The sequence below is a fragment of the Gavia stellata genome, chromosome 23, assembly GCF_030936135.1.
Source record: "Gavia stellata isolate bGavSte3 chromosome 23, bGavSte3.hap2, whole genome shotgun sequence".
NCBI lineage: Eukaryota > Metazoa > Chordata > Aves > Gaviiformes > Gaviidae > Gavia > Gavia stellata.
Window position 1 is genome coordinate 7169645 of NC_082616.1, and position 288358 is coordinate 7458002.

The window sequence follows — 288358 nt, forward strand, 5'->3', positions numbered from 1 at the left end:
TGGTGCAGTCTGAAAAGCAGAAGCTGTAGTGGGGCTTGTTGCTTTGCTGGGGACGCCTGGTGCGTTACCTTGCTTTAGTCACCCCAGTGCCTCTGCCCGGTAAAACTCCCATCTCAGTGCAATAATTCTGCAAACGCTTTTCTTGAATTTCAGACCTCAGGAGGCCACCAGACTCCTGCCTTTTGCAGTAGTATGGGATCGGGGCCTGAAAATTTCCTAATACATTTGAGAAGGGTGACGGGATGGGCGTACCTTGGTTTTGAGTTTGATCTGTGGGATGAGGGTTGTTGCAAGATGTGGCTGGGTCTCAGCTCACTTCTATAATGTATCTGGCAGTTCCAAAATTCCCCGAACTTTGCGCTCTCCCTCTTACATTTCTCTTTTCTAAGAAAGCATTGACTGCTTCTGAATTTTGTTGCTTTATATAGGTTCCTTTTCCTCCTCCTCTCACCACTTGCTGCCTCTTCTTCTCCGCCCCAGTTACTAAAATCTCCTCTCCCCAATGCGTCATCTTCAGCAGCAGCACTCATCATCCGCGGGCTGAAAGCAGAACATGCTCGGGGAAGAAGAAACGACCCCGAACCCCCCTTAAGTTTTCAAGTGGCTGGAAGTTGTTTGCTGATCAAAGGCGGTGCGCGGGACTCTCTTCTGCTCTTTGCTTCCTCCATCCTTTATCTGGCAGCGCTTTCTCCCTGATCCCGGCTGGCAGGGCTTGGCCCGCGGGCTCTGCAGGGACTCTGCACTGTGACAAGAGCGACTTTGCATTTCCAGATAAAAGGCACTGACGAGTACACCGGTGTGTAAATACCAACTGCGAAATTCCTGCAGTCAGGGTGGTAGGCACCTTCAGGAACATGGGAAGCCCTTTGGTAGGGAAAAAAGAAATAGGAGAGCAAGGAATTTTGGAAAGATAAGTAAAATAGAGGAAAAATGCATGATGACAAAGCTCAGCTGAATCGGCTGGTGAGAAATAGTCATTTTGATTGCTGCAGTAATCGAGTCATGATTTTCAGGGGTATTATGAATAGCTCTTAGATGTAGAAAGTTTACAGGTGGGGGATCGACTGATCCCATTTCTCTCCCTGAAGGTTTTCAAGCCACGGCCGGACAAAGCCCCAAGCAACCTGCCCGGGTCCTGCTGTGAATGAGGGGCACGGGGACCCCTCCAGCCAGGGTGAGTCTGTGACATTGGTCGGTGTTTGGAGAGAGGATAAAAACAAACAAAAATATTTGGGTCAATGCCAAATAGAAGTATTAGGAGTGACATGGCAAATTTGTTTTAATGTAATGTGGGCTTAGTCACTGCTGTTGGCTGTACTGAAGGCTTCCAGGTCTGGCAAGGGGGTTGATCTCGATAAATGCATCTATTTTCCTGCTTTTCGTTTCCCATGGATGTTGCATACTGGTGTAGCTTAAAAGCACATAGCAAGGAAGAAATAAAAGAAAGGGGACAAATTAAGTGACTGCTGCCAGATTAATTATTCCATCGCGTTTCAACTCATATTTTTAAACTTACAACTTTGAATAGGAATGTTCAAAATTATCTGTGCAATGACCATCTTTCCATCTAATTTGAAGTCATTCAACTTTACAAGAAGCAATTATGCTCCACACTAACAAATGAAAAGACATGGCAACATCAGAAAAACTGATTATTCAAGCAATCTTTCTTACATAAAATAGCTAACTAATCTTCCAGCTTCAGTCTTTGAGTGCTATTGCAAATATCCTCCTGAAAGATAACTTCATTCTCGGTACACTGCAGCCTGCTTCTTATCACTGATTGCTCTCTGTGTTGTCGCAGTGATGGTTTGGGGGTTAAGAAATTATTTTCGCTTTTGTTTCTAGCTCTTCTTGCATTCACTGCTGGTTTTATCCTCTTCTGTGACCAGTGAAAGTGAGGTGCAGGGAACGGTGTTTGTATCCTGCTTAGAAGAATAAGGAAATCTCCAGCCTTGCTGTTCTTCTGCTGCTCAGACCATCATCCTTGAGGTCATCAAGTCTGAGGTTCTGGAGGAATCTAAATGTCAATGGGATTTGTTGCCAGAGAGGGGGTTCCATTTGCAGGTATCATGGTTTATTGGCATGAAGGTGTTTGATATATCCTGGTCCAAAAACTTAGAAAGGAGGGGAGGGAATCTGCCAAAATATAGGAACTTTCTTAAAAAAACAACAACAACAACAACAAACCCAAACAAAAAACAAAAAAAAAAAAACCAAAAACAACCCCGACACCAAAACCAGTTCTGAGAGTTTAGATTTTCATTTTAAGTTTTGCAAGTCAGCATAACTAGTGTGGTGTTGCACTTGAAATCTTGTTATGAGCAAAAGGAAATGCATCTTATTTGCAAAGCCAAGAACATATTGTTAGTGTAACTGAAATCTTAACCCTCTTATGAAATGGTTATTATAAGTCCAGCTCTACTTATTACAGAAAAAGAAAAAGAAAAATAAAAAATCCCCCTACAGAAGAAGTCTCAATAATAAGTTAAATGTTGCAATACACATTTCCTAAAACATCTGTGCCTTTCTCTCCTCACCCTTCCATTGCCCCTGGGAAAAAGTGGGGTGGCACAGGGGTAAGTTTTTGTTTTTCTTTTTTCTTCTTTCTTGGCTCCCCTGCAGGCGTGTTTGGCTTTCTGTACTGTACATCAAAGCCTGCCCCAAAACTGAGATGCAACCAGCAGAAGCAGAGGTTCAATTCAAATTTAACCAAACAGACCAATTTTGCAGGTGAAAATTGCTGTCTTGTAAGGGCTTTTATCTCTCTTTAGCCTTACCATCCCTTCTGTAAATTCAAAATGCCTCTTCTCCAATAAAGCATTTCTACCTCTAGTCCTGACTGTTCTTAATAGTAAAAAAAAAAGAAGAAAAAAAAATCCTGCAGTGAGTCATTAGTGTCCCGCACTGCTGCTGGGAGGAGCATGATGCTGACGGTGGCATTTATTCTTACTTGCTGGGAGAAGCAGGAGGTGGAGGTTGGTGGCTTATTCCACTGGGCTCTAGGATCCACTTGGGATAATACATTTCTTTGTTTTCTAGAATTCTTTTACATGCTCTTTCTTAGAGTCTGCATCCCCACGTTGTAACGATATTTACTGTATGTAGAGCATCTTAAACCCATCGTATACTTGTTTCTTATTTTCTTTGCTACCCCAAAAAACGATATTGCAAAGGTCTGCATTTCTTTGACTGTTAGTGAGATATATGTGGGGCTTATGCAGTGTTGCCTGTGGGGAGTCCAGTACCATCCTGTGACCCCTCTCTTATCTTGTATTAACCCGCACCTGCACCCCTCTGTGTGGCATCGCATGCCCCTGCCTGGGAGTCCCCTGCTATGCCATACCGTGCTGCTGTAGCATTCCTTTGCATCGCCCGATCGCACCGGGATCATCAATATTTCATTCTCCGCAGAGTACCTGCCTGTTTCTACATCGCTTTCCGTACAAGCATTACGGTTATGCACAAAGATAAGCCACCTGGTCAATAGAAAAATCATTGGTGCAGCTAAACAAGCTGCAGCAAAGCCCCGGGCAGATGCAGCCAGAGTCTGACCCTGGGCAGAGTCAGTGGCTCAATGCGTACCATCTCGTGAAGTTATTTGCTGGTTTTGTTCCCCCTCTCTGTCTCATAACAGTTGTTGACTTTATATTTTCATCTTAATTACTGCTGAACATTAGGTTGATGTTTATAGGAAACTGTTCATAAGGCTTTCAAGATTTCTTTCCTGGTCTTAATTGAGAGACTGTTGCTGTGCACGCAAAGTGAAGGTTGCTGCCCCTGCCCTGTGCATTGCTTTGTGTTTCCCAGTGCTGAATTTAAGTTGACATTTTAAAAGTATTTTTGACTGAGAAGCAGTCACTTCTGGTGTCAGAAAGTTCAGTCTCTACAGACACGGGCCATCAAGATGATTGCCCAGTCAACATGGAACTAATTGGGATTTTCCATTCTTATTGTCTGTGAAGGAAGAGGAGAAGAGCCAGAGGATCGAATCGCAGGCGCTGCTCAGGTAGCTGTGCTGACAGGTCTCTGCCATGCTGCCTGGAATTGGGCATGGCATTGCAACTCACTGGGGTTATGCTGATACCATTAGCTCGCTTACCTCTGTAGCGCTGAGCTTTCTTTGACATCCAGCACTGTCCCTGCTCTGTCGTTCCTGTATGATCTGCACTGTATTGTTAATCTTTTTCCCTAAAAAGTTGTGCAGTACCTATTTATCCATAGCTCGTTGTAGCAATAAGCTGCTTTTCAACATTCCTGATAAGCATTTGGGTTTTGGGTGGTCTACTATTTGTCTAAAAATATGCATCTGTTTGACCTTTGTCTGCTTTACTATTTTTATATACCCCCTTCCAGTGGGATTTGCTAAGGACTGTTTGTCTCTGCAAATGTTACCAATTTCTTACCTTCTTTGACATTAGAGAATTTTATGGCATTCACTCCTAGAGGAAGAATTACCCTGAGATGTGCTTTTCAGTTTTTCCTCATTCCTGCTCTTAACACTTCCCTGTAATCGTTTGAATTTTCCAAGCCAGAAGCTTGGCCCCGGTTTGCTCAGGGGATGCTGCCCTTCCTCGGTAAGGCTTGACCTGCTCCAGGAGTCTGCTTGAGTCTCCGTTGCTCTGAACCTCTTCCAAAACTGTTTGTTCATCCACGTTTTGAACACTTAAGAGGATTTTACTGTGGCGTTTCATCCAGAAACACAGAGAACAGCTCAAATCGCACATCAGCAGCCCTAAATTCTGCCTGCAGGCTCCTCTCCCTCCTTATACTGCTGATACCTGGGGTGGACCGCAGCTACTGAGTCCCTCCATGGCATTTCCCAAACGTGGTATATCCCAAAGGATGTAGAAGATTGTCCCAGGTTAAGGTTGTGGTTTTCTGAGGCTTTCAGGATATGTTTAAGCAAATGGAGTATTCATAATTTTAGATAAAATTAAGGGGGAGGAGGGAATGGTTTGATATTTTGAATGCGAATGTTTGAAACAGATGCAGCCTGCTGGGAAGCATCGCATTAAATTGCATGACTTTTTAAAAGAAAATAACATCCATTTTACTCAAATCCACAATATGAAAGATTAGGAGTTAAGAGACATTTTTCGCTCACTTGGAAAGTAAATGTATTTTAAATTTAATTCTTCAGTGCAGCTGCCGCTTTCTCTCTCTGGAAAGCCTTTCTCATGCTTTGAGCAATGTAAAGATGTGGGCTGTATGCTAATCCAGTTTAAGATGCCAAACTTCCTTTCCACTCATGGGAAGTTTTCCCACCACCACCTTCTAGATAAATGTAGGACTGTTTTTTATTTTAACACGCCATCGGTTTGGGGAGATCTGTTGGAGATTCACCATCTTAGAATTACTGGTGGTAGGAAATGAAGTATGAATGTGAAGGCTTCGTGTTATTTTAGAATAGATATATCAATGTAAAATGGCATGGAATCAGCTGGTTTCTTTTTTTTTTTTTTCTCCTCCAGTACAAATATCTAGTAGCACCTAGATTTCAAAAAATAAGCCAAAACAAACTAGGAGCTGCAAAAGAGGCTCACGTCACTGGTGGTGTTGATGGGGCAGCTGGAGCCATGGGGGGATGTTCCTGTTAGCCGCTCATATCAAATGGGTATTTGTTATAGTTACTGCTCCAGCTACCACTTATTTAGGGCTGGAAAATCATCCTGCAGAATGGGTTAATCTGACGATGCTGGTAAATTAGGTATGCCGAAATTCTGGGGAGCCTACCTGTGCGGGAACTTTGTTACCACCCTTTGACCGCAGGAGGAATTGCCGAGGGCACGCAACACCAAGTACGAGCACTCGGAGAGTTTGGCTGGAATAGCCGCAGGATTTTGCTGTCTCATCACCCCTGTTGTCCTGATCCGATCTGCCCTGGGGACTTCCCTCTCTGAATCCTTGCTGCCTGCCTTTGAGAAAAGGGTCTTTTCTAGGAATGCCCTGGGTAGAGCCTCCTCCTTTCCTATCCATCTTCTCTTCCTTCATGAGAGTATGTTTTGTAGATTGAGCTCACTGATCTTGAGCTCATCAATGCTGTCATATCATTCTGAATACATCAGCCGTTCCCATAATACACAATCCAAAGCCATTATGCTCCATTCTTTAGAAATGATCTTTCTTTTTTTATTACTATTTTTTTTATACAGGCAGCACTGCAGTCTGAGCACTTTTCCAATAGTAACTCATATTTAGTGACTTATTAAGGTTTATCCAAGTCACAGACTCCCAGTGGATGTTCTGAGCTTGCTTTTTGTTTAAAAACATCGTCTAAATTCAAATCAGGAATTAACACAGTTCTGCAAATGACATTCACCCTTCTGCAGAAGGACCGGCATTAATCCTATGCACTGCAGCAATAGCATTTCAAGCCTTGTTTGAGGGCCTTAGTGGGGCTTAAATGAGCCTTAGGCAAAGCACAGACCTCTGCAATAGTTAGGTAGGACTAACACTGCCTACTTTGGGCACTGAGCTTAACCAGGTGTCAGAGGGACTGTATTAGGACGCGGGTTCCCTTTATAGCCAGGGAAGAAGACAAGGTGCTCCACAAAACCTTCCTGGGTCACTTGGTACTGGAGTTAGTACCTGCAGACAAAATCTTCACATAATCCTGTTCCTAAACCGTTGCCCCACTGCTGGAATCCCTGCCTTTGCTGGGAGAGGGATCAGGTCCTTGTTTCACAGCTCTAAGGAAACCGATGTGGTGCTGACACAAACAGCAGATCTTTAGGTTGGGACTTCCAACTCCTGTTGAAATTCAGTTCAAGTTTATCTGGTTCATACAGGGCTTTCTGGAAATTTCCACCTTAATATATTAACTTTTTTTTGTCTCCTTACTGGTTGTCATCAGCAGTATGTGGTGTTTGCATTGCTAGAGTTTCCACCAAACCTGTTGCACTGAGCACAGTGAGTGGGTTGGAGAGCATCTATCCATCACTCCCATGCCTCTGTAGGGTAGCATGTGCCCTTGGCATAGAAATTGTGGAGTGAGGCTCAGAATAGAAGAGGAAGCTGATGTACTCGCTTCTCCAACATCCTGCTGCTCAGAAAAATATAAACTCAAAGCAGATGTGTCATTAAATCATTTTGAATCATTGCAAACATTGCAGGAGTTCAGTACAAGCATCCATAGCTTAAGCTACCTCCGCAAAGTGCTCTGTATCACTGTCATAAAATTTGGATGAACTACACTGGGTAAACCGTTTTACTGTTACCTTGATAGCCACCTACCTTTTAAAGTTGAGATTTACTGGGGAAAGAAATACCGAAAAAGAAAGAAATACAGAAAAAGAAATACATTTCCATGCATTGTGAGGGCTCACCAGAAGACTGATGCGATTTCTTGGTCCTCATACAGCTGCTGCCCAACATGGGAAAATTTCTCCCTTTAATTCAGAGACCAGGCAAAGGAGGCTGTCTAATATCTGAGATCAAAGTATGTGATTATTTAATCACCAGTTAGTTAGTGATAATGAGCAAGTATTTTGCAAAATGAGCTCTTAAAGTGAATCTCTAAACAGGGATCCTGGTGCTGCACTGCTGAAGTCGAGTGCAAAGTGTAGCCCTGCCATTCTCAAGAAAGGCTCACCAGGTCAGTGTTCGATCTCAGCCAGGCGTCGGTGGCAAACCTGCTGGCCAAATTACCAAGCAACATGTGCATTGAGGTCAGGGGGAGGATGTAGCTCCAAGGGTTTCTTAACTCATAGCTGTTATTTCTCCAGCTTCACTGAGCTTTTCCAGTATGGATATGTTCTTCTTTAATTCTTGGACTTCTGAGAATGGCTTGACAGAAGAGCAGCCAAACAATCTTGTTTTCCTTTGTTAGCTATTTTTATTTTACCTGGATCATTACTTATCAAAGAGCACTGCTGTTGCTTGAAATAAACATGTTTAAACATTAATAAGTAGCATAAGAGGTGCTCTTTTTGATCCTGCGTGTGAAAATGTTGGCTGATTCTTGGGGGAGAAAAAGGGTAGCACAAATGTTTTTTACCTCATGTGTTTAATATCCCTCACTAATTACTTTACAAGTGGGAATGCAAAGGAAAATTGCTGCGATCAACTGCCTGTAACATTGCCTTTACAAAAGCCCAAACGAGCCAACAAAGCATGAGCTGGTTCCCAAAAGCAGCAAAGAGAGGTTTACGAGGGCGCACCTGGGTCTGCCTCGTGTCTGCCCAAAGGTACGTTGAAGGCTGCCCGGAGTCTGGTGGCTCCAAAAGTGATGCCCTGGACCTCTCCAGCGGTGGTTAGTGCTATGTTAAGACAATTAAGAGCACATATTTCTTTATTATCTATTATAGTTTCAACTACATTGAAAGTCTCAAATAAAATCGAAACAAAATGATGCTACCCGTATTCCCAAATTTCTTAGAAAATGACTTTTTAGAGGAAGATTTATTCCATTTTTATATGGCTGAGCATGTTAGAGTACATATCGTGCCGCTCCCTATCTGCGCAAGGTGCTGGGTTCATCAGTTCACATAGATTCAGAAAGTCAGTCCAGAAGGGACTCTTGAATCATTTTTGTCCTTTCTCTGTGTTTCACGAGCCGCTCTGTTCTACCCGCTTATCTCGGCACAGGGCACACCGTCTGACTACACTTCCTGGGCAGGAAGATGTCCAGCCCTCACGTGGCATCTCCAAGAAAGTAAATGTTTGCTGCTCTGTTGGATAGCCTGTTCGAGAGTTTAATGATCATAGTATAAAAATACTGTATAAAAATACTTTCGGTGTTGGCTTTTCCTTGCCTTCAGCTTCCAGCCAGTGATTCCTTTTATTCCTTATTGCAGAGATAACAAAGCCCTTTTTTTGCACCGTATTTTCCTTTGTGAAGGGTTTTACGCTATAATCAAGTTACCTCTCAGTCTTCTTTAGACACGCTGAACAGATTGATCTCCAAGTTTGTCATTATAAGACATATTTCTCCCATCCAGTATTTTTTATGGCTGTCTCCTGTATCCTTTCTAGTTTTTCAACATCTTCTTGCCAAGGTTGACCCCAAAGCTGTTCCAGGATCCATCTCATCAACTACGACGTATGGGGGGTGAAATTGCCTCCCAGCTGTGCGTGTTCCATTTCCATTTTATATGGACATGGCTTAAGCGGAATATCCCCTGTAACATGGGGAGGTTGTGCTCTGGTCTCCTAAATATTTTTACAGAGGTGTTTTGTTACTGGCTGCTGCAGCCAGTTCTATAGGTACCTCCACGGTCCTTGTGGTGCCCAGTAGTTTTCTCTTTTCATTGCTTTTTCAGCAATTTAAAAAAAAGAAAAAGGTTTGACAGTGCAGAGCTGTTCCTGGAGAAAGATGAGTTACTAACTTAATAAACGCAGGTATTCCAAACACCACCTTATTTGCTGGTTTTCTGGTTTGGCAGCTAAGCTTAAGTTCAATTAAGTGTCTCTAACCTTGCTGCAGGGAAAGCTGGGGAACCATTTGTTATTTTAAATCTCTTTACTTTTCCATTGTCAAATTCAATTAAGGGAGAGTTTATACTTTCACTGGAAAAGGGCAGCAGCTATAGAAGACCCAACAACCTGAGCTGTTCCAGGATCTGATGAGGGATTTTGTGCTTTCAGTGCAGAGTCATCTTCAGTGGTTTTGGCAGTAACTGCAAATAGGTATTTGCTTATCTTAACATATGGGAAGTTACACGTGCGTGTTTTCATGCTTCACAGCCAAGCTGCAATCCCAGAGGACAGAGCTCAGTATCTTCTACCCGAGCAGCTCTGGAAACTTGCTTTTAGCCAGTTTGCAGAAACTTCAGTTTGCACAGGCTGCGCCTTGCCCCAAAGCCATTGAAAGCAAAAGCGACGTTTCCAGGGAACCCAAACGTCTATCTGGGGGGTTTGGGGGTTGTTTTTGTTTAATTTCACTACATCCCAGAAACAACACTTCTCTCCTTCAAAATCTCATTTGTGGATATTTGCCTTTCTGTGGGAGGGGAAAAAAAGGGCTTGTTGTGCATTCGTACATCAAAGGATGTCACATAAAGATTGTGGGGTGCTTTAGTCGCATGGGTCCTGTAAAAGTACGAGACAGGCGTCATCATGAGCTTTGTCAGTCACTGGTGCAAAACCAAGTAACAAGTGTTGCTTGAATTCATCTGAAGCCTCTTCCTAACCAGGGAATCGGGCTTTTGTGTTGACCTGCTGCAGGTCCTGTGCCTGACGTCACAAAACGAGGTTTCCTATGTAAAATACTATCCTCAGGCTGTCAGGATTTTCTGCTGTATAACCTGGTTAGGTTTCTTTACAGCCCTTTGCAGTAAACTTTGAGCTTTTCAGTAGTCTCAGAGCAGATCTCTTCTCTCTCAGTCTTGTCCCCTCTCCCGCTCCAGCTAATGATAAGAAGTATTTTTAAGTACCATTTCACATAAATATGGGAGGCTGAGTGACTTGGAAGCCAGCTGGAAGGATGAATGTGTCATCACTGGAGTAAAACATAGATTTGGGGAGTTTTTGTGGGTTTTTTTCAATGTTGCCATTTCTGGTGGGCCAGCAGATGGAACTGCCCACGAGGTTGTATTTATCCCTGCAAAAACAGCTGCTGCAAAATGCTGGGGCGAGGGTTGCATGGACTCCAGTACTTTGGAGAAGCTTGTTATTGTAATAATAATGCCCCTCTGTTTGGCTTAGCAATGTTCTCCAAATCGGTATTTGTTCTTGAAGTTGTGTATAATTCCCACTTAGTTAATTTAGGCCAAAGTAATTGTGTAAGGTACAGCTGCAAGTTCATATTTGTTCCTTTGAAAAAGAAAAAAGGATCAGAGCAATTTTGGGGTGAAACGGGATTTCTAAGATAACATCTCGCTATAAGATATCTGGTGGTGTCCACTGGCATTCCAGGAATTAAAAGATGTTCCCCGCTGGTGTGGATGTGATGCCATACCTTGGTTTCCCCATAAAAGCACAAATGTGGTCATTGAAGTGAGTGGCAATAGTGCTTTAAGCATCTGTCACTGGTCCTGAGAGGTCTTGGAAAGGCAACAGCCAAAAAACATGGGGATGTGAGCACCACAAGCTGAGAAACAGCCAGAATAACTGTAAAACTTTTTAATATTTAGATAAAGACATGCAAAACAGTGGCACCAATGGGTATGCTGTGCAGATAGAAGAAAAAAACCAGGATAATAATAATGAAAATTACTATTTTTTGAAGCTAAGCGAGGCAGCAGCAGGTGGAATATGAAGCGCCGGGTGAAGCCAAACGCGTGCGTTTGTGAGCTGCCTGCTCTGCAGACATCGCAGCGACCGGGAGCGCCCGAGCCAGCGGCGAAGCGGGCGCTGGGCGGTGGCTGCTGCACAGTGATTCTGAAAATCCTGTGCATGCTGGGGAACCCTTTGGAAATGAATATTTAATACAGAAATAAAATGATTATATGTACGTGTAAATGCTGCATGTATCTCCCTGCTGCCCTATAAATGGCTGGTAGCTATCAGCCCAGGAGGGCTATAATAATTATGGCTTCACTGACTTGGCTAATAAAAATCAATTCCATTGAGATGATCTTATGCTTTCCTTAATGGGAGGTGCTGGAAGTGTTATCCCCATTTTAAGTATGTACCTTCAAGGAAAAGGGACTTGCTTTGAGTCCAGCTTTCCCTAAAACTGGAACCTTATGAAAATGGTGTTTTTTCCTAAGCCATCTCTTCCTTGGCGGCCTGCAGATGCACAGCGCTCGTGAGCTGCAGCCACTTTCCCTGGCACCTAGCAGACTTTCCCAACTGAACGTTTTTGGTTTGATTTTGGGTTTTTGTGGTTTGTGGTCTTTTTTCCCTAGAGGAGGTCTCCAAAACAGAAACTTTTTGCAGAATTTGCATTGTTTCTGTCAATATTTCACAAGAAAAAGTTTCTCTTTCCATGGGAGTGCAAGGGAGATGGGTAGAAACCACGATTTAAGAGTGAGCTGGAGCGCAACATTATTTGTGGGTGTACAGACCCATCCCCAGTCTCTGTGTGGGAGCTGATACTGGGGCTGAACTGGGACTGGTAATGGCTGAAGTCTTCAGTAAATGCTTTTATATCAACTTTCTCTATTACACAAAGTTGTGTTGTCTTGTTTCCTAAGGGCAATATATAATTTGTTCACTAATAGACTGTCCTATTTAGACAAATTAGACCTTTTTAACACCATTCTTATTAATTGGTTTTGACTGCACTGCATTAATTACAGGAGGGACAGGGATGTCGTAATTGTAGAGAATTGTTCTCTAATTTGGGGAAAACAGACAACACTCGGTGCCCAGCTTCCAGTACGAGTTTGTTATCTGTGTATTTAAACGTGGTGCTTAAACCATTAACATAATCTTGGGGTGGCTATAATTATGTGAATAACTGGGTGGGAAGGAATCATAACACAGTATAAAAATAGCACTGGGGAGTGGAAACTTGTTTTTATAAACAAAAAAGCAGAAGAGGGGGTGGAAGTGGTATGCCAGCGCTGCTGCATCCCAGGGCTGGTGGGGATGGTTATCGTGGCTTGCATTGAGTACAGCTGGGACTGGGCATTGGCATCGTCAAGCATAGTGCAGTGGTCCCTGTCCTCCCAGGGACAGTGAGCCCTCGCAGCGCACCTGGTACTGAGTCTGGTGGAAGGGACTCTGCTGCCCACACGGGCTGGGGTAAATGATGCACGTCAGTACACTGGTTTCCCAGAGCTTGTCTGTACTATGCTACACTTTAAAATCTCTCCGGTGCTACTAAATCAATACCTCTACAATGCTGCAAGGATGCAAAATGCTGGCAGGGTAACAGAGCATCTTTCTCTTTACTGCAGAAATCTGGGATCTCAGTATCTCCAACATGTTGAGGGTGTTTGAGGCTTCTCTCGACCCACAGGACCTTCGTGGCTACAGAGTCACCTTTTAAATTTTTTTAGAAGACTTTTTCCACCATTGGTCAGCTTTAAACCTGCTTGATTTGGAGCACGTGAGTTGTTGACATCCTGCCAGCCCAGGCCAACACCTTATCCCACAGCTTATATTGTACAGTATTTGTGTTCCGTGAAAGCTCTCTGCAGGACAGCTAGTACAAAGGGTTTATTCATTGCTGCCCAAACGGAGGCAGTGATCCTCGTACCGCCCTGCGCGCGTCTTGAAACCATCTTAATATACCGTATCATAGTACTTTAGAAAGTCAAATCTCTTTTTAGCCCGACTTCCTAAGGAGGCTTATGTGATCACGCTCTGTTTATATCTTCATCCCTCCCTTCGAGAACTTTTGAACCCGTGGGCTCAGATCAGCCAAATTTATCAGCTGAAGGTGCTGATGGTAGTAAGACTGCAAGGTTTTTTTGGAGCTAGATAAAGCAGTGACACTGAGGAAAAGCGCTTCTGTGTCAGCTCACGGCTGATCAGACATGAGGTCTGCGGGAGAGGCTCACAGATGCCCAGCCACACCAGCTGTGGGAATTGCTTTTTTTGGAGAGCCCCAGCAGGGCCAGCCCTGGCGTGGGTCCTGCTGCAGAGGTGCCTTGCAGCATTGGGGTTCACAGGGCTCCCCCATTCCTGCTTTCATGGAGCTTGGCCATGCGAGAGGCCGTTCGGCTGTAAATAGCAAGCTGCAAGTAGTGGAGGAGATATCACAGCAGCAAACAGGCTTTCTGCAATGTTACAAAAATTAGCAACGTTTGGAAGAAACGGAGCAAAACTTGCATTCTGATTTTTGCGTTGGAAGCATACAGAGAGATCGTGAGGGTCACAGTAATTTGGTTTTGTGTTTTTTCAGAGCTCTCTGTCTTGAAACAAAGTGATGGAGAATCTCAGATTTCTGGTTTTCACAATAACTTTCCCCACAGTTCTGACACCAGAGGAAATGTTGAATGAAGCTGAGCCCACAGGTTCAGGCACAAGAAACCTGATTAATGCTGCATCTAGTCATGCCATCTGTGTGTAAACGTACATGTCTGTGCATTTATGTGCATACACATGTATACATCTGTATATATATGTATACATAGGCACGTGCTGGGCAATACTTTGTATTTCGAGCCATTCTAATGGCAGAGGGAGATGGATTATTTTTATTCTTGAGCTTGAGAATACAGTGACAGGAAAAAAACTCCTGTAGAGTATCATCCTGGGGGACAGGCAGGTAAGTTTGGGGTACCCTGACAGCTGAACTAGACCTTGTTGAGTTCCTAAACCCGTGAGCTCGTTCAGGCTTTGCGCCTTTTTCCTGTGGACACATGAATGATGATTCCCTGTGGTCTCACCGGACCTGAGTCAAACAAAACCACACCCACCAGGTTGTATCTCATGAGCAAAAAGCTTGCGTGAACTGAAGTCTCTCAGCAACAACCTCAATAAACTAAATCCTTCTTGGGGAGCAAAAGATAATCATACGGAGAGGCTCAGTTTCCCCCTGCTGTGCATCTGTCAGTCAGCCACCCGCAGAGAGGATGGAAAGCAGCTCCACCACCATAACCCCGTGGGGAGGGATGGGGGACCAGATGGGCGGGGGATTACATCTGTGATGGCAAGAGGGGAATTGGAAACGGCCGTGCCGGCAGCTCAGTCGCTGCTGGCTCGCGTGCAGGTATGCCCCGCTGCAGCTGCTTTGACTCGGTCTCGGGGCCGCATCCAGCCCTCCTGCGTGGAGGTTTGAGACATGCACAGTTACTTAGCGGAGGAGGTTGTGCGGCGAGCTGCTGGGGATGCTAAATACATTTCTGCTCAAAAACCGATTGCGTTTGAGACCAGAAGGTGGAATTGAAAATGGTTATCCACTAATCGCAAAAAGCTTTTTTTTCTTTTTTCTTAAGTTTTAATCTTAAATTTATACCAGTGTCTTATAGTTTTGATGGGAATAAGCTCTGTCTCTGTTTCAAATCAGTGTTTGACGTGACGAAGATTGTCTAATACTGATGTATAATTATAAAGATGGTACAGAAAAGAATGCCAATTAACCTTTAATAAGTGGGGCTAAAACTTTTTGTTCCTAATTTCTAGGACACAGCTCTGAGCCCATGGTAAACACAATATTTTTCTGGCAATTTAAATCACTGCTTTTCTCAGGAAGAATTAAAATATCCTAAAAGAAATGGCATATAACATCAGTAAAAAGGGCAACAAGCAAAACTTGCAAGTGCCTCCGCTCTTCTTAATCTCCTCCGTTATTTTTAGCCTCTTGCATCTTTTGGGATCTTTGAGCTAAGAATTGAGGTTCCTTCCATGTGCTTCTCTGATACATTTTGAACAACCTCTTTGTGATGACCTCTCATTGCAGTAGTCATCAGGGATATGTTGCATGACTCGTCCGAATGTCATTTAGGAGGAAGACTGCAGAAAACATTCTCCAGCAAAGTCTTTATAATGTCTTTGATTGCCTTTTGTTATGTGTGCATCATATTGTATCCTTGGCTTCCTAAATATTTTCTTCCTTGCTGCATGGATCTTATTTTCAGCCTTTACTCTTCAATCTTCATGAAACCAATTAAAAAAAAAGAACTACCAAAGTTAGATGTTTTTGTGCTTGTAAAATCTTTGAAGCTTGAATATCCGCTGCCTTGATTTTCCCGCAGTTTTCCTGGTAGCCTTTTGCTTGGATGGACATAGGTCTTCCAATAGTCTGTTTTCCTATGGGCACAAATGCCAGACTTCAGTAGTTTAATAACTGTTTTATTGTCTCTGGAACTTTTTGGACTGGCTTTTTCATTCTTCTCATGCAGTTTAATATTTTTGGCCTATTAACTCTGGTAAGTGGTTAAATTTAATTACATGAAGTTGAACTTGATTATTTAACCTTAATTAAGCCACTGTAGGTCTCCATTCTTCAAATCTCTTGAGAAAGAGTTACAGTATTCCCTTTCCAGTATAACCTACATTACGAGTATCGGCTAAACTTTTTAAAACTGAATAGGAGAGGCAGATCGCATGGATTTCTTGAGGTGAACATTGTTAAGGCCTGATGTTCAAGCTTGAGATGATGGAGACAGGCCCTATCTTAAATGCTGGGCGGTGCTTTGCCATAATAAAAGCTTGTAAATAGAATGGGGTTTTCCCTTCTTTTTTTTTTTTCTTTCTTTTTTTTTTTAAGAATAGCCTTCCCAGTTATGAATTCAGGAGTTTGCTTACATCTTGTTTGAATCATCTCACACCAAGTGCGTGAGACCTTTTCCTCGAGTGCGGTATAAATCGCAGATCAGGTAAGGTGGGCTGTCTAAACCAGTATTTTAGTTACAGTCCATTTTATTTTAACCAGTGGCTTCAGAGCTGACTTAATCAATATTGACTCAGACATAATTAAGTATAAAATATAATGTTGTCTGGATTTATTTTGAAAGGATTGAACAGTTATGATACTTAGATTTTCATATGTTTATTTAATTTATGTACCTTCCTATGTGGCATATTGTAGACAGTCATATGAGATACTTCAACTCTTTAGTACTGTAATTTAATTACTTTAAGTGAATGATCCATCTTTATTGGGTGGAACGTGTGGCAATTAATCTACCTTGATGAAAGAATTAACCTATGAATAAAGCTACAGGGCCTGGGGGGTTGGGGCCCTTTGGCTCGGGAGGGCTGTGGCTTTGCTCTTAGGAGAAAAAAAACCTTTGAAGGTCATTCTGGTGGGGGCCTAGTTTTGCACAGTGCTTGCAAATCTGTGACTTTAAAAGAAAATTGCTATAGTGAGTGCCTGTGCTACCTGGATGTGCCCCAACTCTTTCTGGTGGGCATAACACCGCCCTTTTGGTGCTCCTTCAAAGAGGAAAGTAGATCAAAAAAATACAGCCACCCGGATCCGCAGCCCCTGGATCTGGTCCGGCAAAACTTTCTGTTACGCTGTCAGGGGCTCTCGCCCTGCCAGCCCCAGACGGCGGCATCAGCCATCCTCCTGCCTGCAACACTGCAAAACACGGCTTAGCTGGAGAAAGAGGTGGGCACCGGGTGACTGAATTTCTAGGATGCTTTGAAGCAGGTTTGTACGTAGCTATGTAGAGCACGAGCTTTCTCCGTTATGTTTCTCGTACCGGTTCCTGAGCTTATTCTGCTAAATATTTCCCAAGTGTTTTCTCTAACACTTGCATAAAATTCTAACACTGCTTTTCAGACATTGCTGCCATAAATTCTCAGGCTAAAGCATCCAAAGGAAACAAATACAAAAATTAAGTAGAGCATTTTGTACCTGGACAGATAGTACAGAGATCCTCCCCTGATCTGATGCAGCCTGATTGTAAATCTGTTGTAACTCTCCGATTTCCTTCCTGAGATAGCAAACGGCTGTGTCACATCCCAGGCGATCACACTGGATTTATGTTAGCATTGGGGTGTCTGCTAGAGAGCTGTGCGTCGTCTGACTTACACGTGCAGCACAGATATGTTGTTCCTAAAGTAGCACATCACTTCTAAGAAAATGAGAAAGCGTTGTAAAATGCATGACTGGTCGGTTTGCTAGTCGAATAAGAAATGGTTTCTAGAGGCCATGAATTATGCGCTAAGTAATTTTTTAATATTAATTTTATTGGTGCTTTTTAAAGTGGCTCTAGCAGTGATATTTTGAAAATACTCAAAATAGTTAGAACCTAGGGCAAAGAGCAGCTCCAAAAAGATGATTACCTCCCTGAGAAAACCAATGGCAAATTAAGCTACTTCGTGCCTCAGAGAAGAAAATCGGGCCTTGGTTCTGTGAGCTTTGATACTTGCGTCGCTTTAAGCACAGGAATAGTCTCACTGACCCTTGTAAGACCAAACAGCAGGAATAAAGTTATGCCTATGTGTGGGCAGGATCAGTGCTTAAACCCCCCTCAGCATCAGACCTGATCTGTGTTTCTGAGCTTGTGATTTCCCAGGGAAATGCTCGCATGAGAAGAGGTGTACTCAAAGGTCTGAAATCAAACCCAGGCTCCTGAGGTGATGTAGATAAATCACGTCACCAGGCGGTCGAATGGGGCTTGTCCCACTCGTTTTTTCCCTGCTCTGCCTTTTCCATGTAGGCAGTGAGCCCTACAGAGTAGGGACTTCATCCTATGTGCAGCAGATGCGGCTCTCGCCCGGTAGCGGTACCTGCAGTCTTTATAATAACTGGGATGAGTTTGGCTCTTGACATCAATTAAGCTAAGTTCAGACAAAGCCCCTCAGAAGAGCTGAATCAGCATAATTGCTTGGTGGAGCTGGGGGCGTTGGTGCTGAGATGTCTGGTTTAGAAATGTATTTAAAAAAAATCCTCTGCGAAGCAAGCATATAACCAAGTAAAAGGTATTCTTGGCCAGATTTTGCAGTTACTTGGGCTTCAGTGATGTGCAAAGCCTCATGTTGACTCAAGATCTTTTCCCTGTCTGCGCAGGCGGTGTTTTTAGCAAGCGTTCAGAGTTTTTCCCTGTGTGTGGAAATACCATTGCTCATTGAATTTATTGTTGCTGTTCAGTGAGAGTCGTCTGTGTAACTCTGAGGCGGGAGGCTGAGGTGTAAGCAATGGGGCCTCACCCTGTGGGGTGCGGAGGGCTCCTGGTACCCAGCAGCAGCGGCTGGTGCTGGTGAACGTGTCTTGAACCTTGCGTTGACCGACAGTGTAGGGCCCATTGGGTTTGATCCTGCCAGAGATACCCCTCATTTCTGTTGGCTTTTGCAGATGTGAAGTATGCTTCACCGTTCCCGGGTCTGGGATCCTGAGCAGCAAACCTGGGAAGGTTGGACAGCTTTCTTGGCAGAGAAGGAAAAAAACCACTTGAGTTGTGCTGCTGGCAGGTGACTGACACGGGTCCCATCCTCAGTCTGTGTGCACATCTCAGTGTTTTGACGAGACACTGAGAGACACCAATACCAGAGCATTTAGAGATGGTGGTGAGGAAACTCCTTCTGAAGATCCTCTGTTAACTCCCTCCTTTGAATAAGATCTTGAAGAGATCTGGATCTGCTTCTCCCACCCCAGCCGAGCTGTGTAGCTGTGCAGCCTTTTGGCATAGGAGCAGTGTTGTCACCCTTTTCTCCTCCACAGTGGTTTCACGAGCGATGCCTGTACTTCTAAGGCAGAAGATAGCTGAACCTGTGTGCTGGATTCAGACAAAGTCCATAAGTAACTTAGATTCTCCAAAACAGTATTTTTGACAAATACGCCCTGTCCGTTTTTAAAAAAAGACATATTTCTGTTTTCATCTGATATGTGGCTGATGTTTCTGTTGGTCTCTCTTGACATCTTTTCCATAACTGTTTTTAATCGCTACCAGCAGGATGAGTGCTTTCCCTTCCCAGCTGGGCTGAGCGATTGCCCTTGTAGGATACGTTTCTTCAGCCTGCAGTAGCCATGAGCTCTGGCACGCACAAGTCTCCGTGCCACGGGTAAGACCTCCTGGTCAGCTCAGCCTGAGGTGGGTCTGTGCTCAGCCTTTCCTTCGTGAGCTCTCCAGGGTCTGTGTCATGTACTTCTCCTCCTTTGCTAGCTCTGCCCTTGCTCACGGGGCACCCTCCTGCAAATCCCAGAGCAGTCCCTGATCGCTGGGTATCTACTGCTGTAGGTGACATTTTGGTATTGAAAGGGAAAATATTTAACAGTAAGTAAAACGGTTGCTGGTGGAAAGCTACAGCATCGGCAATCCTTGGTTGTGTTTATGTTAGCAATTTCACTATCTTTGCCATAATAACAGTAATTTAAACAGGTACCGTTGACTGAAGGACAATTAGGGATCGCTGAATTTTGCATTTCCTTAATATTCACCACAACCTGTCACCGAGCCCCATTCTGCAGGTATTTATAGTACTATGACTGAGCGGCTCCTTGAAAGCCAGTGGCAGTAAATCGACGTGAAACGAGAGGAGCACTGGGACTGGCACCCGGCATGGCTCCCCAGCAGCGTGCCGTGATGCTGTAGGTGGTCGCGGCGTCTTTTCTGCTCCTGCAGAGATGGCTACACAGCTGCTCTCCCTGACAGCCTGATTTATGCCCTGGGATTTATGGAGCTGAACAAATGATTATAGAGGAGCTATGCGTTTTATTACAGTTGGACCAATTTTCCCAAGCCAGAGGGCAAATCCTCTCTTCTCTACCTGCGCTCTGATTGTGCAGCTGCTGTGCATCCTCTTCAATAGCCTGCAAGCTGCAGATTAGGGGATTCAAGGGGCCAAAGGAGTCATTTATCCTCCTTTGGAAGTTGGGCCCAGGAACAAAGTAGGTGTTGCTGGGGTTTGCCACCAGCCGTGACCTTGCTGGGGGATGCAGCAGGGTATAGGGGGCCAAATCCAGCAGAGCGCAAGTGGAAGCAAGCTTTTCAAAATGAAAATTGGAGGAGATTTTTAAAAACTGCATTTAAATTTACTGGATGTTTGGTCTCAAAGCTCATTACAGGAGGGAAACTGAACACCTACCTTCACCTCCGTTAGCTATTTTGGTAGTCCAGGATCTGCATTAGCGCTGCCAGAGTTAACGAAGTGTGCGAGTTAAAAGCTTTGTCTAGTCCCTCCACTTTCTCAAGTGTCTCTGAGGCCTGACTCGGCCCATTCCTCAGCAGTAGGCTTGCACAGAGGTTGCCAAGTGTGAGATCTGACCCACGGGAACTTCACTGGTGGTGTTGAACAAGCCGGAGAAGACCTGGCTGGGCTCTGGAATCCTGGCTTGAGGTTTCAGCGCTTTGCGATCAAGAAATGCAGATTTCCATGTTTGAACTGGGGCCATGGAGCCTGGAGCATCGCCAACACCACAGAGTTGCTGTTTCCATGGAGGCAGCTGTGAAAGCAGATTTCTCATTTTGAAGAAAGGCAGAGCATGGGACAAAGCACATATACTCCAAACGGGTGGAAGTTCCTTACCAAACCCCGGCAGAAATGCACTGGTACTGATAAATCTGTGCAGAAAACAAGCCTTCTTTAGCTGCTCCTATATAAATGAATTTCCTTGAAACCGATTGCAAGCATGTTTTTGCGGAGAGCCAAGGATCACTCGTGTGCCGGGTGGCTTCTGAAGTTCCTGGGGCCACAGATGGAGATGGGGTGTTACTCGTCTCAGAAAGTCTTGCTTCCAGGGAAGAGAGAGAGGGTTAAACAGCTGAGCCCGAAGGGGTTCTGTGGATTTGTGAAGCCCTCCTTCTGGGGAAAGGGAGCTGCCGAGGCTGCGTCTGTGTCTAGTTAACTCAGTTCTGAGTGATCAGGGTGCTGGGAGAAATAGGCAGGGCAGACCCAGCAGAGGCGACCCGCAGCAGCTGCCACGTGATGCCAAATTAGTTGTTACTGTCACTTCACCCCATGTAAAGTGTGGCTGATCAAATCCTCCTCCCTGCCCTGAAAGAGCCGCTTGGCTGGCTTTCCCCTTCAATACTGGATCAAGTCAAAGCTGCTTGGTTGATTCAGCTCCTTCTCACCCGGCCTCTCCTCCCTTACTCAATTTTCTATTGCATCTGTCCCCTCAGGCTCAGTCTCCCCCTCCTCTACCAGCTGCTCACGTTGATACCTCTGTGCTGCTCCCGTCTTCCCGGAGAAACCCAACATGATTTGTACATTCGTGCCTACCGCCCTGCCCTCATCAGTCCAGCACTTTCCATTGCAGACCCCTCTCTTCCCTGCCACGCTGTTGATCTGTGCACCATTTTTGTATAGGGATTGCCTGTCCCTTGCGTCCTTGCTACAGGCACATGCACCAGGCAGTTTTCTTAAGTGCTGGGAGCATCCTCCAATGCAATCGATGTCATGCCAAATAAATGCGAACCAATGCTTTTGCTGGTTGCCGTGGTGGTTCCCCACCTGCCCAATGAATGGTTGCACGCTGAAAATTTTCTGCAGTTTTTCTTCTAGTGTTCTGTGTTGGGGAAAAGAGCTTGGTGCCGGTTAGCACTGAAGAAAACTATACAGTGATGCCTCTGGTAAGGGATAATGCTGCTCTTCCTGTTTTCTGATGCAGCAGGATTGGTAGTCTTAACATACAGAAAACCTTGCCGCAAAGATCATGTACACCGGCGAGCGGATGCAACACGGGGCGAAGAGGAAGGTGTCAGCAGGAAGCAGATGGGCAGCACAGTATGCGGTTCGCCTGGCATTTGCTGCTTTGCTATAGAAAGCTCAGAAATGAGTTACAGTGGGACCAAAGAAAGAGGAAAAAAAAAACCCACTGAAACCCATCAATATTCAGAAAAGCAGAAGAAACAAATGTATTGACCTAAATGACCATTGGTGACTCAAAAGCTTAAAGGCAATATATGCAAATGGCGATGGTGCCATTAACAGCACGAAGGCATGCGGGGGAAAGGGGCTGTGAAGGCAGAGATGGGCAGCTGCCTACTTCTGGAGGAAAATGCAAACTAATGGAAATAGTTTCTTTGAGGGTTCACTCTCTTCTGCCCTCACCACAGAGACTCTTTCCAAACCAGACTTGTAAGTTAAAACATTAACTTCTGCGGAAAACAATTCAGGTACTGCTACCTTCCTCAGAGGAGAGTGTTTCATTAGGCTAATTCAGAGAATAATTCAGTCTCAGTCATCTCCATGTGATTCATCTGTATGAATTGCAGACTGATTGCAATTTCTGCCTGTGTTTCCCCCAGCTGAAAGCAAGCTGACCTGCAGGTTTTTGCTCCGGTGCATCCATAGGAAAATTTTGCTTTGCTGGCCTATCGTCATTTTTTCCTCATTCCAGATTTTTTTTAAATAAACAGAAGAGATTAACTTGAGTGGAAGGCTTAATTGACCTCTTTCAAACAAATCTCTTTCCTAGAGAAGCTTGAATTAAACCCCCACTTTTATTCCTGCGGTTTAACTGACTGGTGGTATCTCATCTGTAAAACAATGTACTCTGATTCATTAAGCCTTAATGTCTTAGACTTTTGAAAGCTGATTTTGTAGAGATACAGAATGTATAACACCTGTCCTGAAACCTGCCATGTTAATAATTTATTAATAGTCTGTCCTGATTTTAGGCATCTGGTAGTATCTTTTTACATTTGTTTTTGCTTTTACTCTGTGTCCTTGTAACCATAATTTGTATATATTTCCTACCTAGTCCCTGCAGTGCCCGAGTTTGCCTCTGTATTGCCTTGTTGTGTATTTATGAATTTCAGTGCATGATGACGTTAAGGAAAATCCTTTTTATCTGCTACCGTGAGGAGCTGTCCTGCCAAGGGCAGTTCTTAGGTCTCATATTATTTTGCAGCAAACATCAGGAGTCAAAAAGTGAGAGGGGAGTAACTTTGCTCTTGATAACCTGAGGTGACAGTGAGGGTAGGGACGGAGTAATAGTTGGTGATGAAGTTGGGCTTGAGATTAAATTTGGAGAGAGTTCGGAATATGATTTTGCATAAATAGGTAACGGAGGAGCAGTGAAGGGAAGGATAGGTAGGAGCTGATGGAGGTAGTCCTTTAGGCACCGGCCCCGGCTCGGTGCGGGGAGCAACAGCATGGCAAAACTGAGAGCCCAAGAAAAACGGGTGACGTGGAAGAGCTTCAGGGAGTCCTGGCTCTGCTCGGAAAGTGGAAATGGAGGAGGAAGCTACTACTGAGCTCCCTTTGTGCGCTCTTCAGATTTAAGTGTGCTTTTAGCCAAGAGAAAAAAAAAAAAGGTAGTTCCTCCTCCCCCCGATCCATCATTTCTTTGCTCTGGTTATTACCAAGCGTGGAAGCATTTGCCTTTGCACATGTGATGGATGCCAGCGGCACTGGAAAGCTGTCATCGGGGGAAAAAAAAGAGAAAAAATTATTTTCTTACATTTCCTGGAGTAGAGTTCAGTAGAGCATTTCAGATGCTTATGTTTGGATTATTGCTCTTCTGCTTTGCCTGTAACTCGCTTTTTCCTCTGAATTAGAAAACTACCTATCAATAAGCTGATAGGCGAGTAGTGGTTTTGCATGTTAAATAGTGTGATTGCTTCGTCTCAGTGGGATTGTACTCTTCCAGGGTTGGACAGCTGAAAAATACATATATTGGTAACTAAATTAGACTTTATTTACAAATACTGGCTCAGAGATTTTCCAAGTTGGAAATTTCTATCTTTCCTTTTCCTTTTCTGATGAACATAAACTTTGCTGGATTCAGAGCAGATAGTGTGCAGGTCAGCCTTTGTCCAGCTTTACAAAACGTTGGTTCACAAGACGTTGATGAAGGGGCACGGTTTAAGTTGCTGAGACTTTGGTTTCCATTGAGATGTGGGATATAGTGGCGGCAAACGGGAGGGAGGGAAGCAATGTCTCTAGCCTGTGTTACAAAGAAAGGGAATAGGAAATAAGCTTTCTCAAATGAAGTCAACCGTGTTCCCCCTCTCCCCTGCTTTTGACTGTGCTGTCACCATATAGGGTTATTTTTCCCCATCCTGCTATCAATAGAGGGAAATAGAGAAGAAAGTGGCTATTTCTAGGGTCAGAGTCTTTCCACTGAAGCCAACAACAGTGGAATCGGGACCCAAATGATGCTCCAGAAAGCCCAAGACTGTGATGGCACAGCTCTACATTGGGGAAAAGATAAATGGCATTTGAAGATGACTTTCAGGGAGGTTCGAAACACACTGCAGCGTGTCTCCAGCTCTGCTCTCATCAGGTACGCAGGAGTGAGATTTGCCCTAACAAGTCTGATAGTGACACTTAGAATGAAGTCTGAAGGTCTTTGAATTTTGGAGTTTCCTTTGAGTTTTGAAACTCCTTCCCAGTTAAGTCAAACTCTGTAAAAGAAACAGTCACGCCACCCTAGTAAATACACATTTTTTTAATTTCTCCATAAATACCTAGCTGCATATTTGGCATTTTAAAAAATGAATCAATATACTGAATGAACTGATGTTTTTAAATGGCACCGCGGGTAGCTGAAGGCCGTATGGCAGCTCCGCTGCCAATACAGCTTTTACAGCCTGAGCCCCCGCTAGTGAGAGAGAAGCAGCTCACGTGGGCTTTGCGCTGGTTTATTCATATCACATCTCATACGTGGGTGAGCTGAGCCTTCAGCTTTTGGCGTCCTGAGCATTGGTTACTTTTAAGGACATGCCACAAGTAAGAAACATGGGGGGACGAGATTATGTTATTTCCATTTAAAACATTCAGCCTAGACGTAATGAGGAGAAAAAATAGTTATAATAACACAGTTGATTACTGTCAGAATACTAAATGGGATTTTTACTGGAAAAAGGTATTATACAGTCCACTTTGCATAATCATTTTAGAAGCCGTTCAGGACTTCTTCCAGCCTTTATCCTGAAGAAGCTGGAAACAATTTAGAAAACCAGGGTTGTCAGTATGGCTGAACTCCAGGCTGGGCACTGCACCCGATTACACACGCTGGGATGGTGCAGAAGGTGCAGCCAAAGGCTGAGTCAGTAGCACATGTGGAGTGCAGAGACTAACTTACAGGGGTATGTTGTGAAGATGTTATTGTCATTCATTTGCAGTGTCTCCAATAGTTCGAGTATCATGGCTGTCTTAAAATCATCTTTCTAAAACCTTTATATTGCCCCATGAAGCACACAGTAAGTTATCTCTGATGCCCACCCAGAGCGCAGACAATTTTCATATCAGCTGAAACAAAAAATACCAGGGAATGTATTGAATCATATGTCCAAAAATTTGAGGAAAAACCTAAGTTGACATTTGGTGGCTTTTAACTTAAATAGCTTTTGAGCTTTATGTTATTCTGTATTTAAGAACAAAAGGAAAATGGTAAAAACAAAATGAAAGGTCTGGTAAGACAATGTATTTCATTTGACCAGAAACAATAATTTTGTTCCAGTAAGAAAATATTTCCGTTAGGATCTGAACTCTTTCTGCACACTTATTTCTTATCTCAGCCAGCAAATTTTGCAGTCCCTTTTTTCACTAAGTGCTAACTCAGGCCCCAACCATCCAGCATAACTGCACGTGTTTCCGCAATGCATTTTTTTGCAGTCGCTTTCCCTGCTCATCTTTTGATTTCCCAGTTGTATCAGCAGTTTCGTTGGAGTCGTTCCTTAACGAAGTAGGGAATGAATGAATGAATGAATGAACGAACGAACCTCCCTGCCCCTGGAAACAGCGGTGAATGCAACCAGAGTCGGCATGCAGAGATACCTTTTTGGGTTTTTTTAATTATTATTATTTTCTAATTGACGGTGTATTTTTGCTGCTGAGACTTCAAGAAGGATTTGTAATCCCAGATGCAAATATGCTAAATTTGTGTTTCCCTGGGATATAAAAAGCGGGCTCAGGGTCTGGCAGGCCACCAGCACTGTTTCCCTGGGCAGGATGGGAGCCATGGGCTGTTGATTCCCGAGAGAAGACGGCCAAGTTCTTCACCTCTGCGCAGGCTCAGCATCTCCCCCTCTGCGGTAAATAAGATTTCTCAGAAAATACTTGGAAAAGATCTTGCCTTCTCTGGTGGGCTCCTTGTTACGATGGCATTTTCTCAACGAAACAGCCTCTTTTGGAGCTGCTTGCAAAATCAGTTGGCCTGGGCTGCGGGCTGGGGAGGGTTGATGCCATGTTGTTCAAGCAGGAGCGTTTCTTCTGGGAGAGAAGTGGCATTTTGACCTAATTGTCTAAAAGTTTGGAAGCTGACCCACCTCATACACACAGTCATCTGGCAGCTTCCCTTGGTGTTTCCAGACCAGGGTTTCTGGGAGTCATCTTAGCTGGTCACATAGTCACCTGGCAACCTCCTTTCCTTGTTTTTTTGAGAGGCTGGAAGTGCCCCTTTGGACCATTTCAGATGAAACCCTTCATGGTGGAGAGGCAAAACATGCCCTTCCCAGAAACAGCGTATGAATGGGCCCAGCAAAATGCAGTGATTCACGTGTGTGCATCCTTCCTCCGAAGGAAGGAATCGGAGCCACTTTCTGTTGCAGCAGCATCATCTCTTGGGAGGTGGTGGTGGTGACCATCCGAGATGCAATAACTTCTCCAGTTGCTCAAAACCTGCCTGCAGTCAAAAACCATTTCTATTTTATTCATTTAAAAGCTGGAAAACAATAAAAACCTCATAGCAGCACTCATCTTTCTGGATTTGCACTGATTGCCCAGAGATAAAAATGTGTGGGTTTCTTCATTCAGTTTACATTATATTATGGGTTTTGTTTGCTTTTCTGTGACTGATCTCAAAACTTTCACATTGGTTTCAGAGATACAACATAAAGGGTCTCAATTTCTCCCCACAACCTTTATCTCCCATTTAAACAGAGAACAGGGGAGACCCATCACTTCCGAACTGATGTCTGGAGATGGCAAAATGCAAAATCTGCATGGCAAGGTCGCTTAGCGCCGAAAAATTACTCAGTTGCAACTATTGATTGTCAATGATCCAAAGGGGAGAGAACTGAGTGGGCATCGCTTTATAAACATTCAATGTTCTGTATAAAGAGCTTATGGTAAACTTTCTGAAGGAGATAATAAATAGTAAGCTCTAGCAAACCCTTCCAGGGATCAGTTCTCATTTTTAATCTAGAAACTGAGTATTGCATGACAGCAACTCAGTAGATAATAGGATAAGAATTAACTTTCAAACCAGTTTCTCAGCGCAATGCAGAGTGAGAAAAAGACAAAATATGTAAGGAATGAAAATTCCAAGTAGGATCTATACATTTGCGGTTTATTGTAGACTACAGAAATGTTTTTTCCTTCAGTTATACATTAGAGTGATACAGAGCAAAACCTGATACTAAGGTAGGAAACCCACAGCGATAACAACAACAGGCATGATTTTCACCTTCCAGGCACTTGCTGTGGATATGTTAATATACAGATGGCTTTGTTTGCATTTTGAAGATATTTTGACGTATCAAATAATCTGATTTTTTTCCATTTCTTGGTAAACACTTACAGGTCAGAAGATGTGTTTCATCCTAAAGAACATTCTTATCAGAGGCTTGCCATTAATAATGCATTAGGAAGCATTTGTTTCTGTTGATCATTCATTGGAAAGCAATCTTTATTACAAATGTTATGGTAATAGAGCAATTCCTGAGAGCCAGCACAGCCTGTATTGGTTTAGAAGTAAAATAAGAAATGCAATTAACATTATTGCAGAAGAAAGTCAGCATGTTGAATGTGAACATACCAGTGAGGATTTATGGCAGGAGGTTGGCTCCAGACCCCCCATCTTATTAGTGTGCCTCGGTGGCATTTGATAGTGTCGCAGGCGTGTGTCCCCCTCCGGCCCCGTTCGTGCTGATCCCCGCCTGCCCTGCGGCGCTCGCTGGGGGCTGCAAAATAACCGGTGCTGGTGCAGGCACCCCCCTATAGCCCATCCTTGGGGCAGTTTTGGTGTGTTCATGGGTGCAACTAGCACAAAATAAATCAGTTTGGAGACCTAGAAACCATTTTGCATCCTTTTTTTAAAGTAAAAGCTGTTTTTTACAAATGATCGGGATACATCAATAGTAAATACAGGGCACTTGTGAGGAGCAGCACGGTCTCGTGATTAGTCTTTCCTGGGAACTGTAAAAAAGCCCTGCCACAGCCTAACAGGCTTTGGTCATTGGTATGTTTGTAATGTCAGCGTTGCAACCACCATCAAGTGTTGGGGAGGAAGCTCGGTTTCAGAGGATTGAAACTAAAGCTTTACATGCAAAAACAAAACCAAAAATTTTAATGCCCGAGTGCCCCCTTCACTGTGCTGTGGGTTGGTGCCAAGCCATCTATTTCGCCAAGGCTTTGCCAGTGGACCCCACTGAGGATGTGGCCCAAAATGCAGAGACGGTGTAACCTGGTGCGTGATTGATCAGAGCAATTTTCCAAGGGCTTTTCAAGCACTTTGCCCAGTCCTTTCTCTTGACAGATGTATGATTTTGTATTCCTGCACTTCTTATCCTACAGTCACACCAACCTATAGAAATGTTGATATGTACTAATACTAATATTCAGAATTAAGTAATAATGTTTCACAACTCCGGTTTTGATATTTCCTGCAGGCTTCCCTCATCTCTCTGCTCACTCTGTCTTCTCTACCAATATATCATCACTTTCATTCTTGACAGTATTTCCTTTTACTGATTATTTTTTCCTAATTCAAAACATAGAGTAGCTGTTTCAGACACAGAAATAGAGTACCTACATCCTTTATAATATATAACTCTATATTTGAAAATATTAGTAATAATATTAACTCAGGAAAAAAATATTACAACTGCTTTGAAGTTTCAGAAGTAGCTTGAGATTTGGGGTGTCTCATTTAATGGGTGCCTTATTTAACACCCCCTCCCTGTGGGTGTCCAGCATTTCCTACAAAGTTAATACCATTAATTATCTCAAGCTGAGCACCCAGAGGACTGTTTGCTTCTGCAAATCTGCAATCTTCTCAGTTACTAGACACAGAAACAATTGGAGTTACCTCCAGGGGGTGGTGGGGTTTCGGGGTTTTTTTCCTCTTTAATCTGCCCAGAGCTGTTTCAGACTAATTCACTGCAGGAACCTCTGTCTCTACATTGCTATATATGTGTGCATGTGTATAAGATAATGGAGAGTGACTGACTACAATACATGCGTTTAAGCTACTCAGCTGAAAATTACTGAGCATTAAAATCCACTGGGAATCACAAGACTTCTAAATGAGGAAAGCACATGTCAGTCAGTGTGTGGAAATGAGTCCTCATACAAGAGTAGCTTTCAATAAGAAGAATAAGTATTGTTCCCTGGAGTACATCAATCCTAGTTTGGCCACTCTGTACCAGCTTTTACTATTTTTCTAGAAGCATGCATTGCCTTTTGTTATAGCATGCATTGCCTTTTGTTATTTTTTTTCCTGTGTTTTGTTCCATTGTGCAATTCTATTAGATATATCTCATGGGCTAGCTATCAAGAGACACCCTGCTGTGCTGTGACCAATGAAGGCATTTTCAACCATCAACAAGGTATTGTGAGATTGAAAAGAAACATGGACAATGACAGGTCCTGGACAGCTTGTAATTGTTTAAATGTATTTTTATTATATTGTGCAGTGACACAGGAACTCTGAAAAATTGGCTGATTTGACCTAAGGTTGAAATGAGTAAAATGCCATAGGGTAAATGAGGGGCCTTGGGAAAGGTGCCATTTTTGTACTTGTCAGGTATGGTGTAATCCATCAGTATATATTTTTCCATTATTAAAGTATGTATTTTAATAGTGTTTAAATGACTTGAGTCTGTCCCATCTCAAAAAAAAAATATAAGGTACCTTGAAAATCCATGGCAATAAGTTGAAACCTATTTACCATCAAGCTTTTTTGTTCCTAAAACTCAGGTGGACATGTGTTGAAAATTATATTTCTATACTTTCTTTGAATTAAAATATAGTTAGGCTGGAAAAACTTCATGGTCACAGGGGATTAATTTTTCATCAGTGTCACTATTTACATGTGGAGGAGCTTAGCAGCATGGTAGAGAGGACTCTTGAAATTTAGGCTGTATTGGCTGACTTAGTCCATTGAGGATTTGTAGGTCCTTTTTGTTGCCATTGGAGAGCTGGTGTTTAAAGTAGTGATCTTAATCCATTGGTAGGGTACATCAGAAGATTTTCTAAGCGTTTATTTTGTTGCTCCCAATTGCAGAGGATTAAGCAGGGATCACGGGAAACCAGGTTGCTAGTTAGACAGATGAACCAACCCCGTATTCTCCTGTACAGGGTGTCATCCATCGCATGACAAAAGAAACAATATCCTTTCATGAGATCTGAAACTACCTTGTATCTAAGGAAGTAATTATATCTCTGTCTAGATAAATGAACGAACAAATACAAGTCGTGACCGCAGGACTTGCCTACCTGTGGCTTGAGGGTGCTCTGCAGACAGCTGCCCCTTGGTTCCTGGGTGCCCCTATTCATCTCCATCCTGTACATCCAGAAAGATCCTCTGGGAGTTAGGGAAGTATTTAGGAGTATCTTATCTGGGAAGTCAAACGGGCTATACATAAATGTATACCTGTAATCAAGGCACCCTTTTCTTTTTTTTTTCTTGCAAAGGAAACTCATGCTCTGATTGCAGCCAGCAGCAGAGGGTCCCCACTGGAAAGCTTAGAACCATCCTTAAAGCAGACAAAAAGGAAATACAAAGCTATTGCTGTTGCTGTTCTTTATTTTTAAAAAAAATTAAGCGTTTTCCTCATGTTTATAGCTATAGAGATACACAGATATGTGTCGGTCACCTTCCGCTTGCCTCAGCAATGGGGAGTTGCACCAGTGTGAGCTGAAGGAGAACCAACGTCATTTTTACCTCTCGCTTACGGAATATTTCTTAGCGATTTATGCTGCCATCAGTCCATACCAGACATTTGCTTTCTCCTTGAGATTGAGTATCAGCTGAGCTCACATTTGTCTGGAGTACTGGCTATGCAAGCTGGTTTGACACGTTAATTTAATTGTGCTTCTCAATTCATACTCTTTCATTTACAATCAAATATCGGGAAAGGTTACAATTAATCAGAGCGCGGGAACAGGAGCTGGCAAAGCTAATGATGTATTACTGCATTTTGTTTGCTCTGGAGGGGAATAATTGAGGTCCTTGTGCTACAGAAAACTATTATTAGTAAGTAAAAATTATCAAAGGAAAAAGCGACCCGCACCCGTCCCCCATTTTGCAATCTGTGTGTCTAACAGTTTTCTTAAAAGTTCTTAGAAATAAAGCATTTTACTGACATCTTTTGGCTGTGGGGCTGCTTTGGGGGAAAATGTGCCTTTTCACGAGGCATTGTGGGGTTTGAGCCCTCGCTGCCGCCCCCCGCTCTGGGCTTGCAGATGATACTCAGTGTGCATGAAGGCAATTTTCAGATGCAAACAGCATGCCCGTCCCCAAGGGAAGAGGGCTCTGCTGCTGCTTGCTCAGCAGAGGAACCACAGGGAATCCCTGCAGAAAAAATACAGGCTGATGGACTTAACGCAGTGTGCATTTCCTAATTGAAGATGAACTAATTGCTGGTTGTTTAAAAAGCAAATGTGTTGCTGGGCTGAGGCAGACGATGAACACCGAGCCCATCCCAAGGGAATATTTACAGCCCAGCCCTGTGCTCGAGCAGCGGAGAGGTGTGCATAAGAAATACTTGCAGGCTTCCCAGAGCGGCTCAGGGTTATCGGCGGGCACTGCTGGGCACAGATGATTTCTTGGCTTAGTGGGACACAGGATCTGGCTGCTAAAATACTATAATAAAAAAGTAGGGTTTGTGTAGCTATGGTATGCAATCATTAAAAGCTCCATTTTTACTTAAAAATACCCATCTCACTTTGTTGTTCTAGGTACTAACTTTATAAGGTTATTGTATGTTTTTATGCGTGGCAAAATTTCACAGACCTTTGCGCAGTGTTAGTCTGTGGGGTCATCAGGGTTGGCAAGTGCCGTTGTCAGTGCTTTGTAGGTGCACTTGGGACTCTCTGGTAGTTTTCAAGTTTACAAGACAAAATAAGTCTTTCCAACTTTCCTAGTTTTCCATCTGAAAGAATAGCTACTGGGAGGGGAAGAAAGAAGTGGCTCTGACTTTTTCATTGGGAACAGGGTCTGGCAGTCCTTAAGTCAGAGAGTTGAGCAGATTTCTCTCTTACTTGGGGGGTTGACTTAGAATACTCTTATTTGGGATATGGTAAACGATACAGGATACAATTAACATTAGGATTGAAGGTGTCCTTTTTTCTTTTCTTCCCACTGCCTCAGGTTTTACATGCTGTCAGTGCAAATATTTGTTCTTTGAGGCTATTTACATAAATCCAAACTTTCAGCTTTTCATTTCATCAGTCCCTCCCGAGTGTCCTCTGACCTCATGTACAGGGGAGGGACAACCCACCAAAACCCCAGGATGGGGCCAAGCATACGAAACTGAACAAACAGGGCAACATGTCACCTCTGAACGGGAGCTCAGGGATAGGAGCTGGGCAAGGCTTTAACTTTTCATGGGAAGGCTATTACTGGAAATCCTGCCCTGAGCACAGACACCCTCATGGCAGGGCCTGAATGGGCTCCCCTGGCACCCAAAATAATACTGCTATCCTCTTGCTCCAGGGTAGGGCTGTAGGATACTTCTTGCTGGAAAAATACCTTCATTTGTGACTGGGAGGCAGCACGATGATGGTACAGTAGCTGACAGAGTAGAGTTGCTTTGCTGGTCCGTGTCACACACTTTGCCCGGGCAGTATCTCAGACACAGGGAATTTCCTCTGCATGTGGGGACCTGATCTGGCATTGAAGGTCACGCATGAACTTTGGACCTGTCTGGGAGTCCATGGCACCGTGGTGCTCAGTGAATTATTTCTGTGCATAGAAAGGAGTGAAATGAAAAGGAGCCAAGTCTGGCACAGATCTAACAGGCAGGGTGTGCTGATTAGCATGTAATTCAATTTGTTAGGCACTACAGTAAACAGCATTAAGTGCAAGATGCAGTGATCGCTCCTGATAGCACCCTTTCAGCGTTACCTTGGTTCCTGCAGCAGCTGGATGGAGCTTTGTTACGACTGTTCGGCACACACCAGTGGAGCTGGTGGTACTCCTTTCTTGGGTGGAAACTTGAATAACGCAAATACTGCCATTACAAAGGTTTTTGGGTAGCTGTATCTACAAAACACAGCTCACATTTATCCTGCTATCCCTTCCCCGTCAGTGCAGCTGGGACCAGTGCTGCTGTGGGTTACTTGGGCATCATTGGCAGGAGAGGCACCAGTATTGTGTTTTCCTCCAGTAAATGTCATGTCCATATTTTTTCCATTATGGCCTTGGTAAAGAAACAAAGTCACTCATCTTTATATTCTTGTGACATGGTTGGACCATGGGTTGGAGGAGCCCCTCAGCATCACAGCCCTGAGCTGAACACAGACTTATCTCCTGGCTCCCCTGCTTAAGAACAGACTTGTTTTTGATCTCATGCTGTCACACTGACTAAATTCTTTGTTTGCTGTAACTGTACCTCCTTCAAACCTCCCATTTCCAAACACAAAATTAATGTGCTGCATCATTTCAGGGTAAGGGCAGGTAAAGTCTTTCTATAGAAATACCTGACTGAAGCAATGTAATGATGAGTCCTGTATTAGGGTGCAAGTCCAGAGGGAAACCCTGCAAGTAGAGGCATTGATTAGATTAAAAAGTACATGTCTAGAGCTGACGGTTTAAAATGTGAATCTCCGAGACCTACTGAGTCACATCCCAGAGGGTGAATGAAATCAATCCAGTGCCATTGATCTACAGCCAGCTGCTATTTGTGGAGCCCCACAGATGAGCAGTGAGTATGAGCTACTACCTGAACTGCTGGCTGCTTCTGTTTGAGCCTTGAAAATAAATAATCTTTGAACAGAGACCAACCATGACGGCTTTGGGTTAGGCTGGAAACACCTCCTCAAGTGCCACAAGGTACCCGACATGCCACTGACATTAAAAATGAGAAGATCACAATGTTGGAAGTGGAAACAGGGCTAGATAGCAAGGCAATCGTAAGAGGTTTCAGGAGAGGAAGGTGAGGAAGATACCAGAGTTTACACAGATGGAGAGAGACTATCAAAAGGGCAGGAGATTTGGAGGGAGTTCAGAGAAGAGGAGCAAAGCCAGAGGGAGGTGTGGAAGATGAGACCTATGAAGAAAGGCCAACAGGAGCAGGTCTGCTCTGTCTAAGGAAAATATGCACAAGGGAGACATAATCACCTGCAGACACACGGGGGGACTTACAAAGCAGCCAGCAATCAATTTTCAAATAATAGACGTGATCTTTAAATGAACTAGTAAAAGGGAATGAGGGTGCGATAAATACCTGATTTATCATCCCATCTTGTTTTGCTGCAGCAGCAACACAGCTGTATTTTCTTCCTTGAGCTTCTCTGCTTCCTGAATCATAAAGTCAGGGCAGCACCTATACAGCTCAGTCTCTCCTGTGATACAGGAGGTTTTAGAGAGCTGCCGGCCTCCTTGCCCAGCTGCTATTTCAGACAGATGCTGCTCAAGGGCTTACCGAGACCTGCTTGAAATGGCCATGAGATCAAGGTGGAAGACTATTTTGAGACAGCAGAAAGCAGGTAGAGGACTTTTCCAGGACAGGACAGTATTTCATTGAAAAGCAACAGGACCTCTGTCTGTTTCGCTGGGACCAGAAATTTCTCCTTGCCTTACACAGCAGGTTTCTGGAGTCCCTCAAAAAGTCAGTTCTGAACTTGCCTCATTATAACCATTGGGCTTCACTTTGTTGTAATGCAGGACCCACCAAACCTAAGGGTTAATCCAGATTGTGAGTGTATTGGCTATTTCCTATGCTAGTAGAGTGAGCAAATACCTTCATCCCTTTCAGTGCACAGTTCATGCCTCCTTCCACTTTGCCTCTGAAACCTTTTTAGCCCCAGCTATGTGCCCATGCTCCCTGTGTGCCCTCCGGACCCTCCCGCTGCCTTCCCCAGGCTCCTCAGGAGGGGCAAAGCAGATGCAAGGAAGGCAAACGACCCCACTCTTATCAGGAAATAACAACTAACATAGTTGACCAAAAAGCTCACTTTCTGTAAAGTGCTGTAAGTATTAGCTTTACCAGGCAGCCACATTGACCCAGGTCTCTCCAACAAAGCATGAGGTGGGAAGGTCACATTTCCTCCAACAGCCTCCAGTTCCTTGCTTGCACAGCATCAGGGGGACTCCTCTCTTCTCCACACCACCTGCACAAAGACCAAAATTGCTGATCCTTCCTCCTGGACCTTAAAAGGAGTAGGGTTGTTGCTGTAATGAATCCCACCCGAGTCTGCTGGCCAGGAGCCAGCAAGCTGCACCCACCTGGGCATAAACCCAGGTGCTTTGGGCATGTGGCTCTCTCACTGCAAATGGTTTCTTTCCCGAAGGAGAAGTCACGCCATGTAAGTGTGATGATTATAGCAGCTGATACCTGATATTGTATCTAAGTAGGACCCTTTATGCATGCAGATGAAAGGCACTTAGACCAGGTTGGAATTGGATCTGAGCTCTCTGTCTATTTGCATCACTGAAGTGGCGTAGGAATAAATCCCCCTTTCACTGCTGCTGCGTGAGATCTAGATACGAACATAGCAGGGCCAGGCTCTCATCTAGGATGGGTTGTCTTTTCTCCGAAACCTGGTGTATAGATTTAAGATGTAAAGCTGTGGGTGCATTTGCTCTCATGGCGTGTTGGTGCATGGCTCACCACTTACACCGTATGCTGTCCTCCGAGCAAAGCCATATGCTGCTGCTGGTATTGCTCAGGGCTGTGAGCTTTCACGGGATGCAACTTGCAGCACAAGCAGATAGCAGAGAGAGGAGTAGAAAGTAGGACCTGGGGCTTTCTCTCCTGGGAATAAAGGCATTTCCTTGTTTTATAAGGTATTGTGAACATATATAGATTAGAGACTGGGTTAATTTCTTAAAATCTCAGATGTGAGAGGAGGTCAGGTAAGTGCTTTCCTTGCATAGATCTCAAAGATGATATGTGTGGAGTAAGTTTCATGTAGGTATTTGGCTAATAACATCTACTAAAGTTACCTGTGCAGTAGAGAGAATGGCTCTAGGTTGCAGCAAAGCATAAAGATGTTTGTTTTTTTCTTTTCTTTCCTGTTTCCCTATGGCTTCTCCAGATTTTTCCACCATGTTCGGAAAGAAGAAGAAAAGGCTTGAAATTTCTGGGCCCTCGAACTTCGAGCATCGGGTTCACACTGGCTTTGACCACCGGGAGCAGAAGTTCACGGGACTGCCTCAGCAGTGGCACAGCTTGCTGGCGGACACGGCAAACAGGCCAAAGCCTATGGTGGATCCCTCATGCATCACTCCAATCCAGCTCGCGCCTATGAAGGTATCCTGCAAAGTCACCTTTGAATTTCCTAACCTACCTTTAATTGCGTGTAACCTTAATGAAGTAATACCAATAGTGGCTGTCCTGGGAGGCAGGCATGGCTGGGGAGCGTGCAAGTAGAGAGGGAGCTGCAAATCCAAATATTTAATACCAGGGCTGCAAGGAAAAATAGTTATATGTATAAAACTTAGATGAATGTCCCAGAAGTGTGTGAGTCACGGGTCTTGCAGGGGCCGTGCCTTCGCACTTCCAGGCTGTAGAAGAAAAAGCTCCCAGTCCCGGCAGAGGCCCAAAACAATGCTCCTCGGCAGCATAAAGCTCCTTGATAATTAATTTAAGAACAGTGCTTTAGGCAAAGGCAGTTTGAAGCAAGAGAGAGGGGAAAGTACACCAAAGGAAAAAAATTAAATTGCTTGTTCAGCCGGGCAAGGAGCTCAGGGAGGGATCTCATTGCCACCCGCCGCTGCCTGGAGGGGGTAATGCAGGTGATGGAGCTGTGCTCCTCGCCAGGTGGTAAAATGAGGGGCAACAGCCCCAGGATGTGGCTTGGGAGGTTCAAGTTGGACAGCTGGGGAAAAAAACTTGGCTCAGTTCTTCCAGTGTAGCCTTGGGCCATGGTGGTCCTTGATGCAGCCATGCATCCCATGAGATCTTCCCAGAAGGCGTGTCCCAGGGACAGGATGCCTGTAACCTGGTACCCATCTTGGCAGTGGCCGTGGGGCTGAGCACAAACAAGCCTGTCTGTGGAGGGACCCGCAGGAGGGGTTTTCTGCATAGAGGGAAGATGTGAATTTGGAAGCAGATTACCCAAATTGCATTTAATTGCATGGCACCGCTCCGAAGGTATAGTTAGACAAGGAAATTGTGTTCAAGAAATTGTGCCTTCACCCTCCAGTTACTTCCCCTATCCGAGACTCAATTACAGCCTATAGAAATGAGCCTCCATAATAGTGCTAGAAAAACCAGGTTAGTTCTAATAGCAACTAAGAGGCATTGACTGTTGTCTGAGAATTTGCTTTTAACTATATTGCAAGATATCATTTTACTGTATATTTATTAAGAATTAACATGCCTTGTTTTGATATAACTTAATTTATGGAGAGAGACTGAGTTGTGGCCACTTTAAAACTAAGAATATTTAAAGTTGCTGAACTAGTTCAGTACAATCATTTAATGTAGATGATTTTTTTGTGTGCACACATGCACCAGCACCTTTAGTTCTGTTGAAAGGTTATTTAGGCACTGAGGATTTCATAACTTCAGTGAGATCTGAAGATTTAAAATACACTTGCAGTTCATGAAGATAGGAACCAAAGGTTCCAAGATCTCTGTTGTTTACAACTTTTCTCTTTTCCACCCAGCAGTTGATAGTTCAGTTAACGCACTTGTGAATGCACTGAGGTGTAGCAGAAGAAGATTGATAATTGTGCCCTGAGTCACAGTATTAAGTCAGGCTGAGGTATTTGGCCAGAGTTAGTTTGTGCCTTGGTTTCTGGTCATACAGCAGCTCTATAGCTCCGCTATCCTGCACTCCTGAATTTATTCTGTTTCATTACTACAGTATTGACTGCCCGTATGGTGTGAGACAGAAGTGTTCCTGCTAATACGTGCTCCTTCGCGACTGTAGAGTAGCACAGATCGTAGAGGTAGACTTTGAGAGCATTATTTTTTGGTTTTGAGACAGAACGAGTGTTTGCTTGCTTTGGGCGAAGCAGAGGAAGGGAAAGACTTTTTCTTCTGTAGGTTTTGCAGCTTTCTCAGCTAGTGGTGTTTGCTTGTTTCTCAGTCTGCAAAGCAGATAGGATCTGATGGTGCATAGTGTATTCCTTTGGGTAAAACCAATACATGATAAATATTCTCACTGCTCCATCTGTATTCAAAGGCAGCAGCAGTGATGACAAAGAGGCAGTGCCCTGGGCTCCCAAATATCCTGGGGGATGTCATTGCCCTGCCTCTGCCTTGGCTGGGATGAAAGGCTTGTAGTGCTTTTGCACGCAGGTGGCAGTGGCTTGTCATGGTAATATCGGCGTTTGAATGCAAACCTGAGCTCACTGTACAAATTCATTCATTTCAAGTACGAGGAGAGACAATAATGGGATTCCCCTTCTCGGTGGTGTTGGTGACCCAGATACCAGCAGAGTGTTGTGTGTTTCAGATGCTAACGCGACTCAATAAAACACAGCAGAAAATTTCATGAGAAATAGAAAGCGTCAGTGTTCTTGATAGGTTTGGGGTGTGGAGATAGGGGGGTTTAAAAAAAAGGCTGATTTTTCACTGAAAACGTCTCTGCATGAAAAATGTGAACCATCTGTGTCTTCCTGTACTTAAAATAGGCTTCATGAAGTCTGAGATCCTGATGCCAGGTCTCTTGGTCCTTGTAGTTCAGTACTTTGTAGTTGTCCCATGTGTACTTGGAGCTCATGGTTTGCGTGTTTGCCCTCAGCACGCAGTAAGCTTGGTCTGTCATTACCGTTACGCTGCACAGGAACTTCAATTTGTTGCCACCCTTTGATTTTTGGAAAGCTTCAGAATCAATAGCTAAGTAAATGCATTGTCCTTAGGCAGCACAACTCATTCTTCATGATTTCTCCAATCTGCTCAAAATATTAGGAAAACAAATGCCAGAATCCTTATTTTGGGGATTTTTGCCAAAAGATCTTAGGATTGGCTTTGTAAAGATGCTCTGTTAAGATGCTTGAATGTCTGCTGCTGTCAGTGGGAGCAGGATGGCACTGAAGACTTGTTAGAATCCCTTCTCATGTTTCCCAGTGCAGTGAACAGCTGAGCATCCTCACTTCTGTCCAAGTTGCTGGAGGAAAAAATGCCATTTGTTTCTGAAGAAACACCACGCTGGGGTTACTCTTCAGTTGTCTGTGCTGGTACATGCATGAAGCCTTTGCTTTTATTGATGCTTTGGGTAGTCTCACCCATCCACACCATCAGCAAGATCAAGGTTCCCAACTTGAGGATGACATGAGTAAGGAGGGAGGTGGCTGTGAGGGTTTGGGTGGCCAAATACATAGAGGCATCAAGAGGACTGAATCCTTCCTGCTGGGAATTTCTCATGCCCTTCTCCGCGAGCACATTGCAGTAAATCCAACCATGCTCATGTGGTGGAATTACACGTTTCCTGAATTTTCTCCCCCATTTTCTTCCCCCAAAAACACAGGATGTAAGGGCATGAGGGCTTTTGCTGCCCCATGGTGTCTGACATGCACTGGGATGAGCATTAGCACAGTGTGGTGATGCAGAGGGGTGGGTGTTCAGCCAGCAAAGGCAGAGTGAGATCCGCAGCTTGACATCAATGCAGTATTGTCAGCAAAATGGAAGGAGCCTTTTCTGTGCTGTGTGGATTGACCTGCCTTAAAAGTAGAGAAAACATCATCCGTTCCATCACTTCACCAAAATGCCCTTGAATGCCCCATGGGTGGGCTGAGATGCACATTAATTTGAGATGCGCATTAATTGTGCCATTAACCTGCGGCAGTTCATTTACCTGGTGTCCTGCAATGCATGGGTGTTGCAGGGCAGAGGGTTTCTGTAGGGGACAGACCACAGGGTTGCTGGCTTTTCTCTCCCTCTTTCATCCTCATGTTTCAGTGGTCTAATCTGTATGTTTAATCTTATTAGTTTTAGTTTTTCTCACTTCTGCCTCTCAAACCTTGACCCTGATCCTGGCAAGTTAACTGTAATTTTTAAAACTTCTCTAAGCTTCTACCGCTATATTTCAGCCTCTGTACTACACAGGGAAAAAATAATCAGAAAATGAGTTACGGGTCATGGCCCTTTTAATAGCTCTGACATGAAAACTAAAGCTTCTGTTTACTGTGCCCGTTGACAGAAGGAAAAGCTGAAATTTCTCTTCCCCATCCTATTTGGCCTCTTAAAGTATTTCCAGCAATGAAATTCAAGCCTCGTTTAAGGTGTCATTTTTTTCCTACATTTACATGCATTCCTTGCTTAGGTGGAGGACACTGAGCATTTGCACAGAGCCATGCACAGCAGTGCTGAGTGGCCAAAGACCTCAAAGAGAGGAGAGGAGCAGGGGTCCTTGTTTGGACTTGAGCAGTCAGAAACGTCCAGCTGTCATTAGATAACCCCAAGCCCTCTCCTCCTGCATGGAATTGCACAGGGGAAATGCCTGACCAGGAAAAGGGGGATTTGGTCAAAGGCTTTGCCTGCTGCTTGGGGGCAGATGGACAAAGTGATGGTTGTCCTGACGTCTCTTCCTTACCCTCCCAGATTTTTACCTCTCCTTGGTAGCTCCTTCTTTATACTTATTCCTCCCACGGTACCTCTCTAGGTGGGACAATCTGAAGTTCTTGCTTGAAGAAGGTTGGCTCCCATCCCACCATGACGCTGTGGACCTACAGCACTGCTCTTTCCGGGACAGGACCTGGAAGGCTGCTGACACCTTGTGGGCCTTCCTTGTAACTACATCATGAAAATTCATGCTTAATAACTCACGTTTTCTAATTACATGCTTTGCAATTGCACGTTGGGCCTGGCGCGTGCTCAGCCAGGAGGAGAGAAGGTGGAGGGGGTGTCTTCAAAAAAGGCAAGAGCCAACACCTTGTAGCATAGGAGATTCTGGGTGAAAGGAAAATGTTTTGCCAGCAAGCATGGTTGAGCAGCGGGACAGCAGCCTGGAGGGACTGTGGAATCTCAGCCTTTGGAGAGGGCAAAATTTGATGGACAATGCCCTTAGCAGCCTGACTGGACTTTGACGTTAGCCCTGCTCTGAGCAGGAGGTTGTGCGGAGGTCCCTTCCAGCCTCAGTTCTTCCATGATTACCTTCATCTACAAGTCAGATTTGCAATTGTCCTGTAAGGCAGCCCCACTTCCAATTTATTTTGGTCACTAAACAGGAATGTGTTTCATGCTGCATGGTGCCCGAAGGAACTACAGGAACATATTTAAGGAGAAGCTTTTTCTTTCAAAGGGATAGTGTTTCACTCTTGAGGGCTATTTGATTTACCACGTTTTGAAGCGACAATACTACCTCAGTTCTTCTCCGTACCCCCGGTACAGACACAATACAAATTTGCCACCTAGTGTCCATGGATGTGCCTTACTGCAACATTCGCTTGCAGTGAGAAGAGCCAAGTTGCCAATTTTGTGTAATCTTGCAGGAAATCTATCACTGTACAAATAAAAATCAGCCACAGTACGAATAAATGCAAGAAGTACACAGCTCAGAAGTTTTCTATAATTTATATCACTAGGTTAATATGTTCTCATACATACTGCGTTGTACAGAGGAAACTTTCGGTTTTATTTCTGATTGTCTGATTTCAGAAAATTATAGGTTTTTACATAAGTCCTTTAGAAGAATATTGCTGCTGCCTGTGAAATGGAGTTCAACAAGAGAGAAAATGCCTGAATGAAAGAATAGGAAGAAATGTTTCAGATGAGTAGTTCATTTTATGGAAAATGCAGCTTCACTGCAAAGAGTGTCAGCTGGAAGAGGATACATTTTGGAGATCAGAAATTGTTTGTTTCAGGTTTTTCTGTCAAAATATTTAAATATTTTGGCTTCAAAGATCAAAGCAGCCTTGGATGTGAAGTGCCCCAGGGAGCAGCCCAGAGCAGGGCTATTACAGTGACTTGTCTTCTGGCACCACTGCGGCGGGAGCTGCCTGTCCCTCTCCACTGATGGACCCTGGGCAGGGAGGTCAGGTGAGGTGAAAAACCGCTCGAGGACAAAAGTTAGGGGAGAAGAGTGCTATTGCTCCAGTAATACTAGTTTCTCCTTTCCTTACACCCTCCTCAGGTCTTCTCCATACCCATGTTCACATACATTCAGTGACATTAATACATCTTCATCTCTGTCAAAAGTACATTAACTGGTGCACGGATTTTTTTACTACAGTGTCACACTGACAACCTAGAGTCATCATAAAATGAAGCCAGGCTTGTCAGTGTTTAAGAGGCATTTGGACAATGCCCTTAATAACATGCTCTAACTTGGTGAGCCCTGAATTGGTCAGGCAGTTGGACTAAATGATCATTGTAGGTCCCTTCCAACTGAGAGAGTTCTGTTCTGTTCTGTTCTATTCTATTCTATTCTATTCTAAGGAAGGACCTCTTCCCTTAACTGATGCATTCTGAGCTATTCTTTTTAGTTCTGAGTTTCTGGCTTTCTGAACAGCAAAGTTCCTGATCGGCTTTTTAGCAGCATCTCTTTCATTTTCATACCATTGCGTTTCACACTGTTGAAGCACTTCATCCAGCCTGACTTGAAATTGTTTTTCTAGAGCCTCATTTGGAGAAGAAAAGAGAGGATCATTATCATTTCAGATTGACTCAAAACACAAAATGTTCCTCAGTTTTTTGGTTCAACTAATGAACCAGAAAATTAATTATTCACATAATTTTTCTGACCAAGATGTTTGTCCCTCATAACAAACTCCTCAGGTTCAGACAGATATTTTTGGAGGGTCTGTCTGCAGCTGAACTGTAGACACCAGCATCAAGGTTTTTACAAGCAGGACCTGTCCATCCTAGAGAAACGTTGAGGTTGCCAGTAAAAAAACCTCTTCCACCACACAGAATAAGTACTGTAAGTGGCAAAACAAGTTTTTTCACATTCCGTCTTATTTCTGTCCTTTAAATGTGCTCAGATGACCCAGGAGTGATGTCTGCAGAAATGTGGTTTTCAGAGGTGGTCCCTCTAGCTAGCACAGATAGCACTGGGTAGGGAACGATGCTTTGATCCACGTTGGACCATGTAGACAAGTTCAGCACTGCACTAAGGCTTTAAGTGCGTCATTTTGCTCCTCTGCCTTGGAGGGGTGATAATTGTTACCTGCTGGTCATGTCCCTCGTTTAAAAGGTCCCTGACATCCCCGAAGGAGCTTGTGCTCCCACTACCCTGCTCCGGCAGACGCTTGGAGGCAGGCTTGCCTCTACACCTGAGTGGTGCCCCTGAGCTCACTGAGCTCTTCCCTGGGCGAGGGTCAGAGTTTGCTGTCTGCAGGGTGGAAATCTAGGGATGTTGTTCAGAAATCCTTCGTCATCTGAGTTAGCTTTGTTCACGCAACAGTTGGCATTGATTTGAATTGGTCAGCTCACCTGAGAAAGGATTTACTTTACCTGGGCCTGCAGCGACAACAGACAATAATACAGATTACAGACTTCTGTGGGTAAAAGTAGTTTACTCCAATATAATTAGTAAAAGAGTGTTTTTAAATGCTGTTTGCATCAGCATTGTGATTTTAAGTAATATTGGCGTTGGAGGAATCTTGCAAGGGCAACCTTTAGTTCTATTAATGAGCGCTTACGTGGGTGAGCAGAACTTTGCAATACGCTAACTAAAGATTGAAAGTAAATTTAGAGTTCATGGTCTACATCTGCTGAGGCAGACTAGCCTGCTTTAGAGCTCAAAAAACACGTTAACCTGTAGGTCTACACATAAAAGGGGCAAACTCTCAGTGTCAGCATTTCAGAAATTGAATGTGGTCTCCTCTGGGAATACCAGACTAGGAATACTCTCCAGGTAGCGCTGTAGAACTTGAAAGAAGCCAGGAATTAGATCCTGAGCAAGGACACTTGTAATCAGGTTCTTTTTTTAACGTGGAAGTTAGTCCCTGAAGATAAATTTATAGGAAACTGTTCCAGTAACTCCTCTCGCTGGCTTGCCTGCCCTGATAAATGAGCCACACTCCCAGCTTGCTGCCTGGAGATGGGGGTCTCTGGCTCCATCACTGCTACCATAGCTGTTGTTTCCTTCCTGTTCATTTAGCCAAGCTTTTTGCCTCCAAAACTTTCCCTCCACTGACCCATAAGATCTCGGGGGCCAGAAGCAGGATTTTGGGCAAGTGGAGGTGGTGCTTCGGGGCGGCTGCTGCGGCGGTAGGGTCCTTCTGGTTTCTGTACTGTGGCAGCGATCCCCCAGAGCAAAGTGTGGAAAATAAATGGTGAAGTGTAAGCAGTAAATGCGTTCTCCAGTAAACATGTGGGAAGGCTGAATGTGTTTTACCAAGCTTCAGTCAAATAGTCCAGCGAGCTCTGGCTTGGCTCAGCTAAGAAAGCTGATGGAGCAAAACACCCCGGGAGGTTTCTTATTTCCATGGACTGGCTGAACCTCCAATAGTGCTGCAGAGGTCACTTTATATATAAAGTTGCACTGATGTTCGAAAATCTCAGCTCTTTCTGTCGGTGGCCAGAAGTGGGAAACACTAGGTGGCAGCAAGAAATCTCTGGAAATTCATCTCCCTGCATGTCAAAAGCGGACCCAGGCAGCAGAAGTAATGAGAAATCTGCTTGGCCATTTGTTCAAGGTAGACGTTTTAGCCCACTTCGTAACAGGTCTATGGAGGGGATTTCCGTATAAAACTGGTCACGCAGTATTTGCACACTACATTGGCACTAGGACAGTGTTTGCTACTTCCATGTCCATTTAACCATGCAATGACAATAATCATTCAGCAACTACATATTCTGCACATCTCCATGATGCATTTGTTCCTAGATCTGCTTGTTTTGGTCCATTGTAGTCCAGAACATAAACCATACTGGTTATAGAGTCCCATTAAATTATATTCTATATTATAACCAAACAGCCAAATCTATTCAATCCCAGCAGAGTTTAGCTCATAAAGAGTACTAGGATCAGGGGGAAAATAATGTTGCCAAGCAGCTCACTTACCTGTGGAGCCAAAGCTCCAGTGTAAATGTGTTTTTTTCTGTCTCTTGCTCTGACATGATTAGATCTGGGCTTTGGTGGCTCTCTAGGAATTTGAAAGTGCTTTACTGCTCTTTCTTTCTTGTCTTCCCCTTCACACAGGATCCAATTACACTAGACAAGTGCTGTGTATTATGGGGGAGTAATGCTGACTTGCCTGCAGAGACTTTTAAAAGCCTTTTCTGTTGTCTGTGGGATGAACTGTGTGGCCCAGAAAAAATAAGGGCATTTCAGATACAGGTCTTTGGAGAGAGAAAAGTGAACAGAAGAGAAGCATTTAGGATTAGGATTTGTGCTTTTTAATTGCCAAGATCAGATCCACCAGGCTTTAGTTAGCTATCAGGATCACACAGTTAAAAGGATAGCAAGAGATTGAATTTTACTGAATTTTACAGTTTTGTAGTCTGAACAAAACGGTAATTGCTATCTGTGTCCTAGTTTGCATTTAATAATTCCCACCAAGCATAGTGCAAGTGAAGATGTTTGCTGCTAAGACTTATGCTTCCATATGAAGTAGCACTTTCCAGGAGCGCTGGCATATATAGGCATAGAAAAGTGGTTTAAACATGCCGGCTTTTATGAACCACCCCAGGAAAACACTCTGGGGCAGGAGATCGGGTCTGACTCCCATCCCACACCCCAGGCCGGGGGGAGCAGCCCTATTTCTCTCTTAGTAGCAGCAGCTGCACGGTCCTTCTCCTTCCTGACTTTCCGTGCTGTCCATCGGGGTTGGAGGAAGGGGAGGGAGCAGCACTTTGTCGGACAGATTAATTTATTAAGTGTGTCAGGACCAATCTGCCGCTGGGGACGGAGTGCACTTGGCAGCGGCGCAGCCTAGCAAATCGAATCAAATTGAGATTACCCTAGAAATGTTTCAGCAGTTTCTTGTAAATGAGATATTGTGGTGCTGTGCTGGGCATCGCCCCTGCGAGTAACTCTGCTATGAAGCATCCTCTGAAATCTTCTGCCTCGGTTTGTTCCCGTTGAGAAGGTGTTTGATTTACACTTGTCGTTTACAAGAGTGCATAATTAAAACATCAGCTCAGGAAGCTCCTCATGTCTTCCCTCTCACCTGCCTTGTAGATTTGACCTAACCATTAGACTTCTGCACAGGGGCACTCTTTGCTCTATGTCCACGTTTGCAGGTGAAAATCACTCAGTGGGAGTTAGTACCACTTTCATTCCCATTGCTGCACTTCCCATTTAATAGTTGTCCTTGAAAAGGAAGACTAGTATACTTCCTTGGAAGAAAAAATACTGCAGTTTACAATGCGTATGAAATTATTTTGTGTTTTTATTTTGCTAATACAAATTCCTGAATTCCCTCAAATCAGGGTGAGCTTTCAGGAAGGAAGGAGCCCATAATACTCAGAGACATTAATCAGAATAAAAAGCACACCTTACATGTGTATGGCCAGCAACGCACAATTTTAATGAAGTATCTTGAAACTTCCTCACTGTTTTTAAGGCCATGGGACTGAAGCGTTTTTCATCACGGCACTGGCTGCAGGGTGATTTCTCCTGCTGTACCTTGACGGTCCCTTCCCTGCCAGCATGGCCAGTGCACCGCACACATCATCCCACCCTTCCTCGGTCTGTTAATCCCAGATACGCAGGGCTGTGATTGCAGTGACTGTCTCGACCCTGAGCGGTATTTTGCTGGGCTTGTGGGAGACGAGCCCCATTGATCTGCAAAATGCCGGCTGCACGGCGCTTGGGACTGAGGCACTCATCAGCATCTTCTTCTGCTCGCTGCCTTCGCCTGATGATTTATGAAGTGGGAAGGTAATTCACAACCCTGCACCGCGGCTTGCAGAGCACAAGGAGCTTCTCGAGCTGGCCTCCGAACGCTCTGAAACAGAAATGTTGACTTTGTCTTCAAGCATCTGCCATATATAAAGCCTCCTTCGCTGTGGCGAATCACAGCAAAAAGCAATACAGTTTAAATTGTTTCTTCTAAATTATCAGACTGTCAAAATCCTCATTTTAATTAAAAGCGGGGAGATGACCGTGACCACAGCAGAGTGACCCAAGAGCCTCTGCCCTCCTAAGCAAGTGCCCTACTGCCAGAGCTGTCAGATGAAGGCAATTACTTCCCTAGCATAAAATTTTATCACACTGGAATTTACTTAAGTATTTCAGAAAGCTCAATCAAACTGCAGACAGAAATCTTTCACTGAGAAAAAAGCACCGGGATCATTAATTGGGTTAATGCTCCATCAGCCTTGCATTTGTTAATGGGCATGTTCAGGGCACGAGGGGAGCCTTGTCTGGGGAAATGTCATCTGAGCTACAAAGACGGTTTACGCTGTGGTGCGACTTCATGAATTACAGACTGTCCCTCTCTTCAGGATTTTTTTAATTGGCATTGTTGGTCGAGAGCAAACAGCAGTCTCCATGGCGGCAGTCGGTACCCCTGTACCGCGGTGGTCATTGCAATAAACACACGTGATGGTGAGCGAGGCTGAAGTGGTGGGGTGCTGTCTTCTACACCACCCACCTACTGCAGGGCTCCTCTCCCCATGAAAATCCCACCCCAACACCTTTCTGGCCCCTAGGATAAAATCTGCGATGGGGTCGTGCGCCTTGGTTGTAGAAAGACTTTTTTAATGCATATCAGCCCTGGAAAGACTCGCACGATGTTGTGCCCCACCGGTTCCCAGCACTGATCACGTACAGATGTAAAATACTCATTCTGTGCCATAGAAGCAGTGTCGGTGGGTGCCTTGGCGTCGGCACTGCGTGGGAGACCCACGGATCCCGTGAGGCGCAGCGGTAGGTTATCACAGCTGAAGTATTTGGCGAGGTGGTGGTTGAGTGTTTGTTTACTGCTTGCATTTCTCCTGCCTTTGTTGAGAAAAGCGGGTTTTTATTTTCCTCACTCCTCCCCCACATAAAAACCCAGAAAAATATAACAGTCTAGGCTGCAAATATTAGATGTAAGGACAACTGGCGGATAAAACGTTAAGGATGATGACGATTGTCTTGTGGCTGCAGACAGGGCTTCAGCCATGTGGGCTGGCCCCAAGCCCCTGTAGGGTCCTCTCGTTACCTCACCTCCCTGCGGTTTCTCCGCTGGTGTGAGCGCTTGCACCAAGTTCAAAGCGACGGGCAGCAGAGTCAGTTCACACCTGGTTTAAGATGCATTTTTGCAGTGCTTTTTGCTTAGAAGGTGGTGATGCCGGAACTGAAAGAGGCATCAGGATTGCCACCACGCCTTGCTTCATCTCCTGTTCCCTGCACCTGCATCGTGGCTGAGGGTGAAGAACTGTAGTGCGGAAGGCATCATTCCCACGTGTCTCCTGTAGCACATCAGTACTCCAGGCACAAGCCAGTTCCCAAGCCCAGATTGCTGAGGTACCCATTAGGGATGCTGGAGCTTTATTGCTTTATATTAACTGCCCTTAACTCTGTCATTTTTATTTGGACATAAACCTGTTCAAGTCACACACAGCCCTGCCCGCGGCACACATTAGTCCTGGAGCTGTGACATGTCACGAGTTTCCAGTCTGCTCCTGTCTTGGTGTTATAAGACTGAAAAACAGAGTTGTGTTTCTCGGAGGGAAGGATTTCTGTCATCTGGCCCAAACATCCCAAACTTTGCTTTGTGTTTTTTAGCTGCCTCTGAAGTCAGCCCAGCCGGAAAGCTGTGGGGTGCTGCCACTGCAGGGTTCCCCCATAACCGCCACGGGATGCTGCATGGTGCAGAAACCATGCCAGCGGTTGCTGGACCACAGCTATACCTCAGTAAATCTTGTTGAATCTGCTTTACAACTTCCTTGGGGGGAAAAAAGAAAATTGCACTAGCACAGAGGCACTGGCAGATGATGTGGCTTTGAAAGGAGGGGAGTAAGATACCTGCTCCTGCTGGTGTTCATCAGCAGGGCTGGCCGCAGGCTTTCCGAGGCAGTGGTCTTTTTCTTTTCCTGCCAGAAAATGTTAATTTGGCAAAATAGGGAAGTTTGACATTGATAGATGGATTTTATACAAAATGCGGCCAAAAACCTACACAGGCTTTGGTGTGGTTTGATACAGCTTTTTGGCTTAGCCAGGTCCACTCTGTGCACTGTCGTGCCGAAACGATTGCCATCGGCCTTAGGAAAATGCAGCACTATTAAGAGGGCAGTTAAAATTCCTGCAGTTAGTGTTTTTGAGGAATTTCATCTTACGGGACATTTTGCTTTTTCATTCCGTCTTGGGATAAAAGAAAATTTTGAAGTGTCTTAAGTCCTATGAAATAGAAATTCTGTGGGTTTGAGATTTGTCCATTCCTCTCCCTGTGAAGTGCTTGTATAACTCATCAGTCAGAAGTAAACTAACTTTCTCACGCAAACTAAAACTTTTAAGTCACATTTCACTCTCATTTGTTGTGTGTCTGAGAGATCTGTGTATACATATTACATATAAAATTGCACGTACCTGATGTGTTTTAAGTAGACGCAGAATTATTATTTTTGACATTTAATATTCTCTAATAGCATTTCAAATGACATATAACAACCATGTTTGTGTATTTAAAAAAAAAAGAAGGAAAAGTTACTAGAATGTAGATATTTCAGTGGAATTTTAAAACCAAATGTTTTGTTAAAGTTACTATATTTTAAAATGTCAAAAGAATTACCGGTGAATGTGATTATAATGAAATGTTGCTCTTGTTGTTATGGCAACTAACTTTTAAAACTGCTGTGAAGGGTGAGAAATTACACAGTGCCGTTTTGGTTAGCCTTTTTTTATAGTTTTCCATCATTTTACTTTTGAAGAATTTTAAACAGCTGGCACTAGTGGTGTTGTTAAGCATATTACACTTCTCTCAAACCTTTAGCTGTATCTCTATTTTGATCTACGGAGTAATATATATTTTTCAGGCTGAGTAAATTTCATTTCTACATCATCAATGTAGATCACCACCATCATTGACATCTTTCAATTATTAACAGGTGGCCATGCCAACATTTTCCCAGCTTCTCTCCTGTCCGGTGCTGTTGCCAGTATCAGGTTAGTTAATGTGACAGTATGGGATGTAGGCATCTGAAGGCTGTGTATTACCAAGCTCAGCTCTCACCTGTGCAGTGACTTTGCTGTGTGGCAGCAGAAAATTTTGGTGATGCTGATGTGTGCTCAGAAGTAGATGGGCGTATTTCATGAGTCTCCGTGTAGCTGATTTGCAGCAGCAGGAACCCGACAGCAGCTGATCTGACCTGTTCAGTTCATCCCATCAGTACAGGTGGATGCACAGGAAGGAGTCTCTGAGACCTGTCCTTCCTCCAAAGCAGAAATTGTGAGAATGATTAATTTTTTTACTCCATTGAATTTAGTAGAGAGACAAGAGCACAGTCCTGGAGTAATGCAGCCATCGGATAGCCCAGCATTATGCTCCCCCAAGCTCAGCATCTCTAGTCCAATATTAAGGAAACCAGAACAGTAGGGAGGAGTTCATACAGAACAGGTAAATCAGCCTCTCTGGGGGAGGTATTTCTGAACTGATGTTACCCACAGTAACCTTCTCCCCTTGGGAAGCACGGTGTTACCTGCGGCAAGGTGTTGGTACAGGTATCAGTTGCCTTTTCTGTCATAATGCAAAAAAGAAACTATATGCTCTGCCAGTATTAGCATCTGTCAGGAGGTGAAAAACTTGTCGAACGATAGTAGGTGGACAGAGTAAAACCTGCTTTTTCGTATTCAGTGATGTCGAATCTGCTCTGGTGACGAGCGCATCCCAGACATGGCACATCCTGCAGCACCCCTGGGCTCATGTCTGGGGGCTTCTGCCCTCCCAGCTGGCGAAAACCACAGAGGTGGACTTGGCTGAGTTTTTCTTTGGGGGTTTTCATTTGTATTTAATCTCTCCTGTGCATGGGAAAGGTCCTGTCTAAGCACCGTCCCAAACAGGAATTTCTGGATCTGCTAGAAAGTGATTAGAGAAATTAATGAGACAGGGTTATGGCTCACGTTGCTTACACACTTCACGACAAGGGTGACATGGTCTCGTGCCTCTGGTTTTGCTGGGTGACTATGGTGTAAAGTGCATGTTTGGTCCAGGGAGCAGAGGCCCATACCTCCTTGCCCAGCTGAGGCATCTAACACCGATGAAATTTGCAGAATTTCTGCCCCTAGGAGGGAACTGTGGGACACCAGAAACAATTAATATTTTTTTATTATTTTTATGGGGAGAATGAGAATGTATAGCATTGGGAAGGAAATCATAACAGAAATGATAGAAACACTGAGGCTTCCAGATGTACACCAAGCTCTAAATTACAGGCTTCAGGAAGAAATAATTTGACATACTTTCCTGTCTGTTGTATATTCCTTGTGACTATCTCTGCGTAATAGCCGTTTTGTAGACAGGCTGTAGATCAAAACTGGAGCAGATCCCGTAGGACACTACTGGAGGGTGCAGCGTGATAAACGACATCTCTTCCCATCCAGCACCATTTCTCGCCACGTATCTGATGAGTTTCTGTTGCAAAAGGCATGTTTCCAGGGTAATGCTGTATGGCACAAGTGTCCTAAACTTCCCACTTGAGTTAATGTTTTGTATTACCATGGGGAAATGAGGTGTTTGGTTGGTGCGGGTCGCTGGTGCCGGCCTGTCCGTCTCTCCGGCTGTATCTGCTCATTGCCTGCCAAGGTCAGGAGACAGCTGCCCAAACGCAGCACTTATTTCTAACTTGCACAATTTGTATCATCTCCAGTGCTGTCTGAGGATGAAGTTTGGTGGTCCCACAGCCAGAAGCTGGGTTTTGGCACGATCCACGTCTCAGAGTTCAAAGCAGCAAATACATCCAATTACCTTCCTCGTGATACAACCGTACAGACATAGCATAGACGTGGTTACAAAGAGGACCCTGCACCGGTGGTGGGAGCAGATGGCACCCAAAGGAAGAGCCTTGGGGTGGCTGCTGGTGAGGAGCAGGTCTGCCAGCTACATGGAGAGGTCACCCAATGCTAAGGCTACCGGGCCAAGACCTAGGGGATAAGTAGCTAACTTCCTAACCCTGGGACTTTTGGGAAGTGCAATGTATGAATGAGTTCCCCAAGACACTTGCACCTACATGAGGTGGGAGGAAATGCAGAGGAGAGGGATGTGACTTCAGCAGAGACCCAATCCTTAATTCTGTCTCCAAATGCCTTTTGTCCAAACAATAGGTAGGGCTTGTGTGCTTTCTTTTAAATACGATCTCTGATGTCCAAGGCTGATGCACAAGCTCATCTCCTGCAAAAGGCAATGCAGCATTAGTTTGGCACTTCTGCCAAGAGTATGGGAAGCACAGTCTGCCATGATGCCATCATCAGGTGGTGGAAAGAAGGGGTGGAGATACAGAAATGCTTTTCAGTCCTTTCTCATGAAGCTTCCCCATTTGGGTGTAATTAAGCCTTCACTGGAGAGCAGTAGGATTGCGAGGATAGCTCCGACACCGTCATTTAGAAAGGCAATACAGAGGTTAGAACTCATCCTCAGTGTATATTCAATGGAGAAAAACCTTAAGTGAGACAGTGGGCTGGCCTGCTTGTAAACATCTGCCCTGGATTCAAGCTGAGCATCCCAGTCACTGGGCTTTCAGCTGTCATCGCTTTTTCTCCCTGGCAGCATATATACTTATCCACGTAAAGTCAGCCATTGGAGACCATGGGCAGGTCTTTACCTCTCATCTCCCATCTTCCCCTTTGAGCCTGGTCCTTGTGTCAGCCTTCAAGATGGCAGCTCAGACTTCAAATTTAGCCTCACAAACAAGGGAAAGGAGCCCACCTCATGTTGGCCCCAGCCTGCTGGATAAAGCAGGAATTTGCTGCACGCTTGCAGCTGTCTCCAGGAGTTTTGAGGATCTCCAGCTATTTTTAGCTCCTCTAAGGACTTTGCTTGGTCTGAGATCTCACAGCCTCTTCTCCTGGTGAGAAGAGATCAACTGCAGACCCCTGACACCTCTTACACCCTTGGCTGCGGCTATAAAACTCTGTAACTTCCAGGCAAAGCCGGTGTTTTCCTTCTGACATGATGACAAGGATCTGTTTTTCTCCCCAGTGTAGTGCTGTTCACATCTGCTTACACTGAGGAGTAACGTGGTGTCATGAACACAGCTTCAAATACTTCTAACGTCTTGCAACACAAGCAGATAAATTACCAACACGTCCATCACTTACACTTAGATTAATTTGACCAGCTGTGCTTTATGCACCTTTTCTTAAGGAAAAATTGATTTTCAGATATGCATAGGCTATGCTTTTAGTTTATGTATAATGCAAATGAGGGGATATGCTAGCTAGAAGCAAAATCAGAGTTTAGATTGGCTGTTTATAAGGATGGCATTTCCTTAAAAGACCTTTTTTTTTTCCCTGCACATCGCAGAGATTTTAAATCTTCATCGACTTCTGAAAACACAGCGCTGGGAGGACAAAGGATGATATATTCTTAACGAGTGTGTAAAGTATAGTAGTTTTAGAGACAATAAATGCAAGGTCATATTAGGGCAAAACAGTTAATTACCCACTTCATTATTGTCAAGGTTAATACAGTATTTGAGTGCAGAAGCTGTTTTTCATCTCCTTTTGGAAACAAGGCAAGACAGCATTTCTTACAGACAGATCCATTATAGCTTATCACCGGAGGACAGACCGCTACAGAAATGCCATGAAGGATGTCTGCTGTCACTGGGCTCCAGAGCAAACGCCAAACCTGTCCAGGGAGCAGTGGAAATGAAATGAGAGCTACCGCTTCAGAGTACCACGCTTTAATTCATGGAGATTGCGCCCCATTGATTTTAATGTATGACGGTAACGGCAGCATAAAATTCACTGGCACTCCTTCATCTATTGTAACATTGATCCCTCCTAAATTGCACCATGCGCTGAAAAACGTCCTTTAATGAACATGGGGTATCGACTATAGCAAATCCCATCTTTCCGTGGTGATCCCAGTGGAAGCTGCACCTGTGGTAGGGCTCGATCTCTGTTTTTCATGCATGCTGGGGTGTTGTACAGGTTTTGGTGACATGCTCTCAATAGACGGAAACAAAGGCCTCATAAATCTTAGCCCGTCAACCTTCGCGAGTAATGCTTTGCTTTTAACTATCTACTTCACTTGCAGCAACTTCGAAAATTCCTTAAGTTTAAAAATTTGGAGACCAGTAAGTCGTTAAAAAAAATTAGAAGAAAAATCTATATAAATAGCTATAGGATATACATAAAAATAGAATTCCCTCCTTATATGGAAAGACGAGTTGGTTTTCTTCAGTTTATAAAGCCTTTAAAATTGCAAAAACTAGTCTAGTTCCTGTGAAACTAATGACTAGGATAACTGTGCTTATATCACTTTCGACGTAGCCTTTTTCTGTTCCATTTTCTTATAAGGTTTTTGTTTTGGTTTTTAAGTTAGAGCTAGAATTTCCCATCTTTTGTGATTCCTGCCGTTGTATTTCAGTCCCAGGAGGTTTCCCCTCTTCTCACCGATGCAGTGCACAGTCTGGTGATGCTCTAACTGGAGTCTGCATTCCCAAACCAAGACCCTCACATCAGCAGTTCAGTCTTTCCGCTGAAGGCATACCTTTGAACCTGGGTAATTCTGGCCTTGGTGCTAACATTAGGCTTTCAGGTTTGGGAATTTGGTCCATAATTACAGCAGTTCTCAATCTCTGGCTTCTTTCTGCAAATACTGCGCTTCCCAGGAAAGCTGTGGATCCTGGCGAGCCCCTGGCACACACTTTCTCTGTAGTAAATGACTTCAGGACACATTAACATGGCACAACATATGTTACAACATCTTCTTTGATTTTCTTTTTTAATTTTTGATGCTCTGTGGGCATCCTTACAGAGCAATTATTCTTGTTACTCTTATAGAATGATACCTGCTTTGGGATATTCATTTGGTTTTTAAGCCTAGTAAATTGTTCTCCCCACCAGGGAGGCACCCGCTGTATTTCAGATTTGTGTATAAACATCTTAAGTTCTATCCAGATAGCAAGATGCTTGACAATATAGCATATTTCACAGGGTCTCGGTGAAACAATTCCTCAATTATCTGCCGTATGGACACTGCTGCTCTTTTGATAGGAATAATGCTAGATGTTTCCTTGGAAAAAATCAAGCTTGTATAGGCTGTCTGATTCAGCCAGAGGGGCATGTCCCCAGGATGTATGTCCTTTCACGTAAGGGAAGTGCTACATTTAAAAACAGGGCAAAGCGAATAGAAATATTGTTGTTGTTGTTATTAAAAATAAATAACTATAATTACTGATAATATTAATAATTGTTGTTAATAGTAATAAAGCACTGACTCTTCTGTAGAAAATACACCTCTGGGATAGGTAAGTTTTAGCCTCCCTTTGCGCTGGCCCTTTTAATTTACTTGTAGAGAGGAGCCTGAGGCAAACAGGAATTACAGCCATCACCCTTGCAAGTCAGTGTTTGCCAGTGGTCATCCTCAAAGTGCTGGAGAAAACAAAAGGGGTTTAGTTCTTAATCCCCTTAACTGCATCACTAACCAAGACTGCTTCATCAGACTGGGGCTTCGGTAGCAAATGCTTTTTTTGGAAAATCGGAGTTTCCTACAAGACCATTTTATTACTAGTACTTGTTTTAAATCCTCATAATCAAAAAGGTGACTCCCAAGCGTTCACCTGTCTGCAGAAAATCCCTAAACTGCGGGGTTTTGTCGTCAATGAATTCCCCAACACATAAACCCTCAACTGCATTCTTCTAAGTCTTCCTTCTGAAAATATCTAAAAATCCTGCTTCCAGAGAGCATCTGCCTGGAGGAGCAGAGGGAAAACTCCTCTTTCCTATAACTGAAGAGGCCGCTCTGCTCCCAGGGGCTCCCTCCGGCTCCGAGGTCCTTTTGTGCAGGGACAGCAGAGGTTGCTCCAGGAAACCTCTCCTTTGTGAAGGCCAGTCCCGCGGAGAGTATGAGATTGGTATTTTACTCCTTGGCATGCATTTGCGCAGGGGAAGCGGGGTGGCAGTTGGGTATTTCAATCTTGTTTTCAATTATAAGCATTTCATTGTTGAATGTTGCTGGTTCATTATGTGATAATTAAATATGAATGATCACGCAGTCATCCTGCCAAAGAGGCTGTAGCCGAGTGAAACCGATTCCTCTTGTCTTGCTGAATGGCTTTGGAGGCGAAAGGAGTGATCTATTTGCTGTCCCTTATTTTTGCTGTCCTATTGTTTCGGTATCACTAGCTTCAAAATAGCAAACCAGGCAAGTAATTACGGACATAAATCAGAGCAGGGATCAGTGTGAGGTCAGGACTGCTTTGCTTGTAGCCTGGCTTTTTTCAGCTGCCTTTTGCTGAATAACAGAGAAGTACATTGCTGTTAATTTTGTGAAAAAGTGATTTTATTAGTGATGAAATACGTATTTTGACAAAGTTTGAGCCCCTGCATGCTTTCAAGCAGAGGTTGAATAGCCTCAGCGTGCCTGGAGCGGAGCCTTCTCTGTCAGCGTTGCAATGAATGAAGGGCCAGTGGTCAGGCTGGACGCCACGGTCGGCGTTCGATATACCACGGTTGGTGTCTAATATGCCACAGTCAGCATCTGATACGCCACGGTTGGCGTGCAACATAGGCAGGCTGCAGCTCTCAGAGGGACATTCTCCTTGGGGTGACACAGTGACTCTGTTTAAAAACTCAGCAAGTTAAATAAGATACAGCCATAGATATTTAGCCAAAGCGAATCAGAAAGCAAATGTGTTTTCAGTAGAGCCACATTGATTTATGGCCCTGGCCCTTAATTTGTATGTCTTATTCTTGTGGATTGTTTTATAAACATGAAGCGGTGCTCAATGGGAGTAAACTGCTGAAAAATGGATGCAACCACGTGTTACGGTTTTCAAGTAGCACTAGCTAAAAATAGTCAGTCTTTCTTGAAGGAGAGCTGTAAGCAAGCACTGCTTGCCTCCCATCCTACCAGGAGCACCAGTGTTTTGGACAGACAGGAGTAGGGATGGGCAGGGGGTTGTGGGCAGTCAGTGGGAGCAAGTTCGTGTCTGCGATGCTCCTCCATGTCGTCCATGGCTGGGGGATCTATAGAGGACTTTGCAGTATTAGGACACAAATAGGGCCACCACTACATGACATCCATGATGTGGATGTCCCAAAGCCACGGTTGTGCACATGGTTTGCTGGATGCTGTGTATTGTAAGAGGAGATGTAGTTAAATATTTTTGCCTCTTCCACAAGCGTCTCTTATGCTAAATTAACTAAGAGGCGATCCCCAGTGGTAATTCTGCTACCCAGGAACATACCATTTTGTAAAAAACCAAACGAACCCAGTGCCTACTAAACTATATGCTACTTTCCATTCCAACAGTTTGTTAAAATAACATGTAGATGTGACCGCTGAATGATTTTCATTTAGCTTATCCATACCCTGTAAATCAGATTCACCCCACCAGTTTGGCTTGATGTAGACAACTGAATGATAACAAATAAAAAATAAGTAGTGGTTTTAAACGTCTCTGCTGTTGGCCGCTGAACACCCACCTCTTAAACTGGGCTTTTTAAGAGCGTCTTGGGGTTGCATGCCAAATCTCAGCTTACGATGTACACCGTATTTCACCCCTTTTTGTTTATTCATTTCTGCATATCCTATTGTAAGTATTTATTGAGATTTTTTTTTTTCTAGTAATGGATTATCCTGAGGTATGTGACTGCAGAACATAACACATCGTTACGGGTATTTCTGGGTGAATCACAGACTTTTTCTCTTTTTGGTGGTTTTCTTGGTTAGATATTAAACAAAAATCAGTATTTAATCAAAGCAATTTTTTATTCCCAGACTATTGTTAGAGGAAATAAGCCTCGAAAGGATACTTCAATCAACGGCCTGCTGGAAGAGTTTGACAATATCTCAGTGACACGATCCAATTCCCTGCGGAAGGAAAGTCCTCCCACCCACCACCAAGGAAATGCAAACCATGTGCCGAGGCACCAGGAGGAAAATGGTTATATCACTTATTCCCAGTACTCCAGTGAGTCAGACACTACAACAGACTATGTCGTGGAAAAGTATCGAGACAAGACTCTTTATGGGGAAGAGTTAGACAGGTACTACAAAGGGAGCTATGCCACCAAGCAGAACGGGCACATGATGAAGGTGACTTCCCGGGACATCTATTACTCGGAAGTGACACCCCTGCAGTCAGACCTCTCCAGGTTCCTCCCAGATTACCATGCACACGTGGAGACAAAGCCCAAACCGCTGGAATACGGTGGCCTAAAGCTGGAGTATCAGCGGATCCCCAGCGGATCCTCCTTGGACTATAGAGATCCCTTTCCTTATGTGCCGTCCCGAGCGTCGGTGCAGAGCGAGTGTCCCAAGGAGAGGCTGGAGTACAGTGACAGCGACTGGGGACATGGCCTGGGCAAGGACGACTATGACAAGAGGCCGAAGTCATCGTATGTGGACCCAGCAAGCCCTCAGCCAGCGATGAGGCAGAGGTCCAGGTCGGGCTCTGGTCTGCAGGAGCCGGCCATGCCCTACGGAGCAAGCGCTTTTAAAGCACACCAGCAAGGACACTCCTACAGCTCCTACACCTACCCCCGCTTGTCCGAAACCGCGGCAGGCATCCCCAAGGTAACGTGACATCCCTGGTGACAGCACTGCCAGGGCAGGGATCAACCTCTCCAGAAGGAGAGTGCAAAAAACTAAGTGCGTGCAAAAAATTAAGGGCAAGGAGCCATGCTTGGGCACGCAATGCCGAACGCGTCCAGTAACATCCCTGGGAGCTGTGCGGCTGCTGCTTGGCGGGTGTGGAAACCCACCCGCTTTACTTGAGTATCTGAAAATGGAAGTCAGGGACCGATGGATTTAAGATATTTATTAAAAGGCAGGTTTGGAGATGCCCAGCTTCCCAGGGTTTTACTTGGGATTCCCAATAACCCCAAGTTCTTTGACAGTTTTTGGAGCGTTAGGAGTTCATATGCCTGTGCAGATCTCGGCAGGGGGTGAGAAGCTGGTCTGGTTTGTGTATCAGGTACTTTCATATTTGAATTGTTACTGTGCAAGGCTGAAACCTCTGTGTTTTAGTATTTATATTGTATTTATGCTAAATTTATATTACAAGGTTTATTAACCCTTTGGCGCTAATGACACTAGGGGTTTACTCCTCTCTGCTTTGTTTTTAAGCAGTGAAATTAAATCAAAGCAGCTTATCTCACCCAAGACATTTTAGATGTAGTTAAAAAAAAAAGGTTTAAGGTGCAAAAAAGCATTTCAACCATGATATCTACAAGCAGCTCCTCTGCACAAATTTGTGGCCTGAGGAAATACGAGGAGTATTACCCATACAAGCTGTCCTACCCTACCTGCAATAGTTTGCTGTAACTATTTGTTCAGTTAAGAGAATAATGCTTTTCTTACATGTCTAGTCACATAGCTACGATGATGACCTGCTTAAACATCTAATACTCTGCAGGAGATGTTTTTTCTTCAGCGTAGATTGCATTGAACGTTACCGAGTTCCCCTAGCAACGGGCGCTGAGATGATAGTTCATTTTTCCAGGGCAGAAACAGTCTTGGGTTGCCATGACTTACCAAATGTGCTGAAGTAGGTAGCTTGTCAGGTGGTGAGATCCATTCTGCTGTTTAATGATGATCTGAACGGTGCAATTTCTTGCTGGCTCTGTGCATTGAGAATGTGGTCCTGTCCAGCTGCAGAGCCAGAAGTCGTCCCAGGTCTCTGCAAATCCATGATGCCGGAGGCATGCCTGTGTCTTGCTTGCTCAGGTTTTGGCTGCTTTGCTGATCCTGGGGTGCAGAGTTGCAGCCAGTGCCCCGTGGTAGAGGGAGAGCAATGTATTTTTATTCCACATTGCGTTAAAGCACAGAGCTGGGCTTTGGAGGCTGAGGATGAATTGTGGGGGGAGTAGAAAAGTTACCAAGTTTCTTTGCATGCCTTTCCCAAGCTCGGGGTGTAGGGAGAGGGATGCCTGTGGTTATTAAACTGCATGCAAGAGTGTAGCGTTAGATGTGGGTTCTGGAAGTCTCGAGGAAAGCCTGGGATGGGCTATCTGTCATTTCCTTCATTGAAAGCAATCATCTTGTCAGAGTTTAGAAAGGAGAAGGACAAATCCAGGAACTCATAGGCTTTCTTGCGCCTGCTTCTGCCAGTTTTACAGCATTCCGTAGGGCAGAAGACAGAGGTGTATTTTACAGGACTCAAAGCACACCAGACATTTTGAAAAATATCCCTTTAAACATGCAGGAACAACTTTTATAAAAAAAATGATGCCTCCATGCAAGATTCATTGTGAGCTGTTCCTCTCCTCAGAGCATCAAAAACACTCCTACAGCCTTGGTGTATTGAAACTTGATGATTCACTGTTAAATGCAGTGGTTTCAATTCCCAAACCCGTCCACAGTTCCTGGAAGTGAATAGCAGTTTCTCATCTTGGATGATTGCTGAAGAGTCTTCTTTTCAAGGAGGCATTAGTAAGATAATGGTTCATCAAATGGGCTTACTAAATGAGAATCAGGTCTCAAATCAGATACTCTATAAATGAGATTGGTTTTAAAGTATAATTAAAAGGGGGAAAAAAGTAAGCAGTGAAAAAGTCTGCAGGCACAAATGTGTGGCTTCAAAATGTGTTTAACAAAGGTGTTCATTTTGGCTTGTAAATGTGAAGAGGAGACTTACTTCAGTGTTACTTGCAGGTGATAGATGTCAGATAAATCAAATGTCTGCCCTGTTTCATCATCAGTGATTTCAGAGATGCTATGTCAGAAGACTTTCACTGCGCTGGGCTTGGCCACCGCTGTGCAGTGGGACCATGGAGCTGTAGGAAGCTGGAGGCTCAGATTTGGTTCCCTCCGATCCACCCCCCTGTCACCCACCCGCTCTCCTATTCCTGCAGACTAACTCCAGTAACACCTCCGTGGGGTCGCAGCGTCTGCTGTGTTACCTTCATGACACAGAGATTACTTCCCACTTTGTTCAGTGGAGGCTCCTCCATATTGTCACGCAGTATCAAACTCATCCCACCAGGTCTGCTTATTTTTGGACACTCTGTACCGCATGTTTTCTTTTTACCCTCCTCTTCATCGCAGGCAGCCCTCTTAACTTCTTGCGCCGGATCCTATTATTTCAAAGCTCCTTTCCCTGTCATTTTTCTGTAGCAGCTCTCCATGACCCTCTCCTGTCCCTCCTCCAAGGGGCCGTGCTTTCTGCTCTCCCCTTCGCGACCGACCCCGTACTGCTGTAACGTAGCAGCGGTCGGTCTCTAACCTGGCCACTGCTCAGCACCGCCGTTTTCCTGCTGTGTTTTGCAGGCGCTCTGCACCAGGAGGACATTTCCAGCCTGGTGAAGGCAGAGCTAAGCCATCACCATCAGAAACCCTCCTCTTTTCCCTGTTTTCTCATTCACATGCCAGTAGCTTTCCAGGAGCGCTGCCTGTCACCTCCATGCGTGGAACAGGGAGTGCTGGAGATCGCCGCCAGCGAAGCACCTTTCCCCTTGCAATCTCCGTGTGATTTACAGGCCGTCCCTTCCACACCTTTTACTTCAGCAAACTGAAACCTGATCAAACGGAAATCCGTTTTACGTTTACTGAAAGGTGAGCCCATCTCACCCGGGGCTTGCCGCTCCCCTAGGAGGGTATGGGCTCCGGCTGCAGGGCTGCGGCTGCCATCTCTGCCGCAGTCCGACTGCAGAGCGTACGGGGATGCCCGCTCGGCTGAAAGGCTGCCCAAGCAGCCTGCCTTGCAGGGAAGGTGCATACCCCTTACGAACAAGCAGGCGTTTCCACCGCACGTGATACAAAACGGGCATCGCTGTCGTCAGAGCGGAAATTGAAATGAGTTTAAACATGGTGTTACGTCCACCTTTTAACAATGGAAAGACCCGACTGCTGACGTGGCCGCGTGCGGGTGCGGGTAATGCTGCGAGCCGGTGAATCGACCCAGTGAGCAGCAGTGGGGTATCGCCTTGCACCGCGGTGCCGTGATGGATGTCGTGTCAGAGCTTCGGCTGCTCCCTTGACCTGACCCTGAATGAGAGCAGGGCTGGTTTCTTCTTTCCTTTGTAGTCTTTAAAGAATTTCCTTTCACTAGGTAATTGCGTTCAGTAGCAGAAATAGAATTATTAGTGGAATAAGGTGTGTTCGGTTTTGCCGTGATGTGAAGCACTGCGTCAGGACACAGCCTCAGAGGAGAGGTTCAGCTGATTTACTCATTTTAGCTCCCATTTTTTTGTAAGATTCCATGGGATTCAGGACGTGAATGGGTTTACGTTCTGCTGCAATGCTAACTTCAGAAGCTTTCAAAAATTCTTAGCAAGCACACTGAGCCCCTGAATTTTCATTTTAAAATTTCACTGTGGAATTTGCTTTTGCCAATGTGTTAAGCTTAGGACATGCTCAGAAATAGCAGGCATGGGTGAAGCCTCATATAATTCACTACTGTGAATTCCAGCTTAAATTTCTAGACAAGGCTTTCCCCATCTGAATATTTTTTTAAAAAAAGGTCTATTTACAGCCAAAGCAATAATTTATGTGTCCCTTCGTACACCGATATATAGGGCAGGGCTAGGTAGAGGTCCCCTGCCTCCGCCAAACCATCTGAGCACTATTCCGTGTTAATTAGTTTGGCAGATGTAATGTCCTTCACGAAATTAATGATTATTGCTGACCCTATTCTATTTTATGACTACCTCTGCTTGACAGAGTAAGTGAAATTATGGCTGTAATCATGTGGATGTTTTGCTTAAACAAAACCAGCATCCTAGGAGGTGGCTGAACAACGCTGTTAACGTGCTCGCTGGATGCTCCATATGGCTGGGAGCTGTCAGCGTGCGAGTCTCAGACAGAAGCAGACTCCAGCTTCATGTTTCCGAGGGAAATCTCTGAGCAGCCCCTCTGGAGAGGCATTCCCTCTTCTCTGCTAAACCGCACGCAAAGTGTAAAGACGGGCATGCCCGGCTCACGCATGAGGTGGGAAAGCGCTGATATAATACTGCACTCGGAGGGTTTTCTCCCCGCGCTGAGGCGATTCCAGCTAGAAACGCCTCCTCGCTGTGCAGCAGCCTACAGTGATAAATTGATGCTGCGGCAGATTTTTTTTTTCTTTTTTTTTTTTTTTGCAGTCTTAGCATAAAACGGTCAAATGATGTTCCACCGCAGAATTCAATTTCACAGTTCAGTTGGGTCCTTGATTACATTGCCAAATTCAGATTAATGTGCATTTAACTAACATGGATCAGGGACTCCTGGCCGGCAGCCAGCAGTAATAGTAGCAACCGTGAGCTGTGTAGAGTTTGCTGCTCTGTCCACCCCTGTGCACTGCCACTGAAATTGATTGATTGAATGAATTCATTGCCATAATTATTTGTAATTGTGCTACATCATGAGCCTGTGTTGAACTGCCCCCCTGCCCTGAGATGCTCCACATGTCGTCAGGAGTCACATATGTTGTATTGTAAATGTGGAGATACTGTTCCGGGAGAAAGAAATGTGTTTTTATTTTAGGTGGGTTTTTTTGTCTTACATCCCTTTTTTTTTTAATTTGGATAGAAGCAAGCTATTATATTTGAGAATGTGAAGTACTCGTTTGCTTTCAGTGTGAGAAGCTTAGAAAAGCTTGGAAAATAAAAAGAAAGAAAGGAACCCGCAAATGAACAAGGCCTCCCATCGGGATAATTTCCTCGGATTTCAGGTGAAATAAATTGTCTCGGATTTCAGGTGAAAATTAGTGGTTTTGTGACACTGCAGTTAAGTAGTGTGTCACTCTGGAAAATGATTTAAGGAATAGTAAATTGAATTAGGCTCCTTGTCATACTCATGTACGCAGTCACTCAAACAGCAGCCGGGAGCGGGGCAAGGCAGGAGGTGATGGGGATTTCAGGGTCCCACCGCCTCCGCAAGAAGATGTTGGGTCATTCTTGAATAGATAGAGAAAAGTGTAAGAAAGGACGAAGGGCTGAGAGTCAAAACCCAGAAACTGGTATTTGAAAGGAAAGACACAAATTGGAATTTGCCAAAGGGCTGCTGGTTGTGAAAGGGATGAAATGTTGGAGGAAATGGCCCAGAGAGCCTGCAGGGCACTGCAAATACAGAGCAAATAAATACATTTTTTGGAGCGTACACTTCATTAAATGAAGACTATTGTATCTACAAACAGGTATCTGGACAGAAAAATGGACCCGAGATGCACAAAACATCTTTTGGTCCTCCCTGGCCTCATTTTAGTGCTGATGAGAGCACAGCAGCCTAATGGTCTAAAAATCTCTTTTCAGATACAGGGCAGCAGTGTCACCTTGAGATGAACAGGGACATGCGGTAACACGTTGTGCCAGCACCTCACCGAGGAACTCCAGGGGTGCTGAAAACAAACCGGGTGGTGAGGGCTGGATGGACAGCAAGAAAGCTGTCTGTTCATTCGCCTTCACTCGTCTGCTTTTGTGTTGCAGGTGGATTATGATCGAGCGCAGCTGGTCGTTAGCCCACCGCTCTCTGGATCGGACACCTACCCCAGGGGCCCCATAAAGCTACCTCAGAGTCAGAGCAAAGTCAGCTATTCAAGCAGCAGCTACCAGTACCCTCTGGTCTACCACAAAGCATCCCACTATCACCAGCCGTCTCTCCAGCCCAGCTCTCCCTATATTTCCACCGCGTCCTACCCCAGCTCCCCAAGTATCACATCAAGTGCTTATCCTCCACCCAGCTGGGGATCCTCCTCAGACCAGCAGCCCTCCAGGGTGTCCCACGAACAGTTCAGAGCTGCCCTGCAGCTTGTGGTCAGCCCCGGTGACCCCCGGGAGTACTTGGACAACTTCATCAAGATCGGGGAGGGCTCCACGGGGATTGTCTGCATCGCCACCGAGAAACACACAGGAAAACAAGTCGCCGTGAAGAAGATGGATCTCAGGAAACAGCAGAGAAGGGAGCTGCTCTTTAATGAGGTACGTTGTTTTGGGTGGTGCAATGGGTTTTGGAGGCGGTAGGTTCAACAGGAGACGTGGGCCAAATGGCAACCTCAAGAGCCAAATTAATATCTTTCTAAAAGAGGTGGTGAGTCCCACGCACATCTGTACTGTCTAAATATTGTATAACCAGACAGTTTCAAGCGAGCTACAGCTCCTCCTGGCTTTAAACCTATAATGCAGTGGGAGGTCACAGTAAACAGCTAAGAAATCTTATCAGCTGGTCCATGCAGCATATCAGGTGCACAGCCATAGCCCGGCTGCCTTTTTCTGACTGTTTGCTGGTATAGTTTATTCTTCTGAGATGGAGGATCCAAACTAACCAGACTATTCAAGAAGCACGTGCACCGTATTCTGGCATATACGTGCTTTTTGTTTCCTCCCTCCTTCCTCTCCTAACCATTAGTAGTTCTTTTGCTTTCTTGATGGTTACTAAAGCAAAGAGCTGACAGTCCCTTTTTCATGGAACTGTCTGTGTTAATTCCCACATCTCCTTCCTGAGTGGTTGCAGCCGGTTCAGAGTCCACAACTGCTTATGGAAGATTGTTCTCCCCATTTACAGTATTTTAAATTTAAGAACACTGGTTCTCATTTGCCATTTTTTCACCCAGTTGTTTGGTGCTGCGAGTTCCTTCTGCAACAGGAAGAGTTTCTCCTTTTTTTCTTCGTACTCCCTTAAAGAAGCTAGTGGTGCGTGTTCTCCGCTCCCTTTTCGAGATCACTTGTGAATAGTCTGATCAATGCCAAAAACATTGCAGGTCCCCAGGGAAACCTATAGTGAGAACAAACTGTTTGCTTCTATCATTTTTTTCCTGTATTTTAGCTGTAAGACGATCTTCCCTCAGCACATGACAGACTGATTTCTTTAAAACTTTTTAAAACTTAACATTTTAAAATTAAAATACTAGTTTTTAACAAACTTCACATCGTTCTCCTTTGCACAGTCCATGACTGTAGTGGGTATTTTGGCTTTGCTTTGCCTCTGCTGGAAGACTGCACTGAATTGCCTTGTGGTAGCTCTAACCAAGCATCTCTTGAACGGTAACATCTTGAAGCAGGTCCTACATGCTGTGCAGGACCAAGCTGCTTCCCTGACACGCTCCAGTCACTTGGGTCATCTGAAAATTTCTTTTCAGCAGTACTGAAATTCCTCCGTCTACACACGGATAATGAAGCCTCCCCTGGCTGTTGTTTTCTCTCCTGATCGCCTTTCTGACGTCCCCCATTACCATGTGGTCGTGGTCACCGCCTTGGCTGTGCGGCTGTTACTGTGGTCCCAATTCTGTGTGGTCCTTTTAGATGTGGGATGTGCGTTGCCTTATGAATATCCCCTGTATTACCAGCTTTCTGTTAAAATCCTGTGCAAAGTACAGTTTGTTGCGAGATGAAGACGACTTTGATGGGTTGAGCAATTGATCAGGTAAAAAAAAATTAATCTCTGTTGTACTGAAAGCAACTGGCAATAAAAAAGCAATGAAATACACAGTCCTGTTCCTGCAGTCTGAAAAAAACCCAACTATCTACCACTTACAATTTAGCAACTAAAGATTCTTCCTTCTTCCTAATGCATTTAGGATGACTGATATTTTTATGTAAATATATTGATTTTGTTTATGTGTTGGCATAAGGATTAGGGAGGATGTGATTCATAGCAGAACCTTTACTAAGCACAAAGAGAAAAGTACAGTGAAAAAGAAGGTCAAAACAAGTGTCAGATAATGCTTGTAGCAATTCACATATCGTCTTTTTCTTCCTCACAGGTTGTAATCATGAGAGATTACCATCATGAAAACGTGGTTGACATGTACAACAGTTACCTTGTTGGCGATGAGCTGTGGGTTGTGATGGAGTTTCTGGAGGGCGGCGCTTTGACAGATATAGTGACTCACACGAGGTGGGTTGGGTGTGCTGTGCCGCAGACCAGCCGCGTAAATCCTCCAGCGTAAGCCGGGCAGGAGGGAGATGCCGCGGCTTTCCTTGGCGGATGCCTCCGGACCTCACCTCCTGCTGAGGGAAGCTGGGTTCCTCCTGGCTCTGTATATGTATTTTTATTTATATATTTATTGCTGTATATTTGTATATATGTATTTTGTATATACAGACAGAATACATATATACAAACATAAAAATACATACATGCATACAATATACATACATGGAAAAATATGTATGCAGGTGGATTATATTATATATATTGTATTATATATTATATATTGTAATGTGATAATACATATTATATTACATATATATAAAAATATATGTATGTATGTGTATAGGTATATATGCATATGTGTGTGTATGTATATACGTATATATACACACACATACTTAGACACTTCCTGTATCTTGCTCACTTTGCCAGCATAAATAAGACACTGCAGGTGAATTCCTGTCAGTACCGGCATTTTTTAAACAGAAGGGAAAGAAAGAGCCGAAAGGGCTTGCTGGTAGATGGGGATTTGCTAGCACTTTAGGAGGTAATTTAGCAGCAACACAACTTTTATCCATTACTTCCTAAAATCTCAAAAAAAAAATCTTCTTTTCCCTGTTTGGTGATCTGTATTGTTTTTGCTGTCATAACTACACCAGTTCTAAGGGTGATTTCTCTCCATACTCATAACCCACGTAACCATGCTGTCAGAAAGGTTAACTGCAAACCAAGCCTAAAACATGATGAGAAAAGTATTTTTATATCAGAATATTTGTGCTTATGGTAGAGCTTGTCCCCATATCTCAGTTAATAGTGTACCTTTAAAGAAGGTGATTCGCCAGCACAAGGGCTGTAGTGTATGGAACTGCTCTTCCTCTTGAGTGGAGCCATTAGATTTTACAGCCCTCTTTACATCTGCCTTTCACTCATCTTTTCCTGATGAGCAGAATAAAATGAGATAGGGAAGAGGAATTCTTTATTTAATTTCTTCCTCTTGAATAAAAAAAAATAAAAATTCCCACACCAAACCATTGGGAGAGTATTTAGGTGAGCAAGAAGAGAAGCCAGGAATAGTATATAAGAAAATTTGTCTTCTCTCATAGTTTAATGATGCTCTTAGATCCTAGCAAAAGCAGAGTTGTGTATTTTTTAGTGTTGCCTTAGCTGATGTGCTGAAATAAATCACAATATTGAAAGTCATATGTTAACTACTGCACCCCAAAACATTAAAAGCTCTATCTTAGATATTTCTGACAGGAGTTTAATGGCAAACAGATGTTCCCAGGACACCACTTCTTAAGAGCTGTCATCTATTTTTTTACTCAAAATAGTCTTTCGTTAATCTCCTGGGGTTTTTTTACACTGCCTGACCTTCCCTCAAAGATGTAGCTAAAATACTGCCAATGGCACACAACGTTAAAGTGGAAATCTCCACAGGTAATTTTCTGCTCACGCAGTGGAGATGCTGGGGACATCCGGCGATGGGGCAGCGGTACCGGGGTGCACGACCCAGCCCGGCTGTCGCCATCGCACTGTGGCAGACGGCTTCTTCCAGAACGGGGTTTTGCACACATGCACAGAAATGAGGACTCTTGCTGTTCATTTTCCTAATGAAACACCCTGAATATTTTTGTAGAAGGCATAAAAGCAGAGAAGTGCTCTCGAAGAGCTACACCCAGAGCCTGATGTTTTGTCTGCACATTTAAGAGTGTTTTTTCTCCTATTTATTCCATGTCTGTTTCCATCCCAGTAGTGATTTACCCTCCTTGGCAAGCAGTGAGTTTACTGTAAATAAGGCATTTCCGTTATTTCCCAGAGGGAAGCAGGCTCACTGTAACAGGCTACATCCCATAGTACACTCTGCTTTTTCAGTGCTGCAGGGAGGCTGACTTACCCAGACCTTGTTGCAGAGTTGTTCCTCACCCCTCATCTCCCCTTTTTTGACAGAAATAGGACCAGACAGTCACCCCACAGAGCCGTTGCCTGAAAGATCTCCTGGCTGTCTGTATACTGGTGTGAAGGGGGACTTGTGCCTCTTCGCTCCAGCTCCCCTTTCCCTCTGTCCTCGTTAACGCCTAGCTCATTTTTCCACCTTGCTGTTCCAGGATGAACGAGGAGCAGATAGCGACCGTCTGCCTGTCCGTCCTGAGAGCCCTGTCCTACCTGCACAACCAAGGTGTCATCCACCGTGACATCAAAAGCGACTCCATCCTTCTCACAAGCGACGGGAGGGTGAGTGCTCAACGTTTCCCCTGCCATCTCTTGGGGCTGGCCTGAAAATAGCTGTGCACGTTGAAAGTGACACTACCTTAAAAAAACTAGGCGTGTTTTCACACCAGGCGTGTGAAACCAAGGGATGTGACCTGTGAGTAACTTCTTAGAGAGCTGAATCAGAAAAACACAGGCCTGGCCTGGCCAGTGATTGACATCTGCGTGCATGCAGAGTCCTGGGGGGGGATCGGAGCCCTCAAAAGGCAGTGGCAGAAGAAACTATGCCACATGGGTGATAGGTGATGGGAAACCTTTTACGCTGCAGCACTGCTACTCTGATGACTCTCAAAAAGTATTTTCTTTTTACTATATTTAGTTATCTTTAATTAGCAAGCTTCTATACGTTTGCTATGTTTTCCCAAGCTAGTTAGGAGGCTAACATCAATCTATGCGAATAGGAAATACCCTGCGTTACTGCTGAAACGCTCTCTTGAGTAGCTTTTACCATAGGTACACTTAAAAGATGCTTGATAACACCTGTCCCACACTTCCATTTACTTGGATGGGATGCTGCTGTCAGTGTATTGGTCTGTCTTTGTGGTGTTAATGAGTGGGGAGAGAGGGGGACAAAATGCTGCACATGACCTGCTCAGTAAGCAAAACAAAGTTTGCATGCAAAAAAAAATCACTGCAGCAGTGTTTCGTCCCAAAGAAATTATTATTTCCTTACAAGGAGAAGGGCGGGTTTGGGCAGTGGTATTTCTGGGCACACACAGCCGTAAAACTTGAGGCATCTAAAACTCGGGGCAGCCAAAGGCTTAGGTGGAGGGAGGCAAATCACTCTTAAATAGAAGACCCTAATTTCTGCTTGAGTTAGGCTCTACTTTACATCTCACCTTGTGGTCCTATTGGGATAATTTGAGTAGAAACTAATGCGGTCATGGCCAGTGAGTCCCGTAAGCAGGGCTTGAAGGGTTGCTCCACTGACATTACACACCTGTCTAAAGCAAGACTTAGCGGGTTGGACTGAGCCCAAGAGCACCCGGTCAGTCTGGAACCAAACCTAGATCTTCTCCTTCAGAAGGTAAAACTCTTGGCTTCCCAGGCCTGGCCTGATTCCCCAATCAAAGGCTCGCCTTTATAATTTGATTCCCACTTCACCAAGGGAGAGCAATTTTCTTCCTGCAGGCTGCTCCTGTTAATCCTGTCGGGGGAAGAAAATTCCACATGTGTAGGAGTTTTTCAGTTGTGGTTTCAATCCGTGTTGCTGAAACAGCATCTGATCTGCTCTCAGGATCTGCATACAGTGCCTCATTATACTCATTACTCTGGCACTTATTATCTGCATTGCAGATTTCTTCATGGCTCTGTTGTGCAATTATCTTTTTTTAGAAAATCGTCTTCTTTTATGTACTCGAATGAGCAATAGATAGGCAAAAACTCTCGTGCTGCTACAAAAGAAGATTGGGCTCTGCTTCCAAAATATGCATTATTTCTGCCATTCTTCATCCTGTAAACTGACAAATACATTTAGCACAGAGCACTTGGCTATTATTTGCTTTGTTTTAGAAATACCAACAATCATTTCGTAATTCTGTTAAAAATAATACCCTTAGTTTTAAAAAAAGTAATGTCTGTACTGGATCCAAAAGAAAACAAGTCAGTGCTGATAACAAAATGCTGGTCTATGCCATGCAGGGATTTATGCATCTTCCCACTTCAGTTGTCCTGGGGTTGTTTGGGCTCACTTCGTATCCCCAGGCGCCAAGTACGTGATCAGATACACGGCTTGTGGACCTTGGCCACGCGTCACTGTTGCACTGTGCTGTGTATAGCTGGGGGTGACGGGGGTTAGGCTAATATCCAGGAAAACCCTTACGATGGCTTCTAGGCTTCCAAATAACTACCTGGGGGGGGTGGGTGGGAAAAAAAAGACTTTAGCCTTAAGGACCAAGCTGTTTCTGGAAGGGGTGATGCCATCAACACTCAGACCAGCTTGGTTTGGTTGGGGGATGGAGGAGTTTTCACCTTGGAGTTGTACAGCACCAGGGAGGGGGAGGCGATAATTTTCCATAATTTTTGTTGTAAAAAAAAACCTGGCATAAAAGTATGAGCAGGCACATGATGCAGCAAGAGCTGCTCTCCAGAGTGCTTGTGTATCCCATTACTTCTATTTCAGGTCACTGCCACAGCTACTCAAGGACAGCACCGTCTTTTATTCCTGAGTCCCCTAGCAAAAGGAGCAGGTCCTCTTACCTCTTACAACCATTTTGGAAGAGTCTTGTACCCTTCCCTGCCTTCCCCAAATTAGCTCCCCTACTACATAAAGACGACAGTTTCTTTAGTTATAATCTACAGCGTGAGGTCCTGGTCTTGAAAAATCAGTGGCAGGGGTATTGCTGTCTGTGGTAAAAGAAAATGGGGTGAATGCCACTTGTTTCATCTGTTTTCTGGCAAACTCACAGATCATATACCTGATGCAAAAATAGGAATGGTGTGTATCACTTGAAATATGTATATTATTGAATATCAGTATATATACACAGAGTACAAACATGGGGTGTATATATATGCAGTAACAAATTCATTATAAAACACTAGTACTTCAGAATTGTTTGCTTTCCTTCTATTTTTTAAATATTATAAGCCATTTATCACCTCCACATCTTTTGGTGGTGGAGAGGCAATGACCTATGACAGGTGATCTTAGTAACGAGCACCACTGCCACTCTCTCCTACTTCTTTCCCTTGCCTTCATTTTAATGAGCCGCTGAGCCACACGTTCCCCAGCCGTCTCCAGCCCCACTTCCAAACCTGTGCTGCTGTCCTGTCCCAGGCAAATGCTGCAGCTCCGTCCCTGTCCCCCCAGCTGCAGCTGGAGATGTCTGTCTCAGAGGCACGTGTGTCTCGGAGGAATTTGCCTTTTTATTCAAGAGGGGCTTTTTCTTTTTTACTTTTCAGATAAAATTGTCTGACTTTGGGTTCTGCGCCCAAGTGTCAAAGGAGGTCCCCAGGAGGAAGTCGCTAGTTGGGACGCCGTATTGGATGGCACCGGAGGTGATATCCCGCCTGCCCTACGGCACTGAGGTGAGTACAGCGGGGCACCACGTGCTCGCGCGGACCCAGGGCGGCTGTTCTGCCTCTGCATGGTGCCTCGGTCGACCCCACTCAGCCCTTCAGAACCGTGCAGTTCAAATGCACTTATGCAGCTATGCTAAATAGCAGCAATTATGTTTGCCCCAGAGTGCTACATCGTGCCTTATTTTAAAGTATTTTTCCAAGACGAAGTTATTAACGACTCCATTTAGCGCACTAAACAATGTAATGCCTTTACATATTTTAGCTTAGGGTGCTGTATTAAAGGAAACTGCCATCATTTTCACATCATGAAAGACCCTTTGATAATCTTTAAGATCAAGCCTGCAAGCTGGAGCTGCAGTTACTGGTGTCTACACCTGCATATGCCAAACCAGCAGCCAAATCACATGCCCCTACTGCAAAGCCAGGTCACATCAGTATTTGCACAGACCTGCAGGCAGAGGCGCACGCTGCTTCCATCCAGCTAAGGCCTGAGATCCCCATCCTCTGGAGGAGTGCCGGTAAAGGCACAGGCATGGTCCTGTAGGGTCCCAAACACGGGAGCCGGCAGGGTGGGTTGCATTGCCACCCTCTGTTGCAGCGTTCGTCTCCACATCAGCTCATTCCTTGCAGTCATTGCTCTCATTAGTTGAGAGACGAGGGCTGGGGGGGAGGAAAGCATATCTGTGGGAACTATTTTAAGTGCTGCCAAATGGTCTGAAAAAGGCAATTCACACATTTTTATTGGAGCCCTTCAGATGAGACCAGCAAGGTGGGGGCCCGGCAGCTCTGCAGTGCCATACCCCATCCGTTAGGAAGCTCTGAGTCACGGCACTTCTGCACTGCCAGCCTGGGAAGAACAATCCCCTCTCCCGCGCTCAGCCGTGACAGTGACTCACGCCTCCCCAGCCAGAAACGTGGGTGTATTTTCTCCTCTGCGTGGTGAGGGGAGTCGTCTTCTGCTTGACAGTGCCTATAGAAACAGCTGCAGAGAGCAAACCTGCAAGATAACTACAGATAGGTATAGATATATATTTACACACAGATACACACATATATACCTATATATACACACCAGAGAGGGGGAAATGAGCCAAGGCCTGAGACAGGAGATGCTGCATCTTCACATTGCACAGAGCAGGGACTGATCTGGCACAGGGAGGGAGAGCGCCCGCCCGAGAGCGAGGGCACTGACGTTCACCCAGGACGTGTGGCGTTGTAGAAGACATTTCAGGGACAATAATATCATCTATTATTAGCCCATTAATAACACTGAAGGTACTATAAAGTGGCTGCCCTTATGGCTACATTAGGTTTCCCCACCAGGAGGGAAAGGTTGGGGGGGGCAGGAAAGGCTTTAAACTGAAGGCTAGTGTTGGCAAAAGAGCAAAAGCAGTATGAACTGGCCTTGGCTGTATTTGGGCTGGCAAATGACAGGACTTACAGTCATCAGGATTGGGATTCTGGAGCAGCTCTGCAGCAGGCCAAGATGAAAAAAAAAAAAAAAAGGTGTGTGGTTTTTTTTTTTTTTTAAGCTGGAGCTGAATCACTTTCCAAAGGGATTATGTAATGTGCTCGCTGGAAATGGGCCCGGGTGTAGCAAGTGCTTGTGTTTGCCTTGCGGTCTCAGCTGGAGTTCCTGTAGTCTCTAAGATTCCGAGGAAGCAGAGTAACTGATTTCACAGCAGCTGAATTGTACTCTGCTCTCCCACTAGCTGCACCTTTCTGCAGCATTGCAGAGCCAACCTGGGGTAACTATTCAGTGGGTGCAAATCAGGGCAGCTGAAATACAACACAGTAGGGTGCAGCCAGCCTCTCAAACGAGCGTGCCTTAGCAGTGCTTCCAGTGGACATCACCTAAACCAGCTGCAGACCTGGGTTTGTAAGTCACTTCTAATTTATTTTTTTCAATGCACGCACTTACTGCTCAGAAGAAAAAATTGTTGTTGGCTGGTTAAAAAAGAAAGATTTCTGGTGCTGGCTCACCAGACTGTTGGCTTAGCCTGGACACAGACAGCAGGTACAATAGCATGAGCCAGCTCAGAGGTTTGCAGGAGCCCAAGTGTTGAGCCTGTTAGCCCCCTCTCTGCACTACCAGTGGTGTTTACGAATGGACTGTGTGTTACAGGTGGATATCTGGTCCCTGGGCATCATGGTGATAGAGATGATAGACGGCGAACCTCCCTACTTCAATGAGCCGCCGCTGCAGGCCATGCGCCGAATTCGGGATAACTTACCACCCCGGGTGAAGGACATGCACAAGGTGAGACTTCCCATAGGTGATGAGGGGCTTGCATGTATAAATGTTTAATAAAACCATAGCCACACACTTCCATGCCCAAAGGATAAATTGCATCTTTAAGGTACCACCTTGAGCAGGGGGTCCTACATAGGACTTGTGTGGGAAGGATGTGAAGCCAAAGCCATCAGCAAACCATAGCCTTTGTGTGCCTGTCCTGGCTTTGCTTTTGCATGGAGTGATGGCGAAGGGAGCTGGGCAAAGCCTCGGGCTCCTTGCGCTTCCCACCCTGCCCAAGGACCAGTGCAAGTTGGCCGATCAGCCCTGCTGCGGATGGGTTGGTACATCCGCGCCCAGTGCCAAAGCCTTTGGGTACTTCCCATTTTGGTTGTGCTTCTAGAAGTCAGACCTGAGCCCTCAGTGTATGTAAATGCTTTTCTCACCCACCGCATGCACAGCTAGGCAGCATGTGCTGTTCTGCACCCTACTGATCTCCAAATACTTCTCAACATGAACAGCACATAGAAGACACACGGCCCTACAGCTCAGTACATCTATTGCCGTAGGAAACCTCCGTGTGTCCCTTGTCTTCCCAAGAAAAGCAGTGTGCACAGACCCAGCGTAGGCTGGAAATGGGTGTCTTTCTTTGTCCCTAATGCCAGTGCGATGTTGCAGGTCTCCTCGGTCCTCCGGGGCTTCCTGGACTCGATGCTGGTGCGGGAGCCCTCGCAGAGAGCCACAGCACAGGAACTGTTGCGACACCCTTTTCTCAAACTGGCTGGGCCCCCTTCTTGCATTGTGCCCCTCATGAGGCAGCACAGGCACCGCTGAAGCCAGTAACTTTTCGGGAGGAGGTCGGTGGAGAGTCTGGATAACGGCCGCACAGGAATCCCAGCGGTTGTGTGGGAACCGCGGGCAGGAAGGATTGAAACCTTGCGGAGGAAAACCAGCCCGGTGGAAATAACGCGGTGTATAAAAACCAGAGGAGGTGCTCTCCGGGGCTGCGAGGGACCCGCCAGCTGGGTGGCCACGCTCCACTGTGGACCATCGCTCTCCAGCGCTGTCGTCATCTTGGCCATCCAGGCAGAAAGCGCCAAATGCAAACAAGGTTGGAAAGATAATTAGTAGAGGTTAGCAAAACTGGAGTGAAACACCAGAATTTTATTGCAGGCTACAGCACTTCTATTTCAGAAGAACACTTTTCTGACAAAAAAAGCACTTTTTATCTCAGTCATAGCAGCGCAATGTATTTTGCAACAAATTTGTAATTTTCTGTACAGTACGTTTTGATAATTTGCAGTACTTTGTCATGTAACTGTTGTGTTAGTTGAAGTAATAAGTGTAATTTAGCAAGAATTTGAGAAGATAAAGTTTCCTACTTTTTTAACCCTTTTGAAAACAGAAAAAAAAAAAAAATCCCACCCCACGTTTAGGACGTTAGAAGGGTTTGCAGATTTTCCGTTGGGGCGAGGAGAGCGCTCATCCCACCGTCATGGCAGCCTGAAGAGCCAACGCTAACCGATGCTTGTGGGAGCCCTGGCAGTCTGGCTTGGGGTGCTCGCCCTCTCAGCGCTACCGGTGACGCAGTGGCCGTCAGAGCTGCTGCTGAATGTTAGCGGTCATCAGGGTCTCCCTCATCTCCCCGTGTCTCCAGGGGTGGGAGCTAACGCATCCAACGTACCTTCGCTCAAGGGTCATCTTCTCATGCCATGGCGGTCCCTTCGTTTTATGCCACCGAAAGGCCAGTTTTGTTACCACAAAAATCTCCGTTACTTCTGTCCTGCTCTGGAAGCGGAAACGAACAGCTGGAATCCGTCTGCCCGCCCAGTGGATACCCTCCAGAGCTCAAACAGACCATTGTGATGCGTTCCGAGATGTTTGCCATATAGAAGTCGTGCTGCTGTCTAGACCTTTTTGAATGTTGATGCAACAGTTGACTACTACGGTACAATTTTGTGTTATTTGTTGGATGACTTTGCATGTTAACTGTAGGCCTAAATAGATTTGCCTTTAAAATTTTTAGAAGTGCTTCATAATTATTTCAATGATAAATGAATTTTATTTATTAATTATTAGTTCTTTTTAATTATGTATAATATGAAAGCCATGTTTTTTCAAGGGTTTTTTTTCTTACTGACCTCATTTTACAGTATCATTAAGAAACACAAAGCCAATTTTGTGAAAACACAGTTGGTTTCTTTCTTACTATGGAATTTCATAGTGAATAAATTAATTGTTATTTATTGTAGTAAATTATAAACCAAACATCTAGACCTGGCAGGAGTTGCTTCTTAAAGATCTTCCTCCAGGACAAAAGAGTTGCCAATAGTAAAGCAGCTCCTTTAGTACTGCCCTTAAAAAGTTAGAGACTATTTAAAGGGAGAGAAGCAATTAAAAACAAAAAGAAAAGAGGAGATAAATACTAACTGGAACATTGAATAAATGTTCTTACATCCGTGTGTCTTACTCCCCGCTGCTTTCTCCTCTTAACCCTGTTTGCACATTTTAAGAAGACACTAAAGAAAATGTGTTTGGCTCCCGCCGCCCCACCGCAAACAGGCGGCCGGTACCCCCCCGGAGAGACCTGGAAGAGAGCGCAGCGCCCACGGCGTTCTGAGGTGTTTCTATTTTGTAGTCTTGACAACTCAGGAAAACAGGCTGCACCAGTAAAGGCAATGACATACAGGTGAAACCATAATACTAGCCACAAAAGTAAGCTTTTTTAACCATCTTTGAATAAAAAAGGGGGTTGGGGTTGGTGGGGATTTTTTTCTTCAATATTCAGCACATTTTAGGCTGTACAAGTGAAGAATTTTCTGCAACTTTCTTATCATTAGATACTTTAAACAGTATTCATCAAGTTTACTGAAAGTTTTGTCTATTTCAAAGGGTTTTTTGTGAACACCAACTACTGGTGAGACAAATGCACATGCAAGTTAAATAAATTAATTAATAAATGCTTTAATTTTCAGTGTGCTTTTTTTCCCCATGCTTTGTTTCTGTTTTTTTAATTGGACGCAGGCACACAGTACTGGACCAAGCAAATAGCAAGAAAAAAAAGAGGGTCCTTGTATATATGTGCGATACATAAACACACACACAACACATATTAAAAAAAATATATATATAGAAATAGATAGATAGATTTATAGAGCTGCCCCTAGTGATTTGACAGTGTCAGTGGCTGCGTTGAAAGGCAGCTGCTTGGCCGTGGTCCCTTGGTGCTCGTCGCAGCCACGTCCTGACTCCTGGGTGGGGTGTTGCTGGGAAAGCCCAGCCTCAGTGATGGTCCCAGGGGTTGAGCTCCAGTACCATGAGGGCTTGGGGTTAGGAGAGCCACTGCATCCCAAATAAAACGTGTGCCTGCCCACCAGCCACGGGAAGCTGACAGGCAGGAGTCAGGGACTGTATGGGCGCAAGAAAATAGGTTGGTTTGTAGTTTTTGATTGTATTTATTGGTTTAAGATAACTTGCAAAGTGAAATGCTGCTGTCCAGCTATAATTTTCCAAATTAAGATGGTAGGAATAAGACCTCAAAAAAAAGAACATCTCAGTGTCAATAAATTTTTCTCCTGGTTGATGGCACAATCACTGCATAAAACCCCTATAATGAGCTACTGGACATGAGTAAAAATAAGAAGCTTGAGATTCTGACTCTGCCTCGACCCGAAATTAAGAAAAAAAAAAAAAAGACTTAACAGTTGTCCCAAGCACATCAGACTTAACAAACAAGGACCAGCAGGTAGGAAGAGGCAAAAGAGCCCCGACATGACTGAAAAAAATAAAAATCATTTTTAATTTGCCATAAGGAGGAAAGTGCAAAGGCTTAGGGTTTGCAGTGCAACAGGGTGAGGCAAAACCAGGCAGCCTATGAGCTAAATACCCTAAATACCTCACCAGAAAAAAACCCCAAAGTGAGGGGGGAAATAATGGAGGGAAATAATCATGCCAATCCACATCATCAGTCTTTGCAAAAACCTTGACATGGGAGTTTTGTTTCTCCCTGGAATCTTCCCACGCCCGAAGAGGCCAGCCCTGAGCAGGCCCGGCGTGCCCGTGTCATGCACCAGCCTCCCTCTTCTCCATGCACCAAAACACCTCCCCGCGGCAGCAATCACCAGGGTGGTTTCTCAGGCTGAAGCAAAATGATGTAGTTACAGAAATTAGAGAAATAGCCATTTCAACCCAAGATGCCATGATTTAGCCATTCTGAGAGCCTCCCCCATACACACACCCACACTTATACACAACTTCTCGTCTACACACAGGAAAAAATTCCCTGGCTCACCAGTCAGCAACACCAGCACTTGAAACACCCAGACATCCCGTTGCGGTCAGTCATGTTGTACAGAAAATTTTGAGAAGCGATCAGCACACCCATAGTGCTCTGTATATGAAGTACTCCAGACCATTGAACCATTTCCACCTTCCTTTCCTTCCCCGCCCCCCCCAAATCCCCCCTTTTTTTTTTTTTCCTTGTCCTTAATTTTTGGCTCATAATCATTCAGCGCTCATGCCTAGTGAAAACATTCCTCCCAGGCTCACCAGTAGCACCATCGGGCAGCTAACAAGGCTACAATATTATTTGCTCCCTTAAGCATCTTCAAATCTTATAAATGAGATTTTACATTACTTTTGGTTGCTGACATCAGTAAATGTTTCAAAATGCATTAGCCATCACTCAAAAAAAAAAAAAAAAACACCAACCTAACTTCAGCTGTTTCACCCCACAGCACTTCAACTAAAGCCAGAGCCAGCCAAAAAAAAAAAAAAAAAAAAAAACAGGGAATAACCATGGCTTGTTACCTTAGGCTACACAGTCAACTGGGCTGTGTTCCTCCCCCTCTCTGCAAATGTGTTCCTTGGGTAACCTCTGTAGGCGCATCCCCAGTCTCATCTCCTGCAAACTGATGGCTCTTGAGCCCTTATCCCGGTTCCTGCAGTGTCCATGCTGCGGAAGCTGCTTCCTCCATCACTATTACCTTGTGGGCTGCACAATCTTGCCCTTGTTGGGCGTCTCAGCAAAAAAAATACACTCTTTAGTTCTAGGTTTTTTAGATACCAGATGTTGGGAGCATCCATTCACCCAGAAGATGTCTTCATCTGCTGCACCAGCTGAGGCTGAGCTCCACGTATGGCCAATTACTCCAATGCATTTATTCCCTCCTGTCACTAAGGAACAATGGCTTTTGCTGAGGTCCCCAGTTCTAAAGGTATTCACAAATACTCATCATTTCAGTAGCAGAGACCGGGACATTTACTGGCTATATGTAAAACTCCCCTCCTCAGCAGTACATCAATAATTTATAATAAGTACTTTCTAAGTAAGTAAAAGTCATTAACAGCTGCTTTAATAAGTGCTTAATTATTACAGGTCCTTATAGAGCTCAATAGGTTGGTAAGTTCTTGTATTTATCCACCTTCTACTACGGTGTTCATAAACATCTATAGAGCAATGTGTTCAAGCTCATGATACGCTACTGATGAACAAAAGCTAACTATAAAATGAAATCACAATAAAAGCGCTGCCATCCTCAAGCTGCTGCTGTAGTTCGATGGGCAGGAGGGAAGCTGGAGAGCTTTTTTAACCTCTTTCATAAATAATTCTTCAAAAATTAAATGTCAAAAATCAAATTGATAGAAAATTCAGATCAAATTCAGTAAATAATTGTTAGCAAAAGAATGGAAAGAAAAGATTCAAAGGGTTTTCTTTCAATATCTTAAATAACTTTTTCTTTAAACAAGATACATCAGTCTGGGGCACAATGCAAACCATCATTGAACTGAAATTACTATTTCCTTTCTTCCCAAAAAAAAAGAGAGAAAAACCATTTCAGTCCAACAAGGAATTATTTTCTATCATCACCTCGCTATCTCAATTCAGAAAACCAAGAAATGAATTAGTGCACTCACGCAGCTCTGTTCCTGATAGCTCACAGACACTTTCACCCTGAAGGTGATGCTGAGCAGTAGCTAAGGGAAACCTCTATCATCTGACATGAAAAGCAGCGGAAGTTCTTAAGGTATATGGGCTTAGGTCACAAGAGCTGCATCAGCTTTTGGGGATTGTCCTCTCGTCAGATGACCGATGCCATCACTTCAATGCCTTGGCCAACGCTCAAGCAGTGGGATCAGTCAAGGACGGTTCCCTATGAGTGGTGAGGACAGTGTTTTCCTTGAGCTGCTCTGCTACGACTGCCCTTACAGGGTCACTGCAGGTTGAATTAAAATTAGTTTGCAAAGTCAACCATAAATTAGAATTTTTTTTCCCTCTCAAATACATGTAGATGTTTGAGAGAGTCTCCCTGTTACAACAGGCAGGTCTTGCTCGCTTTCTGCAAATGGGGAAGCAACAACATGACCTACAAGGTGCTAAAACCCACCAGCAGCTTTGCCTGAACAAGACACAACAAACTCCAGTTTCTCCAAAAACCAGCCTGGAGATACATTCAGACACCAGCTCCATCCACCAGCCACTGCCCCTCCTAAGAGTGACACTAAGGCAGCTAAGCCAAGCCCCAGGTTTTGTTGCCTTCAAACAGCTCCACGTAAACCCCAAATTGTAGCTTCCAAGGGAAGATAAAGGTTAAACGTAGCCTGTCAAATGCTGGAGGGGTGCAGAGTGGTGGGTTTCCCACCTCTTGCTCTGGTTTTGAGAAGTACCTGTCAACCCCACCCCAGCTACGGACAATCCTTCCTGCCTCCAAACCTGCTCTGCAAACTAAGTATGATTTCTACGGGTTATAAGAAACTATAGTGCAAATGGGCTTGCCACTGATGGCTTGTGCGAGGAGCCATCACACAAGGCAAAAGCAGGAGGCCAAGAGGAAGGAGCATAAAGACTTTGCTTGGTTGGGTATTTTGGAATACTTTACAGCTATCCTGCCTCTGCCACCAGCTATGCATCGGCTGGATGCACTGAGGGGCCACGGGAAGTAGCTGAGACATGCAAGTCCACTACTGGTACGGTCATCCCTTCATTGGGTTAAAAATCCTGGGGGGATCAGAAATCAAGAACACTTATAAAAATGCTGCAATGTGCGTTTCCTTATCTCTGTAAGGCTCCTACTAAAGGCAAGTTGAGGGCAAGTAGCTCTTTTTTATGTCACCCGTTTAAAATTTTTATACCCAAAAGGATACGCAACTAAAGTTTTGCAAGAAAGAAAAAAAACCCAAGAGGAATGGGTGCTGATGAATGTGAAAAGAGGGAGGGAAAAAAGCCCTTATGGGGTCTCTTAGAGAAACAGATGGCACAGAAGAAAAATAAGATCCTCTTCCTTGTTTCCAGCCACAAAGTCCTTCTCTTCCCCCATTTTTCACAGACAACGTCCCAACTCTTTTATATCTCTGATTACACTCAACTGAACTCAACTGTCCTGCCCCACCACTGCTCATCCGCACAACCGTGCCATCCCAATGGCTTCTTCCTGCAGCCACCTTGCCAAAACACGCTATGAAGGAGACCAGTGACAACGGAGGGGTTCCTTTGGCATTAGTACTTCAGCTGTTTGCTTGCTTTTTTATTTTATTGTATTTTTTTGGATGTCAAATACAGGAGCTGATCAGCTCCAGGCTGATGGGAGCTGGCTGGGAGAGCCTTTCGGGCTGGAGGGCAGACAAGAGCAAGGCAGGACAAAGCTGGTAACTATGGCCCCTCTCTATTAAGGATGAACCTTTAATCCTTTTATTCACCCTCCTGCTACCTATGGCTTTTTCTGGCTGTCTCTAAAAGAACCTTTTCTTTTCTTTTTTTTTTAAATAATAATCAGCTCAGTGTAGGCAGTGGCACTTGGTCAGCCTAAAGCCCACCCAGGACACTTTCACTGGAGTTCTAAAAGAAAAGGGCAAAGCCACAAGCATCATTAGCACCATAATTTTGCTTCTTACATCCAAATGAGAAAACAAAAAGGTGAGCACAACACAGAAATGAGACCAGGAGCAAGACAGGACTGAAAGGAGGCTCTTGCTGCATCCATCTTTGTCTTCACCTTTGACAAAAAAAACCTCATAAATTTTGGAGGAGGCTGCAGCATTAAAAAGCAGTTAATTTTCTCCTCTTCCACTTCTCAACATTGAAATTACTATTTTTCTTGGCCTATTACCCTGTTTTAAACTGAAGGGGGACAGTTTGTACAAGTCCTTGTTTGGATCAAATCAGTTCAAGAAAAGCAAAGTATTTTCCATACCCTAAACTAACACGAGGTCTGGACTAACTCTTGTTGCGGTAACACCGGAGCCAAGGGAAGTCAAAGGGTTCAGTGGGAACTGGCTGAGACCAGAGTGAAACACACCACTGCCCACAAAACACATAAGAAAGAAACAGCTGAGAGATTAGAAATAAATTAGAAATAACTGACAAATCACGGAATACTGAGCCACCACCACGTCTTCACCAAACCATCTGCATCGAAATACTGCTAGAATAAATCCTACATTGAACATCCATTCAGACTATGTATTTTTGCACCGATTCCATTAGATATCACGGAGTTGGTAAAAAGCATTATATCATTTCAAAATAAGAAGGCAAATCATGTATTATGTATGTACATGTTTTAATTAATTTTAAAAATGGTCCACATTTAAGGATAGAATTCAAGGGTTTCCTTATATTTTTTCTGTTACATTAGATTACACCTGAATAATCTGCATAGTAACTTTAACATTTCTGTTTTCTTTTTTTGTTTCATTGTGAAAATACCAGTTGCAGGTAGCAATGTAACATCTCAACGACAATCACAATACGTGCAGGATGTCCAGCCAGAAGCATTTCTCAGTTGACTTGCAGTAGCATGGCACTTTGCAATTTGTGTGTCAATACTCTCTCTTTTTTTTTTTTTTTTTTTTTTTTTTTTTACGTTTAATTTAGATGTGGCTCAAGAAGCAAAAACAAACTTTCCTCGCTCAGCCTCAAGTGTGGGGTCAGCTCCTCAGCTGGCTGCGATCTGCTGCGCTGGAGTTACTCCAGTTTATACCAGCTTGAGGTTCTGGCCTTTTTTTTTTTTTCCCCCGAAACACACCTGTATTGCCTCCATGCTTTCCTTAACATGAGTGCAAACTTCAGGAATGTGGTTCGAGTGCCTTTGTTAGAGGACTTTAATGAAGTCTGTCCAATGGCTCTGTCCCCCAGCCCTGCGCCCTGCACAGCCGTGAAAGGAGAGGGCTGAACGCTGCCAAGAGCGGCGCACCGGGGAGGGGAGAGTGCCTTAGAGGGGGTGGGGGGGAAAAGGAAGAATAAAAAAAGAAAAAAGCTAATTTTGCCCCCAGCGTTAAACTTTGACATGTGAAGCATTTCTGTTTCCAGATGATCGGCCCAGCTGCTTAAGAAGGTATTCATACCACCTACTGTCACAGACTCCTAAAATCAGATGCTCCGAGTCTTCTTACAGAGACAGCTATGTCTCTGCACTGACTGTATTAAAGCCTAACCTTAACTTGTGTGCCTCCATGAAATACCCACGATTAGGTGTTGTGAATACCGTCTCTCGCCCCCCCATAACCTCTCCTCACCCTTAGAAAAAAGTGCTTTTGCTTTTTCTACCTGATAAATATCTGGGCTGCTCGATCCTGTCCCCTATCCCATGTGTTTGTACTGAGATCTGTCCCGAGGAATTTGCACTTGGTTGGCTGTCAGCTTGTGGTGGATATGGTAAACGCAGAGGGTTATCACGATAACCAAGCCCAGTATCAGGCCCAAAATCAGAGGCAGGGTTTCTTCTAACTGCTCCCTCTGGTCCACCGGGCACTTGTGTTCTGCAGGGAAAGGAAGACAAGGGAAGAAAGAGAGAAATGAATGAAACATTGCAAATCCGAACTCCTGCTGCAGTAGCGAACCGACCTCCCCGGAGTCCCAGCTCTGCACCGGGGGCCCCTGCACAGCAGAAAGAGCCGCAGCAGCAAGGAGAGACAGCAACCGTCCCCGGAGTCCTAGGGAGAAAATCACCTGCTTTGGAGGAAAGTGAAATCCCCGTCACGACACAGGGTTTGGAGGGGGAGGCAACATCTACCAAACCAGCCGACGTGGTGGGAAAACACATTTTCACGCCCATAAGCTCCTCTTCAGGCCTCTGCCACACCAGCACAGCAATGGCCTTGTTGGGAACAGGACAGCAAAGGTACAAGTTTCCTGACTGTGGCTGAAGATCTGCTTTGTTTATTTAGTTACAGAGTCTATAAATACTGTATCATGAGACTTCAACATCACTGAGTCTTTAATCCTGCATCAGACCTACCCTGCTCATCATTAAAAAGATATTTCCCCTCTACCTACAAGTTGTCAGAGATCTAACAGCACCTCTCCCCCTCTCTGTGAGCTCCCCAAGGGGAGTTTCCCACCGCTGGCAGAGCCCACCTGTGTTTGTGGTCAAACAGCATCCCGGCACCCCACGGTTTTTATCAAATATGGCAAAGGATGAGCAGAAGCAACACGAGCCTCCCCAGTGTTTTTCTCTCTGGCCTATGAGTCCGCACCATAGTCTAATAAATCAACAGAAGATAATGACAACAACCGCAGCTACAAGGAGAACAGACTTTTCTATTTAGCTTGCAAAGGCACAGCCACCAAGGTTAGGAAACACGTTATGCTGGTAACCCCAGTTCAGCTCCCATACACTTCCAGAGTCTACGGCAGGCCTGAATGACAGGATCACGATTTACTTTTTCCCTGCAGGACTCCGGCTTATCTGTGCCGATGGACAGGCAGAGCTGGTGCTGCTGAGGTGGGGCTGCCAGACCAAAAAGAAGAAAAATGCCAAGTCTGGGGGTGGGAAAAAAGGGTACGGGGTACAGGAGGGACAGTGCTCTGGCCCCTGGATCATCATCTTCACAATACTAGAATTGTGCTGAAAACAATGAAAACCGCAATTACTTTAAAAAAAAAAAAGTAAAAAAAGAAAAGGCTGCATGTGAGATGAGCAGATACAAAGGGCACCACCCCATTGCTGAAGACTGTCCAGATGGGTTCCCCAGGCAGCTGATTGCAAGATGCAGAGATCTGCAATAACCACAAACTGCAAACGCTCTACAAATCTAATGGCATGTGGCAAAGAGCAGGAAAAACCCAGAGACCCCCCAGGCCCAGGCAGGAGGTGACAGCAGGGACACGTCTCCAGCGGTTCTGGCACCTCTGGGAGCTCCGCTGCCTCCCGGCGCGGAGCCGTCCTCCCAGCACCAGGCTCGCAGAGATGCCGTTAGGAAAGGTTTCGAGCTGTAAATGAAGTGAAACAAAAAAGCAAAAGTGAAATATACTCTAACAAAAAACTGTCCTTTTCGGTTCCAGTTGCTCACTGTTTCACCAGAGGAGTGATCAATCACCAGGACTGTGTTACGGGCGATTCAGCAATTGCTGCAATGCAGGGGTTTTGTTTGTTTGTATTAAGGAGAAAGGGGGGGAAAAAGCCCTGATTATTATTTAGCTCCCAAAATTGGGCTTCTAGAGCTTTATGCAATTCTTCCCCGTTTAGGATACTAAGGCCTGACCAGACTCGCAGCACCAAGGCAGAGACACAGCAGCAGGTTGGCATCCCCAGCCCTGACTGCGGGAAAAGCCACGCGCGGGGCAGTGCCGTGGGGCCAGGGGTGCTCCGACCCCCCGAGCCCACTGCCCACGTGCCAGCACAAAGCAGCACCCCTCCTACGGGAAGGACCCGTGCCAGAGGAGCTCCTGTGCACTCACCACAGCTGCAACAGCCGGAGGGGCCGGGGTGCGCTGATGGGCCAACGCGCAGCTTTAGTCCAGCCGCTGCAGTCTCCTCCTGCAGGCACCTATTTCTGCTTTGAAAGTGGTTTAGCTTGAACCCTACAGAAAATTGCAACAAGCCTGCTGTAAACCCAACTGAGGGCATTCACCCAAGCTCAAACACGGCAGGTTTGCCTGTGCGCCTTTCCTTAAACAAGGATGATGCTGCATTTGCAGGAGAATGGGGTGAACACGGGGGTCTGCAGCCAGTGAAGAAGGCAAAGCTAAAAGCACCACTGCTGTGAGGCAGAGGACTAACCCAACTCTAAAGACCTGCTTGCAGTATTTGAATTCCCATCTTTTGCCAAAGCAAACTGGCTGTCGAGCACAAAATGTGCCAGAGGACGTGGCCAAAGCTCTGGTGCCCACCGACATTTAAGTGTCTGAGTCACAACTCAAAAAGGTGTCAATTCTTGCAAGCAGTCAAGGAAGATAGTTCTTTATCCTAACACTTTTTAAAGAGGATTAAAAGAAAAAAAAAACCCACAGGAAAAAGAAAAAAAATCAAAGCAAAGCTCGCAGTCTGCAGCAGCAGCCCCACAAACGCTGCTGCTCCCCCAGCCGGACCCTGCTGCGCTTCCCCGGGCAGAAAGCGCTCTGCCCCAGCAGCGACGGCAGCCTTGCAGAGCAGCCACCTCCTGCCTTACCAACACCTTCTCCGCACCAGACACGTCCATTTGCTCCTTTTGGAGCAGATCGCCAAAGTCTGGGCTCTTCAGAGAGCGTAGGGGGAATGGGAATGGGGCTGGAGGGGGCCCAGCACAGAGGTGCAGGCAAGTGCTAAGCACAAACACACCTGCAGCGAAACTAAGGCTCTCAAAGATGCTGACTGCTAGGAGGATGAATTTTGCATTTTAACATTACATTAATGTTAAACCACATTATTCTACAACAAATAAAAATATTTGCACATTTATAACTGCGTACTTTAACATTTATATGGCATTTTTCACCCCAAGAGTTCAAAGCGTTGCATAGAATCTCAGCATTTGCCCAAATCGCTGGGTTCTACCCTCAGCCCGGGAAAGCAAAAAGGTCCCTGGCAGATTTTAACTACATGAAAAGTTCAGGTGATGCCAGGAGTTTTGCCGCATCCTGAACCCCGCGGGGTCACCCCTTTGCCAGAGAGGTGCCACCCCGCAGCCCCGGTCCCTGCCCCGTCGAACAAAGACTGCGGGCAGATACAAAGGAGGCATTTGGGTACGTTCCTCATTGTTCTTTTGTGCTGCGCTTCCTCTGACACCGCGCAGCACCCAGGCGCACGTACCGCCACCGTTTCTATGGTGAGTGCTCGTCCAATTTCAGTAGTAGGCTATGAAACCACCCAACAGGCCCATTTTCTTGTTTCAGCATCCTTCTGCAGAACAAATAGCAGCACAGCAAAAAAATCAGCGGTTTCCCGCAGTCACGACCACAAGCCTGAGGACCAGTACAAGGGCTGTTCAAAGGGATGGAAAAACAGTTGTGTCTGGCACAATAGGATGGATTTTTGAGGTGGGTGTTTATAAGTGATTCGCTTAAAAAAAAAAAAGAGAAGGAAAAAAACCCCACCACTGGGTGCTTTTTTAAATGTGGCCGCATACCTTGCCAAGAGGAGCTACTTGGTGCCAAGGACCCTTAGGAAAACGTGGCCCTTGCTTGGGGTGGCTCAGAGGAACACGAGACCTCCCAGGATCCAGGTCCCTAATTCTCAGCCTTTGTATCCCGTTGTATTAGCATTTTGCATGATTTTGATTGAAATCAAGAGCTGACAATTTCTGTGGGGTTCTGTTGCCAATTTCAGTGTTCTCTTCTCACCCTCTTGATCCACCTCTCTTTTTACCGATCCTTTAAGCTGAAAAATGTACACACATTTTCCCTATTTAAAAAAACAAAATTTCCCAAGCTCTGAATGAAAAAACATTCTGCTGCTTCTGTATTGAAAAAGGTAAATATATGTATTTATGCATGTTTATATACATATATATGTGTATGTATTTGTAAGGGTTGGAAGCCGTGTCTTAAAAGAAAAAAGAAAAAAGATATTCTAGCACATGTGTTTAAGCATACAAAAAATTAAAAGCAATCCAATCACTCCCTACAAGCTTTTTAATCTATTCCAGACAGGACAGTGTCAGGACTAATGACAAAACCTTTTTCCCCCCACTTCTTTGTGGTAAGAGGGCCCTGACCCTCCTGCGTCTCAGCGATTCTTCCGCTCTAGCGGGTCTCTTTCTCTATTCTAAAATATTTTAAAATGTTCTGTAGCTTGTTCATAATTAATAGGAATTTTACCTAATGGGAAATTAATGAACCAAAAAGGAGAAGGCTAATTACTGTAATTTAAGATTGGCAGTGACTCTCAGACCCCACAAAGGATCGTGTTTTGCCATGTGTGTGCCGAGGACACGCTGGTCCGCAGGGCTGGTGGGGAGGGGCCGCTGGGAGAAGCGGCAGAGCCCCGTGTGAAGTTTCACTGATAAATGACCTCTCGGGCATTTCTGACCCCCCTCTCCAGGTGCTCTTTGCTATTTAACTTCCAGTGGAATCAAATAAAAAGAAGTGTCATTGAATAATGACAGCAACAACAAGAAACCAGAAAGCTTTGACAAAGAAAGAAAAGGTGCTTTCCTCAGAAGGAGGAATTCCCCACACACGCTTAAAGATTGCTAAACCAACGGAGGTCTCCTCGTGTCCTGGATTTAAAAAAACCAAACACACTACAACAACAAAGAAAAAATAAAATTATCACCTGATACAAAAGCACATATAATGAAAAAGGCGGGTAGTCCCCTTTGGCGATGAACCCCAAGTTTGGTTGTTTTAACTGTGAGCTCTTGGACTTCACAAGTTTGGTATCACAGAGACACAACAGCTAAAATTCAGCCCGGACTTGCATATTTTAGATACGCTTTTCTCAGCCTCCAAGCTCTGCCCAGCCAAACCCTGAGTGTAGGACGCCTGGATCCACAGGAGGAGGGAGAGGATGAAAACGTGCCAACAAAAATGATAGGAAACTATAAAATTCTACCTTTTTCTCCCTGTAGCCTATGCAAAATGTGGTACTACTTCAATAGGGGAGAGGGAAGAAAAAAAAAAAAAAAAGATTTGTGCCCACGGAAGAAACCTACTCAGTACTACACTGGCCTTGCCGTGAGTAATTCAGCCGCGCAGAGCTCTGCCAGAGCCAGCGTACATAATAGCATGTGTTTACTACATCAGCTAGAGAAATGTGAGTCATGAGCGTAAGTGCTCAGCTCCGTAGTCAGTGCTGAGCTTTTTATTGTGTTCTAAAATATTTCCCACATGCAAAATAATAAAGCCTCGTGTTTTTAATGCTACGCTTGCAAATAACACCACCATTTTCTAGCTCATTATTAAAAGATTCAGCTATTACAAATTTTGTTTGCATCTTGTTATAATAACAGACTTAACTAATTTTCTAAGATGGCACTATAAAAAGGGGATTTGTCTCGAAAGCCTCATTCAGGTGCATATGTTTCCACTCCCTCATTCAACCTGATGGCAAAGGCAGGGGGAAGTCGGGGAGGAGGAGCACCACGGCTTGGTTCCTCAGGATAAAGGAAGGCAAAATCTGCAGGAATTCTGCCCCACGGCAGTATTGCTGCTGACTTCAGTACAACCCTTTGATGCAAACAGCACGCGTTAACTCACATTTTCTTTTATCCACAATTAATGTTAAAGAAACCTAAGAAGAGGAACAGCGTCCCGTGTGTTTGGCACATGAGGCGCCTCACTGAAGTCCCCGTTACGCTTCCTTCACCCTTGCAATGAGCATTAATCAAACTGAAGCCAGCAACGTGCATCCCAAGTATTCCCTCCCACTGCAGCCCCAAGCTCTCCTCAGCATGCAGTGGCCCTAAAAAGCCCACGGAGCTGCACCAAAGCACCTTCCGTGCTGCAGAGGAGACACCTAAGCCTTGCAGGGCTCGAGGGACCAGGCAGTTCTGGGGCTCGTTGGCAACCTAGCTAGGTGAGTCCTTACAGAAGCCAACGTACATGCAACGATAGACCATGTTTTGACCGAACAGCAGCTGGGTTGAATTCATAAAGGTTTCTGGGGGACCACAGAGGCAGAAAATGGGTTGGAGGGATTGCACAGAGCACTGACAACCCACTGGAGGGAGGGGAAGGTGCTCTGATAAAGGTGGGACCCAAATTCCTTCAGTATGTTGCGACACCCCGAAAGGCCATGGCAGCGTCAGCATCTCAGGGATGCAGGACATGCCTTCGCCCTGCACCTTACCTTCACTGAAGACAAAATCCGCGGTGATGTCGAAGGGCTGGACGCGCACTTCCGACAGCAAGAGCTGCACAGACTTCTGGTGGTCGCTGGAGATGAGGGAGATGGTCTGCTGCGCCTGGCACTCGTAGGACTTCCCAGCCGGGGTGACCAGGGCAGAGAGCCGGTGCGAGCTGGCCGTGTGCTTCCCGGCTGGCCAAGGGGCAGAAAGAGCAGAGGTCAGGTCCCGTCTCTGGGGGACCGACACGACTTTATCTACAAAGCTAATGAATTGAACGCAAGGGTATGCTGGCAACGGCAGTGCGGCGGCCGCACGCTCCACTGCTCTTAAAGCAGCATTTCTCCTGGGGTGGGACTGTGCTTTCAGCATGACACCCCGCACAGCCAGGGCAGTTCCTGCACTGGGGCTGCCTGCCCGCAAGCAGGAACGGACAGCTGCAGCGAGCGGTCCTGCCGGCACGAAGGGGAGAGCTGGCTCTGCCGCTGCCAGCTATGCTCGTGTCACAGGGCTTGAAGTCCATAAAGTCAGAGGAATTGCTTCTATTGATGTATATGCAGGTTTCAGCCTCGGACTGCGCTCGTACTCCCTATGTTCAGGAAACATCAATTCCTGCGGCCGCACTTGGGCTCTGAGGTGGGAAGGAGCAATGCAATTTGGGGACCTCACTACAAAGCAAAACAGGCCATAACACTTTCCCTGAAAATACAACATGACCATTTCCCCCAAAATGTAGATTACGAGAAAATATTTTCCCATCACATCAAGCTTGTTTTACAAATGAAGGCTGAATGTGGCTCAGCAAGGTGGAATGAGGGATGCCTTCCACCTCCCACTCTTCTGCAGCCCTTTGTTCCCCTCCAGCAGCACAGAAAGGCAATCAGTGTTTCGCATTTGCGGAGGGTGATGAGGCATGGCCACCACCATGTTTTGGGGACACAAACAATGGAAACACCAGTGGGAAAAATAGCTCCACATCCAGCGTGTCTTATGCCACAAACTCTTAACGCACCATTCACTGGAGTTTGAAAATCTTGCGGAAGAACAACTTGCAAATGACAGTATTTCAATTTTCAATACCAGACAACTCATTTCTGAGCAGAAACAAAATAAAAACAAAATGAAAGCCAAAAGAAAGGAAACCTAGTGAGAAAAGAGGAGGCAGTTGGGTGTGGAGGTGTGTAGCGGTATGGATATTGATGTCAATCTCGTCATGTTCTTGGGAAACCGCTTCTTTCCCCACCTATTCAACCATCATCCGACCCAAGGAGATAATTAACCTTAAAGAACATCCCCCGCAGGCAAGCAGACCATTTTCCCCAGAGCAGTCCCCCCCCCGGGAGCCCTGGCTCCCGCGGAGCGCCCGGGGCAGCGCGGCAAAGGGGCAGAGCTTGGGCTCTCCCTCCCCCGGCACCTGCGGCGAGTAAAAACAAGAAACAAGAATAACAAGGGGGGGGAAAAAATACAATACGCGGTTTAAACCCGGCACCTGGTCCCGGCTTTGTCGGGCGGGTTTGGGGTTTCTTTTTCCGCCGTTAAACAGCATTTCGGCGAGCAGCCCGCGGGGTGTCCGTCCCCCCCCGGCTCCCAGACCCCCGGGTCCGCCTTCAGCCCGTCCCCCCGGGGCGCTTACGGCTGACGGCGTCCTTGAAGTAGGTGCGCTCGGCGGTGTCGTAGGTGAACTGGATCCGGCTGAGCCTCCAGAAAGCCTCCGGCCCCCGGGAGGTGTTGTGCCCCTCCTGCCGAGACAGGGCCGGTCAGGACCCCGGCAATACCGCCCTGCACCCCCCCGCTGCCGGGCGTGCGGCGGGAGCCCCGTACCTTCAGGAAGAAGAGTTTGAGGGAGTACGCTTGCTCCAGCCAGGAGATCTCCAGCTCCGACTCGTTGGTGCCGCACTTGCCCTTCATCTCGGCGCCCCGCGACAGCGGGATATCGGCTTGTTCCGTGATCAGCTGGAAACGGGGAGCGGGGCTGAGGGGGGCGGCCCCGGAGCACCCCCGGGAGCCCACAGACCCCCACAGCCCCGGCTGAATATCCTCGGAGGGGATAAGGGACTTCCCAAAACTACCGGCGGATTCCACACACCGCCCCCCCCCCGGTCCAGCCGCCACAACGTGCGGCGGCTCCGCGGCTGCGGCCGCAGCGCTGCAAACCCGAGCCCCAGCCCGGCCCCCCGCCCCGGCCCCCACTCACATCCACGTAGTTGCTGGCCCACACGTCGTAGGGGACGATGAACTTGGCGGCGAATTCCGCCATGAGACACGTCGTCCGGTTTTCCCGCACCACGAAAATGTCCTTTTCGGGGTTCGGGGAGAGCCCGGAGAGATTTTCAACTTCTTGCTCGGCAGCCAGGCGAGCGGCGGCGTCTGCGGGCAGAGAGGCGCTGAGCGGCGGCAGCGCCCGGGGCCCTTCGCCCGAAGCCTCTGCCGCCTCACCGGAACACCCCTCCCGAGGGCTCCCCTGTCGCGACAGGGCGCCCCTGTCGCGATAGAGCGGGCAGCGGAGATGGGGCAGCCGCTGGCGGTGGAACGGGACCGGTGCTCTAGCAGCGCCGGGGCTGTCTCAGCGCCAGCGCTTGCCTCATCGCGACGAGGATCCGTGTCGCGACTCGCCGCCGCGGTACTCACGCAAGAGGAAGAGCAGCCCCGGGAGGCGCCCCCCGGCCATCCTCCCTACTCGGCCCCGGCGCGTCCGCGGCTACCGCTGCTCCTCCGAAAGGGTCCGCTCCGGAGGAAAGAAAGAAAGAAAGAAAAAGGAAGAAATATTCAAAAAAAAAGGAGGAAAAACCCCTGAAACACCTCCTTCCTCAGGAGCTGCACCGGCTGCAAAAGCACTCTGCTGCGGAGTGGCGGGGAGGAGGGACGGGGACGAGTGCGTGGGTGTGCGGGGAGGAGGAGGAGGAGGAGGAGGAGAGATGCCGGCGGCGCTGATGAAGGCGCCCACGCCGAGGGACGGGGCGTACGCGGAGGCAGGGCAGGGAGGAGGGATTTCCCCCCTGCTCCGGCGTGGGGGGCCCCGCCGACCCCCGCGGAAGGGCTCGCGGGGATCCCCGCGGGGATGCCGGCGGAGAGCGGGGACCTCGGAGGAGCGAGCCGGGGGACCCCGCGCCAGCCGGGCCGCCCCGACGTGCCGCCGGAGCGGGGCTGAACCGCAGCGAGCGCCCCCCGCTCCCCGGGGCAGGGCAGGAGCGGGGCCGCGCCCCGGGGTGAGCCCTACACCGGCGCGGGGCCGGGGCCCCCTTCCCCCGGGGTGCTGCCACCCACCCTTCCCTGTCCGTGCCGCGCCGGGCGGCTGCTCCCGCGGGACAGCCGCTGTCCCCGGGCAGCGCCCGCGCCGCCGGAGAGGCGACGAACCGCTAAACCGGGACGGGGGGGATGGAGGAGGGGTTATCTAGTCCAGCGCCGGCTGCTCGCGGAGCGTCAGTAATTTGGGGGAAGGCCGACAGCTGCTTCGTGTGTTAATTGGAAAGAAACGCGCAGCTGGTTTTGCGTGACAAGGTGGGACGCAAACCCGGCACCCCGGTGTGATCGGCCGTCAACGCACCCGAGTTCTGAAGATGTCGCGACATACCATAAGACGTGCCGGAACATAAACCACGCCATCACGCAGCAAGGGGAGCGGTCCCGACAGCACCGGGAAGGCGCATTAAAACAATCAGCCATGCCTATGCGGGGCGTTACTGGGGGGGTCGGGCCCGTCTGGGGGTGCGTCTGGGAGGTGCGACGCGGGCGCGGGGAAGAGCGCGGCCCCGCCAGGCTCGAGGGCACGGGGCGCGCCGGCACCGCGGCCCGGCGGGGAGGGCGCTGCGGGAGACGGGGCTGCAAGCGGGGTGAATAAAAGCAGCGCGCACCCCTTCCCTGCCGGCTTCTGGGGGGGAGAGGGCAGGGAGGGCTGCCCGCAGCCTGCCCTGCCCGCCCCGCGGTGTCGCCGGCGTCCCGAGCCGGGCCATCCCCTTGATTCCCGGTAAACCGGTGCCTGCGTTTCCCCCCTCAGCCGGGGCGGTGAACTGGGCCCCCGGCTTGTGGGCAGAGGGGTCTCCGGGGAGGGGCAGGCGCCTTCCCAGCCCGCAGCGCCCGGCTGCGCTGCCGGTTTCCCGGGGGGTGCGAGGCGGCGGCCGGGAGGCAGGAGGCTCTGCCAGCGGGAGACGGGACCGAGCTGCGCGGCCCGCGGCCCCCCCGCCGCCGGCTCCCGGGGCAGCGCTGCCCACCGACCCCCCGGCGCCCCGCCTGGCAGCCCGCGGCTTCGCCGTTCCCTTTGGCCAGGCGATGGGACGTTAAAATAGTTTTTTTCACCTCTTAGGGGGAGCCTTCACCGTCCTTTGCTGCGCTGCCACCCTCGCCCCGTACGAAGAGAAGAGCCCACCCGCGTATCTACAGTTCCCAGGGACAGCGGTCCCCGGAGCAGCGGGAAGAGGGCCTCCCAAGGGCACGGTTCTTGTAAAAAGCCAAAGGGACGGCAGCTATTTGGACTGTGTGGCGTTACGTGGGTTCACTAGCAATTCACATTTCTAGTGCAGGAAAAGGAGTCGAGGAAACGGTGCAGGGTTTGTGAAGCAAGGTATTACAAGGTAAGTTTTGATTGTGGGCAGCTGCCCTTCCTCTGCCAGGGCACGCCTGCAGCGAGGGGTTTTCTTGCTGGGAAATAGCTCTTTCAAAATAGTAGCAGATACTGAAGGAGCATACTGATTTTTGTAATTATTCTGTTGAAATCCCTTTTCTGCTTGCTGTACATATTAAATACTATATTCTGGCCATTTCCTCTCTCTCCTGTTTCACGATAAAGAGTCATTCCTGCCCTCCAAAATAGAGCCAGACCTGTGTCAGTTGTGATACAGGATTAACCTGCAGACAATAGCTTCAGGGGACTATATAAAGAAAAAAAAATCCTCTATATAAGGGCCTCTGACTGCAACAGACTGTATTTCTGTGGTGATTTTAAGGCCTGGCTGCCTCAGGTCTTTCACCGATGACCTCAGTATTTAACTAGCCTCCATTTCCTCCTCTAGCCCCCCACTTAATTTCCAATTTTTTTGAGGTTTCCAGGTGGCTTCTAAGACTCCAAATAAATGCATGATCCTGAGCAGCTGCCCCTGCATCCCATCTGTGTAGGAGGGTACCACAGGGAGCAGCTGGGAGAGAGCAGCTGTGTTAGAGACATGGGCAAGCCTGACCCACAGCCCCCCAAACCCCACGACACAGAACGGTGCTCTCCTGGCACCCACCACCCGCACAGCACAACAAAAAAGCCTTTGGTTTCAGTGACAATCCTCACTCCCAACCTGCAGAGCCGTGTTTATCCCCCTCTCCATGGCAAAAAAGGGGAAAGACCTAAGAATTCTTAACACCAAGCAAGCCCCAAAACCACTGACAGAGCAGAAGGGTCTCACCTGAGGGAGCCAGTGCAGCATTAGCTGACCTGGGATGCTGTGACCAGGGCCAATTTATGGTCACAGATTGGATCACCTGGTGCCAGCCCTGCAACCTGCCCTTACCCCCAGGTGTGGAGACTGCCTGTGTAACTCTGAAGGCTGAGTCCCCCTTGCTACCCCCCAGCTACCAGACAGCAATAACTCTTACCAGCCTCCTCGCAGGGAGCACGCAGCACGGTGACAGTGGGGCTGCGGTGCTGGGACCACTGCTGGCACATCCCTGGCAGCGGGGTTTTCCAGCCGAGCGGCTCTGGGATGTGTCTGCCACTGGCAGCCGGTTTCACAGGCAGCCCGTGGGCAACGGCACGTGGAGTCTGCAAGGAAATCAGCCCCCGAGGGGTATTTTGGGTCTCCAGCAACGCAGTTTGACCGCACTCAAGTGGGGCGGGGGTTAAACAGACCCACACTTGGAAACAGTCAAGTTAATGACCCACCCCCAAATTACTGGAAGTGGAAGAATAGCAAGCTGCCTGTGAGGCAAGGGTGTCATGACCCTCCCCATCACAGCTGTGCTGAATTTATCTGAAGAGATTCAAAGATGGAGAATCTGCTACTTCCCTCAATGAAATTTCACTATAGTGGAATCCATCACCCCAGTGGAGAATGACATTTTAAACTGCTTTAACTCAGTATCAATGTTCAAATTGATTAGCCTATTTCGTCTCAATGGAAATTCTCACCTCATTACATTAGCGGCCAAACTTCAAATAATTTTTGAATCAAATACTACTTAAACAGTATTTCAAAATACTTAGCTGACAAAATTAATCACTTAATTTCAAATTACTGTCTGTGTTTTATGCTAAATTGTCAATGGATGAAATATGTAACAGTTCTGGGAGCTGAGCCTGGAAGCTGAGGCTACCCAGCTCTGCGGTTTCACAGAAGCACATTTTCTCTCTGACTTGATAAATGTCTCGTTCCTGGCTGAGCAGCGAGCATAGACTCAAAAGGAGGCTGTGGACAGTATTTTCTAGCCTTCCAAAACCAGCGTATTCCCTGATGCATAGGATACTCACCAGGGAATTAAGACAGGCAGGATTGATTTTCCTCAGAGAGGGACGTGAACTGAACCCGTCCTCCATTTCCAGTTATTTCTTTAACAGGTGGGGCAGTGGTTTCCAGCCAGGCTGTAAGTGAGCCTCAGAAAACCAGTAACATTCGGTGCTTCACCAGCCGGTTCCCTCTGTATCTGGTCTGTCATTTGCTTCTCCTTACTGGCTAGAAACCACTGCAGCAGGCAACAGTATAAAATTCCAGCTTGCAGCACTGTCTCCACCAGTTCTGTTTTAGAAGACATTTTTAATTTTAAAAAATTTTTTTATATATATATATATTAAAAATCACTGCCTTTTTTGAGTTGCCGGATCCTGTTCAGCATAGTCTGAGACTGCTGCTGCTCCTGGCTGCCTCTCTCCGGCGCTCGAGGACCAGCCAAGCTTAGAGAGCTGCTCCCAGTAGTGCAGGCACACACAACTTGTCTCTGTAACATTACAGATCATAAGGAGCTGGAGATGCCTCCGTAAGTCCCACCAGAATGGGAATTCTGAATAGGCATCACACGTTTGTTTAAATCCTGCCTTGAACACCTAAAGACTTCACTGACCTCTGTCTCAGCTGCATTCTCAAGGTAGTGCTGCTATACTGTACTCGGGTTGCTGCATCTCAAGGTAGTGCTGCTACACTGTACTCGGGTAGTTCTGTAGTGCTGCGAGGACCAGTGCTGCACAATTCTTCTATCACTTAAAAGAAATAAGACTCCTTTGAATAAATAAGCTGTGATAGAAATATATTTACACTATGCACATTTTTACAGGAAATACAACTTACTAAAAATGTCTAAGTAATAATACCACCACCCCCTACAATTCACTACAGTCAAAACTAAAGGTTTTGAATTTTTAAGGTTTTTATTAGAGAAGTTGAAAGTTTCATCTCAGGACTGACAATAACATAATTATCTCTTTTCATTTATTCTGTTTATAGGAATATGTAGAATTTGTTTGTACAAGCATATACAACAAAGTAATTGGTGCTTAGTACATTGAAATCAGGAATCTGATTTGTTCTAAACTACCAGTTTTCCATGCAGTCATCTTTGAATTGGCAGCATGGACAAATTCCAAGCCGAACGCTTACATGCATTGTTTTGCAATATAACTACAGCAAGCGCTGGAAACATGCAAATTAACACATTAGCAAATTGGTTTTATCTCTAATGGACATAAAAAGATTACTCCTGATATGAAATTCTGAAAATCTGCATAAATACTTCTGTGTAAAATTAAATTAGTTATGTACTTTTCTTTTACTACAAGTATCAAGAATGCCCACGTAATTAATATACACACATATATATAGAGACCTTGTTATGCTAAAAGTCTTTGTAATTAATCAAACAATATTCTGTGCCATACATTTATTCAGTATTTACCAGCTAGGAGAATGACTGTGGTCATATAGTAGGCATTACAGTCTTAGTAGCATTTGTATCACATGCAAACATACTCTTAGCATTTCGGTTTACTAATTTTATCACGTGGCAACATGTATGTGATTTTCTACAATGTTGTGATTCTGAAGTGTATAAATACTTTTTACATTTTCACAGTTACAAACTTTTTGCCAAAAGCCATTTAAACAATCTTTAAGTTACAATGAACTGTAATATCTGGGATCTGCCGCAGCAGGATCAAAATGCAATTTCTATACAAGCAATGTAGGATGTAAACTTTTCTTAAAGTGCCTAATATGTAATTCCTTAGAGCACTCATCAGTTTTGGCACAAATACACTGTATTTCCCTCACGCTAACCATTGCAGTAACTTCTACAGGATATCGGCTTCTTTCAGACGTGATAGAGTTGATATGGCACTTGTGAATGACATCATTGGACTGCTGAAATATCCTGTCAAGTTACTGTTACAGTTGATGAATTTGGACGATGACTTTGTACATATAGTACTTTTGAATATACGCAGTTAACTTTCAACTGCCTACTGTCTCCTGCCTGAAAAATACTTTGAAATATAATTTAAAATTGCCCAAACTCAACTCCTTACTATACTGATTATTACGGTGACTTAGCAGAAGATCCAGTTCAGTGGGCTCGATGACATCAGGTGCCGAGCATCTGACGAGTTGTTGCTTGTCGGGATCTGGCAGCATGGGGTTTCTACGCAATATATCACACATGAGAACACAAATGGTAAATAACATGACTTGACTACAGCTTTGTTGCCGTTTGAGATGATGTTAAAAATATCTGTTGTGTTTCAAGGCTCCGATTGTGTAATTCTGATGCAGGCAAGCTGCCTGTTGAGATACAGAAAGGAATACAGGACTGGCTTTAAAAACTGCCTTCATCTTCCAATCAGTGTTTTTCTGAACAAAGGAAATTCTTATCATGGAAAACCAACAAAGGAAATTCAGTGCCCAGTGTTAAAAAAGAAATAATGCAAACCTTAAGACTTGGTGGTCCGTAGCTACGCTTTATATACTAAAAACAAAAAAAACCCCAAACCACCCCCGCAAAACAAAACAAAACGAAAAAGAAAAAAGCCCACTTTTCAACCTCAGCAACGTTATTTTGAATTTTGCTCTCATTTTAAGGATGCTGTGTTCTCTCACTTCAGTTTGCTTGTTGAGGCTTTAGACCACTGTTGCTGGCCTGCGATCCATCTCTGCTTCCAGCTTCACCATCTGCTGCATCTCCTTTGCCTGCAATCCAAAATAACCGCATGAAGCATTGCATTAGACCTTTTGTTCAAAATGAAGCATGTGTTTTTTATGATAGTGTCTAAGTGAAATACAGGCAAAACACACTGAAGATATATGTAGTAACATTATGTTTACCCCCCAGTGTCATTCTGTTTTCAAAATCAGACATAATTCTTATGTCTACAAATTCTTGGAAAATATTTTTGATCCTATTCTAAGACTCATGGGTTGACTTTCTGAAGAAGTGTATGGCAAAATGCAAAATCCCAATTTTGGGGAAGAGGACTAGGCAGATGCCAATTCAACTGTTTCTCCTACTAGGAAATGTCTTTTGGAATGCGTGGTTCGCTGCAAGTACTGCGATGTCTTACGTACTGGAATGTTTAGAGAGTTTAGAGATCTGGACTCGTTTCTTTCATAAAGAGACTGAATGACAAAAATCCATCAGTGTAACATCTTCCTTGCAAGTAGGCAAGATTTTTTAAATAGTATTTTTTTAAAAATAATCTCCATCCGGCCTGGAGATCCTTATTCATTACCTACGTGGAGTTTTTCACCTCAGGATTAGACTACTGCTATATGCTCCGTGGGATTACACACACTGAATCCACCTGAAACTGTATCCGAATGCGTTGTGCAGAACGCAGCAATGAACGTATGCCAGATCTCGCTACAAACTCTGCATACCTCGGGCTTTGCAAGCAGAGTTAAAGCACTGTATATAAATGGTAACTGGCCTGGGAATCCCCTGCTTGGAGAGAGCTTTTTAAATTCCCTTCCCTCTCCCTCTCTTTCTCCCTCCCTCTCACAGAGGTGCATACACGCACACTTACTCCTCCTGTGGCTCAGTTACAGGTTAGAAGTTGTGCTTTGGTTTGAAACTGCAGTTTAAAGGAAGTGGGAATCACCATCTCTTCATTTCTCTGAGGGCTCTCAGTCTGGGAAGTTATTTCAATCCGTAACCCAAAGGACTGAGTAAGTTGACCCAGAGGGCAAGCCAACCCACCTATCTTTACAACCAAGCTCCCAAGGATTAGGACAGGTTTAGGAAGAGGCAAACCAAGCTCCTATTTGCTTTGGTGTGTAACTGCTTTGTGTCCATCATGCAGGGAAGAATGGTTACTGGACTTGATTTGCGTGAACTATGTACCTTAAAAAGTTGTAAATGTTGCTTAGACAGGGAACTTTGCTATACAAGCTCCTACTTAAGGAGTCACCTATTCTGGACGTGCAAACACATATTTGCATATGCGAAAATGGGCAGATGTAGATCTAAAGTAATGAGATGCACAGCTATTAATTTTGCAAGGTAAATGTGGGTTTGTGCAGATGTGATATATGTGCCTTCTTGAAAAATGTAGCCCTGTACTTTCATAATCATCATCATCATCTTGGGAAAAAAAGTAATTATGATAATAGCAAAGCAACTGTCATAAATATGATTAAAAATTAATCAACACTCTCCATTTAAATGAGTTAAAAGCTTGAAAGTAATGAAGAAATAATTTTAACATGAAAATATGGAAACACAATAAACAAATCAATATGTACAACCTCTTCTGAAATGTTGGCTGGATTTTGCCTGTGTGTGAAATGAAATTCCAGATAAACCAAAACCCTGTGTTTGATTTTTAGTGACTCACATATTTCATGTTTTAAGCTTGTGACTTAACTACTGGCACATATTGTCCTATAGATATTCTGCATGCCAATTTATGGCGTATGGAATTATTTTAGCGATAACTTGGTTTCAAAGAACACATTAGCATAGGACCAGGATGCCCATTTTCGGCAGTCTGAGGCTGGTTCAGACAGTGCATTCTGACGTGAACACACAAACACAACACTTGAAGACGAGCCTTCCGGAAGGCAGTGTTGAAGCTACAGTGAATTCATGAAGTGAGTGGCAGGTAATGGACTCTGCTTTCAAGATGCTTGCTCTCTAGCGAGACCTAAGACAGGCTAAGAACCATATACAGTAACAGAATATATTTTTTTCCTTAGCCTAATGAATCCTTTTTTTTCCTTATTATATGTCTATAAATAAATGTTGTTAAAGCGGGTGCTGTCAGACTCAGTGATGCAAGATCCAAGTACATTACCAATTCAAGAAAATAATTCAGACCAGGCAATACTGTACAATCGGATGCTCAAGCCTAATACAACTATTTCCCTTGGTAAGACAAGGGTTAATAGAGATTTCTTGTGAGTAATGATTATTTAGGAAGCCACAGCAGCACAGCCACATGGTAAGTGTAATTGCCACACCTTGTAATGTGTTGGATTTTAAAGTGAATTTTGAAGTGCTGGAAGCCTCTCTTCTTCAGGCACTGAAAAGCTATTTCTAGCCATCTATACTATATTTTGCTATTCTTAATGTGGAATTACTTATTTTATTACCAAATAGATGTATGTGGATACTCTTTGTCTGTCTATCAGCCAGAGCAATTAATCATACGTATGTTAACACTAAAATAGTTTTCTTAGATCAATAGACACTTCTCCCAGACACAGTTTGGAACTCTAAGCGTATCTTTCAGTAACGACAGCTAATGTACAATACAAGCTCATCTCTAAATATTTCCTCTGCACATCACTGTTCATATGCATCTGAATTTGAGATGCTAAAGCACAAAAAACTGTTAATACTGTGTCAGGCTCAAATATCTGTGTGCAAACAAGCTTAACGTTGTGTTCACTATGTCAATGGTACTTCCCAATGGTTGCATTTACAAGGAGGGCTCCAATGAGAATGATTTAATTTAGAAGGAAAGCACACTGAAATAATAGTTTGCTTATTATACGTCCATCCTACCTTGTGTTTGAGACACTGCATGACAGGATTTCAAAAGCTGTTTGTACAAAAATAATAATGTCAAAATTGAGTAATACAACAAGAAACAAATTAAATGAATGAAAACTGAAGTGAGATTGAAAAATTAATGCAAGAAAAACATACATAAACCAAAACAAATTTAAATTCGTAACAGTTTGTATTGAAGGTTGTTTCCACCCACAATTCTAACTTTGTACATTGTATATTTGTATGAAAAAATTCTTCTCTTGTTTGATCAGGAATAAAAAAAATCATGTTTTGAAATTCTCATTAAACAAATACCACCTTTATGTTGATCCAACTAGCTTTCATACATCAAAGTGTATACAACGAAACCAGACCCAGCTGCGGGTTTGCACTCGTGCACTTTTGGGGCTAAAAGGAAGTGGTCAGAACAGCGGGTATGAAAATACATGCTCTGATGGATCAAATTAGGCTGAGTTAAAAAGCTGTTAAGGACTACGCCAGTGGCAGAGGCCACCATATGCCCACACAAGTGATAACCAGCACCTGAATGATCTTACTCCATTTAATCACTGATGATTTAAGCCAACTTTCTCTCTGCACTGAAATGGAGTACGAGCAAGCTCATGTAGGCTGTCAGCATCTCTCGGCAGCAGAAGCTGTAACCCCAGGTGAGGTAAGTATCTCCTAACTGTCGAAAGAGGTGACTCCTTTACTGACTCACACTTACTTCCCAGCAACATCCCTCCCTTACACATAAGGTGTTTATTGTGTTGTGGTTAAAAGCACAACTATAATCATTCCCTCTTTTCCTTACATTTTAAAAAAATGGATCCAAAGCCCTCTGAAGCCAATGGAATGTAACCACTGATGATGCCTATCTCTGGATCAAGCCCATCATTTTTTGTCAACTAGCAGAGTTTACAGGGCGTTCTCTGTCATGCTTTCTACAGTGACGCCACAGATCTGCTGTAGCCCAACTGCCTCCCCCGGGTGCCTGCCTCCCCTGCCTCTTGATTATGTGCAGCTATTGCTCAGGAGCAGACTGACTGACAGATCCACTCGTGCTGGATGCTGGAGACGGCATCTACAGAAACCCTGTGAGGGAACAGACTAGGAATTTTGGTTGCTGCCCAGAAGGGAGGTGGGATGATCAGAAGACAGCCACGGTGGCTGGGGCTCGGTGGCAGTAGCTGCCTGCAGTCCTACATGCTGTCACTCCCTGGAAGTTAACCAGGCTGTGGCTTTTGGGGCTGTAGGACTCTCTCCTGACAGTGGAAATCCTTGATTTGCACGTACTCTTCTCTTCCTTCTCGCTCTGTAAGATGGCTTTAATTCAGACTATAATGTCTGCCAGAGAGTTCAAGTTCTGAACATTTAATAAGGAAGTAAGTACATAACCCTTGAAAGTAATGGGTATTAAATGCACCCCTTCTCTCTCATCTCACTGAGCTGCTGAGTATATTCCCCTTGCAGGTTACATTTGTGTAAATGCAGTACTGCAAGTCCGCGCAATTATTACAGCTCTGCTGGCTCAACCCTTCAGCAAGGGAACTGCTCAGAACATCGCATTGCTCCTACCAGAAATAAGATTACAATTTTCCTTTCCTTGCCAAGTAGTTTTTCAATTATAAAAAAAGCTTATAAACTAGCAGAAAATAATAAGCTTTAATTAGGAAAGGGTGTACTAGTAGAGATAAAAGTCCCCATGCTACTATACATCTCCAGAATTCAGTCCAAACTAACTGTCTCTTAGAGTTCAGAGGTGCTCTGTGGCACGTTTCACCTCTATTTTCCAATCAGCACTAGAAATGCAAGTTCGAAAACGAAGGAAACAGATTTGCTTGAGGTACCTTTTGGGAGTAATTAAAATGGATATGCTGGGCCTTTTATGACTGTCATATCAAGCTAATGAGTGTCAACGTGGCCAAGCAGCTGAAAGGACAGACTCTGGCTAAGCAGTCTAGCTTTCACATGCTTATCTGAAACAATTTTGGTTCTGTATCAGTATTTAAGTCACCTCACCTCTTCATTTTAATTCCCCAAGTAGGTGAGTGACCATGAACAAGGTCATTTTTCCAAGCTTGGTAATGACTTACATTCAGAAGCATTCTACTCAGCCTGATTCTGGTTACTGTTTTCACTAGCTTGCTTTTCTTTTAAGCCTTTAAAATAAGATACCTGCTCATTCTGCTTCTCCAAGACTTCCAAATGCTCAAGCTGAACTTTTTTCAACTGATCCATCTCCTTTGACTGCTTCATTGCCAGCTGTAAGCAAGAGAAAATAATGAGGGGAAATGTAACACATTATTAACAAGCAAAATAAAAGCTTACTTGAAACATACACATATATACACTGTCTTGCCCCATTTGGATGGCACAAAATGTCACAGGAGGCCTATTGTATCACCCAATCTTAAGAAGAGCTGTTATTATAGTATGTATATTATATGTATTACATATATAATATATACCACATAAAAGTAGCAAATACAGAACAATGAATAGTAATTTTGTTAATTTAAAACAGCTTCCTCTTATACAGATGTTAGATCTTTTACACTACAAGTATGTGGAACAAAGCAAGGACAAACATCTGTTTGTTTACTAGAGCTGGATTCTCATCACAGAGAAATAAAAATGAATATCCAGGAATAGTGCCCAGTGACTTTGTCAAGGTTATAGTTACCCTTTTTCTCTCTTCCAGGAACTTTTTTGTGTTGCTGCTGTTCAGTTCTCTGACTCGCCTAAAAAATGCAAACGTTGTCCATGAAGACTCATTGGAACAAAAGAAACCCAACAGAGAGAAACACAAACTCATAAGGTATATTTTGGTTTCTGATTATCGGTACCATGTGGGACTAACGGCAAATTGTACACTCCTCTGGCTGTGCGCCTTTACACTTAAAGGTTTCCAAGTACACTGACAGTATGATTGAAGACTTGGGGGGATGGGTGGGAAGGACCAAGACTGTTATGAATAAAGTTTGCTTTTTCCCTTACTGAAGAGTGGTGGACAGAACTTAAAAAAATGTTTAATTCATTTATGTACCCCTGACTGCAGTCTGCTCTCAATTCATTTTGGTATATAAAAGTGCTACATTTTTTAACAGTGCTAATGGATAAATCATCTGATGATCATAAGTAAAGTTACAGCTTACCAGTGCTGTAAGGTTCTTAAAGCTGTTATTTAAGCAAAAAGATAAGTATATAATTAATATTTACGTAAAATACCTAACTGCAATGTGTCTCTTCCTAAGATTTCCGTCATGAAATATACCAAAAATAGTTCAAAGAGCTGAATCAGACTAATCGCAAAGCCTGAAAACCAGAACTGCATTCAGACCGCTTTCAAATCTGGGAACAGATTTATCTGAGAGTCATTAGTGGAGGTCTTGCGTTAACAAAGCATACAGTTACCAAGGGCTCTGACAACTTGTCTTCCTATGAGCTATGAGTCTCTAACACTCAAGGGACTTAGTCCAGTGGGAACAAGCTCAAGCCTTTTGACCAAAATAGCCCAGTGCCAAGGAGGGAATGTGGAAGAGGAAAGAACGAGCCAGATGGCAAGCCCAAAGAGAAGGGAAACCCTGAAGGCTTATGAGACATCATCATGTAGACTCTGCTTTTATCTATTTATCTGGAAACTTTTAGGATAAATAGAAGAAACTTAAAATAGCTATAATGCAGATCAATCCTCCAAAAAGTCTCGTAGCTGGTACTGGCAAGTATCTCTCTAGTATCTCAAGTCAATTAAGGCTGTCATCCCCAAACGTGCTGTGAATAACCCACTTTTGCAAGTGCAGCAGTGCCCTTGGTTTGCTGAGCCTGGATGCCGGCCAGGTCTCCAAAGCCAGCACGTAACGAGAGAGAGATAGCTGCAGTTCAGTTCATGAATGGAGAAGCAACACGTGTGCTGTTGTGGAGTACCTCTCCTGCTTCTTCACTCCTATCTTCCATCACGCTCTCCTCTGATTATCATCACTTTCAGTAATCCTTCCTCCTGCTCCACCTCTCCTCCATGTTATCAGCAGATGAGGGAGAAAGCCTTTCACTGGGACCACCTCCTGTGTTTTTAGTGATGCTGACGCTCCAGTTATTCTAACTCCAGCTAGAACCAAGCCTCAGACTCCCTTTTCAGTACAGCCCTCATTTCATTTAAAAAGCAACAGCAAAAAAATATAATGCACTTTAAGAACAATCATTAAAACTCTTACAGATGTGTTTCAATTTAATAGTGTGAATAGACCTACAGGGGTCAGTCATAGCTGATGAGTATGAAGTTAAGAACCTTTTTATTTCCCTGATTAGCGCATTACATTTATTAAAAGGATAAATATAAGAAAAGCAACATTTTTCCTAAAATGGTCATCTAAAATATATTCAGCACAGTCATTAGATATTGTTTCCATACATAAAAGCATGGTTTTAATAGAATTAATCCACAAGTTCACTTGTCAGCCTTTGACAGCATTCTTCCCTTCTCAAAAAGGCAGATCTGATACTTACCTCTCTCTTTCAGCTTTATTTTTGATAGATTTATCTTGGCTTATGGCTTTGCTGTTCTCCATAGATATTTTAGCCTGGTTGGCACGCATTTCCTTGCTTTCCCTAGGCAAAACCAAACAAAGTCATTAATGCCTAAGATGCAATTGTTGTTGAGGTTGGTTTCCTGATATTACTCTACACTGTGGTTAATTTTGTCCTTGAAGCACTATGGAAGAGGAAAGAAAAAAACATGAAAATTGCCGTCCTTTGGGTATACTTTGCACAATTTGAGCAAGCATTCCGAAATCTCCATTTGTTCCAGAGAATATAATCTGAAAGATCAGTTGAAAGCATTTTTACATTTTGAATGTTATAAGAGTGTATAAAATACTCTTTTTCCCCTAGCATATGAGTTGTCTGAGTATGAGCTACTATCAGCCATTTAGAAAATGAAATATGTCTTTTAAAAGGGCCTAAAAAAATTAACAGATCCTGCACTCAGAGCATGACTGCAATACGCACAGTAATAATATTTCCTAGTTGTGGGATGAGCTGACAGACGTCCTTTTAAGACTTCTACTCTGGGCCTGGAAAGAGCCCTGGGGTTTAGACCATGCTCAGACTTGTGTTTGGTTTCTCCTTCTGGCCCCGTGAACCTTGTAGCCTTTTGTGTGAAACAAGATAGCTTTAACAGGAGGGTGGCAGTCACCTTCCAGGGGTAATGTCCTGAGTGGTATGGTTTGACTTGGGAGGTGGAAAACCTCTTCAGTGTTTCAGCCAGTGTAGTAGGAAAACAGAAAAGAAGTAAACAAATATCCTGTTGTTTTAAAACAAAGAAGAGATCGTGATTCTTTGTTGGGAGTAACAGCACAGATGCTGACTTTCAGGAATGGCTATGAACTGTGAGTGAGCAGAAGGCTTTCCATCGCACGTGAGCCAGCCAAGCTCCAAAAAGGCCGTCCCTGAAGGCTAGCTCTTGCTTTCTGCCTGCTTAGCATGCCAGCTCTTGCAGCTCCTGATCTTAAGTGCTTATTTAAACACAAATTATATATGGAAATTAGGCAGCGAATTAAGTCCCCAGTAGTGCATAAGCATCTAGAAGTTACCCATTGCAAGCCAAGGCAGTGCCTTAGTCTCTTTTTCTGGACATGATCTTAAGTTGAGCGCTAAACAATTATTGTACTTATTAACCCAAAATTCTAAGTATTTTGTATGCACAGAAGAGGAGGGGTGTGGCACAGAGTGCTTAATTTAATGAAATGCTGTCACTGAATCTTTTTTAGCTTTCTTTCATCTCTAAAAGACATTAATCATTCAGTAGCACAAGGAAACTTTGTTCCATGACTTACATTTTCCACAGTTTAAAAGTTTTGTTAAAGAAATGCAGTGCCTTTTTTCCCTCCACGAGTTCATAAGGTGAAACATTTCCTGAATACAGATTTAAAAGCAGTGGTATCACAGCAAAAATTAGACTGGGTTCTAAAAAACATTTTGTGGAGAGCACATTTTATTCCAACAGTCCTTTCTCCAAATAAAACCTTTTATTTTCTATACTGAATTTGAAGTGATTTTCAATCACACTATCTTAAGAGCAGTACTGAAATAATTTATTTTTGTTACTGTGCTCAAGGATATGAAAAAAATTAAGTGTAGGTGTTCAAACTGATTTAGCCTATTTGCATCAGATATAATTTTAGAGTGAAAGAAGTTAAGAGGATTAGAGGACTACTGTGCATCACTGATGATTTCAAAATGAGGCTTTGGCCATGGATATGGCTGAAAGAGCCAACACCTCTATATGCAACTGCTTCTCTATTCTGTGAACGATAATCTGGCTCTGAGTTGCACTGCTGTTGGGTCTTTCTGGGTGTATTGGGTTTCACCGCTTGCAAGAAATAAAAGGTATTATTTACAGAAGAAATGAAAAATCTTATCTTCCTTTTAATATCACCAAGAAGCACTTGTAAGGACTGTTCCTTTTTTATAAAACAGCGCTTCTCAAAGACAGGGTCAAAGTTTTAGCGTCAGTTCACCGCTCAACCACCCAGCGTGGGGCTTCACATCAAGTCTCAAGTTCAGCCCGTGCTGCCCTGGCTGGCGGTGCTACGCCACCATTCCAGAACTCCCTCCCGCTCACAAGCAGCGCTGACGCCTGTAGCCAGAGTTAATTGGAAGAAGGAGATAAGCCAGGATGGTAAAGAAAAAAAGGACTCCGAAAAACATGCCACGTGCACTGCAGGATTTAACTGCTGATCACCTACTGTATCATATGACTGCAACTCTGAAAATTTATAAAAACATGTCTTTTAAAGGGATACTTAACTTCAAGCATGTAAGTCTGTCCTTGGAATTTATACATATATTTAGATGACATTAAAGTGCATTAACATGTTATTTTATGTCACCAGTATTGTTTAAATGACTAGAAATCTCTTATTCTATTAAACACCACCACCACCCACCCCCCCCAAATTTTTCTTCCTCTCTCGTTATTTTATCTGGGGCACATGGTGTTTGCGAATAACAGCTTCATGTCCCCAGTTTCTGAAATGCTGCAAACTCACTACATCCAAGTCAGTCAAGCTAACGCAGTCTGGAGTGGCAGGGGCACAGCACCCCTGGAGTTCCAGAAGCCTCAGATTTTTAGTAGTACCCGCTGTCTTCTGCTTTGCTTTCAAATGAGCTCAAAGCACAGACTGTAATTGCTTTTTGTACTGCACGTGGAAGGGAAGTATCTACCCTACAGCAGATAACTACATCATTTTAGATTGCTGATCTTTCCTACTAGCCCTGTGTCCTCTGTTGTGATATCTAACTCATTACCTCGGCTCACAGAGAGGGAAGCGGCAAGAACAGCACGCTGAGGGCATGGTCTACCTCCCACACTGCTGTCAGATAGATCCTTTTTTTCCTATGGTTACCTGGGTTGTCTCTTGGCTATTACATACACCTATACAGATTAAATGCATATGTATTCCTACACACAATACAGTCTATAAAAACCTTTACAAATGATTTTTGGGCAGTATTATTCACATTTCAATACTTCACATTCCAAATTCTTCTGAAATATTAATAGATTCAGACACAGTCTTAAATTTGTTTTAAACAGGAAAGTCCCCAGTCTGCCCATTTGGGGGTTACACACAAATTCCCAAATAAGCAGAAACACACTAATTGCAATGAATAAAGCAGAAAGAATTTTGAAGGTTGTTACTCCTAGGACAGCTGAGAAGAAAACGTTCTTGGTATTTATCAAGGTGAAGATTTTGAGGTCTGGTTCTTAGTAGCTCTGAAAATAGAACAATACATGGACTGAACACAACTGATTTCTAATAAGAGAGCAAGATCCATTAATAAGAATATAAGAAACGCTTACAAGAAACAATATAGGGCTGTTTAAACATTGTAAATTGTAAACCCAAAGACAAAAACTATGAGAAAAAAGTTTAAAAAAAAAAACCCCAAACAAACCTTGTCCTAGTGTAGCTATAATAACTGCCTACAATGACAGCCTTTAGCAAATCTAGGAGAGTAAGGAACTTACATACACAAAAGAAAACAAAAACTTACTTTCAAAAAGATGAGGGGAAAAAAAGTCTTATTCCACAAACAGGCTATACATTAGTAAATCACCTTCTAAGCACTGTAGCAAATTTCAAACAGGACAGAAAATACGACTCTCAAAACCAAAGTGATGGGATTTCCCTGGGCCGATGCAGTCAGATATGATTTAGAGATACAGTACCAAGGACTGCACCTTCCTCTGGCCAGAATCTTTCAAATGATGCATTTGTATTATAATTTAACAAATTTTGGACCTCATTTTTGACTGGGTATTTATTGCAGGACAGCTTGAATACATGGGTTAACACAGAGATTAACATAAAGATGAGCTCACTAAAAGCCTTTTGCTGGGACAATTCTCTGTTGGATGGAAAGCTTGCAGGTCCCAGCATGTGTTCTCTCTGATGCACAGATAAGCTGTTTTTTCACTCAGGAATTTAAAAAATCATTTCAATTCCTTCTTCAAATGTGATTTATGTATTCCTTTTTCCCCATGCTTTTTATGGGAAAGATGCTGAAGACAATTACATATGAATATATATATGTATGAATATATATGTACGTACACACATTTCGCATTCATATGCTTTTAGGCTGCTTGACATAATAGAGCATAGCATAAAAAAAATATTCCTCTACTTACTGCCATTTTTAACACTGTGGATACAATGTGTATTTAATTTTATTTTGTTTCAAATGGGCAGGATGGTTAATTACAAAAGCAACAAGACAGTAGTGTCATGCATATCTTCCATATTCCCAGTGATTACGGCAGGATACTGTATGAAGGTAATATGTCAGTCTAATGTAGCTTACCCTGCTACCCGTTGTTTTTATGATCCTAGTTTTCATGGATCTTTCACCAATGCTTTAAACACATGCGCTCACAACTGCTAGCAACTCCCAAGGATATTTCCATATTCGATACTTCTCAGTTTCCAGCCTCTGAATCAAAGTTCTGGGTAAAGTCTAAGCATCCACAGTTGATGCAAACTGCCACCGCTTCATCGCCTCCACTGCCTTTAATGAAATTCAGATAATCTAAACCAGCTAAGCAGCCCATTCCTGCATCTATCTAAACCTTGTACGATCACTTCTTGTACTTCTACCATGCATACAGCCCAGTATCTTTGACAGCAGCAGTACAGGAGCTATCAACACAAGAAACTAAACCATTATACAACGCAGACATAAACCAACCCTTAATATCAGGTGGCACTGCCCTGCTCACCTGTCATGTGAAAATTTTAGTTGCTGGGTTTGTTGTTCATGAGCATTAATCAGCAGTTTCTTCAGTAGTTCACACTGTTGGTTCAAGTGTAAATCACGGATTTCTTGCTCTTCGGCACTGTGCGTATTGATCATCTCAGACCACTCTTTCGTGTGCTGTGCCACAATCTCTTTGACCTGTAGAGAAGGAACAGCAGCTTTGCTAGAGGTTCTCAGCTAGGCTAGGAGATCAACTGTTACTGCTGCTGAAGATGGTGTAAAGACAATCATAAAAAAGATTATAAAGAATGCAGCTGAACTGTGAAAAATGAAGTTACACAAATGAAGTTTCTTCACAGAGCAACAAAGCCACTGAGGACACTACAGTGTATTACAAAAACAGAGGTAAAACAACCCCTACGATTAGGACTCTATTATCTAAAGTGCCCTGAATAAACTGCCTGCATTTATGCTCTTGATTGTACTACTGTTATTTTAAAACCCTCTCTAACACCGAGTTTGTAATAAAACGGTTTCACATTTTTGGTTGCCAAGAAAAAAAATATATATTAGAAGTATTGAAATTAACCATAGAAAAAACCTAGCGAGCAGGATTTCTCCGAGGGCTTAAATATAGTCTTTGATTTTGTGGAGACAGTTTTACAAACACAGTCAGTTTACAGAGAAATCCTGTATTTAATACAACCTGAATCTGAAGATGGGCTACGTGTCTTTGTTTTATATTCATTAAGTCAGCAGAGAATCTGACAAGTATTCTTCTCTTGCTTATCTCCCAAGACTCATAACAATAATGAGATTAAAGTTTTGGAAAGTTCCCAAGAGACAATATGAAGAAGTCTAAATCACCAGAGTTGTTTTTATTAGAATATATTGCACTCAATGATTTAGAAAAGAAGCTAATAGAAAGATGTATTTTATTATCCTTTAATAATTATCTTTGGGTATTTTGACAAGCTATCCTACTTTGCCATAAATGGGATACAAAATATGCCTCACAGTAAACCTATTTTCAGGTAGTCATTTCAACTACTACTATGGTAACTAAAAGCATCTGGGTCATCTTCCATGTAAGCTAAACCTTATCCTTCAAATCAAAAATTGCCACCATATTGCTCAGAAAGCGAGAGACCAATGCCAGTATTTTAGGTGTGGGCCCACAAGTGGGCTCTGCATAATGCAGAACAGACTCTCCTGCACACACTGATGATGGTGAAAGAAGAGGGGACCTTAACAGCCCCAGCCTCCGTTCTGCCCTGAGGAGGCTCCTCTGAAGGCCCTCCTACACAAAGCTCATGTTGTGTAATAAAGCTGGACTCCTAATGAAAAAAAAAACAAGTGAGTAGTTTTGTAACAGATCAGGGTGACTACCACTACCCGAAAGCCAGACTTGCATTTAACTAAATAGTGGTCCCCTATGAAAACAGGGAGGATTGGAGGCAGAAGCAGCTGACAGAGCTACCTGGAGTTTTCTGCTGCTGTCAGAACAAAACAAAAGCATTTTGAGGCAGGAGACTGATACAACTAATATAGGCCTAATTCATCAGGGTGTTTAAGAGTGAGTGTATCTCCAGCAAAATGAGCCATGCTTCTTTTTGTGCATGTGGGTAAGTGTACTACTAACCCGGAGCCTATCAACTATGAAGTGATAAATACATTGCAGGATGCAGAGCAGTTAGTGGGAGTAGTATCTTTCATAAGATGTTCATAAGCCAGTACTGCCTTCAGAGCCAGGAAAACATGAGGATTCCATTTTAAAAAGGGTCAAAATCAACGCTTGGATGTTGGTAAGGAAAAGACACTCACTTTTCAGATGGAGTTTTTGAAAGGTTGCGGGGCAGACAGTCCAGCTCACCTCTAGCACCCACCTAAGGCACTGAAGTTAGGACCAAGTTAGTCCAAGCTCCTTGTATTGCTGATGCAAAAAGGTGAGCAGTTTCAAAGCAGGATTTACCACACCTAAACACTGCCTGGAGATGCCTCTCTCATACCTACAGGGCCTCAAGCAACTAGACACTTCAGTTAGGTTGCATGAATCTCCTCTCAGTAGTGACCTCACTTGGCTTATCAACCCCCAGGGAGACCTAGAGTGGACTTCATGGGAGCAAAAAGTAAGTCATGGCTGAAGTTCTCAGGAAAACCCATTTCTTCTTTATTTATTTTCACTGCAGAGTTTCCAAGGGGGAGTCAGCTCCATCCATGATTTGGAGAAAAAAGGTACAGGTAGATCCAAAGTCCTGAGTAACTGGGTGTAATTTGGACCACAGCAGAAGAGGGACCACATGCTCCGAAAACTTCTATGGGCACAATGTTAGAAAGTATTAATATTTTAAAAAGACAAGTGCTATTATGTGACCCAGGAAGCAGGCAGCGCCAGCAGCAGATCACACCTGTGTACCACGCAGCTTGGCACAGGAGCCAATACGTGGTTCCTTACACAGACTGGTGATTCAGTTTGTCTTCCTGCTCTGACCGGGCTCTGCCCCCTTTCAAACATCAATAAAATTGTAGCAGGAACTGTGACAGAGCCGGCCATGTGTTCTCCTTCGCCGCTTGCTGCCGTGCGACTCTTCCATACAGTCTGCCACTTAGGACTGGCTTTCAGATTAATTTGAAGTATTAGAAAGTGCAGGGGATATGCCATATGAGATCTGATTCCTAGTCACAGTAAGAGCGTTTTACATTGCCCTAAAAGGACAGGCAGGCATTCCAGTAAACAAAAAAGAGTTTGCTTTTATTTAAAGCCTCCTTATGCTGTAGAGGAAATGCAAAACAATCTTTGCCTAAAAAAAGAATTGTAACTTAACAAAATAGCAAAGCAAGTGTATAAATAGCGGAAGCCATGGTGAAAGCAAGTATTTTGTGACTTCACTGCAAAGAGCGTTTACAAAGCCTGAACAAATGCAGAGAAACAAAGACTCAAGGGCCCATTGCAAATGAATAATGTGATCATTGTTTTTAAATGGTGAATGTTATACGCTACAGAGGAACATGAGGGCAGAAATCCTATACCTCAGGTACACTGAGACCGAAGAATCATAGAGTATCTCGAGCTGGGAGGGACCCGTAAGGATCACTGATTACAACTCCCAAAGAAGAAACCTGCAAGGAGACTTAAGCATGGCAGTACTTCAAGTATTTAATCTGAGAAGACAGGAAGAAAGAATCATAAAACACCTGCCTGTGTTCATGGACAGATGCGCTAGTGATGTTCTACTAATTTCAAAATCAGCATGCAGTCTAAGAAGCAGGTCCAGCTCCTCATAAAACAAGTTTTTCTCTAGGGGTGGGAGAGAAAGGGAAGATTTATTTTCTTAAATATCCTGCAAGTTAGAAGGTTCATTTCAGGTAGAGCAAGACATAACCTGATGAGAAGGATGTAAGGGATTTGCCAAACACCAGTTACAAGACTTGAAATACCCAATTTGACTCAGATTCAGACAACCTTAGAACTCAAGACCATTAAATCATCTGAAAATCCAATTTTGCTGCAGATCTGTGATACACTTCAAAGTTCAGTTGCAGCAAATTCAGTGTACATCCCTTCTTTTCTCCAATTTATTAGCATCATAGTTAAAATGACTATTTAATTTGCACTGGGCTGTGCTCTTGTCCTACTTTCCACTATTAAGGTAGTGTTGCTTATCCAAAAGGGTAAGAAAAATAAACATTAGCTAACTTCTCTCTTTCCTGCTCTACAGACTGTGTTTGCAATCCTGTCCTTTCATCTGTTCCTACACTGGGCCTAAGAGACTAATTAAAATCTTGATAAGGAACTTTCTTTCAGACAGCATATATGCAAGATGTTTGTTTAGTCGCTAAGTTCAAGCAGGAATAATCTTTGAAGTAATCTTTCCTTTTTTTCTTTTCATCCTCTGCTTGCTTGATATTGGGACCTACTTTCCTAATGTAGGGGAGTAATTCGCATCTGCCAAGTTAATTGTGTGTGAAGTACACATTGGGACATTCAGATCTCAAATATTTTACGCCAAACTTGGGCCGGATGTTTCCTCATGACAGGAAGACTTTGATAAGACGACTTTTGTAGATGAAAAGGTCTCTTTGGTGCTAAAAGTGTACATGCACATTGTGACACAGAGCTGCACTAGAGGACATGAGCTGTAATTAAAGCTGAATTATGGTACAATCTGCTATCAAAATTAGTGGGCCAAATGCTGAGAAATGCTGAACAACTGTTAATTCATCCAACTCCCACTATATCAGCATAATGCATTCAGCATCTCAGAATTTAATCTAATTTAATTGCACCTACCTTCACCTTGGAGTAAAGTTAATTTCCCTACGGTCTTCAGCACTGTTTTCCAACCTGTTGCTTGCAAACCTTTAAATGATCTCAAGGAATAATTCAAGGGCCCACACATGGCAATTGAAACAGAAGTCGTCTGTGAGAATACTAAAATTGCTAATTAATCTGGACAATTTTGATGGAACCACAGTGAGCAAGATATTGAAAATCACTGACCTAGAGAAAACCATTGAGGTAGATGACTTGCAGAGGAGTTCTTTAGGAATTACCCGACACACAGAGGCTTGGCATTTCAAAGGACCTTACATCTAAGTCTCCTTTGAAAATGTCATCTTAAAACATGACACAGGAGTGGACAAAAATCAATCTATTTTCCAGGTATGGATTAAATTGAAGGGAACCAGTTTGAAAGCAGGATTTTAAAAGGAACAGAGCTCAGAAACAGCATACATTTGTGGAAAGGGGAAACATGAGTCAAGTTTATTGGATTTGGAAGATTAATGAAGACTTGGATGTCCCTTGTGTACAAATCACACCTCTTAACTCCAGACTCTGGATGACACAGGTGAGAAGCAGAGATCACAGCAAAGACTTTTCTACACAATATAACTTCAAATGAGTTTTGGAGCTTACGTCTGGACGATAGGGAGCTAGTGCTCCTCAGAGTTTATTTCACTAAGAAATTAATGAATTATCTTTTTTTTAAGTTGTCAACAAATTTGCTTTTATTTAAGGAAATGGTTCTGGACATTTCATAGCAAAAGGAGATAGGGGGATAAGGTTTTATTCCTGGGGATTTTACTGCACCTTTGGCTGAGCAGGCAGCAGCAAGAAAGAAACCTTGTTTAGAAAATCAAAATCTTCTCCACATGAAATAATTAATACCAAAGTATAAAATTAGGAGAAGAAAAGATGGAAATGACCTTATTCTAGTTTCAAAGATGTGGCTGCTTTTGTTTGTATTTTCTATACTTGTCTGATTCTTTTCACAGGTTTCAGCTTTTACAGTAACTCTCCTGTACTGTGGTCAGTCTCCTGTACTCTTCTCCTTCCAGATCATTTTGTACATGGATGTGTCTTCTAGTGTACCTGCCTCCCTCTAGTTTGAGTATCTTTCAGAAACTTGAAAGCATGTCAACAGGCGGTAGATAAAACTTTCAAAGGAAATCTGAAGTTGGTGAGCATAGTAGTGGTATGGAAGTATAGAGGAAGCAGCTCTAAGCAACTCAATGTGAGTCATGAATCGCAGCTTGAGAATAGCTTTTTCAAATGAACTGAGGTTGAGTCTCAGAGCACTTTAATTCTCCAGCACCCTGGAGAAAAAAATGCAACTAAGTAATGGAGAAAGAAATAATAGAAATAAGAAGGCATTTGGTTCAAGAGCAACTTGGACTCCTCCTTCCCTAAGAGACAGACTAGCAAGCGTTGTCCATGGTGACAATGAGGAAAAATGAGAAAGAAACTTCTTTATGTATATATTTTGAGAAAGTATTTAGCATCCAAATTTCATACAGAACATATTCATCTCTTTGTTTAGCTAGAACTGACACAAATGACCAGTTTAGTTTCATGAGGCATGAATATGGCACTTTCTTCAATCATTTTAAAAGGGCAGGAAATTGACGTTGTGCTTTTTAAAAATTTTTTTTAAGAAACATTTTTAGACACTCAATTACTCCCATTCTTTTCAACGTGTTATTATTGCTGAAAATCATTCATGTGCTTCCAAGAAAATTAACTACCGCTTGGGTCTCAAAATCTCTCTTTCAGATGTTGCATGTGTTAAAATTGGCTGTTTGCTTACCTTAGATTTGTGATCTGATGTTAGTGTCTGAATTTTAATTTCCGTTTCTTTCTTCAATTCAAGACAATTACTTCCTCTAAAAAAAGGAAAATTGCAAATGTGTGCCACAAGTTAAACATCTTCCCATTCAGTCAGCTCTTACTAATTAAAATGTTAATCAAAGTTGAAGTGCTGCAGCGTATTGGAATGAAATTATTTCTTCTGGCAATTTATTCACAACTTACAAAATATTGTTGGATTAATGATCATTCAATTCAAACACCACACGATTAATTCTAGGTTGGCCCAGCAATTATTCTGTTGCTGAGGATATGTCAAGCATCTCCATTTATGGTACTTGGTTCCTTTTCCAAGCTTAAAATACCTTGCCAAGAGAAACCAGTTTCTGCCTGAAAACTTACAGGCATATTAATTGCCTTGCCATGATTTTATCCTCTGTTTTAAAAGTATTTTTTGCTGCTTTTTGTTAGTTTGAGGCAGAGAAAAAGAAGTAATTTGAATAACTACCTCACAGGGCAATTTGGGCATACTAAATTTGAACGCCTATTGAAAGTGTAAGTGCCCCTCTGTGAGAAAACAGAAGTGAATGGGTTGCAAAGAAGGGGGCCTCATTACCCTTGCAGATCACACCAACCCATATGGATGAATCCAAGCCATGAGATACCTTCTATGACTTGGAAAGCAACAAGTCTTGAAGACAGCCCTCACTCCTGCAACAAGCTGAATACAGCATGGCCTTCGTGTTTGGGTAAAGTTAATGGGGTTGAATGCAAGTTGCAAAGCTTGTTTAATGCAGGAGGCGTACATGATTCTAAGGAACAGGCTGGTAAAATGCTTGCAGAGGGCCCACGCTGAAGCTCCCCGGACATGCCCGTGGGTTGGGAGATAGACAACTTCTACCTCTCACCCACAGAATTTCCTTCACTAAGCCCAATTACTTGGGCCATGCACTGGGTGGGATGGATGTACAGAAAAACTATTCCATTGCAGCTACAACAGGAATTGCAATTGCTGTCTCACCAAAGTCAATACATTTTTGAAGGCTGACAAGCTCCATCTTTACCAGTTTACTTGTTTCCTTTTTTGCAGTGAAGGGTTTTTACAACAGAATACACATTCGCATGTTGGAAGTCCCTAGTTTTTTGTCTGGAATAATACACTATATTGAGAGGAGTCTATTTTAACAACACTGTAATATTTCTGTGTCGGATTATCCACTGATGTAAAATGGTGTAACTCCACTGAGTGGATGGAGCCACATTCATTTTATCATCTGAAGCTGGCCCTAATAAGAATGGTTATTGCTTGACTGCAGTAACATTAATCCATGTTTGCTCTAGAAAAGGAGATTTATGAAACTCTTAACAAGTTTAAATCCTCTTTTAATATCAAAGTACTGCTAAACTTACGGAAATTAGCAAAAAATTTTATCATCAAACAGTACCAGGAAAGCCCTTACTGAAAATACTAGTGTGATGTGCCTTGTGTTTTCAAGGGCTACGAGAAGGACTAGTCATTTATTTTCTAGCCATGGCAAGAAAATTTTTGTAGAGTTTTCTAAAACTCATTTGACACTTTGGAAGTAACACAAAGGCATAGAGACAGGTTCTGACCGCTGTTACCTCTGCCTGAAAAACAAAACAGCTGGAAAGAAAGTGTCTTTGATTATGCATGTGGGTAGCTGCAATCAGAGTCTGGCTATAATTCATGTATGATTTGTCATACACTATGAAAGAGACTGCTTCTTAGGTGAATCAAACATATTTTAACCCAAATTAGTCTAATTGGTTCAATCACTGGACTTTTCAGAATCCCAGACATCAAAACCACCAACTGATCCCTTCTCTGGAAATTCAGCTTTCGTTACATCTCAAGGCAACTTCCAGCCAGGCTGGACATAATGAGAATTGTCCCCAACTGCAGTGGCATAGTCCATGGTTAAACCATCGAGTCACAGCTGGGAACAAATACCCAGGGACAGCCCAACCCAACGTCACATGTCCATGCTCACGCACACACGTACACTTGAATTTCTGGACAGTCCCGATACATCAGAAGGGTCTTCAAGTGCCCTCAACTCCATTTCAAAGTGGGAACACAAGCATATGTATCCACATTAGCCTCTCCAAGATTTGTAAGCATTTTAAGTGTACAACAGAAAGAGAACAGGGAGCAAAATCCTGTCCATCTGTCAGTGAATTAACATGTGATTAAAAAAATTCTACTTTGCTGAACAATATGCAGTTGACATTTGTCACACCACGTGGCAGACTTGGACCATGAAAAACTGCACAACAAAATCAGAAGAGAAAGTCTTCTATACATCTATCAAAAGGCCTTTTTTTCAGGAAGTATCTGACAACTTCAATATGAATACCTTGAAAACACATTTTACATGTTCTTTTACAATTTTTAGTGCTTGTAAAAGTTCTAAAATGATAGCCAAAGAAATGGAGCATGTCCTGTACTCACTGAACCCAGGAGCCCTTATTCATCAGAACGTTTCAGTTCAATAAAGTCTTTAAGTCTCAACCAATGTGTTCACTTCTAAGCACGTTCTTAAATATACGGCACAGTTGGGGTGAGGAGAAGTGCGTGCATAAGTACCTTGCTGAATGAGCTTTCAGGGCTGCATACACAATGACCCTGAAGGAAGCCTTTAAAACACTTTGATACAGAATTAAAAAGTGTTTTCACCGAAAGTCTGTGCTGATACTGGATTTGATTTGGCTGTTAATCACATACCAGTAGTTAGTTAGTCTTGTAACACTGAAGAGCAATCAGATGACTGAGAGCTCTGGAGTCCATGGAAAGCAGGGAGTCATGGCAAGGAACAGTGTTTGGCTGTGTATTGGATCTGCTTCTGGAGTAGTCATTTCCAACCTGTTGGGTTTTTTTTAAACTTTCTATGATCATTTCTAACTATCATAAAGGCTTTGGCGTCCATGAGAGAAGTGTTACAAAATTAAGAAAAGACACTGCAAGTAGCCAATGAAGTGTTCTCAAACTGGGAATCAAATTATTAACTACTTTTATACTTGTCCCATTTGGGGTTACTCTGGAAAGCATTGTTACCCAGCGCTTTCCCCTTTTCACTGCACAGAGACAGCCATCACCACCTTTAACTTTCTGATGCACCTTCATTTGCTTTTTTGCCTAGACAGGCAGGGGCACTGGCTTCTTCTCAGGCCAACAGGAATACTGATTCATGACTCTTGTGATACGAGATTCTTAAATACCAAGAGCACGGGGAAGCCTTTCTCCCCCAACAACAATTATGGTGTGATGTCCAAGGCTTAGTTCACTGCCACTGTAGTAAATACCCTGACTGTAAGTATAAATCCAGCTATATCAATAACCTTCTGCTGTGTTATATTCAATGGAAATTGATTCAAAGCCACATTAAATTAATCAGTCCTGTATTTGTTCCCACTCTGTTTGGAGAAGTAGTAATTTTCTGGAAGGAACTACTTGGATTAGAAGTATTTGGGTGCCTACAGTTCTCCTTTCTTGGACAAAAAACCAACGTGAGCTTTTTAAAGAGTTTGTGAGCTTTTAGTAATTTAGGGAGGAGAATTCTCCTTACCTTGTTTACTTCTGACAGTTCTATTTCTGTTCCGTTGCAAGTTTATAACATGCACACTCAAAAACCACTGCCATTCCAAATAATTTATAAAACAAGAAGTATTTATGGAAGAATCCAATGCCAAAGAGGCATCTATGTTCAGTATTCAGTGAGTGAGTTGGTTGCCAGTTGTTGTTGCCAGATGACAACAATATGAAATTAAGGCTAACTGTTAGCATAGCTTGGTATAGAACTAAATAAAGTAACTCCTGCCATAGGTCACAGTATTATAGTATAAACTGCTGTCTCAATGAAATGCCAGTCATCGGGTGAAAGGTGGAACGGAGAAACTGCTTGCTGCCAGGTTACACAATAGCAGCAAGGAAACAGCACGTCCTGCTACATAATTCCAAATGGGACTGTAAGAGGGACATTTTATTAAAGTCACCAGCATCTTCCAGGAACTTTTCTGGGACAATTAAGAGATTCACACGGATAATATCCCAGACCATCAGCTAGTGCAAACTGAAACAGCTTCACTCAAGTCAAAGGAGTAATACTGATTTATCCCAGCTGAGGATCTGAAGATTTTGTTGTTAAAAAGAAACTTCAACTTGACAGCACAGCAAAACTCTATTATTCTAATAAAATGTTCAAGATTTAGAAGGCAGCTTTTTCCCCAAAATCAAATCATTGCTACTTTCTGGTCATTAGAGCTACTGAGGACCTTAAGTCTACTCTCACTGAACACACCAGTGACATTCCCTGGGGAATGCAGTGAGACGAGATCAGACCACAGAAATAAAAATTTGAGGCAACTCCTTCACTTTTACTTTTAAAACTCTGATAGTAGAAGACTAGAGAAAGGCAAATTGAGTACAACATTTATGGCCCACTGCTAGAGCCTTCAAGCAGCTCATACTCAGTTTGATGTAGGATGCTGGTTCAAGCTGCAATTCATTCATCTGAATGACCTTTTTATGAATGTTTTATTCCAGACCACAAAAGCATAAAATCTATTTTAAGTCTAAAAAAAAAATTTTAAAATGATATCTTACCCCTTCTTCTTGATTGCCTTCTCTAACATTTTCTCGTATGATACCTTTTCTTTATCATATTGTGCCACTATTTTGTCAATTTGTGTGCAGTGCAACTTCTGCATAGCGCTGTGCTCCTGGAAAACAGTAGGACCTTACAATTAGGTTGCTGGATTTTTAATGTTTAGTTTTCTTACAGTGTAAAAATATCAGTGTACGAACAGGTAACTTTGACAATGGAATTTAATCTGGTTTAGCCATCTGGTATTAAAGGTTCCAGATATTCCACCATAAGTGTTAAAACATTTCTTCTTTGTTTGAAAAATGAAAATCTGTAGTAGACCTTAAAAATATGGTATACCTTAAAACAAAAGAATGATGGGAAAAAATGTAATCTTTTTGCATAAATGTCCATTTAAGTGCAATGTAAAAAATCAGATTTACAAGCTCAGATCATATCATTCAAAGTTTCTGAATGCAGAGGAGAACAAAACTCAACGCAGTCCCCCTTTCCCCTACGTATCTCATACTGAATACGGTGCTAGCCCCTTGGCCACTGCAAATCAAACAGCTCCAAGTCCAAACATTGGCTAAAAATCAAATCATTAACAAGTGACATTCTGAAGATCTGGCCTGTGACTCCTAATGGCAGCAGCAATCTTATAATTAAGAAATTCCACCTTGTTTCAGAGCATCTCCCTTTCCAAGCGACAGTAAGCTGTGCAATACGACTTTCAACTACACATGCAGACTGCAAGTAACCATTGCGCCCTGTTTTTCCCCCCCAAACAAGACAGCACATGCTGATAAACTGGACATATAGGGCTACCTGTGGAGTCTTACACATCAGTCCTAACCTGCTGTCACTACTGTAGTTATTGGTGAAGTGGCAGAGGAGGTTATCTATGGAAGGGGAGGAAAAAAACCTGTTCCTATGATGAAAAGATGAATCACTAATGCATGTGACACACTTGGGTCTAGCATACAGACAGTTCCTTTCCATTACAAGACTGTACCAGAAACAACACTCTTCACTTAGTGCTTACATGTAGACTTCGTTATTGAACTTGACTTCGTATTCTTCTTTATCAGAACAGCTGCTCATAATGATGCAAATATTTAACTACCTCGGAGAGGACTAAATATTGAATTTACATTGCAATAGGAAAAGTTGCTGTTTGTGAATTTACGTTATTTTATTAATATAAAATTGCTCCACATTTTATCTAATTGTGACAAAAAGCCTTGCATTAATTAATATGGCCTCTTCCAAGACTTCATCTCTATTTTGCTTTATAGCTCATTTTGCATTTATTTTATCTTCGCTATTCTACTGCTCTTTGTTATTATTTTCTATACACCTGTGTTTGCCTTATCACTGTTTCTTCCTCTAAAAATACTAATTAAAGACTTTTACATTCACTTTAAAACATTAATACAAATGTCGTGATGCTTTTAAAAATCTAGCCTGGGCTGTATTCGAGCACTCCAGTATCTGCCAAGCGCTTCCCTGGGGAAGGCGTACAGCTTCCAAATTTTGTATTTAGAGTGAGGAACTGAATTTTCTGTTGTACAGAGGATTTAAAGGGAAACAAATAGACTCCATCAACATTAAAACATGCCAGCTTCACCAGGGAGTTTTTACACTGACTAACCAGCTAGGAAAATATAGGGACAGAAAAGAGAATGACATAAGCTAGACAGCACCAGCCAGCGGCAGATGAAGTAACTGAGAGCATCTCTCAAACTACCCACTCTCCCCTAGATAAACAGAACAATACAATTCTTGCTATAAAAGACTAAGCACAAACATTGCAAAGCATGAGGCATCTGCCCACTCATGCGACACTCCTCCATAACCTGGGAGGGCACATCACGTAGAGCTAGAATCCCTGCTTTTCCCTCAGGACAACCACGATTTAAGCATTCCCTCTTTATCGCAAACCCACTGTTATCTTTTGCAGACTCCCCTCTACTGCTACATACTGCTCACACAGAACTCTATCTTGCATCTGAAACAGATATATGGTGGACCATATCCCCCTCATTTCCTTCCCCGGTCCTCCTCCCCATCCGGTTCATGGAACATGCACTTGTTTGTGCACAATATAAACAGAGCTGGAAGAGGAAGATAGGCTACAAACAACCTCCACATGCAAGGCACAAAGAGTACGAGGAGTCAACTCCCTACCAGAGGTCCCTTGAATTATATGACCTTCAACCCCTGGAACACTATTTAAAATGGGTTAGCTGATATGAGTTTGACTTTCTGTCTATGCTCAAGGAAAATTCATCACAGCTAGATGCTGCGTCCCAAACTTCTGTCAAGATTAGAAGAAATACTAGTGGTTTTGTAGCACCTTAAAATACCCTCAGTATATTTTGTTTTCAGATGCAAACAAAGTTTCAGGTGGTAATGCGTGTTAGATTGATTTATAATACGTTTGCAGATAAAAGTCTCCTCAGCTAGGTCTCTCATGATTTCCTCAAGTCTGCTGAATGTGCAGTTTGAATTCACACGCCTTTCACATGAAAATATTCACAATTTACATTTAATGATTGTATTATAAACTGAAGCCACAGTTCAGTCAGGGTTCTGAGAGGCCACCTAATTGATATGAAAAGACTCAAACCACAGCAAGACTACCCATGGGGAAAAAAGTAAAGAATCATATATAATTCCATTAAGGGGGACGGGGGGGAGGACGGGGGCAGAAATCAATTCAGTCTATTGAAGAGAAGAGGAAGTAAGTTCCTACAATACAAACTGTTATTTCTGCATGGTATCTCCCTAAAGCAACACAAATGCTCCTGTGTACAACTGAAAACTGAAGTCTGGAGGATTCTCATTACAGAATACAAAAATGAGGAAATAAAGAAAAAGAAACTATCATTTCCAAATCAACAATCCATTCTGCAGAACCTTATTAATCTAGAGTCTCATTGTCTTTTGTACTGCTGCTTTTGCATTGTGAAATGGAGATCTTTTTTTATGTTCTTTTTGTACTAGGCTTTATTTCAAACAGTACATATATTCAATGTCAATATAAATGTGCAGGAGATGAATGCTGGGATTTATATTTTTGGGTGGTAATTATGCAATTCTGGTTACTGTCTATGGCCACATTAAATTCTTTAAGGGGGCACTTCTGACTGTCACTGTCTTGTCTGAAACCACTAGAACTGTGTACCACAATAATCTGTTGTGCTGTTGAGTGTTAGAGAATATATCAAGATAATCCCTCACGATCCTTCCTCTTCTGTCTAACCCAAGAAGAATAAAAACTATGTGACATCTCTGTAAAATACTAAAATTCAGTAGGGGCCCATAGAAGCAGGCTGCTAACAGATTAAATCAGTGACTTGAGACTCTCATATATGCACATCTCCTTGCCTTCATAGCCCATCTACCTGTGATGCCACCCCAGATCATTTACCTAAATAGTACTCAAGATCTAACTCAATAAAAAAAAGACACAAGCCATCAGATATCATCCAGACACATCAGCCATTCTGCAATTGCACAGTAATACTTATGCTGGGAGATTAAAGTTACTGCAGGGAATGTAGGCAGGAAATACTTTATTTCAAAAGCTGCCCAGTGTAGTTTTTTTATGAATGCATTGTTTAAAGAAAAACATTTCTGCAATATACAGAAGTGGCTGGACATATTATTTTAAAAATCACCAAAAGCACAGGTTACCAGACCTAAGATTCAAGAGAAAGTTATTACTAACATGGAATTTTTTTTACATGGTCATCATTATGTTAATTTGCCACTGTTCTTCAAAAGTCAAACAAAAGGAATACCACAGCATCAGAAGTTGATTGCTTGCAAAATAAGTGCCACTACAAAAGTATTCTGTTTTGCTTGTTGGCAGTCCTGTCTGCTGGTGTCAAAAAGGTGCATTCCACATGCCTGGATTTTAAACAGACCCATGAAGGACAGAAATTATTTGTTGCTTTCTGTACTTTTGAAGATCTTGCTGCTCCTGCCTTACTGTCCCTTAAATAATGGCAGTATTACAGATGATGTAAAAGAACACAATTCATTCATGGGCCAACAGCCTCAAACTCCTCGCAGCAGCTGCTCATCTACTTTAAAGCGACAGAACATGACCATGATGAAATCTGTCACGCAGACAGGATCCCAGGGGCCTTGTCTTTCTGGTACCAGCTTCTCAGATCCCACTGATTCCTGTAGCACCTCAATAATCTCAGGCGATAAGATAATGCTGACAGTCGTTTCTTGACACGTAATGTTTTTTTCCAAATTCCCTTTGTGAATGTGAGGATTCTTGAGAAAGCTCACTCATTTCTCGACAGGGACACTTACTCATTTTTTCCTCTCCCTGTCCCAGCCTATAGGACCAGCTTTGCTCGCTGTCCATCAGATGACAAAGAATTTGCCCTAGGAGTTTAACTACAAAGATTTACATATAATCCTTGCAACACGTTCCCCCCTAAAAATACTGTATTTCTCATGGTATCATCAAAGAAATCTGTGTTAGCTTCCCACTCCTTGGCTTTTTTCCCCCCTTTTTAAAGAATTATGTCCCATGTTCTTTGCATATCTGGCAAACCCACACTGTTTCTCACGGTGACCTGTCTCATCCCAGATTCAGAATGCCCTGTTAGGTGAAACTAGTTCACAATGCAAGTAAATGGGCTGAGGTTTGGATCATGTTCTTTACTCACAAGAGCGATCATCTGTTCTTTAACAAAACTAAGGCTGCAAACTAAGCAGAGGATTGGGTTCAAAAACTAGAGGCAACAGCTCTGTCGCAGAACTGAACGGGTTCTTCTGAAGTGGAGAAACTATACTTGTACACTGAGTCTGAAACTAAACTTGCTGTGAAATATTGACATTCTCCAGTATTCACTACAGTTTGTCCTGCCTTTAATTTCTACGTGCTTTATTATTTCCTTACAATCCTTCAGGATTTCTTTAACGGCATTGCCCTGTATTTGCAGAGCTTTATATATGTACCTTTTACATGATTCTCAATCCTGAGTAAAATCTCAATTCTTAACTATTCATAGACTTTGTGAAATCCAAAATTCTGCATTTTTTTGCAAGCCACTGATCTGACATTAGGGAATGGGCAAATTCAATTGTATCAGTCACAGACTGGCTGCCTAGTAATGGTAATACTAAGAATAGTGCTCTTCCCACCAATCTAATGATCTCTAGCCTACTTAGACTAGATGTCTTATTTTTCCTACACAAAAGTGAAAAAAGGAACAGTGAACATATGCCCAAACATCCTTCTCTTAAAAAAAACAGATTCATAACAACACCGTCATAAAGTGAAGTCACAGTATGGGATATGTCTCTGTGTGTGTGTATACTGGGTATTGCAGTTGTAAGGAGCTATGCCATGTAGGAAAAACAAATTAGTCATAATACGCAGAGGGATGTTAGGAGAATTTTATTGTGCCGCTGGAGTCAAAATGGCTGAAACACTGAACAGAATTAAACAAAAAGAAAGATAGCATCAAAGAAATACACAGAGAGAGTGTGTAGCATCCTGAAAAGACTTACACCAGTTAATTTTTGTATTAATCTGGAAATGTGGTGTCTCTAACAGTCCTATACCCTGAGAAAACAGACTGATGTGTTTACATACAGAGCAACCAACCTCTGCCAGCCAGCATTTCAGCAGAGCTGCTAATACTTCTCTACACAGAGTGGATGCTGTCAGTAAAAAAGACCCCTACTGCTGTCACCTTCCTTAGCTAGCTCTGCCCAGGGCTACCAGAGCAGCTCCTACACCGCTTAGATCAGAGCTCCTTCCTCTCAACCTGCTCGCTTTTCCACACTTGCATGCATTTGTTTTCCATAACGCATCTTCCAAGGCCAACTTTAGATGGAAAAGTACTGGACTTTTCTTTCCTTAAACAACATGAACAATTCTCTTCTGTTTACTTATTCCTCCAGATCTCTGGAGTCTCTATGGTTAAATGAGAGTCAACCTATTTCTGGAACTTTTAAGTTCAATCTGCTTAATACACAGGCTTCCTCAAGCTGATCATGGATAACTAACTGCATAGCTCTCCTGCTCCATCACAGCTGATAAAATGCATTAAAAATGGTTGTGAGTACACCAAGCACTTCCCTAATATGATCTGTGAGCAAATACAGCCACACTATTCTGCTCAGACTCTCCTCTCCAAATTCAAGAAGTTGCCCTTACTGGAGCCTTTAGCAAGGCATGCTCTAGACAGGCACTTTGTTGTTAGGACAGACCTGCACTCTGTACTTAAGACCAGCAGGACACAAGATGGCTCAGACCCAAAATAGCTATGCTTGAGCTAATGCTGAAAGCCCTTCTGAGTGCATGGCATTTTCAGATTGTGGCTGGCAATTTTTTCTTCAGATTAGAGGAAGCAAGTGCAAGCCTGAACAGATGGATCAATTTTTTAACATTTGCAAGTGCAGTCTTGGCTAAAATATCCTTACATTGCTGTGGGTCACATCTATCAGGAACATAGATCATTGAGTATGGCTGTTTTCTAAGTAACCGTTGTACCATTTTCATTTCCAAAAAGCTGCTATAGCAAACTGCTGGATGTTGTCCAACGAATGAGAAAGTAGTGTTTAGAAATAAGAAGTCCCGTAAAAGTTCAACCCTGTGAAGGTTTAGAAACTGTCCATGCCCAGAAGTGTGGATGACAGACACTTTTTCTTGAGCATGGGCTTTGCACACAACACTAAAACAGAGAAATCACTCACTTCCCTTCTGCATAGAGTCAGTAAGGAGTCTGAAATGTAAATATTTATTTTTCTTATACTACTTTTAATACTAAGAGCCCCACAAAAGTGCCAATTATTGAAAGTAATTTCTTCATACTTCATTGTACAGACAGAGTCCCACGCTCAAACAACAGTCATGAAAATAAACACAAAGACTGGTATTAAAAATGCCCAGGCAACTACATTATGTCAAATCTGCAATGAAATCTGCAATCAAAGAGAGCAAGGGAATAACTGCCCCAACAGCCCAGAATGGATTCGTATGTATTGCGAAAATTCAGAACCTAAGATACTTTCTTCACTTGTTATGCCTCTTTCTGTAACAGGAGTAATAAGTTTTCTTCCGATAAAGGGCAGGAGAAAATTGGCTGTGATTTTCTAATGTGAAGTATATTTGTGATAGCGTTGTATGTATTTGGGACATCGCTGCCAACAGTACCAAGCAAAAAGCTGACTATAAAGTGGTTAACATAGATATAAGTAAGGAGGAATAGGGCATTTCATTTTGCAGTTACACATTCCAGTTCTCTTTGGCGGATTTACAGTTTCTCCAGTGCCTGTCTTCGATGCAGCACCCTCTCACATCATAACTGCCTTTTTTTCCAAGCTGCCTGTCAATATGTCATGCAAGAGGGAGCTAGATAAAATCACTACCTGAAAAAGGTGAGCTTTGGATGCTTATATGGCTCAAAAAAACGTGCACCAAAACTCAGGGAGACATACAAAGGGTTGCTAAAGGGAAAATTTGCTCACTGGAGCATATTTCAGTACATTTAAAACACATATGCTTTTCTTGGTGGTCCAACTACTGTTCCTTAGTTTTTCCCTGCAGGTTAATTAGGAGCTGTCTGTGCTAGTGAGTGCTGCAACTTTTTTCAGTTCGAGCGTGTTGCTCAGAGAGCTCTCAGTGATCATACCTTTGTATGTTTCTTCTTCAAGGCACTCAGCTCTTTCTGCTGTTTCTTTAAATGCTTTATATAAGCCTACAAAAAGAGAAATTGGATCAATTTTTCTGTGGTCATAGTGACTTTAACCAGATAAAATCCTGGCTACTTAAATAATTAGGAACACATTTTGAAAAGCTTGTGTCCATACTTACTTTCATTTGCTTTAAATCTTCTATCTTCACTTGAGGAATAAGGTCTATACCTAGAAAGGTATTGATACAGTTTATCTAAAACTTCATACATATTAGTATATCTCATACTTTTAAATTTGAGTTTTATCAGAGAAACTGACATTTAAGTTAGAAATTAATTAGTATTTTTCACCACATAAAAAAAATGATCGCAGCTTAATGAGAGAAATATTCATCAAGATATAGCTAAGATACAGTTAATTTCCTTTTCAAATGCACTGCTCAATGAATTGCCCTGTGAAAAAAGAAATGAATCAATGAGTGTATTTTAATCTCTCACAGTTCTGGACTGAAGTGTCAAAACACAGCAATCTAAGAATTTAAAAAGCTCCTTTTCTGAAAACACAGCAAACCATTTACGTACATTAAAATTGAACCACACAAACTTCAGAATTTTGGTCCATAGCTAGAGAATGCTCTGGCACCACTAGCTTCAGGGGGGAGGCTTCTTGGGTAAGGTTCTACGTGACTACGTAAAGGGTTACCTGAGGTATACTACTTCTCCTCAATTTAAAACACAAGAATCGTAGGAGTGAAAAATTACCTGCAGCCTGTGTGTTAATGGATGTAAAATGGGCATTTTGGTTAACACCAGGCTATGAGAAAAGGAGCAACAGTACACTCCCAAGACTAAAGGAGAGTTAAAAATGGAGGAGAAACACAAAATCACGAAGTGAAAATTCTAATGAAAATTCAATACAACAAGCAAATCTATCATACAAGACTAACAGTACTATTTAGATGAATGAAAATATATTTTGATCACCTTAACTGCAATGCAAACAAAAACCAATCTCATTTCATGTTTATGCTTTAATAAATGCTTTGTGACATATTATGATTTTTTTTTAAACTACTAAGCACATCCTACATGTAATCATTAAAAAAAATACAATGCCATGAGAGCTGTAATGCGTAGGTTTTTTCTGAGTTTTTACACAGAAATGTTCGCCTGTACATAAATACACCGCAAACGTATTTAGTTAACTGTCCTTAATAGTGTCTTTGGACTATAAGATTTCCCCTGCCTTGAAAAGGACTTTCTGCCTTTTAAGGTGAATTTAACTGGAAAACATTAAGATGCTGTAAAAAAAAAAAAGGCGGGGGGGAAGGTAGGCAATCTCCTTAGGGAACATGAATTTTTTATTTTCATAGAAGCGTAAGATTCTGCTCAATTATACGGTATTATCATTAGTGGAATAGATTTAGGCACAGATAGAGACCGAAGTTTTCAAAAACACGAATCACTGAATGATTACTGAAAGTCAGAGAACAAAAAAACCCCCAAATTCTTGTGCAATTGAAAGCCTTCCCCAGACACCCTGTCTTGCTGGATACATAATTTATAATAGCAAGGTGAGCTGTGTATTGTAACAATGGTAGAATTATTCCGATCTTAAAAGGACATAAAGATAAGTAATACAAAATAAGGATCGTTACATGGGATATAAAAGTGAACAGCTCTATTTTAACATGCGAGAATATGGATACAAATGGTTGCAGACCAGAATGCATAAGTACTGAAATCTCAGTTTTAAGACCAGGGCTGCATCAGGCGTGCTGTGTTCTAAACAAATTCCTCAGGATTTTATTTTAAAATGCAGACTCATTTACTTTGTTCACCAGGTCTGAGTCTGTGGCAACCAGAAATTAGTTGCCAACCTCAGCAAATTTCATGCTTAATTAATGCACAACAAAACTAATACTTGTGCATCTTGGTGATGTTACCTGAAATGTGAAAACACCTCAACTTCATAAAATAACCTGGGTTTCACACCAGGGAAGAACTTTGAAAGAGTTCAGGTGCCAGAGACGACCTGTTTTACTGCCAAAAGTGACTCCAGAGAAATGGCATCTTGTTTCTCAAGAGATCCCTTCACATGTGTGTATTCAGCCATGTCTGCTTAAGTTTAAGAACAAAAGCAGTCAGTGCTCCTTTTCACTCCTATCAATCCCTTTGGGCCAGGGTGGATGAAAGAGAGTGAACCAGATTCTAATTCTTGTGGCCCATTAACAGAAATATTTATTGTGTTTCATTCAGCTGTACAAATTTGTTTTCTCACTTAATCTTCATTACCTGTGATGATATGTGAGAAACAAATAATCCCATTTGACTCTATAAGATGATTTTGTAGAGTGAATGGTGAATAGCGAGGAAAAAATACTTATTCACTTATGAATGAGCACATTTAATACGGATTTTTTTTTTACAATAAACATGCCATTTCCATAATCATTATTCAGAGTAAAACCACACATTGAAAACATTTCTAATTGTTGGGAAATCTCTACAGAATCCAATGAATTCTAAATACCTTTAATTACTTAAATCTGCAACTCTACCAAGGGATTTGTGGAGGGAGAAAAAAAAAGCATAAGAGTTTCTGTGGAATATACCAAAAAACAGTCATTCCTATTGGCATTCCTCCAGTAGATTTTTAGTAAACTACTGCCAGAGTCATGCAGGTTACTACTACTGGCAGTAGGTATACAGCTACACAAAGAGGTCACTTAGTAAAATAAAGCTGTATTGGCTTTATACAGCCATTTTAGTAATACACAAAATTTATTTGCGATTAGACAAAGACGGCTCTCAATGGCAAAAGACGTTACCTTCTAAAAGGGTAAGAATGACTAGAAGAGCAAAACTAAAATTGAGTAATGAGTACTTCTCCATGACTTTCTGAATCACTTCAGAACTGAGGGAGTGGCACATGATTTTTGTCTACCTTTCTTAGCGTCAGTCCCAGATCCAAAGCCTGCTGTGGTACTTGGTCGAAGTTCAGAGCTACTCTGAGGTGTTACGCTGGCTTTGGCATTATTGGCTTTTCCTTTTCTATCGTTCTTTGAAGTGTCATTTGGTACATCGGCTATATCACTCTGAAAGAAATATTCACATCAAAATAAATTAATTGTTGTTTTGCTTGTAGCATAAAAGTTGGGGTATGGGAAATTTCTGAACTTGCTTACTTTAAAGATAATTAAGAAAATTGCAACATACTTTCAAATAACACTATACTCAGTAAAGTATTTGTAACATATTTTAAATGGCTACCTACTAAAAGATGTCTCCTTTCTCCTTTTTTAACATTTCTACTTCTAAGGGATGTGGTTAGTATGACCCGTGAAAAGTCAGTTAGTGAATGGTATTTCAGTACATGGTAACTAACATAGCATGAACATAAATGGGCTGTGTTTGTCATTAAGTCTACTTACAGTTTCAATACCCATAGCTCTCATTTGGTCTGCTCTTTTTTCTGTGATAGACAAAAATTTCTTTGGATCTGATAAAGCATCCACAATATCTGTAAGAAAAAAATAATCAACATTTTATGATCTTCAGAGGCATTTGGAAATTAAGCTTTTACAAGAGCTTTATTCTACCCATGTTGTTATGAGCCATGGCTTGCAACAATAGTCCAGCCTTCCACAGTGAACTTGGCAGGCCTGAAAGCACTCATTGCCGTGGTGCTTGAACACACTAGGAACATGAATCAGTTTATAATGCGCCAAGGCAGTGGTATTAATCCAGGTAACTTATTTAGGAAAAACACACTGACTCCATCAGGCTGAAGTTACCCTAACTTGCTGATGACACTAGAATTTGAGACCAGGATGGGATCTCCCGAGCCACAAAGCACTAACAGCTTTGCCTCTGGGTTATTCGAGGGGGTGCTGACTGACTTGGGACTGCAGGGAATTGTAGGAAATGCTATTATATTTCATAGCTAAATAGCAGTTTCAGATGGGTGGTTAAAGCAATCAGGGAAATCTGTTCTCACTTGCCTTTGTGATGCTCCATGTCTGGAACATGACAGGCTGTGAAATGGCTTTTCTATGAACCATAATGACCAATATTTGAATCTTGCACATGACGCAGTACCACTAGTGGTATCATAGCACTACCCAGCACCACATACTGTATAGATTATCGAATGTGTTTTCCATACATAGTGATAAATGTGCAACCATAGGTTGATAGGAAGACAAAGACACATGAATCTTTACCTGTGTATTGAATAATCCCTTTCCATGCTTATTTTCAACAGTCAGAGAATTCACAAATGGCAAAGGAGGCCCTCCACAGCACGAAATGATTTTACAGATTCAACTGATTCAGCATGTACAATAATAACGCATTCAGAGACCACAGCAGTGATCTGCTTTGATGATCCCTCTGAAACTTTAACTTCAGTATTATGGAGAAAAGGGTCACTGGTCTCAGTTAATAAGCCTTCCTTGTCAGAGCAGTAACTTAAGAAACAAGTTGGAACGCTGCAGCCCAACTGACTCATCATTCACTACAAAATACTGTCATTTAATGAACTCGGGTTTTTTGTCGGCACCGGCAGGAGGACCATGGACAGCGCTTCGCTTGCAAGGAAGCTGCAAAGCCCTATTTTTGGCTGCTTATGAGTAAAAGATAAATGCTTTTGTACCCTTATATTCTAGATGGTCTCAGTAGCATAATAGTCCATTATTTCTGCAATGACAGTTCTGACATTCACGGTTTTCATCATCATTTGAATTTTCCCTATGTTTCACGTCATCTCTTCAGCCATTTTCCAAGTTAGCTTACAATGGTGCAAGACAGAGATGCTGGTCCACTGACCAGGTCTGTAAAAATATCTAACCCATGAAAAGCTTTGGGAAGAAATTTGCTATCCTTCGTGTGCAAACTAGGGGCTTGACTGTATCATCTCCCTTCCAACCTAAGTTGTTCTATGAAATGTTCCTCTGCAGTCACCGGATACATTTCTCAAGTAAAAAAAAGCATAAACAGGGCTCCCATTACACCACAAGTTGTATTAATTATCCTTGACAGCTCTGTTCATCTACACAAATAGGTTGTCTCCAGTAACTATCATGACCCAATGATGCCTTCTGAAACTTACTTCATATACACAAAAACCATGCAGAATTTATTTTCAGCCATAGCAATGGCCTTGTAGCTCAGCACTGACTGTTTCCCCTTTCCCTAACTTAATAAGCATGTCTTTTTGTCCTTGGCAAGCACTCCTCAGTGAAAATCCAGGACTACCCTGCTAACACGATGCGTCATTTGAAAATGGAACATGATTATCACGAGCTTCAAGATAAAAATGACTAACATGTTTGGGAGAGCGAGACCTTTGTAAATTGTATTACTAACCATACAAGCATATCACCAAAGTCTCAGCATTTCTACAAGGGGGATGTGACTCATCACTGCTTCTCACATTGTCATTTGTCCTCTGCTTACGTTTTTCTTTCTCCCCAGTGAGGTAAGGTGGGGGTGGGGAATAGCATTTTGTGGAAGAATTGCAATTAAATATAAAACTAGGAAAATCACTGGAAGAGTACATTACAGAGGACTCTAACCACTAACCTAAGTAGCCATGCTTACTTATGTACAGACTTCTATTACAGAAGCTTCTCTTTGCAGAATGCTACTTCATTTGCATTAATTTGCGCCAGTATTGTGTTTTATTGGGAACAGAGTAGCTGATGCAAATAAACCACAAGAAATTACTAAGTTATATGAAAAACAAAATTATGCATCTTTTAAAGCCTACAATGCATTACCCATTCTAGCTATTATTCAGGGCAAGTTTTAAAATCTTACTCATACAGGTTAAAAAAAAGAAATAAAAAAGAAAGTAGGCAGCTACTGAATTGAGCTGTACCTTCCTACAGGTTTGCTAAAACAACCATGGAGATCCTAACAATAGCTCATAAAACAATGAGAGGTTCACTGCAGATGATAAGTAATTAAAAAACACATGCCAACAGAATACTAATGATTCCACCCAAGTGTCAAAAGTTATTTCCCAGTTGTTCATCACGCTGTTGTTCTATGTCAATGAGAAAAATACATGACACACATCAAAACTATCTGGGAAGGGAGAGAAGAATGAATAATGGAACTCATTTAGTTCATGTTAATATGGAGTCTATTTCTCCCAACACTGACAGTAAGCTATGACAACCAGTTCTTGCATTCTAGTAGCATTTTACTGTAATGATACTGTTACTTAGGGGTAGTAATGTTTTTCTATGTCCTTACCTCTGCCAGATAAACCATCTGTAGAAATGCTGACAATGTAGCAGATCAACCAGTACTGAACTGCACACAATTTGCAAATTCTAAACTGGTGTTCAGATTCTCTTTGAAAAACAAGTCTTTCACTTTAAATAATGAAGTTTAAAAAAGAAAATAAAAAATATTTTCTCCCTATGTGACCAGCACACTCAGCAGCTTGAGCCACATCAAACTCTGCTAAGTTTAAACTCTACTCTTAGAAAAACTCTGATATCATTCAGAAAAACATCAATCCCAAATCAGAAGCATGTCCCTAGTTTAGAAAATATTTTAACTGAGTCATTTACTGTCAAAAGCTTATGTTCAGGAAAGAATTAAAGCACATGCTTGAACGTGTCCCTTAGATTCATGGTATAATTACTGCCTCGAGAATCTCAAGCTTAAGCAGAAGCTTACATTTGTCTTGAGACAAAGTCCCTGAAGTTAAATACTGTAGATGAAACATGCTCCATAAAGGCATGGTAGAGCTCCAAGACCTGTGGCAAAACTCAAGCTGACTTGTCAGCAACCAGGATTTCACCTACAAACACCACAGACGCTTCTGTAAATGCTTAACTTTTTCCATTAAATATTGTTACTGAAGTCTAGGCCTGTTCATTTTTTTTTAAAGCCTGGATGAATACCAGCAAACGTAGACTTGAAGATACGCTATCTACTATGTTAGGTAAGCCTTCCCTTTCTGCAGTTTGTACTATGGAAATGGACACTCAGAGAAGTAGCAGCAATTCTTTGCATAGACAGTAGGTTTGAAATAATTTTTGCAAAGAGCAAAAGATCATTTTTATCAATAGTGTTTCACCAACAAACTCTAAGGTGAACTTCATTTTGTTGCAGAGTCAGAGCACTAACATTTAGTGCAATTTCTATTTTACAGTTTTAAATGGTTTACATGTTGTCTAACGTACAAGTGAATTTCATCTGCAGTGACGAAAACATTTCCCAGAGGTGCACCCTCAGGGTGAACTTACCCATTACACTGATTTAAGTGGTGTAATCATTATTCTCAGCTGTTTGTTCCTACCCACATGCGGCAATTTGCCACTGCTCAGTATAAATGACCATGGCCCTGCCAACCTGATCATGGAAATGGCTCACATTAAAAATTACTTTCCAGAAAACCCCAAAATAACTACACTAAAACCATGTAAAATTGGGCGAGATAAATGCAGAAAGGTTTTGGATGCTAAACTATTTCACTGTCCGTTTTTAACAATATGCCAATATTCTCAAGAATACAAAAGTGGTTTTGTTTGAAAAAACACGTCTAGATTCTGTATCAATTGTTTATACCTACAGGCCAAACAATATAGCTAAAGTACATGTTAACTTTACAAATACTTATGTCAGAAACAACATAATTTAAAAAAAAAAAAAAAAAAAAAAGAATAATCTTCCTAAAATGTCAACAGAAGAAATCAAAATGAGATAACTAGTATTAGCTTATTTTCCGTATTATTTTGTCTTTCAACAGATACATGTCATTATCATTAACACTGAGGTAGGTGCTTGGTCTGAAAAGATGATTTCTCAATAGAATATGCAGGATTTCCGAAGAGTTAAAATACTAAATCTTTCCAATCCTCCAGCACTGCTTGCCTGCTTCCGGCTGGCATACTGACACTGCAGTATTTCAGGACTTCCACACCAACACTCAAGATCTACAGCACACTGAGATACAGGTTTCTCTCACCTCCAAAACCATCAGGCACATATGTTTTAAGCACAATGTTGCAGAAAACCGTTGGAAGAGAGAGTGGTTTGTTGCCCTCATTCCGAAGGGAAATGTGTCTGTAACCTGCTTGCAGACCATCCAGAGGCAGGATCCTCTGACCGATCAACTTATTATTGTCATCATACACTGCTATTCTCAGGACAGCAAGATCAGGGAGAATAACCTGGAAAGCCATAAAATGAAGAAATTCAATGACTTTAATACAGTAGCACCCTCCCCGCCTCCCATGTTTGAACCATTCGCTTTGTATGCCAGGAACAGACTGTCATCACTGTAAGATAATGTCATTCCCTGCAAACTGCACGCTTCCAAGATGAATCTTTCCTGGAAAAGCTTTTTTTCTCCCTAACTAATGGGTAGATTTCAGAATATGCAAATCCTGCAGCTTACAGTTCCACTAGCTAAATATTTTGCATATTTATTTTTCTTTGCTGAAGACTGGTGATATCGATAAGAAGGCAGGTAAATACTACTTGGGAAATGACGGATACAGTGGCAATCAAAGAGTAGGTAGTGCTGAATCAGGAGGACCTATGACAGAAAGATGGGATTTGGGATGTATCCAAAAGGGCAGGTGAAGAATGGAAAAAGTGCAAGCACAAGCTGATGGAGATGTATGCTGAAGTACAGGTTCTGCAAAGGGGAGAAGCAGAGGAGGGCAGGACAGCGTGACAGACCTGCTGAAATGGCGTGCTGCCCGCAGAAGTGGGTGTGCTGTACTCACGACATGAAGGGTACACGGTATGCATGGTGGGCAGGGATGCTGCCAGCTATCTGCATCTGTCAGCCCCCATCTGGACTGACCAGAACAGTAACAAAAGAATCCCCTGCCTTCCCTGGAACAAAGGTGCTGCCTCTGTGCACAGAGCAGTAAGGAGAAGGCAGCCTAACTGAGAGTACAGCCCCTCTGCCAGCCTGCCTCGACTGTATGCTGGGAAAGGTCTTCCCACTCCTTCCCTACCTGGCTCTATTCATCAATGCTTATGGGAGAAAAGGGAAGACGCAAGTACACTGCATCTACTATCTCCCTTACACTTTCCCCCTGCCACTTTCATCTTCAGTCTTAGAGGGCACAAAATGAAGTATGCTTTTGGTCTCTGAACCCACCTGAGCTATTCACGGATATGCTGCTCTACTTGATTTTATAACTTAGCACTCCCAGCACAGGTTACCAGCAGCACTCACCCCGCTCTCCCCCTTACACAACAGAGTGACAACACAGAACTTGGGTTAGAATGACTGAAGCTTTATTTTAATTAAAATAAAAACAAGAAAATGTGACAGAAGAACAATCAAACACACTACCTGGGAGCAACTGTGTAGGATTAAACCTCAGCTTGAGGAGAACACTGTAACCCAAATAGGGCAGGTAAGATCTCGCCTTTACAGGCCACAGATCAGCACATCTTTCATTACATGATGGGCTCAGATATAGATTTGCTAGGGAGCAGGAGTGGGGACTAAGAAGTTTATCATTCCCTCTCCGTTAATTTGTTCTATGGTGTCCTGGTAGGCACTTCCACCCTCACGACACTTTAGCACTGTGCACCCCACACCTTCATTTCCTCCAACTAGAGGAATCGTTCCTGCTGTGTTTATGCCACTCATTTGCTTTGTCATCAATGTATGTCTTGATTACAGTGCTAAGCCTGATATGATAAGGGCCTGAGATGAAGAAAAATAATCTCTTGGCTGACTTACAGTGTGAGTTATTCAAGAGAATGTGCGACCACGTAATTGTTCATTGCAGAGTAGAGCAGAAAGTCTGAGGAATATTGGCATCAGCCACTGTACCCATGCCACGATACACAGGTGCCCCCTTTTTAGACTGAAGCTGTGTGCACCCTGTAGTTTATGGGCCTTTTGATTTAAGAAATCAGAAAGCAGCAGATGCTGGCCATACAGCCAGCAAGCCATGGGCAGCATGACTGCCTGTTGTTGTACCTAAGCATCTTCCCTGTGCCTCCTCATATACAGCAAAAAGCACTTGGAAGTCACATTCTTTCCAGAATATGTATGAGTTCAGAAAAACCTCTTGCATGAACTACATTTCTATTAAAAACTGGTTATGCTGTTAAGAAAGCTGATTACGTGTGTCATATACCCAAGTGTGAAGTGTTATCACCACTCGCAAAGTTTTGCACTTTGGAATAAAAGAGCAACAATTTTGCATGACAACAAAACAGGTGTAAGCAAAACAGACGTTATCAAAGACGGCACTGCTAACACATGTAGTCTGGATGAAACTCCAGCCAACAGAAAAAAAAAAAATATATGTGTATCTTATATATAAAGACTGAGAGATAAAAACTGAACACGGATGACTGATCTCTCTCTTTAAATCCCCCATACCAAGAAAAAAAGGTTTGTTTTTCTTTTGTTATTGGAAAAAAAAATAAAGAAAAAGGTACATGATGCACATGGACTACTGAAGGAGGGAGCTGGCAACACGTCTGAGGAACACAGCACCCTTCCAACTTTTCCATGTAATAACATTGACCTTAGCTTTGGATGCAGTATCTCACCTGCCCTCTGGGCTGACGGAACAGTGCAAGATAGCAGCCACTGCCAGGGCAGGGAAGAAGAAATCTCCAAGGAATGATGGTGTCCATCAGCGGGGGCTCATTCTGAGCAGACTGCATAACACAGGCATGGCCACGGAGAAGGTGGCTACCTCCAAGTGGGAGGAGGAAGCAAAAGGGAGGGAAAAGCCAAACAGAAACAAACAAAAAAAATCATGTGACAGCTACAGAGGTTATCCATTAGAAAAATAAACCAAAGCAAAATTAAAAAAAAGAAAACAAAACAACAAACCACCTCTTTAAAGCTTATTTCAGCTTTAGATTGTTTACTGTAGTAAACAGGAACCCTACAAACCCTTTTTCATGAGAGCAGTACTTATTCATGTGAGCAGTCAGACTGAAGCAGGGAGGGGTGGCTGAAGGGAGCAAGGATGCTCATGTGCAAAAGGGCTAGCAACCACAAACTGTGCTTTCCAAATAACCTACCTTTCGAAATACAAACGATTCTTCATTGTAAACAGGGTTCAGACCATTGTTCATCACCATGCGCGTTCGAAATTCTTTACGTATCGTGTCCGTGGGTAAACCATACATATCCACTTCTACATACGTACCGATCTTTTTGTCTGATAAGAACTGACCAGATATTACCTGCAACATAACAACAGAGCAGTAAGGAAAAGCAATACGAAGTACACAGCATTTTATGAATATTGGAAATACTGATATTTTTTTTATTGACAGCAGTCTGAAAAATGCTTTATACAGAACAGATCTATTTATTTAATCACATGAAAATGGTATATTTAGTGCTAAAATTGCACTTCTTTAGAAAAGCTTTTGCAATAAGACCTTAAATATACCTTTAATTTGAAATTATTGTGCTCATTGTGCTATGGTATTAACAGTTGTAAGTCAGTCAGCCCAATTAGCCAATGTCTCACAGATGTGTTCACTATATTATTATTTGTCCGGGAAGTGTAAATGCATAAAAAGCAAACAAACAAAAACCCCACAGAACTCCTCTATATTGTTATGTATATGAAGATTTGCTGCAATTTCACTCCAAGTCAAGATTAGTCTAGCCACAGCAGACGATTACTCCAGGGAAAATTTTTATTCCATCAAGATGATCTATTACTTAAAAATACAGCTAATGTTTTCATTACTGTGATCAAGGAGGGAAGAAAAAAACCCTGAAACACGATTTCACAGACCTAAGCTCATTTTGAGTCCTCTTCTTTTCATGATCTAACATTCTTCCAGGGAACACTCCGGATAACAAATCTGAAAAGTTATGTGGCTGAGGGGTACCATGACTGGCTTTGGTCCACTCAACTCCCTTATAACAGAATTTATACGGAATTTTATACTAGTTTTAGTCACACAAGAAGAGCAAGTGGCAAAATATGTGATCTAAAAACTATCTCTATTGACACTTAGGACTTATGTACTACCACCAGATTCCACTTCCTTCTTGGAGGGATTGTACTGTCATTAACATTAAAGAAAAACAGCATTAATACAAAGTTTTTGTTCTTCTGGAGGTGCAAATGAAACTTAGTTAAACGTCTAGAATGCACAATGAACCCTTGGTCAGAGAGAGTTTGAAATTTCCATGCTGCACATAGAAAGTTATAAATGAAAGCTTAAGTCTTTTGTTAAGCTGCACATAGCGTATTTGAGCAAAGGGAGTAGAGTGCCAAGTCACAAAATAGTTTTTACAATTGTCAGCCTCCTTCCAAAATGTGATACCTAACCATGCTTTAGAACTACAACAGAAGTTTTATGGACTTTGTTACTTATAGGTAACTCCAAAGTAAGGACCTCCATCACACGAACCTTTTTTTCTCTACTTATTTTGAAAATATCCTGTCCACGTATGCCCATATTCCTCCTTGCTCTATGGTGACAAGTGATGTTTATATAATTCTCTACTATCCACAGAATGAACTTCACTCATTTATTCATTTGTGTGAGCTGATGTACTTCAAAAAGAGCACGAGGGCATTTAAAATTCAGTGATAATGTGTTATAACAAACGATTTCTAATTCTATCGTGTTCCACTCAGATCAAGTAAACATAGATGTCTTAGCCAGCAATAAAAAAACCCAATGGAAAAAATTTGATGAAATCCACACAATCTAAACACATTTTCTGTAGATATCCTATTTCTGTTGACATTTAAATGTGATTTTGGGTGTGATGACAGAAGCTTGTCTATTGCTGTTTTACCTGTACAGAACATGTTGCAGCAATTACACCATCTACAGGAGTTTCAGAGAAAGGGTCAAATGTTCGATCTGGTCGTCGCATGAAATCTGGTTTAAGTAGATACCTTATTTCAAGAAAAAAGAAGAAGAAAATTATTCTTGTGCAGAAAGTAAAACTGTATTAAATACAAATAAAATGGATGCTCTAGCTTTAAACAATGAGCTCTCCTGTAAAATAGAGACTATCACTCTAGCTGCAAGTGTGAGGAAGTAAAAGGAAATATTATGGTTATCTAGAATACAGATAAATGTTAATCTTAATTTTGAATTACCAGCTACTGAGAGATGAAATCAACCCTGGATTTCAAGACGAAAATAAATGTAATATAATCAAGGACATTTCAAAATAACTTAATAATACATTTTAAAAATACAGCAAGTTATCATATAATAAAAAGTAGATGCTCTCATTTGTTTTAATTCTTTAACACTTTGGAAAAACAGAGAGCTTATTAATATTTTTTTTTTTTAAATGAAGCCGTTCCACAGAGTCAAGATTCATGCAATAAATCTCAGCTTGAAGCTAATTTTTTCATCTTGGTTATAAAACCTTGGGGAACACAGCTGATAATGTCAGTGCTGACAGACTGTTAATTATAGTAGCATGAAAGGTACTACCATAATAACACTTACAATACATCCCTGAGGACTATACACTTGGATCAACATATCAAGGAAGCCGATACGTGCTCTGATGAATCAAACCCCAAGGATTTTGTCATCAAAATGAAACAGCAGTTGATCACAGAAATGCTGTGCTACACGTGACGGGTTCTCTTCCACTGGTGGAAGAAACCGTGTAACTGGAGTCATCTTGCTAATTCTGCAGCCCTGACAGACAACAGCTGCTAGATTATTTTTTATCCACCCTTAGTCCCTCTAGTGAATCACTGGTACACAATGTTATAAAGGCCTAGATAGAATTCAGAAATAATTAAAATACGTTGGAAAAATTCCAATGTCAATGTTTTCTCCCATTTTTTTATAACGTGGCTTCTCTTTAGGAAAGTAATATTCCTCATTTTTCTTACATTACAAATGTGCGTAATTTCATAATATTTTATTAATTTAAAGTAGGTTATGGGCAGAAGGAAACTATCAGAAACATCCTTAGCCTCTGTTTCCAGCCTGTTCAAATAAAAAATGCTGAAACTAGAGTGACTTGAACTTGTTTCACCAGCATGAAAACTGCAAATCAGAGGAAAAAGGAGTACAGACAGAAGGAAATGTAATTTTTTTGTTTTCACTGCCCTTTGTGTCTTCTGTGACGGAAACAGCACCACTTTTATACTGCATAGCAAAATATTACCACTATATGACCATGTGTTACCACTGTATTACTGTAATACCAGAAGACTGACATAAGAATCAAGTAATTTAGTTGATAATGATGCCTGTCCTTCAGAGCATTTGGCAAAAGTGAATATGTGCACTTTTACTAGGCTTGTGGGTCAAACAAGAACGGAATCATACTCTGCCATAAAAAGACCCTTTGTTTTTCTTCTATTTTTGTTATTCTGACTGAAATGACCAGAGAGTGCACCTTCGTCAAAGCCAAGAGCCTCTATCTGATGACTTCAAAACTGAAATAAGGGCACAGAGTGGCAAAGTACTATGTTGCTGATTCTGCAGATGAGGAATTTTACCAAGCTTCATCTACTCAGAATTTTTTTCTGAATAAGATTTGCATTAGTAAAAGAGGTTTTTTTTCCCAGGATGAGTTTGCAGATTTTAACGTGTTTCTGGACTGTCATTTCCTATAATTCATTAAACTTTTTGTTTCTCTTGATGTTAATGATCAGCCTATCCTATTAAGGTGTATAAACTCAACACTTGGGAAAAATCTATCAACATCACTTGAGCACCCTTTTGCATGCAAAAGTCATGAGCAAGAACTCAGAGAGATGAAACACTTCAGTATTCTCTGTGAAATCTGGTCTCCAACTGAAGTACACAGATTAAAAAAAAAAAAAATGTTCCCTATGTATTAAGACTCAACCTGTCCAAGTAAATTTGGCAATTCTGTGAACTGTGCAATGAGTCTCCATTCTGCGGCATATCTTCAAAGAAAGATTGAGAACAGAAGCTTAAGATGTATTTAAATAACTGTGTATGGTATTCATGATCTTCTTCACAATTTGCACACAAAGCCTCTTCGATCTCATCTTTAAAAACTGGGCATAATTAAAAAGCATATTCATCAGAATACCTCCTTGCAGAAGATAATTCTCCCTGAATTCTGCTAATTTCTACTCTTCACCTAGCATCCCATTTTTCTTTTGTAACACATAATTAATAGTGACAAAATTTTATTAAAACCATAGCAAAGGATTCCGATACACAGCAACAACAGCTTAAATCATATCACTCACCCGCATGATCCATTATATTCAAATTTTCCTTGATTCAACTGCATTGCTAAATCTGTCAAGAGAGAAAAAAATTACTATCTTTCCTTCTAAATAATGCAGATCATGAACAATCCTTCTTAGAAAAGAAAATAAGACTGTTTGTCCAGAATAATCAGTTTAAATGAAAATTAAATTTAATGCATATAAAACACACATCTAAGAAATAAAAGGAAGCAATAGGAAAACTTCCGATTTCTTTACAGTAGTAACAGCTTTATCAACCAAGCTGAAGTCTACACTGTGCTTAGAAAACACTCTCTCCCTGAACTCAGACACACCCGGTAGGCAGAGAAGCATCAGACTGTGGCCATGTTAAGTGCCTGGGATGGGATTTCCATCATCTAACTTTTGGTATCTACAGTATAGATGTCTCCACTCCTGATAGTGATCTAAAATAATTTTGAATAATGGAGGGATACAGGCACTTTTAACAGTGCAATAATCTCATTCTAAGGCAGCCATATATAATATTCTAGATGAGACAGCCTACAAGCGTGTATTTCTCTACATGACCATAGACAACTACCTCTGATGAAGCTGTCTGTATTCTAATGTCTTAGAGGAGGTGAGATGAATATCGCACTGGTTTTCTATGGACTTAATTGAATAAAACACCACAAAAAGAAACTGCAGAGATCACAGCAGCATTGCTTAGTTTCAACATTTAAAGCATCTGAATTTTATTCAATGCATTATTATGGCACTTGTATATAAAGACAAATAGGAAACACATAGTAACACCCTTCCCCTCCAACCCTCTCCCGAACTTCCAAAAAATGAAATGTTTTCCTGCAGGTTTCCAATTACACTAGGACACAGTATCCTCGTTCAGCGATAACACAGGCATTCACTTGCTCAACACACTCTACCTTCAAAAGGGAACAAAATCTTTCCTGTATGTTCTCCGTTACACAAAATACATGATTCTCATAGGCTCATATCAGTTACTATTAGCTTTACTGGGCAGCCTTGACTTGTACTTCCTCAATTATTCTTCAGCCTGACAGCACAGGTGGATCACAGAAGACTAATACAGGAAAGTTGCTCACTTCCAATTATACAATTACCACTCTTATTTTGCAATGTAAAGGGGTTGAGAATGACATGCAGTGGGCAGAGGCAGTGTTGGGAGCAGAGTGAAGCTTGCATATCTGCTCCAACCTCCCTATCATGTCCCGTGGAGTGCTTTACAAGCAGCGTATTCCAGTACAGCTTTCTCTTGCTTTCTCAGCTAGCGAAATCAGTGCAAAGCTTTGCAGGACAGAACTCAGGGTATGATCATTAGGAGTGTCTGCAGTACCAAAGACACAATTCAGGGGCGAGGAGGTGGGGGGAAGCAAGCACAAAAGCACTATCACAGCTAGAAAATGAAGATGGAAAAACTGATCTGTTACATATATGACTGAAGACACTCCTAGATTAATTTAAAATTATACTAACACCTGCACTGAGCAGGAGCAATACATCTCTCAGTTTATGCTGCGGAGAGGCATTTACATTCCCTGGCATCATTCTCTCAGCTGGGATCTCAGACCCCATTCTCTGATGCTGAACACATGACTCTCTAACACTTCACAATAATGTGTCTAGAAATGCATTTGGCATATAGTCATTACTTTTTACCATCTTAATTTGTACATTCCTTCATCTTTACTTTGGAGGCACGCACCCAAAGCTGTGTTTTGTGAAAACAGTGATTTCCCCGTAAGTAATACTTTTTATTAATAAAACATTATCATTTATGTGAGAAGTTACAGTACTTTATTATTTTTCCATGAAAGTGGACTGAATTTTCCTTCTATGTATGGCTTTTTTATTGCTCCTTGTCTTACGCTTCAATAATTCCACCCCACCGTATAATTTAGCCATATGTCTGTTTCCTCAAAAAATGCCAGAAGCAAACCCATGGCATCTGTTTGAGAGTTACTGCCCAAGCCATTCTTTAGGATCGAGGTTCACTGGTCATTGCTGCCTACCTGGGGTCTGATAGTTCAGTGAGACCATCTGGCAGCCAGCGTTCCAGAAAATTTGAGGCATGTAATTACTGGAATCCACTCGGCCTCCCTTTGGGTATATCCGACTCATTTGTCGTTTATTATAACTGTGTAATTCATCAAGGAAAATGAAATAAAAACATCATAGAAATGTATGGTCATATTTCAGTATCTTCAATATTTCTTACATTAATCTTAGTATTTCTCATCCCATGAGCTATTTCCCCTTTTCCTTTATAGACATGGAACACTGTAAATCTAGAAAGGTACATTTATTGTTTATTTGTAATGTTAGTAGAGAAGTGGTATAAGGAGGTGAAAGGATACTTCACAAACTCAATGGCATGGGTCTTCAAATATCCTAGTCCGACTGATTCATTGAAAGAGGACATATTATGATGAATATTACGTTCTAGAAAGAAGACAAGACATTTTAAAACACTTCTGTAATGATGAATCAAAATTCAAAATCACGCACTATACCTAATAGCAGAATATAGCAAATTCTGGTCTGTTTCCCCATTACCTGTCACTCATAGAATCAAATTATACTGAAGAGCAATTTCATAGTATTTCTGACTTGCCTTTTTCTTTCACTTCCTGCGAAATCAACAAAACTTTCATTTTTTGTTTAGGACAAAATTGTCATTCAGAGCCTGTGTTGTGTGGCTAGATAAGGCAAAACAACACAACAAATGGTCTAGTGTGCAATATGAAAGCATTAGCTAACTGCTGACTGATGTGACAATCATGCTCACCTTAATTTACGGAAAGATGAAATAAAAAAACCAGTTTAGTTGGAAAGGTCTACAGAATATAATCAACCTCAACAGCTTCATATTCTCCCAGTAATTTAGTGACTCCATGTGGATGACGAACAGAATAACATGCTAACTTTACATTCAAGGGAACTGAGATCTAAAAATACACTGATGGTTCATTAATCTATAGAGGTCTTACGTCATTTCTAAACTCAGGAAAAGTAGAGATTAAAAAACTACCTAGAATAATCAGACAAATACTTTTATTTCATTCAACCTTTTATGTTACCTTCTGCTACATCGAAACCTTGAAATTTTACAGGTTGAGCATAGTTGACCATTGTTGATAAATATGGATGTATATTGGTTGTGGCACCTACATATTTGTAAGATGCCATCCATGCTTGTTCATCTTCAACAGTTACTAAACCCTGAAAACACATTAAAAAGAATAATCACTATTTGCGTGTCCAAACACTATTGTTGGAATTTTCAAATGTGATACAAAATTATACCCAAATCTGCAGACAGTTAAAGAAAGTGCAAATTAATACAAGAGAAGTGGAAATCTAATGTCACAGTTAAGATTTATTTTCTTACTGATATATGCACCAAACACTCTCAATGTTACAAGAAGCATGCAAGAGGAGATAGAAAAGCTCCTAAGCAGTGGGTAAATATTACATGATGTTAGTAGGATAACTTCGGGATAAAAGATAAATATTACAACAGACTGAACAATGGTGGGAGATAATGATCTATCTTCGTCAAATAAATCCCTAAGAATTGTGATTTAATATACATTTTCTCATAGCAACTGTGGTGGGGTAATGCATACTTGGTACTGAGTAGAACTTTCTCAACATCAAAACACAAATAGGTTCAACTGCTAATCTTTACTAATAAAAGCAGACCAAACTATAGGGATTACAACCTTAATCGGACAAACAGATGTCATGAGACCAACAAGAGACACAGTACCAAGCTCATATTCCTGGCCACTTAAAATGATAAAAATCTGAATCCATCAGTCACATAAAGATGCACTATATTTACAACAGAACTTCTAAAGTTTTCTATGAGTATCTCATCTGCTAGAAACCCACAATAGGATGTGTTTCTCATGTGGATCTACCTGCCCAACTTTTTCCTTTCCCTAAACCAGTTTGAAATACACTCTTTTCACTGAAAGGAAAGAAAGAAAGATCTCTGTCAATCTAAGCAAACTCCACAAGGCTCACTGTTCATGGGATTTTTCCCACAAACATTTTTGCTTGTTCTCCTGCCAGTGAACCAGTTTCCAAAAAATCTAATCTACTGTAGGCTGCCAGTAACTTCTGCAAAGAAGTACTAAGTATATTCAAAAATTCTTACAGTACAGCTTTTTATCTTCAGAATGCAACCCCTGTTTGTCAGAAAGTTCTCCTCCATTACTGCATCAGGAAATAGCGATTAACAGGAAGCACTGCAAAGTCCTTTCTCAGGCAGTAAGTCTCAGCATGTCTAACATCATTAAAGCATGGAAGAATAATGCAGTTCACAGTACCTACACTACTGCAACTCATTTACTCAGGAGATGGGAGAGGAAAGGAAATGTGCAACTACTTCCCAGTATTATGGGTATGTACCTCTACCTGCTATATAATGTGGACACATTTCATTTCAAAAAATGAATTCCATGTGAAGTGAAACAACTTATGCCTTGGTACGATAAGATGATTATAGTCACAAAGAACGTCATTTTCTGACTGCACAGAATAGCTGAGTTACCAGAATGGATCCAGGTGCATGTGCTTTATGTGCATTTTTTACTGAATTAAACTCCCAGTGGCCCATGAAATTTTAATGCTAATCACCAGGGCTCAACCCAACTGCTTTTCAGGAATCCACATACTGAGGTTTCACAGACCTGTTCCCTAAATATGCCACATGGTACATCCCTTTTCTTAGTAGAATACAGGCGTTTTTTTGTTACTGAGTATTTCTTAACAGAGTTTAGATCAAATTAAGGCCAAATTTCTTCAAAGGAACTAATCCTTCTCGGTGTCTTCATTTTGGAAGGCCAATAATTCATGAAGAACTGATCACCCATCTTCTAAAAATGAGCTCCTTCAACACGTCTCCTGCTGACTGCTCAGAATTGCTAATCATATTTTACTATCTTGATCCATAAAAGTCTAAGTAATGAATCACAGTGAAAAGGAAGTCAAAGGGGATTATGCATGGGGGAGGCTTAGTGCAAAGGCAGACTATAGCTGTATGACTGCATTAGGGACACACTAGCTCTAAGACTCGTCATTGATTTTATCTTATTTAATTGCAGACGCATAATTTTTAGACTAAATGGGCTATACTCTTTGCAGTGTTCACCACTTTAAAACTATGAATTAGAAAGGAGTAAGGATGGAATGTTTCTTAAAGCCTAGGGAAACAAAGGAATGGTTACAACAGCACCTGACCCTTTTAGGGGCTAGAGAAAACAATGGGGGAAAGTTGATCTCTCTAGGCTATTTACACCTCCCCACCCCTCAAGAAAAGAAGCAGAACCCACTTAGAAAACAACATAGACTGAAACAAAGTGTGGTTAGGAACAGGAGAAACTTTAATGAGAGAAGAGAAGGAAGGAGAAGAGCGGAAGGAGGTGGGAAGAGTCTTACAGAAGGGATTCCTGGGAGAAGACAAATGCAGAAGTCCCAAGGGAAAGCAAAAGGAGGAAAAAGAGAAAGGAAAACAAAATGCAGTCAGGGTAAGGGAAGAGGTAAAAAAAAAAAAGAAGCAGGGATGATACATCTCAACACCATTCAAAGAACTGCTGCATCACATTTGAGACTGAGATTAGACACTTTTAAGGAGGCAAAAGTTATGCACTCCTGTCTGTCCCCGAATTTTCTGACAGCCCTAAGCCCAGTATAAAAGTACAGCAGAAGAAACCCTAGAGGAGAAAAGGAGGTAGAGTCACTTTCAAAAATACTCTGTAGGTGCTGTGAAACTGTGCATAAAATTGTTAAACCACTATGAAAGCATGGTAAGTAATACGTATGTTATAGATAAAGCAATAAAACAAACTACGTAACATCCTATGTGTCACCTTTTTATTGTTTTCTTGCTCAGAATCTTCAACAGCCTAAGGGAAAAAAATATATACACATTACCCAAAGAAAAAGCAACAGGAAACACTCACAGTAAGGAAAAAATCCTCAAAAAGTTAATGCATTTAGCAAAAAGTATACCCTTTTTCACCTTCCTGTGTGGCTCATCTGTTCCATACATTTGAAAAAATTTGCACTTTCTTTCAAATCTGGGTACGCAAGATATGAAGTTCAACAGCTAGCTAGCAATTGGAATAGGAGGCAGGATGCCAGATGGTTAAGCCCAAACCAGTGCTATCAACAGATGCTGGGGACAGGAAGTTTCAGAGAAGAATGAAAGAATGACACATCCAGACAACACAAAAGATCATCTGATCTGGATGTGCAAACTGCCCAGGCTCTGAAAACTTAAGGGTTAAGACTGCTTTAAACTGTGCTTTAAATGTCCGCATTTGGAAAAGGCCTATCTCAAGATGTAATTTGCAATGGGACAGTCTGCTGTCTGTCTTCAATTACAAGCTGCCAATAAACGTTGATGTGGCACTGAATGTACATTCATAAAGAATAAGGATGGAGTCACTGATCAGCAAAGCAGCAGAGAAGTTACCCAAGGACACATGCTGATGATGACTGACTAATCTGGGGGAAAAAAAAACCCAAACCCCAAAACACTCAGGTAGTTAAGGACCAAGTGACTTAGCAAGTGAAACCAGCCCTAGAGCAAAGAAGTTAAACAATACTTCAGTGGGAGGATTCATAAAAGTCCTGAAGAAGCAAAGATGTTGACTTCAAGAGATACCAAGAAGGCAGGTCTGATGTCTCGGTGATACTGCTAGAGACATACTGCCAAGGGCAATCTGTGCTATGAAAGATTTTCCATACCTATACTTCTATCTGGAGTGAGATCCAAAGGTAGCCAGGCAGGAGAGAAGAAGTGGCCAAAATACTTGAGTGACAGAGGAGCGTGATCTGATAAGGCACCTTAACACTCACATGTGGGGTTCTTTCTGTAGCAAGCAGCAATAATGCCTTCAGTGCCAAAGCAGGCTTAGTTTTGAATTCCAACATTCTGCACCTAATTACTGTCAAGTAATATTCAAGTTACTGAGTACTGACTGATGAACTGTACTAAATCAGTACCCCACTGCCCCACTGGCAAATGTCCTATTTTGCCTTCATGGCTGTAGGTGGAAGGGAGAAGGTACCCTAAGAGTTAACAATAAAAAATGACCCAGGGAATCCCTATAATGAAGACAGAGGATGCTGCCTTACAAAAAAACATTGTTGAGCGAGGAAGCTGATATTCCACCTCATATTAGGGCTCTGCAACTGAGATGCAAAGTAAATTATCAGAGGCAGGAGCACGAAACTGCTTGATACCTTTAATCAGTATTTTTGATCAAATCCTCCACTTGTATACTGTTTCCCTACATACTGATTCTGTTTCCTCAATGAATTCTCTACCTGAACAATCAGGGAGTATTTTCAGCTACAAAATTTTGTCTTCTCACGAACCTAAAGGATAGGACTCTGGTGAAGATCTCAGGTTTGACTCTTCTGAAAACGTGTGCTGTGATGTTTCCACAAATCAGAGCGTCATTTACACCCACCTCCACAGAAAGCTTCCAAAGAAGTATACATAAGAAGCAATCCCACCTTTTTGACACTGATGGCAACAGCTTCTTTTTGACTGTAATCATCTACAGTAAGGTCACTTCCAAACTTGTACTCTGGATGAGCTTCTTCTTCCTGGTCAGCTGCACAGAAAAGAGAAACGATCAGTGCAAAAACCACAGCAACTGCTGGGTTTGTGTGAAACATGAAACAAATGACAGTTGAATACACAGGTTTGGTTTTGGCTTTTTTTTTAAAACAGAAATAAAATCCAGGTTATTAGATTTCCAAGCATTAGTAATAAATTACAGCTAAGGCCTGAGATTCTTACAGCTTTGACATGGTTAGTAAGAGAAATTTTATTTACTGTATTTTTGAAGGAATCAGTAATTTGCTTAGCAAAAGTGTAAGAAAAACCAATAGGCTTGGGGAAACAACAAGAAATTAAGACAGAGTTCTTTAAATAAAGATGTAAAAAGTTGCTGGTGTCCAGGCTTATGTGCATTGTTAGAGTCTCCTTATGTGCCCCTACTATAGGGAATCATTTTCATTTGCTTTTAAAGTGATTTTCCATTAGAACCTAGTGTACTCAAAGAAGATAAAAAGGCCTCTTACAAACACAAAACCATTAATCACATTATTCTTACGGATTTAGACAATAATTTTAGAAAATACTTATTTGAGCCTCTTGGTAGCCTAGCACATAATTAATAACACAGCACAATAAGAACACTATTAGAAATAAGCATTCCAATGGAAATCAGCCTGCAAAACAATAGAATCTCCTCTGTGCTCACTGATCGCCTGAAGACAGAGATGCCTCTCCAAAAAATTGTTGTACTTCAGTCTTTTTTAGCATTGCAAGGACAGATACCAAGAGTTGGATCACAAAAAGTATCTTTCACGAGGACCTCTACTGACTGCAACAGCAGTGGCTTTGTGCCAGTAAAAAAAAAAAAAAAAAAAAAAAAAGAAAAGAAAACAAAAATCAAGGGGAGGACCAAGGGGTAGGCTAAAGTTGGGAAGTTCAGTATGACATGGGTCACAGGTCAGTACCTTGGTTCAGACACTTGTAGGCAATGCACGATTTAACTCTTCTGAAGGTGGACATTTAAAACAGACAAGGTGAATTATACCCTAGATATGCCTATTTTTCTCTGTTGGCTATAAACACATTCCACATCACTGGCTCAGATCTAGATGTTTACACTGAAGATTTCTGAAGTTTGGCAAGAAAAATCTTATCCTTCATTTTATCCTTATAAAGTATAATGCAATAATCCAATCTGATGTTGACACAAGTATTAAAAATAGTGACAAAATCTGTTTTCAAAGCAAAGATCACAGCATCCCAGACTCTCTCACACACACCCATATACACACAGTGAAAACCGGACTTGGTTGTTGCTCCAGTATGACTTCTGAACAGTTAGTGGAAGTCAAAATTACCACTAGGTACCACCAACTGAGCTCACATTCCTACCGCAGCCTGTCACAGAGCCAGGAGCAGCTGTGGTACGTATCTGAGATGAGATGGTAAGATTGGAGGCCTGTATAAATGGTCCTGTACTAAGCCCAGGCTTACTGCTGCTGCCACAGACCGCGGGCATGTGGGTTAACATGCATACTAGCTGCTCATGCCGGCCTACTGATTTACCACAGGCAACGTTTGAGAGCCCTTCTCTATGAAATCCTCACCACTTTCTATTTCTTCTTCATTATCATCCTCTAGGATATTTACAGGAGCAGCAGTTTCCCCAGCCTCCATCATCTTTTTCAGAGCATCAAGCTGTTCTGTTAATAAGAAAAATCAAAATAAATTAGTCATGACATGAACAGTTTGTAACACGAAGAAATACAAGAGAACAATCATAAATGATTCTCTGATCCCAAGAGCTACTTTTATTTAATGGGTTTTCTAAGTTTTCAGTTAGCAATAAAATTTTACAGAGTAAGAGCATCATTAGATGTACACTGTTGTTAGATCTGAAAAGTGGTCAGTAAGGACTGTCTCCAAAGCTCAATGAAGTTAGGAAAAATATTTCCATAGACTTCAAAGGTCTTTGGAGCAAGCATATTACTTTTCCAAAGAATAAATAAGACAGCTATCTCTTTGGTGCTTGATCTATGCAAATGGAGGCAAAGTGCTTGGATTTTCAGTTGCGTACCCACATGCACTTCAGTTTAACAGTATGAACACAATTATGTATGACTGAAGTCAGTGGAAGGTCTGCATGCTTATCTTTGAATGGAGAAGGACCAGGGTCTATCACTACAGCCATACTGGAAACTAACACAGCAACATTATTATTACTGAAAGAAGATAAATATCAGAACTGGCAACAATAGCAAGAAGAGCAATTTGAAATCCCATTTCATTTTATGTTTATCCTAGAAAAAACACAGCAATGCAAACATACCCGTGTAGGCAGAATTTACAAGAGATTCTATCTGCTTTATATTTTAGCTCAACCAGCAATCTGATAAAAGTCCCAGGATTACATTTCTTGGTCTATCTATGCCTATGCTGCATGCTGATATCAAGGCCTAGACTCTGGCACTCATATGAAACACTAGGGCAAACAAAGTGTCATTTACATATTATTAATATTCTTCCAACACTAGAGTACAAGCAATTTGGAAACTTCTGTAACAAAGTCTATTTGTATCTATCTGGACTTTTGTTTAATTTCATACTTGACAAGCTTTACTTACTTTTTTCTACTTCAGGTTTCAGCCTTTTATTCTTTATGAGAATCTTTCTTTTGAGGTCATTAGGAGAAGGTAAGGCTTTACCTGGATCGAGCTGTAAAATAATTTCAAGAAAAGACTTAATAACAGCTATTTGGCCTCTCTGTATCCCTGTTTGGGATTTTGACTTTAGGACAGCAATGGTAAGGGGCAGTGAACAAGCAGTGCCACCTCAGGCACAACCCTGGGAGGTAGTGTGACTGCAGTTATGTTGTCTCCTCTGCTTCTTCCCTATCCCATGGAAAAGCTGTGCTCAGGTAAACGTTGCTGGCTGAAGCCAGCACATTGGTCTCCAGCCTATTCCATCCTCAGCTGCACTGGTCAAAATGTCTCCCCCTCCTTCCTGCCTAGCAGTGGGCGTGGATGTGACCTGCAACTCTTCATCAGAGGACTTCCTACTTTCCCTCTCTCCCTGTGGTTCACACACAGTCCAAGTCACAGTTTAGCCCATTACCATTTGATCTCTAAATAAGTCACCTTTCATGGTCCCTTCAAGCTGTAATAATGCCAGTGAGGCAGCCCACACATACTGACAGAGTAGAAATGGGCTGGCACCGGTGAACGGACAGCTACCCAGCCCTTAGCTAGGTAATGAGGATTATTTTTGCCAGTAGGGCTAGCTACAGGGCCACATCTTCAGTATTTGTGAAAGACAAATGGCAAGTTTCACATACACAAGGAAGTACTACGAAAAGGTTTGTTTCAATTTGGGGAAGGAGAAGAAATATTATTGAGGAAAAAGTACAAAATCCTCTGATTTAAGTCCCATCACGTCATGGAGGCTAAGAAGCAGAGATTTGGGTATGGTAATTAGCACCCTCTCCACCTCAGGCTTGCTAAGAATTTTATGCAGGGAGTTACTGGTATAATGGACTGTGGTTTCCAGTGAATCGTAAGTGATACAGGAGATATTTCCGGGACTAGTAAAAATTCTTAGAAGTAATATTCAGATATTCTTATCCTTAAATCCAACTCTGAGCTATGCAGAAGCAGCATTCTAGATGAAGAAAAGAAAAGAACAAAGCACCACGACTCAAAAGGAAATAAAAGCAGCAGAGGGGACAAATAACAACCCAGCAAAAAACCACACCAAATCAACCCAACCCAACCTCACAAGAATTGGTGCAAACCTCCTTGCAGGAGGGTAATGATTATCCCCAACCACCAGGCTAGCTCCGTCATGGGAGTTTCAGCATGTTGGATGAAGAGAAAACACAACTGTTCCTGAGAGTGCTTGGGTTGTAATTCCACTAGATGTCAGTGCCGTAGAGCTCATTTATCTCCAGGCTTCCAGGATACCAGTCTGCATCCCCAAGCACAGGGCATAGCTGGATGCCCATTTGAACAAATATTTGCTTTTACTTAAAAAAAATCTGCTTCAGCCAGTGCCATGTCTCTCTTAAGTCTGCCCTCCTCAGTCAGTCAAGGTATCAGAAACCAAGCACTGAGAAAATACACGTTTCAAGCTCCTCCTGCCATCTCTGCAACATTTGCTTTGTGAGCAGCTGGGGACTGAATCCACCCATGAAGAGGAATGGACACAAAATGCAGAAAGCTCAGTAGTGCTACAGAGCACAGGCAGCTGAGGCTTAATACTGGGCCCTGAGGGAGCAGCATGGCAGCCTTTGGCCACCTCTATTTTGGGCTTTCCTGAAAGCTGCTGGAAGCTGTCACTTGTGAGGAATGTGGCAAGGTGCTACATACATTACAGGGGGACACTACAGATTTAGTTCTCTGGGATGCACTTTTCAGGGCAACAACCTGATATTCACCGAGCCTTCTGCGTTGCTGTCCCTGCACCATGCAAGGAAAGCCAAGAAAAGCACAGCTCTAGGGATGATAATGCCAGGGGCCCCCTTTGCAGGGTTCACATAGACAGGAGCTGAAAGGTAAGGCAGAGTCCTCTTTGCTGTGGTCACCCACAGCACTAAAGAGCATCTGCAGGTTTTGGGTGGCTGCTGGCAGACAGTGAACACACTGCTCAGGACAGTAAGGAAGGCCTGGAGGAGTAGCTGCAAGCACTGGGTAACAGGCTATTAAAGTCTCAAATACTGTGTTTGTGAAGGAGTGGCTGTTATTATCTCCTGCCATGCAGGAGAGTGAAGTGCATGCAGATTACAGTGCACTTGATAGCCCAAATGAGACTGCAGGGAACTCTTTGTGCTTAATTTAATTCTTAATGCAGTAGTGGGGGCCACCTAGACTGCAGGACCTGATCTGGAGCATGAAGCATGCAAAGGGCAGCTGAAAGAAGACGTTTCCTCAGCTGAGACCGTGCAATTAATAATTAATTGGTTTTCAACAGTGACTGGCAATTCCAGAGTTATGTATGACCTGCAAATACAATGTATGTGGTGTATTTTATGTAGGTGCTGATATTACGTCACACATCAAGGGGATGGATTTCCCCAGGCTGCTTGCCAGAGCCCTGTACAGAAGAGATTAAACAAATCAGATAAGGACAAGTTGGTACGAAAAAGCATAGACACCCAAAATCACTAGTCATTTTTGAAAGCAGAGGACTGGCAGTGAACAGCACTATAGATTATATGAACCCAGTTTATCATCTCTATTAAATACAGCTAATATAAAAAATGTAACATACTGGATGTGTTTCTAGAGGCTGCTTCAACAGGAGATCTCCAAAAAGATCTTCACAGTATTTTGACATCTTGTACTGTTGATATTTGCTGGAAAAGATGATGTTGGTTAATTTTTAAATATAAAAAAAGAATTCACTATTACTCAGCAAAACAGAATAATACTAAGTAATCTAGAAATCCCAAATTATATACTGCCCACTTTCTCTCAGCTGAGAAGTACTACTTTTACTGTAATTAAACTGTCAGTACAAGTCTATTATCTGACAGATGAATTTAGTAAAACCAAAAATGTAGATTAACTGAATCCCACAAAACTAATGGAACATCCACATATATTTCACAGCTGTACCACAGATAAAAATAATGCCATTATTAAGCTAGATAAAGATTGACTAGTATATTAAAGTACAGTCTCTTTCAAGTGACATTCAGTATACCTGCATATCCCCACAGCGTTTTCAAGTACACTCAAATTATAGAATGTTTGAGCTGTATCATCCCTCTCATACACTGCACCATAAAAAAAAAAAAAATACGCACTATATACCTGCAGTGATTTTCAAATGAAAGAATGACAGGATACTCTGATGTAACAAATGCTGTTTCCTTAATGGCTTGAATTACATCCTTTAAAATGCAATAACAGGATTAAAATTAGAACAGATCAAATTACCATCATAATGAAAGAGATTTTTTTGTTCTCCACCCCACCCTGAGAAACACAGAGCTGAGTCTCACATGTGCCAAGTGAAGGCAGAACTAGAACAAACTGTATGCTCATTCTTCTCTGTTTCCCCGCAACAACCCGGACTCAGCACCCATCAGGTGCCCCACTGCACCTGCAGCAGTGATGGCAGCTTCACCCAGAACCCATCAACACTACCCCTGGATCTGCTGCCGTCTTCTCTTGCCAGGGAGAATTTCTACTCCCACATCAACTCCTGCATCTTCAGCATGTTTCCACAGCTAAGGAACTTCTTAGACAATGGAGAAGATATTTATTCTGTGGTGCAAGAGCCACAGGATGTGAAAATATGGGGCAAAAGAAGCAAGCCTGCTTCCTGCAGTTTCTGTGGAAAGGCAGACATAGCACGGGGGCGTATGATGCGAGTCAGAAACGAGCCTGGGGACAAGAAACTGTGCCTATGCAATTTGTTGGTCTGTCACAAGGAAGCAGCGCGTGGGTGCTGAGGAGGGGAGGGTGCCCTGCATAGATTCTTTTCTGGGGTTCTACTGGGGCTTACTACCAGGTGTAGAGGCCAGGCATTTACCTTGAAAAGAATATCTGTACACATTGCTTTTCCATGCGTTATTATTGGTTCTTGATCTTCACCTTTGCCATCCCAACAGTCCAGCTCAACACACCTAAAGACCCCAGAAAAATGATGTCAGCTTCCTTAGTGTTTCAGTACAGGCGAGCTACTCGGGACAAGTTCTGAGCAGTGATGTTCAGAGAAGTAACAAAGCAGTTCTGGGCATTACACAATTCCTTTTAAGCTGCACACGTGTAATTTTAGACTGCTTTTATAATCTTGGGTATATTACTTCAAATATACTATGCGTGGGTCAATATATTTACACCTGAAGAATAACATTTTTAGCACTATAACACTTCTCTAAGTTATTCTATTACTCAGTTAACTGTGACACATTCCAGTACGTTAAGAAATTAAGCAGGAAATCATAAACTGATTCTCATTTACGTATAAACTTCTTAATTACAAAGCAGAAAGTCCTCTGAAATTTTTCAGTTGCCATTTTGAGACCAAACTTCTGTTATCTTTCTCACAACCTGTCTCCTGACATCAATTTCTACCTTCCACTGCTTTTCAGTGGTTTTTGTGAGAAAAACAGAATCTTAAATATGCACGTTTTTATTTATGACACTAATATATTTATACATTCAATTATGCAATATACTACCACCAAGGTATATTATGTAGGTTTAAAGTATTAGATCCACAAATATTAAAGGCTGTTATCTCCTGCTTCCAACCTGCATCCAGCCAAAAGCACTTGTCTGTACATCTCCACTGAAGACTTGCCACCAAACTGCCTGCCTGTTAAATATGTATTGTGAGAGGAACTGATGAAATAATGAGCCAAAGGATGGTCCATTTCTTGGTATAATTCCAAACGGTCTAGGAAAACTGGGGCATTTTCATCTGACATCAAGTATCTGCAAAACCCATCGCTTGATATGACACCTAGAAGGAAGAAGAAAGCATGGCAAATTACTACTAGAAGTTTATAGTGGGCAGGAATCAAACTGTCTCATGGAGCAGGAACCCTAGCACAAAAGCTATGTTTACACAGCCTTCTGCAAGCAAACAGAAGCTCTCCCCTTCCAGTGCTCCAAGCTGACCAGCAACTGTGTCCCTGGTGCAAAATCTGCCACTGTGTTCCCAGATAACAAAAGAAAAAAACCAGATGCCCACCTAGCTCAATATTCTATGTCCAGCACTCACCATAGTAGACCTAAGGCATCAAGAGGATGTGACAAAGGCAAATAAGTAGTGACATCTCCTCAGAACACTCCAAACAATTCTGAGCTCTGGGACCTTGTGAGATTGCATGTACCAGTCTTCTATGGTACTTTTCTCCCCTCTTTCACATTTAGTCCTGCTCTGACTGTGCCAGATCGCTGTTAATTAGCTTGCCACATGTGCAGAGACTGTTCTCCACTGACAAAAACAAGTGGAGGTGTACCTGAAAACGTTTGCACGTGTTCATTCGCAAAGCATTAGGAAAATCTAAGATACCTTCAAGTTTACTGTCTGAAATACAGGTTTATTCCTTTCTAATGAACAGCAAGCCATTTTCTACAATGAACATGTGACATACAGCAATTCAGAGGACAGAATTCCTAACACTCTTCTATTTCTCTGCTGTTATATGCTTGATAAACTATAAAAAATATAAATCAAGGGATAAATTTTAATGAAAACAAGCTAAGAATAACCAGTACTGCAATATCAGTTTCAAGGTGGCCAAGAGACTGAAAAATGATCTGAGGTAGGGAAGGAGGGATTACTCACAAGGAGTCATTGCAGAGAACAGTTATCCAGCACTAATTTGGAGACTGCTTTCCCTAAAGCCATGTATGAACACCCAGCTATTGTAAAGGCACAGGTTGCAGCAGTCCTATTTTTATTTTGTTTAAGACAACCTTTCACTTATACAGAGAACTCCAGTAATCCCGCTTTTCATTCTGCTCCTAGCTTTCTGAAAAAATCCTCTACTGGAGCTTAAATTTTTTGTGCTCGGTGTCAGCCAGAGGTCAACTGTTCTGGAACGTCTTATTCAAATCCTCTCAGCTGATTCTGACTTTTGGAAGAAGGGGGAAAAAAGGGAGGCAAAATGGAATTTTCAACTTCAAGAATGTTTTCATTTTGTTGATCACTGAAAACTTAAAAGCAGCAGCACAAGATATCTCAGATGATATGCACTTCTAGTGCATCATCTAGTGGAAAAACATCACAGCTGAGCAGGCGTTCTAGACGAACAATGTCTTGAGACTTGAGTAACATAACAGAGCTCTATGTGCTCAGCAGACTGGCCTTTGTATTTTTGACGTGCACTGACCAGGTGGAAGAATTTGCTTTTGTAGTGCTCCTGAGCAGACTCCGGTTACTAAACTGCACAGCATTAACTTGTTCAGCTTTACTTACTCTTTCTGTTACTGAAATGTAACTGAGGAAGAGTCATTTGCTTATTGCAACTACCTTGTTGTACATTAGCCTTGTTTCTTAAACTACATGATTTACCAAAAAAAGGTGTTGAGCTTAATTGTTTTGCTCAACAGCAAAGTTACATCTAAGAAGGGAAAAGAGACTGCAGAACAACCACTGAGATAAATTCTTGCCTTGCTGAAATAAATTCTTGCCTTCTTTACATGCTAAGGTTCAACATGTTCAACATGTTATTATATGAAATCATCTCCCTATCCTACTGATTTCATTGGGATAAAATCCGCATCAGCAAATATGATCAATGGAGGAACACTGTAAGAGGACACTGCTGCTGTTCTGTTGTTACTCTCCATAATCCTAGCCCTGCAGCAGGTTTACTACATTTATTTAAAACCTGTTAGAAATATAAATCAAAGAAAGAAGCTAAATAATTAGCCAAGATTCAATTATTGCCTAAAAGAATAAGCCAATATCATTCCCTTGCTACAGCTTGGTGCTTGCAAAATCCTCTTCTTTGTGAATTACTGAACATTGTTTTCCAGTTCTAGATTAATTTCCACCTTCATAAAACATATTTTTACATCTTCCTTCCTAAACAGGTGGCAGCTATATTAGTACACCTTCCTCATTTTGGAAAATACGTAAAATACACTGGCATCAAAAGGAATCGCAGATGAGTGCCTTTAAAAAAAATAAGCAATTCCGAGGACAGAATTTGTAACAGTTCTTCTATTTCTCTTCTGTTATACGCTGCATAAACTATAAAAAATACAAATCAAGGGACAAATTTTAATGAAAACAAGCTAAGAATAACCAGTACTGCAATATCAGTTTCAAGGTGGCCAAGAGACTGAAAAATAAGGACTGTAAGCTCCCTTTTAAAAGCTTGGATGCTTCAGAACCAACTCCCCAAAATGCCCAAAACCAGTGAATACTGAATTTCCTCCCACATTTACCTTTACTCTTCAAGTCTTCATCTGGCTCATACGTCTCAATTATCTGCATTGCTCTTTTTGTGTCATAAAAGGGAAATAAAATTTCATTGAGCCGAGGATCTCGTTGATGCTAAGGTTAGAAAACAACGGAATTCAGCAAAACAATATAGTGCATGGCTATCATCCAAGAGCATTTCATTACTGCAGATGAGAAAGAAAGAAGTGGACATTTAAAAAAAAAAAAGAGCCCTAAAACTTACAGAATATTCAACAATAACTTTAGCTTTAGACAGAAAATGAACCTTATCTTTCATAAGAAACCTAGGCAGTTTGATTATAAAAATATTTAAAAAAAAAAAATCCAGTGCAATCGTATAACTGGTCTTACTCTTGCTTGTTCATGAAAATAAGGACTGCACGTGGTATACGCGCAAATGAAATGTTGAAGATAAATAGCTAGGTCTCTCTTCTTTGTAACTTCTCTCTCCTCCTAATCTTTTTTGTAGGGCATGTAAACTGACAGGCTTGACTGATGGCACTGTAATCACCTCTGCAAAAATGCATGTCTTCAGCAATATCTACGGCTAAAGTCAAGATTAGAAGTAAAATAAAGCTATACTATAAATACAGAATTTGAAACCTGAGTCTAGAAATATGCAACTACTGATGGTTATTTGTGAATCGTGGAAACATTGTGTTATTAACTATTCAAAAAACAGCATAGGTTCTTAGAAGAAATATGTACAACTTAAAAGAGCTTCATAGTATCATCTCTTCAATTCACAGTAATTTACAATATTAGGATTTCATCATATATGTAATATTTAGATACAATTTAGCAGTGATTTCTAATACACTACTAAACCTCAGAATTTTTAAGTTTTCACTTAATAGTGTGCTACATAACTTTTGTTTTTCTCCATGCTGGATTACAGCTGCACACTGTGTGCCTGATTCTCCATTAAAAGAAAATTAAAACCAGAATTGAACGGAGTAGTGGCATGTAAGCAGATGCAATAAAACAAAGAAATAAATATGACTGTGAAAACACTCTTTTACCCCATTAGGTGCACAGTTTTCAAGCTTTAGTTTAAGCAGAATTCAGAAATGTAACAGGCCACCCCCATACTGGTGATCAATAATTTGGAGTGGACAGGTTGGTGTTGATATGGCTTGGCACAGCACTGTCAGCATTTGCTGTAATTCCTTATGTGTAAACTTTTTGACATTTTTTCATGAAAAAAAGCAATATCCAATCAAAAATAAGCACTCGATCTCTTTTCTTACAATCAACACATTGGTGCATGTGCTTGATTAATTCCAAGAAATTACAACCAATGCCAATTTAATCATGCAATTAAGGAGGGATCTTTCAAGTAATGCTACTGACAGTCTGCTAAAATACAGCAGTTTCATTCACCACAGATCGGCTGACTGGATATCTAAGTAAAACTCGGATGAAATATGATATGAGAGCAGATTGATGCAGGACATAACTTGCTAAGCAGCACATAACAGCAACACAACACTGGCATGCAACAGCACAGTCTACTGTGACAAATGACAAGCTTTATACCATTAGCGACAATACAAGACTTCAAAAAAAAAATCGTAAGAAATAGTAGGGAAGGTTCTTAACTCAAGAAAAGTGCTCTTCCCCACTCTCTTTCTTCTACAGTTAGTCATAAGCAACAGAAGAAAATAAATGGGATAAAGCAAAAGGTCTCTTGAGAAAGAGTCCCAGAGTTATCGGAAGGAGCTAAGAGCAAAATATCCTTCTTGTAGTATGATCATTGCTCATTATCAATTTTCCATTTGAAAAAAAGCATGTCTTTATGTTTACTTAGTTTAAAAAATAAAGCAAAATTGACAACTGATGAATTTTTACTTAAAAAAAGGAAGAATGCTTACTAGTGTCTCCTGGGGAAACGTGCTGCACTACTGAGCTTGGTGGCACAGGAAAGTTGTAACACAAAAGCTGACCAAAACTAAAAGCATGAAGTTTCATCTAGAAAGACAACATGCCCCAGGACTAACTGTGTATGTCCAACAAAGTTACATTTGATTGTTTTAGTTATCATATTAGACAGGACACCCTTACACTAGTCATTCTTAACCATGAGGTTACCATTCTTAACTATGAGGGTGAACCATCTAAAAGCATGGGGAGAAAGAATGCCTGTATGGTTCTGCAAAGAGAGAAAGATCATTTAGTCTCCCCAACCTGGCCTCCAGCCTCCTCTTTGAGTGGATACAAACTGAGATACACAGCAGCTAATGATGTGCCGGAACCAATTTTGCCTCTTGAATTTGTCCTGTGCAGCGGTAAGAAGGGTGTCCTTTAGTGGAGATGAAAAACAGAGGGAGATAGAAAGAGCAAGCGAGCGAGTGGGAAGGAGGGAGGAAGAGTAAGCAAGCGAGTGGAAGGGAGGAAGAGCAAGGAAGTGGGAAAGGGGAGAGGGACAGTGGGAAAGAGGGAGATAGAAAAGGATCTCCTCATACCTCCTTCCCAGGAGAAAGGATTAGTCCTGGCCAGGACTACCAAATTTCCATTTTAACAGTTACTTGGCTTATTAATGTATTGCTGCAAACGAATGTCAGCAGCAAATCTCAAGAGTAGTGATTTCAGTTCTTTTTCTACTATATTTTCTTTTTTCAAAATTCGACTTTAAAAAAAAAGAAGACCTAGACAAAATACTCGGTTCCTGACTATAATTAAATTTCTAAAAACTTCCCAGCAGCTTTAATACTGATACACAATTAAATCAGCTGTCAGCCAGCAGCAGTTAAAAGCCAAATAGAGACAGCAGTTTGGAAAAAAAACAGGAAAGCAGCTCACTCTCCACTCATACCCAGTAACGTAGCCTCATGCTCCTTTAAAAATCCCTAACACTTAGAGCTTCTGCAGCATGTCTTGGAGGTTACCGAATTCAAAATAACTTAGGCTAAAGACTCTCACGAAGAATTGCTCTGCCAAGTAACTCCCCTCTCCTATATAATCATAATAATCTTTTAATATTTTCCAGCATTAAACACTACTGCTAATTGCCATGTTAGCCAGCTGTCAAAGGGATAGAAATGCTCACTTCAGGAGGGAGATTCTGGGTCATTTAGTGCCTTTCAAATCATGACCAAAACTTTAAATACTATTTGGAGACCAAAAGACCTCCAGCACAGAGCCAAAGGCATTAGATTCAGTCATCAGAATGACTGTCCTACTTTATGAAACCACTTGCCTAATTTTTCCCAGCTCTGGTCACCAACTAAAGGGACAACTAGAAGATTTCCAATTGCAAAGTGTGTTGCAACAATAAGAATGCAGCCAACAAGATGCATCTTTCTCCAATACTGCCCATAAAATAAGGCTTCTAATTCTGTAAAAAGAACTGCTAAAACAATGCAAAATTGAGTGCACAACAATTCAATTTGAATTTTTTAACCAGTTACTGGAGATAGTCAGGAAGTTCTTACAATTGCTAGCAGCTTTTCTTCAGAAGTTTGGGCTTCAAGGAAGCACACTTTAAACTAAAACAATTACAGAGAACGATTTTAAAATTATGATAAAACAGTAATTTACTGAAAAATGAGGATTAACACTAAAAAAAAAAAAACCCAGAAGCTAATCTGGTTCAAGGTGTGGACAGGGCTGTGTGCTTCAAGCAGTGAAGTGTATCTATCACTATAAGTGTATTTGGGGGCTGAGGTACTTTAGGGGGATAATTTATAATTTAAATCACAACGTTATACTTTCTCTCTTCAATGCAGAAGCAAAAATGACATGCCTTAGCTATGACCCCAGTCCTGCAAACGTTTAGACACTGAACTTTGTAAATAGCTGTCACAAAAGAATATCTCACAGTAGTAAGATTATTAGCAAATTGGAGCACATGCTTAGAGAGAACTATGTGTATATGAACTAAGGCCCCAAGTATGTAACCAGTAGTCCTGAAGCTGTTAATCTTCTCACTATCTTTTCTTTTTGAATACTCTTTCTACATGTAATTCAGGTTTGGTGAAGAGTAAGGCATGCATTCCCTACTGAAAAAGAAAATTATATTCTAAATTTGATATATGGGGAACTTACTGCTTGAATCTTCATATAACAGTATCAGATATATAAATAAATATAGGTAAAAAATATAAAATAGATTTATAACTGGTAAAATAAGTTTAGATGGAGAGATTTTTGGTAATGCACCCAGTCCCTAAAAGATCATGCAGAGAGGTAAAGCAGCTATCCATGTTCCAGATGACAAGAATCTAATGGTACAAAACAAGGTAGAATGTGCCTATTTTCCACGTGTATGTTCTTGTCAGAGCAACATAGTGCATTTACTGTTGCAGTTCTGAATGAGTCAGTCTTCTATAACGTACTGTGCTTTAGGAATAGGAAAAAACCCAACCCCACACGGTTTACTGAATGATTTCAGACACTTATAATATTTTTAAGAAATACTAAATACTCTTGCCAACGACTGTGCTCTGGAAATACAGCAATAAAAATATTTCCTCTTACTCTGCACACATAGTATTTTAAAAATCATATACAAACTCTTATAATATCCTCTTAGCTCTTAGATTTGTAATAGATTGAAATAATACTGTCGAGAAGAATCAACCCCCTGTTTCTAAAAGCCTACTTCATTTTTTCTATTATTCAGAAGGATTAGCAGATATATTTAGCTGTGGCCTACAGGTGAAGTAATTGCTTATAATAAAATACTGGGTGTATTTTAGTTGAAACTGCACTGAATGTAACAGTATAAAATGTATAAAACATACATAACACACAACATAACACAACAGCAAGTAATCAACAGATGCAATCTGCAAAGCCAACATGTAGAAAGCACAACAACATACAAGGTTGGAGCTGATTTTTGCACCTGGATGTTACCATAATGGAAAGATCAGCGGATCAAAAGCATAGCAATAATGGCACGATTCATGCAATGGGAAGGTTGGAAGAAGCAAGCCACTGCAGACAGACTTGTATGGTAGTTAATGTATGAAAAAGCTTACTTCATTTAGAAAGCTCACTAATTGGTCTACCGTTAAATAATCAGTTTTGTCTCCATTGCTGAAAAGAAATTTATTAGAGAATGTAAGTTTTCATATACGATGCTACAGTAGGTATGATTTACATGTTGACATTGTTGATACTTTTAAAACCACCTACTTTTCTACCTGAAGTAGCTCTATAATCTCAAAATGAACAGTCACAGAAAACATACTAACTGTCTATGCTTGGCACAGTATTATCTCCCACACTATAACTTAACAAACATTACTTCATAAAACAACATGTAAGTCCTCCAGCTGAGAATAAATTGAGTGAAGAAACTTTTTAAACTTAATTTCTTATTAGATTTAATTAGTTCACATACTGTGTTAATCACCTAAAGGAGCAAGTTAAAATTACAGTGGTTAGTAAAGCCAATGCAAAAAAAAAAAAAGTTCCAGGTGCTTCCTCTAACTCATGTAAAAGTTGCTCTAAAATACAGAATAACTTTTACATTAACAATCTGAGAGGAAAGGAAGGGGAAAAACATAGACTTGAGTTTGTCTTAAAATGCTGCTGATGCTACTCAGATTCAAGGTTAGATAATCTTTACAGTGTTCTGTCACTATTAGATATGGACTAAAAATACAGCAAAATGAGTTTAAAGCAAGATTGTATTACATTTGAACTTACATCTTCTTAAAGAGGTCCTCTATGTCAGTTCGGGGACATATCTTTTGGGTGAGCTCATAAAATTTCTCGTAAGTAAATGCTGCAGGCTCAATTTCATCATTCTGCAACAAAACGCAAAGGTGCATTTATCCAGCAAAAGAGAGCTTATATGCTCTTTTCCCAAGAGTGTAACTGAGAACTGTTTTAGCTCTTTACCTAGTATACGCTTACCTAGTTTCTTTCGTATTTTCTGAAAACAGTTCTTAATTCATCTTTATCATAGATCTGTTTGATGTGCTTACCTCACAGTAACATTAACTCTACATAAACACAGAACTGGAAAAGTGTCTTTATTTTTCTTCTGAAGCTTGAAAAAAACGAAAAAGTCCAAAATACCGTACAAACTTCAGAATATTTATACTGAAGCCAAGGAACATTGAGAAAAAGTCCCAGGTTTGATGCAATGGTTTTAAAAAGCAAAGCAGCTCTCTTACAGGGGCATGTAAAACTTCCATGAGGGAGAGAACACATGGGTAACACATGCAGTATCATGTCCTCCTCTGAACAAGATGAGAAGTGCAGCAGTGAAGAAAAATTTCATCTCAGGTGCCAGGCACCACTATGGCTGGGGATTCATGTCTTTCTACAGCCCCTCTCCCTGGCTGGAGACAGCAAGCTGCAGAGCCTGCAAGGCTGCCCCTCACCAGGCGCTTGCTGCAGTCAGGCCAAGAACCAAGGGCTGGAGTCTCCAGAACAAAAGAAGGGAGACTGGGCAGGGAGGAAAGCCGAAAAAACTAGCTGCAACTGTAACCAGCTGTCACCTCTCTGGGGCTGCTGGCAGGGGTTCCCGCGGCGAGTGGGACAGAGCTGGACAGCAGTTCTCCAACGGAGGGAGCAAAGAGCAGGAGGAGTCCAAGAAATGCAACTGAGAGGACGGCATGCAACAAAAAAAGTATTATGTGCTTATTCTGTGCTCATGTACTTTGTATAAATGAAGGAGAGGTGGTCTGTTAAAGAAAAGAAGGGAAGCCTCATCTAAGACATTTAAGGACCACTATGTCACACAGATTTAATTACATTTTGGCTTTAGTAAACAACCTACAGTGATTAATAAGTTACTCATGAACAATAGGCATGTTTTTATGTGATGCAAATGACTTAGATCACAGCTACAAATGTGAATGATTCATCAATTTATTAATATACAAAAATGTTATTCAAAACCACTAAATACCTTTCCACTGGGAAGACCTAATTCCTTAAGTGCCTGAAAGATCACTTTTTCTGTTTTACCTGATGCAAAGGTTCTGGTAATGCTAAAACAAAAAAGAGGGGGGAAAAAAAAAAAGGAGAAATGTTAGTCACTTTTGAAACAATCAGTTCTCCCTGTCTTGCTTTTACTGCCAACATTTTCCTCTGGCTTCAATGGATGAATGTAAGCATCTTCAAAGTAATAGTGCAGTTGAAAAAGTGTTCTAAGCTTCATAGAGCAGCAGTGCTCTGCCTGCAAGCTATCCATTAGAAAATATATCAAAATAATGGACTGCAAAAAGAAAAGAGGGTTTTTTTCCAACATACTGGGATACAGAGTCATGCAAAGCATTATTCTGTTGGCTCTTTTAAACTCTATGCATAGATAAATGACTGTGTTTTAAAAGTAGCAGATTCTACATGTGAGGAGACTCATGTCTCCAGCCGTTCCTGGTTGTGGTGACTTCCCTTCCTTTCCAAGCATTAACCTATGCCTCCCAGGTCACTCATAAGGTAGGCATGAGCCATTTCCAATGGCAGCTTCCTTCCTCTTTCCTTTTCAAGCAGTTGCTGCTAGCAAGAGACTCCCATGTGCATGTCGAACGTCATTCCCTGCTCCTTCACGAGCTGCAGTGCTCATCCTCCCTTTGAATGCTCCCTCCCCTTCTGAATATCCCTGTTCTAGACATACTATGCACAACTCATTTAAGCAGGTCTCAGCTACCACTCAAATATTTCCACCAAGCTGATTCCACAAAACAGGGGTGATTTCACCATGCATGAGACTGATGAACTGGTTTCACTTGAAATTAAATAAAACCAATTAAAGCTTAGCTATTTGGTATGATTAATGTGAAAGTCTTTGGTCTATTTCTGTTTCCATCTGAGATGCGTTTGAATAACCTTTAACTCTGGAAAAGTAGATCCAAACTTGACAGTTCTCCTTCCCTCTGTTTAGGGCCTGAGGTAAAATGATGTGTCCCACAACCCCTTGACTTTGGTGTCTCAACCTGGAGAGAAAAACTGAAGTCTGTATCCAATATCTATTTCTAATGCTAACAAAAGCTGTACATTGGGAAAGACTCTATAGTTGCCTGATATGAAAATGTTGCTTTTTATCATCAAGTGAGACAAACATCTGCTGAGAATTTTGTTAATCTCATGCATACTAAATAATTTCAGATGGTGAAAGATGTGAAACAAACTGTTGCTGTTATTTGTTGCCATAGCAATTCACAGTTGTTTTACTCTCCAAAACACTCTGAACCACCTATGCAAATATTTTCATAGTAATAATTAAGATCAGGAAGTGAAAGATCTAAATGGTAAAATAATATTTTAACCAGTCTTGGCCAATTTTTTTTTTTTTTACTGGGTTCTTACAACAGTTAGATTTCTATGTCCCTATTTAGGCAACTAAACAAGTTATTTGATTTTCCAAAGCTGATAAGTACTGAGATGTTTTCACTAAAATATAGGCTGCGTTTAACTTTAGGCACTTGTTTCTTAAAAAATCTCAGGCGTCTATTTTTCTACTAATTCTAAAGCGCAGAATAATGTTAGCTCTACAATTTACAACCTACCTCCAGCCCTGTAAAAAATTCTGTTTGTTCTAATGAATTGGGCCCCGATAATAAATGTCATGTAAAATGTGTAATATTGGCATAAGTAATTAATCAGAAACCGTGAGCCAAGATTCCATGGCTGCAGGGAACTTATTTTCATGCCAAACTACTTTTTATTTCACCAAAGATGACAGCAAATATAGCAGTAATTTGTAATGAGAGCAACAGTCTAGAAAAGATCGCATGAATCAAAAAAGATTGTAAAAATACAGCATGACACTTTCATTTTGCTAAGGATATTGTAAATAAAACTACTTTTTTTTTATCAGAGGAGACCTCATCCTAGCAGATTTACATTCATCTTGTACGCCTTGGAAGAAAATTGGGCTACTTCAGATGCAGGCAATTTACTGGTCAACAGATAACTACCGGTGTTTACTCCTCACGTTGTACAGTGGTTTGGGGCTTTTTATGGTAACATGTCAATGTACTTCCTCATAAATATTTAAAATACTTCCCAAATCTGGGACTGAGGGGTATGACTCTATCATGCTTGTTGATGGATTAAATGACTTGGTTACTTCACAGCTTCACCACTTTCCAAACATTACTTCAAAAATCAAGCCAACACATAAACTGTTCAAATTAATTTTTTATTATGGCTCCACTGAATTTATCAATTGAGCTAGAACTGGAAATACCACTGCCTACAAGAAATTATCTAAAACTATGATTTCCAACCATCATCTAAGTATTGAAACAGATTTCTTCTAGGCACTCTGGAGTAATTGATATAAAACATATTTACTAAAAAAGTGTAATTTCAAATTAACTTAATTAAATTACTGTAAAACAGATTTAAGTCTCATTTGTCATGGTTTAGCTTTTTCTTATGTTTTCATAGTTAGAAGCTAAATTAGTTTAAATCCTTTTAAATGTAGTTATACAAGGGATAAGCATAGATTGAGCAAAGCTAATTTCTAAACAGGCTTTAGCTGAACAGGTGCAACTTGCACATGTAGAAAATCCATTTTCTGCCAACAAAAAGCTGCAGAAACCAAGTAGAATTTTTTTTTTTTTAACAAATGTGTTCTTTTTAGTCATCATTTACAGTAGTGTTAAAATCTGAAAATAAAAAATATCTTACCAAATGCCCTGTCCTGGTAAGATCTGTAGATGTAGTTCTAGACTTCGGCTGCTAAAAATTATTAAAGCCCAAAAGACAAATCTGGTGCTCTCCTAAGGTTTTTGCACTACTAACTGCCAGAATTTCTCCTCTCCCAAACACAGTAGGTTGATAGTAATAGATATATGCCCCAGAGCATATTAAAATCTAAAAGTAGTTGTGAAGAATCTTCATGACTCTGCAACCCCCAACTGTACTAACGAGGAGTCAGGAATATTTATGCCTATTACCACCGACAGCCTAAGGAGTTTCACCTTCTCAAGGCTCATCATTCCCCATGGCCACGTGCTAGCTGCAAAAATCTGTCTTAAACCTGAAAAGAAATGCAAGCAGCTCTGATGTCCAAGGTGAGATTTTTTTTTTTCCTCAGTGTTTTACTGCACTTCTGTGTAAAAATGAAATAAAGGTGATCTTGTGATACACATTCCTACAGCTTAACAGATCTGCTGGATATTCTGTTTCCGAGAGAATAACCTTCCCATCTGTATTCTGAGAGAATAACCTTCCCAGAGCTACAGCAATTGCTACAGGAGTCCCTGAGCAGCAGGAGGAGGCAGAGGTTTGATGAAGCAGGGCTGACTAGATAACACTGTATTTAAAAACAGGTATATGGGAGGGGCTGGCCATAGCCATCTGGAGGTCAGTTGAAGGGGAAACATCAGTGCTTTAAACCAGTGGGAAGAGTTACTGGGGGGAGGCTTGGGTAGACAGTGTGAAACTTGGTGCCTCTTGCATAGCAGAGCCATTCTGCCCACATTTCCCAGTGCTTCCTGGCTTGCCTTCCTCATACACATATCCTTCTCCTTATGCATCTACCTCCTTCTTTCCCTCTTTCCTCTCTCCACTCTTCTTCTCTGCACTAAGTGCTTGTGGGAGGAGGGAAGCAATGAAGTCCCCCACATCCCAGGCTGCCCACTGCTGAGACACCTGGGTGCCTGTGTCCCACTTCATGGTAAGTAGCTGGTGCTGGATCAGGCTACTCTCATGATCTTGCCGTCCTCCATCAGGGCTCTGATTGACCCTCTTTTCCAATGTAGGTCTACAGAGCAGACTGATTTTTTCCCCTTCATTCACATTCCTCCTGTACACCTCTCCTCCAGCCTCTCACCGACATCTCTCCTAGTCCTTTCAGCAGGTGATACAGTGCTTCCTGGGTGAGCCCCAAAACGTTGCCTCATTTCACCCACACCAACATAGCACATTCCTTGGAGCATCTAGATGCAAAGAAGATTCAGCTTGCCTCTGCACAGCATTGAATAGTAGATCTCTTACAAATTTATACTGCAAACTACTTTTGCAATAAATTAAGCTGCTAGAGACTGATTTATGTCAACCTGGAAATAGTGCAAATTTGAAAAAACAAACTCGTGGAACTGGAAACAATTTTAAGAAAAGTGATTCAACTTCAAGAGACCATTTAAGTCCTCTAAAATCAAAACTGCAGATCTGGCAGGAAGATTTAATACCCTGGAACCAGTGGACTGGACTCTCTTCAGCAATATGCAGGCTTGTCTGCATGCACCAACCAGTGTGCTGTAGCACAATGGAGAGAATTTATGCCTTGCTAAATGTGAGGTAAAATATTCCAAGGCAGAAACAGTTTCAGACAAGCTAGCACACTATAAATTCATACTGAGGAATAAAGCTCTATGTTCAAACACAGGCATAAAGCTCTAAAGCCTCAAAAATTAATTCGCCCATGTAGTATTGTTCCCTCATCACTATCCTTCAGTTGATATTCCTCATGGGACTTTGGCACACAAGGTGCCTCGTGGCAGTTTAGTTCAAGTCTGAGAAATAAGCACGGGCTTGGCAATGTGAAAGTTGGAAGATTAATACACTGAAGCAGCCTTAACACTGTCAAGGTGTCACCTGAGTCATGAAACTAAAGAAACCTGGAAGGCAGCATGGCAGGCCCTTTGTCTTTTTGCAGATTCTACAGACGCAAAATCCTCTCTTCCTCCCTTGAAAAAAATGTTCTGTGAGGCTTATCTTGCAAAGTTGTCCTTCTTGCTCCCTTCTGTGAGTTTCTATTTATGAAAAAACAGCATGCCCCAAAAGTGTGGTTTTCATATACTGCATGAAGAGCAAAGAAGCTCAATGTATCAGCAAAAATTAATTTCTAGAGCAGGAGGGGGAAAAATTACTGCCTAGCCAGAGAGGACTGAAAATCAGTAACTTGTAATAGTTAGTAGATGTACAGAAAAAAAATACGCTGTTCCAGCTTTTCTGTTACTGACAACAACTAATCCAACGATCCATTCACCATGTGGAGAAAACCAAATATTATCCTGGGGGTTCCTATAAAAGCAGAAGTATTTTTGGCAGAGCTATATCCATTTCTTTTACAAGAAACTACATTTTAAACCGTACCTTTTTGTCCTCTACTTAACTGGCCTGCAAGTTTTTATGGTTCTTTTGATAAGTATTTTACGAAGTTTTACAACTGAAAATCCCACCCCAGAGTTTGAGGCATTTTAAGCTGAGAAAACTGATGCTCTTAGCTCTAAGTGACTTTGAAAACAATTACAAGCACTCATATCTTCATTACAATGAACTAAGAAAAAAATTACTAGGCTGATAAGAAGTCCTGCCTAGTTTACCAAGGAGGTATGAAACTCAGCTAAGTATGTCTAGTTCTGTACTTATTTTTACATATGTATTAGTAATAAAATTGATATTATATTTCAGTATTAAGACTGAAATATATTTATTAACATTATACAACCAGTACCTCATTAAAAACTTGAATTCCCCATTGTGCTTACCTCCGAACTGGAATTTTCCCATTTGTGTTTGTTAGAAAGGCCAGCTTCATCCAGCTGAAATTAAGAATGAAATATTTTTAAAATACTATTTATTAAAACTGGGATCTTGATACTTATATTTAGATTAAGATTATTGCCATGTCTGTGAAATGAGTACAAACAAATAATTGTTCTGTAATAAAAATATTTTTCTGTAACCTTTTAGTTCTTGAGGCAGAGCAGTTCTGTAACAGCAAAGGCAAAAAAGCAGCCCAAAAGAATCAGTACATCAATTAACATGAGTGTGAAGACAAGAAAGACTCATGGGGTTTTGTTTGCATAGGTATCAATGAAAGAACAAAACATACAATATCAATACATCAAATGAACAGTTATAAATCCTCTTATAATTTCTCCTGGGCAGGTGCCATATATAGACTTGAGACCTTCTGGTCACAATGAAAGATAAACCCTAAACTAATTTATCACCATTTTCTTTATTACACTGTTTTGCGATTGCAAATGTTGAACTACGAAAAACAAAATATTATTTTTTTAAATTCCAAAATAATTGGAATTAAATATAAATTATTTAAAATAAAGGAAATAAAGGAGATAAATATTTAAAATAAGAAAAACAAAGGAGAAAGGGGAGGAAAGAAAGTAACTTACTGTTTCTTGAGACATGTCATTGGACTGACATTGTTAGCTCTAAAGTTATGTATGATGGATCCAAGCCCTTCTACCCATTGCTGAAAAACACAAAAATACAGAAACACCAAATTAAGAAAACTGAAGAGGGAAAAAGTAGGAAAGTTTGTCTTGGGGGAAGGCTCTTCTTCCTTGCAGCTATGGATAATGTTAATAACCTGAGTTGAGGAAAAAAACTGCCCACTTCACAGCCTATAACACCACAGAAAAGTCCAGCCACATTTTACCCATGACTATTTCATCCTTCACTAAACAAAGAGATTGTGCTTTCCATTCTTCCAAGTACTACATGTCATGTCAGCGGTGCTATTAAAACAGTTTATTGCCAGCAAAGGCAAGCGGTCCATTGATTGATTTATTAAGCCTTCTATTTATAACCTGTATAAACATATGCCTCACTTTCAGTTGCGGCTGGCAATATTAGCTATTACTAAGCAACATTATACAATATGTGATGACATATTTAACTGGTCCAGTTTTAGAAAAGGAATGAAACAAAATGTTAATAAGCTAGAGCAAACCACAGGGAGGTACAACAATTGTTCTGTGACACTGACCTCATCTAACACCCCGTTACATATTTAAGTCCTGCTTGTTTTCTGGCTTTCATCCTTAAAAAGCAAAACATTCCAGTAATCATTGGGATGACTTTCAGCCAACAGCAGCATTACAGCACGCACTTATGTAATTCCTTTTTATGGATATATTTTTCTACTATAGCTTGTACCTAGACTTTGCAGTACTGTATAGAAGAAGCTTAAGGATTAGGCCCTGACATGAACACTCATTGATTTCAGCAAGAATCTTGGCAGGATAAAGCTATAGGAAGAGAAAAAAATGACAGCACTACAAGCCAAGTTCGATCTCAATTATGCCATTGTAATGCTAGGATTACTCAACAGATAATTTACACTGGTGGAACTGAGACAGGATTTGGTCCACTGCTTAACATTAACCTTATGAATAAAGAAGCTTCTTGCTTCTGGCCAAATTCTGTGCATGCAGCTTGAACTGACTTGGGCAGGATCCAGAATTTGACACTTATAAATAGATGCAGATGAGTGTATTTTTCTTTTCATGAATGAGTGCTGTACATCTGCAAAACAGATGAAACAACCATCATTTATATAGGAGGAATACTAATGTTTTTGAAAAATGGCATATTGTAAACTGCAGGCAGTAAATCCCTATGGGCTAAAACAAGGCCTAAGGTGTCAATTTAGCAGATAAACACACTTAAGGAGACCCTTGTACTCATGACACATTACAAGCACATCACAAACTTCTTTTTAAACAAGAAATCGTTAATCAGACTCCCTTAAAAATGGACTTTATAAATTTGTTTTGATTTAGGAAAAGTAGCCATTAAGACATTTATTAATATTTAAACATTCCTTTTCGAATTATCTTTTTTAAGAAGTACTGCATAAAGTATGCATACAAATAGAATAAGTGTGTATCTGAGAATCACTTGAAAATAGAAGTCTGACTTATGAGAAAAGCTAGCATTTGGGGTTTTCTCAGGTATGTTTTTGTGCTTAAAACCAACCTACAAGTAACAGTCTGCCCTCCCATTTCTCTTCTCCCTACTGCATGAATAAGATGACTTAGTAGCCATAGTATGGATGTACTGTTTAGGGATATAAAGAAAGCAAGGTTCATGGGGAGAGATAATATTATTTATTAGAACTGATATGACTGGAAGCCACTGACAGACTTAGGGAACACTTATCTTTTCCTACAAATGTTCCCTCACCTAAGATGATACAGGAGCAATGCTTGTGATAATTTCAGGATAAATGCCTGAACAAGTTTTATGTATATTGCAATCTCCTAGAACTGTCAAAATTCAACTATCATCATTCAACTATCACCAACTATCTACATTTGGGTTTTCGTGTTTCTTTTGTTTTATTTTTTGTTTTAAAAAAAACAGTAAAATGTAACATTACTGCTGCATTAACACTGTCACAGCTATACAAAAATTTATCCTCATGTGGTCTGGATTAGCCTGTGGTCCCTTAAAAGCTCCTCAACCTTTCAACACTGACTCAATAAAGTAAAATGGCATATGCACTGCAAACAAAAAACCCTTGCAAAATTAAACTACGCAAAATGCATCTTGTGAATAAGCTTCAGTCTTTCGAAACTCCCATTTTTTTCTGCTAAAAACCAACATTGGTGCAGTGCTGGTAATGTCACCATTTCAATAAGAAATAAACACACACAGATCCATTCTGATTTGAAGGCAACGGCTTGCAACTACGCCAGATATAACAAAATCTAACATTTAAAAGTAAGGTTACCCAGCATTCAGTTCTGAAGCTACTTCTATACATCAGGAACAGCTGCTAAAAAGGAACACTGATAGAAAAAGAAAGTGTAGAGAGAAATCAATACACTAACCACTTACCAAGTAATTTCTTTGCAGGAATTGTCCTGATGATTCCCACTTCAGAGGACTCCCTAATTTTTTTTCAATGATAATGCCCTTTCCTGATACAGATCCCAAATCAGGAACTGCATTCTCTTACACTGAAAGAGCACAGAACTACAGCCAAACACTGATAAACCACAAAAGCATCACATCTCTGCTGGCAGCAAGCAAGGGAGTAACCTAAGAGTCTCTGTCCATCTATGAATCATCTTTACATTGGCATGATGTCCCCTGGGCAAGACATGTCAGTTCAAGAGACACATTTGCCTCTCTGTTCCACACCACACAGCTGCACTACAGTGTAGCATCTGGCTGCTTGTACTTCGGTTTGGGCCTAAAGCAGTTTGTGGAGCGTTTCATCAGATATTCCCCACGGTTACCAGCTGGCCACAAATTGACTAGGAATAAGAGAGCTGAGGAAAAAAAAAATGCTTCTGGATTGTGAACATGCTATATAGAAGCAAAATGAAACAAGATGAAAAATTTCCTCATCCATAGGTTAATATACAGGCTCAGTGCAACACATTCAAACTCTGTCCTTCTGAGCCAGAATAGTCTCCAAATAACAACTATCTTCACAATCACTTTTAAGGCACTGTGATCCAGTACACAGATATTCACAAAATATCCGAAGTCTGAATACTCTGACAAATGCCAAGCTGGCAATATATTGCTTTCCTGACAACAAACCATTCCCATATTTAATGTACACTTGTCTGATGACCCTGTGGGAGGGATGAAAGAGCTCAGATTTTTCTCAGCTAACATACTACGAAGAACAAAGCAGCAGCCTTGCTTGTATGCTATGACAGTACTCCTTATTTTACAGATGAAGCTGAAAGACCTGTAAACCTATGTAAGTATACAGGGATAAAGATCCTCAGTTGTCATCTTTCATGCTCAGCATTTCCAAATCACTACCTCTCCAAAGAAGGAAAAATCTTATAACAAGATGAAATTCTGAAATGAGGTAGATAGGAAACACTTCACTTGGGTCTTAAAGAAAGTAGAGTTAAAAATGTTTTTGATAGAAATACAGGATATGTTTGATTCTTACTGATGCTAGTGCTAAATATTTTCTAATTTTCAAAATATGGCTCAGTACCTTTAATCTGTCAACGTAACTCCGGAATGGCTCTCTACATACTAAGAATTATTCCAGATTCATATAAAAGAGGAATCTGGGCCCTGCTGTCTAATCCTAGAGAAACAACAACCATAAAAAGACACAAACACAAACAGAAGTACACCTTAAACACAGATCCTTAGGCTGACACAAGAGGCTAAAATCTAAGTACACTGCAGACTGGAATAAGCAGACTGTGTTGTTTTTCTCTAACAAGATCCAACATTATCAAGTACCTCTATAAGGAGAAGGTGCAAGAAAATTGATTGAAGAAGCACTCTCTCAAGCTTTTGCTGCAGTACTCAAATGCTTCTGAGGCACTTAGTGACCTTGGGTTAGCTGGGGTTCATCGATGAAACAAGGGCAGCAGTGGCAGGGCACACAGGTAAGTTGGACCTCTCAGCTCTCTTTCAGCCATCAACCTTTCATTTAGGAGGGTTAAAAAGGGCAAAAATTGTGCAAGGCTAAAAATCACTGTAACCTACAGCTCATGAAATTCTAGACGAGGTTATCTGTGGCTTATTTACAGATGAGGTCAGTATTATCCAGACCTCTTGAGATTTTTACCTTCACTTTTTCAGTGCAGTCTCTCCACAGTTGCACTCTACTTAATTCAAGCATCAGGAAAGCTGGAGAGGCAAGGAGGCATTGCCCTCTGATTTTGGTATTCAGTGCTTGTGACTGGCTGTCAGAGTCAAGGGATTGACAGCTTGAAGGTTCAGGAAATCCACGGAGAATAGAACCGTGTTTCCCAACACTTACCAAGACAGACAGGCCCTGGCAGGATTCCCTGGTACTCTGCCCTCTTTCAGCGATGCTGTGACCACCAGATGTCCCTCCTCTCTCAACGCCCAAGTCTCAGAAGTAACGTCTATTCTATGAAAATTACTGTACCTCTAACATAAGACAGCCAAAGCAAGGAGACTAGACCAGTGATGGTGTAAAAACTATCCCCTACCTGACCAACTGCAGCACAGACTTTCAGGATATTGCTGTGAAAATTCTGTTACAAAGATCAAAGGGACTCTTCCGACTTCCAAGTATTTAATCTGGAAAGCTGAGGCTCATACAAACGTTGGGAGTTGCCTGATGTGTCCAGACTGCTACCACCCTTCAACAAAGCTTTCCACCCCAGAATGACTTTTCCAGCATTGGAGGGGTCTACTCTGAAAGCGGCTGGAAAACTCACTTTGGCTGCTTTTGTATACAGACTAAGACAAACATAGTGGAGCTTTATGTGGTGGAATTGACCTCCTGGCTATGGAGAACCAGGGCTGAAGTTTTCAATTTACTGATAACTCGAAGTGGCATAGCCAAGAAAGAACATGAAAAAGCAGAAAAGCAAGCACATTGAAATCACAGATGCTTAACTGCAGACTGGCTAGCGTATGAAGATTTCTCTAGAGAACATGGTATTACATGCTTGGCACAAGACTACCTGAACATGTAAGCAGTGGTCATATAGTTAAGACAGTCATAGTTTAGAAATGTTTATCATGTAGATTATGAAACATAAGCCACATACTAACATGATAAGACACAGAAAACAGCAGTAGACTTTAAGAGTGCTTTCAACTGCAGTCACCTTCAACATCATAATATTATTAGCAATGTGATAAAGCTTGCACTTTACCTTTATGTTGTTTTTCAGCGTAGGAGTAATAAAGCATTTCAGCACGTGCTATTCATTCTGGTGCCTTACAGGTTAGCCATCAGTGTGTGATTCACTGTCTCAATGAGTAACACACCTGTAGACAATATCTATTTTCTATCAAATCTAGCTATGCCAGTGTAAAAGGTTACTTCACTCTCCTTCCCACCCTGCCTCCCCTGTGGCTGCTCCCATCCCTACCTACTGCCAGAAGAACGGTGTGCATCAGCACTTCCCAGATCCAGGTTATCTTAAACACTGGTGTGAGTTTCACCCCTAAATAGGCGACATGAGCTTAACACTATGCCTCTTCCTTGGAGTAAATCAGGAGAGTTCATATAAAGTCCTCTGCCAGCAGGGCAGCAGGAACAGTGCTTTCTGGCAGAAGGGCAGAAAGTATCAGCTGGAGAGATGGTCCTTCCCAACAACACAGCTGGATCTGGGAAAGAACAGCTGTCAGGACAAATTTACCCCCGGTATGCAGTAATATTAAAAATGTAAAAAGAGCTGACTTGACTTAAGTTAATCTTTTAAGTTAAATTCCTTAATGCATTGCCAAAGTGGTTGAGCAAAGGAGACAAGAAGTCCAGATTTTGGGTTGCTGAACTACAACAGCTTACTACAACGCCAACTTTGGATAGGCAGCATATATACCATGCGCTAAGGCCTCACATCAGCACTACATCGCTTCTGCACTTATGAAATTCACCCCCAAATACCCCCTGGCCTTTTCAAATGTCCTAGACTGAGGAAAGCAGATTATCAGGTTACTAGGTCACAGAAAGTCCATCTGGGAAGAAAAAAAGAAAGATACACACATACGTTCACACCTCTAACATATGTGTGTGTGTTTTAATTTTAGCTCACAGTAATTTATATAACCTGATTTAATCAGGATTCCAAACGTCAGATTTTAAATTCCACCTTTTACAGTCACTCTCTACTATCACAGTGGAGTTGCTTTAGGAGTGGACCATGACAGCTGCTTGCAATCAGAGACAGAGTACACCCTATTTTGTGGTTGTTTTGTTTTAAGAGTGGAAATGAAAACCAATTTCTCAGCTGAAAACACCAATAAAATTTAAGTAGATAGAATGTAAATACCAGAGTTGGAGCTTGGAGACAACTGGAGAGATAATAAACACACTCTTGTTGTTGGAATAGCTATACTTGGAGCTCAGCGATGACTTGGCCAGACCTGCTGAGCTCATTGCCACAAGAGGCAGAGGAACATGGGGCTGCCCCAGTGTGGAGGTGATGACAGATCACAACGGACAGCCTGTGACGAGCCTTGCCTGGACGGGAGGGTTCACCACTGCCCACAGCAGGCAACAGCTCTGCGCATGCCCACCTGCCACAGTTGGGACACCCCTAAGGGACTGCCCCCACACTCCGCCACGCCGTCCTATGGGACCTGGCAGAATCTGCTTCCCACTGATACCACTCCTTACATGGGTAGCCTGAAGAAGCCAGGAACTTGCATTAATTTTCTTCTTTGTCTTGGCTGCTTGGTTCCATGATAACCCAGCCTTCAGTGAGTATCAACTACTTCTTGTCCGATTGTAAAATATTATCTACAGAAGCAGAATACCTTTTTGCCCTCTTTCTGAGCAGAAAGGTTCTGGGGTTTTGTATTTGGATCTGTCACCAAATTCCCTTGTTTTAAAGTATCCCACTCAGGTACCAACCAGTCCTGACCTTGGTTTATCTGAGGAAAGCACAAAAGATCTACAGCAAGTAATGCTCGCCTTCCTCACGGCAACAGGGGGGGAAACAGCAGAAACCACTACAGATGCGTCCCTTACACATATCTGGGCTGATTAAGCTACAGTCATTGCCCCCTCTCCAAACTCTTGCCTCTGCCATTTCACAAGGGGGGCTTACTTCTGAACATGGATTAAATCAAAGCCTATTTTAAAGTGCAGTTAGTAGCTGCATAGCTACTTAACGCCACACAAAGACTCACTTCTTCTAGAGGAGATTTACTATGTCCCAGAAGAAAGATGTCTTCTCATGAACAAAACAGGAAGAATTAAGCAGGAAGAGCTCTATGTGCAGGTAACTCCTAGAAAACTTTCTTTTAGCACAGAAGTACAGTAGTAAGTTGATGTACTTACCATATTGAAAGGCCAACAGACTACAGGCTAAATTACTTCCCATATGCCCATAGTCCCAGCAAAGGCAACTTAGAAAGCTCTACATTGGTTTTGGCTTGATCTACTTTACCCTCTCCCTTGTGCCTCAAACATATCAGATCAGATGGATCACCATTGTTGACAAGTTCTGGATGTATATTTTGATGGAATGACTCCCAAATGCAGGACTCTCACATGTATGGGCCTCTCAGAGCCTACCCACAAGCTGACTGCAGCATGGCACACCATTTTTGGTAAGCATCTTGGCAGTTAATGAAGCAGTAGAACTTTTAGACGACATAATTAGCTCACCCGTTGTGACAGTCTATGTAACTGGCCAACATACTCCTCACAAACCAATTAGTCTAATACAGTTTATTGAGATCTAACACGGCTAAGAAACTTAACTCTAACCTTCCGTTTTCAGAATAAATCAGAGACACTGTTGGGTTAAGTGTAAAAGTGAATGCTGCCAGCATCTCCTTTTCTTTGCTTCTTAAATGTTTTCAAAACATAACTGTGGCACGTTATTTCCCTGAAAGCCTACTGAAAACACACACAATAAAATCAGTTTAGTGTACCAATGTAAGTTACACAAGTATTTCTCTGATCATGGAGTTTACTTAGTACTGTCAGCATTTAAAGAGGTATGGACCCAAAGCAATGAAAAAACAACCAGGTCCGCTAAGGGATTTAGTGATGCTGCATTCAGCAAACAGATACTCAGTTTTAAAGGAGGGGATTTAGCAGGTGTGTGCTACTGATCACTATTCAATGTTTACCTCATAGGCCAAACAGATTATAATACACCGTAAATACATACAATCAGAAAAGCAAAAAATACGCATTTTTAAAATCCCTTGAATCTCTGGATCTCAGCTAGTAGCATACTATCAGTACTGTGGATCAAGTTTCTCAGAGCAGTTTACAGCAGATAGATCGAGTACCAGGCCTTGGTGGAGCCACAGACTTTGCATTGTGAACAGCAATCTTAAGTTCTCAGGAAAGATGACGTGTAAAAATGCACCATTGTTTTCTTAAGACTGTTCCACGTCAATGGGAAGCAGAAAAGAACCTGGGTACACTGGAATGCCCTTAACTGTAGAGAACTTTCTTTCCTGCTTTTGTCTTTTCAAATAATATGAACCACGCAACACAATTAGGTTATCGCTGAACAGAATTTTGGAGGGCTGAGCTCCACCCATGAGGAAAATGAAAGTAATTGCACTTCCCTTCTGCATCCCTGTGTGTTACAGATCCACTGCATAATCGTCACGTAGTCTGCTGTACAAGCCCCACAGAGAGGTACTAAACAGCTGAGGGAATGCTCCGTCCTATATTTAATGGTCTCAGTGTCTACTTTTGATAAATCACCATGCATGCAAAGGCTGATAAAGTCACTATTTCCTTTCACCATGGCACACAGACATGTTACAGAATGTTCCAAATGGATGTTTGCTGTCCTTTTGTAGAGTGTGGCAGCAGACATTAAAACAGGTATTTCAGTCAGACAAGCAGGCTGACTTAGGAAAAACAATCGAGTACTGCTGAGGAGCTCTCCTTTTTTTTTTTTTGACCCCTGACACACTGTTTAATTGTGAAATACCTTGGCTATCTCTGTGTTTTCTGCTACCATGAAAGTGAAGCTGATGTTCACCAGATCTGTGCCACTGCAAACACACACTATCCGTCCTTCCAACTCATTTTCTGATTTTCCGACAGCCTCAAGTGCAGTTATTATTTTGGGATCCTGTTAAACAGAATAAAAAATTTGTTACATTTGCAATACCTTTGTTATGCAATGCACTATGGTAAAGATGTATTTCCATCTCCATATACCTTAACACCTTTAAACCTTTGCCAATCGTCTTAAATGAGTGCTTTCACTTAGAATTATTGTGTGTAAACCTGAAAAACAATATATTCTAATAATTAGGAGCACGACTGTGAGAACTCAGAAGTAAATGAAGTATTTTAAATATATCTTAGAAAGTTAAATTAGAAATTACATCTATTTTCATCACAAAAAAGAAAAATTAATCACTCCAAGGACTGGAAGTACAGGAACAGTATTAATCTCTAAGTAAATTATTCCAATCTAGTTAAGTCCATAGTTACTGAGAGTTATGATCTGTGTGACTTTTCAGCTGTTTCTTAACGACACATCGTACAAGCTGGTATCTCTGCGGAGGGTCAAATGCTATAGATTTAATGGGCATAAAGAGCAAATTACCTATGTAAAGACAGAAGTGAAGTCTGAAGCATATTGGTATGGTTGTCAGCACATGAAGCATGGGGTTGTCTGCACCACCACTTCTCATGCCCCTTCTCTATGGGGGAAAGATTTTAGTCTATGGATTCCCAAGAGAACTACTAAGAGATAGTTACCTACAGTTAACACAGAAACACTTAACACATGAAAGTGGAAATGCAGAGGTGTTAACAGATATCTTGCTTCACAACAAATCTTTTAAACTAAAGGCCTGGAGGAGAGAGGCCCACAATTCACTTCAGAAAATTCTACATATTCCTTCTGAAGAATACCACTGGAAATATTTCCAAAGTTTTGGGTTTCTCCAGAACTCCTAGCTGGTATTTCCGTTGATATTCTTCAAAACGGCAGACAGTGACCAGCTGCCCTCTCTGACCATCTAACTGTATAAAAAGGGATGCAAACAAAACTTTCTACATTTTATGTCAATGGAGCAAGAAGATACAATGCATTTTAAATAGATAGGAACAAAATTTGGAATACAAAACATTTTTTTCCAGATCCCTAAAACAAGTATCACAATCCACTGTTACAAAATAATTAAAAACTCCTGATACGTGCTCTTAGTGTGTGTTGTTCAGCTTTCACCGCATCCTGAAAGCTGAGCACTGTACTCTATCAGAAATCCCAGATGACAGAACCTTCCCACTGCAATCACACCAGATTACTTGACTTTAAAACTTAAAATTTTAGACTGTGATTGCAAAATAAAAGCGGTGTTAGTGGTGTTTTTAAAATAAGTGAACTTCATCCTGCATTTCACCTTCGGTTTAAATATCCTTTGTTTAAATGAAGAGTATAAACTAACTATAGAGTACCTTTGGTACCGCTCCAAAACGAACACTGTTGATCAGGGAGCATTCTAATACCTGTCCTTCCTGAAATGGCAAAAAAAGGTACAAGTTCAAAGGTCTGTGGACACATGGCTCCATTAGGAATTGCAGCGAAGATAAACAATGAATCTTATTTGCAAACACCGTTAATTAACACTAAACAGTATATTTCCCTTTTATATCAGTTAATTCCCTCTTAAATACTTCATTTCTGTCAATTCTAAAAGAAGAGGACTCAGGCTAGTTTTGTAAATAAACTAACACAGTATTTCAGATTTTTAAAAACTAGCCAGAATATAAACCAAGTGCAGTATTATCTAATATATATTCCTGACGTAATTGTAATATACCTTTCCTTCACTTTTCCAGCTCAGAAAAAAGCCAAATTCATCCACTTGGAACAGACAGTTGCTTTCAAAGACAAAAGATTCCTATAGAAAAGAAAACACAGACCATTATTTTAGTCAGATTGACAAATGTCATAGGTTATTTATTGTTCAAAAATAAGACTGTTACTTTTCTCCCCAAATACCTTCCTGGAGAATTTGCTATTCCCAAAGCAATCAGAAACGAGGGAGGCAGGCTTTTAAAAAATTACCATTTTTAATGATTTGCCTTTTTGCTGCCATTTGAGACATTAGGATGCACTTAATAAATATTTTCCTACTTCTTTGCAACTATGACGATTTGTTTTGTTTAATAAAAGCAGAGATTCTTACCTAATCACAGACTTTAATGAAATGGAACATCAAAAAAAATATTGAAAATTAAATCTTCAAACTACGTAAAAGTTAAAAATACATAATTTGCCAATACTACCTTCAGGATCAAATGACCACATTTCATTTTAACATTCAGAATTTGGGAAGCACTTTTCTGTTGGACTATGACAGTATGCATGCTGTGAGCATTTTGCAGCCAGCGTATCTGGCAACCAGAGCTTGAAGGATATTGTTTTGTAGAGAAATCAAGAAAGAATGGCATACCAAAGAGACTAGACATGGCAAAAAATCAGATTAGCTGAATTAAAAAAGAAATTTCCTCCACACACCTCTAGCCTCTTTTAATGCATCATAAATTAAGCTAAAATGCAGGATAACACTGTGCAGAATCAATCACTTTTTGAAGAAAAAAAGGATCCAGGACTTCCTGACTTCCTTAATTGAAACCCAACAGGCATCTGTTCAGACTACAGCACTGCTTACTGTTTCAGAGATCAGTGCTTTGTTCTACGCTAAAGACCGAGGTACCTTTCCAAAATGCCATGTCCTCTCCTGTGCACATAGCAAGGGCAGCAAACACATGAATTTACACAGCGTTTTTCAGAGCAAAAAGTCTTGCATACAGGACAATCTCAATTTAGGTAGCAAAAACAGGTAAGAACTCCAATGCCCTCAGTCCATGGAGCGTGCTTTTCAGTCAGTAAGTCATTCCAGGACAGTTTGTTCTCACTGGGTTACTCTGAGGCAGCCCCCCAGCCTGACCCGGGATGCAGGACATCGGGGAGCAGCCACAGGTGCCTTTTTGGCCTTTGCCATGGAACAAGGGCATCAGGTGGATCCACGGTTGGGTAATGTCCTTGAGCCCTCCTAGATGGGCACAGCCAAAGGGGATACGCTGCGTTTGGGATAAGTGCTCCTTTTCCCTGGACACATTAATTATTGAATGGTGTCTACCACTTCTGGACAACATGTTAGGTTCTCAAATGAGATTTACAGGTTTTAAGGACTGACATACTGCAGTTTTCCACCCAAGTAGCAAACAACTATGTTAATTTTACAGGTAGGGGAGCTGAGATAAAAACTATAAAGGTGCTGCAGCTCAGTCTGAGCCAGCACCACTATGCATGAGTTTCCAGCGTGCACTGCTCTGCCCATCTTTCTCCACCATAACTTCTATTTTCCTGCCTTCCCTCTAGCACTTGTTCCTCATGAAACCTACTTGTTGCCAGACACCTCAGATTTACTAGTTTTACAGCCCTTGGCATCCTGTTTCATATAAAAACTCAGCTAGCTACCAATCAAAATGAGTGTCTCTTGTGCTCCCCAGAAAGGTTACTCACACAATAAAAGGCAGGCAGTTTTTTGTCATTTATTGTGTCCCCACCTACCAAAAAGCTCTTGATATACCAAAAATGTTGTTTTCACAAAGGTATCTACGTAAACTGCACTCATGTTGATGTTCCACCCTAGCCTTGGCTCTATTCATTAAATTACTTTTTCTGCAATTTGTCTGCTTGTATGGTAAAAAAAGCACCTGCCATCAGACCACGCAGATACAACATGACCAGTAAGATTCCTAATTGTGTCTGATTTTTAATTCCCATATTCTGCTGAGATAGCCCTGTTCTAGACTCAGACTTTTCAGCAGTCAAACATGATAATGCTTGGCTCAAAAATATATTTCCGTAATTTCATAATCATTCTGGTTAAGGGACTCATCTATCAGCAAAAGGTGGATCAAGACACTGCTCCACCTGACAGTGACCCAGATTTTTCTAGCCACTCAGTGAAACTCGGGCACGTAAAAGACCTCTCATGCTGTACTAGAGCCATTCAGTCACCCAGACCCTGTACGAGGATTCCTAACCTCCGGTTCTCCACTGTCCTGCTGCATGACCTTAGTTCACTCACCACTTCTCTTTCCCCAACACAACCTTTCTGTTAGGGTGGGGAATTAAGCACAGAATTTCCATGAAAATTAGAAGCCTAGATCTGAAACATTTTTCCTTGAAAACTGCAAGCCCTGTAGTATAGGGATTGGATCTTGCTATGTTTGCACAGCATTCCTAGAACAATGGTCTCTCTCTTGGGTAGGCTATCTAGTTACTACCACAACACAATTAAATAATAGCCTATGTATACCATAAATCTGATGGAACAGCCACACCATCAAGTGCTCACTGTTTACAGGCTACAGACTTTAACTTCTGAGTCACTGGGGTTTTTTTACAGCCCTTGATGATTTCTGTAAAATTGCAGATAAAATATACAGTTAGTTACCTAAGTGAAAGCCTTTTAATGTTTCCGGAGCAGTATTTGCTGAAGAAAAAGAAAGCTTTTATGAACTTCCTTTCTAGGGAATTCAATATCCACTAGTATCTTCTTAGTTTATCTGTCCCCAAAACTGAAAATCCAGGGTAAAACAACTATTCCTATCTTGGCAGTCCTCACAATAAAAAATACCTTTTACTTACATTTCAAAAGATAAGAGGAAAATACTAATATCCCTGAAGGCACTTACTGAGATACCTTCAACTTTTAGAGATTTCCTTTCCAAACAATATTAAAAATAGACCCTGATAAAATTATTCTCACAGGCATATCAACGCCGAGTATAAAGTAAATGTCTCAGCACTTTATTTCGGCTGTTTGTGTAACATGTCCTGCTTTGCATTCCTCTAACAGATTTGGATTAAAGCACAGCTGAAAGCAGGATCATGGTAACCATATTTCAGACAGAGTACAGGTTGATCTTCTAAAGGAGATAAAACCACTCCAGATCTCAAATGATGCATTTGAATCAGAATATAAATGTTTTGTGTTCTCTTATTTTCCTTTGTGAGATGCAGGTCCTCAGTTTATATATTAAAAGACAACACATTCCCCTCCTCCCCATTTGATAGATATAGAAAAAATGGAAGGATGCTCTTTGTTCTGTAATGTGCTTTATGGATCTGCAAAGATGAGACCTTTATACACATTACAGATATTTTGATCCAAATCTCCCTTTCTTTTGCTCAGGGCTTATTTCCAATCAGAGGGATTAAATGTATTTTAAAGTTATTTCTTTTAAAAGAAAAAATCTGTATAGCAATAAAGTGTGTTGGTATTTCCTTCCCCCATACATTTCCAGAGTTATTTGAAAGTTTGTGTACAATGAAAGCAAAACATGAAATATTCTGTAACACCTACATATTTAAAAGAGAATAGCAAATGAAATGCAATTGGCCTCTTACCTCTTCATATCTATCAAACACAGCTCCATCTTGCATAAAAGAGGGAACTGGCTTCTGCCAGTTAAATTCATAAGGTTTTGCCATGATTATAGAAGAAAAACCTGAAATGGAATGAAAAAGCAGAGTTCAGTTACTGTCTTTAAAAGGAGTATTTGAAAGTCTAAGCAGGGAAAAAGTGACTTTTAGCTTTTCCTTTCTCACAGAAGTATCAAAAAGTCACAGTGCATTTCCAAATCAAGAGTTTTCCTCATAAGAGTATTCTTGTTTCATAACTTTAAAATGAAAAATACTTGTACAATGTGTGTTTGAACTCAATTATTTGACAAAGTTCTGGCACTGTAATACTGCTTTAGTTTAAATATCTGCTATATCACTTCTAGAGTATAATGAGGCTGGGATTAACACAGCCCCACGTGATACAGAATACCACAACCTGTAATATACATGAGTGCTTCTTTTATACAGGACAACATCAGATCCTACACAGACAGATTTTTATTTTTTTTTAACATTCTAAATTGCATACTATGTAGGCAAACCATATCTTTCCCCTGTGTTCTGTATTTCAAAATCCATTTATATTAAATAAAGTCCTGGATATTTTCAGTGGCATTTTATACATATCTCAAGATATGGATAATATATAGGTCAAAATTCATAGGCGAAACCCACTGTTTAGGGATATAGGACATTAAATAAAATTAGCTAGTAGTATTGTGCATTTCTGCAAGTTCAGGAATGTGAACAAAACTTAATTTAGAATATAATACAGAAGCCATAACATATGAACCTTACAATAAAGACTATCAAATTGTTCAGTATCCTTTCCAACACCTTGGCGCCTTCTAGGTTATGCTGCTTTACACCAGAAAATGTCCCAACTACATACTCTGAAATACTGAAGTACATTTTATCTGAAGTAAAGTGCATCTGAGTTGTTCCTGCTTACTAATGACATCAAGGACACACATCTTGGTTATTCCTTTATACACTGGACCAGAAAGTCTTGCACAAGAAGGAATACACTTGGCAGCAGGAATGCAAGACTGACTTACAGATGTCAGCAAATCATTCTGTGAAATGGTATACTGAGGCTGAATACAGCACATGGTCACAATAATCTGACCGATGTGCTACTGCCCATCTCCCAGGCAAACACCGCCTTACCTTGTCTTTGTCTGCTTGCCCTAGCCCTCCTCTGACAACGTTCATCTACTATTGACCATCTCTAGCAGCACGATACAGGGCTAAGCATAACCAGTACAGTTCTTACTCCGTTACAGTGCAGGCAGCCAGCCCAAACAAAATTTGTCTAAGTGAGAACAAAAAGCATACATAAAATTCAAGGGAAAGCATGACAGTCTGTGTAATCTATGCTACACAAACCATCTTTGTAGTGTTTGCATGCCAAAACTCTGAATAGCAGATTAAAATATTACCAATTAGGTAACAACACTTCCACAATGTTCTTAGACAGAAATGTCTACATTGACTGAACTTTAAACCCAGAATAGATGCAAATAAAAAAAAATTAAAGACTTCTGTAGTATCCTCCTTCTCTGTTTTGTTTTCATTCGTATCAAAAAGGATCAAACAAGAAAAAGAACAAGAACAAAAGAATTCTGAGGACACTGTTAAAAGACTCTGTCCAACACCGGCTTTAAGAACAGTTACTTTGATAGTTCTCTACTGAAAAAAAAATCCTTACTACTAAAAAAATGCAAAATACATTTTGATGCTGCCCATCTCTTTATCTCCTGCCCTTCTTTGATCATTGATACAGGAATATCAAAAATACATATCACGTTTCCAAAGCCTTAGGAATAAGATAAATTAATTCATTCTCCATAACTATCAAAAATACACTTTGACAGTTACATATATATATCTCACCATTAAGTGTTCACTTCTGTTGAAAACAGGATGAAAACTCAAAATAACATACCTGTACTATCCAATTAAAAAAAAAAAAAAAGAGGCTAAACAATATTTAAGACTACTTATGTGTACTTTTTTTTCCGATGAAGAGAGCTTTGAACAAAATAGAGGACAAGGAACTAGGGCCAAGAAGCGATCAGCTACATTTAGCATCTCATAAAAAGCTCCCTTTTCGTTTTGCCAGCCCTGTGCATTTGGCTCTTACCATTCTGTGAATGAGTAATACTATCTTCCTCATGAGGATCATGAGATGTTTTGACATCCTTTCAGGGAATGTGCCAAATTATTGATTTTTTTTTTTTTTTTAAATACACTTGTAATTGTAGGGTCTCTTCCAGTTTAGATCAGCATAGAGCTGCTTTTTCCTCATTCCATGGAGGAAGCTGCATAATAGGACAGCCATCCCATTGCAGTAGCATGATGGCATCTTGTTCTATACAGCTCATACAGTAGCTCACTAAAATCACACCACCTTCAAAACTTAGTGCTTGTTCTTACAGCAAAGCTACATTTAGAGAAATGCAGCTTCAGAAAGCTGTTTTCTGACTTCACAGGCTTTGTTAACAGCAAAGTTGAAACCAGTACCAACAAAACCCCATACTATACAACAAATGCTCAAAGGTCTTGGAAAAGCATCCCTCAGATTTAAAGGAAACTTAAAACAGACACACCTGAAGTGATAAACACTCCATTTTTATGGCATATTGACCATTCCCTTATCTGTTTAAATGACTTTTACCATCAGAATGTTCCCAAGAAGAAAAGTTACTTCAAATACAACAGGTAGTTCATGCAGCAATATATGCTGCCAGCACGTGAGGTCCTTCCGGGAAAAGCAGATGTGTTCTGTGCTAGATCATAAGAAATGTGATGACACTTTTAAGACCGTGAAGAATACTCTTCCACAGTCCCTAGCCTACATACATGGCCTTTACCCTTTTTTACTTACACTGAACCCCATACAGACACAGATTTTAAAACCTACAAGCTCTGCAACTGCTCTGAACTCCTGAATAAGACACGTCATAACATTCCATCCACCATTTGGCACTCTGAATCCTGGATGCAAAGAGTGCTTGAACAGACACTTATCTTTCAGAAAGACTAATTACCTTAGCACTACAAAACATGCACTTCATTACCAATTTGAACTTTGCTGAGTTCATCATCCAGTCACAGAAATACAGCTCTGTAAAAAACCCTCCTTTACAGATATCTTCTTGTCTGGGTACTCACAAAGTATGATGAAGTTGTCTTGTTACTTCATCACTGTTAAATTAAATAGACTGAGCTCTTCAGTTTCTGCTGCAATGCACATTTTTCAAATCTTGGAGTCAGCCTGAGCCCTCTCCACTTTCCCAGCTGCCTTTCTGAAATCAGGGGTCTGGACCAGGACACCGTAGCCCAGCACAGCCCTCTGTCATACAAACCAGAATTACAGTCTTTCTTCTTATTTGCATAACCTTGCATTTAGCTGCAAGAAAACATGCTTGATCGCTCGTAATTTATCAAGGAATCAAGTTCTGTCTCAGGGACTCAAGCTCATTGTTATTTACGATCTTACCAATCTCTCCTCTAGCTCTGCTCTCTCACAGGTCAATACAGTTTACAGATGAACTGAGACAGATGAAGTGTGAGGGAAAGATGGCTTGAGTACATGTAGCAAGGAGTCAGATGAATTGTAACAAACAAGATTTTTAAGCCATATGCTTTGGCAGTGTGCAGAAGGTGAAGAAAATTCTCTCTGCCTTTAGAAAAGCTCTTTTCAGTCTCTCACATTTCTTACATGCCTCTCAAAAATCCATTCTGTAACCCTGTTAGATTTTAAGATCACCAAAATAAAATACAAGATATTGCTCTGTCACTCTTTGGAGCTCTGTTAATCTTCAGAAAATTTTAAGCTGTTCAAAGAAAGTAAAAAACAGAAACAACCCCACCCACCCACCAAACCCGAACATGATATTCTAACATTCATATGGTTGCAAATATATGCATGCATATACCCTCACTATGATGACAATCAAGATTACTCTCTTTAAAGAAATTTAATAACAATGAAATGTGTGAAGATTCAACTGGGAGATAGAGAATATTTAGGAACTAAATTTAAAGACAGTAAAATTTTAATTTTAAAACTTTTAAACAGCCTTTAAAAATTAAAATCAAAATCTTCTCACTGCTTTAGAGTTCTTAAAGTATAAAAATGCCTCTGAATACATACTGTTCACAAAATCAGAAAGAACACTCATATAAAATACACCTCAGGACTTAATCAATGACCAGAGGGAGAAGTAGGTGAAGTCTCTCAAGTGCAGTTAAATGCCTTTTGAACTATCTCCCTTCCTTTCAGCACTGATTTATGCCTGAATATGTGATTTGGATCACATGAAAAAAAACACCTTTGGATTCACCTGGAGTACCCAAAGAGTGAGGACACAAAATTAACCATATCCAGAATAGCATTATTTAACACGGAAGTCTTACTCTTTTGTAAGCTTGGCTGTACTAAGCTAAATCTGAGGTGTGGGGGGTGGAGGGACTATAAATCCTGGGTTTTTTCATTCTTTGACCAAAAGAAGGACAAGGTGTGGCTGAACAGGAGGAGGAAAGGATTCTGTTAATACAAAGCAGACAAATGTTTGGGGAAAGAGGTGATATTCTAAACTAACCCACAGGGCTGGCTAGCGCGATGGATAGGATACTCCTTGGATCCCATAAACATCCTGTCAACATTGAGACACTGTTGGAAAGGACGCCAGTATTCCTTAGAGCTGATCCCCCCAGGCTAAAACACAGTAACTCACAGTTTCCGCAGCTTGCTTAGCCCCGAATACTAAAACAATACTTTAAAATTTTTTTTAGTAATTATTATTTTTGCCTCTGCAACAAATCACTATTTGCTGAGTGAAAAGCAAGGAGGCTCTGCACTCTGTGTTTGCCATTTCACCAGTTACCTCTTTGAATCACACCACCTAAACCTGCACCAGTTACTGTCTCTGTGGGTTTCAAGGGCGATGTATAAGCACCCACAGAGCACTACGCTGAGTTTAGTAATCTTGCCCAGGCATATTTATTTTTCTTACAGATACAAGGAAGCAATTTTTAAAAAAATAAAACTAATGTATTTCCTACTCTTTCCCCCGCTGAAGTACGTATATCCTTCACCACCACTCCTCTTTGGTAAACAAGATTCTTCATAACAAACACAACCAGATCTACATCTGCAGACCTCTATAACTTTTTAGGGTTTTTTATGGAGTTCATCCCAGTCCAGAAAGTCTACCTGCAGTGTTGTGGACTAGAGTGAGAAACTAGCTGTCCAAGGCAGTGCAACACTGAATTTTTTTAACGAGGCTCTGAAGTACATTCATATTAAAATACTACAATTGTTTCTAAAGATTTACAGGAAAAAACCTCACATCTTCATACATTTACTCCTCAGTATCAAATTTATTTGGTTGTAAATGTACCAGTATTACCATATGCAAAATACAGAAACTGGGTGTGTTTTAAATACAAAACTTTGGTTTCTACACTAGAACTTAAAATTCAGAGTAAGTTTTAAGAAAATTTAGAAAATAAAAGCCACTACAGTGTAAGTCCTATGTAAAAAGTAACGGTGAGAGCCACACTGCTGAATTTCTAAAGTATCCACACTATACTGTAAAGCAATTCCAAGATTTCACAGCTCTCCAGACCATGGTCAAATTTTGCTAGTTCTTTTTTTTTTCTTTTTTAAAAAGAGTGCTTTTTCAGCAGGTTACTTTTAAATGTATTATTGCCACAGCTAATGCAAGCAAGTTAAAACAGTTCTCCCAAAAACAAGGTCCACAAGCAACAAGAGACAGACAACAGAGCTCAGGCGCCTGAACATGTATTGTCTAGTAATGGCCTCAATTTCCATTTTGTCTCATTTTCTATTTCGTTTTAATTGCTGGAATGCATTGGCATGCAGGGGCAGCTAAGAGGTTAGACCAAAACAAGACCAAAACCACTTCTTGTAGTTACTTACGAACCTCTTAACTAACCTCTTCTTCAGCATTTCACACAAGTTCAGTGAGGTTGCCCACTGCAGAGCTCTGCTTCAGGCTAAGAAATGAGTGTATCTGTTGCTGACAGCAGAAAACAACAATTGCTTACACCACAGCGCTGAAAATGAGATGCTCCTGCCTTAACTTAAGGTCCGAACTGTGGTTCAGTCATCACCTGTGATGACAGCCACTATCTCTAACAAGTAGAATTCCTAGGATAGACCATAGGACCCAAACATGACCTCCCAGTTTCCTTAGATGTTCTCTTTGCCCTATGGCCTTCTTAGTTTCTTAATGTCTACAGATTTCCCAGCCTTCCCATTCACTCTAAAACTCTCATTACCTGCCATAAGTGCTTACCACCCATCCTTTTTTTTTTTTTTTTTTTGGGGGGGGGGGGCATTCCCCTTTCTGAGAAGTGAATGGTATGTAAAGAGATATACTGGTTATGTAAATAAACTTATTCTGGTACATTTGCAACAGTATAACAAGATCATGTTCTGATAATTAGAAATATAATTAAATCAAGCCATTACAGAAAAATTCTCAGTCAGATTATTCGCTCAGGTCTAATTCCTCACAAACTTCTAAATTAATCGATTTAGTGGGAGCCTGCCTAACAGGAACTGAGGCAAAAAATCTGGAGTGCATTATTAGCTTGGCTTACACAGCACGGGCCAATAACTTAACCCTGCACACACACACACACAAACCTCCTACAAAATAATCTTCAACAAGTGTTTCCAGCAGCATCAGGAATATTCCAGAAAAAAGAAAATTTCCAAATTGTGAAAGAATGAACTTCCACAGAAGTCACTATAAACTCAAGGTTCATTAATTCTCAAAAACAAATGTGATACAACAAACATTACATATTCTATAAATGCGATGCAAGAAATAGACCATTTATTTCTTACAAATTATATACTCTTTTATGTTGCAAAGAAAAAATAAAAAACATCGATTGTGGTCATAATGTTAAAAGACATCTTAATCAGACTAATACTAACACAGAATCAGCAGGAAAATCCAACATGAGAAATGCTTGTATGTCATGGAGTAACTATCAAATTCCCCCCAAAAATAGAAAACAAACCAATACCAGTAACAACAAAACCATCTAATTTTGTCACCTGCTCAAATGTTAGTCCCACTGATCATGGTTGCCTCTTTCATCAATGGAGCTGAATCATCTGAACCTAAATTAAGGGTCTGCCTTTCCACTCTATTAAGGAGTCTAAATTTGATGGCACGAATATCATGCCACTGAAAAACAGAAAGACAATTAACCCATCTCATCCTCAGAACAAATACTTGTAGTCCTGAGAAGGCAAATTATCTCTACACTCAGCAACAACACAGAGTCACTGGAGCAGATTTTTCCCTTTTGAATTGATCCAACTTGATCACTGAAGTAATCTGGATTTGTCACATAACTTGTGATGGGATTGGGATCAGTCCTTGCGTGCCACCATTGTAAACTAACGTTATTAGCTTCGCTCGCTGACCAAAATGAGCCTTTAGATAGGTGCCACTTGAAATGCCTGGATAAACAAAAGCAACTTGGCAATTTCAACAGCAAAGTGTTAAAATAAAAAGGTAAGTTTTTACTCGTAGACCACAAGGAAACTCCTACAGCAATAACAGAAACTAATCTATACACATTCCTAGGAAAAGTATGATTTGAACAGTAAGCCAAAATGCAGAGCTATCATAACTAGAATTTAGTAAAAACTTAAGTGTTAAAAAATAATGAACCATACATACAAAACGATAAACTATACTGAATAAGTTAAAAGTTATTTTTATTGTTCTTTCCTTCTGGTGATAGAAAATTTGGTGTTCACATTTTCAATTTTCTACCAGTGAAGGCAAAAGGGAAGGGGAAAGGCACGGATCTTCCCAAGGGATGATTTCAGGAGGGACATGCTCATAATGGTGCTAATTGACAATCTGACTCATCAAAAGGTACAATAAATGACAATTTATTTTCATTTACATGTATTATTCAGTATCCATCTAACAGTAACTTTTTGCTTTTGTGAACATCATTTCATAACATGAGCATATGATGAAGAACCTTTCCCTAGAACTTTCCCTGTTTTGTCTCATTCCAACAATAAACACTAACCATATATAAAATTAAGTTGTCTAAAAACGTAGACAATGCCACAGTTTTATCTTTAGTTAAGCAGAAGTGTTAGAGATGTTAAAGATTTATTTTTAGTATAATGTCAAACATTCCATTTCCTGGAAGCCATCTCCTCCCCAGGCAGTAATAGAGAACGAATTGGACTTTGAGGAAAGCAATGGTTTGTGTAATAGTCATCAGGATCTTTTCTGAATTGCTAAAGCATGTGATGTATGTATACAATGTATCTTGATTTAACCAGCAGTGACTTTTATTAAGTTTAATTACTTCACTCTGCAGCTTTCAACTGGAGACAGTGTTCAAACAATATATCACAAACATGCAGCACTTGCAAAACATCTCAAGTATTTTCTGAATTACTTAAACCCAAATTCTCTCTTTACAGTCTTGTAAAATCTCTTTCCGCCTTGTATAATTACAGCAATGAGCCCTAAAGGAAAAGGACTTGTCAGATTTATTAAAAAAACCCCAGGGTCTTCAATATGGTTTTTGGGCAATTAATACCGTACTTAATTTCTAGTGTTGTTGTTTAATCTGTAGCTGACAGATAACACATCTTTTAAGTCAGTGAGTAATGTTTCTCACTTTACAAGGGTGTACCTAAAAGGATTTGTCTCAATTATTTTAATTAAAATCATGAGCGATTTTGACATTTAGAACTTCAGTTTCTTCTTTTTAGCCTCTTTTTGGGGTTTAGTGCTCTAAAAGATCTCAAGCAGAAGTGATTCCTGTATTTTAATGTGATAGGAAGACCTAAATAAGTGTTTGAAATTAAATTCCTAGCAAGAATTCACGTGGGAGAACAGGTAAACACCAAATAAGCCTAAGTGAGCATCAATCCTGTTATGAATGCAAGAATTCAGGGATCCCAGGACATAAAACAACTGCAAAATTCTAATACCGAATTATTAACTACAAACATCATAGAAAAGGTAACACAAACTTCCAAACCAGATTAATATCGGCAGTCTTTCATTTTTAAGTGCAAGGAAAAATTTTGGAAATAACACAAGCTAGTACCTCAAACAAAAATAAAACAAACTACAAATATCAGCTGCTCCAGGACCACGTCCTGAGGGCACAGTTGTCTGTTTCCAAACAATGACACAGACTCAGACCTTGTATTAATAAAATGTAATGAAAGGTCAAGATCACATTTTTGTAATAACTTCTAAATCTCTGTGTGTTTGAAATAATCCCTTCTGCGCTCAGGTACTTTAGTTCAAACGAAACTTTATTAAAGTTTTGACATGACTTAATATGAGTTTGCTCAAAATATACAGATATTTTAAAAACTAGTAAGCTGTGAGAAACATAGACGTTACTATAAATATAGAATTAGGAAAGTGACATTATCATTTGCAGGGTTCAATTCTGACCAATTTTGTAGATGATTTCTGAGAAAACAGGACTGAGCCACATTGCTGGCTTAAAACTTCAGACAAAGCAAAGGTGATCTTCTTTGGCAATTGTTCCAGTGGTCTAAAATGCATTAATATCAAAAAGTTGCATTCGTTATTCGACAGTTGGGAGTGTGTTAAAAGTAGATATTTGTTGGAAGTTTGAATTAATTACAAATTTCTTGGTACCCTGGATAAAGCCTACAAACTACAGTCACCATGAAGATACAGGGGTTTTTTTATACGTTTTCGGGGTGACTGCCATTGTGCAATTTAACCCATGGCACTGGTCAGAAAATCTTTCTCTCTATCTTAGAAGTCATAATGCTGCTCAGATTTCATCTCAGCACCCACCTCACACCCTAGAGATGGTGCATTTTCTATCCCCTTCTTTAAACAAGAGAAGATAATATGGAATGAAAAGCAAGAAACATAGACCTAGTATCTGCATTTGATCAGTACTCCTTTCTTCCTTGCACCTGATACCCTTTTCCTTGTTTTCATCACCCTTTATGTCCTGTTATCCTGTTCACTCACATGCTGGCTCACGCCCTGCCCCAAGTCTCAGCCAGGAGGTAGGGGAATGCAGGCACGGCCTTATCAGCTGGTTGAAATGGAAATTATCCATCACCCTTCTGAGCCCCCAGCCCCAGTGGCTGCAGTAAATCCAAATCCTAGGTAGCAGAGTTTTGCAGGCGCAGCCTTTCTTCCTTCCTCAGTTCTGTGACACAACTCGAGCTCAAGCAAGGGCAGCAGCAGGGCAGCTCTCACCTGCCCTAGCTAATGCCCGGCTGGAGCAGACTGCAGCTCCCTCAGAGCTTCAGCGTTAATGGTTGGTTGGTTTCACTTCATTTTTCTGCTAAGATTTCAGGTTCAAATCACAGAAAAAACAGAAAGAAACAGAACATACTAATTGTCTTTAATAAAGGCTCTTTCTCTGATTCCGCCCAGTCAGTATCAGGAAAAGAGACACGTGGCGCTCATGGTGTGCACTTCAACATTACTGTGAAAAAAGTAGATCTATGAATCGGAATGACATTTAACAGATGGGGAAAAAATAATCATAAACTACCCGGCCTAAACACTGTTGTACAGGTTCAGCTTGTCTATTTTCCTCACTCCCAAACATTCTACCCTGTTGTATGCAGAAACAACATTCATTACCAATTGTTCAGGAAAAACACAGCCCCTTTGGGCTAGCTGGGAGTCAAGGGCTCTATCTGGGTTACAGCTGACGTTTAGCCGGGCTGCTCTGGAGTCCTGGATGGACACTGCCGTTTCTTTTTTTCCCCTCTAAAAAATGAGGCTAGCAAGACTTGTTTTAATTACACACTTAGTGACGCTAATTATTTATCTATATAAAGAGTTTGAAAGCACTGACAGCAAGGTGTCCCAGAGCTAAAAGTTATTAATGTCATACACGTTTAATCACCAATAACATCCAGTTTTAACTCATTAATAAATAACTGGTCATTTTTCTGAAGATGAGATTGCCACAGTTCTAAACACAATGTATCACAACTAGGCAAGGCTAAAAATAAAATGCTGCCTATAGTTTGGAAATCTAGAAGCCCTCTTTCCAGCAGGACAGCTGTCCAAATACAGACAGCCATGTTTGAGATACACGGGGTTATCAGCTATTTATAGCTTTCATTTCCTAGAGGTTCAAGAGGAAAAGCGACTGGTTCTGAACTTTGTTATTGTCATTACTTCTTTATCGTAGGTAGATGGCAGAGTAAGCATTTCTGGAAAATTTGTTTCAGCCAGATTTCTTTTTAAGTGGCTGTTGTGCCACTGCCCAGAAGCTCTAAAAGCAATGGAAACAGGATAGGAAAGATTGTGCAGGTAATAAGACCAAGTATAAAAAATAAATGTCACCAATCCTTTAGCTGATATGTTCATAGTTAACTATAAATGGAAGACGAGGATGCATAAAACATGGCACCACAGCCTCTTTCACTAATTCCTGCCTCAGAGAAACAGTGCAATCTGCATATATGTTTCTACTAATGAGATATTGAAACAACTCTCTTGACATTGTGCTATGTTTCCTGTCACATCAGTCATTATTGAATTGATGGTTGTTGGCTCTGAGGTAAAATGAGACTGTGAGAGATGTGAGATAAGTTTATCTGATAAAACAGTTCAGAGTGCTAATACACTCGTTATTAAGGTATTCAGTTGTTTACATTACTTGAGAACAATGTCCTTAAAATGTCTTTCTGAATATTAATGTACTTGTTTAAAAAAATGGGGCAAAACCAGGCATACCAACTATTAAAGGGAGGGGTGGGAGAGTGTTCCAAGCCTGCAGCCTCTCCCAATCTTCCTGCTGGATGCATTTTGGCATGTTCAGCTATTCGTAATATATTACGAAATTTTCTGGAGGAAGGGTATTTCAATTTTTGTATTGCTCCAAATGGATGATTTGACACAGTATTCCAAAAGGGATAAAAATAAAAGTGTTGATATGTAACCTATTTGTCCAGTATGGAGACAAAAAGGAGAGCCAGTCTGCCAGTCAGGAGTGCTGGTACGGCATGCTGGCGTTCACAGACTATTTTGAACACTTACTTGACATCTCATAATAAACAGCAGGCTTCACAGCATGCTGAGACGTTCAATTTATTCAGATTTTTCTCTACCAACTGGAGACACCAGCGTCAAGGGACTGACTTTCTCTGAATTCCTAATGTTGAGACGCAATTCAGTGTTGAACAGCAGGAAACAAAAGGGGGAGCTGGTACCTCTCCAAGCCTCCTCATCGCTGTTCTTTATTGTCACCTGCTGCTGGGACCCAGTTCTACTGAGGTGGAAAGGGACACACGTAGTATGAGCAGAGGATACCTTTGCCCTCATGCTGAGGCAGGTACGTAATGGAACACGCTCACGTAGGCAGGAAGATAAGGGGCACTTTCTCTTCTCTCCCTGGAAAGCACATCACGCTGGAACATGCAGACATTCCTGATTCCGGACAACCATTAGGGGAGAAAGAAATGAAACAGATGTGTGGGGAAAAGCACAAGAATTGAAAAGAGAAGGAGGGAACTAACAATAGAAAAAAATGCAGAAAGCAAGGATGGGATGCCTGATACTGATGTGCGCTTCGACAGAACAATGAAGTGCCCGAGCAGGCCAGTACAGCTAAAATGAAAAGGGAAGGTGGAAGTATTTTCACAACGCTAGAAAAGAACAGTGGGTAGTTTGGAATAGCTGAAATGGAAATGGTTTGGGATCGCATAGCAAGGCTATTTTTAGAGATTATTCCAAGTATGAAGCTGGGTTTCTGCAATAAGGCTGGAAAGGAAGAAACAGGGTGGAATGTACACTAAGGACAACCACCAAATCAAAATGCTGGTGTCTATGTGCGGGGGGTAAATAATAAAGAAGTGGCAAGAACAGTGCCAACATTCCAGGCAATAGCAGAGTGGGGTTATTTATTGTGATAGCTTGGGAGTGGGGATGGCAGGGCTCCTGGAGACAAAGAGCTCAGCATTCCCCTATGCTGCAGACAAATCAAGGGACGCATGGGCAAAATGCCTGGGAAGGTGAAAGAACTGATTCTAGATGAGAGGGTGGAGGTCAAAGGCAGAGGAGTCTGTCTGGAAGCCATCAGATGCGATGGAAGTCAACAGATGTGACCATAAAAACTCATAAAGGGACCCTAGCAGAGACATAAAGAAAATGTTTTGCCATTTGCACTGGCTGTACACACCGAAATGCTCTGCAGGGCTTAACTAATGCTGCCGCTATCCACTCTGTCCTCCTACAACTTGGTAAAAAGTGGCACACACGCTCATCAAGTACAGTGCCCATCAAAATCAAGAGCAGTGTCACATGCAAAGCACAGTAGACCCCACAGACATGTTAAAATGTTACCCTTACTTTCTAAAACCAGCACTGCTTCATGTATCACCGTTAAGCATTTCCAGCATAATAATTACCATTGCAAAGAATAAAATCTTGGGCCCAGAAGGCTTTTCCCATAAGATGACTGGTCAGCTATTTCAGACTGCTTTTTGTCCTGTCACATACCTATTAAATGCTCCAGACTGTTTAATGTGATAAAAATGTCTAGACTGTTTTTTGACTGAAAGCTTAAAGAAAAGAGTTCTTTGCCCTTGGCTAGCAAACCCCTTTGCTCCTTTCTTGGTAAGCACAATAATGTGCATGCTGTACTTCTGCAGACCACACTTTCTGCATACATACAATAAATGCATTTCTGGTATCTTTAGAAATCTTCTGAGATTTTAGAGACGAGCCCAGCGAAATGTGAAAAATATACACACCGTATATACATACAATACAGCATAGTGTTGCTTTGCAAGTGCAGATGTTGTTGAGGAAAAAAAGATGACAGAGCACTTCTCACAGTCCAGTGAACAAGAAAAGCAGAAAAATAACTGAAGCTCTGTTAAGATTGATAAAGAGCAAGATGCTTTGCTGAAGCAGGCACTAAAAGGTAGAGTTTAGGTAAGAAATCCCAACAGGCACATTAGAAAAAGTGTTACCACATGTGAATCAGTGCATTCAATGCTTTGTGGTCCCTAGTTGCCCTCAGTCTTCAGCAGCTGCTTATTTTTGTATAACAAAACTTCTGACATAATTACAATCGCTCTAAACTTAGACGCAAGTACACAATTTATGCTAAAAATGTCTTTGGCAGTGAAATTACCCAGCTCAACTGGTACACACCTTTCAGCCCTTTCTTTTTAGGCTCTATAAATCTGCATCTGTGGAGTGGGTCATGGTCAAGGAACAGGTGCATCTGATTCTTGTCAGCATGTGCGACTTGCCTGTTGGAAACTAAGCTGCATACCACGGACAAAGCTTGAGAAGAAACACTATCCCTGGACACCACTCCTTGTAGGTGACTCCCATAGGAAATACAACTTGCCAAAAGAATTAATGGACAATGTGATGTGACAGAAACATCACTTTGGCACAGTCACAACTGGATTGTCAAATCTTCTATCAAAGTCTCACTTCACATCTTCCTATACCCCATTTGTTGCCAGTCTTAACAGCCTGAGGATAGTTTTTTGTTTAAAACACTCTTCATCCTCATCCAAGACCCTAACTCACTCTTGTTCTCTATGATTGGACCATAAAGTGCACTGCCAGTCAGGGGAGTTGAAGAGGAGACAACTGACCACTCCACAGGAGAGCAGCCAAGGGCTTGGGAATATCTATGGGAAGGTTGTTCGCAGGGAAGAAAATGGCAGCTTTTCCACATTAAAAAACTGTGGGCAGAAAGATCTGTACAGCAAAAGTACTGGCCCACCACTGAGCGCTTCTGGTTTCCATTCTCCTTAAGATACTATTTTTCCTCAGCAAGTCACAATGTTCCCCTCTCTTAAAAGCAAGAATGGGGTTTTTCAGCATCACGAGGGAAGGTGATTTTATTGTTTTTGAAGCACTCTGATACTATACAACTACACTATACCTCGGAGAACAGACTGAGCAAGGTGCCAATGTCTAAAATGAGTCTTCTGTGAAATAACTATGCATACAAGTTGAAAGCTTGGATCAAGAAGGTTGCAAGCTGGGGGTTTTTTGTATGCCTTTTTTAAAAATAAATATTAATATAGGTTTTAGATCAATAAATCTTTCATTTTGTCAGCACACTCTCCTGCAATCTTTGTTTCTGTACAGTTCCCATCCATGTCAGAGGGTGCTTTGCATAATCATGGCACTGCTGAATTAAATCCCTTCTTCGGTCCTTATACGCACAGTTCCTTTGGGCATCTGAGTGAAATGGCACATGTAGGGAAAAGGGAATAGGCCCAGCTGGTGTTTCTCTGGAAAGGCCTATGCCATCCCGAGTAACACAGAGTGGTCTGCAAGTTTTTTATGCTGAGCAGCTGGCAGAAGCCTCCTGAAGGCAGACACCCAGGCTGTGCTTACTGAGATACCAGGTTGTTGGCAAGGGTTTTTTGGATGGGAGACAAAAGCAGCACAGGGAATAGAGAGGCTACTGCCTCTCCTGAAACAGAAGTGGCTGGCACAGAAGCAGAACGAACAGATTTTATAGTTACAGCTTTCCCTTACAAAGTTGCTTTTCTACCATTTTCTCCAAAATCTCAACAGCATGGGCTAGTTAAGGGTTAACCAATAATATCGTTCACTGCAGTATGCAAACTAGCATGCATAAAGATTTGTGTGTAAGAAAGTGTGAGCTAACTGTGCCCACCTCAGAGTGTCCTTGATTAACCACATTATGGGCACAGATACCCATTAGCTTTGTAAACAGGCAGAGCAGTGGACACCACTGTCCCCAAGTTAATTGTTATCAGCGTGTGCTGGAGACAACCACTTATCAGAGGTAACCAGAGTAACCTCAACTGCAGAAAAACCAGAAAAACGCAGCACACAACTGCTTGTTCAGAGTGCCAGCAAAAAACCGAGCCCTTTTGGAGTGAGCAGGGACGAATAAAAGGACCCAATCCAACTCTCTCTCACTGAAAAGAGCTGGTCCCAAACCCTCGCTTCTGCTTCCTTTTGGATGATCCCATTCCTGCTAGCCTGAGTGATCCCAGCTTAGCCAGTTCATCTCTGTATGGTGGTGGAAAGCTATTCGCTTGTTATTTGCTACCTTCGTGCACTGTACCCCAGTCACACAGGAGTTGAGTCACAACTGGAACCAGCACAAATGAAAGACTGGCAGTCTGTGGCTCAGAGAAGCAAGAGCACCAACTTTTTTGGTGGCAGCAAACTGTGATACTGGGCCAGCCAAGCTGGTCTTACACACACTACTGGGGAAGACCGTTGTGATTTTGAAAACTGGTTGACTTTGAGTATGCTTTCTCTCAGCATTGATCCTCTGCAGTCCATTTTGTCAGGACTGTTGGTCCAATTTAGCAATTCTCAAACCAGTTTGCTATTTCTGTACGTTTTACAACAGACTGCAAACTCTGCTTCAAGTAGAAACTTACCTGTTTGACAAAGCTGTTTAATGTTGCTTACTGTAATGTAAAAAAGCAAACCCACAGCTACAGCTACCATAGCTGGTAAGCTGAAACATATTTTCAAGAGCTACTTTTTTTTAAATAAATCCAGTGTGAACATAAAGAAACAGATAGCAGAACTATTAAGCGGAACAAAGACGGACAAAATTTATTCTTTGTTTAGTTTTGAAACTATGGTTAAAGAACCACCTGATTTTAAAGTTCAAGATGACAATACTTGAAAATCAGGTTGAATATAAGATCACGCAGGTGAAAGTGCACTTTCCGTCAGAAATCCAAATTCACACACATGACAAGGAGTAAGTTACTCAGGCAAACCCATCTGTGGCAGAACTATCAGGTCTAGGAAACAAAGGCCACTCTTTTCAAGCTTCTGTAACGGACAGTTGTCTGTCACAATTAAAGAAAGCAGACTTCATTTTGCTTTCAGACTGGGTCCTGATACGCACAAGGTAATGTCATTTCTGTCCAAACCTACCTTTCTTAGAAGGTGTGACTTTGTTTCGGAGCAGAAATATGAAACCAGCATATAAGCCACGTTTATATAACAGGGTAAAAACTGCCACAAGATCTAAAGCTAACAAAAAGGCCCAACTACGAATAAGAGCTCCAGCCATGCTACCTGAACCCCTATGACTGCAGTCTCTGGCATTTGACGCAACTTGAACTCGAGGAACAAAGTCTAATCAGCAATACTACACTGCAGAGCAAAGCCACCCACTCTGTAATCATACCTGTGGCTGAAATTAAGACATGCCCCCACAGACCTGCTTTAGAGATGATATGCCATAAGACCAGTTTACTCAATGCTGTTTATAAAAATATTCTTGAAAAACATGTGCTACATCTTTAAAATTTCAGTCAATGTTAAACAAGAAAACAAAAAAATAATTATAAAAATGAAGACTTTTTTCCATTTTTTTTTGCACATGGGTATTAAGAGACATCCCCTTTTTCCTCAATCAAGAGTACAGAGGATTCTTGGAGAACGTGATGCCTCAATCCACCATTTTGTTCACACAGAAAAATCTTCTGGCATGAGTTAAGAGATATTTCCAACTGGAACTAGGTGGTCCCTCAGTGGTAACACTGGTCAAAGATCAGGTATACCTAATACACAAGCTGGTAACAGAGAAAAAGCAGCTCAGACTACATAAATGTTTTATTGATGCCTTCAGTGGGCACATTTACGATGTGCAGTGTAACATGTAGATGTGCGAGTCAGCTCTGAGCTGGCAGTGTTTTGTCATGCCTTCTGGGGTGCTAGAAGCAACCTCACCGTGCAGGTTAATTTAGTCTGCTTCTCAGCCACGCAGAGCTCAACGTTACTACAGCTAGGCTGCTTCCAGCTCATTTAGTGCTTGCCCAGGGATCTTGGGGATTTCTACCCATTATGCTATGTAGGGCAAACATACCTTCTGCTGAAACACTCTAGTGCAAATGCTGTTCCGCAGTACATTTACAGTCACTCAAAACAGGCTGGCTGAAAGCCTTAAAATATCACAAAGCAATCTTTGAAGCAATCAGAGATATTCTCAAAGACTCTTCAGTAACACTTGTCTGTGTTCAGAATAACAGCCTGCAGTTACTGAATCCTCCATAAATTACTCCGTACTAGCAGTATTGCTGTAATACTCATTTTCACAGCACATAAACAGTACCTGCTCCTACGTAACATATCAAGACGGTGAAAACACAGGTCTCTAACAGATTCCTGTCTCCCAACTATGAGCCTCTCCAGGCAGGTGCACTACAAGGTAAGATTACTTCAGCAAAACAGGTGAAATCCAAACCCCAGGTTTGTACTCTAGCCTTTAAAATTCAAAGTTTACTTCAATAAAACCATTGTTTAAGGATTAAGTTGAAACTGAAAATCAGGAAACTGGAGCAAATTCAACTGTGAAAAAGTATGCATTTTTCCCCACTGACTCCAACCTGTCTTCATCTTATATACTACTTAGGAAGGAACCAAGAGAGCCCCATAAGGCATTTGCAAGCAATATTTCAATGTAAGCAACCCACTTGCTAGGTTCAACTGATCCATCTCAAGAACATCTCGAATGGCATGTCAAACCTATTTTTTTCTTATTCTGTAAAAGACATAAGCAAACAATTATAAATGGTAACAGTCAACATACAGAGATGAAATAAAAATGCTCAGTCAACTTCAGGGAAGAGGCCAGTGCCCTCCCAACAATGGGACAGGAGTGGGATGGTGGGACACCTGGGATGTGCAAAGGATGCAAGTCCCGATCATTCTGCTGGCAGAGGATCAGCCAGTATCACCCCGTGTGAGATACTCAGTTTCATCAAAAGTTTCACAACATTTTCTGCTTCTCCCAAAGCCCTTGACAGCACATGATTAAGCAAGAATCTCTGCATCCATCTTCCACATGGTTGCAAATAAAACTTGGAAATTTGACTTGATTGTCTCTGAAATATCATTAAGATCGGAGACAAATAAATGAATGCAAACACACACAAATTTTAGTTACTCCTTTTGGGTACTTCTTGAGCAGTTAGCTTGCATGGTTTTCATACAGCTCTGGCTGCATGAAGAGTTTGAAGCTCTAGCAGTAACAGACATTTCTCATCAGTGTCATGTACTCTGAGGCTCTTTGCATATCTCAAGTGATACAAGCCATCTGAAGCATCAGTAGAATTATATTTTATTCATCTTGTGATGGAGGAGGAAAAAAGTTGCTTGCCAAACATTTGCGATGGGTGCAGAATGAATTGCACAAAAGACAGCTTTTAGGTTAAAAAAAGATGAAAAAAAAGAAAAAAAGAACATAGACCCAGTCAGAAGGACAGGGGCATGCTGGATACAGAATCATGAACCTGGGAAATCTCCAGGTAAAGATCAGCCAATATAATTTGGTTTGGCTGTGAAAATTTTGCTCAGCTCTTAATTATATACCATTTATAAAGGCCTTTGCCCAGTTTCAGTGTAAATACAGTCAATAAATATTTTTTCGTTCAGCATCAGAACACTGTTTTAAAGTATGACAAGAAAACATACTTGTAAAATGTCACACAGACTGAAAACTCAGTGGACATATAACCTGACAAAGAAACAGATGATCTGGTCTAGCTTTCGATTTTCCTCCCAGGGCAGTCCCACCTGCTTAATGAAATGGAATTTATGCCTTACTAGCAAGCCTTACTAAATTGCATTGCCTGTTTCATGTAGGATGAATACAATGGAATGTTACCTCAAAACATACAGAACCTAGAGATTCAAGTTCTGCTAAATCCATTCATGGGGACTATTTTCTTGTACATAACCAATAATAAAGAATAAGCAACAGGAATAGATATTGTTAATATCAATATTAACTAGATATAATAAGCAGAAAACCAGGAGAACGGTGAGGAATATTGGTAGAATGAACTGAAAGTGACGGTACTTAAGGAAGGTTTCTGTGCATTGTGGATAACATCAGGACAAACTTGATTAAAGATAATTAATAACATGAGTACAGTCTTGGATTCACTACACAATCACCCCTTTTTAACATCACAGAATCTTATTTCTTTGCATCTTACAAAGGAAAAATGTTTCAGGATTAGAGAATGTAGTTTAGTTAACAGGCACTGAGAAGTAATACTTTTTTTTTTTTTTTGAAGATTAGCAAGGTGATCTTACATAACATCTTCATTCACCTTGTTTTTCTTCCTGGTGATAAATTCTTGTTGTATACACCTGATGTGTACTCTTCTTACATATAGTGCCATGTTTAATACTACCTCTGAGAAAGAAGGGAGAAAAAAATAAAGCTAACTTGTTTCATTTCCTACTCTTGTGTAACATAACATTCTTCTGCTTCATAGCAACACATAGTGACAAAATCCATGCTTAAGTCTTACGTTATTTATTGAAACACACTGAAACAGATTTCTGATGGGCAGAAAATAGCAATAAATGGTAAAGCCAAAAACCAAAAAATAAATTGAAAATATTACACAATGCTAGTGAATTCAAAGACATTTTCTCCACCCAAATCTTACAATAAATAATACAATTTTACCTTTTTCACAGACTGCTAATCTTATTTTTTTTAACATATGCTGACATATACTCAATCAGCTTCTTAAAGTTAAAATTTATGTATACAGCAGGAGTAATCAGCGATCTTGTATTAAAAAAGCACCATTTGATATTTTATCTTAATTTTCAGCATATTGTATATACATTCAAGTCTTCCTTTAAAAAAACAAAGGAAGATGAAGAGGTAGAAGGGAAAAATTCCTCTTTAAATCTCTTCAGGATTTAAAAATCAAGTTCTAATACAGTAAAAATCTTGACTATATACAGCATTGTTCATCAGATGGTCGGAAATCTCCCCAGAAAAACAGACCCCTCTCACAGACAAGAAAAAGGCTATGAATGGCAGAAAAACAGAGATGATCTAAGAGAATAATTTTATTTATCATCCACCAGATGTGTAATGGTATTAATTTTATATACCAGAGGGTCTATTTTCACCAGAACACCTAATCTGACATTGCACAACTACTACATTTGTGCTTTCAGTTAAGCATCTATACATACCCAAGTCACCGGCTGGGAGAAGTTTGCTCATTTAGATATATACAGCTACTTGGTATACATGTTTGAAACTATGGACTACACTTCCACAGGAGCACAGGTATATAATAATAATAACACCACCACCAACAACAATAAGTTTAGTGAAATGGCCAGAATTTAACCCAATCTATTTTAGGAATTATGCCCACAGAAATATCTAACAGATTTCCATTATCACACAGGTTAAAAGTTAAATAAGTACCCTGCTTCTACTTCATTCTGGTACTCTTCAATCATAGCTAGTAAAACTGTAATTTCTAATAGTTAAGCCAAACTAAAATTGATAATGTCATCATTTTGGATCTGCAATATTTTCATGTTCACTTGCAGGTTTCTCATTCATTCTTATTCCATGCTTTGAATATGCTTGGATCCAAAACCATTTTCCGGAGATACATTCCAAATATTCACAATCTAAATGCCGCAGAGGAATCCGTAATTTATAGTAAGACTTTTGCTTAGCTTTGTAATTTCGCTTTGTAATTCCCTCTATATTAAATCACCTTTATTAGATACTCTTACTGTGAGTGCTTTACCAGAATGGTCATTGCTTGAAACTACGGCTTCAGCCATATTAAGGGTAGCAAGTCTCCTACTCCTATTTGCAGTGATCCCTTAACATAGGGGGAATAATACAAACAGATTGGGCAGACTTAAAAGGGCAGATTAAAATCCATATGAAGATGTCATCAAGTATAGTAACATATCAAAGTGACGGTCAGCTGCAAAAGATGTGACTAGTGGTGAACTACAATTATGAAGAATAAACACTAGCTTCATTTTAATCTGATTTTTTTCAGCATAAACTCTTGTGTCCTCTACATGCTTGGAAAAGTTAACAAGTACAGCTTCTGCTACAAGACAAGATCTTAGATTTTGGGTAGCTTTACTTCAAATTATTTCTCGCTATAAAATGAGTAAGCTTTTCGAAATTTGACATTTAGTGACTAAAAGGTCCAAAGTAATCAGGAAGATTTATCTTCCTATGTGCTGCTAACCATATTTGAAATGGCCTGTGTCTTAACAGCAGGTTTTAAGATTTTATATATATACATGCATGCATATATATAAAGATATAATACATATATAAAATTTGCAGTATTCAATGCACAGAGACTGTTTTGAGATACCTCATTATTTTGTTAGTTAACCATATTAAAATTTTTGTGCAAAATGTAATTGTTTCTAAAGAATTTAGAAGATTACAAGTCTTGGGCAAAGGGACACAGCTGTTAGTTTTAATAAATGACTGACACATTAAATCACAGTAAGTCAGTAAATATCTGATTTCAGGCAGTTTCGCAGATCTCTGAATGCAACCTATTCAAGTGCTTCGCTACCCTTCACCCTGGAAGAGTTTTTCCTAGTTTAAATAATCCTCACTTCAAAGATTTCCATATTTCTTACCCTAGACACCACGATACATGAATTTTTCCTCTTCTCTTTGCAGAAACCTCTCAAGTATTTAAAACCCATGGTTAACCAATGATCAATTTTCCAACAATCTTTTCAGAGACTAATCTGTCTTAAAGTTATTCAACTGATAAAATGATCTAATGTTAAGGATGACTAATAAGAGAGACAGCTGACAACATGCTCACTCCTCACAGTGTTTAGGACAGGCAGCTTCATCTGCCTCATAGCCTGGCTGTCACTTTATAGAAAAATTCATGTCACAACTTATGAAGACAATAATAATAATTAAAAAACATTAGTTGGAAACTTGGAAGCATCTTGCAGAAAGCAGGAAACACAGCAGACAATGCCTCAATAAGGGTTTTAAGTACTCAGGGTAAGATACTGGAGGGAATTTTCATATCTGTGCTTTTGTTGTAGAGTGCTGGCATCTCATCAGTTTTACATCCAAAATGAATGATCCTCTGGAGCCCCAGACATAGCCCAGACCTTTGCTGGGAGACAAGCAGGCAGGCAATCAGAAAGTGGCATGCTGGAAATACGCTCCCATACTGCTCACGGAAGCACAGGTATCTTTACCTGTCTGATGCAATTCATCAAGTCTGCCTACAAGAGGTCCAGATGGCTGATGGAAGAGAAAAACGTTCCCATGGGATATGGGTTCATGCATCTGCAGGAGAGACCTGCAGATCCCACTGGCACTGTCCCAAAGTACAACAGATATCTGGCAACCTGCAACCTATCTCACAGCACAGCGGGAGGTACCAAAACCGGACACAGTCTGTATGGGCTTGCAAAGATATATTGTGCAGCAGGCATTTGATGTAATGAACAGGATGTCTCCGAGAGGTCTCAGGTAGGATAATACTGAGAACATCAATTTTGGTGCGGAGTGAGCAATCATCATTTGCTCTCCCATGCACCACATTCACAAGTGGCAGCAATGGACTTCAGTAAAGTAAGTGTAAAGCTGATATCCAGTGGATCAGTACAGTTTTGCATCTAATGGCCATTGAGGAAATGAACAGTTATGAGGCAAGGCTTAAGGAAGGGGATCCTTAAAAAAGGGCAAAACAAGGTGGTACAGTACTTACAAGATAATATCTAATGGCTACCTCACTTTTACAATGGCTGATATTTTTTGTTTTAAATTACACACACTTTTGAATGATAAATTTGAAACAAAGTCTTGAGGCAATGAAGTTTTTCAGTATCCATCTAAAAGCCGATTCTGAATAGACGCACTGCTGGTTGGTGCTGCCCTTCACAAGTCACACTGTAGATGTATAAGAGACTGAAAAGAGGCAACGAACATGGCTGCTTAGCGAATGTTTACTGCTAGTCAATAGGCATTGTCCCTTAGCAATCTCTGAGCGCACACAAGTATTGTTAACTTCAAAAGACAAAAAAGTAGCACTGGACACAGACAAGCTGCTATCAGTTTTTCTAATTGATGACTGGATGCAGTAAAACATTCAACTGGCAATCTGAATAGGAAGACTTTTTCTAGGCTAAACAATCCCAGTTCATTCAGTCTTTCCTCTTTTCTCATACTCTAAGTGTATCATCTTTCTCCTTTCAACTCTGTCCAGGGACCGCACTTCCTCTGAGATACTGTGCCCAGCACTGGGTACTCCAACAAGTCCTTCCTAGAATTTTGTTATCCTAATCAATTAGGAAGCACACAAACTCCAGTAATTACCATTATTCGGAAGTCATGGGGAGGAGTATAATAAAAAACCCAATCCAAAGCAAAACCAAAAAAACAAAACATGCATGATTGCTAGCTTTAGTACTGGACCTGCATTAAGCCCTGTCTCAATTTCTTGAAGACACCTAGAGAAGCTACATTCCCTTCATGCTCTTTGAAAACTCAGCAGTAGATATTAATTTAAGAATTCTGGCAAGGTCACAGTACTTTAAATGATTTTTTTTTCCCCAGAAATACAAGCGGTAATTAAAAAAACCTGATTTCCAGTATGACCTACAATCAGGAATTCAGATGTGCAGGCTCTGTCTGAAATGACAAAACATGCATGCTGTGACAGCTAAGCTATCGGCACATGCTGGGCCAGTGGACAGAAGTGATCTTGAAAGGCCAGCATCCCAGTTTATGCGACTTGGCTGGGAATATTTTGCTTAAAGAATAAGCCATTACAAGTCTGAATGAAAACTGGTAAATATTTTTGTTACACAGTTTCCAGTTTACATAATTTTGAAACACTTTTCCTTTTTAAATTTAGTCTAACTGATTTGAAATTAATTATTGTAAAAAATAAGGATGCCCAAAAACCAGGAACACAATTCTCTAGGGGCTGCAAAATACCCTTAATTTTAGCTTAGCGTCAGACTGCTGCTTTTAGCTGTTTAAAATAGAAGACAAACTAGGGACCAAAGCACTTTTCCACACAATCCTTATCATGTTTAGGGCACTGAAATAAATTATAGTACTTGCATGAGATTTACTACCGACAATTTTCAATCCAGCTTCAGCCTGGATTACAAAGATGCAAGGAATTAAGGAGGAATGGTAACACACAAGTAGCTTTTTGAGACAGATCTCCACGTAGCCTCATCTAAACAAAGATGCGATTAGCAAGGTCCAACTATGATGTCAATACTATGATTTACAAATACTTACAAAGGGTTAATGACACATATTGCAGCTAGTTTCACTTAGCAATTACTCTGTGTCGGGGGGGGGGCGGTATTCTGCTTATGCTGGTATTTATGAGATTGATGCTGTTGAAATAAATTGAAATGGGGCCTTAATCCACGATTTTTGAAAGATGCAACAAAGGGATCCTCTACTAAGCAAAGAAAAACATACAATACACTGATCGCCTGAACTTCCTATACATACTTTTGTTCTATGTTTACCATTTTATAGGGCGATAACACTATTGTTTAACTATTAAACACAATGAAAATTAAATCAATTTTCTCTATTTGAAATTGTGATATCTCTGGTCATTGAAACACTATAGCAAGATGACAGACAGGCAACCAACAACATATAATTAGTTGATCTACAACTTCCTCTTGATTACCAAGGCTTATTATAAATAACATGTAGACACTACTCCTCCTTGCCCATGGCTTAAGGCATGCCTTTTTGGTTTTTTTAATGGTATCTAGACAGCTAAAGAATGCAGCTACCATTAAAGGAATCTTCAATGACATCAGCACGTTTCAATTAATAGAACTAGCTGGCTAACACTTGCCAGTGCTTATGCCTGTATTTAGATTTATTTGATAGTTGCAGTAAAATGAATGAGTTAACATATATTGAGAGTATTTCTAGGATTTGGACCCAGCAACTGAGGAGAAACAGAACCTCTTGAGCAAATGCCTTTTCCTGTTAGCTGAAATCTGGCCACATCCCAAAATTTTTTGGGATTTAAATAATCTACACTCAGCCAGTCAAAATGTTCCTTTACCCTACACACAAATTCTTTCACAAGAATTTCAATGGGAAATTAAAGTACACTACTACTGTCTCTGACAGTGGCATACATTTTAGAGTAAGCACAATGCAAAACTGAAAATCACAGTGGAAGACCATCACCCTCATTTACTAATGTAACTGAGAACACTACATTGTCTTTTTTCATAACCATTGACAACTATCTTCCCTGATTCACAGTTTAAACACTTACATAAGATCACCTCTTCACTTCTGTGAGGGAAGAGGAAAGCCCGCATTACAGACGGTAAAATTATATGATGCAGGGAAGGTGACAAATCTAGGTTTACCAACCCTTGAATTACGCTGAGTGGTTTTTAACTTGAACTAGTTTTGGAACACTGCCAAGGATCTAGTATCAAGGGATACTTTAGAGCAACATATTCTGCATGCAAAAGTGCCAAGAGAATATGTTAGAGAAATTAAATCATTCTGTTTCATTATTCAGCACTCATGGAAGCCTGAGCAGAGGCTGGTAATTAGCTAATTTGCATGGACTCTGTGCAGAAGAGTATTTAAAAGAATTCCAGCAGTATAATCTTTAAGGGGCAAGACAGCCTGGCCCGACTGACTAGCTAGCTTGGATATCTTGTCATCCCTCTGTCTGAGGCAGGACAAGCCATTTTTAGCTGTACAAGGACGGGCGGGTAGATTTCTGAAAATAGCTACATCTGCAGTTTTACAGTTAAATATGTAATTTCCTCACAAAGACTGTAATCAGACTCCATTTAAGTGGACCGCAAAAGCTGGATCAAGAGAAGCAATAAATCCAACTCTCATTCCAATTTCCCTGTAGGAAAATAGGTGTCGTTCTTGGTTTATCCAACTATCTTTATGATCGTGACCAGGGCAGTCAAAGCTGAACTCAGGAGAGAACTGCTTTAGGTCCTACTGAGCGGCACACAGGCTTTATAGATGCTGTGATAGCCCTTGAAAATACCAGACTTCTCTATTTATCCATTAAGGAACACTAACCCCTAGCCCAATAATTCAGAATTATCAGGTACCAAGTACTGCTTGTTCATGACAACCTCATTTTCGGGGACGATTTACATTCCAACAGCAAACAGCATCTCCTGCAGGCAGAGCTGGAAGAAAGCCATCACCAGTGTGAATGCAGGCCTGGGCCTGGGCCTCAGCAGCAGAGTTTCTAGCTTGCAGTGCTAGCGACCAGGCCTCACAGCAAATGAGCGGCCTGCTAAAATCTGATCCTCACTTCTCCATCACTCCTCACCACAGCGCAAGTCTCCCAGACAGGGTTTTAACTACAAAGTCATGGGTACTGTTGGGGTTTGGTAGGCACTGTGCTGACCCACCTCAGAACAGATCTGCCCCCCAGAAGTTTTGCATTCAAAAGGACAGTGCATATTAACACCCCTCCTCCCCTCTCCCCACTACCACCAGCACTTTGCTCAATGTTGCTAATTAACCACCAAGTGGAAAAGAAGAAAGTGACCCTGCAATCCAAAGGACCTCCTACAGCTTATTTGTTGCTTTGATATTTTCTTTTACAAGAAATGTGAGGTTGAAGCCAAAGCATTTCTTCAGTCAATTCTCCCTGAGAATGAGTATTTTGGAGTAATTTCCTACAGGTGGTAAATTGTATCTCTACAAATTTTCAGATGGTGCAGGTGAGGGTTTTATTTTGAAATACAACAATTACCTTTCCTGTATATGATGTTTTATCTTCCCAATTCTCTAGTTCTAGGCCATCTTATGATTTTACCGTTGCAAACCTCAGAAGTCAAGCATGAGGCCTTAGCTACAACAAACCCTATTTTACATAGAGAACAGTTGTAACTGCACATATCTCTGCTTTCATACTACTAATGATCTGCACATGGCCCTTCAATCACTGTGGTATACTGTCTATAAGCTGATCAATTCTGTATACGCAACATGAATTTGGGAAGTAATACTCTTTCTGATAATACAGCTTCATATCCTGCTTATGAAACATCACCAGCCCAAAAGCTGTTTTCAAAGTTACACAAATATTACATCTAATCTACTACGTCAACATCTGTTTTGGAATCTTGACAACAAGGAACTAACTTTTAATGCTTCCCTAACATTTGCAAGTTGGAAAAAAAAAGAAAGAAATGTTCTGAGTCAACAGGAACCTCCTCTTCATGGAAATTAAATGCCAAAAATAAATATGGAATTCCCTCATGTGGCCCTGCTGTTTTCTTCACTGTTTTCCCATAGATTTCAAAAAAGAGAAGTCTACACATGGATTTTAAAGAAATAAAAACTTACATTGTAGAAGGAAAAAAAAGCGCTATATATTTCTACCAGGTTTTTAGGTTTCAAATTATCTGCATCGGGTACACTGGGAAAGCTAGTACAGCACTTTAGGTGAGATGAAGTTTACAGGTATTACCCAGTAACTTTAATTGAGAATAGGTGAAAAGGAAACAGACAAGCTTTGGACACGGAAGCTGTATTTTTTAGGACTGAAACAGAAATAACGAAGTTGAAGCTAAATGCAGGTTATATCTGAGCTTTTTTTGCCCTTGATTTTCTGCTGATCTTTCTGACAACACTTGCAGCCACACCTCACGGTCCCCTAGGATGAAGGCAGCAATTCTCTAAAGCAACAGTAATAGAGGCACAGAAGAAGGTACTGGCTTAACTGCTGGGACTCTTCTATGAAAAAAAATCACAATTCCAATTTGATGGAAACTAATTTTCACTCATTATTATCAAACATCACTAGGTAAGACACCTCTCCTCTCCTATTCCCAAGCTCTGGATGCATAAACCCCCGATGCCCTCTCTGCACCTTCCACACACGCACCCCAAAACATCTCCCTCTTCTGAGTGTTCTCTCCCCTGTTCAGACATCCCCCAGCTCTTCACAGACTCCCTGTTTTGCTGAATTGGTGAGTTCCTCTGCTGTTATTCAAGCCACTTTGCCTCCTTTCCAAACTCTCATACCCATCTCATTTATTCTCCTTTATCATCATATTTTCTTCATCCCTTGTCTCCTTTCTCCAAATACAAGTTGCTCATGTCCTTCAAACTCTGACTCCACCATTTATTCCAATTTCTGCCCTCCCCTCCACCCCCCTTCATCTTTGAATGTTCATGAGTCATTTAAAACTTGTTTATCAGGCAGGGAGGCTCCTCTCTCAGGCAATGCCTACCAAGATTCAATTCAAACCCTAGTTCAATTTCCAATTTGACTGCAGGTCCTGTGCCACTCCAGGCAACCCTGCTTATGCTGCAGCTCTACAGCAGAAATACAGAGTTAACATTTTCCTACCTCAATATTAGCACTATGAGGATAAAGAAAGGGAGAGGCCGTAGCATGCTCACCGATTCAAAAACTCTGGAGAATTTAGGTGTAAAACTCTTGAGTATACAAGGAACAGTCTTTTAAAGTCTAAAACTTGGTCAAACTTGGATGATTTTCTATGCAGAATGGACATCACTGACTCAATACTGCTTTGACTTTAGAGCACTTTCAAGGCTCTTAATATGGAAAAAATAATAAAAGGTAACTTTTTTTACTAACTTCAGGGCTTTTTTCCCATGCAGAAGCAAAACACTCATTTTTATACACTGAAGAACATACAGACACATCAGGGTTTATGTTACTACATGAAAACACAAAGCAAGCAATACTCAACCAAAAATGTTTCTTTCTTAAGGGTGTGTAAAGAACTGGTAACTTCTTAGGTTTTGGTATTCTTTGTGATGTAGGCAATATGAAAATCTTGGATTAAGTGAATTACTTGATCCTAAAAGTGAAAACTCCTGCAGCAAACAAACAGTATTATGGTGGCATAGCAAAGTTGATTAAAAAAACCTCAGAGTATCAGATATCAACTTACAGGGTCCTGTTCTAAAATGATGGGATGGCTGAAGAGCGTGGGAAAAATGTTTGTGTGTTGGCTGCACCTGCAAAACTCTGCATGCAGACATTCATGCTGAGAGTAAACAAGTAGTCAGCCATGCAGCTATTTGCAGAGTGTGCACTTACAAACGTCCACTTCCACGTATAAATGCTGGACTTGAAGGGCACAACATTCATGCCTCTAAAATGGAAAAACTGAAATTATGAGCCTCATACTGCAGACTGTCCATGTGAGATATCCAACACTAGAAGTCCTAGCTCTCATTCCTATACAATTAGAGCCGCTCCTTATTCCTGCCAACCAAGGTCTGACATGGCTACAGTTTAAGGCAGATGGTCTGATGTTCCTTTTAGTTTGTGCTTTATGCATCTGCCTTTCTAGTACCAGTTTTGTGAGGTTACTGTACAAAATAAACTCCCTCTTGCTTCTTAGGGGAAAGGCAAATGAGTTTTTAAAAAAACCAACAACAAGCATTGAAGAATTTGCTAAATGTAGCTTAGGCAGAGGGTTCCCTCTCTTTTCTTCTTTTTCTGTTCAAGATCACTTGTTCCCAACAGGTGTGGTGTCTCACAGTAGTGAATAGCCCACCAGTAGAGGTGTGGAGGTCGGTACCTACAAAAGGCTCTGTCATTGCCAAAGCCGCTGGCACGATGGGCAAAGAGAAGAGAAAAGGTGACAGGTCAGGAGGACATAAGGAGGTGGAAACAGACATCTGCCTGTTCTTTTTTACAGCAAAATATCAAAAAAACAGCAATATTAAAAAAGATGCTATGCTCTGCTGCAACCTTAGTGATTCCTATCTTTGTGTTTGTCATGCCATTACTTTATATTTGGTTAAGTAAACTTTGTATTTGGTCACGTAAACCAGCATATCGAAACATTGCCAAACATGGTATGCTAGTAACAGAACCAAGTCAAAAGGCGTTGTTTGAAGGGAGCAATTTAGATGGATAGGAGGATACTTGCATATAAAACATCAATCAATTCTGCAACCATCTGCATGACTCAGTAGAGGTGAAGAATCATTCTCCCGAAGGAATGTGCTTAAAAGCATATGGAACAATATTCTTTCTCCATAACTTTCCTCTACTCTGCACTTCCTCTGTCCATTTAACAAACACAAAGGCGCTTCAACACTGTTACGGATTACAGAACATTTCATTAAACCTTAACCTCTCACAGGAAATAAGACTGCAGCCTGTAGCTGTTTCACCCAGGCTTCACTTTCCACGCTGAGATAACTCCTGCTATCCAAGTATGAAACTCGCTAACCCGCTAAACCCAGACCTGCAAAAAGACTGTATTGCTTCATAGGACATAATCCCATAACAGACTTTCCCTTTTTAGGTCGAGTAACACATAAAAGCTTCAGCCCTCCAGGTAATGGTCAGGCACTCATAACTGCATTACTGTAAACCAGTCATATAGCAAATGTTCGCATTACACAGAGAGACAGATTTTCAAAATGGCTCAATATTTAAGGCTTCAAAAGAATTTCACTCCTTTTTAGGCTCATAAGTGAAGTGTGTGAATTTTCAAGTGCTCAGCACCCAGTGAGAACAAACAGTCCTGTTCGTATCACTTGTATAGCAATTCGCCATTTCTCAGAGGACATTATCAAAAGCTGTTCCAGCTTTGTTCTTTTCAACAGCATTGCTGCCTAATGGCACCAAACATTTCCTGCAAAATAAAGATAGGCTTACTTGGCTTTTCAAAATAATCAATTTGAAAAACTGGGGCAGAGAACATGTGGAATGTATTAACTTGTCCCAATTTTCAAGAGGAACTGTCAGTTGCTTTGTACAAGACTAGGCCATTCTCTCACTGTGTAAGCTTTGCATTTCAGGAATTTAGAAACTGGCCTGGGGAAAAAATAATTCCTTTTCTGCTGAACTCAGACATAAAAGGATCTGAGCTCAGAGATGCTTTGCCACTTTGCTTTCTAAAAAACAAATTCTCTAAAATACGAGTACATTTTGATAATGTGTGCAAGTCATAAAAGCAAGTCTACATAGTCCGGTGCTTCCTTCTACACAAAAGATGTTTCTGTTACAATTACAGTTAAGAAACAAGAGCCAAGTATGGTGACTGAAGCATAGTAGATGCTCCAGAAAAGACTCTTCTCTAATCATCTTCTGAGAAAAACAGGCAAAGCAGAGACTTGACTTTGTTTACCATCATTACTGCTACCCTATCTGTTCTTCAGTACATGCGCATGCATGCGCGAGCACCCTTCTATAGGCAGTATAATAGAAGCAACAAGTGTCTTAGTAATAAAACCGAATTCAACTTAAGCATAAAATCTTAAGACTTCCCCCCCCCCCCCCCATTTTTCTGATTTTGAACAAGTCTTTCCCCCCATTTTCTGCTCAAACCTGAAGAATTGGCCAAATTTAAGTTTGAGGCACCTTCAGATCTCCTAATCGCTCCCTTTGCAAAAACGCTATGCCTCCATTCCTGAGTGTTAACGCATTCTGTTCCTTGGTCAGTAATCTCTCCACAGTGGAGCAGCATTTTAATCTTTATAAAACTGCAAGCAATGGTAACAGTTTTCAAATTCTTAAGGGTCAAATTTTAGCTTTGAATCATGCCTCTGTTAAACTTCTGTATTTTCTCACCTTGCCACTTTTCCCCTCTCTTACGCCTACTATCCTTCATAGCAGGTCCTAAGTTTCAGAAGACTCAGCAGAGCTGTAACTTACTCTAATTTTGATGTTCATGCGTTGCAAACATGCCCACAGGGAAACCTGGGTGTCACCCTTACAACAAGTTAATTCAGTGCAGACAGTTTAATAAGAATACACAAAATATGCAAGAGAATAGCAATCAAAGCTAAAATAGATGGTATATGAGATGGTACTGAAATCATCACTTACAGCACCGAGGTAAACTGCAAGAAAATCGCCACACTGCAAAAGTATTACTTCAGCTCATGCTCAGCACAAATCGAAAGCAAATTGCAATCCACTGAGAAAATGTTCTTCACTATTCTATGAGTTTACAAAAATGCAAAGACTTCACTTCTCCACTACAACATTATAGCCTTGTTTTCTAGGAAATTGCACTCAGATGTTGCTCCTCTGCCATCGTTAATCTCCATGGAAACCTTAGAATGACTGTTGGCCTGAAATAGGCTCTGTCATCCCAGATCAACTCAAAAGTAGTCCAGCAAAAGATCTTATAGCTCCTATTTTTTGGCTGTACATTTTTATCAGTGAGCACAGCTGAAGAGTTACAATTCCTGCGGCTGCTATGAAATAGAGCTTTCATTGCTAACAAACAGAACATACATAAGGTGAACTATTTTTCCAGTTGAGGCTAAGACACAGAGATTCAAAGATTACCTACTTCTAGAGTAAGACGTAGACTTGAAAAAACCCCAAAAGATGTGTCTATGTTGAATGTTAGAAGGTGATTAAAGCTAGGAGACCAGGCTCCTAAAAATCCGCTATATCTCTGCACAGCATTATCCCCTTACAAGAAGGGAGCAGGACAAAGCAAAGAGACCTTTCTAAAGGTATTTATTAAAATTTACTTCTGGGGATCATCAGGGAATTGCCCATTTTAAGTGGAGTACAACCAGATGGGTTGTGCTTGGTTTTTCTTTCTCCTTCACCATACCAATGCAGACACTCTCCGTGACTAACATCCCCAGCACAGGGTCAAGGCAGTTACTCAGAGATATTTTACCTAGCACAAAACTCATTTGCAGAGGGCCTGGTTTGCTGTCTTAAACTGACAGACAGAGAGAGATACTAAATGTCAGGAAAGCTGTTTTCTTGGCAAGAAGCCGTCTATACAAATTGTTTCTACAAGGAAAATATACTGCCTGGGTGTATACAAATGCATAATATGTTATACATATAAATAATCAGACTTCTTATAAACCAAAATTGAGAAAGTAACCTGTGAAAAGATTTGAGACTTGCATAGTTGCAAGTGTCACACTGCACTAAAACTTGATTTCTTGAATGTAATCTAGTCATTGTTATAAATTTCCAGGGATAATTAACACAAATAGCCATATAAATTTTTCCGAGACACAGGCAAGAAAAAAAAGCAAAGACAGACAGACAAAAGAAAACAAGGGAAAAAATTTAAAATAGTATATAAGGATTTGTACTTATTTCATTCCTTTTTAGCAGTACTAAAAGGAGTTGCCTCCACTTACAGCTGCAAGTACTTAGACATTTCCAGGAAAAAAAAAATACCTTACTTCCTTAGGTCTGACCTTCCCAACTTTAACTCTTACAGGTCGTTCCCTGATCACAGATTGTTTCCATTCTGGGCAGAAACCTTCTTTTGTAGTGTATTTGTCCACTTCCAAAGCCCGTGAAATCCTGGGGCTCTCTGTATGGCTGGGGGTTTTTTTTGATACTACGGTAATATGGTAAAACAGAAATACCTTAATGCCAGGTTGTTAACAGGCTCACTAACTTGAGTAACACTGCTGATTGCTAATAACATCCAAGGTACACTGTCAAGTCTGGGGTTTTTTTGTTTGATTGCTTGTTTTATCTCAGCAGCATGTTGATGTGCACTACACAGAACTGGCTGAACTTGGTAGGTGACTTATTGATACCTTTAACATCTGTGCTGAATTTACAAGTTCATTTGTTAATGAGTAAGCTGCTAAGTGAAACACTAGAGACCCACCAGTGTCTGTGTAGAGAAGTCCACATCAATTCATAAGGAGATGCAAACATGCCCCTGAATGGGAGCTTTGATGTATTTTATAGGAAACCACGCTGAGAGATCACAGGCTTTGACTTACGTCTTTGAATGGCAGGATATAGTCTTTGCTAGCACTGGTCTCCAGACAAGCCTCAGTTAATCATCAACAAGCCCTCTGAATGCTTCATAATGTCAGGCTCTTTGCATACCTACTCTTTTATGAGGGAAAGAGAAAAGAGGATGGGAGGTATACATCTGATCAGTAGGATGCTGGACTGGGACCTTCAGCCAGCAACTGAGGTGTTCAAAGCCACACACACTCTAATTTTGTCCCTTCTCCAACTAACAAGCAGAAATAACAAGGCAGCTACATGGCAGCATCCTTATTACTGAAGTGCTGGGGAAAGAAGATTGAATTCATCAAAACCTAAAGACTGAATGATGCCAGTTTTACAAGCATGCACCTTTAGGGAGCACAGCAGGCTCCCACCTTTTCTCACTGTGGAGCTCTCACCTTTTCTCACTGTGGAGGAACCAAATACACTCCCCTGTTTTTGTGCTCACTACTGATTACAGGGGTAGAGTCAACAGGATGGCAACAAATAGAGCTTGTCTAATATGAGAAGAAAGGAAAGCAAATGCTAGACAGCAATGTCTCTTGCTCCCTCTGCGAGCTCCTTTCATTGTGCTGTGCCTTACACTTGCTAACAATGTAAAGTCACCTGTGCAGTTTTGATTTTTGCCTGGAAAAGAAGAGAAGAAACAAAACACTGGCTTTTAACTCTTAAACAAGTATCCATCCAATAACACAATGACCATACAAAGCCCGATCAAAGATTCTACCACCAATGGCAGCCATGAGGTGACACCTAGGGGAGCACACCTGATCAGACCAAGCATGTAACTACACTTTTCTCAGAATACCCTTCTGCAGTTTGGTGCTCAAACTTTGAGCCATAAGCAGTATTTTTGTGCTATGTGGTTTTCTTGATGAGTTTTTCTTTCATGAGGTTGTATAATCAACTTATTAAATTCCTAAGAACAAGCTGTAAATAACACAAAACCAAGCTAACAGACATATAATCTAATCCGCTGACTAAAATTCCACCCTTGGAACCCAGGCATGGACGTCCAAGGAGAGACAGCAGTGGGATTGCTGCCTACGCCCATCTCTGTATCTTTTCCTCCAGGCCTCCCTTCATGTTTATGATGGCCTCAAAACTATGGAACCACAGTGCAACATGAGAATACAAAACCTTTCAACTAGAAGAATGACTCAAGTAAATTGGATTAGCACTAGAGCAATAAATCGCTGCTTGTGGTTTTTTCCCCCCTAATTCTTTAAGTCTGGCCCATCTTCCTTTTCTCTGGCTCCTACCTCTGAGAGTAAGAAGTTATGAAGCCTTAATAACCCTGCTGCTAGCATGAAGGAGAAATTGCTTGGCTCCTTCTCCTAAAGAGGCTTTTATGAAACATTTAGACTTCTCCAGCTCAGCAAACAGAATACAAAACACTGCCTGTAGCAGAGAACATCAAGGCATGATATACTTGAAAAACAGAAAGAAAGGGCAAGTGATTTTTTTTTTGTAGCATCTGATGTTAAATTTCACAAAGGTGGTACTCAAGTTTTTGTAACAAACGACATATCCTGGTTGGTTTTGTTACTCATCCTCACCACAATAGAATGTCTCATTCTGGTCTTGTAACAATTAACTGTAACAAACAGAAGCAGCAGGGAGAAAAAGAAAAGAAAAAAAAAATCCACAAAAGACAACTGAACTTCCAAGCATTTATGAAAGAGATAGAGGACCAAGAGAGGTAACATCTGACAGAAAGGTGACATATGTATCCTTGTAAGGCAAAAGCTCTGGCTGTATCAGCAGCCTGACATTGCTAGGCAACTCTCACTGAAGCGCCAAGGGTGTATCAAAATAAGGAGTTTTTTAATTGCTCTGAAGTCACTATGTCATTTTATTATACAAGCAGCACTAGACACAACAATAGCTGAAATGTTTAAAACAAACTCTGTATTTTTTAGAAATTGCTTATTGAATACAAGCTCTTTCCCCAATATTTCCACCAAGCTGCTGTGCTAAACAGATCTCATCCACTGTGCAGTCTTGTGTACTTAACTAAAACAAAAGAAAGTTCTATAATACCTGTTGCTGTTGTTTCAAGGACCTCATGTGTAGGTTTTTACTTTCAGGATTGCTGCAAAAAACCTGTTTGACTCTGAGAAAGGTTCAAACAAGCTTCCAAGCTACACATAAAATACTCAAACCCAGCAAGGCCATCATAAGGCTAAATTACAGAATGCAAATGCAGTTGATTAAGATGAGCCTTCATGGGTCACAGAATCTTGTTAGAGGTTTAGCACTGGATTCCAATGCTAAAGTTTGTTTTGGTGTTAAATAAATACTTATTTATACTTCCTAAAGAGCACTTTAATTTAAAAGTAAGTCCAAATGTAACCTAATCACTTTCAGTATTTTGAAGTTTAAATAATTAGAGACTCATTTTCATTTAGGATATACACACACACACGTATGTATCCATATGCACCAAACCACCACCGCAGCTCAGTAAAAATACAAATGCTTTCTGAACTCCAGGACAGCCTGGATAATATTGCTCTACCATCGCCAAATACTTCATTATCCACTTGAGTTCTGAACAGCTTGTATTCTCTTTGGCCCCATACAAACGCCCAAAAAAGACTTCTGTTGCTGTTTGTCAGTTGCCATGCTATTGTCAACTATTTCAGCCCTTGGGAATACAACATCCACCCACAGTTTCTCAAGTTTGTATTAGTAAGCTCTGCCTAGCACTAGCTGTATTTCCAGGAAAATGGTAAATCGGTGATTAGAACAGTTCAAAAATGTTAAGCTTTAACAGTAACAAACAGATTCAGTTTAGACATTATCAGTGACGCTTGACTCACATGCAATGGCAACGGGGAAAACCAAAACAGAACAATACTCGGGTATATCCATGGAGAATATGGAGCTGGGAGTATGAGATGAGAGAATGAAGAGTTGTTTGGCCCAGAGCTGAACCTATTTTATGGGTGAAAAAGGCAATTCCAGGGAATGCCTGTACCAGTGTAGTACTCCCTTTTCTCTCACTGCTGGGTATGTGTAGACTTCTCTGCACAGTAGTGATTGCAGAGAAAAAGATTGAAACTTTCTCCAGTGCCCACTATGAGATTCGCTTAGGTGATCCAGAAGCACTGGTGACACTGGTCCAGCAGATGAGAGCATTTAAGCAGAGTGGCCACTCCGTAGTGACTGTTATACAGTTTATCACTGAATCTCATCCTAATTTCTCCAGGAGGATTTTATAGATTAATTAGAGACCACAGCAATGGGCTCCCATAACACACAGATATGCATTAATGAGCAAGACATTCCGGTGCACCACAAGGTATTGTCTGGAGGAATAGTTACTTTCCTTTGAACTTGAAATCTTCTATTTTCTGGATGAAAAAAAAGTACTTCTCAATGTAGGCCACTGATCCAATATTTCTACTAGTCTACAGGCTTTGCACCTCAGCAGTTTCATCTGTTGCCAGTGTTGCATGACACTCATCCATGGCAACAGAGTTAAAAATTCAATCGTGAAGATGTATCCCATTTAGCGAGAGCAAGAACTAGATGGAACATTTGGCTGACCTTTTTGTTGGCTTGGTTTTGTCATGACAATTACTGAGGTTAGTATGAACCAAACAAGAGCTATGCAAGTGCAAAAGCCACATTACAGTTTTGTTAAGCTGCAATTTGAGAGTGCTTCTGGAATACCAATAGCTGCCTAGACAGCCCTGCTGTACAGAATATGTTTCTACCTGCTACTTCATGAAGTTCCTCTTCACAAGCTGGTCATCTACATGGTCATGACCTCTGAACATTCCCTCACAAACTGAGCAGGCCCTCATTGTGAAAATAACGCTACTAATAGCTATCTGAGAAGTTACCAGTCACCAGTGGCAACAACCCATGCCCCACATGCTACAGTCACTCCCCACTGTTCCCCAAGCTGCCTCCTCAATTAATAAAGCTGTCTCTTTTGGGTCTGGGCTATCTTAAGCTATTGGATCAGGTTACAAAGACTTCAGTGACACTAGCAGCTCCCTGACCTTCCTTCCAACATCAGAAAGTTGTTCCTATCTCTCTAATACACATACTACTCCAGCAGCAATTACTCCACAATACAAGAAAAGTGTGTGTTCTTTAAGAACAGAATTGGCTCCTGATGAGGTTCACAGTCTGACATCTCCACAGAAACCAGTGAAAGATGGTGGCAGGCTTAGATTTTAAAATATTATAAGCCAATACTGCTGTGAAACACATCAGACCTAGAAATTATGTGCCAAAGTAACAGCCTCTTTGTTCTCTGATACTTAGTTTCATTTTACTAATTACAGGGTAATATATGTGAAGCCAAGTCATATACCTATATATATATATATATATATATACACACACACACACAATTGATTCAGAGTGATACAATAGTGGACCAAAAGTTTAAACTGATACATTGCGAGAGGGAGAGAAGCCATTGCACCACATTTGCAAATTCTACTCAACTGTAATTTCTAGTTTAGAAGCAAGCAACTTACAAAGCAGTTCTGGACTTGATGGATAAACAGTGGTCTAATTAGACTGCTGTGCTCGGAAACTCTTCCTTCTGTGAAGCAATAAAACAAGATGATCAGTATAAAACCTGGTGTTATCTGCCAGGTCTCACTACTGGTAAAACCACCCCTCCCATAGTCCACAAAAGTACAGTATCAAGACGAACACTTCAGAACAGGATTTGGTTACATCACTGTTAAATCTTTCACGGAAAATGTTTTGCTATATAATCTTGCATAGAAAAAGATAAGTCATGGCTGGTAGAGTTGAAGCTCTGGATGAAGCATGCCATTCCCCACTGCACCATGCCAGGACAGTTTTCAACATTCATAAAGCTTCCTGAATGATTAATAATCATCACAAAGAAGCAGCTGAACAGTGCTGCCACATCTGTATCTTCCCAGAATAAATGCTAGCTGATTTTAATTGTTTGTGTTTTATGTCTTCCTTAGATGAGCAACATAAAGTTGGGAAGATTTCACTTCAGAATGAGTAACAGACAAGTTCCAGTAACACAGGACTAGTAACACAGGAGTAGAGAATAAGCATTACAAAATATGAGGACAATGATCCTCTGCACATCCATTCCTAAGGTTTCTAAGCATCCTGCCTGCCCCGTGGCCAGGTTTCACCCACCAGTTATTGCAACTAAAAAGTTTAGCAAGGGCATGTTAGTATCATCCGTATTTCCAGACCCTCTCAGAGCTGTAGTCATAGGCCAAACACTATTTTGTCTGGCACTGTACCAAAAACAGAACCAAAGTTATTCTGCATCCCAAACAGCTCATGGAAAAGTTGCCAGAGATAAACATAGCTAAACTAGAGGGATATGAGGGGCCTTGGAAATAATGCGATAATACTTTCTACACAAGAGTCTCAAAACAGTGGTTTGTTTATAGAAAAGAGACTTTATGAGGAACTGAAGAACAATAACGAGGCAGCTTGTCAGATGTTATGGTGGCAAATTTTGCTGCAAGAGGCCAGAAAAATTAGAGTACAAAGGTCTTGAGTTGAGAATGGGAAAAAATGAACAACGAAGGCTTGGGTCCTGGACTGATCAGGCGTGAGAGTACATTTCTTATTACTGAGAGAAACAGAGCAGAGGTGACAGCCACTAGGAATCATGGTGAAGAGCCTTAAAAGTACGAAAGGGCAGCTGATGTTTGATGTACAAGAAGCCAGGAGAGGGAGAAGCAAACAGGGCAATGACACCATCAAAGGAGCAGGCTAAAAACTGTGGAATCATTTCAAATTGGTATGAGTGAAGTAAGACTGCATTTATCAAGGCATGTTTGTTAGAGCAACAGGAATGTGACACAGTAAGAATTTGGGGAAACCATCAGATGTGTGCACAGATAAGAAGCTTTTTCCAACAGATATTAAGCATCTGACATGCAATCCCCCTCATGCAACCGTCTTCAGTCTGTGACCCAAAGAAATCTGAGTAACACCTAAAATTGTCAGTCAGAGAAGTGTCATGGTGGTGCTCACAGCACTTAAATTAGGGGCAGGATGGAAGTAGCAAAGGAATTTGGGGGAGACCAGGGAGGACAAAGGAGATATGAAACAGCAAGAATGCATGAAAGATGAAAATAGCTTTTAGCTCTGTGTGTGAGTTTAAGAGAAAACCAAAGATGGAGACCGAATATAACCAAGTGCACCAACAGTAGATGGAGCTGTGAGATAAGAGAAAAAACTAACCTTTAAAGGGGACTAGTTAAAATAGCAATTCCAAAAATTAAGGCATAAAACCCTACCTTCATGTTAAGTCATGAAACACAATCCACAAGAGCTGAGCTTGATATGACAGTCATGCTATGTTAGCAGAAGGAGCTGAAACAACCTGTCACTTCTTTTTCCTGCCCTTAGATAAGCAAACATTGCCCATGCCTAATGCAGGTTAAATCCCAGCCAGCTTGCTGTCAACCGAGTGCCAAGATCAGCCAAGCACTAGGCAAACACAAACTTGACCTGATCTAATAATCATATTGAGGGGTCGTTCACATTCTTCATGCTCTGCAGTCTACACTACATGCTAGTACCGTTTGAAATTTTTCACAGAAGCACAGACGAGAATTTTGACTATTTTCTGAGTTCTCCTAAAAATAAAGGAATTATTTATAAGAATTATGTTGATCTCTGGAAAGGAATAAGTAATACTTTGAGGTAAGGGCTAACGAACACTAATGATATATAAAAGGATCTGCAGATACAACTGGTATAACTTTATCACCATAAGGAAGTCTATAAATGGACTTCACCAACACAGGCTCTACTTCATATCCAGATTAAAAATGAAGCTGGATAACTCTAATAACTCCAGATGGAACTATGAATTTTACTTGAAACTTTTCTGAAAACAGGAAAAAACCTAAACCCTGGTCCTGCAGAAGATGGATTCCTGTATTAGGCACCATACAGTGAGCCTGTCAAGCATAAGAGCTTTATTTGTCAGGGATCTGACAACCATTTCTAGGACAGATTTTGAGATTCGATTCTTCTGTGAACGTTCTCTGAAAGAAGCAAGTTCATGCTTATATGAAACTAAGGCACAAAAATGGAATTGCTTCTAGCCTTGTTCACTGAAGAAAGATCCCAGTAATGCTCCTGTGAGAAGTGGCAACAAAAGGGAAATCATTTAATTCCTATTTCCATGAGGAAACTCCACCCCTCCCCCAAATTTACAAGTTATGTCCAGTCAGCCTTTTTCAAGGAAAGAACTGCAAGCACCATCGCCGCAAATCTTTTTGGAGGACAGAACACACAAATGATCAATCGGCATTACCAGAGCTGTTTTCAGAGACCTAGAAAAAAGCCTGTGTCCAAAAGCTGGTTTCCTGGTCTCATCAGTTAACCTGATAAAAGATATCATCTGCTCCTGCAAAACTTGCTTCTCTCAAGGTAAAAAAGAAACAAGTCTTTTATAAGCACCTGATTGGCAATATTTACTAACAATTCAGAAGAGGTGGCACTGAGGCCTAACTGTATCATTGAGGCCTGACAGTATCACATGGTGCTAACTGCAGTCTGAGGCCTACTTAAACAAGCTATCAAATGGACTGTCAAATGGGAATTATGTGCATAGCTACAGGATAATAAATTAAAGTATATGATTAATTTTATCAGCAATAACAGATTTGAAGTACAGGGTAAGTTTCAGTTTGTAACTACATAAATGCGTCCACAGTCACACAGCTGGCCTGCTGTACAACAAGCAATCCATTTCTCTTATTTTTGTGAAGGGGAGCTTTAAATCATGTTGTGTAATTTATAAATCACCATATTGAAACCTGCTGATTATACTATGCATGCCAGTACTCAACTAAGTTATTTTTAGACCCAGTGGAAAACACAGAACTGTTCTTGGGCCCTTTAGACTACTGACATACATGCCAATTATTTGCTACTTAATAGTAATGTATAGCTAGATGTAAATTACAACATGGTAGGGTTGGTTAAGCCCTTTGTTATTTGAAACACTTTTACATGTTATTTTTTTTCAAATCCGCACCATAGCAAAGGCATAAATGGGACTAACAATCTAGTTCAACACACAAAAGAAAACTGCCACTGCCAGATACCCGTTCCTCGCTGCTACGGGCGTAGAGGCTGAGTAATCGAGGGAATCGGACAGGACAGAAACCATCCTCACTTCAGCCTGAGCACGGAGTGCCGCCCCAGCTACCAGCCACACTAACAGGCAGTAAATAAATCCCTTTTCACCATTGCTGTAACAGGGACAACAGATATACACAGACCCTTGCTTCACTTCTACTTGTTCTACCTCTAACCTAAAACTGAAGCCACAAAAAGAAAATCCATCATGAGCAAATGCACGGCTGCTGCTGAGACATCCTGCTTCCCACTGCAGAGCCTTTACATCTCTCTCTCTCTATACTCAGTGAACCTTGCTCCTGAAGGCTTGATCAATAGAGACAACAACCAAGGAGTTAGACACACAGCTAACAATCTATTCAAATGTGAATGGCACTGCTAGTATATAACCAGGAAAAGTAACCCAAAAGGGAGGGAATAGCAAACATTTTCTATTTGTTTCTAAAAACTGAAACATTCAATTGCTATAAGAGAACATAACACAAAATAATGGAGCAGTGTTTAGATCTAACAACTGCCAAAGCCAACAATACAAAATCTTTCTGGTCCCCAGTGTAGCTAGTCAGCTGTACAGTATGCTAAAAGTTGAAATATTTTATTGTTGCTGAAGCAAAAAATTTGTGACTGGAAGCACTGCAGTAGAATTCCAGGCAGAGCAGTAATTTCTGCCATAATACAAGGACTGCTAGACCATTTAGAAGATTAATAAGGTGGCCAGCATTCACAACAGCACTGCTGGATGGGGATACAGGGGGGAGGGAGAGGGGAAAGGCAGTGCTGTTTTCTCTTCTTGAAGAAAAGTGATCTTGATAGTTTTTATGACAGCGAAGTACTTCTGGCCATATCAAGTTGATCAAATCTGCCTAATTTTGGCACCTAGTAGAAGCCATGTCCTTAGAGAAATTCTAAAAACCCTGTAGCAAGCAAGCAGGGAAAGTGGCGGGGTTGTCCATCCAAGTTCAAACACCTGCCTTAGGCAGATGTGAGCTTCCTCTGAAGGCCCTCCAAAACACATACATGGATTATACAAAGAACACAGGAATTACACAAGGAACACTGGTACTTATTTTAGGGAGACTGCTTCACCAGGTGCAATCTAAGCTGACCACTCCAATTTCCCAGTGGCAAAGACATTTTACAGGGTTCCCACCACCTTTTGTGCATAACTAAGTAAATTGGCAGTTTGCCGCTCTGCTACTCACATGGTTGCCCCCTGTGCAGCTGTTGGGGAGACTAAAATTATTTTAGGAGGAGAAAACCGTCAACCAAACCCCACCTCTTTCCTTCCTTCTTTTTTCTTATTTTCTATACTCAGTTCACTGATGAGGGTTAAGGTTTGGATTGACAAACAGATACATAAGCACAGCTGAGGCAATAGTAAATTACAGTTGAATAAGGAGAAAAAGCAAATTGAGTTGGGACAGGCAATTACTAAAAAAGCTTTATACAGGGCAATAGAACATGGACCTGCATCCTCACATTTCTATTTCATGCAGGCCAGACACACTAATCTTTTTCTTCAGCGCTGCCTTATGTGTGCTTTAATTGCAGCATGCTAACAGCAGTTGGCATTTTACAAAATGCTGGAACTAGGGATTAATGTTTTAAAGGATTTAAAGGCTGTGATTTCAAGGTGCTTTACAGTTGTAAGGAACATTGACTTCTACAGAGGGTCGTAACAGGAACAGTAAAAGTCATGTCCAAATGGATGCGGGGCAGAAAGAGAGTATTCAAAATAATGAGATTTTAAGAATCAGCATACAGTAATGTGCCACATCTAGAGCAATAAATGGAAAATGAAGAACTAGAAACTCTTAACTATTTGCTGGACTTTGCACTTGCTGCTTCTCTTTTGACTCAGGCATCTTTCTGTTAGTTTTGGTGTACGTATGTATTGCAACCAATGACCTGTCCACCATTACATCCCTCATGTGAAATCCTGGATTCACATTTGTCAGTGGGGATACTTGTACCGATGCCAGTAAACTAACAGAGGTTCTACAAGTGGGGTAAAGGAAATTACTTTTAAAGGGTACAGAGAGCTGGCTCTTCCTGAATAGAGCAAAAGCTCTGCTTTTACCTTGGTCTCCTGTAACACTGATTTTAGCTGTAGCCTCAGGGTATCTGCCTGTATGCAGCCTTCTCACCTGAACACAGTAAGCACCTGTATAGACACAGTGAATGTTACTGTGAATTCCAGCAAAGTGACTTGCCCAACCGCCTGCTACTGGTATTATCTGAGCAAACCCAGTTTGAAGATCACTGCTTCACGGAAGGAATTTAAATTGCATAAGCCTGCAGCAGTTTGAGACACGTCTTTCTCCTACAGCTTTCTGCAGAGTCTGGCACAACACTAATCCGGTGGGCACAAGGCAGCACCCCTCTATTCCACCCCCATTCTAGGGATGTTCTTGGATATGTTTTTGGCATCAAAATCCCTCATACCCCTCTTCACAAAAACTCAAGTTTTAAATCCATAGGCCTACTCAAAGTATCCAGCAACACGTTTGTTCTGTAGCCTTAAGTCTTAGGAGCTCGTAGGAACTCATTCTGTCTTGAAATGACAGAGTTACACATCACTCCTTTTTCTTGCAGCACTGTATTCAATCTTTTATATTATTTTCTCTGTTCACTTTAGAACATTTAAAATGTAAAATAAGGAAGATCTCCAAAACCACAAGGCCACCTTCAGAAAAATATCAACACATACCCATATCCCAATTACAAAGATTTGCAGAATGGTCCAACAGAAGCCCACAGTTGCCACAAAAAGTAAACAAGAACCTTCTGTAAGACAGGAACAGAGAGAAAAAGCTAAGAAAATATTTTGATCATAGCAGCAACTGCCTCATTCAGCTTGATATAACCCATTGTTTGTTACTAGAGGCATCACCGATGCCTTCACCAATCGCTCAGGTGGGATACAGAACTGCCACTGCATAGCAGCCCCACTGAAATCATTGTGCCAAATTGATCAGCCAACACTGGGGGATTAAAACAGGACAGTGCACTCCTTTCTCCACCCTCAGAAGGTGCCAGTAGTGAGATCCTCACTCCTTTTCCATGCTTCCCAAGTACAGCAGGGTTCAAGGGACATCCTTCCCAGAGTGCCAGGCAAAGAGAAGTGGTGAAGCAGCAACATAGGTGGAGATTTCTTGCAAACGGACCCGAATTTTGTGCTCAAAGTTAGAAAATATACACATGGAACAGAAATTAAGTGCTAAACCCAAAGTAGTCTGCAACCAGTGAAAATAAAACAATTGTAAAAATTTACTTATACATGCTGATGATCTGGGTGCTCCGAGTAGCACAATTCTGTGAAGGACTGCAAAGAAAAAAATTCAGCAGGAATACCAAGTGATGATTCCCAAAACTTTCACTTTCTGTTCTTAAGGATTAAACCTGAAAACAGAAAACCCAGTGTGGCTGCAAAATAATTTCTGAAGTTTTTTAGATGGTGGCAGTTTGACAGTATAAAAGAGTTATGACAACATAATAAAGCCACAGCAAAATAATATCATCTCAATAAAATAAGCAGCATAGTTTACATTTAGTATTTCTATTTTATTCCTTTTTTCTCCAAATAAAACAGATTTTCTCCTACATATCCTTCTTTCACTGCTGATGTGAATGAAAAAAGAATACAGTGACTGTCATTGTAACTTGCTTGGAGCATAATAAAATATTTTGGAGAGTCGTTCAGTGTCCATTTGCAGGTCATGGTGATGGAGATACAGAATCTGTCATGATTTCTATATATACACACTACTTAGCGCTATTTCTTATTTTGCTAAGGAAATAAATGAAGACTTTCTCATAGAAGAAACACTGAAAGAAATGCTATTGCTTCTTATGTGAAAAATAAAGAAGTGACAGAGTAACTATTGCTATTTTTCCAGTGGCATACTATCTTCAATTTTTCTATTCACTCTTTGCTTTTGACTTGTCTCCAAGTGATTAAATTAAATGACTATGTTAATTTTCCACATATCATTTACACAGGCCAGACTTGAGATATTTTTGACTAGAAAAATTTTAACAGTGTGTCTTTAAACCTTCAGGTTTAGGTCCACTTTCATATTTACATAGTGCTGTTTATTCATTTCTAGATACTGGCTGTAAAGTTCAGTGACAAAAGTTGTTTGGTGTTTTTTTAAAAAAAAAAAAACAAACACCATCACACAAAAAACAAAAAACACCCCACAACACAAATCAGGTTAATATTTGTAATGCCTGATTAGAAACTCTTACCAGAACACTGCCTTTGCTCTTGTTAGCATATGCATTTTACAAATTATGCAGATTTCTTCAGTACAGGATAGCAACTCTGAAACCACTTGTTCAACAGGGACTCAATTGTTCTGAACTCAAATATCTGAAACATGAACTAATTGTCAAAGGCTCGCCTCAACGCAGTCATATCCTGGTTTTTATTCCCCAGTAGCACCTAACTAATGTTTCATGGTAAGGCCATATGCTGACTTCCTTGTGGCTAGTGTATTGACAAGTGAACAAGGTACCTTCCATAATTAGTAGTCCATATGAGACCTAGTTTCCCAAAGCAAATTACATGTGTGCCACAACAATGCCATTTATGATCAGCTATCTAGTATATGATGCTGTGGAGTTACCTGCAAGTAAGCTGTATATACAGAAAGTATTTAAGTTTATTCAGTAAATGCTTGCAAAGGTACAGAAACATTCTCTAAACCAAGATCTTAGATTTTAAACTGTCTGCTACATCCTTTCAGGCAATGATATTCTTATCTAATTTTTTATTTTACCATCTGATAATGAAGCCTATCACCACCTTATTTTTTCCTTTCTCTAATTCTTCTGTCTTAACCTGAATGAATTCAATTCTGGCATAATCCAGTATATCACCTGGACATACACTTAGTTGAAATCAGTGGCCCGACTTGTGTATGTAAGCTATGTAATGTATACTCAGTCTTGAAATAGAATTTGTAGTAATTACGTATTCATTACCATTTCAACCAGAAATAACAGGGGAGCTATTATTTTGATCAGGACCAGCAAGATGAAGCAGATGAGAATCGTACTTTATTTACATGCAATCATTATTCCTTTTGCGACAAGGCTGGGGCACTGACACTGCCTGGACAGTCGGTCCATGGGGGTCACTTAGAAATGGACCTCAAACGTCATCCCGTGTGCTCTGCAGCAGGACCTCTCTCCCCCAGAGGGCCATGCCATGTCTGTTAACAGTAGTTTTCACCGCTGCTATCCCCATGGATGAACAACCATGTGTTACAGGTCACCTCTGGCAAAACAGCACAAGGAATTATGTGAGGGCTCCTGGAAAAATCTCACACCAAATATTAACAACTGTGACAAAGTTTGTTTTCAATTCCTATGCCTTAGTTGGGGATGGGGAAATCCCTCTGCAGACCTGACAATGTTGCTAAGTCTCAATGAATAGTTTTTGAAAAGAGCAATCCAACTGATAACCACCACTAGAAGACAACAAGATCTTACTAATGCAACAAAATGTTGATTTCTTAAGGAAACTCCAGAATATTCCAACAAAGTTGTCTGTTCTGGACTCCTGGAGAGGCTGGGTATTTACATTTCTAGATCTATTCATGCGACTGAGGCACTGAGAGACTGGAAACCACTGTGGCGGTGATTTATTCACAACAGTATTTTTCTACTGAAGTCAACTCAAGTTTGCTACTGGCCCAACGGCTGATGGGCCATCAGTCCCAGCAGTATACACACTTGTGCACATATGGGCATACAATGCTGTGCTATCTATATTTTCATTTTAAGTCAGCTAGTACAAGATGCATCTGTAACAACATAGCACTCATGTATCTCACTAAACTTTCTGCTATGTTTCCCATTTTAAAAAGCATTCTTTTTGGAACTTATACACGATAAATGAGCTTTTAATATTTTCACGTCATTTGAATGGTTATGGTTTCAGCCCTGGAAGCTTCTTACTCAGATAAGAGTTCATGAACACACACAAATATATACGATCTCACTATGGTCAAATGATCCGGTTTAGAACTGAATAAAAACATATACAGACATTTAATATGCGACTGGAGTAAAAAAGTTCCCTTTATAAGAACATTAAGTTAAACATTTCCAGTATCAACAATAAAAAATAAACTATGATGACATTTTCAGTTTGACATTTTTAGAGATATGAATAGATTATAATACTAAAGAAACAAAGAAGTATAAAAGAAACACGCAGACTTGCAGAGAGCCAAACATATACATTCATCCAAGTGGTTGGACTATATGATGTAAACAGTTGAAATTTGCATTTCATTTAATAAGACAGCTTTGGCAAAGATTTTAAGTTCACTATTAAAATGACAAATTGTCATTCATCACCTAAATGCTCTAATCAATTTCAATGTATGAATTAAATACTCAAACTTTATGCTAACCCTGTTTCATTTTGTAATAGTTACCAGTAAAATGCCACAAAAAACTTCATGGATCACTGTTGTTTACTGCTATTTTCCATGAAATTTTATATAGAAGAAAACATCATGAAAACACTACTGCAGCTGGCATGTAAGGTTATCCAACATAATTTAAAAAAAAAAAATAGACTGTCAAGTACTTCTAACTGTCACCTTATAAAAAAAAGATCAGTCTGAAGTATCCTGTATTGAAATTATGAGAACACACTGAACAGAAGACGTAAAGCCTTATACAACAATTTCACTTAGGACTTCTAGAAAGACTACTTGGAAGTTGTATAAAGTTGTACTCCAATACAGAAAGGCCTTGGATCTTCTAATCCTGCATATATTTAAGTCTACGATTGTACTTACTTCAGTGAGGTTTCTCATGGAAAAATAGTAAGGCTAAAAAAATAATTATTTGCAAAAAGGAGAACAAAATCATCAATCTATTCTATGGGAAAACTGAATAAAAGCAAGATCTAGAAATAGAGGAGCATTCAGGAGAGCTCTTGTATGGAACAAGATTCAAGATTTTTATGTAGAGCTCCAGAAAAGCAAACAATAAGTAAAACCAAGAGTGATAAAAGACAAAAAGTACAAATGACCTAAAAGACAAATGCAAAACTTTATATTTTTCCCTTATATGATTTTTTTTTTAAATATTTCCATGTCTATATACTTACTTTTCAAAGTAAATATGCTATCGTTTTGATGAGATAAATTCTCCACTTGAACTTGAAATAGCTTGACAGTAACATTTTTGGTTTTTACTTATAAAAATACAGGCTATAGACTGCATACTCACTATATAACTTCCTTGTAACCTGAATCTCCTAAAGCTACAAACAAATGCCTTCCAAAAGAAAGATGCTTTTCTTTAGGCATTCTTAGAATTCCCCGTGATCATTACTGAACAGAGGGACTATTCATTGTGATCTTATCACTTACTCCCACATATTATATATAGTCCAAAGTCTGCTTCAGCGCAGGCAGGTGGAATGCAAGTGATTTCATCTGGACTGCATTTGGCCCTTACAGACCTAATTATAAAGCTGTATGGAATGAGCTTACAGAAAAATGGATGAAATAATTTACAATACAGTTACTTTGCGGTTTAAGAGGATCACAAATGAAGCTGCATCAGATTTCTTTTTTCAAGTCAACCAAATCTCTCTCTGATCACTGGTATTTACCATACATTAAGAATACTGAAAGAAACCAATGGTCTTATATTTGTTACTGTTTAAATAAGTTGTATCATGAGAGCTGTAAAACCACAGCTGAGCTGTAGAACTACAAGCAGTTTTTTAGAACTGTTCTGTGAGCTTTTACTAGCCATGCTAAAACTGCCCAGTATAAGATAGTTTACAACACTTGGTCTCTCTCTCTCCTTTCCCCTAGACTCCGCAATACTCTAGAAAAGCAAAAAATTGCATTCCCAGCATTTGCAGGCTACAATTTCTTCCAAGGATACCATTTTCCAAAGAATTTTGGTTATGAATCAGACAATGACTATGATTTTTGAAATCAATGTGAATTCTGTCACTGACTTAAGAAGAGCTAGGATTTCATCCAAAGAATGTTACCATATGCTATTTAACATTATCCGTAATGTAAACTGTGATGGGAAATATAGTCTGACTGTTAAAAGAACCAGAAAACTGTCTGGCAACTTCCTCGTTTATCATATTTTCAAAATTTGTCTGCTATAAACTCAAGCTCCTTTTTTTCCAGTCTGTATAAAAGAACATTTATTTAAAAAAAAAAAGCTAAAAGGCATAAAAGGCTGACAAGTTGTTTTACCATGCAAAACCAGCAACATTCCTAACTCTAAATTTTCACCAGTACTGTAGCTGACTGGTTTCAAGTTATCAAAATGATTGACTTAATGAAGACTTGAAATAGGAGTGACAGGAAATATATACAAAGAATGGAATTCTTGACACTTTAAGGACAGAACTTCTTGGCCTAAAGCATCTGATCATGAATAAATTGACCCCCATGCAAAGAGGCAGTCAGCGTGACTCTTCTAGCCACATGGATGGTAAGACAAAAAGATGTATTTAAAGTGTTTTAAAATAGAAGAAAAGAGAATTACCTGCAGAAGTAGATCAGGATTTTTATCAATACAAGAAGTTTATTGTTGGAAGGAAACAGTGCATGACAAGCACTGTACATCAAAAAAAGTCAACTATGCTTTTCAGCTGGCAGCATCCCTGATCAAATACCATACTACAAAAATGTCAAGAGTAATTGCAACTGGCCTGCAGAGACACTGCGCCCGTGCTGTACACAGAGCAAGGCGTGAACCTTGGCAATACCTGAGCATCCCCTACCAGACATCCAGGGTTTCCTTGCCTGGGAAGTCAGCTGGCTCACTGCAGGCTCTGACTACAGTACCAGACCTCATGTAGGTTTGTGTCCAGCCAGACAAACAGTGACTTGTGAAGAGGGGATGCTTTACCAGATTCTGTTGCAAATACTGCTTCATACTTTGCACGTAAAGTTTCTGTTCCTAACATTTATGTAAAGGTTCTCGCAATGTTTCCTAACCTTTCTATAGGTATTTGAACCATTCTGCTTATTTCAAGAGGACTACATTACTCATGTAATCCTGTAGGTTAAGTTAAAATAGATGAATGGTATTTCATTACATTTTACAGGATTTCCAACAGTCTCTACAAAGTTTTATCACATTTTTTTTCAATAGGGAAGAGTAAGAATTTACAGAAAAAAAGCCTCTTAAGCCCTTTGGTACTTCTAAATGCTAACTTTTCTATACTGTAATAGGCACATGTCTGTGGCAAAGAAAGCCGACAATTCCTCTGCCAAAAAGTCAGAATCAGTTATATGCACAACCAGTTAAAAAGAAAATATGAGCTGTTATCTGACATGTAAGAAATCTTCCAATTGCAAGTTGGAATTAAAATGGTGTTTTATATAAATCATTGTGTATTAGGCTAGTTTTGCCTTTATTTGTGTCTGTGTAGCCATCTTATTTGCAGTTCTATAAAACAAAACTGAATAAACAAATGGTTCACAACTGATTAATCTAACTCAACTGGTACATATTTTATTTCATTTATTTTTAAAAAGGAATATGTCTTATGCGTGCCCCAACTACGCTCACCGTAATTTAACAGTAATGTATCTAGGCAGCCTCTAAGTCGACAAGCCTTTGCTTTGCATCAATTTGCAGTCCACTGCTGTTCCCTACCAGCAGCTCCGTGCCATCCATTCGTATCACCCATTTCCCCATGCAATCAACAATCTTCCACCCATCTATAAAAAGCTCTTTGACTTCATGCCATTAGGAGATTACAATTCAACACTTCTCCCTTAATTAGAAGAGCTGTTAATTTAGGAAGATATCATTGACTTAAGAACTGATGCATTTCAAATAAAACAGTAACAGTCCCCTCACTGCAGCTTCTATCTATCAGACTGCTGGCCCATTTTTATGATTTTATAGTAGTATTTTTCCATGTCTTATGCTTCTCTTGCACGCTATTGTGTGAGTGAAAGATAATTCCACTCTCTGCCACTCCCATAAGTGTTCTCCAGTTAAAAATAAATCAGACAAATAAACAACAAAGATAAAAGTAACAAAGTCACCAAGTGTGCAACTTCACACAGTGAACGGCTCATGAAGGATGTGCTTACAGGTCCTAATTGACTGAATGCATAAGGGAAACATTAAAAATAACATTAACTGCTGTCAAGGTAAAAATCTCTATTTCACTGGGAGTTTTATTTTCCTCTATCTTTCTGGAGTAGTATGATTATGCTGTGATTGAAGTGCTTGAAACAGACTTGCAACCCTTAACATACCTCAGATATGCTGAAGGATGCAAAAAGCATCTGACAAGTATTAGGAAAAAGGCTTCATAAAAGTTAAAATATTTGAAAAAGTTCAATATTCCTTTGCTGTTTCTATTTCTCAAATGTTATAGTTCTGTCCACTGTGTGAGGCCTAACCTACACTGGAAGATTGATTTATCTCAGCTCTATCAGTTTTGCATCATTAAAATACAGAGTACATTGTAGGGTATCCTCTTGTAGGGTAGATAAATCAATTTTTATTAAGATGACTGCTTTCACCCTTGGGCTTGTACTCGTTCAATTATATTAGCCGGTAAACCAAGTAAATAAAAATGTTACAATATTAACTGGCAAAATCATAATCAATACAATATAAATTCAGGTGAGGGTTGAATTATATCAATCAAAACCTACCAGAAACTAAATTTAAAAAATTTTCTTATCCAAAGAAGTCTGAATTGCACAAAGAAACTGCACAGAACCATTAATTATACAAATTTATCCTTAAATAAGTAAAGGTTGGTTTGTTTGTTCATCCCAATGCTATTCTCAATCTAACCATCCCTTTATATATCAACTTCTCTGTGAAAAACAAATGGCACAAGAACAAGCCTGAAAACGTGTCAGTGTTAGATCTGTCAGCCTTTAACACTGGCTACAGCTCACACTGCTGCTGGAGGTGGGATTCCGCATGCGTAGACATGCTCAGCCAGTGTTCATTCAGCCTGCCAACGTTAGCGAGGCCCATCAGTGCGATGCTGCAGGGGACTGCCTCCTAATGTGGGTACCCAGACATAGCCGCTTCCCCCATGCTCTTCGCACTGCTGCCCAGCTATGGCACCCACCCAAGCAAGGTAGACAGGAGCCACTTCAAACGTAACTCCTGATGCTGCGCTCACACAGCTAGCTGCAAGACAGACGTAGCATTACCACAGCAAGAACTTAACTCTGACAGTGCTATTCTATCAGTCTTTCTCCCTGCGAAAAACCAAGTCCTAAGGACTGAATCACCCTGTACTCACCCTGTACTGCAGGGCACAACAAAATCATTATGCCAGAATGACTCGTACAGAGTGTAGAGGAAAGGAAAGAAACATAAGAAGGGAAATTAATTACTCTTTGCCTCCCCAAAGTCAGGTACTTCCACCCATGCATGCCACTGCAACCCACATGCTACAGTACCTTGTCCTCTCTTACCAAGAAACTCTACCAGTTGATCCGGTGCCTGTCACTGCTTTGGCTGCGGCCAACCCTCAGAAACAGAGGACATTCATTAGCCGTCATATTTGCCATCCTGGCACACCATTAGCCCTTGCTGCAAACCTGTGAAATGATCTGTTAGCACATACCATTCTCTCACACTAGCCCTCTTCCTTCCCCACCTCTCTATTGATTTTTAAGCAAGCCAATAGTGCTTTAACAAGGCACAGTTTCTGCATTAAAGACAGGCTAAGAGGTGCCTAAAGTCTGCAAGCGAATTGCAAAATTCAGGACAGAGATTCTGTGTGTCAAGCGCTCCGTGATAAATCCTGTGATAAATCACAGCATAATGCAAATAAATACCTGTGTCTGCATCATCACATCATCATCATCAGACAATGCTAGATCATCACTGCCTGTTGCTTCATAACACCACCTAACCTAGAAACCAAATTATCTGGTGCTGTCTTTGCAGTTACTTCCCATTTTGCTGGGAAACCCCAGCCAAAATATGGCAAAGATGAATTACTTGCCTTCTAATTTTGCCAAAATCTTCTAGGAAATGAAATAAGAATTCCCTTGTGCTGTATTGCAAACGGAAATAACATGCTATGAGAGCCCTAAATGAATGCTATACTGCAGCTGAACAAGACAATAAAAGCATTGTGAGAAATGGTTTCAGTGCCCCACCATATATACTATTTTCCAGTTATGATTAAAAGCAGAGACAAGTCAAAAGGAATGATAATATTGATTCTGCTTGACATACATTTCCTACCAGACATTAAACTACTGTGAAAAAATGCCTGGTGACAAATGTTGTAGTCAAACACAAAACAGCCCCACCCAGCAGACCACCCACATCATTAAATACAATTCTATTCTATGTTTCCTGAATATACTGGCAGATCAGATCCATTTTGTAAGCAATATTTTTATGGTTTAAATTACATAAAATAAATAAATAATCTTAATCAGAGTCATCAAGTATCGGCTCCAATCTATAAAACTCTAGGCCTGCCTAGAGCAGGAGCTGGGCCTTGTGCTGTTACTAAAGGAAGCGCACATGTAACTAAGAGTTCACCCTCTCTTGTACGAACATTCAGTACTCATTAGTGTGCACTATTGGGGTAGGGGTGCTGCACCCACGACTGTGTTACTTGCTTTCTTTTGTAACTGTACCTACCATGTACTGGTAATAGCCTCTTGGTACAATGCAAGCCAGCCACAACTTCCTTCCAATAGAGGTCATGCAGCCCTCCTGACTCTAATTTAGGTCTGGAAAACAGACCAGGATTTTAAAATACTCATATGTTTATAGGAGAAATGGGAAAGTATCTGCAGACAGAGTCTAATCAGTTTTTTCCCTTATGTGGATATAGCCTAGAGCAACACACACACTCCCAAACCTCCAGATCCCTAACACAGCAAGGCATGTGAGTTGACATGCACACAGAATAATATCCCAGTACAAGAAAATAACCATTTCTTTTTACTAATCTTAAAATATTTTATCTACAAAAGATGTTTTTTAGGGGTGGGATGCAGTGAAAAGCTTCTAAAAAACATTCAGTCTTACAAATACAAGAATCTATTAATTCTGTAAAGCTCAGCTGATAAGCTCCGTTAATTATAATGCTTTCTGTGCATGCCTTTCATCTGAGGTTCTGCAATTGCTTGGAAGATCTTAATTAGGTCTCAAAACACTACTGTTAAGAAGGCATAGTCTCTTTGCACAGAAGACAAGGTGCAGACAGCTTATGTGATTTGCCAAAGGTCACCAAAAGGCTCTGGTCCTAAGTGACACTCAGCAGACAGCAGCAGAGCTGTTGTCTCCTGCACTCTCATCCCTAGTCGCATCTCATAACCACCACACCACATACTTCTGTCTCGCACCTAAATATCTTATTCCTTTTTTGATTTTCAGTCACAGATTGAGCTGGAGTCTGTGGAGACTAAAGAGTTTTTCCATTGAAGGTATGCTTCCAGTTTGGGGCAGTTGTATGAATTTCTCTTCTTTAAGCTGAACTGGTCTACACAGACACAACTGTTCATTAAAGCTAAAGCGAACTCTGGCTGGTATAATGAAATGTTGTGCCTGGAAGGCTGGAGTATCTTATAGCATCAAAGGTTTAAAATCTCATTTTCAGCCCTGCCTGATTATTTAAACCACTACTATAAAACTACAATGAATAAAATCTCATCTGAAGCTGATTAAATCTTTACTGATGTAATGGAAGAGTAGCAAACAATCAATTTACATTTTTCTACGGACATTTACCTCTACTGCAGCTTTTGGTTCTGCAGTGGAGCATATTGTCTGCCAACTTCCTCTAACTTAAGCCCAAAACTTCCATTTCTTGCTGCCAATCATCTGCTTCAACAAATCATACTCATAAACATTAAAACATGCTTTCATTTGTTTAAAATCAAAACAGTAATTCAATTTGAAAGGATTTATGATAGCTGTAATACAAAAGTGAGGTGATGAGACGACAAAAGTCGTTAAAGAAAAGCTCTATCCCATAAAAACCAGAAATAATAAGGCCAAAGATGACCAATTCTCTTAACTGCTACCTAAAATATGTTCAACTACCTACACAGACGTGTATCAATGCGTCTAACAGGATATTTGATGAATACACATTGTGTACCCATAACTAGAACCAGATCCACTCAGACACCTCAAAAATGCCCACTTTTCAGTGGTGATCAGCACACACAGCACGTAACTTTTGTGCTCACCACAGATTTTCAGAAGAGCAGGTTCTGGTGACAGCAAACCTGAGATGAAAGTGTACTGCTCTCCTGAAAAGTTGACATTTACCATGGAACCTGACTGACAGCTCAGCTTTGGGGTGTGAGGGTAGAGGTGAAAATCAATTTCACACTGTCAGCTTTAAACATTACCTAAAACAAAGCAAATAATGAGTAATCCATGCTTATCAATAAGGTAAAGCTAGTGAAGCTGGTCTATCCAAGGTATTACTCATTCATCAGACTGAGACAAATTTCATTTTTGAACAGGGAACAAATTATTCCCCTTCCTTTCACATTTGGTCACAGTTTAGGCTACTTATTTAATCACTCCCTGACAATACAAACTACACTTTAATTCACATTAGCAATCATTCTGCAGCTTCACACTATTCATTAATTTGAAACTCTTACATTTGGAACCATCATTTACCATTCAAACAGTACTTGGTGACACACAGAGACTAAAGAGTTGTCAAACAGAATGACACGCATTTTTTAAATGTGAACAAAGCAATAAAAGCTTTTAGAAAAAAAAAACAGCCTTGCAAATAGTATTCGGAAGTTGTAACTGTGGGCATAGCCAACACTACTGGAGGAAAAAAAGAAAGAAAAAACCCCTTGAATGAAAAAAACCTTGAATGTAGGCCTGCAAGAAGTGTGATGTGGATATGCAGTGCTTCTGTAATAAAAGGTTGGAAGTAGCCCCCTCAGTACATAGTAAAACTGAGATGAAAGTGTTTCCCACACAGGCCCCACTGATGAAAACCCTGACAGGGAAAACAAAGACTTAGTCCTAAACTAAAACAAATAAAAACGTGGTCACCCCTGTACTTTCACATACCAACAGCAAGAAAACTGGAGTTGTGACACCACCAACCCCTGGTATTGAGGAGAAGAGCCAATGCCAGCCCCCCAAATTGATACGCATTCCAAGAGAGTATACTTCCCTTGAAAATAGTTAGAGATGTTTCAATTTACTGTTGTGCTTCTAAGCACAACAGTAAATAAGCCCAATTTGAAAAAATTGAAAAAAATTGAAAAAATTTATAAGCCCAATTTGAAAAAAGTCTCATTGCTACTAATATATGAGCACGTATTTGGCCCCAAAGGGCACTGCAAGTTGAAAAAAAAATCCAGTCTTAATAGCCCTCAGGCATGGGAACAGCTCTCGTGAGAGTGTATGGACACATAATCAAAAAAAAAAAAAAATCAGTCGATACTTGGAAAACACACAGAACACACTAATTCCCTGAATCCACTTGCACAACTAGCCAGAGCCCCTTGTTTATGGCTATTCAGATTTCAAGCAAGCTGAAGATAGGCTGTGTTAATTTTATATCGTGTTTTTTAATTAAATCTTTCTGGTTACTTAGAACCCAATTTTCTCTTCATAACATGAATCTTTATTGGATGTCTGTAAATAGAACATGGATTCATTTCCATATAAAGAGATCTAAATATACTACCCTTCACTAATGGAAAAAACCAGAAAACCTCACGTTAACTCAGATCCCATCTAATTTTTCAAACTTTACCCACACGTCCATAGAAATCATTACTACAGCTCAAGCTGCTACGAATCAGTCCCTCTGAGTAAGATACAGGCACAAGGAATGGGTATCACTGACATTTCAGTCCAGCTCTCCATGGCTGAAGAAACACTTCATTAAACCAAATGAAAAGAAAGAGTTATCAGGCTGCAAAACAATGGCTTTGAATTCCTGGTTTTACGTAAAATAGATTGGCATTTTGCCACAGATTTTAGCAGAGGCTGAAGTCGCAAGTAATTCTGGAGAGTGCCAGGGAAAGCAGCAGAATTTCCCACTGTGCCTCCATGAAGCACAACTGCATGTTTTTGCAGAACAGGGTGTCAGTAGCAGCTGTAACAGCATCACCTTGAGAGGAACTTCTCCTCCTGCTTTCTAACCATGAGAAAGTGCAGGGGAAAACTGAAAGAACTGACTGGTAAAACAGGACCTGAAATAGCAAAGCGTTTTGGGGTTTGGGTTTTTTGTTGTTGTTGCTTTTACAGGGGATTTCAAGCTTCATGGTAGCTTCATGGTTTCTCTTCAGTCATAATTATTGCAGTAACAGGGTTTTTCCTCAGGTCTTCATAACAAATTCAAGTTGTACATTGTGATTTGCAGATGTATCTCGTCAGACGAAGGGCTATGCCTACCCCTAGGTCACGTTAGGCACACAATCCAGTGGGTTGTCTGTACTCAGGTTACTCCTTCTGTCACATGCAAATTATCACAATTTCTAATACACTGGTCACACTGGAAAAAATATCATGCATTTAAGCTGTAGTGTAACAAAGCTAAAAAACCCTGAAATTTTACAAACTGTGCATGTTTTGAACATATAATGAAATAAGGCATTGTTCATTTTGCATATTGTCTGATGCACACATATCTTCATCAAGGAAAAATAATTTTTCTTCAGATATATAAGAAATGTTTATTACTCAATCCACTCAACTGCTCATTTTGTTTAATAAAAAAATGTATTTTACGAATAAGTGCAAAAATGTAAAGAAACCATTGGCTTTAGAAGGTAAAACGGCAACAGATAATTCTATTTACCTTTCATAACATACACAATTAACATCTAAGCTAAAAAGTGGAAAGTTTTGCATATACTGTTTTCAAAAAGCATTCTACACAACACGAAAGGGAAGGCTGGTTTCATTTCCAGGCATTGCCTGTTAATAGCTTGAGAACTAAATACCTATTGTGGAATTCTGGCAACTACATAACTCAATTGTTAAAATGTTTGCAACACCGTTCAATAATTTGATTGTCTGTACCAAGAGCTGCTAGATACTAAACAGTTCTGAAAATACAGGACTTGTTTAACCAGGAACTGATATCTTCTCAAAAATCTAAACAATTATTTATGAGGGAAGAGTTAAGTTTTAAGAGCTTTTGTCAAATCTAATGTCTCAACTTCTAAAGCCCGACTCATACAAGAATTAGCTTATGATTCTGATGCTAAGTCATCTTAGCAGGAATGAAAGAAGGATAATGCTTGGGTTTAATTATCGTATAGTATCACAAAAGAAAAAAATAACAATAATTAATTTTATGAAGTAACAAAGTTATTTAACAGGCAGTCAAGCAAAAGCCAGAGAGTCTCAGACAGGTGAATTTTCTTGTGTGGGGAATCACTGCAAGCAGTTAGCTTTTACAGAGCATGAATTGCATGTGTAACGCTACATGGACTCCTAGTGTGTCTTTGGGTATTCATTAGCAGCTTTGGAGGGTGAACTATTGCCTATCCCCTGAGTCAGGCCAATATGATAGTCCTTGCATCAATTATTTGAAACACATTTCAATAATTTTACCCCTTCATGAAAAGCAAACCCACCCACTCCAAAAAAAAAAAAAAGAAAAAGTGAAAGAGGATTAAAATCAGTTTGAAATCTGATCGTTCTGCTGTTCATTTAAAGCAAGTTTAGGAAAAAGGTTATTTTTTAAGATTATCAAACTATGCTTTGGTAAAGTCTGGTAGGTAAACCTCCTCAAAGTGGTATGTTAATAACACACAATGGAGGCTGCTCCTGACTCCTCCATATAGAAAATTTTATAGGGAATCACGGAGAAAGCACATCTTGCCTCCTGCTAGACCGTGCACAAAAGCAAAAGTCTAGAGCTCCTGCTGCTCTTGCTACAACCTCATGCGAAAATGGAAGCTGGCAGCTGCAACCCTGTGAAGCCAGCTGGTTTACCTCTGCTTCAGGCGCTGTGCCGGCCTGAGGCAGGAACCATGCTCTCAGGTCAGGGCTATGAGAATGTGCAACCATAGAGTAGCAAAAACTGAGATTAAGAGTGTAAGCTCCTAGGCTACTCATGGTAAGGTGTGTAGTATGAAGGTGAAAAAGGTAGAGAGCACGAAGAGAAGGGTATACCTCAAGTTGGAGCAGAAGGATCTCATAGTAGGATAGGGAAGATAAAAACATGAAGTTATGGAAGCACAGTGGAAGAATGAGAGTTAGAGAAAGAAGGGGAGACGTGACTAATTTCAGAAGTCAGACGATGTACGTTCAACCTGCGAAGCTGAAGCTGCTGCTGGCGTGAACAGTACTTCCCGAGCAAGTTACGGCAAGGAACGCCTACTGTAAGGTTATACATAAGCTTCACAACAAATACAGCTTTTGCTAGCTTCTCCCTGAGCCCCACTGTTTCCAGAGGTACTCATTCTGTACAGCCAAGACTCCCAAAACATAAATCAGATCATGGCACATAAGGAGGGAGAACCCAGCTTTGAGATAGGGGGAAGGATACAGTATCTAGCTTCTAAAATGAGCAAGGATAGGCAACAACAAGTCAGGATCATTACGATTCCCAAGCAGCCAGCAGTACAGGTTCTCATTCCCCACCTCCATTAACTTCTGTAATAGGAAATGCCTCCTTCTACCTTCACTGGAAAACAAGCTGTGACCTAAAAACAGGAAGGTAATTCACTGGAGCATGGGAGTGTGCAATTGAGCAAACAGTGATTCCAAAGCAAAGGGCCCAGACAGGGTGAAAAGCTGGAAACAGTAGGAGTTCTTCTGTCTCAGCGTAAGGAAAGATTTTCCTGATAAGAAGTATTACAATAAGGAGAAAGGAGAGGGCAGGGACCAGCATTACTAAAAGCAAGAGTGAACGTGGGCCGTTAACCTTACACTTCCAGCAACACGGGAAATGCCGTGCCAAACTCTCCATGCCTTAATTCTGCATGGGAGAGCAAGCAACCCAGGTTACATCCTTGTTCCTACCAGCAGGCTGACACACCTTCCAGAAAAGTCCTTGTTCTCTCATTACCTCTCCATGTCGTCTCATTAGCATTTTATCATCATACACTCTGATGCACTTTCTTTCTCTGCCACTCACCTTTTCACTTCTTCACTCCTCAAAGCAATATTGACAATACTACCTTGAAATGGTAATAAACTGATGAAAGCCAGCAGCCAGCACTAAGTCTGAACCAAATTAAACTTCCTCTTTGAATTGTTTCTTCCTCACTTAATCTTGTCTTGCTTTGACCCAGATTATTAATAGGGCTAGTTTAAAATTTTCCACTCAAAACTGAGATTTTATGGAAAACATGCATTTGATTACATTAAATTTTGCCTGACCCCCCATTCTCTTCAGTGATTCAGTTCTTAGGCTGTCATCATCATACTGATGCATCACCACAACTTTTTTTTTCTGAAGAGAAAGCAAGTTGTAATCAGCTGTATTTCCACACATTTCTGGGTGAGGACTCTGCATCTTGTGTTTGTGTGCTTGGCATGTCAAACACTGCATACAGCCTTATGAAAGCTTTTGTCAAGTCTGTCACCACAGCTGTTTTCCAGTCCACCTCGTCGAGACACTCTGCAAAAAACGATATGCATAGGTGTAATAAATTACACTAAACCAGAAAATACCAGCTTCACTAGTCCTCGGGTTATTTCCCAACAAAGTCAAATGCTTACAGAAATCTGTCAAATTTCTTTTATTTCCAAGTGAAATCAAAACACAGATGACCCTATTTGCTTATCACACCCAGTGGAATTCTCAAGAGTAATATTATTTAGGTTTCGTAGATGCACTAAACTAAAATCTGTCAGCAAACTCAGTTATGTTAGAAGATTTTTACACTGGAAGTATACTTTAACCTATCACAGACTACTTCAGAGACAAGGTTTTTAGAAAGGCTTCTAAAACAAGCACCAAACCAAACAAGGATTTTGTCAGTAACTTTACTACACAGTACTTTGCTACTCAAAAATCTCCTTCCTTCCCGTAAGATCCTTTGACAGAAAGCAGATGATCTCATTCACTGTGACTTGCAAAGAAACTCAATGAGGGCAGCATTCCAGATTGCCTTCCGGACGCAACATGACATCCCCATCACCCCCAGAGGAAACACACGCCAATGTTGAAATTCCTACTGGAACATGTGCTCCCTCATCACTTGGAAAAATCTCACAAGCCAAAGAGCCTCAGCTGCTGTATCATACCACATGCCAAAACACAGATAAAGTCTTTGACATCATTCAACCTCAAATAGGAGAAACTCTTTATATAACCATGAGTAGTAGTTTCAAGTAGCAAAATTTCTTAAAACAACACTTATGTGAACTGCTCTTGAACTGCCCCAAACTCCTTCTCTTCCCTTCTTCCCCTGTTAATGCTGTCTTTATATGAGTATCAGCAATACCCACCCCCTCCATACTGGCTATGATAAGAAAAAAAACATGGCATTACAATCTTGTTCTTAGTATCTGCAGGCAAAGTAATAGCATAAAATATTGTGTTCTGATCGAAAAGTACATGCTTACATCTTGAGTTAGCGTGGACAGTACTGAACGGACAGAATTTATTACCTACTCCCTTTTGGACATTTACAATACAAGCAGATTGGTGGAGTGGCCTGTTTTTCCCAAGGATCATCTCATACAGCAAAGATCAAATGAGATTAAAAAGTTGCTTTACAGAGTAAGTATCAGCAAATTTCAAAGCACTAGAAACACAAAGTGGATTAGAACTTGACCCTATAAAAAGGAGGTTTGGGTTTTAATCTCTGATCTGACAATGCCTGGCTACCTATCCTTGAACAATACGCTTAGCCTTTGTGTTCTACCATCTGTAAAATAGGGGATAATGCCATCTCATGGGACTGTTTTGAGGTTTAATTAATTATTGCTTGCAAAGAAATTGAACTTCCTCAGCTGTAAGGGACTATTTAAAGTATTAGTATCATCCACAATGTAGATACTAGTAACTTACAGTCCTTAGCAGTCAGCCCTAGCAAATAAAGTCAGACAATGTTATTATGTATGTATGTATGTATGTAAAACCTGTGGTGTCACTGCATACAAACATACAAAAGATTGCGCAAAATTTAAATTAAACCTCATGCTCTGTGACAAAAGGAACCTATTTGACTTTTCCGCACAGGTAAAGTCTCCTTATCTAAATGCTGCAATAAATCTAACAGGAATATTCTTGTATTAAGCACTGGACAAAACTTTAAGAGCTTTCAATAATCCTAGCAAAGCCCTTGCCTAAATAATAGCATTGGTAAAGGTCTATAAATACAAGTAGTGGACTCAAAATGTTTTAGCCTCTAGGAGAAAGGGGCTAACAGCTCTAACATAACAGGAAAGGCAGCTCTGTGCAGAAAGCACAGGTTGTTGTTTAACAAGCTCTTTTCTTTTGGGGCTGCCACCTTTGTCCTCCAAAAAAAAGGCTTCTGGTAATACATGGGGCTGCTCCCACAGTACCTCTCATCAACCTTTGGGACTATGTTTTCACATGAAAATGATACAACCCTTACTTGCTCTGATTTCTCAAAAAACAATGGCTTTATTCTGAGCTACTGTAATTATGTCATCTGACAATGTCATCTAGATACTCCTTTCTAGATTATGCCAGTATGGATGTTCAAAGTATCAAGGCAATCCCTACCAGAAAAGACTTTGCTCCCCTTCAAGGCAGAACTGCAGCAGAACATGATCATCATTCAACCCAGATAACCCAGGGCTCCACTACACCTCTGCAGTGCATGCTGTTTTGCTTCCTCGTTTAACTCTTTATGAACTTGAACATCTGAAGTATTGTTTCTCCACAGCTCAAAATGTGGGGCCAGTAGAAGGAATCCTGCCCAAAGCCATTATAGAGTGAATTTCTCACATGATTCAGGTACTGCTCTGCTTATTTACATGGATGAGTATGATATAGCATGGATTAGAAAATGAATATTCGCTCCAAATGCACTGCAGCTAAAAACCTCAGTACAGAACGCTCTATTTAATAAATTCTCCCAGTTCTGATAATGTCTCTCAAGTTTCAGAAAACCAAATGAAAATGTTGGACAAAAAAAGCTGATATTATTCAGTATTATATTTCAGGAGAAAGTGAACTACTTTCAGTTCAGTTTTTTCTTATGAGCATAGTGTGTCTTCAATACAAAAATACAACTGAAAACACTAGCTGTGATTATCGGCAATTCATTCCTTTCCATGTGCATTTATAGTTAAATGTCGCACCCTATCAATATGCAAACAACTGCTTTTCCACTTCCACTTCAAATCTCAGATACAAAAGAATGAAAGACTAGTTAATTTTAAAATTGCTTTTAAGAAACCAGTGAGAATCATCAAAATTGATAAAGATTCTTGTTGATTTCACTCTGCTCTTGCACATGAATATGACAATCAGAATACACTGAGACTAAGCTCCTTGCTGAAAAGCAAGGCTGTTGAACTGTCCTTGGCACAGGAGCAAGAGAAGATCCTGTCTCTGCAGCAGGCTGTGGATATAGGGATGGAAAGAACATACACACGTGTACCATATTCTCATAGTAATCAGGAGGCTGTATGAATATCAGCAAGTCACCTGTCACTTGTGTTTACTTCAGTCATTTATAATGTAGTGATAAATAACCAAAAACGAGGTTGCGCTATTAGACAAGAAGGTTTGCACAAATTTAATGCTAGTATGAGAAAACAATGGAAAATTTATTAGCTAATGAACAGAGGCTGGCCTATTCCTTGTATCCCAGTTGGCATGTTATGGTCTGGAGAGGTGGACAACTAGGTGGGTAAACACCTAGGTGGTTGGGTTCAGCAGCTCTGCAGAAAAGATCTGGGGGTGCTGGCAGCAAAGAGCAAGCAGAGTACGAGCCAGCAACATGCCCTGGCAGGATAGAGCACCAACAGCATCCCGGGCACAGCTAAGAGGTCAAGGGAGGTGACAAGACCACCAGGGTCTAGTCTTTGCCCTGTGGGGAGGCCACTCTAGGGGACCAGGGCTTGTTTGCCCTGGAGAAAGGAAGGCTGTAGGGGACACCCAACAGCTGCTCTACTTACTAGTACCTATGATGATGTTATCGAGGAGATGGACCAGTCTCTTCACAGCGGTGCAAGGTGAGAGGAGGAGAGCCTGCATATTTATGCAGGCCATAGGCAAGTGAATAGTTTCAGATAATATTTTGATGTGTGAGGATAAAGACCAAATGGGTGTTTTTGCAATTGAAAGAAGACAGCCTTCCCTTTTCTGTTCCCAGTTCTGTTGTGGCACCCTAAATAGGAGGGATAAGGCAGGGCAGGCCACAGGAAGGTGAGGAAGATGGGATGGAAATGAAGGGGCTGTATAGTCTGAACACAGTCTAGCACTCAGAGTGGAGCGGAACTGAGGGCCCCCCCCAGTTCCTACAGCTGCCTGAGGCTGAGAGAAAGGCTTCAGCAGACCCACCATAATAAACAGACAGCTGCCTGCTAGGAGACTAGCAGGACAGAAAAAGAAAGTTTCTTTCAGTGGCAGCGAAGTGTGTGAGAGACATAACATCTGTGCTGCCTTCCATTTATGAAAGTTTTCTATAATAAAAAGAAGGTATTAATTTTTGAGACTTAAAAAAATTTATTCCACAAAGGTCAATAAGCAATGCACAATTACAAACTATATAAAGGCCATAGAGACTATTGTGTCAGTGCTGAAAGTTGATTGTTGTTCTGTAACCTTTAGAATTACTTTCTGTTCAACAGTGAGTAATCACGACCTTTCTCATCAAAAAAGTGAGATCAAATTCTTAATCCATTACAAAGAACGTGACAGAGATCTCTTCCCCCTTTATCGTTACAATATTTATGCAGGCCATAGGCAAGTGAATAGTTTCAGATAATATTTTGATGTGTGAGGATAAAGACCAAATGGGCGTTTTTGCAGATAGTGGCATTAGGGAACAGCTGTATTATTACGTACCTTCGGTTTAGTTTTCAGTTAAGGTTTTATCTGCTTGTTTGGAGAAAAACACAAATACAGCCTTTTTCAACTGTTCTAAAATTAAAACAAATACCTATATTTCCCTTTGTTAATTATACAAACCACAAAGTGCTAATTTACATGATAATGCTGAACAAAATTCAGTAACAGATTATACACTGCATCACTTCAAAAAGAGTAATTTTTTTATCACACTTGACAATTGCAAAAGCAACTACCTGAACTAAAACAATAACACGAGGAAAAAAATGATTCTGTGTAAGCCTTGGACAACAGTATGTGTAAAAATGAAGGACTACAAATCACCTTAACTGCAGAGTTAGCTTTACAGAGAAAACGAGAGGCTGGAACATGACTTTAACATAGCTGAAGCCTCCCTCCACTACCTCAGGAGCCTAAGAGCTATGTGCCCAAGCTAGAGTTATCTGTCTAGCTCTCTCTGATCAATGCAAATTGTTAGACACCTCCAGAGGACAAGTCATACCATCCTAAGATATTTGTCTAAAACAAGACAGATGAATCATTCCCCCAAAGGTGCCTTATTCTCTCCTGGGACTTTAGAAGGAGCCAAAAAAAATAGCTTAAAATAGATGCCTAGCTTTAGGCAGCCAAACTAGGCAAGATAAATCCTACCTGTAGAGCTAGACAACATGTCTCCTAATACTATATACATGCTTCTTTATGCATGTAAAAGTTGTCATTTATGTGCCCTTTATTCTGTACGGTAACTTAATACTTTCTTTCTGCTTAACTCATCCCCCATCTAACCTCTAATTTTATGCTTTCCCCTGCAAACATTTTCTCTCACAGCTCCTGTTGCTTTAGGTTTTAAAATTGTGGAAATCTCAGTTTAGACTACACTACTTTAACTGAATGGAATTTTTAAAACATCTGGAAACATCCACTGCATTGTAAGTTTACTTTATGCAACAAAATAACTTCTGAACTTCCTCTGCATCAAAAAAACGTTGTGACGTTTTTCTTTATGCATGTTAATTAACTTATTCTATCAAAATTTCACCTAATTCCCCCAGTGTAATAAATTATGACATCATTAGAAATACTGCATTGTACCAGAAGGCCAATACACTACAAAATGTAATCAGTGTAGCAATGAGCACTTGAGAATGTTAGTCATTACAAAAAGCTTAGTATCAGTCAGAGCTCTTTTCTAAATAGTATGAAAATGTGGGCAGAGAAATACAGAAGGCTCAGGAGAGGGCAGGAACAAGGCTTTAAGCACTTATGACTGTGTTCACCACTGGCTTAGATGTGTTATTCTTCAGTTCAACCAAAAGTACTAGAGATGAAAAGACAATTTCTGCAGTCAAATGAAAACAAAACCAGCAAACAGCGTAAGGCCTTACAACCACTTCAAAAAATCACCATGTTAGTTAGCTACAGAAATTAACTTATGTGCAACATTTTATGATTATAAGTGATCACAACATTGGCAGCTGTTGTTATCCAGTGAATACCAGGAAAAAGACATTATATGAGAGCACATTTAGAATAAATATCTTCCCCGGTATGTATGAAAAAGGTAAGGAACAGAGGCATGTCTGATGAAAACTAGAAATTTTATTCAAGTTACTGGCATCTGAACATGTGGGCTAACATTTTTGTTTTTACGGGGGAAAAAAAAAGAGTACAGCTATTAAAGAACATATTCCTTATTATGCAAATACATTTTTTCATTAATTTTAAACAAAGAACATTACATCAAGCTACGTGATTTGATCCTAAAAATTCTATTAAGCAGTTTAGGTGTAAAAAGTGACCTACTTTAGAATGACAGCAGTCCAGTGCAAGCACCTGTGGACTTGCAACTATATAAAAAATAAATAAGAGAACAGTACAGTGTTCTCATGATACTACCTGGCTGGTCACCCAGTATTTCCTCAAGTATTCCTGTCATTAAACATGCACAGAACAGCTGAGTGACCTTCCTTTTCACAGTACTTAGATTCGAGCAAAGTGTTTCAAAAAATGCCTTCTGCTGGTCCTAGGACACAGCTGCTGTCCTGACACCAAGGACAGTTTGATTAACCAAAAGCAAACTTGTCTGGGCCTCACACAGAGCTTCCTCCTCATAAGCAGACACATAAATACATCCCACATATATGAGTGCATAAGCAGAACCTGGGGAAGGCTGACCTTCATAAATGTGTTAGTAGTCAGCTATGCAAAAAGAACACCTTTTCTATTTTTTTAAAAAAGAGCCTAAGTTGAGAATAGAATGAGAAATACAGTATTGTTTTTTCCTCTCTACTTTGGGAAAGGTAGCAGAAAGTATGATTTAAGCAGATCTTCTGAATTGGCAGCAGAGATTCTAATCTATATTTTAGATTCAACTGATTTCCTTGAGAAAAAAGGTACTATTTTAAGTGAAGCAACAGAACAAGATGGTTTGGTTTACTGTGTTCTCCGGAACTTCAGATGTGTAGCGCGCTCTCCTAATACCTTGCTTCTGTATATAGCAAGGCAAAGACACTTTTTTCAGCTCTTGATCAACTTCCTCAATAGTGACTGAACTGAGCTAATCTCTGAAATAGAACACCTGAATGACCCGAACCACTGAAAACACACTCTCTGCCAACAGTAGGCTTTTCCAGAGGAAGTTGCATGAGCTTCTCAGCAAAGATTGTTCCAGTTCTTCAGTGGTTACTAGCATTATGGAGAAAGCTGACTGCATTTACAGTTTCAGCAACAACTATACATTTCTTACTGATATAAACTATGTTGTAAGAGTATCATTAAATTTCTATCTTAAACTAGGCTTATTTTTAAAACATAAGGTGAAATTTAAATTGTAAAAATCACCTAAGTTCGGAAATTAAAAAAAAAAACAGACCCCAAACCAAAAACATCCCTTTACTCCAGGAGTAGAAAGGAAGAGGTAAAAAACACAATCCACCACATACCACATTTTACATTTAAAAAAAAAAAAAAAAGGCAAAACCACATGCACCCAGTGGAGTAAAGGCGGGAGAAGATGGACAGACCTGAGATGCTCGTGTCCCAGGGAGCTCATGAACAAATCCTATCCCTGATATACGTTCTAATCACCAAGGGCATTCCAAAGAAGGCAAATGAATAGCCTGTCCTATGGAAAAGGGCAGGGAAGCCAAGCCTACAATAAAGGACAAAATGGGATAGGAACTGAATCACACCTGCAAGACAAAACAAAAGGAATCTACAAAACACACTGTGCCGTAGACCTTTGATGAAGTTTTAACACGTACCTTTTAAAAGCCAGTCTTCTACTTTTAGTTCACAGTTAAAAGAACAGAGAAGGATTGCTACATATTCCTCCTTCTCCCAAATGCTCTTCGTTGACTAACAGAAGACTTATCTCTATTTTCATAAACACAGGCTCCTTAATAAAGCCCATGGAAGCCACAAAAAATGAGACTTACAACAGTTTTCCACACATTGACCTTATTAAGATTCTGATTCAGCAAAAGCAAACACACAGAAATAAATTCAGGAAAGCAGTTATTCACGCTGCCATTAGTCCCACAAGTAACATTGCATGACATTCAACAAATCAAATTCTCCCCCTGAAAATCATCAATTGAATAAAACACATTTATTTAAGGGCCTATTCGAAAACCTCTAAGTGGAATAAAATGCTTTACATTTTGCTGTTAGTGAGATTAATTAATATTTTCTTTTCTTATTTATTTCATTTTGAAAAAAGAATAAACTACTGCAAACAGTTATCTAGGAAGAACAACCCTGCTCTCGGAAGAGCTGAAAACTAGATGTTCATCAGCTTGAGTTCAAGTAACTCCACTAATAAGAGATGTACTGAGAAAGATCTTTTCATACTCTTTTCCTGTAGCCTACAAATATACGAACTGTGGGAATACGGCTGGGCAAGCTTGAACACTGTCCTAATAAATATTCATTATTTATGCATATAAATAATGAATATGCACATAAAGCATTTGTGCTGCAATACAAAAGGACTTTAGAAGAAGCAAAACTATACAGCTGCATATACCTGTCATAAACCTTGAAATCTGTTCTCTTTAAACCCTAAATTGACAGCAGAGGTGTTTAACATGTACATTACTACCTTTAACGAATCAAAAAGATAATCAATCACTTATCAGCACGCTATCAGAAAGAATTTTTTTTTACTCAAGAAGGATGAAAAGAGCTGATGCATTTAAGAGAAACAACTTAGTACAAAGAAATCTTACGCAAATCTCAAATAATAATTAAAGCAAACAGATAAATATAAACTTGATCTGGTTGTCCAATACATATAAGCATATCTCAGAGACCTATATTTTCATACAACTTTATATGTTTACAAGTAGCATTTTTCCTCCATAAATCTACTGACATTTCTATTATTTGAGCACTTGAGCTGCACAGTATGAAACAGTACCTAAATAATGCAGAACAGCCACTATTCATACTTATAAAACACAATTTTTCCATGAATTGCCTTTGCTAAGTTCCCAAACTAAAATAGAAAACCGTACCTCATTAACACTGGCAAACTTCCATGCCCTCCCACTTTCCAAAACTTAAACTACTAATATGGAAAGAAAAACCATAATAAAACAAGATTAATCTTTAGTTTTATAGCAAAAAATGTTGCAGGTCACAAAAAAAATCGTTTAAAGCCTGAACTATATTCCACTTGAACAGTGAAAAAGAGCGAAAAAATCAAAACAAGCTATTCCTTACAGAGAGCACCAGGAGTAAGCTGTTTCATAGCTGCTAACACCTCAAAACATCTTCCTATGCTGGAATATACTCCTCCCTTCCATACCTACTTTCTGTTCTTTACATAGCTTTAAACTATGCTTACGAAACAGAAAAATGAACGAAGTGCTTAGGGCACATGCAAGTGTTATCTGACTTTGTCTTAAGGTAAGGCAGGTCCTATCACCTAACTGCCACGCAGGTACAAGTTTGAAATTTCAGGTTGGGACCAAGAGGTGTAACGCATTTGAGCCACCCAGAACACGTAGCGTTACTGGCTCCTTGCACTGAGCCATTGCAGACACCTGCCCAAGCAATCTTCCAGCTTCTAGGGAAACCCACCTTTATAAATAAAATTTCTTGCATTTCCCCCAGGCAACACACCTCCATCCTGGCCTTTTGCTTTCAATTTGCTATCAAAGAGGTATCCACAGACAAACTTGGTTCAGTTCAATTGCTTTCCCGTTTTCATACCCTAATAGAACAGGATGGGAAAGAACAGGAAGAAATGAAAGCAGCAAGCTCTTCAAATAGGACACAAAAAAATGCACCACACTAAGACAGCAGGACATCATGTTTCTAATAGACCATTTAATTGACCTCATCCCCCAACAACTGAAGTCTTCCACTTCCATCCAAACTGCTATTTCAATAAGGAGTAATTTTCTCATATTTAGACACAGCATAAATGTTGTTTTCATTACTACTTTTTAACAAAGCTGTGACTGACATGAGTAAAACCTAAGAAACAAGAATATTACCAATCTGAAAACAAATACATTAACAAAATAAAAAGCCAAGAAACTTCATTTTACTGTGCTCTCCCTAGTTGCCCCCAACAATTTCTTTCATTTTACTATTTCATTTTCCTATTTTTTTAAAAAAACATACTTCTCTCTCCTAGGACTGAGTAACCTTTAAATGGATCTCCAGCACAAGTGAAATGGGAACACGCCTGACTGCCTATTCAAGAGAAAAAGTGGAACTGTAATTTACTGAGCACTGGCTAATGCACAAAGTAAACAAACTGGGGAAAGAATGAAAACCCCACTATTTATTTTGTGGTCACCTTCTGATAAATATAAAGGGGAAAGCTGAAATCTACCAGTTAGAAGGTGACTTACAACTGGACAAGTATTACTGAGGAAAAATCAAAATGTTTTAAAAGTTTGGCCTGACACACACTACTAGCTTTCTAGGTTTTGCAGTTCTCCAGAAGCTGAGGAAAACCCTCATCAGGTCATACCTCACTTAGCCAAACCAGCCAGCGAGACTACAAATGGAAACCACGCAGAATGTTCTGACCAGGCCACTTTTCCAATGGCACGTGACAATTCGTGAAAAATCAAAGTGTTTTATACCAAAAAGGCAATGTCAGGAAGGAAGTTTTCCCTCAAGCAAAGTTTTCACGTGCCTAACAACTTTCCACAGAAGCAAACGTGCCCAGTGTCCTCCAGCACCCACACAGTGCTTTCAGTAGCCCCATCCAGGCTAGGACAGGCAGATCTGCTAGGTCCCAGAGGGACTGGATTCAGAAGCCACAGCTGAGAGCTCACCTCAGCCCCAAGCATCCATGGAGAACTTAATCTTGATACTACCAAAAATAAACATTGGAATTTTTTTCATGACATTCTTCTCAGACTAGTTTCGCTCTAAAACTGAACGACTACTTATTTTCTGTTTTTGGGTTTTGTTTTTTGGGGTTTTGTTCCATTTGGGGTTTTTTTGAGGGGGTGTTTTTTGGGGTTTTTTTTGTTTCCCCCCATCCTGAAGACTGGGTTTTCATGTATTCTAGAAGGGTACCTCTACATAAACATGCATATAACTATATTTGACCCCCCCATCTAGAAAATATATATCTTTTTATATCTCTTTACACATAGTGTAGAGATTTTTTATATTTCTATTTTATAAACATTTTGGATAGAAGTGTTACTTATAGTTATACATATGGATAGATGCATTTTTACATGTAAGATATAGACAGATAGATATAAAGTTTGTTGTATTTTTTCTACTCCCTCCTAGAATTAAACATTTGTAGTCCAGCAGGACAACATACTACTTGCCTAACTTGGCGGGGCGGGGCAGGAAAACAAACCAATATTTTGTAATTTATTTTTTAGACTGTTTTTTTCCTATTTACAGCATGTGCTTCATTGTTAAAGAATGTTTTCGAAATAGAGTGACATTAAGGATAAAAAAATTGCATCTGCATATACTCTGGAGTCTTCTTTTTTTAAAAAAGTATTATGGACACTTGTGTCATGGAAGACTTGGCATCTTTGGTTGTATACACACAGCACAGAAGTGAATGTCAGTCCAATAGACGCATTTACTTAAAAATAAGTAAATATCAAGAATGTAAGACTTCTACCTCACTGACTAGCCTTTACTATGCACACAGTATTAATCTGAAGCACATTTGTATGGTTAGAGCTTTTATTTTCCTTAAGCCATAAGCAAAGAAATAGCATAAGAAAGGATTTTTAGGCAAAGCCTTAGTAACTGCAGAACACTAGTCATGTAGGAAGCAGCAAAGGGGGAGAGTTGAACTGTGGTCCAAAGTTTTACCAAATCTCCATCCATCTGCCCTTATGGAGGCAACTACGCAGAGCTGTGTGATACGCATTGTAAGAAGAGTTAGCAATTAAATGAAAAAAATATTTGATTTATATATTGAAATCTTTAAAAAGTAAAAAAGGGAAAAAAGAAAAGAGATTGAGAGTCCTAAAATGGTTCAGCTTTATTTCCACAGACAGTATTATGTTCCTTTTCACTACCACCTTATTGTCTTTTTACCCCTCCACAAAATAAAACCAGGTCTACACAGGAGCTATTAAGGCACAGCTGTGGAAAATATTCCACTGTCACTGAGCTAAACAGCCTCCCCGATTTCATTTGGCAACTTTGCCTCTGGGTACACTGCATGGTTGGACGGCTGTCTGCCTGCAAGTTCTCCATTACAAGCACATTCTCCTGTTAGAATGCTTCACTCTCTTTAGAGACAATAATCTAACATTTCACTGTACTTTGAGTCCCTTTGAATGAAAGATATGGCATTTGTGCCTATCTGTCTTTGAAAATAAGGCCTGCATAATAAATTCCTGAAAATTATGTTCAAATTAGTGGCCTATCTGCAATCCGAAGCACACAGCTCCTTGTTGCTATTTTGGGGTGAATGAACCCCAGTCTTCTTGCTACCCAAATATACAGCTTGCATTCTGGCTCTATCAATTAGTTGGTTCATTTGCTGTCACTCTCAACTGACCATCTAAAGTTCCAAAAGATAATTGTATTTTTCTACTTATGCATCACAAGTTGTACTATACCTAAAACATGCAAACTAGCATACACAAACTAAGCAGAGACAAACAGCCTACTGAATTTTTAAATGGTCAATGCAAGATTTGTTTAGCATCTGCCGAAGTGCTTTTAGAATAGCCGGTTCCAGTTTTTGTTTTGTTTTTGTAATGGAACAATAAAATCCTGCCTTTGCACTTAGGAGCTCTTTGACACAGCTGCCTCTGCACTACAGCTCTGCCAAGCTCTTTCATCTCTTCCCTGCCTTCCCTCACAAGCACCTTCTCTTTGCCTTTGCTGCTGCTCCTGACTCCCAGGTTGCCACTTCCAAGTGACCCTTGAGCACTAACTTGCCTTTTCTTCAAAAGGGAGCCTGGCAGAGTTAGATGCCTGCAAGCTAATGGTAAAGGGACAAAGATCTACTGATTCTTGGTATTCAAGTTACTCATGTTTCAGTTCTTCTGTCACAGAAGTGCAAGGGAGACTCTCTTTTGCTTTAAAAGAAACTGTTGGTTATGTCACAACCTATGGAAAAATCCAAATCGCTTCATCTTTGCTGGCAGGAATACAACTGTAGGGGCATGAAAGGGAAAGAAAAATCTCTTTTCCAAAGCAAAATTATTTTTCTGCATCATGATACTAATGCTGCTTACTCAGGATAAAGAATGAAGCACAAACTATGCATTACACCGTAAAACTAAAATACTGCTCCTTGCAAGCACAGAAAGCTGTTTCTTGCCCCAAGAGAGTGCTGCCTCCGGACTGCAAGCTGACTGCTAGCTGACTGCTAGCCTACATGTGACTATTGCCCTTCCTGTAGTTGAGACAGTGCAAGCACAGCAGCATCACACAGGAGTCTCGCTCTTTATCATGTCACTAATAACAGTGTTATACAACAGCAAAATCTAAGGATTTAACAGTCTCAAATGCAATCTAAGCTCCCATCATTTAATTTACATAATTCTTTAATAAAATTAATGTAAAAATGCTTTCAAGAGGATGTCAATACCTTGTGTGGTCATGCAAATATTCACAAATTCAGGCAAGAATAGTTTCACTCTCTCCTACATTGTACTAAAATATCCACTGATGATGCAACACAACCAAGATAAAAAAGTCCATCTGATATTTGGTATCTAGACTAAAACGTCTTGTATTAACACAATTATAAGTCATTCAACAGCCGCAGTCAATGTTAGGTTTTGACATTCTACAGCAAATCAAATGCAAATTACTTATTTTCCCTGAAGATGCCTTGCTCAAGAGGAGATTTTATTGTGTAGTCTGTAGGTGCCCTAGAATTGATATGTATATGTTAATGGAACAGTATATAAAGTCACCTCAAAGGCAATTGGTTTAAAATTGTAAACCCCTACAGATGGGATGTAGGGTGACAAGTTAATTTAAAATTAGATTCCTAGATATAGTGCACACCTGATAATTGAGAGAAGTGGGAGGAGGGAGAAGGTTACTGCTCTATATTTGAAAAGGTGAATCCCTCCTTCATTAGAGGAGGAGAGGAAGGAAATCCAGAACCATACTGAAGTGGAGATCGAGTTGCCAATTGCAAGGATTTCCAAACAGCTACAGGGGTTGGGGATTGATGTATTGGTGCTTATGCCTTTTCACCAAGGGTGAAATCCATCCAAGTTTAGGGAAGCTGTCGGGCAGTTGTTGCGGGAGTAGAGAGGGACCACTGAACACCAAAGTCTCCAACAGCCTGGCCTATGCTCTTCCTCTGTCTTCTCCCTCTCCCATGGAGGGACAGCAGCAGAAATCCCCAAAGGCAATATTGCCTTAATCCCTGTCCCTGCTCAGAACTACGCAGAAACCACCCGATGAGAACAGTCCCTCCATGCCTTCCCACAGCACAGAAGCGCTGCACTAAATCTGATGCCCAGTTCCTTGCCAGTCTCAGCTCTGAGACTGAATTTCCCACCCAAAGCCCATGCAGAAACCTCAGCCCCTTCCCAACGTTGAACACCAGCAACACCTACTACAAAAGCTGAAAGTGAAAAGATGGGGTGTGTGCGCTGGGGAAGAACAATCCCCCTGTGGAGCATTTCCCCAGTGCACTGAAGGAATACAAGTATTTTGCCATTCCCACTTCTGCAAGGCCAGAGGGTTTGATGATGAGACTAAACACAGCGTTGCTGCAGACTCTATTTCTACCTATGATAATTATCATTTGTAGAACGCCATTACTGTGTGAGACAAAATACAACACCAAAGGGAAGCAAGAAATACTTAGCTTTAAGTTGTCAGCCAAGCATACAACTTATAGGAGGAACAGACAGAACAGAGACAATGAGCAGAAAATACAGTCACAGTAGCTTCCTATTTTAATAACGGTTCTAATTGCTGACATTCAATTATTCATACACAGCTACATGTTCCTGTTGTGCCAGAAGCCCTGTAGGGTCTTTGAAGATAAGTTGCCATCCTGCACTTAAAAGTACTTTGCCTTAAAAATTACTTAGGCAAATACTTATGTATGAAATATCTAGAAACATACACAGCAATGTGAGTATTATGCACCCTAGGAAATAAGCCAAACTCTGTAAGTTAAAGTAACATGCACAAGAGTGCCCCACTCGTAGCTCCTGAGGCGCCAACATTTTGCCTTGTAATTTACAGGAACCCCAAGTTCATTTTCATGACTGACATTAGAACTGCAACTGTAGGTAAGCACATACACATGTTCATGCACAACCACCAAGAAAGTAAATATGCAAGCTGGACAGAACATCTCTAGAGATGTTTCACAACTAAAGAAAGCAGAGGCAGCAGTTTACTTCCATTCTTAAAAAAAAAAGAATAAGAACTATACATGGAGCTCACAGAAAACAACAAGCAGCTCTGAATCTACACAGCCGAAATAAAAATCTAAATCATATCTTTGTAACTCCCTTTTTCCACCTTTACAAAAAAAAGTCAACCTAAAAGCACAAGGATGTAAAAATGCTCTAGTTTGGCAAAATAAAAATAAAGTCACATTCTGTAAAAGACCTATTACTAACTTTGTTCCATTTGTCTTCAATGTCTTTTCTAATAAAACGTAAAAGAATGAAGGGCAATATACTTATTTCTCTATGTAAACAAAAAAGGACCATCCCTCTTTATTGTTTAGTACAGAATTAAACACCATATGAGTATTAAATTATTTAGGGAGTGGGCTGTGTTTGTGTTGACCTTACCTTCCACTGATCAAGAATTTTCCATACACACCAAATAGGAAATAGCTTACAGGACACAAAGTTGATTTTCGTAATGTCAGACAAATTCACTTTTCTTTCTAAACTAAATTTGTACAACATACCTTATGGCCAGCCTCCAAGAGGCTTTTGTCTTCTCCTGCATTATAAGGGGGTACTTTATGTGCTGCCAAATGAAGCTTTTTGGAATACATACCTTGAAACTACTGAAATACTATGGAAACAATCAGTCACTTACTGAAATTCCCTTTATGCTAACAATTGACCAGCTATAGCTCCTTCTGTTAGCTAAGCTCGCAGTACATTTCTCTTGCATATTAGACAAAGATTATTTGGAATAACTTTTAAGTTTTTTTTTCCTCTTCGATTACTAAATACCCTTCACCCCACAGTATCTGAGGAGCCTCTGTGAAAAGAGCCAGTCCTATTCTTTGCTGCTGCTACAGAAGAAAGAGAGGAAACTGAGGAAAGAAGAAACAGCTGACATGTTCTCCCCCTGGTGTTAGCATCTGCCAGCAAAGACAAAGGAAGGGCCAAGGAGATGGTAAGAGCATCACAATAATCCCCAGGGCCCTTATCCACATGCAAAAGCACACATGCACATCTGTGATACTGTGGGCTTGAGAAAGAGAGAGCATCAGTCACAAGCACAGAGTGTACCACAGGGCACACCTGGGGACCGATGAACAGACACTCCCATTTAAGACATTTCCTGCCTCCTGCTACATCACCTGGTGGTCTTCACTTCCAGTGAAGTGGAAGATTCAAGTATCACATGCCGCCCCCTACCCTCAGCACCTCTGTCCCAGTTAGACTCTCCCTAACCTTTTCACTCAGCAAATTACCCATGGCACTGGTCTTACTTTTCCCTAGATAATACTCTTTTTAACACTACCTCTCTAAAAAAGGTCCTCTTGTCCAACAAGGCATCACTGTTATTCTTCTCAAATATCTTTATGTACAATTTCCACATAGTTTTGCTTTCAAGTATTCAGCACTATGCCTTCTGGTTCCCCAAATTCTCCTTAGTTATTGTCTCCAAAAGCCTGCAGAAGCTGTGCACAGACAAAAGAACTAATATATATGAGGAAAACCATATATACGGTATAACAGCTTTCTTCCTATGATAAAGAGCATCTTTGCAGACCAGCATTTATTCCTCCTATCAATGAGGACGCTTGAGTATCATTTTCAGCCCTCACCTGTCACAATCAAATATATATGGTTTTACCTGTGAGACAGAAACTGGACTTGAGACTACTCACCCAGAGATTAAAAAGCTCTCAATTTTAGGGTTGATGTGTTCTAGTTTGAACTCTTTTTAAGAGAAATTAACCATTAGCAGGAAAAAAAAAGTTAAAACAGTGGTATTCCCTCCACTGTTTGCACAAAATGGTACATGCCATTGTTTAGACTGTGCATTAAAACCATTTGTATGTTTAATATCAGCAGCAAAATAAAAATCTAGATTCATAAGACATGGGTTTTCCTTTTACACCATTTAGCTGGCACTGGCAAACAAACCCTGTTTCATTGCTACTTTTCTGGGTGTGGTACATTGTTTTTTATGCCTTCAGAAACAAAACCAGATTCAAATACACGTGACGCTTTGGACTTTTGAAGGAATTCTGTGTTTTGCTGTCCTTTAATTTAGCTCTGAGCAGTGACTATTGTGGTCCAACATACCTACCCCATCAACTCCAACAAATGTTTACCTACGTGCTGCTCTACCTTGTTACTCAGCAATTCTGCAACAATGCAGAACCCCTGGGAGCTGTTTTTAACATTTCCCATAAATCTACAGGCAGAATGCAAATTCATACACTTGAAATACACTATGGGAAAACACTGTACTGAGAAAGGGCTGAACAACAGTTTATGTAGCAGCAGTGGATTGCATGTGGTCAGTAAAAACAAGAGAGAAGAATCCATTTGCGATGAAAAGCCCATTATCCATGACAAGGCCAGGAACTAGTTCCAGTAGCACCAGCCTAATGGTAACCTAGAATTAGCTTTTAATTAGTTTTAATTTCTGCAGCCAGTATGTTTAAGATAGGCACAGCTGGTGAAATCCTGTCATCCCAAACTAGAAGAGCAATGTTACCATTCATGTTAAGATCAAGATTTTCATCTGTTGCCACAGTGGCAAATAAATATGGTATTTGCATCTTCACTCTGAATATGCTCTTAGTAACAGCAGAATAGGGAAAGAAGTGGCCACATCATTTGCTTAGTTCAACAGCGTGTAGAAACTTCTAACATGCTTAGCTTCTGTATTAGGGCTCGCTAGAGAAACCACAGGGAAGGAACTTCTCTTTGCCCATCTGTACATGCATGGAAAGCAACAAAATCTCATTCTCTACTAGCCTCTGCATAACAAAAGGGCCTAATACACTAAAATTTGGGGAAGCTGTTTTCTGTTACAGGGCAGATCCAGGGTTCTGTTAAACAAAAGCCGACTACAAGTATTTCTTAGCATACAAACCATGTGGAAAAAAACAACAGCAAGATTAGCTGTAACCGTACTAAATTCAGAATAAGATCCTGAGATACATTTCTTAATATCTTCTAAGAAATGGAATTTGGCATGTTAAAAGTCACACAAACCTTTGACCTATAACTCTTCTGCCAACAACTATGTTCTACCATATTTTTTATTTTCATATTAACTTGCTGATCAATAAATAAAACTCTGCCACTTTTTGAAATTGCTCAGTACAACAATTACAGTGAGAACACCATCTCTTGCCTGCCTAAAAAACTACCTAATTCTTCAGCCTGTAAGAATCATCACTGTGACTGACACGTCATCGCACCAGAATACTCTCACGACACTCCGTTTTCCTAGCTTTCTTTTAATCTTAATGCAACTGGGATGCAAATGGAAAAGCTGAGAGCAAGAATACTTCAAACAGGACAGTTCCTGCAACAAGAAATAACCAGGAATGCAAAAGCACACCATGGTACCAGCAGAGATCCTAACTTCACTGTGCTAACTGCTCTGCTGACAGATGGAGGGGCACATTTCTTTGAAGAGTTTTTAAGTAGCCAAAAAATGGCGTAACAAAGTGGTATGAGCAACCCTGTGAAGCATCCTGGCTGGATGTGTGATTCTACTCCAGTAAAACCATTGGATTATTTCTTTTAACTGTAACAGAGAGGGATTTGGCCTTAAATTACAAGAGTCTGATAGCTAAATTTACAGAACTACCAATACCCTGAAAACACAGAACCTCAGAGAGAAAAGAGAGCTCATGAAAAAATAAACCTTATGGGATTATCAATTAAGATATTTTCGCTTCCAAACTTAAAATAAATGGAAAATATGCCATATGAACCTCTGCAGATATTAAATCATTTTATTTTTATTATATTGAGACCCATAATTGCACCTGGAAGGAAGGAAAAACTGGATCACTTTGTCCCCATTGATCTAGAAGCGCAAGTACCATCAAGAGACGTACCTGACTCACCGACAGAGTGAGCAGCGATGAGACCTGCATTAGCAAGTTTCACATGAAAAAAAAATAATTAGGACAGTCAGAAAAATTTCAGAGGATTTAATTGTTCACACAGCTATGAAATAAAATCCTCACCATTTTGAAAGTTTAATGAAATGATACTCAAGGAGTGCCGCATCTACCCAATTGCAAATACTGCCATGTATTTTACTACTTATGCTAAATAAACCTACTTTTGGACCCTAACTTTATCTTCCATTGTGTGCCTGATACATAAAACTTAGGATTTGTTTTGGAAAACTTGTTTTGGACTATACAACACAGTTTGTAGGTAAGCTATAGAAAACAGAATCCTTTATTGAATGACATGTTTATGCATTTTACCAGATAAGTTGAACAAATTTGCCTTTATCCCTCCCGCACAGGATTATGTCTATTTGCACAGAAATAACCTTCTAGGTAAAAACAGGACTGGCTTGACTAGGTAAAAACAGGACTGGCTTAATAATGTCCCCTCAGAGAACCGAGATGTTTATGCTGAAGTGAGTAATTTGCCTGTGGAGAGAACTTAAGTATAAACAGCAAGCAGAGACTAAGGGTCTCTGCACTTAGTATTCAGCATGTCTCACAACTGACAATGAAAAAAATAAAGAAACACCAAAACAGAAAAATATTTACAGGCAGACATAATCAAGATCCAAGTTTAAGCCTACCAACAGCTTGCTGCCATCCTGCTCTTTATTTACACTGTGGTCAGTTGCACCAGAATGCAGTTAATATAGAAACGTTTGCACGAGAAAGGCCTTGCTAGTACTGCTTTTTGATAATTTGTTCTTCTAACACACATTTTTATGAAGGTAGTCTTGCTGTAACCCTAATGGCTGCATGAAGCAAAACAATACTTTTGGTAAAGGAGAAGCCAGCAGCTTTCCTAATGCAGCTTATAAAATCAGTGTATGCAAATTTCTAACAGCCCTCTGTTGCAATTTCCATCCATGTCAATATTCCTCATTTACAGCTCATCTAAAAAGACTGATAAAACATCTGCATTTCTATTGAATTACAGCTTACAGAAAACACTTCACTGAAAAAAGGAGAATATTTTAAACTAAACCAGTATAATTAAAAATGTTTCTATACTTAAAAAAATGAGATGAGCATATCTGAGCTATTTATTTCATTGCCTTTTCCACCTTTTCAAAGTATGTTACAAAACACGCATACATGATCCAGCCAGACCTTTAAGTGGAACTGACACTGTGCAGCAAACATTTTGTTTACCAGAGACATTTATAATTCAATTTGCAGACATTTGCAAATGTTACCTTTCAGACTGCCCTCTTAATGGGTTCTTTAACAACTCAGTACATGCACAGTAACTGTGGGTATATTAGGATAATCAGTCTCAGAACTAAATTATACCATCTAGCCTTTTACTAATGTTTTAACCTCAAAATTACGACAAGAAAGAGCCATTTCAAGTAACACAGACCTCCTGGTTCAAAGGGAATCTGTCTGGTTGTCATGTTACATAAGTGAGAAAATCCAGTACCTAATAATTTCTAAGTAATTATATCCTGAAGATTTGTTCTGATGTTTGGAAGAGTGATGTTTGGTGGTTTAGTTCACTCCAAAGATTTGGAATGAAGTGCAGATGTGCAATATCTCTCAAAGGAAACAAGGGAAATTTGACAGGTAAAAAGGAATTTTAAAATTTAGTTTGCTTTAAAATTCTAGTTTTGGGGTTTTTTTTTTAAAAAACAAACCTACAAGTTATTAACACGTTATTTTTTTAAACGACTTCAGCACATTCCGTTTAGCAAAAGGATCAAAAAGTCTATTAAACTATACCGTCAAATTCAAAATAAAACATATAGACATTTCCAAATGTCAAAACATGGTGTCTTTTGCAACCCTGGGCTTCTTAAAAAAAAAAGATACTGACTTCACAGTAAGTGGAACAAAAAGCTCTTAAAAAGAATACTAAAAAAACCCACACAGCACAAAAAACTCCACCAAAAAACAAAAAACCCACCCAACATTTCAAGATACTCAAGTCACTAAAAGTATTCAGGTACAAACTTCAAAAGCTAGAGAGAAGGAAGATTTCTTTTTTCACCTTTCTGTAAAGTGTCAAAAGGTAATATTAATTCTTCCCGTTCTAAGAAAATCTAAAGAGGACTACCAAGCTATTAAGCATTCCAGTGGATCATTTGTGGAAGAGTTATTAGTATAATTGGGGGCACACTTTATCCTGACCTTTGCAAAACTTTCATTTCCCAAGTGTGATAGATACAAAGTGCTTTTATAATACTAATAATGATTATTTCCTATGGGAAACTGCCAATTATAAGTTGGTGAAAAACACTATACCGGATGTACATTGAGAAAATGATCACACCTACCGATATTCAGACTAATTAAAGCCATTTTTCAAATATTAATAAAGGTTTTCACCTCCATGAAATACAACCTTTACATTTTAGTTCAGCTGCATCCTTGTCAGGTCATTCATTCAACAATAATAAATGTTTGATTAGTGTTTAAATACAGCATTTATGCTGAACGTTCACCTTTCCCTGGCAGTAAACCAACACACATGGGAAGCTGTCTTAACATTTAACCATTTGGCTCAAATTCCTGTTGCTTATATGAGGTCACATCAAGTGCCATCAAAAATACTCAGATACGGAAACAAACCCCTTGTGTTCTGGACACAAGTCTTAAAAAAAGCACAGCAAAGATCGCATATAAGGATAAGCAATAAAGTGTCAAACAGTGCGTGTTTTAGTTTTATAGTATTGACTCCGGTATATTTTGGTGAGGTCACAAGTACAACAGGTAGCAGATTCAATAACATCATTTACTGCTCTTGTGTCACCTGCTGTCTTGTATAACCTGCTGCCAAGGTTCAGTAGCCAATACGCACCAGAGAGATAAGAAGGGACAGAGGGGGTACAGCCAGCCAAAATTCCTGAACATGCTAACTTGACAGAGGACAACACAACTGTCTTCCCACCAACACACCCCCAACTACTCAGTGTGCCCAACTCTACATGCGTGCATTAGGCATGCCAGAGTAAGCGTGCATTTTAGCAACACCAGCCTCAGGCATCTAGTTTGCAAATCATCTTTTACAGCAGTGAAACCATACCACACAGAAACAGGGAAGCCTTCCAGAAAGCACAGTCTTAGGAGATATGGCGAATTCAATCTCTTCACAGGTAGGCCTGGCTTTTTAAAGCTCTCCCTGGATCCCACTAGATGAACAGATAGAGTAGGTAAGCTGCAGAATCTTACTAGAGTAAAAGAAACTCCATTAAGGAATACTCAGGACACAACCATGTGCTCCTGCCCGCATCACAGAATAGGCTCCAGCTCTTACTGATTAGCCATTCCGTACAGTGTTGCTTTAGCTATATTACCTCATATTTAAAAGGCATTTGTTGTAATGTCTTTGCTTTGGTCATAAAGATTTTTGAAGTAAGTTCTTAGGGTCTGATTCCCATTTATGCTCTTGCCAATTTGCAAGCCTTCAGAAGATTCTATGATTTTAAGATGAAATGGACGTTAAGGTTAATGTAAAAATATTTTACTACACTTTCACAGCACCTGTAGATTAACACAGAACAGTAGAGTATTTGTAATGATAAATCTGATTCCAAATTTTCTGTGACAACAGGAAACACTCCATGCTGATGTTTGAATGATGAAGAGAGGAAAGCTTTTGATTTCCTTAAAAATATTCACCTGAAAGCTGCCTCAACTGTTTAACATTTTAAAAGGGTAAGCTCCCTAGTTCACCAATTGTGTATATACACAATTTATGAAGAAAAAAATACATTCTGTAAAGTCCAGACAACAAATTGCTGAATTAAGATATGTAGAAAAAGGCCAGTTAAACCAAAAGAAATCATTTAGAAAACTTACAGAAGTTTATCTTTTAGGCTTTTCAGAATATCTTGCTAGTTGCTTACCTACATCCTTAAAAACAAATGCATTTACACAAAAGCAGGCCATAAAGGCCAGCGTAGAAAAAAAGACAACTAGTTTTCAGGCAGACAGACCCAGATGACTTGTAGACAGGCTTGTATGCCCAAGTGTTTTTCTGTCCGTCCGTCCCCCGCCCTCCCCAAAATGCAATTATATTATTGGGTCTGATAAAAGACACTATGTCTAATTAAAGATTTCACCTTGTTTAGTTCCAACACAGCCCCAGCCAAATACCATACCAATGTTCGATGAGAATCCTTCAGAGTTAAGGCAGGCAGAACTGCTTTTTTAAAGGAAAAACAGGTACCAGCTTCAAATTCAGCAAACTCAAGTTCCGATTCATCTGAACCAAAAACTTCCCGCATTATAACTCAGGTATTAAAGAATATTTGATCTGCCTTTCAGAGAGGGAGTTAAGTTGCTCAGTGGACTCCATGCAAGGCTTAACATGTGCAAAAGCACACCTTACTAGGCAAAATTTAAAAACTCATTTATTTAGTTTCCAAAGAGAAAGGTTCAGAGATAACTTGAACAGAGTAACCAGGTACTGGTGAGAGGCACGCATGCCTGACCATCTTGCTGGAAAGGACCTACTGAATTCATAGAGCCAGCTGCTCAGCCTAGGAGAATTCAAACCAAGTACAAGCCACAAATATTTTAACAGTTAGGTTAACTGGCTTTTCTCCTCCCATAAGGTCTCTAAATAGGGAAACCCAGGGTTGCTTTCTCAAGGCTAAAATACAGCTCAGCAAGAAGAAAATGACTGAATGAATTTCTGTCAGACTGAGCAACCCGCTTGCTCACGAACAGGAGCTGGATATACACATCTGAACATCTAGACCTGATTTAGGGAGGTAAGTGAAGCAATGCTTCCTTTGTATGAGAAGAGGCTGATCATCAGGATATTTATAAGAGCACTCACTGCAAAACAAAAATAAATGGTCAAAGTCTTCCAAATGCACAAATGCCTGAGAGAAGGACTCCGCAGATCTTGAAAAAGCAGTCTATATATCAGCACAAGAATTACTTGTAATAGCTACAGAAGCTCCAGAGATGTGCTCCCAACTGCTAACCCAGACTGCAAAAGATCTCATAATGATCTTGTTTACAATCCAGATTTCTAGTCTGGTACAGATCAAACAGCAGAAAGTGAAGTTATGAAATCTAAGTAAATTTACTCACTACTTTCCACTGTAATGTTTAACAAGTCTTATTAATTTCAAAAAGAAGAAGCAACAGTTAAAAATATAAACAACTGAAGAGTGGAATGTGTGTTGTTAAGCAATAAACAACATTCCATATTTCTCTGTCTTTCCCCTTTGTTTTACAGAAAATAACTAGACAGCAGTCTCATCACTCCACATACTGTAACTTTCAAAACTTGGCAAAGCAACTCTTACACATTGTGTTTCAGATCCAATAATTCAATACGTGCTTCAAAGATCTGGCAGCAGTTCGTTTGGGAGTTATTTCCTACTTTTCTGGCTTATGCAACCTGTCGAGTTTGGAAAATTTACACTTAGTAGATTAAGAGGATGTACACAGAGAAAGAGGAAATCATAATAACCACAATAATTATAAATGAAGTTTTGAATGCAAACTTGATTTGCCACAGATATTTCCATTGCCTACAAGTCGTCATTCTGATGCAGAACAGCATATGCCATCTTCTTAGATTCCAGTTTTCACAGGTACTGTGATCAAAAGGATTTGTTTAGGTACACAGCTGCCAGTAGGGCAGACTCCGTAACTACCTCACACACACACTCCCTAGTCTCTAATGCAATACTCATTTTATGAGCAAGACAATTACAACAGATAAGATATGAACACTAGAACAAAAGCAGGTTCTGGGAAAGCCACAGGATGATGCGGAGTTTTGCCTTTGATTAGAATCTGTTTACTTAAACAGTCAACCAAGCATTGCTCTTCTAAACCAGACCACAAACGTAATCAGAAAAAACATGCCTCTGGAACTTCCCATAGTTTTGGGGTTTAAAGAAGTTGAAGATACTGGAAGGAAAGAAAAAAATCCTTTCCAAATACAATGCATTTTCTGGCAGTAATTTAGTAATTTTCTTTTTGGCTTCACCAGCAAACAATATGAGCTAAAGATGAATGCACTATTCATATGGCATTAGAAGACACATCAGTTTAAAAGAAAATATCTGCTGGGCAAATAATCTTGGTGTATCAACAGTAGGGTTTGGCACATGGTTTCAACAGGAGAAGAGAGTCAGAAATTAACGTTTTGTCCAAACTCAGCTGTGCACATGACCTCTTGCTTACTTCCCCACCACATATGTATTTCCTATATCTGACAGTTTTATTACTACATTTCCCACTTTTTGTATCTTGCTTCATTTATTTTGCAGCTCTCCCCATACCTTCCAGATTGTTCTGCTTATTCTTTCACTCTCCACTTTTCTCTTTTTCATATGCTTGGCCTCCGTTGAAGTCAGTGGCAAAAATCCCACTGACCTGTCTGGAAAGGAATCCCTTGGGAATATGGGAACGTCATTCACCATCTCTGCCTCTGCCACCGCTGCCCTTTAGCTTTTGCATTGAGTCATGCCATCTGAGTTCAGGTTGAGAAAACAGAAAAGGAATAGTTTCCTCTGCTCCTTTCTACTCTACTTTCTCCATTTCCGGACACGTACTCCTGCTGGTTAGTTAGAGCAGACACTTGTGCTCTGGTTTCCTCCTGGAGCCAATTTAATTCACTATTAAGGAAGAAAGCAACCCGGAAAAAAAAAGGGGGGGGAGGAGAACAGAGGGGAAACCGCAAAGAATCCAGTATGTCTTAGGTGAGCTGAGCCTGCACACAACAAAACTCCACTTTTTCAGGTTTTATTGAGGCCTAACAATATGAGCTGTCATTTTGCATCTCATGCTTTCTGACCAGTTCTTACCACAGTGTCCACCTTTGCATACAAGACCAGGTCTTCGCACATTTTAAAAGAACAAGGTTCTGACTCTGGGCACTGATAAAATATAAATTTTAAATAAAATAACACCATAGCTTAGTTCCTTATAAAGATTCCCATACCTTTTCCAAAAACAGCAAATAGACTTTCCTTCCTAGGGAGTGGCAGATAAATCTTAAGGGGAAAGTTTTACAAGGCAGTCACTTAAATACCCAGACAAAAGAAAACAATCTTTCTCAGCCCAAGAAAACTCATATCATAAATAACCAAAATATACAGGAGCCAAGATTTGTTTCCTCCCTTTTTCTGCATTAGAATGCCTGAAGATTCAGACGTGGTTTAAGACAGACCTACCATGGAACAATTTAAGGCAGTAGTCTGGTAAACTTGAAGAGTCCTCTCCAGAAGTCCACCAGTTACTCATTTTTTCTGCACTAACCTCTGCTCTGCCAGCACAAATGAAAACTGATTCAGCTAAAAAAAAATAATCACAGAGTCATAGAATAGTTTGGGTTAGAAGGCACCTTTAAAGGTCATCTAGTCCAACCTCCCTACAATGAACAGGGACAACTTCAACTAGATCAGGTTGCTCAGAGCCCCATCCAACCTGACCTTGAATGTTTCCAGGGATGGGACATCTACCACCTCCCTGGGCAACCTGTTCCAGTGTTTCACGAACCTTATCATAGAAAATGTCTTCCTTATATCTAGCCTAAATCTACTCTCTTTTGGTTTAAAACCATTACCCCTTGTCCTATCGCAACAGGCTCTACTAAAATATCTGTCCTCATCTTTCTTATAAGTCCCCGTTAAGAATTGAAAGGCCACAACACAGTCTCCCCAGAGCTTTCTCTTCTCTGGATTAAAAACCACCTTTTAGAATTTTACTTAGCAGGTCTGCTTTTCAGCCAGATCAGTTACCTGATTCACTAGTAGTTACTTACACAAGCTTTTGGTATGAAGAAGCATTCAGGGACAAGAAATTAGAGAACAGGAGTGAGACTGGGGACTACTTTATCAGAAGCGTCAGTTTAAATGTACATGAAACTACAGGGAACCTGACAACTGAGACAGTAACCACTGCCATAAATTATCTGTATGCTTTTGTTATCACTTGCTTTTTAGCTCCCAGAGCTCTGCCTCCTCTCTGAACCACTAACCTTTCTCAATCCAAGACCTTCGCCAGTATATACTTTCTCTTCCTTCCATGCTCAGCTTTCTCACCAAAAAGGCCTACCCATCACTGCATTTTGCTGTAATTAAACAGAACAGTCTTTCAAAGGAATGTACCAAGACTACGTGATCACAAAGATCAGGGAATGTTTGGAAAACAATGCTTCATCTGGATGCAGTAAGCTTAATTTATTTTTCTTTTGCCTCTCTATTTTTGTTTTATACTGTTGACTCCAAGTTTTAATGACACAAGATATTTTAAGCATTCCTGACCTAGAAATGTGCTAAGAATAAGAGAACTTTTATAAAGAAAACATGGTCCATCTGAAGGGAAACTCAGTGTATACTTATACTCCACCTCAGTATGCTATGCATGTTGCTTACGAACAGCCGATAACTTTTCAGACCTAAAAGAACTCAATTTCCAGAAGCCAGAGATAACATGTTTAAAGAAACAGATAGGCTGTAGGATTCAACGGACCTGATTAAGAGAACAGTAGTAGGATTCATGGCCAAAATAGATGCTACAGAGCAAAATTCAGCTCAGGTGGAAAATACCCGCACAAAGTATCTTAATTGCTGTGCTTATCAGGGACTTTAAGAAGATACCCAGTGCAGAGACAGTCTAAAGCTAAGATTAAAAACTTCTTTATTTTGAGAATAGCAATCTAAGCAAATTGCACTGGTCTCTAACAAGAGGGCAACTTTTCTTTATGCTCCCCTATAAAGTGTCAGTTCTATTTTGGGAGCAGTTACCATGCCCCATAGAATGGCCAGGAAGCAAATACTTTAGCACTAAAACCCATCCTCAGTTATGTCAGCGCTTATATGAATATGCTCAGCAGGTACGACAATGGAGTTAGTGCAGATCCACACTGGCATAAGGAAAACAAGCAAAAAAAGATTTCTGTGATTGTAGCAGATAGATTACATAGAGGGAAGTTCATCAAGGTTTGGTCTTTTCAGGTAAAGCAAGTAAGCAGCGTTACATTAGAAATTACAGTCGATAATTCTTACAAGTATGTTGGTGTGAGCAGCACCACATTAGCAGTGTCTGTGTTTGCACTTGCAGTGCTTTCACAGCTACAAGATGTCATCTGTGACTATATGGCACTATTTTGGAGGCCCCAGAAACATGAACAAGTTAGTCATGCAAATCTACCAAGTAGTCCCTCAACTGTTAAAGCAAAAACAGTAGTTGCTTCAGCTATAAAGATCATAGCAGACATACTCTGTTAAGCTTCAATACTGTTAAGAAACTAGGTTTTAGACAAGCCAGTAGCCAGTCTTCTATTTTGTAATCACAAAGAGAAGGGAAAACTTCAGCAATGGTATGATTAAGTGATCTGTTAATGATGACCTTGAACACAAGACGAAGTTGCATCATTTCAACTCCACCCTCTAGCAACCTTGAGGTTCAGCTGCTCTGCCCTTTGCCCCCACCCTGCCATGGTACATCAGAGCACATAGGCCCCTTGATGAACAGGTTTCAATCTGGAATACACAGCAGGGTGGGAAAACACTATTTACATGCCCTGGAAGGATGGTGCAGTTGAGATTATCTCTCTCCAAGTCTGTTTCATTACCTATGCCATAAGAACTGCTACCCTGAAGGAATCTGCCAGTACTCTGGTATTATTCTTAATGTAACTATAAGAGTAAGATAAGAAAAAAGTACTTATTTTTTTTATGAAGACTACAGAATGCACAGCTGCAGAACATACAGAAACAGGTAAAGAGAAAAAAGACAGACATACACACAGATAAATATATCTAACACATTAGCTCCTAATATTCCTGCCCTCCTTTTGTGATTCTAGCCAGTAGTCCATTAGGTGCTCATAAACTCTGCGCTGAGGATCCAGTTAGTCAGTAACACCTTTAAACCACATTAATGGACAGTGTTTTAGTAGTGGGAATCCTTACTTTCTTTTACAGTTCAACTTATCTTTGGTGATGCATCTCACCCTTCCTTCCCCTTCAGTCAGGAAGGTATTTCAACTTTTCCAAAGCAGGGAGGAGTTAGACAGCAGTTTGAGAAAAAATATTAGTGTTCCTTCACCATAGTCCGATCCAACTATTACCAGCCTACAGGATAAACACAGTCAACCAGTGACTGCTCCAGTGTACTGCTAAATCCTGAACAGAATTATTAGCAGACTTTCTTTTCCACAAGGCTGGGCTGTACTCAAATCAGAGACAGAGGCTTTTCCTCATATTTCCCATGTAAATATACTTTTGGTTTTTTAAATTACAAAGTACCCAATCATTTAAATAGGATTAACACAGGCAGCACACAATGGGCTCTTACAGAGCACAAGATACAGTGATAACTAAGAATCCCCTTGAGGCTGATAATGAGGCTGGGCTGAATGCTGGTCTTAGCTTCCCATCTGAGAGATACAGTGGCACACAAGTACCCGCACAAGAGCGCAGGTAATTTCATCAAAAACACACATGCCAAAAAATCTGACTCTGTCCTTTAATCTACAAAAAATTCTGCAATTCTAACCTGTAAAAATACCACAGGGTTCTTATTTCACCTCCATAAAACTAAACTAAAAAGTGGTGATGAGTAAAATCAGTGAGGTAACTGTGATGATGGGTGCATTGTTTTAATTATTATTCCAGTTAGGAATGCCCAGTCAACATTATGCTCAGCTTCACGTTATAAACTTTGTCAGGCATTCAGCACTCCTTCCTTCCAACAGTGTTGGAACCCATAGTTTATTAAAAAAATTTTCTTTGGCTAGTTCTCTCTTCAGCTCAATCTCTTTCAGAGTAGGAAAGGGGTCCGAGTTCCTTTAGCTCCTGATGGCATTAAAGGGAGCATGATTATAGGTAATCATGTGTTACGACTAAGGCAACATCTCCCACTTGCACACCCCTGTCCTTCCACCACTATGTAAACAGAATAAACCTGTAAGGACACGCTGGCTGACGTCATCTCCTGAAGAATACTGTCTAGAATCACACTGTAATGAAACAGACAATATTGCATGACGGTCTCACTTAATCTTTAATAATATGATGTTTTAGCATGCTTGCTACCCAAAAAACCTCTCCCAGGCATCCTCAATGTAACTAGCATTAACTACAGTATGCTGCTCACAGACCCTAAAACTAATTGTACAAATTGTGATGCCTGGGGCTGTTCTTGTTCTGTTATCAAGCCAAATTCTCTTCATATTTACTTGATGTAAATTCACAAGTTCTGGAATTTGCTTTTCCTTTGTTCTAGAAATTTAAGTCTTTGACTTTCTAGATAGTGTGTAAAACATACAGCACATCCTTATGTATGGTGTGTTTAAATGGTTAAAAATGTGTCCAAGTGGAAAATGAAAAGCAACATCCCTAGCTTCCTTCACCTAACTCTATAAATAGTGGCTTTTCCCTCCATTATGTAGAGTTTTATTTTGAAAGCATGCAAGATGCTCAAATGCAATAGCTACTCAAGGTAAACTGATTCATCCCCTACTTCTTTATCAATTTTAACAAATGAGCCAATTACCCCAGCAGTTCTGTCACTAGTGTGATTTCATTCTAAATCTCTACTTCTACTGCTTACACCTGGATAAGAAGTTCGCACTATTTGTATTTTCAGACTTTTGCTCTAAGAAAACATTTACAGTAGTTTCTACTTTCCAAGAAAGCTATTTCTGGCCAATGTAGGCTTAATTTTTTCTTTTTTAATTATTTTAGCAAACTGTACTTGTGCCCACAGAAGATTTATTTTTATCAGTTACAAATAAACAAACCAATTGTGATAGAACACCAGGTCACAGTGCAACAAATTCCCAAATCTTTGTGGTGTACAGCATAAGGATAAACCAACAATCAAGAACTGAAAAACAAGGAAAACAGAAGTGCATTTTAACAACTAATGCCAAGGTTTATGTACTTACAGCACTGCCTACAACCATTATACCATTACTTCTAATTCTAAAATTCTAGAACACTAATGCAACCATACCCTTTGGTGTCGATGACTTTTTCTGCACTGAAATTTTCCTGCGAAAGATCCCTCTAGAGCAGGTCTATCTGCAATTGGAATCTTCATCTGAGAAATCATCTCAGATTATATCAGAGAATTCTGATGTGAATTTAGATACATTTTTATATGAACAACAACAAAAAGTAAATATATCATCTCATCATGGTCACTTACAAAAACTTCAGTAGAAAGAATAGTGCATGAAGTTCTACACTCTACTTGCATGTGCAGCGCTCTGCTTCTATGCAGTAAGGATGGGCATCAGAGAACTCACATAAGCTAAACTGAATGGCGTGACAAACAGGGCAAGATTGAGCTCACCCAGGATTAGTGAGAAACTAGTATTTGCCTCAATAACTCTTTTGAGCCTGCTCAAGGCCTGGATGCTAAATCAAGTGGAATTTTGTGTGAGTTTGGTGCTTCTGGAGGAAAAGTAGCTTTCAGACATCAGAAGCCAATAAGGTAAGAATCCTTGATGCCAGTGGGATACATAAAACTACACTCAGACTAGGAGTATGTATGAAGTGAACTTAAGTTGGTGTGCAAGTGACCCAAACCTGAGTATTTAAAAAAAAAAAGTGTTTTACACAAATTTGAGGTGAGAAAAATCTGCTGGAATCACATAGAGACTAGAGCACCTAAATTACCCTTGCAGCTGTTTTAAGAATGGCTCCACATTATCGCTGTAGTTTAGTTAGGCCTAAGGAGGGAGGAACAAAATATCAGTTTATTACTCACCCGTACTTCCCAGAATGTTAGGCTACTACAAAAAGATGAGGCCACTGGGGATCTAGCATACCCCCATCTGTCTGTGTCACTGATCATCCTCACACACACACTTCTTTCTAAGTGTCAGGGTATCTGGTTTTCAGGAAAGCGCAGCATACTCTGAATTTGCAGAGTTATGATTGAGTTTCTCTCCTCTCATGAACCCCAACTGTTGTTTCTTCAGAATACATTTCTCATTCTACTAATACAGACAGTGCAGCATTGAAACATTAAACCATATTTTAAACCTGAAGTAAATAATCTAGTAAAAAAATTGAAAAAGAAAAAATACATACCTCTTGAAAATCAGAAATTATTCTGTAGAAATTTCCATTGTAGAGAATGTCTTCCTTTCCCTAAAGAAAAAAGAAAACCCTAATTGTGCATACTGATATTCAATTACCTAATAAAAAAGCATAGTGAACTACTTCAAGACCTTTTCCCCCCAAAAATAATTTCTCCTTATGGATCAGAATATGTACACTATAACAAGCATAAATATTGCACACTCAGAGTTTTTGTTTGAAGTTCATTTTATGTTGAAATTCCCTTCTGTCTTTGTTATCTGAGCAAAAACATCATAGCTGCAGGTGAAACTAACATGTGGTATCCCATATTTAGAACTAGAAAGTAACCCTAAAAAATGGAGACCAAGAATGGAGCAGTGTGTTAGGAGCAGAGCAAAACCAATTTATTTTATTCTGAGGTGTATAATCAAGTCTCTTTCTAATCCCGGCTTTGGGTAGAAAGTAAATTATGCCATCATTATTAGTGCCAAAACATAATTCCCCCATTGCTTTTGCCAGCACTTTAGAAGGATGAAAGCATCAACTAATTCACTCATGTCCACTTCTGTCTTTTCCCCTTCTACTGGTGTGGGGAAGGGGTTGGCAGCACTGGGGCATTTGACACTTCTGTGGTTCTGGGCAGCACGTGTGGGTGAAGTGATTCACACCATTCCCTCAGTTCCAGACATCAGGGCAGTGATAGGGTCACAGCAGAGACCTAATGACATGCTAGTCTTTTCATCTTCTGCAAGATACTCTGTGTACCATAAAGTTGAGTGCTTCAATGAAAATCTGACCTCTTTCCAAGCTTCCTCTGAGGAAGCACTTGTACAGATCCTGTGGCTGTCACACCTGTGTCAGTAATATGAACTGCTTTGCTGTTGTTACTTTACGCCCCCCCTCTTTTTTAAAATGCACAAAACCAATTGATTTCTGTGTTTAAGTCGTTTGTATGATAGCTTAAAACGGACATGAGCACAACAGCCACTCAACAAGAAAAGCAGCAGATTTACAGAAACTGGAATGAAAAGGACAAAGAGTGTTCAAAAATGAAGTCAAGTCCAAATTTAGATTAGAAATCCATGCATTATAAGGGAAGATGTTTTAAAAGAAAAAATAACAAGTGTGTTCAGCCTTGAAAATAATATGAAATTAACTGTAGCTCTTTCAAATGAATCTCTATCAAGAGGTCCTGCATATTAGGACAGAAGTTGTATTTTTCTCTCTTTTATTAAGCTTCATCTTTTTTCCTTTAAAGTAAAATAAATTGAAGCCTAAAATTGAGAGCATCCACTAGGCATATACTCAGGATTAAGTCTGACCTGATACCTTTTATGAGGTACAGAAGAAGAGAAAGAAAAAAAAAAGAAAAAGCCTCAGCAAGATTAGAAACAGAGAGGTTCTAGAAAACAAGTGTCTCAGCCAAGAGACGCCAGAGCATGTTGTAGGTCTAACGTTTGCCTTGAAAACTCACGATGCATAAAACGTCCCAAGCGGTATACTGGAGGGACTGAGACTGATGGCAATCACAACTACAGCACTGAGAGCAGTTAAAGAAAATAGTTTCTTGTTCTGTTGAATTCTCCCAAAGTTGCCAAAAACTTCTGTTAAAACAGAAGTTTTTCCAAAACATAAATAGCAACTCTGAGATGATGATGGCTAGGTACTTGGTTCTCATTAAATAGTGACAGCACGCTCTTCTAGTAAAAGACTACACAGTGCCTTTGTTTGACTTTTTTTGTTGTTAAATGACTCAAACTCTCTCATTTTGCTAGTGCACTTTCAGGCTGGCCTCAGTAGCTCATAATTACAGGACAAGATATCACTCAGTCTCCACCACCTCACAGCTGCACGTGAAAGTGTCCTTACACCTACTTCTGGGGTCAACTAAAACCAACTTAATGCTAAAATAAACTCACTATTCAAAACATGTTTCTGGTAGAAAACCAAAGACATTACAAAAATATTTTCAAGCATACAAGCTACTCTATTAGTCTGCAATAAGAGATACACATCATATTTTTGTTCTGTTGCAGATTGTGGTCAAATTTCAACATGGTTACATCAGCATAAAATCCAGAGCAGCTCCACTGCAATCAGTAGCATCATACCATACCTAATGCACATAACAGAAACAGAATCTGTTTCTCAACTGGCTTTAATCATTTGCAGCTTTCTGGGTAAAATTGCTATTGGGCTCTGAAATTTCTCATGTTCCATGTAAACAGATGAGTACAATCTCATAAATTTAATGAAAAAAATCAGTTTCTTTTTAGTTATGCAAATACCAAAAATCTTTTTCTTTTCACCAGTTAAGTATTTCTTCAGAAGCTTGTTTGTGTTCAAAAAAATCCAATGGCCCTTTTAGTAAGACTGTAAATTCTTTGAGGGAAACACTTAGAGCCAGAGTCAAGTCTCACTTACAGAGGCAGAAACACTGAGCAATCCATAATTCACAGTAACCTAACTACTGATGGGGAAACGGATGGCAGCTGCAGCCTCAGGTTTATCCTTTGCTCCACAGCTGGTTGTAAAGGCTAAAATAGAAAAACACTACAATTTTAATTTGTCTCCTGTTCCAAAGAAAAAATAAATAAAAAATTTTAAAAAGAGGTAAATAATTTGGTCTTAAGTACCTTGGTACCTACTTTTTGCAGAGGATCATTAATTTCATGTTCCTCACTTCCTGAACACCTAACCAGATAGATACCACAGGATCTCAATTGCAACTGAACACCTAACCAGGAGTTGAGGCATCAAATTCTGAAGCGTCCAGTGTTCATCACAGCTTTCTTAACTACTGTTCAGTAAGGCAAGACTTGTTTCTTGACTAATCACCTGAACTTTCCTATCACCTTAAATATACCATATGGGTTGCCTCCCTCTCTCTCTCTTCATGTGACTTAATCCCCTAGTAACCTACTAGGAAAGGACTTAAGTTTTCAAAACTGCCAGCTAAATCATGATAATCCTTCAAAAGGATGGACAGCCTTCATCAAGACTCTGGGCTTGTCAACAGTTTGGGGTTTTTTGTGGTTTTTTTTTTTTAATTTTAAAGAAAACAAGTTTTCATCAACAGGAATCTAACATACAAGTTTCTTCAACTGTCATTCTCTGACATAGTCAGGGAGAATGACCTGACAAGAACACACTTCTAGAAGTCTGTAACTGTTTCCCATCTATGGACACTTGGCTACAGATGAAAAGCACCTCCTTGAGTTACCCAGTGGGAGACTGAAACTTTAGAATTCCAATAAGAACCTTTTGCCTGATTCTAATTAAAAATGAAGTACCCAATTTAGAAAAGACCATTAGAATCTTAAACA

General features: G+C 41.0%; 3 protein-coding genes across 6 annotated transcripts; 1 reads left to right on the forward strand and 2 right to left on the reverse strand.

Moving 5' to 3' along the window:
• Window positions 1-36395: 36395 nt before the first annotated feature.
• Window positions 36396-75491, forward strand: PAK5 (p21 (RAC1) activated kinase 5). The gene is made up of 8 exons (XM_059828521.1): window positions 36396-36602; window positions 58064-58861; window positions 64690-65181; window positions 66963-67096; window positions 69238-69364; window positions 72305-72430; window positions 74550-74684; window positions 75336-75491. The coding sequence occupies exons 1-8, from the start codon at window positions 36399-36401 to the stop codon at window positions 75489-75491; spliced, it is 2172 nt and encodes a 723-aa protein (XP_059684504.1). The 5' UTR covers window positions 36396-36398.
• Window positions 75492-84234: 8743 nt separating this feature from the next.
• LAMP5 (lysosomal associated membrane protein family member 5) lies at window positions 84235-93306 on the reverse strand. The gene is made up of 6 exons (XM_059828604.1): window positions 93267-93306; window positions 92833-93005; window positions 92460-92591; window positions 92272-92377; window positions 90644-90832; window positions 84235-84413 (listed from the first exon to the last, which is right to left on the reverse strand). Exons 1-6 carry the CDS (start codon window positions 93304-93306, stop codon window positions 84235-84237), a joined length of 819 nt encoding a protein of 272 aa, XP_059684587.1.
• Window positions 93307-99569: 6263 nt separating this feature from the next.
• PLCB4 (phospholipase C beta 4) lies at window positions 99570-229584 on the reverse strand. 4 transcript variants are annotated; one of them, XM_009810153.2, is made up of 38 exons: window positions 229564-229584; window positions 190444-190544; window positions 186836-186916; window positions 186471-186530; window positions 184987-185130; window positions 175993-176072; window positions 175342-175395; window positions 169806-169887; window positions 168593-168693; window positions 167920-167977; window positions 162919-163027; window positions 160267-160477; window positions 159542-159635; window positions 158818-158897; window positions 158273-158357; window positions 155632-155722; window positions 154615-154710; window positions 152959-153059; window positions 151302-151337; window positions 148503-148644; window positions 147780-147864; window positions 147435-147559; window positions 145420-145471; window positions 143010-143112; window positions 141260-141424; window positions 138210-138414; window positions 133654-133742; window positions 133167-133317; window positions 130399-130448; window positions 130217-130282; window positions 122564-122679; window positions 117941-118016; window positions 111874-112049; window positions 107097-107198; window positions 105277-105334; window positions 104769-104855; window positions 102603-102639; window positions 99570-99787 (listed from the first exon to the last, which is right to left on the reverse strand). In XM_009810153.2, exons 2-38 carry the CDS (start codon window positions 190525-190527, stop codon window positions 99699-99701), a joined length of 3621 nt encoding a protein of 1206 aa, XP_009808455.1. In that variant the 5' UTR covers window positions 190528-190544; window positions 229564-229584; the 3' UTR covers window positions 99570-99698. The 4 variants fall into 4 exon arrangements, with proteins under 4 accessions (XP_009808455.1, XP_009808456.1, XP_009808457.1 ...); XM_009810154.2 differs by lacking the exons at window positions 151302-151337; window positions 229564-229584 and having other exon boundaries at window positions 190444-190529; XM_009810155.2 differs by lacking the exons at window positions 102603-102639; window positions 229564-229584 and having other exon boundaries at window positions 190444-190529.
• Window positions 229585-288358: the final 58774 nt, after the last annotated feature.

What these genes read in the sequence shown, in the direction of transcription:
- PAK5 (XM_059828521.1), top strand. Translation starts at nt 36,399, where the DNA reads ATGTTCGGAAAGAAGAAGAAAAGGCTTGAAATTTCTGGGCCCTCGAAC. An exon ending in TTCTCACAAGCGACGGGAGG is followed by an intron (nt 69,365 to 72,304) that starts GTGAGTGCTCAA and finishes TTTACTTTTCAG; the next exon opens with ATAAAATTGTCTGACTTTGG. An exon ending in GCCTGCCCTACGGCACTGAG is followed by an intron (nt 72,431 to 74,549) that starts GTGAGTACAGCG and finishes TGTGTGTTACAG; the next exon opens with GTGGATATCTGGTCCCTGGG.
- LAMP5 (XM_059828604.1), bottom strand. Translation starts at nt 93,306, where the DNA reads ATGGCCGGGGGGCGCCTCCCGGGGCTGCTCTTCCTCTTGC. An exon ending in GGGGCTGCTCTTCCTCTTGC is followed by an intron (nt 93,006 to 93,266) that starts GTGAGTACCGCG and finishes CTCTGCCCGCAG; the next exon opens with ACGCCGCCGCTCGCCTGGCT. An exon ending in TCAAACTCTTCTTCCTGAAG is followed by an intron (nt 92,378 to 92,459) that starts GTACGGGGCTCC and finishes CTGTCTCGGCAG; the next exon opens with GAGGGGCACAACACCTCCCG.
- PLCB4 (XM_009810153.2), bottom strand. Translation starts at nt 190,527, where the DNA reads ATGGCAAAACCTTATGAATTTAACTGGCAGAAGCCAGTTCCCTCTTTT. An exon ending in TGTGCCTGATGGTTTTGGAG is followed by an intron (nt 133,743 to 138,209) that starts GTGAGAGAAACC and finishes TTTTTCTTACAG; the next exon opens with ATATTGTGGATGCTTTATCA. An exon ending in TGGAGAAGCAGAATGAGCAG is followed by an intron (nt 102,640 to 104,768) that starts GTATCTTATTTT and finishes TTGTACAAACAG; the next exon opens with CTTTTGAAATCCTGTCATGC.